Source organism: Myiozetetes cayanensis, unplaced genomic scaffold, assembly GCF_022539395.1.
Source record: "Myiozetetes cayanensis isolate MyiCay16 unplaced genomic scaffold, myiCay2020 scf13, whole genome shotgun sequence".
NCBI lineage: Eukaryota > Metazoa > Chordata > Aves > Passeriformes > Tyrannidae > Myiozetetes > Myiozetetes cayanensis.
Window position 1 is genome coordinate 18,807,582 of NW_026086937.1, and position 276,852 is coordinate 19,084,433.

A 276,852-nucleotide genomic window follows, 5' to 3' on the forward strand; every position below is an offset into this window, starting at 1 on the left:
TTCTGTTTAAACATGCACTAACACCATTCCTTCCCACTGGTGTCATAATCCTGCATGATTTTACTGCAGTAAAATTTCACCAAAGCACTAATTTTAAACTCTTGAAACTTTAAAAAATATTATCTTCAGTATAAGTTTACACTTACCGGAGACAAAAATTGAATGTGGAAAAATGAGCATTGAAAGCAGCAAAGATTTTCAAGTGCATTTGATGGGGAAAATGTTTGGAGATTCAGAGTCTGTGTCAGTGTGGAAACCCATAAACATTTTATCATTGTACAGTGAAATTTTCAGATCTTAAAACTTTAGAAAGATAGTGAAGTGATACTTTTTGAAGAGATGAATTTGAGTGTGTTTTTCCCATTGTTCTTTTCAAATCACACTTCATTAACTTTGCCTTACAACACTGGTACTAACTAACCAAGTATTAAATCAGAGACATGAGGAACATCCATGGAGGATTTAAAATGATGGGCTGGGGGGACACAGACCATGCCTGGTAGGGAGGTCCAAGCTGAGTACACGGCTCTTGAAAAAAATCAATCATGAATTGATACATTTACCCACAAAATAGTTCTGTTGCAAATTGTAGGGTAGGGACAAATCCACGAAGAGGTTGGAAAAACACAGAAAAAAGACCAACCCCTAACTGTGAGCAACAAGAGTGCTCTAGAGTGCCCTGGCTCCCTTTCACTTTTGTTTCTCTTCTCCTTCAAATGAGGTAGGGCTTCCCTAAACATCTAGAAGGAATATCTGCACAAACTCCCTCCAGCAGCAGCAGTCTTCCAGCCAAGTTAGTTTGCCGCCTTTTAATTAACTCTTTGCATGGCTCCCTCAGATGAAATTTAGAAATTTATGAACCACGATAAAAAAAGTAAGAGGCAGGGTGTTGGTTTTTTGGTTGTTTGGTTGTTTGGTTGTTTTTTTGTGTTTCTTTTTTGTTTGTTTGTGGGTTTTTGTTTGTTTGGGGTATGGTTTTTTTTGTTTTTTTTTTTTTTTTTTTTTTTTTTTGTAGAATTCTGTTTGTGAATGGGCTAAAAATCTGTAAGAGACTCCTGTTCTGGAGCTGATGCAGAGACCTACTTTGCATTAAGCAAGAGTGAACAGAGTCCCACAAGCCCTGCTCAGAAAGAGGCCGTGATGCTGTGAAGCAGAAGGAGCCCAAAATGTCACACTGACTTTTCTGAGAAGTCATAGGAGGGGATCATGAGCTCACTTTTGAGAAGATGTTAATCTTCTCCATCTGACATATGCATTGGAATCACACAGATCTGAACTGTTTTGGCACACAGACTGATTGCCTCCCAGAGCTAGACAAATAAACTGCCTGCTGTCACACTGAGCAGGGATTCAGGGATTATTTTGCTACACTATGACAGAAGAAAAAACTATTAATTTTCCTGTAAATGGCTGAATAGAATGCAGTTACGCCTTCTAAAGATGATCTCAATAGTCAGGAGAGATGAAGAGATCTTGATTTTCATTTTTCCCTGTAATTATGCTGACAACTCCCACCTGCATCCTGGCACTCCAGTTATAGACGTTGAGCAGGAGTCAAGATTTCATCCTGTCCTGCAGGAACATTGTGAAAGTGAACTATCTCTGCACTTGGATTTGAAATCCCAGTTTTCCAGGGCTGCACAGTCAGCAGACCATACTGATCCTACCTGTGCTGATTTAAAAGCATCAGTTTATGGAGTGGCTTATAATCCAGTCTGTGTGAGGTGAAGGTGTCAAAACCTCACTAAAATCTGTGGACACACTCTAAAGCATGGGCATGCCTTTGGAAAACTGCTATCTGGGTACAACAGGTTGGAAAAAAACTTGCAAGAAGAAGCCTTGGAGGTTTGAAAAAACAAGCAAACAAACCCCAAAGTGCCTTCAGATAAAGAAAGCTCAAAATGTAGCTGGCATCCATGTCCTGTGACATCAGGCATGTCATGACTGGGGAACAGAAGCGATGGGCTGAAGCTCATGGAACAGGTACAGGTTATTGGCTCACAGGTACAGGTCATCAGCTCCCAGGCACCTTTCTGTGAGGTACCAGCTCTACAGGAGAAGCTGCAGAGGATAGGACACGGATAAGGACAGCACACAGAGGACAAGGACCTGTTGGAGCGAATCTAGGAGATGCTCAAAGGGCTGGAGCACCTCTTCTATGGAGAAAGGCTGAGAGAAGTGGGGTTGTTCAGCTGGAGAAGAGAAGGCTCTGGGGGAGACCTGAATGTAGCCCTTTAGAACTTGAAGGGTTTTATAACAAATGTGGGGACAGACTTTTTAGCATGGCCTGTTGCCATAGTGAAAGGGGCAATGATTTTAAACTGAAGGAGGGTCGATTAAGGTTGGATATAAGAAAGAAGTTATTTAAAACTAGGAGAAGTTTTTTATAATTGGAGTGGTGAGGCCCTGGCACAGCTTGCCCAGAGAAGCTGTGGCTGCCCCATTCCTGGAAGTGTCCGAGGCCAGGTTGGACAGGGCTTGGAGCAACCGGGATAGTGAAGGGTGTCCCTGCCCATGGCACGGAGGGTTGGAACGAGACGATCTTTAAGGTCCCTTCCAACCCAAACCAATCTGTGACTCTATGATTCTATAACTCAGCTTGGAGCAGGGAGACTCTGGGCCTCTCTGTGCTCTTTACCAAGAGCCTCAACGTCTTAAAAACTTCGGTTTCCATCATTCCCTGGTGGTGAGCGCTCACAAATGCTCTGCAGCGTGACGGCTGAGTAATGACCCCACCACATCTTAGCAACGACCCCGCACTTCAGGGCGATGGTGGAACGCCCGCACCCGCCCGTGCCGGCGGGGCGGAGAGAAGGCGGGGATGGGAGGGAGGGTCCCGCCCGCCCCGCTCCGCCCCGTCCATCCCCCGGCGGGGCGGGATGAGAGTCGGGCACTGCCGGGGACTGCACTCTATCCCGGGACAGCGGCGTGAGCCCCGAGCCCCCAGCCCGGCCCGGCCCCGCTCCCCCATCCCGAGCGAGCCCCGCGATGCTGGCGCCGGGCGGGCCCAGCCCCGCGCTGACCTGCGGGGCCGTGATGGTGACCGCCGTGCTCCTGCAGTCCGTCTGCGTGGCCGTCACCTTCCTCTACTTCACCAGCGAGCTCAAACAGGTCGGTGCGGGGGAACTGCGGCGGGGGGGACCCCGCGCTCCCCCTTCTGTCCCCGCAGGACGGACCGACCGCCGGGGGGCCGCGGGCTCGTATGGGCGGTGGGCGATGCGAGCGGCATCCGCGGCCGGGGGCTGAGTCCCCCGTGGGCTGAGCCCCCCTGGGCCGGGGCTGAGTCCCCCAAGGGTTGAGCCTCCCCCTGGGGCTGGGTTTACCCCCCACCCCGCTCCCCGCAGATAAAGAGCTCCGCTCCCCTCGCCCGCTCCTTTGTCTGGACCCGCCGTGGGCGTGCGCGGGGAAGGGAGTTCAAAGCAACAACGGCTGCAAAGTTTTCTTGCCTTAAAAAAAAACCAAAAAAAATCCAAACAAAACCACCAACCAAACAACAAAGTTATGCATTTTTTTTTCAGCGAAGAGGCAAATGTGTTTTTCATTAGCGCGTAAATTCTCCTTCTCACCGCTTTGCGCTGCCCGCCGGCGCTGCAGGAGCGCCGGGAGCGCTGGGAGGGCTGGACGGTCGGACAGGCACAGGGGGAAAGGGCTGAGGAAAGCTGAGGTGCCTTTTAGACGTATCCTGTAGGACGATACATAGTTCTAAGGCAGTGACTAACGCTAAAGGAACTGCACCAGACAGCAAACAACACTGAATTCCCCAGAATAACTTGTAAAATAGCAATTGTATAGTCTAGATGCTTTGGTCTCCTTGCAGCCACCCTTCTGGCCTGCTAGCTGCTGCTTAACTCTTTCCGCTCTGTGCTGCTTAGCTCTTTCTTCTCCTGGCTGCTTAACTCTTCTTGCAAGAGATCATGTGCACTCTAAGAAAGTTACATTTAGTTGATAGTCCCAGGATAGTTAATAGTCCCCTTTGTATGTGTAGCCCTGCTTTCCATGGACCCACTAGTACTTGGGATTTCCATGCGTATCTTACCCAAAATTTACTGCCCTGCTGTAAGTTGTATCAGTATGTTGCTCTTCCTGGCACAAAGGTAAAACTAACTGCAGGTAAGTGTTCTGCACATACACAACTTCAGAAAGCATTGCAGAAATGTAAGTTACTGTGCACTCAATAATGCATAATTAATTACATGATTATTAGTAATGTATGGTGTATATGCATTTGTTCCACATCAGATTTAATAGGCAGAGTCTTCTGAGATGTCAGAGTTCTCTGTGAGGCAAAGGATGTGCAGTATTGTACAGTATGAGCCAGTGCTCATACTTTGGAAATGTATAAAACAGATCTCCCTGTTATGACTGTCCCATATTTGGTCAAATGGGGGAGTCACAGAAATGTGTTGACTTTATGAAATCAGGCTACATAATGCTGCTAATGAAGAAAAATATATAAAGGTATCCTCATACCTTCATGCATACACTTCAGAGTCCTTTACTCACAAGCTTGCCAATCTAAGTAATTAGTAACCACACTTATCTTTCCCTTCCTTTTATTCAAACATGTACACCTGAGACACAACCACCTCTTGTGGTACTTGCCTAAAATACAACTCACCGTTTCTGAACAATAACAAGCCTGCATTTGGTGTGAAGGGCTGAATCTGTCGACACTAAATTTCTGCTGGGCTAAAAGCTAAGGTTGCTGCGTCTGGAGGGGGGTACCTTAAGCACACATTCCTGCATGTGCCATTTGGTGCACAATAAACAAGGAAAGAGCTTATCTGGAAGCACAGACTGCTACCCCACATCCACATGATGCATGTGGAATAAATCTCAAAAGATAAGCTGAGATTGTGGTCTGCCCATTTTTCTTCCCTTTGTTGTTCACAATACCTGCATTGCTGCATCTTCTCCAAATTACTGGTGGCTGCACAGACTGCAGATATTTCTAGCTTTGCAAAAAGCATGCTGAATAACTAGGAGGGTTTTTCCTCTACAGCTGTAGTGACCTGAGTTAGGACTAGGAGTATACCCATTTGTTGAACAGTTTTGCTTTAGGAGGAAGTGCTGAGACAATAAAGTTCACTATGCTTCAGGATATAGGGCTGCAAGGACAATATCCTCAGGCTTCCTTCTATTTCGAAAACAGTCTACTAACCACTCCTAGCATAGGAGACTTTACAAGATTCCTGCAGGACTTGTATTGTCAAAGGCTTCAGTACTATAGAAAACCTCATTTGAGTGAGTCTTAACAACAGCAATAATAACGTGCTGCTGCAAGGTTGCATTCCATGAGGATTTCAGACTGCATGCAAAATACTGTTCCAGTGCCAGGATAGTAAAGTTGTTTTGGGGAAAAGTGAGCAGGTAAGGAGGAGGCAGAAGCACAGGATTGTTTGCTTCCAGATGGGAGGGCAAATCTGAGAGCTGGGCTGTAACAGATCCGCCAAGAGAATAAACAGTAACTTCACAACTGCTTACGTTTTGCTTTTTTTTAAAACTCAAACACTTTGTTACTGAAGCTTGTATAGTTAAATCTGTCAGAGACCTTAGTTTTAAGTGCAGTTTTACTCAGTGAGCACATAATATTAATGGTTTTGAGTTCTTGAAACGTGATTTAAGAATGTCATAATACTCCTTGGCAAAGACACAGAAACCTTCACAAACACTCATAGTCGTGGCCCCTTTTCCTTCTGTTGCCTACAAAATACAAGTACTGGCTGAAGCTCAGCGGAGTCTGCTGCTGCAAACTGAAAGTGGGACTTTAAGGAGGTGAATTCTGCTTCTCTTCCTCATCCTGGAGCAGGAAAATCTCTCCCTAAGTGCCTTGTTTTCTAACAGACAGGAAAAGCATGGAGTATGGAGGAGGAGGTGACTCAGATCTGTTTGTTTCTTTCAATACCCCTGTCTCAAGGACAACTGAAACTTGTAGAATAAGTGTGCCTGTTTAGCAAACCAAACCAAGCTTCTTTAACACAACAGAAGTGAAATTTAAATGCTACGACCAGACCAGAATTCCATCTGAATGCTCTGCATGTTTGTTGCTGTTTCTCCCGAAGTCCCTGAAGTGCTTTGCTGGCTCAACAAGCCTGACCAGTCTGTAGCTGATGCAGCAGGAGCCCAGTTCCAGGGAAACAGGGACCGGGTGCTGGAGCCAGCACAGGTTCTGTGCTCCCACGTTAACCAACAGCGCCAGCTGGAGTCCTGTGTGTCACATCCACAGGGAGCTTGGGAAGAGCTTTCCACTAGGATATCATCTCTCCCAGTCAGATTCCCTTGGAGCCAACCAGAGTTTTGCCAATCTGTTAAAAACCCATTTCTCTTTATCAGTAAGTAAGTGTGTTTTCTCTGCGACTAGGCAATATAGACATGGGTCCATGTCACAAGTGCCCAGCATTATAATTATATTTGGACTCAAATGTTATTTCAGTTTTCTGGACTTTGTTCTGCACTATTAGGACAAGTGCAGTTATGGAGGGGCCCCAGACTGGATATGGGAAGGATTCGGTGTGGATATATAACAGCAAAGGTCTGGATTATAAATGGCATTGGCTGAAAAGACAGCATAGAAAATACCTTTAAGGTCTAGTATTTGATTTCATCCTCATTAATTTGTGGGGGAAAAGTCCCTTGTGCAAAAAAAATGTTTTTGATACAGAACTAGAGCAACTAAAGAGTTCACAACATTAGATTTGGGTATTGAATTTTCACAAAACCTATTTAGTTGAGTACTGGATATAAGATTTATGCCCATGGAGATAATGTAAGTATATTCTTGCATATTAGATATGCCATCCTAGTTAAATACATCAGATCAGGATGAATTACCCGTGTTGTTTATATGGTCCTACTTGCACCATGCTAGGAAATGCTTTAAAGAAAGGGAAGCATGTTCCTTACCATAGTGAATATAGTGACATACCACAGCTGAACATCTGCAAACACATCATGGGTGAAAAATCCTGGCTTTCCCTTCTGCTGCAGCTCCAGGACACGTACTCCAACAGCGGCATCGCTTGTCTCACCGGGGAGGAAATCGGAAATTCCATCCAAAACTTGGATGAAATTGAAAGCGAAGACAGAGAAGCTGATCCCTGCTGGCAAGTAAAGTGGCACCTGGGAAAGTTAATTAAAAAGGTATTCAGGAACACTGTGCTTGATGATATTACAGCTGAAAGAATCCTAATAGCAGAATAAAGGAGCCTCTCAGATTGTTTTATTGCAAAGCAACAGTCAGACCACAGCTTCAGCTGCAAAGCACTTGCACTGAAGACCAAAAAAACCCCTAACAGTGGTTTCACTACATTCATTAAATAATAAAGCAAAGACAATCAGCTTTTACTAAGTAGATTTCAGTGATAGAGGGGCTTGTCTGAAATATGTTAGGGTAGAAGTGTTTGACTCGAGCTTGCTTTCAACCTGACTGTGCAGATCATGGTGCTAGCAGAGCTGTCACTGCCCTTTTGGAAATAAAGGGAGATTGGGATGAGAAAATGAGATTAAATGTAACACAGGAGGAGGTACAAAGGTGCCTGAGGAATGGTCTAGTCATGAGCTGTGTAATGTAGTGGGAAAGAGCAAGAGAGCACAACAGTGTCAGGCACAGCACCTTCCCAGCGCACATTCAGAGAGAAGAAAATCATTCTGGCTGTAAAAATCAGAGAGGCTAAAATCTTCTGGAATGGTTTTCAAAATCCCATCTTCAGCACATAAACAATTCACTTCTGGCTGAAACTTACCTGGCAAATCTTGCAGCCCAAAACAGATCCTGTATTTGTGTTCGGAGATCTTGGCTCCTTTGGTGGAAGTTCTGCCAGTGAAGTCCCTGAACTTCTTAATAGAGAAAACATTGTTTTATTTGGTGGACATTTACACATCTAATACACTGACTAGCTCCCTGATTGCTTAAAAAAAGGTAGCCTGGGTGCCAGAGATAATAAATTACAACAATTATAATTATGATAATAGTAATAATAATAGGATAGTTAGTAAGTGGCAATACGGGGCCCGTGTTAAGTCACCCAGGTAAATCATCTCAAACCATCACCACACCTGCTGCAGCTCCACTGCCATTTGTAACCAAACTGGTTTGCTTCAGCAGTCAGCAAACAGTTGTAAAGGAGGGGAATGCACAAAGTAAGATGTGCTGCCTCACAGCTTAGGTAGATGGGTAGAGCTATAAAAATAAATTTAATTTCTCAGAGCTAAGACCCTACAAAAGTGCACACTGCCAAGTGTTCTGCAAATGGAAGCTGGTGCTCACAGTATTTCTTATTTGAGAGAAGCATGAGGGTCAGATTTTCCAATAATGTTGTGCCTAAGCTCTCCTGAAAATATTTTCCCGTATATTTCATTACATAAAACATAGAAATGGAGAAATACTTTATTACAAGAAATTAATAGGCTTTGCTTAATTTGCTTGTTGATCAAATCAAGAATACACTTTATTAATGAGTTTATAAGAGGAGTGTCTTTATCCTGCACCTGTCACCTTCAGCTGATAAACTAATTTCTTTTTTCTGTGTGTGTGTTGGCAGATGATGTTGAAAAGCTACGAGGAAAACATATCTGCAATCAACGGTATAATAATTTTATTATCTGTGACTAAAAGAAGCTGCTAGTGGTACCTGATGTGTAGCAACTCAAATTATTTTTAAGTGCAGAAAACTGACTAAAATCTTGTACTGGCATCAAGCCACCAAAAATATGGTTAGTTATTACTAGAATTAGTAATTTAGAAGCCAATTTTCAGGAGTCAAAAATATGGTCAAGTGGTTGGAGCAAGATAACCAAGGTGGATACAAAGGACTCAGCCTCTAGGCCTCAGTCCCATGGAGTTGTGGGGACATTTAAATGGTCTTCCCAGTGTCCCAGCTCCTGGAACAAACAGCACAGAGCTGCTGGATGCAGAGATCAGTTAAGGAATAGCTCTGCTGAAGCTCATACAGCTCTAAAGATGCTGGGCAAAAGCATTTCAATCTACAAGTGGAAGTTCAGAGTGAAAGGTAGGAATAATTAACCATAAAATGCAGTACTATGGGTTATTTTCTCTCTTGATGATTTGAAGGTGGGAGAAGGACAAAAAGAAGAACAAAGAGGCACATAAAGACATTTCAAGGAGAGCAAGAGCAAAAGAAGAATTTGAGCCTTATTGGCCAACATATAGCATTCAGTCTATGATTTAGTTAGTTAAAAACATGACGTACCTAATTCCTTAAAATCAAGTCAGATGGGACAGATGTGCTTCTAATGTTCTTGCTTTTGATGTGGGTTTTTTTTTCCTTGTCTTCCCTTAGCTGAAAGAACTCTGGCACTGCCACACACCGACAGGCAGCAGCCACGTGGTCCCATCCACAGGGTCGCGGCGCATCTGACGGGCAGCAACAACAGGAGGAGTTCCCTGTCCACACGCTGTAAGGGAAAACCTTCAAAACACCTCAAAGAACACAGAAATTACTCTCCCATTACTAGCTTCATGCTCACATATAGTTTTTAATACTTGTATTGAGTTAAGAGTAGGAAAGAAATCATAAAAAAGTCATCTTGTCCTGGACGTTGTTTTTCTCTGCTAATTCTCAAGAAACAGGGAGAAAGCCCGTTTCCTCTGGGTGCCTCCCTATTTTTTCTTTTGGAGCCTTCATTAGGGGAAAAAAATTAAATGTCCTTCTTCCTAATATTAAGTTTTCCTCTTTCTTTCCACTTCCTTCTGTTAGTTGGAGTCCCAGCTGCTATGGTGACAGATCTATTAGAAATGTGACAGGAGAGCTTTGACATTCAGGCCATGTTAATGAAGGGCTTGATAGGGTTTCTGCAGCTTCAGAGGGTATCAGACACTAATGGCTATTTTAACTTTGTTACTAAGTAATAACATCATTTTTTCTCTTATTTGGCGGCACAAAAATTAAAAAAGTAAAGAAAAGGCAGTTCATATTAATTCTTACATAAATCTCAGAGCTTACTTATGGACTGTCAGTTTGTTGTGAGAATGGATGTAATGAATCACTACGAAGAGTGGGTTTCCTTACTTTGTTATTAGCTAGTTTTTAAGTTAACATTTCTCTTTTTTTTTTTTTTTTTTCCCCCCAAGTAGATCTCTTGCCCAGAAGGGGGATCGGACATAAAATAAACTGGGAATCATCAAGGAAGACTCACTCTTTCCTTTACAACGTGGAGCTGAGAAATGGCGAGTTAGTGATACCCCAGACGGGCTTTTATTACATCTACTCACAAATTTACTTTCGCTTCCGTGAAAATGAGAACGAGGATTCAGATGTGTTGGGACAAATCAGGAACCCCAAACAGCTTGTCCAGTACATTTACAGACAGACTAATTACCCTGAGCCCATTTTGCTCATGAAAAGTGCAAGAACAAGCTGCTGGTCTAAGAAGGCGGAATATGGACTTTATTCCACCTACCAAGGTGGTGTGTTTCAGCTGAAAAGAGAGGACAGGATTTTTGTCTCTGTCAGTAACAGCGACTTAGTTGACATGGACAAAGAAGCAAGTTTTTTTGGAGCCTTTATGATCGGCTAAAAGACAAAAATCATGCCTCCAAAGGATCCGATTTTCCTATTCAGGACCCCTGCCCCACCAGTCTGGGGATGTGAGAGGGTTTCACACCCCACAGATGATACCTTTGGCCACAACCCCAGGCAGGTAAGAGATCACCACCAGCAGAGATGCTCCACAGCAGCTCACCTGCAGCAGGTGGGATGGCGGATGTTCCAGGTCCGGTTACTCAAGGCTGAGACTGGATATCAGATTCTACTTGTGGTCTCCACTGTGGGACCCTGTCTTGAATATCTCAGCTCCTGTATGGAGCCTTCATAAATACTGCTTCCCAAGTGCCCGTGGAAAAAAAAAAAAAGCTTTTGTTTGAACACGAGTTTTACAGAAGTTTAAAGACCATCAGAAAATCAGGCTGCACATCTTCATCTCATCTTTCAAAACACTTGAGCACCTAATTCATTTTAAGCACATGAACAGCCTGACTAAAGGTATCCACATGCTTAAAATTAAGTATTTGCTTAAGTGTTTTTTTAGGATCGTGTCTTGAGTAAACACATTAGTCTTGTCTTATTTAGGATATTGTACGTAAAAACAGCTGCTGAAATGGCATAGAAGAGCTTTTGAAATCAATCTGTTTCTTGATCAATGTATTGTAACAGTGACTATTTACTTAATTACTGTGCTGCAGACATTTCACCAGGCTTCCAATAAGTTCAGTAATGTACTGGCTGTTGCACTTGTTGACAGCAAGTACTTGATCCAGAAAAAAAAGTGGTTTTTTGTAAATAGTGAATTTTATGAGAAATTTGCCACAAATTAAGCATGACGTGGTTCTTCCATGTTTATTTGTACTGGCCTTATTTAGTAGGATGTAATTCAGAATAACACACCCCAATGACTAACATTTTTAGGAAAACAGGCACAACTATCCATACTTAAATGCTGCTTTTTAAAGTAATGCTGTTATGATTTGGTTCTGGTGGTTTTTTTTGGGGGGGTGTTGAAATTTTTTCATAGTTTTGTTAAATAATTTTTTTAAATGACCACTATATTCTTTTAACTCTTCGAGAAGAACCGTTCTATATTACAGAGATTTGAAAGTTCAAGTTCTATGGGCTGGATTCACAGTGTGAAATTACTAATGTAATCAGCACATCTGCAGCATTGTCAGAGCATCTGGAGCAACAGCAATTTGCACCATGAGTACATATTTTGCCCAGATTCACAGAAAAAAGGGGGGAAGAGAAGGTAAAAAAAAAAAAAAAAAAAAAAAAAGGAGGAAAAGGAAGACAGTTCTGCAAATGCCACTTTACATCAACAGAGTGATGCCAGTGTAAAGTCTGGTTGTCTGTTTTGAATGCACCAAGGTTGCCGTGGGAACCCTCACATTCACCTGCACGTTCTGGTAATCAAATCCCCGAGCAGCCCCTGCACATGGGCCCCACGAGTAAAGATGCTCGTTCATCCTACTACTCAGTCAACAAGAGGAAATTAATAGACACGAGCCCCTGCGTTTATTTTGCCATTCAGAAAAGAAGCTGTGTTGGTTGACTTAAATACCTCTGTTGGAGTAGCAAAAGAGGGAATTTCAGGGATATCCTCCTTTAGACAGGTTAGGGCAACGAAGCACACCACTGTAAGCCTGAAATAAAGAGTTGTAACTTTTGCCTGCTGGTTTAACAGTGTCACACACACTGTTTTCAGTGGTAAGCAAATATGTGAAATTCTTCACCATTTACTGATACGCTTTGGTTTGCCTCCTTTTGAAATCATCTGTTGCGACAGAGAACAGAAAATATTTTTGCGGTTTTCTTTCTGATTTCAGTATTTAATTCAGGAATTTTCTGCCTGCCAGAAAAGGCTGGGAGAACAGAGCCATTCCCTGCATACCTGTATGTCTGCTGTCTTGGAGAAATGACTTTTGTAGGTTCTCCTTGCAAATGGACAGAGCCTTCCAATCTCAGCACCGGACTGGCCCATGTTGTCAGGTTTGAGGTGGTTTTTTTTGAAATTTACTATATTAATAATTTTAAATTTTTTTTTAAAGACATGCTTTTTTTTAGGAACTTATTTGAATAGAAATTTATTTGAACTGTGAAAAAGTATTTCAGATTTACTGGTGGCAGCTTACAGTCAGAAACCCTACCCATGGCAAAGAGCCGATCTGTGTAATGTGGAGTCGTGGCTGCTAGATGGGACTGGAAGGATTCCATGGGGGACTCCACAAACCTGCAGCTGATGCTAAGACATACTATTACAAACAGATTTTCTTGCTCCATGTACTGTCCTTAACTCAATTTTAACACCATGTCTGCTGTCACTGGGGAGATGCTCCCTGGCTTTACCTTCCTTTGTTACCTAAATGTACATCTTTGTGGTCTCTGCGTGCAGAGCATAGCACAACAGGAAATACAGATAGTCATTGGAATAATCCAAAAGCATGCTTGACAGATATTGTCTTGGTGGGTCGTTATCAAGGAATATAAGACAGGACACGTGTGAAGAAGATTGGAAAAACATAGTAAGTTCTTTTTGTATCGTATCCTGAATCATGCCTTTCATCTCATTTTATGTTGGAATAGCAAATGTAGCAAATTTTTTATTTGTGGCTGTGGGTTGCATTAACGTATGAATATTGTAAATTTTTCTATATGCTTTTTATATAAAATGTTTTTACTAAATAGTTATTTAGTCTTGCGGTGATTATTGGTGTTTGTTATCCTATGGCTTCCACAACAACCCTGTCGTAAATAATTTCCCTGACATTGATTGCTATCAGATACAATCCATTAAATGCCACAAATGGTTGCAATGCAAAGGACAAAACTGCAAACCATTGAGCAATACCATGTTGTGTAATCCCATCTAACTGGCTTCCAGACCTCAGTTAGTGAACAGCATCTGGAAGCAGTATAAAAATGACCTTGTGAGCAGACAATACAAAATCTGAGCACTTCCTTTTAGGTTCTTCTCATGTTTCTGGGCTTTAGCAATTATTTAAGCACTGGGAATTTTTCTTTAGTAGGGAAATACCTGATCTTTACCCATACCAAACTACAGTAGAAGATATTTGTTCAGCCTGGAGATGAGAAGGCTCAGGAAGACCTAAAAGCATCTTCCGGGGCCTGTGGTGGGCTACAAGAGAGCTGAAGGGGGACTTTGGACAACGGCTTGTAGTGACAGGACAATGGGAAATGGCTTCACTCTGACAGAGGGCATGGTTAGATTGGGAAGCAGTTCTTCCCTGTGAGGGTGGGGAGGGCCTGGCACAGGTTGCCCAGAGAAGCTGTGGCTGCCCCATCCCTGCAAGTGTCCAAGGCCAGGTTGGACGGGGCTTGGAGCAACCTGGGCTAGTGGAAGGTGTCCCTGCCCATGGCAGGGGAGTTGGACCCACTGCACCAATGGACCCTGTTCTCTCTCCAGTTGGTGAATGAGTCCAATGAAGAGGGACAGGAATGCCCAGGGTGTGGCCTGGTGACACAGTGAGCTGAAGCACGGCAAAAAGCTGAGACTAAAACAGCTGCCTCTGAGTTAGTGACCTCAGAGCACAGCTTTGCTGATAATAAACCAGCACTGTTTTGAAGTCTGCTTGCAGATATCTACTGCCATATAAACAACTGTAAAGTAATTTGAGCCCACTCTGGGTTTTACATTATTAAGCTGGATTACCGCTGTTTCATCACTGCTCCTCACGGATGATGGTTGCTAAACCATAACCTTTGAAAGCATACACCAGGTGCTACCTTCTGTTCTAAAACACATTTATAATAGCAGGCAAAACACCCTTTGTCCCGGATATAATAAAAATACTGCATTTGCTTTTCTCTGGAGTTGTTGAAGGTGCATCAATTTAAAATGAAGCTGTACCTTGGAGTCTGTTTTCCGGTTTCTTCTTTTCTCCACAATAAACACATAATCATTCTATATTCAAAGCTTTCAGACATTTCCATGACAACAAAAAATGATATAAACAAGAATTAGAACATTATTGGAAGAGGAGATAATGGACAGAATGGAACATACAAGAGAGACCTCAAAACTCCATAAATAGAAACCCCCTTCTACTTCATCTCCAGTATTCAATACAGCTTTGAAGCTATTGAAGACAAACACCTATATTTTAAGAGTTCCATGAAAGGTAAATGTCCAGTATAATGTGGGGTTTATAATTATTTTTTAAATATCTGTCTTGTTCATATGTTCAGCTAGTGGATAAAACTGAATATAAAGTACTTAAATTCTGCCTCTTTCTGTCCATTTGTCTCATTCCAATAAGACCAGTAACTTCACTCTTACCTTGCTGGCAACATAAAACTAATGTTCTTGCAGCTGAGGGCTAACAGACAACTTTTGGGAGCCTAAAGCCATCTTCTCTCACAGCTCTTACCTCTTCTATCACACCGTCTGTACCACTGTCCTTTAGCATATGCAAAGCAGAGGCAGTAATCCATTATCGTGTAAAGTCTGTGGGATAGTTCTGGCCTGCAATTGCCAAAGAAATCAAAAAGAATTAGAAAACTAAACTGCTTTTCTTCTCTCTCAGATGACATTTTTTCTGGTCCTGTCCCTGTGCAGGAAAAGCAGCCAGAGAAGCCCTTGACCCTTAAAAGAAGGAAATCGATGTTGGTGGATTCAAACACAACTGCCAGGTCTGATCCAAGTGGCTCATCACTCAGCACACCAGGAATTAAGTGTTAAATCATTGCATTACAAGCTCAAGTTGTCTGGAGTACACAAACCTGGTGCTACCTCACTTTTGAACTTGATTTTGCCACACACCCCACAGTTACAGTATCATTTTAGTAAGGAATAAATGATTTTCCTAAAAAAAAAACAAGAAAAAAACCAAAAAAAAAAAAAAAAGGAAGTGATCATTTTTGACAAGATACATCTCAACAAAACCTGGAAGCATTTCATGAGAATGGAGGATGCTCTCTATATAGAAAAGTCACATTTATAACTTCAGGCCATTTTCTCTGGTAAATATCAACATCCTACAGCTGAAACCACTGGTTGGGGAAAAGAAATTGTTAAAAAAAAAAAAAAAAGAAAAAAATTATTTATGTAATTACAAAGTATTTGGCATCCTAACTACAGAGGCAGTCATTATCTCCATAATATATTGCAATGTCATGTAAATTAGATTGGGGACACAATTCTAATATGAACTGTGTGTTGGTGGCATAAAGCCCATGATTTTTTGTCATATAACACAACTCTATAGGCAACCAGATAGACAAAGTGAGAAGTACATTAGGCTCTTCCTCCTTTTCAACTGAAATTAATCTGTAGCCATCCCTCATAAAATTCAGCAACTGTTGAATAACTTCCTACAAAACTGTCTCACAGTTCAAGAGCAGGAATGATGAATACTGATCCCAGTGAGAATGCAAAAATATATCATCCAAATTAGGCTGTGGACAAGGCACTAAGGCTAATGCTTGCACGATTACAGAAAGCAAATTACAAAGAACATGCACAGGCAGAGTAACTTGGTGTTGTGTCACAGCACGCTTGAGATCTGCCTACCCTTAAATAAAGCTCTGCAGCTAGGAATGCTAGAGACATGTACACATGTGTGAGTGCTCCTGGAAAAACAGCATAAACCCCTTCCTTGGCTGAACTGGATGAGGCTTGGAGCAACCTGGTCTAGTGGAAGGTGTCCCTGCCCGTGGCAGGGGGTTGGAATGAGATGAGCTTTAAGGTCCCTTCCAACCCAAACCATTCTGTGATTCTGTGGTCAATCTAGATACCAGCATGGGTTCAGAGCACTGGTTGCCACCTCAGAGATGCAGCCTCTATGGGTAGACAGAAGTGAAAACTGATTGTGCCACAGTGCACACTCCCTGACAATTTGTTGGGACAGGTTGGAAAAGCAGTGAGATGCACCCTATACAGATGTACAAGGGGTTGCTTTACTGCCCCTGATCCCACCTTGTACTGCTTCCATTTTACCTCCTTTTGGGTACAACATTGCCCTTTGAGTCTGCAGCTGGGGAAACACACGGTTCTGATGCCTGTGTCTGCAAAGGGCAGAGAGTAGGACAGCAGCCGCACGCTGAATCGAAATTTAATTGCAGGCAAATCATATGGGAGCGGGTGATTACTGCATCTTCACTGAACTGGAGCCTCGCCGGGCTCCTGCCAAGACCCAAGGGCAGAGCAAAGATACGGAGTGAGGAGGCAGCGATCGCACCCGTCGCCGCGGTGCCGGTGGGATGTGCGGTGAGGAGATGCGCGGTGAGGGGATGTGCGCGGGGACAGAGCCCTGAGAGCGGCGGAGAAGGGACGGTCCCGCCGCTCCGAGAGCACCGACAGGCGGGACCCGCACCTGCCCGGGCGGGGCAAGCAGCGGGGGGCGGACCGGGAGCGCCGGACCCGGCGGGGTGGGTGAGTCCTCCCGCGCCGGGGGCTCGGGAAGAAAGTTTAAATGCCGGTGCCGGCGCGGGTGGAGCGGCCGCCCGGGGGTCGCGGGGCCGCCCCACGTCTCGTGTGACGCGCGGCGAGAGCCCGCCCGCCCCGGGCCGGGGGGAGCGACAGTGCCCGGGAGAGGCGGAGCGGGGCCGCCCGTCCCTCCCCGCCTCCGGCCCCGCACCTGCCCGGGCGCGCAGCGGCGCGGGGACCGCGCGGGGCCGGGCCGCGCCGCGCCGGGCGGGGATGCGCATCCCTTGGCGGCAGGATGCCGGAGGGGAGCGCGGGCGGCCGCGGCGCGGAGAACCGGACGGGCGCCGAGGCCCCGCAGCACCTGTTCCCCGTGCCCGTGCTCACCGGCATCACCGTCGCCTGCGTCCTGCTCTTCGTCATCGGGATCATCGGCAACCTCATGACCATGCTGGTGGTGTCGCGGTTCCGGGACATGAGGACCACCACCAACTTCTACCTGTCCAGCATGGCCTTCTCCGACCTGCTCATCTTCCTCTGCATGCCCCTGGACCTCTTCCGCCTCTGGCAGTACCGGCCCTGGAACTTCGGGGACCTCCTCTGCAAGCTGTTCCAGTTCATCAGCGAGAGCTGCACCTACTCCACCATCCTCAACATCACAGCGCTCAGCGTGGAGCGGTACGTTGCCATCTGCTTCCCCCTCCGAGCTAAAGTCATCATCACCAAGGGGAAGGTCAAGCTGGTCATCCTCTTCCTCTGGGCCGTCTCCTTCATCAGCGCCGGACCCATCTTCATCCTGGTGGGGGTTGAGCACGAGAACGGCACGAACCCCCTGAGCACCAACGAGTGCCGAGCCACCGAGTACGCCATCCGCTCGGGGCTCCTCACCATCATGGTCTGGACCTCCAGCATCTTCTTCTTCCTGCCCGTGTTCTGCCTGACAGTGCTGTACAGCCTCATCGGGAGGAAGCTCTGGAGGAGGAAGAGAAAGAACATCGGTCTAAACACCGTCATCAGGGATAAGAACAACAAGCAAACTGTGAAAATGTTAGGTACGAGTCTCCTTGCTCTGTTTTTCCAAAGGATGCGTGTGCTTGTGTGTGTGTGTGTGTGTGAGAGAGAAAGACTGAGAGCTCTCTGGTAGTTTACTATAGTTGCTTCCAAAGGAAAGCATTTATTAAAAATGTTTCATGCAAAGGGATAAACCTCCAGGAATCTGTAGAGTAACTCTCCTCCTCCCTTAGATTTATTCCTGACTGATTTGAGCTGGGGACTCCCAAACAGTTAAACAAACGTTAATAACAATCCCTGACAAGGACAAATACTACAGTTATAATTAGGTTGTGCCCTGGAGATTTTTGAGAATTTTTGCTCTTTGGTTGTGGATACCGATGTTATTTACAGAAGAACAGTTTATTTGATTTTTAAACAGAACTAAACCCTTCTGAAACCATGAAGTTGAGCTGCAGACTAAGTAGGCAGGGCACGATGTGCACTTTGTGCAGATTTGTATGAAAAGAGTATCAAGGTTTTAGCAAATTGGAATTATTTCCTACCATGGCTGTATAAGCTTATGAAAATTAATCTGAATTTTTACATTAGCCAAACACCAGGATGTGCTGAACCCAGAGCCTTGTGTCTCCTTTGAGGTCTGTGGTGCTGTAAAATCTCACTGACTGTAAGAAAACAGGATTAAGACAACAGACAGTGTTATGCCTAACTTTGTAAATTGACATTACTGAATGCTTTAAACAACAGTTCTGATTGGCACGTGGAAACACAAATTTTAACATCCTAAGTCAGCGCATGTGGTGGGAGTTTGATGAACAAAACCAAAAAAAGTTGTTCTGCAGTTCAGTGTCTGAAAACTGCAGAATCCTGCTGCTGCTGCTGCGTACTTTTAAAGCCAAAAGTCCTCCGCAGTGCAAGTCATCCCATGGATTTCAGGGGGGATGCGATGCTCTGCAGGAAGAAGGTTTCATGGGCAGCAGCTCTGCTGTGCTCATTTCAGTGGGGTTGAAGTGGTGGGCTAATGAGCCAGACAAGAGGTGGCAGTGAGTCCTAGGGACTTTAATTATCATTAGGGAGCCTAACTGATTTTTTGTTCACGTCCTAATTTATTACTATGCAACTGCAGGGAGAATAATAAAACCCACAGCATTCTTTGTGCCCTTTCAGCTACGTTTTATGATCAATAGAATTACCTCAGTCTGCTAAATGTGACCTTGGAAGTAATTAATCATTTACACTCCTGAGATTCAGGATTATGAATCTCCACTTACCATAAGTAAATTACATATATTACTACCATGTTTACATTTCCATAAAGATCTTGAAATACTTACAACTGTTTATTCCTACCCTGAAGTATTGCCACAAGCATTGCAATATTTCAGTCACTTTTTTTTCCTTTTACAAGGTCTGAGAACAGCAAGCAGTGGCAAGACTATGACAGAGAGCCAATATTCCTTAAACGATAACAGTCTGACGCCTGATGGAAAGGTGGAAAGAAGTTAGTGAGGGCTCAGTAGCAGCAGATGCTCATTGCAGTCTAATCTCATTGGTGTTAATGTTCTGCTTAAAATTTAGAAGGCACTTTCTAAGCCTTTAGCAAGTCATGGAACATCAAGTAAATGGGATTAGCATCAACACTTCTCTTAAACTGTAGAGAAAGGTTATGCTTGTGGGTCTGCAATTAAACACCTAAATGTATAGCCCAGCTTGCAAAGGGGCTATCATATCCCATTCCTATTGAAATCCATGGGATTCTTTCTGCATGAATGAAGATCAAACTGTGAAAGCCTGACTAGGCATATGGCAAGCCTTCATGTGCTTAAAATTCTACTCATAATAGACTGTGCTTAAAACACTGTTCATAACGACCATCATGCTAACATTCATTGCATGGATTCATGAGAACACAAGGCCAGGTTGGACAGAGGCTTGGAGCAACCTGGTCCAGTGGAAGGTGTCCCTGCCCATGGCAAGGGGTTGGAATGAGATGATCTTTAAGGTCCCTTCCAGCCCAAACCATTCTGTGACTCTATGAACAGGTTAATTGTAAAAACTGCCCAAGAATGCCAAAAACCCTTGCCCGAGTTTTCTGGTTTTTCTCTCTTTAGTATATTAATAGATACACTCAAAGAAATATGAAAAATAATAAAGGTCAAAGGCACACAGGAAATGAACAGAAAAAGCTTCCCTTTCTCTTGGATCAAAATTCAAATGGGCCACTGTTCAGAGATACACACACATTCCTTATCACTCTACAGACATGATAGTTACATGTAAATGCAACCACAGTGGTAATGTAATATTACAGATACACTGTATAACTATAAATATGCAGTTATATACTATATATTTAGTTTTACTCTTCTCAGGACTAAGTCATGTTCTAAAAAATGGACAAACTGGAGGGGTGCACCACTCTCTTGTTCTTACCTTGGCACATGTGCTCTACAAGTCCACATTCTGGTGTTTTGTTTTATTTTGAGGCCTTTGCCATAAACAATTTTGCTTTGCCTTAAATAATTTTGCGTCCCAGTGATTACATTCTTCACTATAAGCCACAGTGTTGAGCCTATCACATATCATTTGCTTTTGTTGAACACTGTGGATGACAGATTGTTATGGTTTCTTTTTTGGTCACCATTTGGATTCTTTAATTCTCTGTTGATGCAAACATAAGTATTTACAGGTCAGAAGTTTGCTATATCAGATTAGTTGGGCGACGTTCAGGTAGCCTGTTTAGATATGATCAGTGTGTATTAAGTATCACTAATTTATAATCTCAGGGAATGTATTGAGAGACACACAACTAAAAGCTTAGGGGATGTATTTTCACACTTTAGGACTAATTTGCTAAGAGAATAGAACTTTAAAGGAGAATGTTAACCACCTGTTTGTTAATACTCACACTTAACACAATTTCTTCTGCTGTTTTTATTTTAGTTGTGGTGGTATTTGCTTTCATACTCTGCTGGTTGCCTTTTCACGTAGGACGATATTTATTTTCCAAATCCTTTGAAGCTGGATCCTGGGAGATAACAGTGATCAGCCAGTACTGCAACCTGGTGTCCTTTGTCCTCTTCTACCTTAGTGCAGCCATCAACCCCATCCTCTACAACATCATGTCCAAGAAGTACCGTGTAGCCGCCTGCCGCCTGTTCGGACTCAAACCCCTCCCGAGGAAAAGACTCTCCAGCACAAAGCAGGAAAGTTCTCGTGTGTGGACAGAGTCGAGTGTCATCACATGACACGTGGTCTCCAGAGCGGGTGCATCGCTCACTGCATTTCCCAGAAAGCCATAACCAGAAGGGAAAGAGGGCAAGAAACGGGAACCGGAACGTTAAAGCCGTACTTTTGTCATCGTCTGGATCCGCTGAAAGATGGAACGCAAAGATTCAAGGACACAACACACTAAACTCTGACTATAAAAGGAGACAAACGGTCACAGAATTTGGAAACACTCAAGTATTATTTGTCTGCTGCTTTTGCCCATATGAATTTTTAAAGCTGAGTTTAGCCCAGATCCAGGCTGTGCCCTCCTGACCAAATGTGGCCCACTTCACTCGAGAGCTTGTACGACTTCAGTAGCAGCCAATTTGAGCTGAATGTTTCCAGAGTTAGCTTTAGTTTTGCTAAGAATTTTGCTACCATATAACCAGATCCGAGAGAGAAAAAACAGAATTGCCTTTTTGGAGTAGTAAACATGAAATTTGATACACTTTTCATAATCTTGATTTTTAAATAAGCTCACATTTTTCTCAGAAGGAGGAAAATGATTTCTTAAAAAAAAAAAAAAAAAAAAGAAAAAAGAAAAAAGGAGAGGTAAAATGGGTAATTTTAAAACATGCTAAAAATAAATGACCTTCATGTCACATCCAAGTAGAAAGGAAACAAAAAAATGCCTTCACAGAAGTGGCTTACAACATGAATGTACTGAAATATTTTTTTTAAATATATGTCAGTGGGACAAGGACAGGGCTGACTTTGAGACTGCAGTGATGCTATAAAAATGTGGAATGCAATCTCCCACCAAAGTCTTTTTTTTAATATATACTAGCTAAATCATCTGTACATGTTTTGTTCCGTTTGACTGTGAATGACATGATGTGGTTGAACTTGGAAGCTTTTAGTTGTTTTGGTGTTTGTAACGAGTTTGTGGCTACCTGTCCCTAACTGTGCCCCTCCATACCCCAAAGTTTGGTGAGGACAGGTCTCCCTGTAAGCTTGTAAACTCCTCCCCCATTTCTGTTTGAAGTCTGTCAGCCTGTTCCCAGTCCCAAATCCCCCCACAAAGCCCAGTGTGCAGTTGTACTTGTTTACTGAAGTATTGAATTGAGAATATTTTACATTTTTTAACCAACGTGACCTGAGAAAATAATAGAAAAACCTGCATTAAAAGACACAGGCAGACACATTCTCATACTTGATTCATAAAAATCTGAAATTAGATTTAAGTATGCCATTTCAAGGCAAACCAGAAAACGTTCCATCCCCTGTGCTAATAAATATGCCTTATATTGTCTCGCCCACACGTGGATTTTGTAGTCCAGCTCATAGAGCTTCAGTGTGTGATAGCAGCTTTCTGTTCACTTGGCTCCAGTATTCATCACCAGCTCGTCCACAACCAATTCCCCATAGTGAGTTTTCTGTTAGCAGAAGCTTTCCTGCCTTCAAACCCTCGTTCACACCGGGCCACTTTCCACCTGTTACACCTTTAGCTGACGGCGCTGCTCAGGTAAAACTCACAAGAGAATTTGGCCTCCTCTGTATATACCACGTCTTTTCCTAGCACCTGGCGCTTTGCTGGGCTCAGGGGCTGGTTGCTGCTCCTTGGTGGCACCTGAGTCTGTGCCCTCCCCATCCCAGCGCTCGCAGGAGTGCAGGTTTGGGGTACACACACTGTACATCAAGGTACTGCAGAGCTACGGGATCATCTCCCACTTCCCCTCTAACCACATCCTCCTCACTGCCCATTTTGTTCTCTCGCTCGTTGACTGACAAGCAGATCTGATGGCAGATGTCACGCAACTCAGGGAAACAAGACACTGGGGAATCTCAAAAGGACTGTGAAGATGTGAGCTCACTAACGACCCGACTGTGTAAACGAACCCACCACACGTACCCGGCATCACATCAGCGTTTCGAGTCTCACCTGTGTCCATGGTATTAAATGTGAACAGAAAAAGAAATAAAGTGATGAGACCCTTTATAACCTTACTGGCTCAGTGTTGGTGGAGGATTTGGTGTGATTCCCACAGGCTGGAGGAGCTGGTCTCTGTTGGGTTGGCTCAGCACTGCCACGCGCTCTCCTCGCCCGTGGGAGCCCCGTGCAGAAACGTTTAATTTCTCCATATAAACTACAAACACACTAATAACTTCATTTAGCCTGAATATCTCATCAGGAGAGACTGTAAATTTTAGCTATATACTGAAACAATGTGAAATTCCCACACCTTTGTGTATAGAATGAAATTAAAACATTTAACCTGGGGTCACAGAAGACAGAAAGAAAGGGACTGTTTGCTTCTTGGGAGGGAGGATGGGACTTCTTCCTTCCTTCTCACCGAGGAAATAGACTTGCTTCTGCAAGTTATTGGACATTTTGGCCAAATCTAGCAAAATACATGCATTTTTATTAAAGAAGAGTAGCCACTTTCATATGATTCTTGCACAAGCAGGAAAATATTTCATATCTAGCAGGGAACACTTAAACATTTAACAAACCCTGTAGCTGTCACAGGCAAGACACCAGCCATTAGTTTTGCTTTCCTCAGCACTAAAACTTTTCTATATAGACATGCTAAAGCCAGTGGAGTCCCATGCACGTGCCGACTGCAGGTGGTGAATAGAGACCACTGCTTCAAACTGGTACCAGTGCATAATGAACTACTTTTATATGGAAAGCAAGGGGAAAAAAACCCCAAAACCTGGATAACCCTCACTTTTGCCCCATAAAATCCACTCTTGCCTGATGCCTCCAGAAAGATACACACGTCCCCACCGGCACTGACGGATGAATCTGGCATTGCTGGTCTTCAGGGTTATTCATAGAATCACAGAACAGTTTGGGTTAAAAGGAACCTTAAAGGCTTTTTAGTTCAAATCCCCTGCCACGGGCAGGTTGCCACCCACTAGATCAGGTTGCTCAGGGCCCCATCCAACCTGGCCTTGCCCGAGTTGCAAGAAATAACTTCACTGGAAAAATAAAAAGTGTGAGCAGGATTTCAAGAGCATTTTTTACTGAAGAACAGCGAAGTCATTCCAAGGTAGGTACCATCAATCTGTCTCAGGTAGTAACACGGGACAAGGTTCCTCCTGCCTTGTCTCCGGCAGGTTGTACAGGGGCAGAGGGGATGCTGCAGCCAGAGAGGGCAGTGGCAAACAACCTGTGCTGGCAAAGCAGTGCTGGCATTAGTCTCGTCTGTTCTCACCCACCACAGTTCTCAGCATGGACTGGCAAACACTTTCAAGCAGAGAAAAAGCTTTTCTCCTCTGCTTCCCAGAGTATTTCCACAGCAGCTCACGTTCCTGGCATCTTCTCCCCAAAGCCTTCCCTACATGAAAGAGCACAGGTGTGGCCCCCATCCTATTTAGGGTCTGGACATGGTTTCTGAGATCCATTTTTCATGCAGGGAAGACAAAAGCCCTTGCAGGCACTGGGCTGTTCATTAATGTGGCAGACAGGGTAGCTCTGCAGGAAGAGTTCTTTCAGAATCTTCAACCTTCCAATTCTGGAAACTCTTCTCTGTCAGAAGAAACGTTGCCAGTTTTGACTGAAAAAAACCAAAAAAACATATAAAGACTTTAAGAGTCAAAGTTTTGCTGTGTTCTTACTGACTTGTATGTCAGTAGCCCATAGAGGAAATAACTGGAGGTTCATTCATCAAACAGTTCCAGTGTTAAAAGCTTTTCCACCTCTACATTTTGTATCACAGCCTCACAAATAAACAAGAACAATTTGGCTGCATTTTATTTCTTGGCAGTGTGTTAAATTGGCGATGAAATAGGTCAAAAGGACTTCACCAGAAAGCTTCATTCATTTTAGAAAAGTACCTTTGATGGAGGCACACACAGACAGAAAATCATGTCCTATTGTATTCTTGCCAAAAATAAAACATACTGGGAAAATAGCACCTACATGTCAAATTGTGAGATGATAGATATTCAGCAGTTCTGTAAGTTTGTGTCAAGTGACATTTGCACAAGCCCTATTTAAAGCAGCAGTTGTTAGATACCTAAATACCCGGAGAACCCCCTCTCTGTTATGGATTCTGCTGGTTTTGGGGTGCTGCTGCTCTAAGCCCAGTCAGTGTTTCCAGATGGGCTTCTGTACAGTTTGTATCCTTTGCAAAAACCCTGTGGCCTTGAAGAAGGTAAACTGCATCTTGAGAAAAAAAAAAATCAGATTTGGAACAAAAGAAATCCATCTAACTCATCTCCCAGTGATGTCCATGTTCTTTCTCTCCCACACCCTGAACCACCCTCCTCCCACTGCAGCTGAAAGCCCAGTAAGTGATTTCATTCTCACAAATCCTAATAAACAACACCAGCCAAATTTTACTAATTTTTAAACATTATTTGGGAAATAAGAAACCTCTGGCTGACACTGCAGCCTGTGGAGACCTCAACCAGTGGGAGCTGAACACAGGAAACACAGGCTCTGCTTCCAGAGTCCTGCTTTGCATCCCTGCACTCCCTAACAAGCAGAGAGCATGTGCCAGTGGCCAAGACAACACCTACACCTGCAGTGGGATTTGTATCTGCTCATGAATCCTGACAACAGGCCCTGGGCATGTACACACACAGGAGCTTCCTCAAAAATCCTCCAGGTGATGCAGATGGATGTATATCCATAGATGCAGTTGCAGGAGTTGGTATGTCCTGGACACTTCACAGTTTTACACTATTTGCTGTCAGGCACGTGTAGCTGGAGTTACACACTGCCCAGCACAACTCCAGCAGTACCTGGAGAGCTGGAAGTTTGCAGGGCATTGATGTGAATTGTCTCTGCTCATTTAGGCAGGTCCATCATCCATCTAGGGCAGTGGTACACCCCTCTCCACCCATCCCAGCCACCTCCTCCCACCTGTGCTTTCCCACCTGATGTACCACAGCAGACTCCTTCCCAGCCCCACACACAGACCAGGAACTTCATAGGAGCAAAACAATTTCCTCACAGAGACATGCTTGCCAATGGCTTTTCACCGTGAAACAAGATTTCTGGTGCAAGACAGGTAAAACCTGCAGGGGTTTAGCTTTGTGCCCCATGTCTCCGGCCAAACTTTTGCCCAAAGCAGTTTGTTAAATGATGGGGTCCCACTGTGCCAGCTTTATTAGATCATAAAACCAGTTTCCAGAGCCTTGGCTGCTGCTGTTTATGAAAAAAACCAGAAAAGCAAATGTTAGATCAGGATTTGTCTCTCACCTCTGAATTGTGATTATATAAGTACAGCGGAAGAGGATGAAGAAAAGGACAAATTTAATGTCTTCTATTATTGCAGGTTTAGAGGTTTCTGCAGTCAAGCCTTAGTCCAGTTGTCATTCCATCAGCATTACCCAATATAACTGACACTCCTGGGCATTTAACAGGCTTTCTCAGTGCTGGTTTTGCTCAGCAAGAAGAGGGTGGTTCTGCAGCACAATTTTGGAGAGCAAACACCTCCAGAGCCGTGGTGCACACCAATGTGCAGTGTCACCTGGATCCCATCCCTGACACAGTACCAAGCTCTCACACTGCTGGCTGGGAGCAGGCTCGAGGAGCAAACACATGGTGAGCAGAGGACCATAAGCATTGTGTGGTATCCCAGAAAACCATGGGATGGGACATGAACAACCCCCAGCATCTTGAGTCTTCCCTGGGGATTTGGGCATTCATGGGCAAGTCTCTCTGTGTCCTTCACACATGGGGCTGACTCCAAACAGACATCAGTGGTGGACCAGTGCCTGGCTCCCGGTACTGCTCCTCACGAGGAGGGTACCAGCTCCTAAATCAGCACCTAAACCTCGTACTGCCCTGTGGCCAATCTCTGGCCTCTTGTTCTGTGCACAAATACACCCCACTACAGAGAGCTACAGGGTGCTCCTCTAGTTGTACTTCCTTGGAGATAAACCACTCTGTGTTTTGCCAAATGAAGGCATTTTATGGCTCCCCACACCTGCTGTGATTCTTTCACCGGGAGCAAAATGAAGCTTTGGTGACGTGCGTGAGCCCATAAGGCACAATTGCTCTCAGAAACAAAGCACCCCACTCTCACCTTCAGGGGCTGCTCTGAGGGTTCAGGAGATGCTCTCCCAGCAATTGCCCCCACTTGAATGCTGCTGCATCAAAAGAGAGGAGCCTCTTTGCTCCCTTTGCTTTTTCCTCATGCTCTGATTGATTTTCACATGATTGCGGTGCTGTCCATGGGAGAAAAGGCATGGCTATTTCCAAGCCTTTATCCACATTGTTCTTCCCTGCACAGCCTCCTTCCACTAATAACCTGGTGCTGCAAATCATCCCTCATTAGGGCAGGCAGGCAGGGACTCTTAACACCACGAGCCTGTTCTGCAATGAGGCTGCAGCACGACGAGCACTGGGGTGCAGGGATTTAAATAGCTTTAACACAGCAGCATGACAAAAAAGACAGCAAAAACTCACGCTACCAATTCTCACTAAAGTTAAGCCAATATTCATGATCACACTCGGGCAGGCACCTTGACCAGCAGATAACACCTGGGGTGACAATGCTTTTTCTAAAATTCGCTGTGCTGTGCTGGGCACACGAGTGTGGGGCCATGAAAGGTGCAACTGCCTGAGCCAGTTTTGATGGCTTTGAACCCACTGAACTACTTAGTTTGTGAAGAGAGAAGTGGGTACCCAGCCCAATGGTCTCCATGTGCCTTGGCAGCTCCAGGAGAGAAGCGCTGGTGTGGGGCTCATCCCTGAGATGAGCAGCTGCCCTGAGCACCTCTGGTCTAATGCTGGTAATAGAGAATCATGGAATGGTTTGGGTTGAAAGGTACTTTAAAGACCTTGGGCTGGGACACCTTCTGCTAGACCAGGTTTGTCCAAACCCTGTCCAACACACTCCTCGAGCTGCAGTGATGGCTGGGCAGGCACCAAGCTGCATCCTGGGGACACCAATGTGTAATGCAGGGCCTCTGAACAGAGGACACCACCACCAGCTCACAAGCATTTTATGGGAAGAAAGGGCACTTGAGCTACAAATTAATAAAGACAATATTTGCACTGGATTAGGGTGAATTTGTCAACTCTATTCACAAATTAATCCTCACAAGACTTCTGTATCCCTACTGTGTGCTCCATTTTATTTGTGGAGAGCAATAGCTTTCATATGACAGAAAGTGAGAGAGATGAGCTAATAAAATTACCAAGAAATGACATCCACTGAGCACACTGACCCAAGCAGTTATTTATTAACCATGTCAGGAGACTTAAAAATAGTTTTGATTGCAGGCAAGACCATCTATGTCACCAATTAGCACAATAAATGTAACTACTCAAACTAATAACAGCACATTCACCTAAATAACAGCAGATCCCAGGCTAATCCACTGTGTTTAAAAGCATCTTGTGAAACCTCTTTTTATTTCACCCAGCCAAGAATCTGGGCACTGTGAGAGCAACTGCCAAGAGCAGAAACAGATGTAATTGTTCAGAATTTATTAAATGCAGTACCAATGAAATAGCCCTTTCAGGGGATCTCAGCTGGCTTTTCTGCTCAGCCATAAAAACATTGAAACAGAATATCCACATCCCCCTCTCTACTTACTTGTCGTTCTCATTCTCAGAATAAGAGATGCAACATTTGCATCTTTACTCCAAGCCAGGTTAAGGACAGAGAATATCATTCTACACCACTACAATAAATCACAATACATCATGAATTCTGCACCAATTCGAGAAAAATTTTTAGAGCAAATATAATTCAGACTTCACATTTCCAGGCTATTTTCTTTGTAACTTGTCTTTAATACCTTTGGGTGCAGAAAGGTCTAACAGAACCATCCTGCTGAGGGGGGGAATCACCCCATCTTCCCAGTCCATAAATTCGTAGAATGGAATCACAGCTCAGTTTGGATTGGAAGGGACCATAATGATCATCTAGTTCCAAACCCCCTGCCACGGGCTAGGATTGCCCAAGTATTTAATTTTCAGGGGTATTTAAAATACCTCAGCCATGCTTCAAGACAGGAGGGATGGGCAGAAGAGCCTCGGTCCTCTGGCACAGAGGCTGGAGTTGCAACCCACCTACCTCCCTTCAGCAAGAGCTCTTTATTTATAGCAGGCTGGATTTGAGCATCTCCCAAAACTCAAGGACACAGGTGAGCCTGGCAGGGAACGCTCCAGGGGAGCTGAACAACACGGACTGATGCACCTCCAGATCCCGCTTGCTGGGGGGCTCCGTTCGTGCCGCACATGGCTTTGGCACACGAGTCTCTCACGGAGACCCCCCCGCTTTTGCACGGGGCTCAGCTCTCCTCCACCAAACCAAACGTGCCCTGAGCTCGCAACAGCGACTCAAGTCCAGAGCAAAACAAATTCCGCCCGCTCGTTTCCGAACAGGCTCTGCGCTTGCCGAGGGCAGAGAATCGCTGCTGCCATAGAAACGGCAGCCGCCGGCCCCGGGACCACGGGATGCTGCGGGCAGACCTGAGACTGCTCGAACAGTGCCAGGGTCAACATCCCACTGCTGAACCACCCCAAAGGCTGCTGGGAAGGCCACAAAAATACCCCCCAAAAAATACGAGCCTCTGCTCTCTCTGAGAACTTTTCGAAGCTGGTACTTTTCTTGACAGCAGGCAAGAGCTGCTGGCAAACACGGTACGGCCCAAGCTCGGTTACCACTTGCTCCGTGCCTCCTTGTAAAACAAAACCCATGGTAAAGTTGGTGCTACTTACCCAGCTCTGCCTGGTCTGGGTGTGGGAAAGGGACCCAGCACCTCTGCACAAACCTGTGGGTGGTAACATCACAAGGGAACATTCCGAGCTCAAACAGCAAATGCCTAAATCCTTCTTTGCCCTCCAGCATCTCTGCAGACACCCATGGCAATAAACCAGGGACCACCGAAAAGAAAGATCTCCTCAGATACAAAAAGGCTGATTACTATTCTGTAGACATATTTAAATGGTTTTGTTAAAGAGATTGTTTTGGCAAGCACTGTTCAAATAAAAAGGCTGAGCAACCAAGTGAAAAAAAAAGACTTGTATTTCCCTAGGAAAACCCCTCTCATGTTACGAACTGCAGTAATTAAAAAAGCAAACAAATAAAATCTTACACTTACGCAGTCATTTGAGGAAGAAAAACATTTAAAAAATAAGTATTAATGAGTTTGGTAAGAACCGTGCATACGTACCAGATTAATTTGTTTTGAGTAATTGCATTTGTTGTACATAATAAATTAAAAGCTCTGATATTTCAAGCGTTTAACGACTAAGAGATAAAAAAATCTAGGTATAGTTTTGTAAATCCCTAATTTTTCATGCAAAGACTTTAAAAGAAGTTATTAGAACACCTGACTTCAAGATTATTCCTATAAACTTATGCTTCACAAGTAACACAAAATCACTCCAATGACAAACCAGAAACATCCTGAGGTAAATTTGGGGCTCCCACCCCTGCTCCAGGCTGCACAACAGCACTGACCTTCCAGAATGGTCCATGCAGACCCAAATGGCTGTGTTCAATTAAAGTAACTCCTGGTAATATCAGAAAGAATTAAAACATTTATTGGGCATAAATATATTACATATACACTACAGATACAGTTAAGTCTTACATACATAGTGTAGTATTTGCAAAATCTATACATTAAAATTGATATGGCAGTTTTAATATAATGCATATGAAATAGTCTAAAATTTACAATACAAGAAAACTTATGATTATTTTTTTTTTTAAAGTTGAAAAGCTTGGAATGTATGTTCCCATAGTGAGGTAAAAACATTTTATTTTATTTTTTCAATTTAAAGAACTGTGCAAGGAAAAGGTTCATACACATTCAGTTAGGGCACTTCTCAATCGTGACACTGAATACTGAGCTACTGGAGCCAACAAACAGGATTAGAAAACACTTCATAAAGAAAAAGGCAGAACAATACAAAAACATCTCTCTCCTTCTTTAAGGGTTTTAAATATTCAGTGTTTCATTCTACCTTTGTTGGTGGTGGTGATTTCTGTGAGAGCAGAGAGCCCCGGGGTCGGATCCAACACCTGCTATTGCTGGATCAAGGGCGTGAGGATGTTTGGGAAGGGACAAGGCATCGGCAGTGGGGAGGGTCTGACATCTGTGATCCTTTACTTTGTCATTGTTCTGTGAATGACAATCATATCACAATCCCTATGGCAGAAAACATGCAGACTAAAAGAATGTCAAATCAACTCTTCCAGAGCCTGTCCCAGCTCCTCCAGTGCACGGCCTCCAATAACCTCAGGCTTGGACTGGGTCTTCTGGTTCGTGTGGTCAGAAGGGACCAAACAAATCAGCAGTGACAGAAATGCTTTGAGTGTAACTGATTGCTCTTCCCTACACTTCTGCCCACTGCTTTTAGTATCATTTGTATTTCAACCTTTCAAAATTGCTCATCTAAAACAAGGTGGTTTTTTTTTTTCCTTTCTTTATTAAAGCAGGGTTTGTGGTTTTTTTTAATTATTTTTTTAGAAAGGTGTCCAGCTCGGATTTCATAGCAGCACTGCTCAAACAATACTCCAAAAATAATTAAAAAAAAGGGAATCTATTCAAATTTCTGGGTTTCCAAACTAGCGGTCTTTTCATCGTTTTAAAAAATACACTCTTCTCCCCTCCACTGAAAACAGCTGTATATGCTTTGCTCACAAAATACAGATGCAAGGTCACAAAGTTTCATATCACAAATAAATTTAAATAAGATGTAAATAAATTTGACAAGCCATGACTTTGGCAAAAAAACCAAAAAAATATATATATTTAGCTCAATGCCATTAGTTTGCAAGGCTAAATTAAACTAATTATAGTCAATAACAAAATACAGAACATTTCTAATATTTGCTACATCTAGAGAGGCACACAGAATAATTCATTGATCTTAGCACTTTCTTTCCAGAGATGATTATGTTTTTTGGATACATGTAAACGTTTGAATCACTGATAATGGTTTTTTTTTGGCATTTAATGTACTAGATGCTCCCATCTTCAAAAACACAAGAAAATGTAAGAAGATTAATAATACTAGGAATGCTGCCAGGTAAAAAGTTGACCTAAAGTACAACAGTATAAAACAGACAAAATGTAACATGCTACAGGGTGGGTGGGGAGGGGGATTAGTACATAAGTACACTTTTTATTTTTTATTTTCTTACAATAAATAAAAAGATTGCACTGTAATTGGTATTTAAAGTACTGTATGCAGTATATAGTATAAATAAACCTAAAAACAAAAATAATGTTGTTTTTTCCCCATTACTTTGGTTAAGGGAATATAATGCTAGTACAGGACACTGAATCTTAGACGATGGAGACAGAGCACAAAAAAAGCTAGGACAAAAGCAAAACCAGGTAGCAAAAATATACAAAAACGAAAGGCAGGGAAATACACTGTGTCTGTTGCACCCTTTTGGAATCTATTTGCACCTCCAGCTCATTTATGTCCCTGAGGTACTCGCACAATGTTGACTTAATATAAATAACCCCATGACTCAAGAGTTAAAAATCTAGTGTCTCGATGGATTAAAATGTGTCTGGGAAGGGGCAGGCAGGAGGGGGGACACTGCCATCAGAGCAGGGACCATTCCTCTGCAGGACTCTATGAAATCTCAGTTTTTCCAGGTACCAAGTTATCTCAATTAGCCCCGTGGTAAGAACAGCATAGACACCCATTTAAGGTATTTAAAATGAACAGATGTGATTTCTGATACCTCCAAGAAAGTTCCATAAAATGGATACCCCTCCAAAAACCAACAATAATAATCATAAAAGATCAACTGACAGTAAAGTTTGCTTCCATTGAGTGTAAATCTCATCTGATTCAGTAGAGGCAGTAAGCTGTCACCAGCTTGAATCATATAAATCAGGCTGAACATAATAGAATAATATCTAGTATTAGATTAGGAGTAGTTATATACAGTGACAAACAGACAAGTTAAAGCAGCTTTTAAATAGCTGAACATGGGAATAACTAACTATTGCACAATGCCCTCTTAAAATTACTGCTAGGAATCAAAATGGTAAAAAAAAAATCTATAATGCTTCATAATTTATATTCAGTTTGGTTATTTGATTTCTTATACAGGCAGTTTATAGTGTTGTAATTGTAAAAATAACAGATAACTAAAAAAGTTTTTTGACTGCAGGATACCGTTCCAATTTAAATGCACTAAACAGTTAAAACAACAACTTAGGTTTTATCTTGAAAAACCGGGGCAAATGTAGTGAATAATTCTTAGGCAACATTGCTAATACTGTTCAAGGAAAAACTGGTACTTGACTAACACTGTATTCTAGTCTTACCACTACACACACTTGTGACTAATGTTTAGGAGGAAAAAGAAGAGACAAAAAAGTGACTCATGATTAAAATGTCCTAAATAGTAAGATAAAATAAGAGACTGTACGAACTTCAGTGAAAAAACCCAAAACAACGTTGAAAAGGCAAATTGGTGACAATTTTGAAATTGTGAAGGTAAAAAAAAAAAAAAAAATCTTGCTTTTGGTATCTGGTTTGCTTGTTTCTCCAGTTTGACCACTTCCTAGTTTTGAATTTCAAAAAGGTGCATCAAAACACTGATTTATCTTTCTTCAAGCTAGAACTGTAAAAACAAGAGAAGTATATAAAATGCATGGTAGAACAAAAGGATTTAAAAAAAAAAACAACAAAACACAAGGAATATCTGAATAAATGTGTGGATTATAATGCGTAGCATTAGTTAAATTTGTATCTCAAAACTTCCACTGGATTCTCTACTTCATAAAGAAGTATTGTAATATACAGGCGAATATGATCGACAAACTCGCGAAGCCGAGAACGATGAGGGCTGCAAACTGTTCATCAGTAGGAATCATGCTCTTCATCTTGGGGTCATCCGTGCTTCCCATTTCTCCCGCGAGCATGATATCGTTCCGCTGGAGCGCGAAGGCAACGGAGGGGCTGAAAGGTCCACTGAGCTCCTGTGAGGTATCCAAGCACCGGCGGCAGACGCAGACGCGAAACCGATAGTCTGTGTTGACTTGAAGGCCTGAGATGTGGAATGTGGTTTCTTCTCCCTTGTACACCTTCGAAAGAGAACAGGGAGCCCGGTCAAATACGCAGAGCGAGACGACCTCCTACCTCTGTAGCGTCAAACAACTTAAAAACACGAGATTTTGCAAGGATGCGAGCCAGGAAGTTCAGTCAAGTCTCTAAGGAAACACTCGGGGAGCTCTCACGGGGGAGGAATTCACTGGGTCAGTGTGGGCTTTGGAAAAACAGAGGCATGTGGAGGACTGTGAGATGTCAAACCACGGCAGATCTCAATACAGAGTGTTCCACAGTATCACTGAACACAGGGACAGACAACACTTCAGACAACACATCAGTCATAAGACACACTCATCTTTTGTGGGTGTGGTAATAAAACATATTTCTGTACTCCTAAAATGTGATTTTATGCCTAAAACATGTCTAAGACTTAATAACCATGTCTGGTCCCAAAAGAAAGAAAACCTGCAAAGAAGGTTATTGCAAGTCCTTCAACGTGTAATTGTAAAATTGCTTACAGATATTATTTTACTGTATTTCCCCTCACATTTCTCTCAATAAACAGCAATCTTGCCATAAAATTACACTTTCAGAATGGTGGAAATAATAAAATATTATTAAGGTATGGAAAAGCTCCTCTTGATTGCATTTTATTTGGCTCTTTACTAATCCAAACCCATCACATATTTAGGTTAATCAAACATAGGTACATCATGACTCAGAGCACAAGTCACAGTATGAGAAAGGAGAGAGAACTGAATATCTGAGACATTTTTGTGACTTAAATGGAAAAAAAAACCACTGGAAACATTCATAAACTCTGAAAACAAATTATTCATGTAACAGAGGGTTCTTGAAACTGGTATTTGATGAAATGAAAATGTGTCATAAAGCCCCTGTGTCTGCTGGGAAAAGACTAGTCTGACCTTCAGGTGCTTCTTCCTCTGCTCGTTTACCATTTCCCTTCTCCCCACTGCAGGCTGAGAGCATCTCTGCTCTCCCAGAGGCAAGAACTCATCTTAGAAGAGGGTAGCAAGTGGGAAATTAGACCTGAGCCCATGAAGGACTTCCTGTGCTTTACTCTGGAGTAAGAAAAGAGGAGGAAAGAGACCTGCTCAGTTAAACATCGCTTAAGGAGCCCAGCTTTCCTGCCCTCCTGGTCCCTGACACTCATCCCTCCGTTAAACAGCCAGTCACTGATTTCTTGAGAAGGTCTGGGACAAAATTAAGGTTTTTCTTTCATTTGTTCTCCCCATTCCTTTCAAACTTTCGCACTCCTTTTAAACATTTTTGCAGTTCCATTGATGGTGACTCTGGGTTTCCAGAGGAAGCAGAAGTCCTCTAACTGGCTCATGTTTCTTGTCCCCCCAGGCACAGATCAAGAAACAATGTTTAAATTAATGTTCCTCAAGTACCTCAAGTGCACTCAGTATCTTCAGGAGTTTCCCTCTAGGTCAAGTGATAGGAATACAACAAATTCATACCATAAATCCCTGTGAGTAGCCACACCCACGCACTGTTGCCTTTCTTCTTGTCTTTGTCTTTCCCATGCCAATGAGAAGTGAGTCAGTAAGTTAAAGTAAGTGCAGGGAAAACAAAACTGAAAGTGCTGTAGCAGCCCACAGAAATAACATGAGGGTTGGAATGTCTATTTGCAAAGAACACCTCAGCCCAAGAACATCTCTGCCACTGTTTTCCCACAGCAACTCCATTTCTAACACCCACCTGTTGAGGGCAATTGTCCTCCACCTACTCCATCACCAGTCCTGCACCTTTAAATCTTCCAAACAAACATGACATCAAATATAACTCTATAGAGCAGCATCGTATTTTATATGTAGCACATTATGCTCTGATGGCCAACAAGCCAAAGTGAAGTGCCTATCCAATTTATCACTTTCAGTTCCTAAAAACAGCGTTTCTGTTTAGGCACTTGAGAATATAATAAAAATGTGATGAGGTTTTTGCCAGGCTCCCTCAATGAAAATATCATCACAAGTAATAAACTGCTGCTGAAGCCTCTTATGGCATTTGATCCTACTGACCCAAGCTAAACAGATCAGAGAATTCCTGCAGGCAAGTGTTTCTCAGTTTCACTGATCTCATTAAATAATTCCAACCCTCCCTCCATCTTTTCCAAATAATAACAATGACAGCCATCATTGTCCTGTAAGCAACACACTGGAAAGTGTAAGATAATCATCCCACTGCAATGACCAGAATATTTAATAATTAATAAAAGCCTATTTTGTATGGTGATAAGAAGACAAATAATCATAGAATGGTTTGTGTTGAAAGGGACCTTAAAGCTTATCTTGTTCCAACCCCCTGCCATGGGCAGGGACACCTTCCACCAGACCAGGTTGCTCCAAGCCTTGTCCAACCTGGCCTTGAACACTTCCAGGGATGGGTTTCAATCTAAGCTGTGCTAGATAAAGGTGCATGAAACAGAAAAACAAATCCAGGCCACTGATTCCTGGAATCTGCTGAGGTTTACATCCTGATTCATAAACAAGGATGATTTGATTTCCTAAAAAGAACTGTATGCCATTGCTTCTTTAAAATTATCTGAATAGATAAAGCATACAAATACACAAAAAGTAACATGTCACGTGAGAAACAGGAAAAGGAGCAGTTTAGCAGTTCTTTAAATACACTTCTCAGGGAGCTAAAATGTTATCTGTTTAGTTCCTGCAAATCCAGTTCTTCAGACAATTCACAGCAGAGAAATATTTACAAATAATGTTCTCCCAGAGGAGGGCAGGGATGGTTATAGTCCCAGTCTGAGAAAAGGGGCTTCTGAGTACTTGGTATCACCTCTGCAAGGTGGAAAACCAGTAGCTTTTGGGCTGTGGAGGGCTGTAAACATTGGGGTACAGGGGAAATGGTCTAGAGGAAACTACAGCTTTACCCAAAAGCATGTCAGTGGCCAATGCTGCAGCAGAGGAAAGAATAGTTTCTTTTCATTCCCTTATTTCCACTAATAGCCTGAAAATCTACAATTATTTTTCATTTGTGTAGCCCTTCAAAGTAATTTGTAAAACGTTTCTAATATAATATGCCCCTTGAGATACATATGCAATATATATATGTCACTTGCAAGGGACAAATTTTATTTAAAAATAAATTTAGGACTTGCACTTCAAAGGTAATTAACATATCATTAGCACTAATGAACATTTCAATCACACTACATTTCAGTTAAATAGTAGCAGGTGATCACAGGCATGCCAGAGGTGAAGTGAAATGTATCAGCCAGAAAAATCACTCAGAGATATTTATATATTTTATCTCCTCTGCAGAAAACAGGAGCTCAGAGCGTGCTCACAGCCTCTGCAGCTCAGCCCATGGACAGTCAGTGATGTGCCCCAGTGCTGAGGCACCACCCACATTCATGATGAAAATGAAACATTTTGATGGGCAAAACAGATCTGTGAGAAGGTGAAACAGTGAACTCTCCCTCTTTGCCATGGCTGGGTATCAGGCAGACTCAACTACACAACTACAGTGGCAGCTTTGAGCATCCCAGCCAGCAGCTTCTGCCAGTGAGTTACTGGTGACAACTCACGCAAAAACCCCTCATCAGGTTCATGCCTCGTGAGAAATGAAGACCCTGAAAGTACATTTAATTTCTTTTACTGTTGGGGTTTTTTTCTCCCCCAAGGACATCCAGAATATTTTAAACACTGGACCTACATTTACTAAAGCTGTATGTGGAGGTTACACCAAGGCTACTTTGTCCATCAGGCAACAGCAAAATGAGTCCACTTGCCACTGACATTACAAAGCCAAGGCAGTACACAGAGGTTTTATTATCTACACCAGTACCAAAAATATTTCCTGACAAAAACAACTCAGGTTTCTGAACTTTTACCACCCCTACGAACTGTCCAGCATTTTTGTTTTTGATAATTCACTAATTCACAGTAACACTCAAAAACAGGCTGAAGAGGAACAAAGACACAGTTGCAAATAAAGTACTACCTTATACACATTTTTAAGGGTTTAATTTAAGGTTTAGCATATCCCATTCCCTAAGTTGGGCTTAATTGGAATCCTCACGACAATGAAAGAAAGCACAGGAAACAGATAGGGCACAGATGAAGTGCACTACAAATCACACAGTCAGAGGTGTGACAGATGAAACAAAAGGTCTAGCTGTGAATGAGCTGTTCTGAACTGCTGCTCGGGGGAAGTGTCCACTTGTGAGCTCTAATGAAGACAGGTAAGAAAAGAAGGATGAGCTGTAGTTCATTCCCTTTGTTTCCACAGTGCCAAGAAGGATACACAGCAGTTACACACTTGTGCATTGAAACCTTAGACAGGAATGAGGCAGATGAACAAACCACTTTCAAGCTGTGCACTTGACTGCAATCCTTGATAGAGGATCTTATAATGGGCTTAGAGAAGGAGGAATTAATCTACCTACTTCACCTCATCTTCAGATGGGATAGTTAACACCAGTAAGCTCAGAAGCAAGCCTGGGTGGAGAGAACTGTAACTTCTCAAAGGTTAGTTCAGTTAAAAATAGTGATTAACTATAGAGAGAGTGCAAATCACTCCAATAAGATAATGGTGTTCTATATACTCACTTAGGGGAACAAACAACCTATTATAGCCCTTAATTTTGACTCAGCCTTTACCAAAGTGCACCTGACACATTACCAAATAGAAAGAAGCAGCACAGCAATTTTTCAAAACCATTTCCATTATGACATCAATTTAGCAATATTAAACCCAGACCATTTCCCTACCTGCTTGTATTCCGATTCTCTTCCAACCAGTACCTGCAGAACATAACCAACAGGATCTCCCTTCATGGGTGGGACCATTTCCCAAGTAATTTCACAGGAGTTTCCTCCCAGCTGTGTCACTCGAGGGGCTGCAATAAAATGAAATGCATTAATGTTTAATATGGCATTGAAATCTTACTCATTTTACGAGCACTGTAATAATTTACCAGAACATTTTAAAAAGGGAACTTTGGGACATCACAGGGGTAAGTAGCACATAATCTGTACTGTCTTTATGGGGCCAAAAAAATCAAACTGCCATCACCACTGGATGGAAGAAATAAAATTTAAGTCACTCGAAAGGCTCATTTATTTCAGGACAGTCTTGCCTGATTAAGCAGTTCAGGATTCCTGTGGTACTAAGCAATAATAAACACCATCCACAGAAAACTGGGTGAAATTTAGAGCTGATTAGCAAGCTCGTAAGAAGTTGTTTATTATAGAACCCAGATCCCTTCTGCAGAAGGGCAGCGAGCTCTCAGATCATCCCTGATCTGTGTGAGCCAGCAGAAAGGGGGGAGTGGATGTGACAGAAAACTTCGAACTTTTAACACTCAGTTGCAGTGCTGTGGCACTGATCTTTTCAAAGCAGAAGCCAACACAGAAATTACACAGGCATTCATAAAAGCAGCAGTTTTGTGAAGTTCTGAGCGAACACCTGTGCCAGTGGAGACACCCTGCACATTCCTCCCATGCTACACGTCACTGAAAGAGAGGAATAACATCAAACATTTCGTTCAGGAAAAATAGAAGGAATGTGAGAAGGGAAGCTAAATCTCTTAATGCAGAAAATGATTAAGTCATGCCTGGGAAGCAAAATCACAAGCATAATTTAAAAAAACCTTAGAGTTGCATGTAACTCTGAGCCTGACACCCAGGTGGGTCAGATCTGCTATTTCTAGCCAGACTTAGACTAGTGCTTTCACTAGAACTCCAGGGAAAGTCCATTTGTCAGCTGTCACAAGGCTGTTGTCCTTGGGAGATGATCTCTCACCAGCTGAAAGCCAGAAAACACTGTACCATGCCCCAGGGCAAGCTCACAGGTGAGCTGAGCAGAGCACTGGCAGTGTGTTTATATGTACATCTAAGCATCTGCCACTGGAAGGCATCAAAAAACTGCAACAGCACTCAGGGTCCACCAACCTCTTGAGGAGGCAGAGGAAGCATGCACAATACCAAAAAAAAAAAAAGAACTGGGAGAAACAAGAGCCCTGAACACTGTAGCAGGTGGTTAACATGTGCACGTGCAAGGACACGAGCTTGTTAAAGGCAATCTAGAGCCCCAACCCTACAAAAACAGACAACAGGAGGGTCTATCAAAGAGGCAAATGCTGCTGCATACATTAGGTGAATTTTAGACTGATTTGTTACTACCCAAGAGGAACACATGAATCATATGAGGACCCAAATGTAATCAATATCCATTTACTTCCTTCTGCACATCTGCCAGTGTTGAGAGACTGATAATAGACGCCTTCATCTCAGCTGACAACAACATTCTCAATTATTTTTCCTCCTCCTTCCATCCCCCACCCCAATACACGCAGATTTTTGTCTGACACTTACAAAACACTGCCATTAACAACAATGCTATTCTAGGGTTGGCATCACTAAGTGAGTAATTAGGAGACTTTAGAGGAGAATAAACATTTGCTTCTGATAGATGAAAAACTGAACTAAGTTCATCTCATAAATTCCTCTGTATTGCTCCGAGTACATAAGGTAATCAACACCACCATCTTGGCTCATCAGATCTCTCTTCCCTGCAGCATCACCTCCCCTCAGCAGTGTTCACTAGCACAGTTTTTGTTGTGCCCTTTTCTCTGTTACAGCCAGTGTTTTGTCATGTACCCAAGGTCCCAGCCTACACACGACCTGCTATTTGCAGTATTTTAACTGCTTGATATTCAGCCCAGGGTGTGAGTCATATTTAACAGGAACTCAATAGGCAAGCAGGGAGTTTAAACCAAAAACCCAGGTGAGGTGAATTGAATAAAATGGATTATTATCCAACAAAAAGAAAGTGTGACTACAGTGCATGCCAGCATCATTGGGCTGGTTTTATCCACTTAGTGCTGCAGATGCACCTGCCCACACCAGCCCGGGTCATTCAGCAGGAGCTCAATTCCCTTGGCTGGTAGCACATCTTACACCTGTGCAATGGTGTGAATTGGGATAATTCACCTCTGGCTAAATATCTTTACCCTCAATCACACAGATATTTTTTGCTTGAGACCGTTGTTCTTCCTGGGGGTGACTCAGAGCAGCTACCCCAGGGAGCAGGGAAATACAACCCCGCAGTGCTCTCCCCTCTCTACATCTTTGGTTACCAAAGGTGTCAAAATCACCAAAGCCAGATTTTAAGTACAGAGCAGCAAACAAAACCTCTCTGACAAACTGACAGCTGCTGTTTCTCACAGTAAATGACATGACTTGACAGGGAAACTTAAGCACCCCAGGAAGAGGTGCATCTGATTTCAGCTCAGCTGATCCGATGGCCCATAGAGTGAACCTGCTGTCTTTGTAACAGGGCCTAATTAGGTCTAGAACTAAAGGCCTTAATTACATGAAGTTTTATAATGAAACATCTTTTACTGTGTTCTGTACTGTTTTTAGTTTTGCTCCTTCCTTCCTCCTCCTCAGAAGCAGCATAATTACTTAGGACAAAATTTACACAGAGTAAAAGACATTTCATTATAAAACTTCATTTAATTAGGCCTTTTATTCTTCTAGTGGAACACATGCTGAGTTCTAATTCTAATGCTCTATAGTTGAAATATCGTAATTACTTTTATACATTAAAGGAAAAATAAACCCTAAAGTTCTATGTTACACATCACCTACACAACTAAAAACATTAAACTTCATTAAAGCTTAAGTTGGTAGGTACACATATACAGTACAGCTGTTAGATCCTTTGTATAAGTGCTGCTGTAATCCAGAGCAATCCCCTGGCAAACATTGTTAGCAGCAGCATTTTAACAGTTTATGTATCAGAGCAGTGGTTGAGGTAACATTTATATTGTTTATGTGATTTTTTGGGTGATAATTTTGCTTTCCACCATAACTTCACAATTCATAGAAATCTACAAGCAGCACAAACTGATTCTTCACGTGTTATTACATTCTTATGGTAACCCTTACAAACTCACTGCATACTTACCAGTTACACAAATATTTACATGTTATTGAAATATACGTAAAAAAATCTGCTACATACCTTTGATTGCAGGTGGGACCGACTTCGTTGTGCAGAAGGTACAGATTTCTGAGAAAGGTCCCTCCCCAGCATCATTTACTGCCTGTATTCTGAACGAGTAACAGGTGGACTCTGTCAGCCTTTGTATCTTGTACGTATGACTTGGTCCCCTATAAATTGGGATAAACCTGAAACAATAAAAACGAGAACATGTATTTACACTGGAGTGGCACTGACACTCCTGGTTACTGCATTTGTCAGCTCAAAGTATCCATCTTGTGAAAAGTGGCACCACGTGCTCTGCAGAGCTGTTAAGGGCATCTATAAAAATGTCACCTTATTAACACACTAACAATGACGAGGAGGTTGGGGAAAGCAGAAGCTCATTGTCCTTTTTGCAACTACTATAACCTTGTAAAATGATTACATGAATTTACCAGGAAGAACATCTGCAAATGGACTTCCTACTACCTAGGAGCCAAAAAGGACTGAACCTGTGTTCTGCTACAATACACTGCGTGTGCTGCTGGTTTAAAACTACGATTAAAACATGATTAATATGTCGGTTCTCTTATGGCTTTGGACTTTATTTGCATATTAAGACACAAAGACCACATCTTATCTGTGCCATCTTAAGCCAGAGTAATCCTATTTAAAATTAGAACATGGAGATTGTGTAATATATTTGTAATATATTACACTTCTCAGTTCTGAAGAGCCCACAGACTGAAGACAGTCAAAGAGCAGAGACAGAAACAGGTTCAGACAGGACACACGGTGGTCTGTGAGTGAGAAGTCACAGGGTAAGCATAATTATAATGAGGGAGATATGGAGGATGGAAAAGGATGCCAGGCTGGGAGTGCTGGGCATGCCCACACTGACAGCTCTGCTCCAGAGCAGGCTGAGACCACACCACACTAAGGATGTGACTTCCAAAACACTTCCACTGACAAGACTAAACACGAGCGTGTGCAAACTTGTCCAGCAGTGTAACACAGAACAAAATCACTGTCACCTAATCTTATAAAAATTAATGTACATTAACTAAGGAGAATCTGACTTTATCTTTCATCGCTCTGCTCAGATGCTTTTCACTAACAGTTCTACGTTAGGCAGCAAAATCTAGCTAAGACCCTGACACCCAGGTGCTGAGCAGAATAGAGATGAAAATAAATAAAGAGGAAGCACCCAGGTTGTGCATCCATCCCACTCAGCCTCCAGTGGGAACAACGTCTGTGCTCGCAATAGCCCCGAACTTGGAGAACACAAAATTTGTTGCATAGGATCACTTTTTTTTTTTTTTTTAAATCATTTAGTACACATTCAAATACCTTAACCATTTCAGCAGATTTTAAATCACCAGGAAGCCAAGAGAGATTTCTGACCTCCCTATCTAGGTGCTAGCTTTATCCTTTGGCTTTGCATGAGGCACAGAGTATAACCAATTTGAGCATTTCAAAGAAACTGGGTCTGTCATTAGCTCTCAGGGACAGAAATCAATCTGTATTACATTATGATTGCAATCCACGTAAGTACAAACAGAGATCAAGAATCATCTGTAGTGAAACGACATGTTCTGGTAATTCAAATTACTGGAAATGTTCTCTGAGGACTAACGTGACTTACTAACCCCACTGAGTTTTAGAGACCCCCACACCTTGATTAGAAATCAAAGACCTATGCCCACAAGTTTTTTAAGAGGAGAGTTTAGAGCCAATTTTCCAAGAAGAAATAGGGTGGTTTTTTTTATCCTTACGTTTATACAGTTCTAAGAACTACCTGCCATCCCACATTTCTGAGGCTCATACAAGCAGCCACGGCACAGTTCCACAAGACTGACACAAACCTCTTCTCATGGAAGAAAATTTGCTCATCACTGTGTGACGAGCAAGGCACATGTACTTAGGACGGCATTAAAATGAGGATCCAAAACTGCTCTCCCTCACCACTTCTTGCAGCTCAATCAAGCAGCTGCCTCAGAAACCCCTGCAGTACTCACAGAAGTGCAGAGACCTGTCCCCAGCCCTGATCCAAGGGCAACAGACAGCAAAAAAGATGCAATGCATATTTTAGAATAAAGACCTCTTTGTAATCATCAGCAGAGTCAGATAAGCAAGGGAGCATAACTATTCCCTACCAGCAAACAAACAAGCACACCCTCACCCCAGGCTGGGCTTAAGGTACACTGCTAGACATTTATATGGTCAATACCAAGGACTTAGTCCTGAAATTACATTTTCACCTTTTGGATATGATTAAGGTTTCATAACACTGAGGAAGTGATCTGGAAAAACACTTGAGCTCCTCCTGTCATTTGGGAACGGGACCAATACTCCCAATTCAGTTAATACTGATACTCCCATCTAGTTCCCATCTCCCCTCACTTTCACTTCTCTATCTCAAAAAAACATCTGTAAGGAAAGCAAAAACTATGGAGAAGCTTGCATGACAAGACTGTAATGGAAGCACACTAAAACTTCTGAGATTCAACCATATTTGAGGAAAGAGAGCTTCCAATTCTGGAAGAAGAAAGGCTGATTACTGAGTCAAATTCAATTGCTATTGGGCTTTACTATGACACTAATGCTTTGTAATTTTGTTTGAAGATGCAGATCATGATGTAAGACACATAATGAAGATGAAACACTAACTTCAAAATACTAGTGATTTTTTGATGATAAGGTACTGTTTTCCTCATGTCTAAAGTAGGCACTTCATAATCCTCCAGGATTATTCCTGGTATTTTTAAAACAGTATAGTTAATTGATGTGGGTGGCTATACATTTGGAGCAAAATATCTTACAATCTTTTTTCACTCTCCTGGGCTTTCTGCTGAAGAACCACGATGAAGTTAAAGTTGAGTCAATCAGTGCTACTGTGCATTGCCACTGTGATGTCTGCATATATCAGAAGTTATCAAAAGTAAGATTCCCTTGTGTTATTGCAATTTCACTTTTTAAATCTAAGGATTTAGATGTAAATCTAAATCTAATTTAAAAAGCACATTTAAACATGAGCTCTGTATACCTTTGTCTTCTTGGCAAGTCTGACATGGTTCACTGGGCCTTATCCAGGCCTTGTTCCATACATTTTCTTAAAGACAAATCAGCTTTGAGCTTGTTTGCAAGGATTTAATCTCTTATGCATTTAGAAGTTGACTTAATCTGTGTATGGAAAATCTCCCACATTCTCTATCTCCCTCTCATTGGCTTGCCCAACTGAATTTAAAAGACAGAAGGCTACATACCTTAACTGGTACCTTGCCTTTGAAAACACACTGCCTCTGGGGGTTAATGGCATTCTCAGTACAGTTGTTTTGTTGTTTTGGTTTTTTTTGAGTTTGCACCATCCATAATGAAATCTAAATTATTCTAATTTATCACGCTGTGGTGTTGCCTCTCCTCTCCACTAAATTAACAGTGGATATCGAAAAGAAAGCAACTTTCTCCAGGGATGGAGATGCTCTCCAGAGGTTACTTCCCCCTCATCTCACTTGGCTGATCCCAATTTTCCCTTCCCAGACATTCTCACGTTGTCATGGATTATTCATTTACCTGCTCACAGCAGAGAGAACATGATGTCCTCCAACGATTGTTAGGGAGACACCACTCCTGTTAGTTTTTCATCAATACCTTTTTATTCTCAGTGAAGATCTTCTTGGAAATGTTTTACATGTCGCAGCTATTTTGTTTCCTCCACTTTAGTCACTTCCAGTTGAGCAGAAGAATATGAATGTACTCGCTCTACCTCTGCTCATTAGTTCCCAGCACATTTTAATCAGCAGGTTCCCTTTCAAACTCTTGGGGTTTGTTTATATTTTAGTAACCCGTTGGTCCCTACAAGAATTTAATTTGAATGAAATTCTACCCTACAGCACTAAGTAAGATGACAATCTTGAGCTGAGGTACAAAGGCTGAAATAGCCATCTGAACTGGTTCTGTTACTGCCTCCCAAAAAATGTAGCCATCTGCCACAATTTTGGCTGGAGAGGAATCATTAATACAGCATCAGTCTGACCTGGCAACCTGAGGCTTCAAAACAGCATAAAAGGGAAACTGCCTAATTAGAAACTAAAGTACAAGCATTTCACAAGCCAACACCTCTTTTAATATTTTTAATGCAACACTGTGTTATCTGCACATTTACAGACCCCACCTGCTTTCTTAAGACTATTCTTCTATAATTTGGTTAAAGAACTTTATCAAACACTCACAGAATTCTGTGATTTTCTCTCCCCACCAGCAGCTCCCTGTACTACAGGTGGCACCCAGGAAAGCGAAGTTTCAAACCAAATCTATCTAATTCATAGAGACAGGAGTAAAGTCAATGCACTTTTTTTTTTTTTTTTTCATTTTTGCTGCATTTTGAAACATTCAGCTCAAAGAGAAAAGCTTCACATCTGCAGCATCCCCACATCCATCACTGCTCCTTTGACCAGCACCAGGCTGACCTGATCATTTCAGCTTTAGGGCACCTTTTCGAGCCACTCTTCGGGATTTCCTTTGGCAGGCAGATGCTGAGGGAAGCCAAATACATGACAAGAGTTCCCCTCAAGAGTTTTGGGCTCCCACAGCTTCTCCCAGCCCTGGCTTCCAGTCCTAACGTGAAGTGTGGACCAAAGAGATGGGATGCACTTGCCCATTTGACCTGAAGATCTGCTTTCTAGAAGATATCTATATTATATTATATATAATCTGTGTAATACTGTATGTTCACCACTGTCAATATGATTTTTGTTTCTAGGAATAATAATAATAATAACAGGAGCCAGTGAAGGAGACAACATTTCCTTCCTTAAAAAAGCAAACCTAAGTGGAGAACGGAAAATGACAAGTGGTAAGTCAGATGGGAAGAGTTTGGTTTTCTTCACTGAATTACCTGGCACACCTGGAGGGTAGACAAAGGGTACTTCAGCCAAAAATCGATTTTTAGCTTGCTCCTACTAGATCATCTTTCATCTGGTGCCGAATTTGAGTTTGTAACCCATATTTACAACAGACAGTTACTTATCAGATGTCTGAAATAACTGAGAATGGAAGTATTTCAGCCTACAGAAGCTCCTCCATAGCAAGAAAAATTGCCTTTTTTTTTTGGAAGAAGCACCCAGGCATGTTCAGGAGGAATGGAAGACAGATCAGCAAAGTGCCTGACAGATGATTCCTGTGTGCAGACACATCTGGGGCCAAGGAATAGAAAGGAGGGACAATACTGAGAACAACTTAAATGGGAATTAACAGCATTTGAATGAAAGATGCAGGAAAAATGACAAAGGGCATGCAATGGCCTGTTCAAACTACACAGTCAGGAAGAAGTAGAAGACCAGGCAGCTACCAGCACCTTGCTTGCAATGGCAATGTGTTAATAGGCAACACAGATATAAATAAGAGTGGACTTAAAGCTAAAACCGAAAGAGAACAAACACAGTTCAGCAGTGGCAAACTAATGTTCTTACAGCCCTACATGTGTTTATCCTCCTCGTGCAGCACTACATCCACTTTCCCAGTATGGCAGCAACTAACGGTGTTTATGGACCTTAAAATGAAACTCCTTCAGCACATCGTGTTCACAGCTGCTGACGTGACAGCCTCAGTAATCTGTTTGGGCAAAGCTCGTGAAGGAAGCCAAGCTCAGTCTTGAGTTCACCAACAGCAGCAAAGTGAAGCTGGGACCTAAAATGTGCTCTTGAAAAACTGGCCAACGTGATCCTGTTGCACTAAGCTGAACTCCAATTACCACTTTAAGGATTAAACAGTTATTGCTCTAAGGAAAGTATTGTTTTTCTTATGAGGCTGTTGCAGATGTGCAGAAAGTAGCTTTCATTACAGTGACAATCTTGGGTCTAAATGCTGCTCTTATTTATGATCTACTGTCTGGAATACTCAGTTATCCACAAAGTCTGAAGCTACCTGCAGATGTACACAGATCAAAATGCAAGAGAAAATTTTATTTCTCACCAAAACCAGGGATTCCTTGAAAATACTTAAGGAATAGCATCCAATTCCATGCCTTTTTACATTCCTAACATCTCAAACGTTTAATGTGGTTTTATCACACAACACACATACGGTTAACTCGTGTCTCCTAAAATTGTTTACTCCTGTTTGTAGGAACAAAATCAAAACGCATTAACAAATTAACCACTTGACACTTGGAACAGTTCTCCCTCTTCTTTTTCATTTGCACAGCCCTTATTGCAAAGCCCCAAGTACAGGATCAGGATGCCCTTAATATAATTGCAATTACTGTTAATAGCAATGCTCACCTGGAAAACTTCTCTGAATGTTAACTTTCCATCTACCCACGCTTGCCTAGTAAACTGGAGCATGCCATTTGTCTTGGTGCTCATTCCTAATTTCCTTTTATCACTAATGTTTTATCCAATAAGAAAATGATTTTTTCCTGCAGGTTTTTGCAAGGATATGTTAACTTATCTAATTTTATATTTTAATAGAATTTCACAAGCCAGTAGGACTGAAACATATCAGTAATTGCTGCTAAAATGAGTGTAAATTGTCTTGATCAAACCATGAGTGTAAACAATTTTTTAATTAGACTGCTTGAAACTTGCAATAACCAGGGAATTCAACATGCATGGGGGCAAAAAGTTTCCAGTACCACTGGGAGAAGACTATGGAAGTGTGGGAGAGTTATCAATGACATATATGCTTAGGTTGCTTCTTAGCCAACCTTACCCACGACTCTCCCTTAAAATGTAATTATGTACATATTTATTCAGATTTCTGTACACACACAAAAATCACAGAACTTACCTCAGCTGCAACATAGAGTTGTCTAAAAGAAACACAAGTAACTGATAAATGGTCCACTAAAAATGCACTTGCTAATTCTCTTTCAGACTAGATAATGCAAGCATTTTAAGACACTAAGAGGTATAATTAGTTGGAGGAACAACTACAGACTAATCACCACCACAGAACAAAAAACCAGAAAACATTAATTAGGTTCCTTTTTTCTTCAGATAGGAAAAATCCACAGTATTCTGGAAAACAGAGCAATTTGATTTACATGATTATCTTGACATTACCACAATTAGGAAATGAAGTCACAACTGATACTTTATTAAAAAAAAAAGGAATTTCATAGTCCTTCTTACATAAAGGTCACTTACTCTTAAATAACGTTCCCATGTACTGAGCTTTCTAGAAACAGATTTTTCTTCATCTCCACTCAGTGCTATACATAATTGAAAGGACAAGGGATGCTAATTTGATCTTACTAAATGTCACCCACTGAAGAGCTAAGGAGAGCTAAAGCAGGTACATTTCTGATGTGCAAAGCTTCTCAAGCCCTTACATTAATCAGTGGAAGGAGATTTCCAAGTATTTTGCTTCACAGGTCTTGCAATCAATGAAACATTTGGTCTCCAACAACCTGGCCTGTTATACCTCATTACAACACGGAAAAGTTAAAAACCATTCTTAATGACCAGGACACGCTGAGGAGCACTGGCTGACCATCATTACATAAAGCCAGAGCTGAATATTTGCTAAAAGGCCATTAAAGCTATCGGGCCAGAATGGAACTTACTGATGATTTCCTTTTTTTTTTTTTTTTTTAAAAAGAATTTGCTCATCTTTCTCCTTGCGAAAATGTTTTAATGCCATTTTAAAGGCAACTTCTACTGTAAAACAAAGAAGGGTCAACTGTAATATATTGAGCTGAGGGACTTTAACATAAAGCTGTCATCAGTATTTTCAGATGCCTCATGGAATACAGTAAAAACGTCCTCTGAAAAACTGAGGATATGACAGAGGTCAATTTTGAGTTATCCATGTTTACACCACAGCCTCTTCCCCTGAGTCAAGTACCATTTCTTCTCCCCAAAAGACTCTAAAACACCCTTCTTTATCATTTATTCTGTGTCATTTTTCACCAGTGTGGTTTCCTAGAGGGGTCAATGCCCCAGGCCTGTCAGTGTTCCAGAGGCACTGGGACAATGCCCTCAAAAACACACTAACTTGGCCAGCCCTGAACTGTCCAGGCAGTCAGACTGGATGACTGTAGGTCCATTCCAGCTAAAATATTCTGCTCTATTTAACTATTCCCTTAGATGTCCACAGATTACTGGCATTAGCCTGTGCAATTGAAGAGGCCAGTGATGCTCAAAGAAGCATATTCCAGTATTTTCCATAACCACGCACACGAGTGAGCAACTGCTCAGTCACAACAGGGTTTATTTAATGGGAATGATCTCAGAGAGGACTCCTACCTCTGTAACTAACTGCTGCTTCTACCAATTCATGTGTGGGCTGTCATTCTCTGCTCATTAGGAATGATAGCTCTCCCAAATGTACAAAACTGTGCTCTGCATCCTTTCAGGAGCATCTCACACAACGGAGAGCAAAAAGGGACTGTCAGATAGGGAACAAATAAATAGATCTCACTGCCAGGAACTGCCAGCTCCCACCATTCTCAAACACAACAGTGACCCCATCCCACCCCTCTGCTGTGCCCACACCAGGATGCACTTCACCAGCCACAGGGCTCTGGCTCGTTTCAGGAATTATCTGAGCTGATTGCTGTAAACCCAACACCAGAGGAGGCCATTTCATGCAAGGACTCCATTCAAGCAGGAGCACAACGTAGATGAGAAGTTTCTCTGCATCTCTGGGAGCTCACGTGGACTACAAGCCAAATTAAAAGCTAAAAAGACCTAGCAGAGTATCAAGTCCAAATTCCTCCTAATTAACAGCTCTTAAGAGACCAATTGCAGTGGGAAAAGCTGGTGCAAAAGCAAAGGATCATGCTAAAGCCCTGTGCAAGAGCAAAGGGGAAAAAAGCTGCCAGGTAACATAATGTATGTTATTCTTACAAGGAAAGTTGATATTTTCTCCAATACAGAAACAGGTTTAAAACAATTTATAGTTCTTCACCATCCTACCTGCAGTGCTACATGAAAGCAAAGCAAAGCAGCTTGCTGGATGTGTCCAGCTGACTGGATCCCACGCTGCTGCAGGTGATGGGCTCCTGCCAAGCATCAGTGCACTCTGAGGAAGCTGAATTTACCAGTCAGACTTTCAAATGGGCATTTATATTCATTGGACACCTCTCAGTATTAATACAGGGGAGCCTGTACTCTCTCTGCTTCAGTACAGCTGAGGTACTGGGAGATATTAGGGTATTATTCATAGTGGTTTTATTACTTAAAATTAGAGTTTTTGGGCCAGATCTTCAGCTGGCATAAACTCAGCAGAGCTCTATTTAAATTAAAGGAATTGTGTTAATTTACATCAAATTATGATCTGTACTGAAGGTCTCTAAGGATTATCTACTTGATAAGTCAGTTATTTTACCTAATTGAAGTAGTTGAGAGTGTTTCTTAGTAAATTATGAGCCATCTATGATATTTATTCATTGAAGAGCTCAGACTCTTAGGTAATACTTGCATATTATCTTTCTTTCCTTCCCTGTTTTAACTGAATATATCTCATCCCAACCTTGGAGCTACATTATCATATCTTCCAATACAAATTTCACATGGGAAAACAGTTTTTGTTTAGCACTGTTAACTTAAACACAGGGGTTTGTGTCTCTTGCACACCTTATTTCAAAATTATTGTTTATCTACCAAGCCAGCGCCAAGCTCATATTTCCTGATGCTCCAAAAACGTTTTACAGCCATAAAATCCTGACCATCACGTTGCCCAAAAGAACTTACCTTTTATTTCTGTCTTCTATCTGCAAGATATAGACCATGTCATCAGCAACGTGAAGCTTGGAGCTGCTGTCTCCCCACTTCAGCTTCAGGCTCTGAGGCCCTGCTGCAGCACACTCTAACCGTGGAGGTAAGGGTGGTAAAGGCCTGGTTTTTGCTTTAATAAAGTGGCTAAAAGGTCCAGCTCCAATTTCATTGACAGCCTGGATCCTGATCCTAAAACAAACAGAAAGGTAAACGTTAAATAAGGCGCTTTCACGAGGTTCTTGACATAAAAATGTCTTAGAGAAACAAGGGAGCCTTGGCAAACTGGAAGGATCTGCAAACACAACAAATATCATCCTGTTTAAGTTGCGAGAGATGCAGTGAAGATGGCAAGAAATGCAGTAAGGCATTGGGTCAGCGACCTCAGGACCTGGTGACAGTCCCTTCAGCCACACGAACAAGGGACAGCAGCACAGGAACAAGTGCAGCCTGGGAAACACAAAGTGTGTAACCAGGAATAAATAAAAAGCAGGAGCGTGTTCTGGTTGTCTAACTAAGATCATGGGCTAATTTAGGTGAAATCATTCAGTGAAAGCAGTGGTGTCACTGCCATGAAACCCATTTCCATGTTGGCAAACATCCCTGAAGACCAAAGAGCAGCGTTATTTCAGTGTGTGCAGGGTCTCACAAAGGATGCTATTTAAGTACAGGAAGCTCTACCAGGAAGAGCTAATGGAGAAGCTTAAATCCATAAACCTCCTACAGTCCTACACAAACTGTAGAAATATTTACTGTCAGTGAACTATCTATTAGATCAAATAAAAGTTGGACTCAAGTTGCTCTCACAAGATACACAAAAGCCCTCAAGCCATTTGAGTCACATTAAGGACATCTAGAAGAAAAACAGACCACCTGCCTGGTCACAGAGGCTTTAATTTGGAAATATGCTTAAGCCTGAGCCAGTCTTCCAAATTCTTTCTTCAGCTCATGACTCCTGCCCTCTGCTTTGTCACTTTCTTTTGTCTGTCTGCACCTTAGTTTAATAAGTTGTACACTGAGAATCTGCTTACAGGGATGAGTGAGGAGTAGCAGTTTTTGGATACAATCATATCAACAGCACCATAAAAAAATGGGAAATATGTATTTCAAAAGAGCTTGGAGGACTGTGTAAACAGAAATATTGGTACAGACAAGCCTGAAAGGTTTCAAAATGAAGTGAAAATAAGTGAAAACAGGATAGACCAAATTAATTAAATTTTTTTTTTTAAGATAGTTCAGCCTAGTTTAGATAGCTGGACAGATGCCATTTACATTGGAAATCCTGTGCACAGCAGCCTTGTATTTTTCTCATGGGAAAAGACTCTCTACAAGAAGTGTTGCTTCTCAGAACTACTCAGCCACCAAGAAGGCAGAAGTCCCTGGGGAAGGTGGAAGGGGGAGAAGGAAGAGCAGAACCTGGCATACCCCCACGACTGCCTGCTTCAGGGAAAGCAGGTGACAAATAGAACTGTCTTTGCTTGGCAGAGCTACTTATTTTGACTGAAGGACATAAAGTGATGTAAGTTCACATAAACAACATTTGAAAAATTACTTTGCTTTGAACAGCAAGTTTTCAGCTCTACCATTAGAATATGTAGAGTAAAAAGGGATAGGGAAAAACCCTTCCAATATTCCTCATTAAATAAACCCCCAAGCTATATTTGCTGCAATTTCAAGGAAAAAATGGTTACATTATTAATAAACATTAAGAATGTGTTGTGCTTACACAGCCCTGTAAATGTGCAGTTAAACCTTTGCTTATTGACCCAGACATTAACAGGGGTAATGTATTGCTTGGTGTGGAGCTGCATTTTCCTTCTAACCTTCCTTTTGGCTTCAGGAAATGCACCCTGACCACCTCACAGCACTATACAATGGTGATTTAATCCCCTTCCTCCCAAAGGGTGGATGGCACAAAGGAAGATCTAATGGGAGCCTCCTCTTCAAGTGCTGCATACATAAAAAGCATTTGGCATAAAAAGAACAAAAGGCTTTTCTACTATCTGAAGAAGTGTAATTAATACAGGCATTGATCTTATTTCATATTATTACATCAATATTTAATGGTCTTTATAGTAGCAAAAATAATGTGAAAACTGCCTGAATTTTCACTGTTTTCTGGTAAGTCATCCCTTAGCATATGAACAGAAACAGTAACAGCTACATTACAAAATGCTTCTACTTATTTTGTAGATTGATTACAGCAATGTGCTCTGGAGTACAAAGCCTTTTTTTTTTTTTTTTTTTTGGCTTTGTTTTATTTGGTATTATTTAAAATCCCAGTAACAACAAAGCCTCTCCTGTCCTCAGGTAACTTTAGCTCATTTCCAAATGGCAGCCACCACACTTGAAAACAACCAGTGACTGAACTGAATCTCAAATATCACATTTCTCAGGCAGAAGCTGATAGATTTGTTTAATAGATATGTGCACGAGCATACACCTGCATTTACTTGTCTTCCTTTTGCCAGGTATTTGCACGAGGTAAAAATGTGTCTTTTCTCTCTTTTGTTGCTATTTTCCTCTGCTGCACAGTGTTCTTGCCCCCCACTTCTGACACAGAAGTATGCCCACACACCCTCTCCTTCCCACTCTGGAGCACAGTAAGTGCTGATGGAAACTCTTAAGACTTAAAATAAAGGACAGGCATCTTCCAAATGAATGATGATACTGGGAAAGGAAGAATAGATTTGACTCTAACACAGCTGATGTGGCTACTCTTTACCACTGATTGCACCACCATAAAGCTCTGTAAATTGCCACTATCATTCCCAGGGCCTCAGCTTCGACAGAGACACAGAAAACAACTAACTTTGGTTTCCTGTGCACATGACAGTGCAACTCAAACCCAGCTGTCATCTCCCTCTGAACCACAGTAGCATCTCCTCAATGGATAACTTGAAAAGTCCACAGGGAAGGGGAGAAGGAAGGGAAAAAGAATGGGCGGAAAGGAGGACCCTGTGGAGAAGGAGGGAGAGCAGATGGTGGTGGGAGAACACCTTGTACTGCACCATCTCTGCTCCAGCTCAGCTGCCTTCTCATGTCCCTGCCCCAGCAACACTGAGCTCTTCCAGCTGGGTGGCACAGCCAGGGTAGACAAGAGAAATTCCACAATTAAATGGAAACCAATTACTGTTTACAGAAGTGATACCGGGAAAAATCAACTCTTTATTTTCATGTAAAAGTATTGTATAGACATGTAGAAATACTTGCAATACAACCATTTCCTGAATTCCTTTCAACTTTTTCACTAGTGGTTTCTAAGTGAAAATACCCCAAACACCCTCTTGGAAAGATGGTTTAACAATCTGACAATCACAATATGTAAACAAGTTTTTTTAAAATTTAAAGACTATATTTAGGAATAGTGCCTAATTCTTTCTGTAGATCATACAAAATAATATTTGTATTCATTCTTACATTTTCCCACTGCAACTTTTAAACATTGAGGAAAAAACCCCATAAATCAGACCAGGCAAATTTAGAAACCATGAAATGATCTTAAACAGACCATTCTCTCTTATAAGATTCTTGACCCAGGAAAACACACTAAACAGGATGCTATTTTCAGATTGGTCACAAAATCCTTTGTATAGTATTCCAACAAACTGAAAAATCAACTTCTGAATTAATTTTAGAGTCTGACATGAGAAGACTTTGATTTCCTAGTTCCCATAAGTGGAATGGCAACAGTTGCAAGACACTTGCCTGTGGAAACCTGTGGGAGTTAAAATGCCACCGACTTCCAAAGGGAGGGGAAGCAGCTCCCCCATCAGCTGCAGCCTGGATATGATGGACTGCAACCACACACAGCCCCACAGATCCCCACCCAGACTGTGCTCTCCTGGGGCTGCAGCAAGACTCAGTTTTACACTCTGAAACACATGTTTTACAACCCACTTAAATATTGCTAATTTGAGCATCCACGTACGTTCTTCTCTCTCCATCTTGGATGATACTTTCCTTGATATTGTTTAAAGATTAAAAATATTTAGAATTTTTATTCCTAAACCAAATTAAAATTAAGAGTTGCTATTAAAATTTAATAGTGCTACTATATATTCCTGTACACTGTGTAACTTCAGAAGAACACAAGCATTGTTAAAAATTGGAAGTTGTTTCACAGTGAAGTATCTCAACAGCAGAGCACAATTATCTATGGAATGCGTTGAGTGCAGCTTGGGAACAGAGTGTAACAGAAAATGGATATTTCTATGACTGTTGAATACTTATTTATTGTGGAATATTTATTAACTCACTCCTAGTTACATCAGTTCAGAGAAAACCAATCCAAGTACATTACCCTACAATCTGAGTTTCCAGACCTTCACTGGCTATGTCAGAGTAAAGCAGAAAGACTGCAGAACTCAGACATATTTCTGCAGCTGCTCACCAGCCAGGATGTTTTACACAGCGCTTTGGGGAGGCATCTGCTTTTTTGCAGCAGGAGAGCTGGGCTGTGCCTGATGCTGGACAACTCCTCTTGGATCAGCCCTAGGAGGGCCATCAGCAGCGTGACAGAGGCACGTCCCAGCTCCATCCTTCTCATGGCATTCTGGCTGGGTTTGATACTAAGACACAAAAACCATTCAACTCATCAGCTTTGAGCCCACCTCTGCCAGGAGCCTGCAGCCTGCTTGGTGTGCTTTGGGCTGCTCCTCTATGGCTGTTCCCACCCAGAAGCTGGAGGCAGCAAAGCAATGCCAGACCTAAGCTAACAAGTCCAACGGGGTGGACACACAGAGAAAGGCTGTTAGAATCACCCTGCTATCCAAAACAACGTTCCTTTTCCAATTTTGGACTTGGTGGATTCACAATAAGCAAGATTTGCTTTCAATTTCGTGTTCCCACAACCAAAAAACATTGACAGTGGAATTCCAATGCAACTAAAATACATAAACCCTTTGCTGATTTACTTCAAATTCTGATGAAACTTTGGCAAGAGGGCTCAGAGTCTGAAACCCAGTAGTACTTGGCTTGTTTAGTCTAGGAAAAACACATTCACTGCTTTTAAACCCAGCAGGGAATAAACACTTGAGAGGGAGAAGAGCTAATTGCGTTAAACAAAGTTGACACAAAAAGAGAAACCATCAGCAAAGAAATTTAGAGGATGAGATCAGTGATGTTCTGAAACATTCTTTTGATTGAAACCAAGGAGGGCAGAAAACCCACCACCTTTTATCACACAGCCTGATAAACCTGTTCCTTAAGGATACATTTATCAGGGCACAGATGTTCACTGATTGAAGACAGGTGTTAAGTTATGTTTGAAGAAGAAATATCAGTGAGTTAAGGATCAATAGCAAAACCACTCTATTTTTGATTAGCAGAGAAATACTTCAACTATAGGCGAAGTGCATTTTTGCAATCCAACTGCAGTGACTTGTCTTCCCTGACAGGCATGAGATGCAAAATATGGGTTTTTTTTCTCATTTTACTCAAGAAAAGAGCTTTCCTATATTATTACTTCTGATCAGTCACCCCCTGGTTTGTGCTCTTCATGAGGTTTTTTTTCCATAGGAACTTATTCTTACAGCAATATTTAGAACAGTTGCAGTTAATGCTTGTGGCTTCAGCTGTTTCATTTGGATCAGAGACAGGCAGACTCCCTGACTAAAATGATGTGATTTAATACTGTGCTTTCTACAAAGTAATGAAATAAGAATGCAAAAAAAAAAAAAAATCCAATCTCTATTTTCAGGCTTTGAAGACAATGACATTTCCCTAAAGGAAGCTGCAGACAACCAAGAACCAGCTATAAAAGAGACTGAAGAAGTAAGACTTTAGTGAAGAATTTAAACGGTCCATTCTGGTTGTCTTGACTGAGTTGCTCAAAGTTCCCATTTCAGCTGTTTTGATTCTAGGTTAAACAAACACATAAGGAGAAACCAAGGAGTATGAGACTGCCCAAGGATGATGCTGTTCCATAGGTGGGTGGTCAATCCACAGGCAAACTCTTCAACTTTATATGAATGATCTGTGAGAAAGCTATGTGCTCTCCTCACTTTAAATGACTTTTAGTGTGTATTTGTGTACCTGCTGGAAGGAGCTCTCTTTTTGGGTACAGGATAAAATTTGAATTATGAACTTTTCATTTAAATGCTACAAGACCTGTAGGATCTTGAATATAAAAGAAATATAAGGAAAATGGTACAACAGGTCTAGGCCATGTCTAATTTTATAACTGTGTGATCAGATTTTCAGTCTTTATTAGAATAGTACTTAAAATAGAAATTTTGTCACATCTTCTGCTATGTTGCTGTTTATTGCCTGCATGGAGCCATTTTTCTTTCTTAACGAGCAATTAGGGAGAAAACATATACGCCTAAACAATAAAATAATAAAATTTTGTCAATGTCATTTAGCAATTTAGACTCTGAAGCAATATAAAGAAATTGTTTTTAAATTTGGATTATTTTTTAATTAATCTCCATATACTAGAGATAAAAAATAGCTGCAGTTATACAAATAAAAGTTCATTGTGTGTAAACTGCTAACCCTGCACAGGGATCAATACAGTTAATAATTTAAACCCCTGGAATAGTACTGCCAAGCAGCTGAAAAAAGCGTGAGATGTCACACTGTGATTCAAGTTATTTCTCATTTTAGAAAAAATATTTATTTATTATTTATAAATTTATTATTACCAGTGTAACCTTACCTTAGCAGAGCAACCTCAAAAGAAGGAGAAGTCAGAGGTAACGCAAGGAGAAGAGAAAGAGGGGGAAAAAGCATGAATTACCACAATTCATTCCATAATGGAATTACTGGAGATTTCGGTGCTCCCTAGGTCAGTTGTTTGGGTTGTTGGGCTTGTTGTGTGGTTTGTTTTGTTTTTTTTTTTTTTTTAACCTCACTCTTCATGCCATAAACCTTTCCAGTGTAAAACCAAGCTGTGTGGTCTCACCACACCACGGTCGCCGCACTCACCGGTACGAGGTCTCGGGAAGCAAATCGCCGATGACGTAACTGGTCACGTTTCCCACCGGAATGCTGACGTCCCCCAGGTCGATGTTGTAGGACGTGATCTCAGCTCCGTTGCTGCACGGCTCTTCCCAGGTCAGTACAAGGCACACGGAGGGGGAGAGCTGACAGGCGCCCACGTGCTCATCCTCCAGCACGGAGAGGACGGAGACGGCGTCGGGCACGGACGCAGGGATTCTGCAGGTCACCAGGTCGCTGTAGGGCCCAGCTCCAGCCTGGTTAATTGCCTGTGTGTTAAGACAGAAGATATTTACAGGATATTTCTTCTCTTTGACATGTGTATCAAGTTCATAATAATGAACTGTGCAGCCTGGAAGAGCTGCATGAATTCTTCAGAGGATATGCAGTGTTGGCTTCTTCCCTAAAGCATGACTCACACCCCTGCCCATACTAGGGAATTAATATCTTCCTTTCTCACTCAGGAGTGTCTCTCAGAAAAATTGGAGTATATTTCTCTTTTCCCTAATAGACATTTAATTAAACTTAACAGCAACCTTTTTATCAGGAAACTTTGGTTAGTAAGGGAAAATGCCATAGTCATGCTGTCAGTGACATCAGGTTGCTCAGCAAAGTGGGTACCCAAAATTGTTGCCACCTTGTACAAAATCCCCAGCATACTGCAGGGTGCGATGTCAGATGCTTTATGCAAGCAGAGTATCTCTAGAGATAAGAGGTATTTGGCCTGTTGAGAACTACCCAGAAAATGGACAGCTAATTTCACACTAAGAAGTTTCTGATACAAGAATACAGCAACTCAGTGTGGCGTTAAGCCTGTGACTCAAATTTCCCCAGAATCACGGAATCATTAAAGTGGGAAAAGTCACAACTCACTAGCAAATCACCACTGAAGCACACAGCTCAGTATCTTCCACCAGAGAGGGGAGCAACCAATTATCAAGCTTCTCATCTTAACTAATAGATCCAGAATCCCAGTGGAAACCCAAGTTTCAGGACGTGGCCCATTTCTGCTCATTAATTTCAGAGGCTGTTGTCTTTGCAAGCTCAACACTGCACACTTGTACAGGCCTGGGGTTTCATCAGCTGATGCTCAGCCAGTGGCAAATGCTATACACAATGCACTGAACTGCCTAAGAAATGACTCCTCAGGATTATCACCATCACAGGACCATCCAAATTCTTACCGAGGGTATTTTAGTCAAACCTTTATGTGCTATCGCTAGAAAACTTGATTAAAACCAGTTTATAAAGATTTGGATTAATGGCCACTTCATGATGTGGAGATCATACTCCCTTGGAAAATTCCACACTAGAACAAAGTAATCCTCTCTCTCCTCACCTCTGCTCCCTCAGTTACCTTCAGCATAGCAAGTAATCACAGAGACAACTGCATTGGAAAAGACCTCTGAGATCATCAAGTCCAACCCTTGATCTAACACCACCGTGGTTACCAGACCATGGCATTAAGCACCACATCCAGTCTCATCTTAAAAACCTCCAGGGACAGTGAATCCACCATGTCCCTGGGCCGCCTATAATCCTGCTCTCCCTCCAGCCCAACGTCATTTTCCCCTGGAAGGGACCATGTGACATGACACATTTAGTCTAATTTGCTACTCTGAGCAGGGTCAAACTGAATGCAGACCAAGTTGCCCAGGTTTCTGTCCAGCTGGGTCTTGAAAAATTCCAAGGATGGAGATTGCACAGCCCTTCTGGACCACTGTCCAGAAGGCACAGACCTTCAGAAACAGCTTGGACACTGCCCAGCACCCTCCACCATCCACATTTTCTTTACATTTGGAAAACTTAGCCCAGAGCCTCCCATCAAGATTACAAGTGATTCAAAAACCAAGTCTTACAGTGTTGCCAGTGGGACTGTGATGGCAATGAAAGGACCCATCAAACAACTGCTTGATTTCTTATCTATGCTTAACTGCAGTGAATAACTTATTTCTGCTATGCGTAACACAAACACAAAGCCTTGTTCTGTTTTTCCAGGAGGCATTTTGTTCAATTGAAGACAGAGATAATAAAGTTAGATTTGTCAGCCTTTAAAAAGCCCTTCAAAACAAATCCTGCTCTGGGGAAATCTTCTGTTTAGTGAAGCGCTCCTGGAGCTGTTAAAAGTGAGCCTTGTTTTGTGCTCTGCCAATGATATGATTTGTCTTGCCTCTAAACCAGTGTTTGGCAATCTGTATCTTGCTCCAAGCAATTTATTGTCAGTGGTGCTTTATAACTGCTTTATTGGACAATCTCATCAACATAACTGATGGGAATTTCATGTTCTGTGCTGCCTAGATGCTTTCTCCTGCCACCCCCAAATGACACAATATTTCCCTTTGCAGAAGCCTCAATTGTTTTCAGGAATATTCATTACAGGAAAAAAGTTGTGCAACAGTAAAGACAATTGTCTGCCCTGCAGTGAGATGTGCCTGATTCCTCAGTTCTCTCTTTTATTGAGTTACTGTAGATTGAGATAGCAATACTGTGTGTTTATTAGGAGGCCGAGTAAATGCGGTTTGGGGCATCTTTATTTTAAAAAAAGTTAAAAGAAAGATTTTTCTGTTAAAGCTGCTCTTATAAGCAGCTGGTAAGCAAAGCAGCTCTTATTCTCTCCTCTTTTTTAAAAACAGACTAAAATTTCTGAAACTATTTAACCTTCCTTCTTTGTCTGTTATGTTTTGTGGGGTGTTCTCTGTGTAATTGTTTAAAGATTCCAGTGTATCTTAAAACAAGTTTTTCTCCATATAATACACAGATCAGATCCAGAGGATGGAGCTCTCCAGAAAGTAATGCCAGAGTTACTGATGGACTTCAATAAAATGTCTTAGTGCTGTTGTGCATTTCATCTAACTTCTACCTATGGATTAAATTACATTGGCTGTGTTAAAACTGAGTAGATTTGTGCAACATTTTTGTGGCGGGCAGTTTAAAATGAACGCCCACCCGAAATCAAAGATGCCATACAGGCTGCCTGTTTCCATGTTTAATATAAAAATTTCCTTGGGCTCCTTGCAGCAGTGGTCTCACAGTCTCCTCCCTGCCCCGTGGATGGTGAATGCTCTCCCTCTTACAGAAACAAGAGGCACTTTCTGGCTCACATTTCCCCGTCACTCACACACACGCTCCTTCACTTCGCCTTCCCCCACAGTGCTAATTCTCCCCCAAATAAATTCAATGTTATGTTTAAAAAAAAAAAAAAATTAAGAAGGAAAACTCTTGGACACATGTTGCCCCTTGATCAAAGAAATTACCCTGGGTGGTCCACATGTTGCCAGCTGGGCGGGTATGTGAACTTTGGGTTGGATTAGTGGTGGTATTTTGCCTTCACATACAAATAAATCCTGTGGAAGAGTATCTTGAGCAAAAATATTTTTACTTCGCTTTCCACTTACTTTACCATCCATTTATTTTTCAGTAGACATAAAGGAAAAAGAATGCTGTATTTTTACTTTCACGTAGATTCATAAAATATATTTGAACTGCTACTTTTTACTGGAAGTCATAGGAGAGAAAAAGATCAAAGACAAAGAAATCATAGAGACTCTATACAAGATACAATCCTACAAATCTAAGTGACAAAATGGCAATGATGAGAACTCACTTTCTGGCAGGTATCACCTCATACACACAGGAATCTACTCAGCTGCTTTGCTTTACTTGATAAATGAAACAAATGTTGGAGTTCATTATTTAAGCCAGGGTAATCTTCAATATCCACTTGAGAGGCAGATGGTATTTACCTCTCATTACCACGAAAAAACTGATTTTTTATTTTAATTTTCTGAAACATTAGAATTTTGTTTTGGTGTCAGAGGGTAAGATGGATGTTAAAAGCGTTACTCACTGAAAGTAACAAAATGCAAGAGCAATTTTCAAGTAATGCATCAGTCTGATTACTTAAAATAAATGTGCATTCCTTCTGACTTACAGAGCACATAACTTCAGAGTGGATAACGATAAAAATAAGAACACAGTGGAAGGAAACTCTGTTTGCACCTCAGATTGCAATGCATGCACCACCTCATCCCTGCCATACCTGTAGCCTGCAGCAATAATGTGCTGCTGCCGACAAGTCACTTATTTCAAAGCAGGTATCTGTGCCGCTGTATGCAAGTTGTAGAGACTCCTCATCTTCTCCCCACTCTAATCTGTATTCAGAGATGTCAGCACCAGAACATTCAGGACTCTGCAACACAAATATTTATGTTGTTCAGTTCAGAAACGAGCACTTCAGATGTCTGTGTTTCACTGGGGAAGGAATAAAGCACATGGAAAAAAACCCCAACAACCACCCTTATTTTTAAATTAATACACCATTACCTCGGCAAATGGAAACGTACTGAATTAATGTTCCCTAATAGGTTACTGAAACAGGACAATTCTGCACAAAAATTACCTGATTGAAATTCAGAGAAATGAGAGCACGTATGCAGCTACTTTGCTTTTCATCAGGACACTCAGGAATAAATTGTCTCTCCACTGGCTTGGCAGAAGCTCAACCATGGAGAACACAAAAAAAGTATCAATCTAGTGCAGTCTAGTGGAGTAATCAAAACATAGCTCTGGAAGAGCTGGCCTTTGAGCCAGAAGCAGCCACTGAGAAAAGAACACCCTCAACAAGCAAGGAGCTGGCCTGAGGTTTCCAGTGACAGTCACCCATCAGTCCCAGGATGGGACTCTGGAGTGTGGATCCTGGCACATTAACATCTACAGTATGATTCCTATGGGATCACAGAATGATTGCATGGTTTGGGTTGAAAAGGACCTTAAAGAACATCTTGTTCCAACACCTGGCTGCAGGCAGGGACACCTTCCACCTAGACCAGATTGCTCAGGGCCCAGCACGACCTGGCTTTGAACACTTCCAGGGATGTGGCATCCACAGTTTCTCTGGACAACCTGTGCCAGGGCCTCACCACTCTCACAGTAAGGAATTTCTCCCTAATATTTAATCTAAATCTGTCCTCTTACATATATCCCCAGTAATCCTCTTATCTAGGGGAACACAAAATAAGTTCCTGAACGTGCTGGAGATGAATTAGAACAGGCATAACAGCACAGCTCCCAAAGCAAAATATTTTGTGTTTTTAACAAATCTAGCTCTATTGTGTGGCCTGAAGCAGCTCAGGGGACCACTGCTGTATGTGCAGAGGTGTGGGCCAGGATACAACAAAGACTTTGTGATTATGGCATGCAAGGTATAACTTCCAGTAAAAGGATCCAGAGCATCCCTGCACACCATAACGACCACCCTGCACACACACATGGACTTCTCTGGCTCTGCCTTGGAGTTTCCAGCTATTTTAGTAAAAGCATTCAGAACTGCTAAGCCAGATTTTTAAAATAGCATATAAAAAAGGCACCACAGTAGGCACCACAGTGTGCTCTCCAGCCAAAATCCTCCACAGAGGTTCACTGTTTTTCCCTCATATTCATATCAGTCAAAAAATGACACTCTTTAAGAAAACATAACCACTGCAAACCACATTACTCCTACCACAGCTTCATTTTTAGCTAGAATAAACACGTATCTCCTGCAAATAAACACAGAGCCTACCAGAAACCCTGCTGCATCCCCTCACAGCTGGGGAGAGCAAATCCATGGCCAATAGAAGGCAACTAAACTTAAAAGTTCAGTGTGATTTCTAGCTTGGAGTCACAAAATTTTGCAAAAAGTATGAGTACCCCCAAACTGCACCAAATATACCTGTTTCTCCTAACATTAAACATAGACTATATTTGTAACTAGGTATGCTGTTAACACTATACATGTATTCGAGCATCTTATGAATGTTGGTAACTTTTTTCTCAACAAGGGCATCATTTGGGGGAGGAACCCAATAGAAACAGGGATGGAACGACCTTTAAGTTTTCAGTGAAAGTCTGTGGCAGAACTAAAGCCCTGCTGCTCCACATCACAATGTTATTTATGGCAACACACTTTCAATTCTGCCCTAATTACACAATTTTTTCTTAATAACCCAAATCAACCCCTGTGCAATTCAGCTAACGCTTATTTTAAGAGTCTAATGCCTAAGATGCTGAAGAATGGTGGAGGAATGCATACAAACTAAAATAAAAGTAAATATTTGGGGTAGAGACAAACAATTTTTGAGGGGAAAAAACCCTACTTGGTAAGCATTAATGCAGAGTTAATTTCAAATCAGAGGCTCCACTTTCAGCCAAAATCAAATATTTGTCTTCACAATTCCACCTCAGGACATGCTGATGTGCTAAAAAGCCTGCAGAGAGCACTTCTACCCCACTAGTGCTCTATCATCTGATGCCAGAGCAGGATGTCTCATCTCTGAATCCTGGTCTGGATGACTCATGACCAGCTTTACGGAGTTCTTCAAATTAAAGCAGAGAAGATGCTTTTTTATACAGTAGAAGTTTCTGTGTGTGGTTTTCTCGCACAAAAAGACAGTTCCAGACCAGCAGACGGCTCTCAAGCCAACTTTTGAGTTTTGTGGTGACCCTATTGGTTTGGATAAGCAAGATGGAATGAAACAAACCAGTGCCCCTGACTTACCTCCCAGCTCACAAGTACACGTGTGTCGGACAGGAAGGACAGGGAAGGTGCTCTGCACTGGCCTGGGGGTCCTGCTGCTGTGGTGACCTCTGTGGCTTCTGAGTACGGCCCGTACTAGAGGGGAACAAGGTGTCTGTGCATTAATATACAAGCACACACCCATCTCATATCCCTCAAAGGCTTTCCAAGAATGGCACATGACCTTTTTCAATGCACTAAACTTTCTCAAAAACAGACCGGAATCCCAACACCCGGCACCAAACACCAGAGCTCAGGATGAGACCATGTAAATGACTGCAAGTTAAAGAGTGAGGTAAGCTCAGGAACAAGCAGGCAGCATGTACATCCTCCTGTGTGGCAGTGAGTGCCCATGAAAGCAAAAAACACCTCCAATTTACCCAGAAAGTGAGAATGTGCCTTCTGCCTTACCTCAGCACAATGTGTTCACATGCCAGCGCTAAAGCCCAGCACAGTCAGCTTCTCATGGATATAAGAAGGAGCACAGCAACAGTAAAGCACACACTGGAGTCCAAATCCAGCTCCTTTTACATAAAATGTCTGCCACAAGTTAATTGTGAAGGGACAGGACGTGCTGGAGCCCCAGTCTGGTACAACGTGCAGGGACACGCTGCGGACGTGGCGCGGACGGCTCCGCTCCACGGGCAGCTCAGCCAACTGCTCAGACAACTCCTGAGCCCTTGGTAGGAGGATAATTTAAATGCATATTAGCAAAAGAAAAGCCAATTTTCAAGAGTCTGGAAAACAGGCTTCAGGCAGCAGTGCGAGGAGAGGAGATAACAGCAAAACAGCCTTTCTGAGGCCTCCCGAGTGGAAGAGTGAAGTTCGCTCAGAACATCCCTGAACTAATTAGAAATCGTTCTCCAGAACAAAGGAACTTCACCGGAAGTAATTAGAGGAAAAACCCTAATATTTACTTATTTTGTAGTGCAATATTACTGAGTGTGAAAAAAATGAGCCACTACAAAGGCCAAAGAACACAGAAACTGTGAACCCCAGAAAACCTCTCAATGGACACATCAGGATTGGTGCTATCAAGAAAAGCCAACACTGATGGCTTTGTTGGACTTACGAAGAACAGACATGTCAAAAAAATCTCATTTGTTGACTTCTGCCAGTTTTTTTACGAAACAGGAGGAAGAATCTGGTGGCAAACCCTCTCCCCTATTATGCATCTGCTAGAAAAACCCAACAAAACAGAACCAGCCCCCTCCTCATTTAACAAGAGGTGGGAATAGAAATGCTTCACAATTTTTTCAACTGTTCTGCCAAAAAAAGACAAGACAGTGGCCTTCTTTCCAGCAAGCAAATCTAATATTTCCAAGTGTATTTAATTTATTTTTCACAAAAAGAAAACAGTGAGTATTTTAAAGACAAAACGTTTTAACAATCTTGCAGTCTTAAGTTTTAGCAGTAAGCGAGTAATTTTAAACCTTTGCGTTATGTTTGTCATCGAGATTTCCTGGGAAGAAAGACATCAGTGAATGTAGCTTTGCTGAGACTGTCTTTATATAACACCCTTGGAATGATGCACTCACAGAGGCAAAACAGAACTAAGCCAAACCTCACTAAAAAAAAAAAAAAAAAAAAAAAAAAAGCTTTCAACAGATCTCCATGAGCATTGGACAGAATCTCTGATGTGTTTGGGAAGGTACTTCTTCCAAGGAAATCATACAACAAAAAAACTCCATGAAATTTATAATGCATATATCTTTTTTTCCAATTTAAATAAAGAAATTCCTGAGGAATGTGAGTTTCCCTCAAAACATATCAACACCAGGGAAACTGCAGTACTTATTTTTACACAGTTGAAAACAAAAAATAGGAAATGCAGTGGAAAGGGAATAAACAGATTCCCCCTTATAAGCAGATATTACTTTTGGCAGGGATTTTGCAAATTTTGGTGCAGCTGATTTTCACCAGTCAGGTCATAGTAGTACCTGATATTTCCTTTTAAAAGGAGATTGAAACTGCAGCTCTTCCTCCAAAGTTCCCTTAAAGCATTTCTCACATTATTTTCTTTTGCCCATCTCCCCTTCACCTTTCTGATCACCAGCACCAACACAATCACTCTCCAGAATCTCCCATCCCAGGCTCAGTACCATCTCCAGGGATAAAAAGCCAGTGCACGTACCCCACCATCGTTCAGAGCCCTCACTCTGAACCCATACGTTGCCCCAGGAAGGAGGTTGCTGACGGTGCACTCCAGGTCAGGCCCATGATACACTTCAGAAACAACTTCTTCAGGGGCTGTCATTTCCACACTGTACTCTGAGACAGGACATCCACTTTCTGACGGAGGGACATCTAAAAGAAATCATTTAGTTAGTTAATAACATCAGGACATGTGCCAGGAAAATTAATTTTTTTGTGGCGTGCACCTTTTTCTCCCACAAAACCAATGTATTTGATAATACTTGCATGCTATGTTACAAGCCAGTACCACAGAATTAACCTGCCTGGGGCTCTGCAAATGTGCATTTTTTACATTGCAGTGTCACGCTCATGGTTCAAGACCTTTGCAAAATTACAGGTGTCCAATGGACTGTGCGTGTTATAAAGTGGATCAGGGTTTAAATACCACCCAAAATCCTCAATGTGTTCTAACTCAGATTTTTGAGAGAAGTCATATATTAGAAGTAGCAAAACATTTCTGCTAAGTCAATGTTGCAAGGGAATAAAATAAGATTTTGAATCACATGGTGCTTTTGCATAAACAGAGGAATAAAAAGATATTTTAATATAGCTGATACTTTGTAGTCTTGACAGAGATGGGACCTCACTAACAAAACTGGAGCACAGTGTAAGGCAAGGACAACCAGAGGACAGGTAACTCCAGAAACCCAACAGAGAGCCACCACAGTTGATGAGAAGTTGCACTTCTCACTTGCTCTGACTTCACTGGACTTTGCTTTGTAACTTCCCAGCCACCAGGACAAGCCGCAACTTTGCCCAAGCAACAGAAATAAAGACTAAGGCGAGGTCAGCAACTGACCACCAAGATCAAAGCTGTCCAACAGTGAGATGCTCCACTGTCTTACCCCATTGTAGCTGCACTTCTTTGTGCTTCGGCTTCCCCAGGACTCTGGGTGCCCGGCACTGCCCTGGTGCCACGCTCAGCGTACGGACTGGTAAACTTTCAGAGCACTGCAAGAGAGCAGAGCTGCAGTTAGCACCTACAAGGTGAGGCATGGTTAGAAAGTGGCACAAGAAATTGTTTCCTACATCCACCACTTAGGAGAGATTTATATAAACAATAAAGGAGAGGAGACGCTATCAAGCGTGTTACTCACAAATCCAATTAACAGAGTTCCTTCATTACCATTCTCAAAACTGCAGCACACATGGGGTTCTCTATTTTAAATTTCTTTGTTTTTAAATTAATGTCAAGGCCTAAAGTACTCAATCTTAAATGAGAAAAAAAAATTAGAGCAGGAGGAATAAGAGTATAGGTACTAAAATGAATTTCAATCAAAGAAGGGAATTACAGGAATCAGTGGCTGGAAAAGGCAAACTAAAAATTTAAAATAATTCATCCATTTGAAAAATAATTGTTACAACAAACTACCCCTTTCTACATCTCCAGTCACCAGCTTTGGTCAGTACAGGGTCATGCACATAAGAGCCTGTGGCCTTCTCAAGCAAGTGGCCAAGTTCCCCTTCTTTTTAAAGCAGAAGTACTTTACCAAAACCAGCAGATAAATCTCAGGAAAATATAAACCCAATAGTCCTTACTGTTAGATAATACTCACCTGACTGTGTCCACCAGTGCTGATACAGCATGCCCGGAGTTTATACAAAGTGCCTGGTTTCAAGTGAGTACAGGTATATTCTGTAGCTGAGCCACTATATGCCACTTCCCACTGATTTGCTAAAAATAAGACATATCCAAGTTTAGAGAAGTGTAATGCAACAAGTTTAGGAGTGTCTAGGAGGAAGGAAAATTCTTAATGTGGTTTTCCACAAATGATATGTTTCAGGAAAGCCATTAGTGTTACTATCACTGTGAATATTATTCCCACTTCAAAAGATACAACACACATAGACACATAGAGAAATACTCACAAATTTAAATATTATATAATGTACAAAATATAAATATATATATTTATACAAAAATACAAATATATATATTTCTAGGTTCAGCCATACAACCTAAAATTCTACCAGTATTAATTAAGAGAAAAGGAACTAACTGAAAAAGAACACACTACAAAACCTCCCCAAATCCAAACCAAAGTCCCCAGGAACCCTTCAAGTTTTAAGGTTGCAAGTATGTAACTCAGATTCAATCACATGTGCAACATTAGGGCATTAATGGTAATAACAATAACAGTCCAAAGGGTCAGGAGTTCTTTACAGTAGCCATAGTGGACTGAAACAGAGACAACTTGTTTCAAGTTTACCTTCTGGACTTCCTTGAGAAATCTCTAGTAGATACTTTAGGATTTCTGAACCACCATTATCCTGTGGAGGATCTGCAAAAAGGAGGCAAGTGGTTAGTAAATCAAGATTAGGAGTGTAAGATACCAAAAAGATTACAAAACCTGTTCCTCATTCCGCTCCTTCTCCTCCACAAACTCCTCTGCATTAACCACACCAAGTAAAGTGCAGCAGAAGTGGGTAAGAGATGTTAGTTTTCAGCATCAGAGTAAGGTGGCTGGATAATGATGATCCAAACAAAACACATGGAAAAAGCACTGAAAGAGAAGCCACCTGGGGGCCTGCCCCATTATTAGAGGAAGCAGCTGGAATGATTCTGCAATGGGACATGAAATGGAAAATGAAAAGCCTGAAGATGTGCTTGAGTGTGAGTTAGTCAATGAAAACAAACATCATTTTTGATTCTGAAAGCACAAGAGCCCCTAGATACTTTTTACAATATTAAAAAAATCAGGCTGTCAAGCTCTCCAAACACGTTCAACTTTGGACTGAGAAGCAGCATGAAAGATCTAGCACATATTTACACAATTTTATTTGAATTTATGATGACCCCAAAAAGCTTCACTACGACAAAGTGAAGTGGCTTACCCCATTTCACACTAAAGCCATGAGATGTTATTGGCCCCTTAATAACAGGTCTGGTTGGAGGTCCTGGCCTGTCCGGGCTTGTTGTGCAGACCAACACTTCGCTGGGAGAGCTCTTCCCTTCCACATTAGAAGCAAACAGCTGAAACAAAACCACAGTGAGTTCACCCTTGTTTATTTTACCTGCTTTTCTGACAGTTCTGCATGAGAGTTTTTTTTTTTAGAAATTGCACAAATGTCATTAAACTGGAAAATAAGGTCACATCCCGAAGCGTGTGGGATTCTAATAAGAGATATTAGATTGTCATGTTGTTTCTTTACAAACATGGGTTTTCCCCTCCCTCCACCAGCAATAGATCATGGTATGTTTAAGATAAAAGCAGTGCTAGTTTTCCCTTTTAAAAAAATTCACTTTTTTAAAAAACTGTGGCAGCTTGCAGTTATTTACTCCTAAAAAAAAAAAAATCAAAACGATGACAAACACTTTGTCATTTTTGGGTCTGAGATATTTCAAACTGCTACTTAAAATAAAATAATTCAAAGTATCAATAATCACAAAACTAAAAGATCAAAGCTGTGCCTGGAGCCAGTGTCGCCAGGCTACAAATTTGCTCTGATATCAACACAGTTTTTTGAAATCCGTGTTTAATTTGGAATCAGGGCTGTAGAGAAGCACAAAGTGTCTTCTTCCCTCAGCCAGCCAAGGTGGTTTTTACAACATGAAACTGAAAGGCATCATCTGTGAGTGACATCAAAACAACTTCCCAGTTCTCTGGGTAGTTGTTTATGCAACTTCACAAGGTCTTCTGTCCCACAGAACAGTGGACAGTCTTGGGGATCTGTGTTTAGGAGCATGCACAGAGCAGGAGATACCAACACTTGCTGAAAAACAGCTCCAGACCAGCCATGTGGACGCATGAGGCAAAAAAGCTTCCATTTCTGGTTGCCAGGGGAAGGCAGGCCCTGGGCTGGGCAGGAGAGCTGTGCTTGCTGGGTGCCTCACAGCATTTGCTCCATTCTGCAGAACTAAGAGGGGATTTGTGACCACAGAACATTTTGGGAGCAAGGCAGCCAACTAAAATCACCTCATGCCCTGAGACACACTCTCACAACATCCCACCTGACAGTAAGTGGTACTGAGAATTATGTTCCAAAAGTGCTGAGTAACAGCATATCCTATGATAAAAGTAAAAATACCACTAACAGTTTAATCTGTTAGGTCACAGTATAAAGTAAACTTCTATTCAATTACTCAGTTTTGGAGGGAGTATTAAAGGATTTCTACAGTGCCTGGAAAAAACCCAACACAGAACACACTAGGCAAAGACAAGAGGAAAGAGATTTTTACCCTGAATTTATACTGTGTGCTTCTTCTGAGATTCTTCACAGTACAGGCTTGCTCCTCTCCAGTGTACTTTGGGTGAAACACGCTATCCTAAAAAAAAACAAAACCCAAAACCAAACAAATTCCCATAATTGAGGAGTCTGAGCAAGTGCTCCCTCTATTACAGTCTGTAGCTAGAACACATTACAGCAAAGGACCTTCAGAGTTGAGTGCTTTTTTATTATTGTTATTATTATTATTATTACCTTTAAGCTGCAAGACCACAATAATTTTCCTCTAGAGGTATTGTGCAGCTGCCCTAAATAATATAATTTTGCTGCAAAATAAGCATAAAACCACTTGTGGCAGTTTAACCTGTTACAGAACTGGAAGTGACAGATGACAGAACACACACCCACCACAGAGCAGTGAGGACGCAGCAGACTGAACTGGTTAAGGACAAGCTGCCCTACACTCACAGACTCCTGTGCAGCTTTGTAAGTAATCATGGCTGACAGCACAGATTTTTAGCTAAGGATTCATAATTAATTCTGCTGCAGAGCAGAACAAATCACACAGCTCCATCCTGCCAAATACCCAGGACTCCTGGAAGGCCCTCCAAAGCAGCATTCCATGTTCTTCTCAGGGATCTTCAATTAACAAATGAAAACCCAGCCTAAGTCGTGCACTTTATAGTAACACAGCACTTACATTATCTTCTTCCTGAATTTCCAGGGTGTAGGAAATCACTTCCTCTGGTGTACATCCTTCTACTTTATTCCACTGCAATGAGATCCACGTAACACCAGCTCGAACAAGCCTTGGTGCAGAAGGGGTCTGAGGAATATTGCCTGCAGTGTAGCAAACCACCTCCTGGCTGTACCCACTGCTCAGAGACACACGAGGAGAGAGAGAAATATTAAAACATGCAAACCAACAAAACAAAACTAAAAACCCCTAAACCTCAATGTGTTTAGAGGAATATTTCATATTTTCAAAAAATCTGGACAACGTTCAAATGGCCTAGGTGGAAAAGATGAACGCCCAGTTAGGAAATGCCAGAAATAAGAATAGAAAAAAATGCAGGATTATGCATCCTCACAGTCATTTTACAGATCTCATGACAATTATACTGGAAGAAATATTTGTTTGCCCAAAAATATTAACTTTCTATTAACTGTGAAGTAGAGGAAAATCTCATTAGCATTGCAGAACTAAAATATAGGAAATAAAGTCCCAAGTATTCAATTTTGGGGTGCTGAACTTCAGATGCTCAGAACACAACTTCCATTTAAGCTACACCTTTGAAAGCTGAGTTCTTCAGCAAATCTAGTCCCACCGTTTCAGACATCCCCCCTCCAAAGAAAGCAGGGAAAATTTATCCATTCCTGCCCATACATGCTCAGCATCACGTAGGAGCTGCCTGGTGCAGGCACAGACACCTTCCAACCCTCCAGGCTGGCTCTACTGCTTCCTGACTTTTCCTGCCCAAGCTTCTTTGCATTTTAAGCTGAGCATAAAGTTGTTCTTTTGCACAGCTCAGGCTGCAACCAGAGAGAACACCCATGGCCAAGGGGATGCAGGTTCTCCTTTTGTCAAATCCCAGCACCCTTAAAACATAACAGGCAGGAGATGAGCGAGTGTGGGACAGTTCTATTAAGTTTCCATGCAGAATATATTATGTACAATGGAAATCTGAGAACGGACTTTTAAATGGACAGATTTTGGTGAAATTTTGGGAGGAGAACAAAGAACTCTCAAGTGAAGGTAATGTTCTTGTAATGTTCAAATCTGTGCTCCCAAAGTACAAACCTACTTTGTGCCTTAAAGTTTTACCACAAATTCAATACACAGAAAAGGACGTCTCCTTTTTCAGTCTTCTTTCTCAAAAATAGAATTTTTGTTGAAATACTCTTATAGTTAAATAATCCACATATAACTAACACCTGAACAAGACAAAAATCATCTTAGATGGTAAAGTCCACAAGCATTACAACCAACCAAAACCATCTTATGACACGAAGTGTTAGATGACATAATCATGTCATAATTTTGAGTGCTGTCTATAAAATAAGCCATATGCTGCTGGTGCTTATCTCACAGATTAGCACAGAGCAGCTGACCATAAATATAGTTCTTAGTTCACTCCCTGCTTGATAGCCTGAGGATAAAAAAAAAAAAGGGGAGAACGAAAAAAAGGGCAGGGGGCAGAGATGGGGAGGGGAATGTTGAAACACACCCTAAGGTATTTCAAAAATCTGGAATCTGGCAAAGAAAAGAGATGCCAGAACTGGGAACTTTGCACAAACCCAAATCCCTTCCAGTTACACTCAGCAGCTCAAGCCCCCACCCTCTTTCCATATCAAGTATTATTTCAACTGGGAGGGAAGTAATCTTGCAAGCAGCTGGGAAAAGGGACTGTGCATATATGAATGGTCTCAGTGCATGTCAGAGAAAACACAGGACCATGAATAAAGCAGCTTTTTAAAGCTATGTGTTACTGAGAGGTTTGTGCTTTAGAAGAGAGAACAATACAGGAATCTCCCTCCACCAAACACATTGTTATGTACCACCAGTGTTTCTTTTTGTGTCCTTCTTGTAATAATGATTAGATCCTGTTTAGCTAAGAAGGACAATAAAGGAGTACACAAGAGCACTGGATGTTTGGACTCTTCACAGCTAAACTCTTCCTGGCCTGCTTTCCTTCCCTGAGCACAGGAGAGTACACCCAGCCCCTGCAACACGCCGTCTCCTTGGGCACACTGGTCCTCAGTTGCAGAACATTTTATCCCAGTGCTCCCCTGCAGCTCCCAGAGGACTGAACTAAGTCTGATTTCTTACCATCTTCATCTGAGTGCATCTGCTAATGTGCAAGGAAAAGCAGAAGCTAAATCCCATCTTTCAGTGTCCCTGGGTGTGCCTCTCCTCTCTGGGTTCTGGCTCTCTCCCCCTTATTTCCCCCCCCATCAGCCAGCCCTGCCAGTCCTGAGGAAGAAGGAAAGGGACTGTACTGCTGAAAAGAGACAGAAGGGCTTTGCTTTAAACCAGAAAAATAAATATATCAAGATTCCTTTCAAAATCTGTAACTCAACTTCCTCTTGCTTGTTTTTCTTGGTTCACAGAGGTCCCTAGTGGGAATTTTACATAACAGATGTATTCTTTTTGTATTAGGAATAGACCACAAAACACCATTTAACACCTCAAAAGGAGCCTATCTTCTTATGCTGACCTCATCATGCTGAGGGTACAGGGCAATTCCCTGGGAGCTGAAGGATACCACCAGGGAAGGGGCAGCTTACCTTAAAGGTTTAATAATAGAGCCAATGTCAGATATTTAACTCAAAACCACGAAGAGAAGAAAAAACAAACAAAAATCTCCCCCCAGAAATTTCTCTTTATACTGTCACTGATAGTTAAACTTTCCAACTATCACTTTTTTCCTCAAGAAAATGTGTACCTTTGGGGTACCTTACCTAGTACCGATGTCGTTCTGGGCTGCTAATCGGAAGGTGTAACCCAAAGCGGGACAGAGCTTAGTCAGCTTGCAATGCTTCTGGCTCCCGAAGTAACATTCTCTGAAACCACTGTTCCTCTTTCCCTAGAAAGAGAGAAAATCTGTAATCGGATCGCTATGAAACAAAACCACGCGGTGCTTATTTTAAAAAGCTGTTAAACTGATATTTGGAATTGGATGTTTCCATACAGGCACTGTGCAAAGGAGGCTGTGTAAGCACTGACAGCGCTGCTATGCTCCCAAAATCCCACAGATCAGCACAGTCAGCCTGCTGTCAGATCCTTCCTCTTCTCAGAGTTTTACATTTGTGAGATGTACCTACAGCTCCTGGCATTCTGCTTGAAACGCAGTTTATCCCACTCATTAACAAAAAAAACAGGCAAATTAAGGGTGAAATCATCCTTCAGTCCACCCAAGTCACAGAGGCACAGGAAAGGTGTGGCCAACATTTCCTGCAAGCTCTACCCTCCGTACCTCCATCCCTCCCTGGTCCTTCAGGAATTCTCTATCCCACAAGAGGGCTCTCGCTCCCCACAGTCGAGCCATGGCCAGGCCCAGTGGGACAACCCGGGTACAACCAGCCCCATGCTCTGCTCTCCAGGGCAAAACAGATTTATTAATCACAGAGGAATATTTAACACGCCAGTTCTGCACCGATCCCACTGCTTGGAATATCTGGTTTCACACTATGCCACATGTGGGAAATGATCAATTTGAAATCTTTCTGGAGAAAGGGCATGGACTGCTCAACTCTTCATAAATAATATCTAACGGAGCTGAAGCAGTTTAAAGGTGTTTTAATTTCAATACCTGAATGTAAAATTAATGGACAATTACATTATTAAGCACACCAGAGTAGAAAGTCTGGCAAAGGATACCCATGGGATCAGATGGGTGCAGGAGAAGGAATAATCTCTGCAACTTCTTCTGACTGAAAAGCTCTGCTATGCCATTTACTATCTTTGGCACCTGTCTCTACAATCTTTAGTTATGATTTTATGATCTATATGGGCATCCCTCACTGCAGCCAACAGCTTCACCTGCTGCTGCCTCCTTGGGCACACTCTGCCTTTCCACACCCCATTTCTCCTCCACGCTCAATACATCATTTCGCCACTAAAGATCTCAAAAATGCCTGAGTGGGACATGCATTTTTCACTTGTTCAATCTCCAGCTCCTACCAATTTCTACTTATTTGCCCTCGGACTGCAACACAGAAGGAAAAACTCCCTAAAATGTTTGTAGGGTATCTCCAGAATGTGTTTATCAAGCTGGAAACAATCATGCAGATCTCCAGAATGGAATAACAATGTGGGGGCACTGAAAGGACATTTATCACACTGGCAAACAGCTCTAACTTTTATTTATACACAGTGAGCCTACACTTGTTCTGGAACTTGGTTTTATACACATTCTCCTTCAACTTCACCCACCTGCTCCAGCTGTAACATTACTGTACGGATCAAGTAAATTAAGAGATGGAATTAGAAGAGAATCATGAATCCCAAAGCAAAAATATTTTGTAAATGAGAAAACCTTTTCAGATCTAAAATCCCTAGTTATAGAGTTCTATGATAAAAATTACTTTAGGACAAAAAAAACATAGGTGACCATACATCCCAGCTCAGCAATAATGTATGTAAACTCCAGACTACACAAAACCTCATTAGAAATCCTGTGTTTCAGTAAAATATCCATTCACCAGTGCAAGGCTAGCAAGAATATATATTTTTCCTCCCTATGCAAACTCTCTTTTATAGGTTGAGTTGCATTAATTTTCCTTCAACTCTTTGATGACTTTACTACTTATAAACAAATGAAAACATTTATTTTTTATTTCTGCTTAAGAATGTAGGTTTTTTTAGTACTTGACTCATGCTTTCTTCCAAGAGAACAAAGTGACCAAATGCTAAGCATGTGGTCGATAGAGCAATGCTGGTTAAAAAGAAAAATCACGGACAATCTCACCTGTAGCACAATGCCAAGGAAACTATCACTTATCAAACTGGTGAGTTAAAACTTTGCCAAGATTGCCAAACATCTAAGTTATCCTCAACTTTATAACAGTACGAACTCTGATACTGTATATATTTCTCTTCTAGAACTGGTATTGTACATTCCCCAGACTCACTCAGAGACCAACTGGTATTCAAATTACTCAGACTGGCTGGTATTTTGGATTCTATTGGCACTAATTGGAGAGGCTGGCCGATATTTCTAATTATCCTGGCATTAATAGCCTGGAAATAGCCTCTCCGCTCCTTCTCTCCCAAGATTTATGAAAGCACTAATGCTGGCATAATTATAGACAGGAACAACTGGCAGGCTGGTACTGGCTGCCACCCAAGAGTCTTACAGCTTTCCCAGAATCCTTCTCCTATTCTTTGTACACTCGGCATCCAAGTTTTTAATCCTTTAAATAATGTTTCGTAAGTTGCTTAAAATACACTGTATCATTTCCGCAAGTATTTCTAATCCCCAGATTTCAGAGGGACAGCGCTGTCCGACTTCTCCTCCAGGCCTGCTTTCTCCAGCCCGCCTTCCCTATTCTTCTCCAGGACAACCCATACTGTGATGATCATCAGCGCCTGTCTGAGGAGGCAAGAACAATCCAGCTCCACAAATCCCTCACAATTTGCACAATACTCTAACAGAGCGTTTAAACACAAGTTTTAAGAGTTTTCCCTGCTATTTCAGCTGTGTTTCAAGCCACACGCTCAACACGGGGTGCCAAAGTGTCTCTTGGTGAGCAAATTTATCGAACGAGGGTTTTGAGCATTTAAATGGGTTTTGTTGACTGCATCCCCTGCAGCACAGGCAGTAAATAAACACAAAGGGAGGAAGTGGCCACTGCAGGTACAGTGATGCAGGAATGGAGCGCAGTCCTTCACCACAGAAGTCTGAAGCAGGGCTGCCAGCACCAGATCTGCAACCAGGAGGCAGGAGGGACATCTGTGGCCACGCCAGCGTTAGCTGCTATGTTTGGGTCATATTGGCAATAAAAAGGAACAGACTGATATTCAATCTGACACAGAGCTGCGGAGCAAACTGTCAACAATTAGTGTAACACACCCCAAGATCTCTGCAAGGCATTTATTGTGCAAGTTATACGAGTAACTGAATTTCCTCTACATACAAACATTTAGAAGATAGCAAAGGACCTATGAATCATCCCTAAAATATACACAACCCTCAATTTCATCCAGGGCTCTCCTCTTGCATGTGGAGTGGCACAGCCACAGAACAGACTCAGAGGGCAAGTAAGTGAACAATCACTAACATGGAGATCTGTGTATCCAAATTCCAGTGCAGCATCACTGAGATACTTGCATCAGGTTATCAGCGGGTAAAAAACAAGCACATCACTGCTACCTTGAGAAATTTAAAGTTTTGTGGCAGAACAAAATTATCTCATTTTAGCTATATATAAACTTCATTATTAACTATCCATCACCAAATCATTAAATAGTGTGGTGTTGTATCAGTCTCTCTCTTGAGTAGATTAAAATGAGCTGCTTACTGAATGAGAATTAAAGCTGCTTTGAGTTGTACATAGAACAGGGACATACACTGTGTTAGAGGGATGTCCTTGTCTCTGGCTCAGGAACATTCCTCCCCTTTCCCATAGAGAATGAATAGGATACTCTCGCTGTCCATATGCACAAGAGAAACATTTACTTACTACCACTTAATCACAGAACCAGCATTTCACATCTAATTAGTAACAAAGGCCTGATTCTTACAGCAGTGCCAGTAGCATTTTTCAATGCAGCTACAGTTTACTGATTTTGATGAACACTGGCATCAGGAGAAAGCATCACCTCCTTTACAGTCACATTTTCTGTTTGGTATACAATTAATGCTATTTTTTTCTGATTAGCCTTTTGCTTACCCTGAATAAACAATCCTGGCACCAAGTCATCAATTGATTAGTTCAGGTTTGTAAGTTCAAAGTTCACAGCAGAGTCAGAAGGTGAACTTTTCCTTAATTATTAATTTGAATTGATTTTACTGACAGATGATTATTGCCAGTCCCAGCACCTGAGGTGCAGGGCTTGTCGATATCCCACTGGATTTCAAAATAACTGAGATGAGGGGCTGATCCTAACTCTTTTGAAGCCAGTGGAATCTTTGCTAGTGTACATCCAGTGTAACTGAGTGACAATGTGCTGATCTTTTACTCTGCTGTTAAAGAATGAAGAGTATCCTTCATAGTTTTTCAGGCATTTTAAGAATCACAGAATATGCTGAGACGGAAAGGACCCATAAGGATTGTCAAGTCCAACCCTTAGCCCTGCACAGGACCATTCCCAAGTCACACCATGTGCCTGAGAGTATCAGTTTATTAGCAAGGTATTACACATGTAAATCAAAGACTTACATCAGTAATGGGGAAGTACTTTTGTTTTCTAACTAACATGCAACACCAGTCACATTACAAACCATTTAATCCAAATTGGGAGGGGAAAAAATGGAACAACAGGAATAGCTTTGTCTATCAAGGATATTCCAGATTCTACAGGTCAGGAAAAAACCCAAAACCCAGAACTAAACTGAGGCAGCAGCTGCGTAGGACTGGCACAGTCACATATTAAGCAGTATAACCTTCTAGAATTTCCCACCTCACCTAACCCCAGGGCTGTAAAACACGGTGCTCCTGCTGTCACTTCACAGCAACAATTCACTTTCTGCATATACAAGTGATGCCACCTACGCTCCTGGCTGCATTTCACATGCTACAAACTGTGCCTCTGCCCTGTAAGAACAGGAGGAACAAGGGTGACATATTGCTGAGCATCTGACATGCTCCAAAATCCGGAGATCCCAGAGACAGACAACCCATGACGCAGCACGAGGGAGCACAGAGGGGCTGCTGGAGCCCTCTCTTGGTGGGTAGCACAGCTCAAGCTGGGGGAGCACACTGGTGTGACCGGGATACAGCTGGAGGTGCCTGTCTGAACACCTCCACCACTCCCCACACCTCCTGTGCCCGATGCCAGCTTTGTTTCCACAGTCTGAGGCTGCAGCCTTTGCACAACAGCTTTCCAGGATCTGCCTGTGGTGAAGGCTTTCCACACAGCTCATTCACACGCCATCCTTCCGCTAGGAAGGGACCAACTTCCCAGGCAGGCTGCTATTTTAGGGTGCTTTTCCAACTTGACCATTGGATAGATTTCCTGTGCTCTGCTCTTGCAAAGCCCTCCCTGCTTTGCAGCCACGATTTAATTTCCTTCTGATCGCTGATTTTCCCATGTTTATATTTTATCCTGTGCCCTGTAGCTAATGAATGCTGCTCTAGCTGAGATCTGGCAGCATGTTTGCTGTTGCCTGGCAAGCGTTCTCCTCTGCTCTGATGTATTTATTTCTTGATTTCACCGGGACACAGTGTGGCATTGTGGAAAAGTCAGTGCTTTTGCTTACGTGGAGTTTACACAACCAAGTGTGAGGGTACAGAGCACTGTGAGTGAATTCTCTTTTGTACTTGGGAGGTGTAATTCCAGCAGATAAGTGCACTTCATGTCAGAGGAACAACTTGCCATAGCACCTGAAAAAGTGAGTGGAACATCCTGCCATTGCATGAGATGAATTTCCTTCAGATCCAGGCACAGCCAGCCGGCATCTTCAGACTTTTTCTTTAATAAGCCTAAATAGCAGGTTTTAATTTAGTGACTCAAAATTGCATTTCTGTCTCATATCAGAGGGAAAAAAATTTTGGAGAAGCTACACCTGTGGTATTAACTGTCTCAGAACCTGATAAATACACTTCAGCCAGGAGTCCTGTCAAATCATTGGAGATGTACCAAATTAATTTGTGCAGGGCCATTATTCTTTCATCTGTACTGGATAGTTCTCCATTGTGATCTCGGATTTCAGGGTTGTTACTGAGAAAACAAGGTAATTAAAATAGACAGACTAAGGGAATCGGGATGCCTTAATTTTTCCCCGTTGGTACCTGAGCTACCCAAACTGCTTTTGCCCTGTGAAAAAGAGATATAATAACCAATCTTTCTGAAGACAAAACTCTAGGTATATACTCAGTATTAAAGGGTATAAAGGACAAAAGAATTTCAGAATTGCCACATATATATATGTACAAAATTATGCCTAGGCTCCACGCAGACAAAATGAACATCCCAAGTATTTGCACTGTACTAATGGTCTGCTGGTGGTCTTTCTTCTGACAAGACCTTCTGCTGTTTCCCTTCCCTTTTGCAGGCTGAAATCATCCACATTTCCACTGCTTCACTGCTTCATGCTGTTATGTTCCCATGGCTCCAAATGACTGGAAGCCTTGGAAGAGATCACAAATGCACAGTCAAGGTGTCACAGAAGGCGTAACGGGATCATCCTGGCCAATCCTTTTGGAGAAATCTCTGTTTAATCCCTTTTCCCAGACCTCACACTCCACTTTTTTTCCTTCTTCACTGACGACCTTTCCCCCTCCATTATGCAGAGAGGGACAGCAAGTCATTCTGAAGTTATTGTTTTCAGTTCAGAGGGTTTCTCATCATGCAGACCCCACTTGCTGTGACAGTGCATACAATAAATGTTTGCACAGTGAGTGGTTCCAAACACCCAACATGTGCCAAAATGATCTGGGAATGTGTTATTAGTGCAATAATGGAAAACTATTCATAACAGAATACTCCCTTTAGAATATTTTTAGACTACAAAAGACCTCAAGAGATGTTTCTCAGACTGCACAACCGGACACCCTTTCATACGCTTCATTTCCTGACTCATGACTCTTTTTTTCTTTACGTGTTGTCCAAGCCCTTTCTGTCACCCATTATGTATTTTTTCCTTCCAAGATGATGCTCCCTGACTCATGCTTTCTGCAGAAATATGGGTTGCACAATAGGAAGGAGGCAGAAAGGAATTAGGGCACGGAGGGAGGACTCACAAGAATCCACCTCTAAAAAATCATCCAGCACCATGTTGTCAGGGCACTCTCCCCAACAGACCATTGCTCACTAACCCTGTAAAATAGGAGAGGACTTAATTCCTTTTGTGTTTGAAAGGGGACTAATTGTCACTATGTAAAGGACACTTATTTTGACCCTGAGTACATTCTCTCTAGAAAGGGCTGCAAGATCATGGATCATCTCCTCTGAGGCAGGAAGTGTTTATTCTGCACTCTGTCAGTAACCAGAAGAAAGAGATCATGAACAGAACTCTAAGATGTATCACAAGTAATTAAATAATAAGCAGTGCTAATCAACAAATAAAATCCACCAAATGAGTGATAAAAGTTAGATTTCAACAGTACAGAACATCTCTGCATAAAATACACTGAATGAAAAGTTTTCCCCAGCTGCCCCTTTCACCTTTCCAACTCTTTACCTAATGCCATCAGGATTTCATTTTCCTCCTTCTATTTTCTCCTGTATTTAATTATTTGTCTTTACTCAGCAAATCCTTGTAAAATCTGAGTACCATTTATTTGTGTATTTATTTCAACTACTTACAACTTACCTCATCCCACTCCAGAAGGTAGCTGGTGATTTTTGAACCATTATCAATGGGTGCCTACGAACAAAAAATAAACAAAAGGTGACTTGGGGAATAAGACAAAACTACTTCACCAACCCCCAGGCAAATGACTACAGTTTTGAGTGCTTTGCACGTGGCTTGGCAACCTCTTAACAAATACTGGGAAGAAGCTGGATGTAATGAAACACATACATTTTAAAAGTCAAATCAGTGCACAGGAAGGGATTTGTCAGAGTACAGCAAGTTCAAGTCCCTTACTTAAAAATGACTGTCTCAACTTTCAGTAATTTTCAGTATTTATGCTCACTGTCAGTAAACTCTATTTTTCCCTGCTTTCTTGCCCGATCCCAGCATTACCTACCTTCCACTGTAAGGTTAAGGAGCTTTTGGTCCTGTGTGAGGGTTTGGGTGGGAAGGGACACTCTGGTGCTGAGCTGTGAGTGGTGAAGCTTACTGGCTCTGAGCAGGATCCCTTTACTGAGTTGTACATTGCATATACCCTGGAAAGAGCATTCAAATGGGTTATAAATTTGCTGACAGTTACACTGGCACTGCCTCAGCACCGTATTTGACTACCAAAGCATCCATGACACCATCCACTAATGACAGATTTCTCACAGACCAATGTCTATCCTTATTTTACTTCACTTCATACAAGCATGCAAAAAAAAAAATCCAAACCACCAAAACACCAAACCACACAGCAGAAGAACACTACAGTAATTTGTGCAAATACTCCCAGAGACCACTGAGTTGTCTTCATCATCTTTTCTTTCCACCACTATTTCCTCGTTAATTGCCAGACTTCCACACACTGTGCTAAAATTCCCTTTGCAATACAACAGAAAGTATGAGCTCACAAGAAAAAGGTATCAACTTTAATGCCTGCTTTACACTTGATTCACACATACCATGTTGAGTGGTGTTAACTCCTGGTCTCCTTCCATGAGTACAAGCTCATCCTACATAGCTCAGCTGTCAACTCTTAGTGGACCTCCGTGGACGAGAACTAACACAGCTCAGCAATATTACTCTGATAAACTAAAAACCTTCAAAGCAAATTTGATTTCAGGCAAAGCTTCTATATATCATCACAGAGGGGGATATAAAATACAAAACCACATGGGAAAGCAAATAGGATATAGTTGAGCACCTCCTCAAGAGGTGCTTTTCCCTGAAAAATTAATGATGTTATTTTTTCCCTTCACATTTTCCGTGCAGCGAAAGAAAGTGCAAACTGGAAGTCTTCTACTCAAAAAAGAAGTTCAAACCATGACCAGACGATGACCTCTGAGTTGGTTGTAGCTATTGTGTACTTGAATGCAGAGCTAAAGAAAGGGCAATTTCTACATTTGTTTTCAGTAGATAAGAGTAATTTATGTACAATGGCCACCTACATAGAATCAAACCTTTTGGGGGAGGCTGACAAGAACTGCTGTAGCACTGCTTTACCCATCACCTGTTAGCAGTCAGGAGTGAAAACAAATGCAATTAATTAATTGACTCTGCATCTGGCAAGTGGTTTGTACGTGTGCTGGAAATGAGCACAGCCAAGCATCCAACACAAACCATAAGGGAATAAAAACCATGAGAAAATGAACTTAGGGGGCATCCTCTGCATGTCACTGAAACACAGCACAGTCAGCCCCAAAGGCACCAAAACAATACACCTGAAAAAAAGCAGGCAGTGGGTTCAGAGTGAACCAGGTTGTCCCAGGTGCCCAGCAGGGCATCAGCAAGAACAAGCACCTTGTCTGGTGGAGACAAAGCCCCGAGAGATGCTGCCAAGGTTAAGGAGACCCAAAGCAATCCACCCAGTAACTGCTGGCCCATAAATTTCCTTACCGAACAGATTTATTTCTTCACAGATGTTAATACATAATGCAGTTACAGTGAAGAAAAAAAGACTGTCATGGAAAGCAAACAGGCAGCTTGTTCAGTGTCAGCTCGCCCCACTGCAAACATGGGCTGCTGCTTTGGAAGGCTGGCTTTTATATTTAGCAGTCACTTGTTTTTTGAACAGAAGTTACTGCTGAGTGTTCACAAACAAATTATAATTTGGCAAACCCTCAAGAAGGTGGAAGGAGGTGTCAGCAAGGGAGGAAGAAGTCAGCCAGGACATGAGACAAATACAATGCCCCTAAAAATGACCAAGACCTCAACCCAACTGCACATGGTGACCACTCCGGTGTTTGAAGTTGGCTTCAAAAGAGATGCTCAGTGCTTACAGTAGGAAGCTCAACAATGTTTTACAACCTTCTCCTCCTTGCTACCATTCCTGTTGTGGCCAGAACTCTTGCCCAGCCAAAGAGCTGCATCTTTTCCTTATTTATGACAAATTACTTCTGGTCTTCCGCTTCTATTTGAGAAGTTTATTTTAGGGCTCTACTAGAAACTATCCTGAAAAATGAAAAGAAGCCTTGGTATCAGAATGAGATGGACACATTTTGGTGTTGGATCTTTTTTAGAGCTCAGAAGCAAGGTGTTTGTTCTTGAAAGTTTTGCAGACAGGAACAACCTTGATATGAAACAGCATGCCCTGCTTAGCCCTTGTTTGGAAAAACAGAAGGGAACAATAGATAGGAATGAAAGGATTTTTTTTAAAAGGATATTGAGGGTGACTGAACAGGATGTGAATTTGAAGCCTTGGTTCATAAACAAAGTCTTTAAAAAAAGGCGACATGAACAGGTAATGCAGACGGTGTTAAAAACATCAGGGAGCAGAACTGGAATGTGTTAACAAATGTATAAAACACATTTTCAGAATCAAAGAGAAATATGCCCTGAAAATATCAACACAGACCAGTGTGAATCAAGTTTTTTCTTGGAATAAATGTTGAAATTACTACAGTCAGATGGATCTGTAATCAGTAGATTTATTTCCCAAAGCACAGACTACTTATGAAAAAAGCTGGAGTACTTTCAGTGTTACAGTAGCTGAAGAAACACCAGTTGCTTGAGTCAAGTTTTTAAGCAGCTTCAGGTATCCCACTTTCAAACACAGAAATACAGATATGTACACTTCTTTTTCCCTCTTACTACAGCAATGACAACAACATGACAGAAAAGATACTGTTCGAGAAGCATGCTCGTAATTTAAAGTCTAAGATAAAACCTATTGCAAAATAGATTGCAAAACTTTCACATTTATGCTCATATAATTGAAGAATTTATATTTAAGTGACATTCATATTCACACTAACTCACCTGACATGATAATCTGTTGCTGGCCTAAGGTCCTTCAGGTTATATTCTAATTCTTCTCCACTGCAGGAAAGAAGCCCAAACTCAACAAATTAGTAAATTATGAAACGTAGTATCACACTTAGAGCTCGTGATTTTCTAGTGATATTATAATTTGAAAGAAAAAAGACAATCCCACCAAAGAAAAACAGTAGCAAACAATATACCAACAATTTGTTAACACACTTCTTGTTTCTTGAAAACTTTATAGAGCTCCATATACACAGAAGCAACGAATTTATCATTCCCATTTATACAGTAAACCAGATGTATGGGTTTATTTCAATGCTTGGATTTTGTTGATATTTGCATAAAGAACATTGTGGTTTTCTACCCTCCTAGAGCTGAAAAGAATGGAATCCAAACATTATTTCTGTGCTTTCTGCACATTCCCTATTTCAAAATAATTTTTAAAAAGTGAGCCACTGAACTTGAGAGGAAGAAGCATAGTTTCTAGCACAAATGTTCCACTTATTTGCTTTCTGCTCCAGAATGATGCTCCCTGTGAGGATCATGGCAAAGAGAGCTGGATCCAGCTCTCCTTTAATACCAAGAGAAGTAAAAGCACAGAGTTTCAGACATTTTAGGAAAACACTCAGCAAATAATCTATTAATTTCAAATGTGGCCAACATAGTTAGGGCTATTCTTTTTCCTTCTGGCTTGTTTGCTGGTAAATGAACACTGGGCTCAGTCATGTGTTGCCAATTCTGTGAAGATTAAGGTACGGGTCAGTGCTTAATAAGTAATAGCCATCTCATGTAAGGGCTTGGCTTATTCATGATTTTATTAAAATATGGGAAACAAGAAAGCTCTCAATTTAGCATAAAGAAATATTTCATAGCTAGCTGGACAAATAAAGGGAGATGTCTCAAAATCAAGAAAGCAAAATTCACTAGAAAGCACACGACTGCACAAGTCAAAAATACACCAAAAAAAAAAAAAAAAAGTCTTTTTTGTCTTCATAGAATCCAATGCTCTGCAAATCCTTTTTCCCCCCCTCTGAAACGAGTGCACCTCCTTGCAAAGACAATGTATTCAACATATTGCTGAGTTTCTTTTGCCTACAGTAATAACAGTTACTGCTGCTCCTGATGGAACGTACCACATCAAGCTGCACTCTGGCCAGCAGCAGGAGACACATCACCACCAGCAGCTTTAAAACAGATGCACAACGTTTCCTAACCAGGAGAAAATGTGCAGCCCTCTCACCAGCAAGCACAAGAAGTACTAGAAAGTGTCCTTCCCATTTTAGAAGCTCAGCAGTACATATTTAACTATGGAGATGCTCACATTGGCTCACAAAGAGCCAGTGTAAATGCCAGAAAAAAAATTAAAAAAAAATAAAAAATCAGGCAGCCTTTCTCTGGTTAATACTTTCTTTTAGCATTACCCAAAACTTGCCTTCAGCATACCAAGAGGAATACCCTTAAGAAAGGAGATGCCTTGGTCTCAAGAGGTAATTCCATAAATACTCTATCACCTGGACTTCATTTAATGAGATTTGGGAGGGATTAGGTATTTCACAATAGCCAAGGTCACATCTCCAAATTTTCCTTCCTAGATGTCATTAGCAGGGAAAAAGAAAAGCATAACACCATATGTACTTGATCACAGAATGAGCTCAGAGGATCACTGCAAGGAGACACAGAGAAATCCCTCTGAATTTTTACTGAGGGCTTCTGGGAGCCAAGTATTCGGGTTTTTCTGGGGAGCCTCTATAACCCACTGATGGCTGTACTCCCTCCTCTGCTCATCTAAGACACTACAAGGCAGCAAAGCCCTCCAATTTTGCTCGTTAGCTGAAATAACAAGCTTTACTGTGCTAAATTCAGCCAAGTCCACACAAGATCGGCCCATCAGGAAGGCAGGTGTGGTGTGCACGAAAGGTTCTGACATTTAGCATGGGAGAGAAATTAACCTTTTCACTGGCAGTGGGAGAGGCAGCAGGGGCTGCAGGATCTGCCACGTGCCAGGGAGGTGGGATGGCGTGGCAATTGGGGACCTTGTGGCACGCACTCAGCTCCCCGCAAGCTCCTCCAGCGAGGGGAACAACCAGAGGGTGCTCAAATGTGCCTTCCTTCTGTGACTGATGGGCATCCCAGAATACACCCTGAGAAGCTCAGAGAATCCACTCCCAACGAAAACACGAGGGTAAAAATGGCGCTGTTACCTGTAAATTATCTTGTATTTTCCATCCCTCCCTTTATCCGATAAGGCAACCTCGTAGGTACAGGTGTAAGGCAAACCGTTGTTGTGTCTATCTGCGTTTAGAAGGCCAGTGGGAGGTGACCAGGAGAGTGAAACTGTTCTTGCTTGAATATTTGTAACCTACAGAAGAAACATCAGAGACTCTGAAATCTGAGGAAAAAAACCCCACTATCCCATAAGTTTTTGTTCCCTGCTTGCATCTTCACAATGAATTTCTTGTAAAATGGAAATTTCAGAGCTAGAGTTGAAAAGTAAAGGGTCAGAAATGGTCAACACCACAAACAAAATAAACGGATTTATGGTATAAAGTAATTTCTAACAGATGAGCAATATGAAGAGATTTCCCCCTGCAGTGAACTGGCTCATCACTGTCTGAGCATCCAACAAAGGATGCCTCACACCCCTCTGAAGGTACCTGCTGTAATGGCCATCACCAGAAGGGAAGTGGAACTAAGTGGAACAAAGACTTTATCCTATAGATTGTTTTATAAACAATAATTTCTCTAAAGTCTTTTTAGGGAGCTTCTCTGAATGGCTTTTTCAATCATCCTGTTCCTTACCATTTGAAACTGTAATAATTCAACTGCAAATAAGTTTAAAAACCCCCAATTTAATCTGCAAATTTACACTGACTCAAAAGCCTAAGGGAAAATCATAACAGAAGTCCAACTTGTCAATTAAAAATTACACTGCAAATCAATCACTTTGTGCTGAGATAAAGACTGTCTGTGTGATCTGCGGTGGCCTCTGGGTGCGACACCTCCACGGTAGATGGGGTCAGGATTCTCTATCAATAAAAATAGGAAAAATACTTGAAAACCCAACACCAAAACAACGTTATCACCCCACCAGTGCAGCTGTATTCTTCTGGAGATCCAGGTCCACCTAACTCCAGACTGACCAAGCTTAGAGAACTGGCATCGCTTTGCTCACCAGGACAGCCACTGGCACATCGGCTGCACGTACCCAACAGCAGCTTCCCAGAGAACAGCCTTCTGGTATCAGGCTAAGAAAGAAGCAAAAAAATCCCCCCCTGCCACTGTCTCAAAAGAGAAAGAAATAAGAAGCAATAGTTGCACTGGCTATCTGGGAAAGGCAGCACGTTTTCACACATGCCTGCTGAAAAAACACAGGGAAGCCTCAAAACCCCCAGAGTCTCAAGTGCTCCGCCACAAACTCTCCACTTTTCATCATGGAAATTATGTTCTTCCTTCTTAATTGTAGTGAATATATGAAGAATATTCTTTTAGTTACCCTCCATGATGAGGAATCAGAGACTAAAGTGGGTTTATATTCTTTATTTCTCCTATGCACCAAATTTCACCGGTTCTATCATTTTAACAGATTTTTCCAACACACAGAGCAAGATGTTGTTATTTTGGAAGGTGTAAGGTGGATGCAGGTGCTCGGTTACACATTTCCTAAGTTTTGTTGAGACAAGTGAAACCCCTTACCCATAAATTATTTGGTAATGAAGTTTCAGCAATCAGCTTTAAGGGACTCCCTGTTCACAAATCTGGCTCCTGGATATCTTTACAAGATGGAGAATATTTAACTTCTCACATGAAAACACATTGCTTCCAGCTGATGAGCACTGCAACTGTTGTGTCTGATACCCATAATACCAAGCAGATTTCTTTCTGAGCAAGTCATAAATCCATTTTTAACAGACTGACAAGTAGGTGACACCATGAAACATCTCATCTTAAACACCGTGATCTCAAAAGTTAAAGATTTTAATTTATAGCAGCACAGTCAAGTCTTGCCAACAAAGAAAACCTTTGTTCAACCTAATGTGAAAAATAAGTTTTAAGGCAAGAAAGTGTAAGTAGCATCAAGCTTTCTTGGTAAAATACAGGGACAAGCAAATTCTTGTATGAATTTTCATGGCATTTCTTGTTTTCATAGCATTTTCTTGCCATATTTTCCTGATGCTATGAAATCAGTGTTTACTTCAAGAACTTGGACCACAGGACACCAATACTGGATTAGATAGCTTAGAAGACACTTGAATGGTTCAAGAGAGACAGATAAGTAAAATTTTTGAGATATATATACACGCACATGAATGAAAATGTGGCAAGGATATTTAGAGCTAAAGTCCATATTTTAAATTATATTTTGATCAGAAAACTGAATAGTAACATCCAAAGAGATTTTTTTTTTTTTTTTAACAGACATTACTGCTATGCCAGCTCAGCCCATCAACATGCAGTTTCTTTTATTATGGAAATACGCTTGCATAATTGTTTTTCATAAATTCAGGCAGACTTGGAGCTGGAGGCATGATATCCTGCCAATGTTCTATTGAAATGTTTTTCTCTATGACTACTCCCAAGGACACACGTATGTATTCCACGTACAGCAAAACTCTGGCCCTTCGTGAACTTCAGCAATCTGTAAAAAGTTAGGTCTTGAGTTTCCTAAAGTAAGAGAAAGTATCTTATGGACTAACTGCTAGAAACTGCTGGACTATTATTCTGAAGTCTGCGTGCAGACATTTCCATGCAGAAGATGAAAGTCCAAACGCAGTTGCTAAGCTGCTCCAGCTACACCATTAATTTCTTACTGATAGAGAGAGTGGCTGCTGGCTGCCTCAGTGGTGGTGGGTACACAGCAACTGCCGGTGAGGCTTAAAAATAAACACCAGAAATCGTTAAATACAATTCTTAGCTGCACTGAGTACACACAGCAAGTGTAGGAAAGCAAGTGAGAGGTCACTGTCTGCGTGATAAAAGTCAGAAAAGGCAAATCTATACCCTCCCTGGGTACAGAAAGCACAAGAGGGCTGTGCACGTCAGCACGAGTGCTGGGAAGGGATTTGTTTGTGTGGCTGGAGATAAACTCGTGTGCTGCTCCCCGACCAACGGGCTGATACCCTATCACATCTACCTGCCAAAGGCATATCTCTTCAGTATCTCATTTCACAGCCAAAGCCACCACTTAGTTTACCAAGGAACTCCTACCTGGAGCAGGAAGCACTAGCTTTGCCGGGAAAAGAGGGTAGAGTTAAATAAATGGGGTTATGATATGCTGAGAATAACAAGCAGGCACTCGCAAAGCAGCTTGGTAGCTTTATCTCCAACTTTTCTCGCTTACACAAACACCTTTCAAAAGATATGGAGCAGCTGAACAGAACTGGACCAGCCCTTTCCATGCCTAAGGAACAGCCCAGCTACCATCACAGTGCTGGGCTTAATGTCACTTCTGAACTTGCAGACATAAATACTTCACTGTCAATAAAAACCAGTTTATTATTCATTAATGGTGCCCTAATTCCATCCAACCAAAATACAAGCAGCCAGAGGCACCTCTTCCTAGGCTGGGCAGGTAAACCTTTGTGCTCCTTCTAGTTACTGCAGCCTGTCTCATCTGTCCCCAGAATTGCTGTGCTGGCTTTGACGAGGGCTGGCTTAGCCTTTTAGCCGAGACCTAACAAAAGATTCTCCCACAAGGAGTTTTGTGTGTCTGGTGAAAAGCACAGTTAATTAGTTTCTGAAAACTTCTCAGTTTACACAGTAAATGCCTCCTTTCTGCGCTATCAAAACTCGGTGGTGTAAATAATTATTCCATAAAAGCCCCTGGGAAAGAATCCAGCTCCTGCACCACTTCAATAAGGTTACAAGACTGATGAATATCGGCCCTTCCCGTCTTTCAGGTAATGAAAAATGTTTCTGTACAACTTTCATTATCTTTCAAATTCCGGGTTAGCATTCACAGGCATCGTGTGGTTCGGGGGCTCATTGTATGTGTGTGAGAACTACACTGCAAGCAACATTCATTTACTCCCTCGAGGGCAGGGTTTGAAAGACTTGGGGGTCAAACGAATTCATGGTTATTACTGGGGCGAGATTCCGCTTATAAACTATGGCTCTAATCCCACAATTTTAGGCAAAAATCCCAACGATTAAATATGAGTTTCTCTGCAGAGCAAGCCAGCGGGAGCAGGATGCCTTTGGAAAGTCAGACTGATGTTTGAGCTCGGGCTGGACAGACCCGTGGTGATTCCCCATGGGGTGCGATGTTCCCCCTGAGGCCCTCGGCAGCCACACATCAGATGCAGCAGTGCTGCCCCCCACCACCACCACCCAGAATCAAATTTCCCTTCCCTCACTGAAGTTATTTGTTTTTAAGAATGATTACTTTGCCTGTGATAACGTGAACTGAAAGTATATTTCGGTTTAAATAAAACTGCGGGAGAATAAAAGCCAAAGGTGTTTTAAAATTTTTGCTGTTAAAGGGACAAAGCTATAATTAAATTTATGGTTTAGGCTGCACGTCTCTCAAACAGGTAGCAGTACCTATTATCAAAAACAGATTTTATAAGTAGTAATTTAAAATTGTGTATGAGAGGTACCTGTACAAGTCAGACACCTCCTACTGATACCATGGCTGCGGAGTCTCCTGCAGGAGTTGCTTACAAGCCTAATCCCTTTGGATGGCTTCATCCCTCTGGATGGCTTCCACACCACTGATGATGGAGGGGGTTGCTCACTTGGACACATCAAAGCCAGGTGCTGCAGGCACAGCATCACTCCACTTGCCACTGACTCGCCGCTCTGTGCTCCTTTGTTTTGCATCATTTCTTTCTTCACTATTGTTTTTCTATACATTGTTTCATTTTTCATTCATATATGCATAAGGCTTGCCAAGAAATATGGGCCGTGATGTGATATATTCCTATCAGGTATAATACCAACTACACACACACACATAATCATTCATAGCAATTAATGGTTTGTGAGGGTCCTGTGAGTTTAATTACTCACAAATGTCAAAGGTACAGGGAGAATAATAGATAATCCCCAGCATCACCTCACTAAATGTCATTATTATTGAACCACCATTTGTCATGCTTTAGATTTTCTTTAAAAAAAAAAAAAAAACAAACCTACTTTTGTTATGATTAAAGGAAAATTATTTCTGTCTACTTTTAGTTTTTTGTTCCTTTCTGCTTTAGAGGCTCTGGTTACCATAAATCTAACTGTACAGATCCCAGAATCCTGCAAATTGCTCAAATATCTTCTCTTCCTACCTCTAAAGATGAAAGTATGAAATAAGCCATTTTTCTTGTCAGCTTTCTGGATCTTTGTAAAAGCACCTGGCTGTGGCTATTGAACAGATGAGTAACATTTGGGTGGTCCTTGGTACAAAAATATTGACTCCCTCTGTACAAAAAGCTAAACTAATTTTGTGCTAAGTGCACTTTCTCCCCTTCTGATCACCCTGAAACTCTTTTCTCAATCTTCAGCTTACTATTGTCACTTGTTTCTAAATGAAATTAAGTGACTTTCCTTCTTGTGAACAGAACTCAGGCTGGTATTTATCATCTCTGCAGGTCTGGTTTAGATTCTGGCTGGCTTTGAACCTGCTCCTGTCGATGCCATGACACCAGGATCCAACACCTACTGATTGAGCAATTTAAGACCAAACACCTTTTGTATCTATTCAGAACAAAAAGCATCCAAGAGTCCAAAAATAAAATTCATCCTGTGCTCCTGCTTGCCTCTCCCTGAGCTCTGCCACTTCTGCAGCCAAGGCTCCCACTGCAGAATTTCTCTGTATCAGCCTCCAGCAGCTACTGTCAAACCCAGCCTTTGGATAAGCTTTTCAATCCCTATTTTTTATTTATTTGCTTATTTTTTCACTATCTTTCCAGCTGGACAGAGAAAGGCCCAAACCCTGTGAGAGTAAAGGAGTCTGTTTTATGACTCCTTCTTCCAGTTTGGACCATTCCTTTAGATCCACAGTACTCTTCTGGTTTTCATTTGACACACCAAACTAGAAAAACATGACATTCAAAGGGGTTACAACCAGATTTATTAATACCCTCACCTGACTGTGGTCACACTCAGCATTAGGGTTATTTACATGGTGATTCAATTCCATCCTAATTCACAGGCTTTTATGGCTCAGACAAACACAGACTATAGTAATTCACCATTGAATAATAGAATTAGCTTAATTTAATCATGATTAAAGACATATATTGTTCATGACAAATAAAATTAAACCCAGGGGACAGGGGGAAAGAGCTATGCAACTCATCCCAGTGCACAGGGTTACCCACCACAGTATCAGTACTGGAAGTTGTCCTCTGGAAAGAGGCAACTGGTACAATTCCTGCAGTAGGCAGAGCCCCCAAATAGCCCAAAAGAACCTTTAGATTTATATCACAGCAAAATGAGTCATATATATGTGTGTGTGTATATATATATATATATATATATAGTGGAAACAATCTATTAAGGAAAAAATTCAGAGGTGCTCCCCTGTGAAATCATTAGTATGTTGTGACACAATCTACATATCAAATTTGCTATTATACTTGTGTGTGGCAGTTTGAGATCACATACCTGTGGTTTCTCCATTCCAGAAAGAATGTCTTGAACTCTTTTCGTTTCTGAATCAAATTCTGTAACATAGAGAATGTGGGAATTACCAAAATAGGAAGTAAAATAAATCACCAGAATTAAAATGCCAAGTTATGTCAATAATTCTTCTGGAATTTGTAAACAGGGGAATGAGAAAGACAGACATTACCTGCATGTGAGCATCAGTTGTTTTGCTCTTGTGAATTCAAGGTATGCAGTTACATGGATTAATATTACAAAACATTGTAAGAGAAAATGGAGGCAAAGAAAATTCCAGTAATTACAGATCTTCAGAAAGGTGGGACTACTTGTAGAAGCGTCCTCCATGAACAGTGTCATTAACTGGGATTTGCTTTCACAGGGCAAAACCATCCTGTCTCCAAAGCTCAGCTGCGGAACAAGCCCAGAAGTTTCTACAGCTCAATTACCACTGAACCTAATCCTGGTTTGATAACCAAGACTACCTTCAATCCAACAGCTGCAGACCTGGGCTATCCACCTGCTCTCCAGGGCACTGGGCTCTGGAGAGGACAAGCACCCTTGCCCTGTGTGTAGAAAGAAAGCCCAGATGAGCCAGAGAGGGTGCCCACCCTAAGCCCCACCACCCGCCCTGTCACCTGTCCTTAAATCATGTAATGCCCAAAGCTCTTTAACAGCCACCTTCCAACTATGGAGACAAATTCCAATGCCCTACCAGCAGTTATCCATTCTCCCTGCCCCAGCCTTGTGCCTGCTACAGCAGCTCTTGCAGGGGCTACACTATCACCAACAGGCTGTGAAATGCTCCCCCCTAAATCAGAGGGATTGATCGTGCAGAAGGTGCTGCAGAGGCATCATCTGAGCAGCAGAATCAGCCTTTCCCCCCCACTCTCTCCCCCAGAACAATCTCGAGGTAAAGCATCAGTTTAGAGTAATGAGGTGACACAAAGCAGCTTTATTCCTTTTGGACGGCAGCACAGAGAGGCCTCACTTTCCACTACAGTATTCTCTAATGGAAAACTAGGAACATATTTTTCCTGTGGGTTTTTTTTTTTTTTACTTTTTCTTTTTTAAAATGTGAATGTAAAAAGTTTGCTCAAAGCAGGAGAATACATCTCACCTAAAGCAAAATGAGCCAGACGTACTTGGCACAAGAAGCAAAAAATATCAATAAACAGGTAAGATCAGATCAAGAGCTTTCACTAATGATTCCCCCAAAACCTGACCTACTTCTCGTAGCCCAAGAATGTGTCTTTATTTTTGTCTGTGACCTGCTTTAAAATGTAGATCTTCTTTTCGAAAATTCCATTAAGTGCTCGACTGCCAAAAAATGGAATTGGCTGAATGCTGATGGCCGAATTCCAGTGTAAATGCCCATCTCTCTCTACAGGAATGCACCTTGGTGTGGAGTGGGAATGACAGATCTCCTGCTGCATACATTCCTGGATTCCTTTTAGTCTCAGCCACTTGGAAGAGAAAGGAGTAGTAATATTTCAGGAGGAGTGGAAGATAGCAAGATTGTTTTTTTCCATAGTAGATAACTCTAGAGTGTATTATAAAGAGTATAAACTGGCAGGATTGAGCCAACATAAGATAATACTGACTTCAAAACTACACAGATGGACTAAAATTACTAAGGGTGAGATACTGATCCAAGTGAAAATGTCGAAGTTTGGGGTGTTTCAGAATTCAGGGTTCTTTCAGCATCGGTAAAGAAGCAGAGCAGTGCTATAAAAGCCTGGATGCAGATTTGGAAAGAGCGGAGATCCTGCAGGCTTATCTTGAAGGGATGGTAATCAGAAGCAGCCTCTGCAGCTACAGAATGTAGCAAAAATGCTGCTACTATTTTATTGAAAGTTTATGGTTATTATGTCACCCCTAATTACAACCCCCAGAAGCTGAGCGTGAATCACTCTCAACCTTAAATCCCAAACATGTGGAGTGAATTTTCTTTCCTCTCTCTGCTTTCTAGCAAGGATGCTATCTCTGTCACACTGAGCAGGAGAGGAAAACAAACCCTGAAGCCCAAAGAAATCTCCCTTCCCTCTCCTGTGAAAAGCAATAGCTTTGTACAGTAACCAAGTCCTCCAACACTTGCAGGGCTGAGAGTTCAAACTGCTCCAGGTACAGGAACTAACTCCAAGACCTAAGAGAGTTGGGTATGCCCAGCAAATAAATAATAATTAAAGTACTTCAATCAGACTTCTCAAAGAAGAGTCCTACTCAGGTGCTTTTTGTATTAGCGTCCCAAACACGCAGCTTGTTCCCAAGAAAACGGCTCTGGGTACCAGATACATTGAAGCCTTGGGTTACTGTGGACATTTATGTGGTCAGTATGGACACTTAATGTCACTAATAGTTTATAAAGGTAAGCTGGAGGTAGAAAAAGAGAAATCTTCAAAGACTTTGGAGAGAGAGGGACTCACACAGACCTAAAGTGACAGCAAGAGCAAAACCTCCCGACTGGTCACACCTCTGAGATTGGGCAGGTGACAGGGATCCCTCACACACACCCCAACCACTTCATATACAGAGCTGATGCATCCATGTCACTGATTTGCCAAGGCCATGAATCATTTCACAAGAAAAAAATGCAAAGAAAGAAAAGTCCTCAGTGAGAAGGGCCTGTTCATCACAAGCTTTGAAATCACTGCACTGTATGGAAAGGAGAGCGTGTGCCCTGGAGCCCTGCACTGAATTCAAACCAAAAACCAGCAGTGAACAGCAGGTAATGTAAAATTAAAGGCAAAACCCAATAAATATTGTCATGGGTTCAAATATGCACAAGAGATGTCTGTAGTAGCAGCAGAGAACAGCTCAGGCTGGAAGGGGACCTCGGGAGAGGTCATCAAGTATTACAGTATTTAAAATACTTAGTTTCCCTTATTTCAAGAGCTATAAAAAAATCCCAGGCTTCTATGGATGGCTGATCTCCTTTCAGTAATAAACAAAATTACTCACAGGCTCCTGAGCTACACTAAGCTAAGGAGAATGAGACCTGTCCTGAATCCCTCCCTCAGTAGGGAAGTTGCTCTGACCTGCCAATCTCTCTCAGAACACATTATCGAGCTCAACATCTTTCTTCTGAGCCAACAAAGAGCAGAAATTTTTCTGAAAGAGAAGATGACAGAGAAGAAAAAAAAACCCATCTTATATGCCCTATGCTGATAACACAGAGTTGCTGGAAGACCTTTTCTCCTGGCTCTCTGTTACTGTCACTCAGCAGCCACTGAGGACTATACCACTAGATTAGCTCCATTCAGGGATGAGGAGAAGGAGCCTCTCCCAGACATCACAGGTGCAGTGGTGGAAAGGTTGGGAAGAACAACAGCAAGGGAAGGGGAAGCCTTGACGTAAAACGAGAGATTGAGATTCAAAAAAATTACCTACAACTGCTTGGGAAAGACGGTGGGTGGCTGAGCACGACTCACCTACCTAGCACTAACTGTCCCTGAACAACAGGCTCTTCAATCTTTGTCCCTTCCTCTCCCTCAGCTGTCTGAGCTCTGAGTATCCGAGCACAAAGACATAAAAGCTCTGTATGCCAACCCCCCCAAACGCTGGGGCCTGCAGAGACAGGCAGCAGACACGTGCTGCTTTCCTCCATTGCCATCGGGAACAGAAGCTCAGTCACGCCAAGGAAGAGCCCGACTAACACTTCAGGTCATTGTCCCATGATAACTTTTCCTCCCAGCATCTGTTCCCCACATCTGTCATGGCAAAACTCTTCCTCCTAGGAGGAAGCTGGGGGTGGGGAATGAATTCCTTGTGAATGCTCAGTGGGGTCCTCTGAGGGACAGTACAAAAATCTGAGTTACCCTGTAGATCTCAGTGTCTGTGAGATATTTTAGCAGTCCCAAGCTACAGTATTAGGTTCTAATTCCCGGCTGTGGGTCATTTGGATCCAAAGTTTCAGACTAGCCTTTCACAGCAGAGAAGCCAGCTGAAAGACTTGGACCATGCCTAAGGTTGTATTTTGGTCATCTCTTCTTTTTTCAGAGTTTTGAATCATAAACAAAACTCTACTGATACAATCAGGAGTAAATGTCCCTAAAAATTAAACACTTTCCCAGCAGCTGTTTGATGCTAACAGGGTTTCAATGTTAAGTCTTGCTGAACTAAAGCTTTTTATTCTATGCTTCTGTTAGCCTGTGTCTATGTTCCTTTCTGCACGTACAGTACAAATATAATTTTTAGACCTTTCCAACCGTACTTTGAACACCAAGCACAGACTTAAAAAACAGGAAAAAAAATATGTCATTTCAAGGTAAGTTTGAAGTTTCCATCAACAGTTTACATGTTTGCATGAACAGCAGCTGTGTGTGTAAATGGTCTGAAATAGCTAAAAGCACTAAACTAATTAGGATTTTCCCATTGCAAATACAAATTTTAGGTTTGTTCTGCATTCTTTCCTTCGAAGAGAGGAAAAGGTCCAGCTCAAGACTTAGCTTCTGGCCACAGAAATTATTTACTGTTTCAACAGCCTTTCCATTCCAAGGGAATGACATCAGCACTAGCACTTTGCAAACTCTGAGTCTAATTCTCAAGCAGAGCTCACAGATATGCCAGTCATAACACGACATGCTTTCTCAGAATTTGTTCCAGATTTATTGGGGCTGTGACCGGCTTTAATGCTGGGAAAGATCTTTTATCAGTCACGTACAGCACAACCTACAGCCCCCAAGAAAATGAACTCTTCAAACACAGCCCAGCTCCTTCGTGAACTGCCTGCCAGTGTCAAAGCTTAAGACACCGAGAACACATACAGACCTTTTCATTTCAGGGAACTGCAGAAATATAAACTAATAAACTCCTAGTACAAGAACACACCCAAAACTGCAGATGTCACACTGCAGCTGAGTCACAGAAAGCAGGACCAGAGGGGATGTGACACAGCCACCCAGTCCATCCTCCTACACTGAAATATGATCAATCTACATCAAACCATTCCTCCGAGATGGCTGCCTAGCCCATTTTTAAAAAATAATTGAAAATTAAATAAATAACCTTCTGGTCCATGATTGTGAATCTCCAAACTTGTCAAGCTAGGCAAACTACCACAGCATCTAACTCTCCTCATCACTGGGAAGATTATCTCCTCAGCTTTCCCTGCTGCACCTTAAATTTACTCCTCCTTTCCTGCACACCCACCACAGGCAGGTCCACTCTTTTTGTTGTCACTTTTCATACACTTGAAGGCATTTCTGCCTTTAAAAGAAGCAAGCTCATTTCTTTCAAACCTGTATTTACCAGATCCCAACCACTCCTGTCCTCTGGCATGTTTTCTAAATTGGTCTCTGTCCTTCTGCAGACACAGTAGCAGCCCTGACCACCGTGTGCCAGCCAAGGCCCTGGCAGCACCAACTAAGGAGCAACATATCAGTTAAAGAGCTTGCTTAGGGGTTTCCTCTTCTCTTTGTCTATGGAGTAACTTGACTCTTGGGGTTTGTGCTTTACTACATCTCCCAGAACTACTGTGCAGAAGTACCCCACAGCTACAAAAAAAGGGCGTGTTTGAGGAGGACTGGCTCAAATGCAGCGCTTTACTCTTGCCTTCATCAAACTTCTTCTTTCAAGGCCATTTGAGCTCTCCTCCTATTTTGTCCTCCTTCCCTCCCCCTTAACCTATCAAGCACTCTCAGCCCTATCAGAACCTGATGCGGACTATAATTCAATAAGCACCAATCCTTATTCCATCCTTCAAGTCCTTAATGAAAATATTGAATAAAATTAGACCTAGGACCAATTCCTGCCTAATCCAGTTTGATGCAGCTTTCCAGTTTGTCAGGAAGGCAGCCCAGGGCAGGGCAGGGTCACGGATAAACTGCCAGGCTATGTGCTGGCTGACAGATGTGATGCTGGGAGGAGCAAGCCCAGTGTCACACAGAACACACAGTCCTTTACACAGCTCTTCCCAGCACCACTTCCACACTGGGAAAAAACGGGGAGCCCTTTAGAATGAAAAAACTTGTGAGAGAAATATTTATATTCAAAACAGTCAATCGCACCATGCTGAAATATAATACACCAAGGAGGATTATTAATTAAGCCTACAAATGCCTGGACTGGATTTCTAAATGTCAAATATTTCAAATTTCTGTTAATTACATAACAGCTAATAAAAACAACAATGATAAAACACGACTGCAGCTCCCGTGACCAGGGTAAGGAGATTGATGTTATCCAACTTTAGATACAATTGCTGAAACAAGTTCTAATTCTTTAAAAATTGCTGTGCGTGAGCATATCACACAGGTTTTCCATTTCTAAGAGCCTTCTCACTGTTGCCATCTTAATTCTCCTGCTAAAATGCCTTAACTGATGTCCATGAGCTTATAACTCACTATTTGTCCTTAAAGACCAAACCATATACAGACAGCAAAAAAATTCAAGCCACTCCCTAAATAACTGAAGGCAAACAGAAAATCTGTTCACAGAAAACCCCTGTATAAACTCCAGAAAGTTATATTTTCAGATCTAAAATAATAATAAAAAAAATCTCTAGCTATCCTGATTCACTGGGACAGTAAGGCAAAGGATAACTGGTGCTTGTCTCAACACCACTGTGATTTAGGCATGAATTTAATCCCATGTTTCAGAGATGTCCTGGCCACAGTCCATATCTATCAACCTGCTAGTTTCACCTTGACTGCTTCAGTATCCTATTTTCCATGGGACAGGATACTCCAAAATACCTGGAGAGCAAATTCACAACTCATCCTTCTCTAACCAGACCCCTGCTATTGCAGGGATAAGGATCACATGTAGAAGCATTCAGACGGAAGTAATGAAGTCACCTGGGCTAAAAACTGTTTTTAAAAATGAATGTCGGTGTTTCCAATCCTCCCTGCTCCCTGGTATTGTTTGGATATATGTTTTTCGTTGGGACGGTGGAAGGAAAATAAGATCAGTCGTAACCTACAAGGGAAACAAAATGCTGGATGCAAGGGACAAACGGAGGGTAAGTGACACGTTGGGTTTGTTTTTCTCTGCTTCTTTGCTGCTACTGCTGGAAGACAGCAATAACAACTCCTACTTGACTGGCTGAAGATCTGAGCGAATTCCCACTGTGAACACGCAGTTGGTCCATTAGAAGGCAGAAAAAGGCTTTCTTAGTAAAATACAGCAATCCCCCCCCCCCCATCTCCATCATTTTACATCTTAAGCAAGCGCTCTGTACATCTCCCAAGGAAGATAACAGGGGCAGTGCACTGTGCATGGCTGCAGCTGGCTGGGTTTGAAGGAACACCAAATTAAACAATGACACAACCCACAGAGACAGAGGAAGCCCAAGCTGAATCTGCTGGAACAACAAACCACTTACACAGAGGACCTCCTCTTGGAGCACTCCCTTTTCATGCTTTTGACTTGTTTTAGCTTATTTTCTGTGTCAAAATATTTTTCCTTTTTATTTTCGGCAGCTTCCCTTTTGCTATCACGTTACAGCAGCTCGCACACTACGTGAGGTTGGGAAGACAGTAAAAGCTTAGCAGATAAACAAGGCAGTGGCCATCCCTCTATCTTTTGGTCAAGCACACAATGGCACAGCTGATTCATACAAAAGTACCCAACTGAGAAGAAATGTTTAAAATTCTGTTGATTTTTATGAGTGTAATTTCCACGCTACAGGCTGCAATTTCAAAGTGCTCTTCTAGGCTATGTTGGCCTAGAAAGGTCCTGTATGAGCAGGCAGGCAGCATCCACATATACACATCAGGTAGAGATACCCTCCGTGGTAACACCTCCTCATTCCAACAACCCCTCCTGCATGTGACAGCTATGAATACGGTTGAGTCTTTGTGGCTTAAAATCTTGAGCCCCTCCAGCTTGCCCCTCTCCTTCCTGCAACAGAGCAGGTTCACTGTTGGGCCCAGGAGGGACTCCCAGCAGGTTCCATGCTGGATGGGCACCTGAAAGACCAGCCCAGCTCAATGCCACCGGTCAGATCACACACACAGACTTTGAAAATAAGTTTTTCTTCTCTAGTCTTGTATCTTCTATATGAGGATTAGATATCACTACCCCACAGTCCACTGCAGTTCACCAAGTGTGAAACTATGAGACCAGATTTCTTTAATTTCTAAGAAGATGGGGTTCTTTTATTCAACAAGGAGACTGAAAGGTCCCCCTAAAATTTTCCAGGAGCTCCTGACTCCCACTTTCCAGGTAGAAGGCTGGTGTTTCAACCCCACTACCGACCTCGCCATCAAATGCTGATCTTCTCCTAGACACAATCCAGTTCTTCACACCCCTCACAATTTTGTACAATAGTTGGGATGAAAGGCTTGTCTTACCCTTAATTCCTTCCATTTATTTGTGTGCTGCTTCATGCTTTGTCCCCCTTAGTTCTCCCTGTTCCCCACGATCATCTCCCTGTCTGGCCTTCGTTAGCGCTCAAGGGTTGCCCTCCCAGGCTGATGGACCCAGGGGTCATTCAAAAGGACAAGTAACTTCTGCAAATTCACCACCTTGCTGTTACCATCAGCCCAGGCTGCCCCAGCTGATAAGATCATAAAAACTCCACAAGTTTCCCCAGCCCAAGGCAGGAGGAGGGTTAGGGTTAGATACCAACATTTCTTAAAACGTGAAACAGCGGCTCAAAATGCCATCTGACACCAGCTGTGAAATGACATCATCTGGCATTTACAGAGGGGAGGAGATTTCCTCTCAGAAAGAAAGGGTTCCCTTCAGTTGTGGCATCTGACTCTCAGCAACCAGGCAAGCAAGAACCTGAGCATCACGAACATGGACAGTGAAAGGAGACTCACAACTCATCCTTACACTGACAAAAAGCACAGGTTTGACAGCACCAAAAATTAGTTCTCTCTTCCCATTTAGTCACTGACAGCTCCACTGTGTCCCACCACAGGCATGGTTTTGTCTCTGTCACTCTTCAGTATCCCTGCTGGGACAAGCCACAGCCAATTCCTGCTGGAGTAGAGGTGATCCCAGCACCCTCAAAGAACTGAGGTGGAAAGCACAATCCCTAATAAACACAGGCTGACAAGTCTCCAGTGTCACCAGTCTGGGCTTTTAAATCCTGTGACTACTACTACTCCGTGCCAGTGAGGAAATATTTTTCTCTGAAATATTACCTCCAACGTAGGTGGACAATGGCACCAGAATTAAACTTACAAAAAAAAAACTTACTTCTTCTCGACCTTCAAAAATGTGACCATAGGCAATTCCGGCCATCAAACCCTTTGCTCATCTGGTTGTTACACACAATAAAAGCATTTTCCTGATCAAACACAAAACCAGCAAAATAACCTGCATAACTGCATATTTGCACAGAAAAACAACCAGACAGCACAGCCAAAACAGACTCCACAGGAGCTCCAAACTTGGTGGGGATTAAACAGAGCACCTCAGCCAAAATTAACAAGCTCCTTGGCAGTGGATTTCGTAAAGCCACCAAGTCTGCTGCAACAATACACAGGCAGCACAGCACTTCCCCAAGGCAGAGGCACAGCACCACCCATGACACTCTAAGAAACTTTAAAGAAAATACCCACAAGCCAAATTTTGCCCTCAGTCACAACTCCTCAGTCCCGACTTGAATCAAAGAAGAAATGGGTCCTTTATATTTCATGATGGGTAATGAAAAGTGCTTTTGGATGCTGGATTTAAGCAATAACCACTATTTCACTCTCAAGACCCACAGGGAAGCAAACTATTCATCCTTTATGAGAGAGTAATCAGGGAAAGCTTTCCCTACAATAGGATAACACTAGAAAATGTGTCATCTTTTCACTGTTCTTGATTTTGTCTTAGCATTTACATTAACGCAGAAATTTTATTTCTATGCACTACTTACGCTGTTTGCATGGCTTCAAAAGAGGTTAGATTCAACAGAAAAGGCCTGGGTTTTTTTTAAAAAATAACAATTCCAAATCATAATGCTTGAAATACAAAGATTTTTCAGGGAGCCTGCACTGGGAGTTTTCACTGTTAACCTAGTGAAAGGCTGCAGAGACACACTATTTTTTGAATGAACCCCAGCTCAGCTTCTCTGTTACCATTGTAAATTACTGATCTATTTTTTCTGATGAAAATTATGATAAAATGAGATTGCAACGAGTGATGGAGGAGATCACAGTAATCCAGGAAACCAAAGAGAGTGTTTTTTTCTTTCCACTCAGCCCAGGCACCACAGCTCAGAGATGGGGAAGGCAAAAGAGCTTCCACCCCCCTCTTTAAATCAACCCAAACACCTGCAGATTGACAGCAGAAGAGAAATTAGTTCTTTCCTCGTGACAGATGACAATCAACTGACTTGAGCAATCCCAGCCTAAAATGTTTTGCAGTCAAGTCTGAATGATGAACTGGAACTATGTGAGCCAGAATGATATTAAACAGCACATTTAAAAAGGACCGGGGGCTAAATTTCTAGAATGCAAAAGTAAAAAAGGCTGATGTAATGTTAACTGTGCCCTCCCATGCCTGAGATGTGAAGAGTGCACTCAAGAATGTTTAAAAAACCTGATCTATAATGTCTGTACCAGCTTTCTACTAGTGAGCTCGAAGTATTGCCTGGGCAAATAGCAGTCCTGTATATCTCTGATATTTGCACAGCCAGTTTCACCACTAAGAACCTTTTGAAATATTTAAAATATTTCACAGAAATATCCACCTGATTACCACTCACTGGGAAGGATTCAACAAAGCTACAGGAATTTCAGCTCATTCTGGATTTCATTGCTGAGATGAAATTCAGGCACAAGTCATATGAATCACAGTAAATCAAAGCAGCTGCTTCTAAGCACAGCTCCTTAGAGGGAAAAAAAAACCCAAGAAAAAAACCCAAACAACAAAAACCTAAACTAAGGACAAAATCTTTTTATATAATAAAACCTTGGAGAAAACTGAAATGGCTGTTTCAACTTAGAACAGTGTTTATGCCTTCTGTTAAGTGCAACACTCAGAGCATCACCTTGCATTAAGATTTTTCCTCCCCTCAAAAAACAAATATACTGAAGGTCCCAAAAACCTAGGAAATCAAATTCCACCCTTCCTCAGAAAAGGAAAACTAATTGATGGGGTTTGAAGCACAGCCTAAGAACGTTGAGTAAACAAATCCCATTAACTTCTGTGGGACATGAAATTTCATTTCACCACCTTTGCAAATACGGCTGAACATAGAGATCAACATTGTTGATTTGACTACTCAAATAAGGGTTGTTCATTAAATTATTAGACTTTAACGCATTTTATTTTTTATACTCTGGAGGGAGGAAATGTTCTACCTCTTCCCTATAAATACTCTCTCCCTTTTGGCTCAGTGTCCCAGATATTGCCAAATAAGGGAAACACCATTCCCTTCCTTTGTCGGTGGTCCACCTTATCTCCTCTTAACTGGTGAGAATACACTGTTTATCTTGCTCTGAAGCTTTCAGACCTTGGTGAACTCCTCTCCCCAGCACAGGGACTTAACCACTGAGCATTTAAGCAGGATGAAAATGTACTTAGTATGACTTTTTTCTGTTGGTTGGGTATCTATAAATTACGTAAGTTCCTATGAAGAAAGTTCAGGTTTCAGTCTTCTGGATTTGACTGTCAGTTGCAGCAGAAGCTGCAAATTCTTGAGATAATACAAAGATCCTCTGGGGGAAGAGGTTGTGCCTTACGTCATTCAGCACTGACTTCCTGATAAATGATGGAGCAGATAGCTTATCCAGCTCCCCCTGCCAAGGAGATCCTGCTGGCAAATGAGGCAAGGGAGGGATGAAAGCAGATGAGAAGAAAAATATGAGAGTCTACAGGGCTTGATCAGCATTTGGAAAAACAGCCTTGGGGTAAAACTCCAGCCACTGTCAGAAGGGTTTTAAAGTCACCAACAAGATCGAATGTAAGCCCCGGAGCAAGATTTCCCCCTGACCTTTTACTAGATATGTGCTACAGGTTCCTGGGTGGATTTCAAACGGTGTTTCTTGCAGGCTACCACACTTAACAAAGATTGGGGAGCTTCAACTAAGGTTTATTTTGTCAGAGTTGCTGTGATGAGACTGAAAAATGTAACCAGAACTCTGGTGACCCATCCTGCCCCACTCATGCCCTCAGAGCTGTGGATGCCCAGGAGACCAGCTCTCAGAGCACCTTTTAACCATGATGGCTCACGTGTATCCCCTGATACTCTGATGTTCTGTTCGCATTTTCAGGTACAAAAAGTCTGGATGAAACAAAAAGTCTGGAAAGGTTTGAGGCATTTACATTTGTCTTCAAAAGGAGCTGACAGTGAAGATGGGAGAATATTGTGCAATTAATTTTAAAGACAACACTCCCACTTAGTTGAATCTCTTATCTACAACTTCTGGTGCCTAAGTTATGAAGCTGGTTCTTTAGTCTTTCAAGATAAGTGCCTAAAAATAGAGTATCTCCTCTCTCCCTGCCCCAGCCCCTCCAGGTTGCAGAACTTGGTGCTAATGAAGCACAAAACAGGCTCTGCCAGAACAATGCCATGCGGTGTGAAAGAAGGTAGGACTGCCATGGCATTCAGGCTTCCCATAAACTTGTGGTTTTTTCCAGTAGTATGGATACAGCAAGAGAATACCTTCATTCTCATGACATTTCACAGGCAGACAAGATTCCACAGGCTTATAAATTCCTGGAAATTCTTCTGCACACAGGCAACTTCTGGGAAAGAGTTGGTCAAGATGCACTAGCAGGACCTACCCACAGACAGCTCAAAGCAAAACCCCGCTGGGTTTGGAACTGTGGAAAGCAATGGCTGAGGCAGGGAGTGCACTAGCCCTGGGCATGGACTTGCTTTTCAGTACCACTGATCTATTTGTGAAATTTAGCTTTTACCTTTCTCCATCAAAGCCCCCATGATGTAAGCTAAGCTTCAAGACAGCAGAGGAAACAGGGATTTGTTTCTCCCCCTCAGCACCGTGTATTTCAGTAATGCCGGATAAACATTTTAGCAATTCTTCTTGCTGAAGAAAAGTCACAAATTAAGCCTGATCTGGATAAATTCTTGCAGGCACTCAGACTGACATGAACTTGGGAACGTACTCTGCCTGAACCCTGCAATATGTTTCTAATACAGTCAGTCTATACAGACCTTGCTTAAGTGGTTGCTTTACGTGACTATCAGGCAAAATATTATTTTGTGAGAATCTGTGTGGCCCAGCTCATGGAGTTCACTAGTACACAAAGGTGTGCCCTCAGCACGTTAACATCAGAAGTATCTGACACTCATAACCATTTTGTTTACTGCCTGAATAAACAATGCCACAGCCTATTATTTTTGAGAAAATACCAGAGATAAAGACTGTTTAAGAAGCAGGCATATTTCCAAATAGAAACAAACAAAACCACCAAGGCTCAGTCATTATGTGGGAGATAAGGTCAAGGCACGAGAATATCACACTGGAAATTCCAGGTGTCACAAATGAACAGTGGTTCCTCAAGTTTAGACTATGCCCTAATTAATGCATCCTATTTCCTCTCACATATTAAAAATTACAGAATGCATGCACAAAACACACAACGTTTATTTCTAATTAGACATAAGTCTAAAGAATTCAGCCAAGTAGTATTAGTTGCTAAAACCACTAAAAAATGCAGTAGGAACAGTAACACTATTTAGATTTCATGTGTGATCCTGATCTATGCTCACAAGATTCAACACGTCTCTGTTTCCACTAAATATTATGTTTCACATTGCATTACTTGGTATAATACTAAAATTCACTTAGCCTGACAGATGTATTCTACTCTTCAGAGCGGTTTGCTCCACGTTACTAATAAAATCACTGTGTCAGTTTTGGCAGGTTGTTTTTCAGAAGACAATCTTGTAGGAACTCATTTTGTAGAACCGAATAAATTTAGGGACGCCAGGGAAACTGCACTTACATTGGGGTGTTTTGTACAGCAGCAGAAAAAACATTTATCAGTTTTGTCTGCAGAACATTTCTACAATGGTTTAACAGAAGTCTTTATTAGCATATACCAAATCATCAGTTCCTGTCTAAAAGAACAAAGTTACATGTATTGCCAGTGTTTCTCAGCCTCTCAGCTTACATGACTCTAAAGTGATGAAACTACTTTAAGCTTTTAAATCTATAGGATATACAAACACAGATACATGTATGACTCAATGAGCTTTCAAAATGGATTCAGGACCAAAATAGAAAAGAATTGACAGGATCTAGAATGAGTAAGTAGAGGAACTTTGCCTGGTTCCTGTCTGCAGTGAATCACAGCTCCTTCAATTTCCCTTTAATTCACAGCTCCAGATTAAAAAACCCAACTTGATAGAGGTAAATAAAAATAGGAAAAAAAATCATGTTTTTCCAAAATATATTTAGATTTTATACAGAAGAGACAGAGAGAACAGGACAGGGTTTGTCAGGAATGCCTCAGCTCTGTTTTTTCATACATCACCACTCTGCATCACGTACTTGCAGCTTGCAGAGTGCAGAGGGATAGCTGCTGGTACCAGCTCTTGCTAGGCCAGGCTAGTCATACCACCAATTCACTTCTTCACCTCAGAACTTCTGCTTTGACAAGTTAAGTACTTATTTTAAAATGTTTTCAAATTAAAACCACCATAGTCAAAAGTTCTCTTGCCAAGCCCATTTTCCATGTATTTCCAACACATTCTCCTCAAAGAAATGAGCACAAAGAGCTACAACCACAGCACAAAGAGCTACAACCACATCTCCTGAGAAATGTCCACTAGCAATGCAGGCAGGAATTTGAAGCCATGGTTTTCACCTTTGTAAATAGCTGGAGGCTGCTTCAGTGCACCAAATGAGATTTACAAAACCTCCACAAGATGAAGACAACATCTCTGAGCTTTTAAACTGGTTGCACACATATGACATTGGTACTACAGAAGTTTATGATCTGTTAATAGTTTCTAACAATTCCTTGAACTATTCATTGCTTCTCATCTTTTTCCCTCCCTTCTCCATATGTAAAGCACATCAATGCCACATGTAAGAAATCAGCTGCTGGGAGCAGTAAAGCGGACACCAACTCAGTGTTCCTCACTCTGGGCAGCTGAAAAGCAAATCTGACCTTCAAAACTGAGTTAGACAAGTTCACAAACAACAGTTTAACAAGTGGGCACCCGAAGGGCCAGGCAAGACTAAACCCTCTGTGGTGCCTGGCAGGTTGGGATGCTGATGTCGGAGCAGGGACCACTGTGCGGGATGCAGTTGGGGTTGCAGGCCCCCCCCTCAGCATCATCATCAACACAACTGCTGGAAACAGACCACTGGACTCAATGGGCCCCTGCTCTGACCCTGTAGAGTCAAACCTTCTGAAATCACCACAAAAAAATTCCCCATGAACGTTCACATAAAGGCGCACGCGACCGCCCCGGAGCCGCCTCCCTGCCCAGGCTGGGTCTGTTTATTCTGGCACCCAGCTCCCAGCACCCACCCAGCTCCTGCACAGGATGCACATAACAATCCATTGCCTGCTTTCCACTTTTACCCATTTGAAGTGTTTTAGTTTGGGCTATCCTAGGCTCTTCAAACTTCAATGAGGATTAAAAAGATTTTATCTCATCTGAAGGGGAAAAAAAAAAAAGTTTCATTAGGAAATAGGCAAAAGCATTGTAAGAATGCTCCAAACTGCTTATGTTCCCACAGCACTTGCAGCCACACACAGGACTTCTCAAACTACCAGATCACTACATGACCAAGAAGTGAACCACTAAGTGCATGAGAAGGAAGTGACTCAGACTGAAATTCATAAAGGACAGCAAGAATGGGACAGGATTTCCGCTTACAGCTCTTTTTACATGGCAAAGCTCCTTCATGAAAAAAACCCCAACCCACAAAAAACCCAACCCTGCTCCCTCCTCTCCCATTCAGCTTTTAAAACAGCTCTGCAGAAAAGCTAGAGTATGGATTTTAAATCAGGATCCCTACATCATACCTCTAAGCCTTCTGTCTGTACAAGACACCATCCATCGTCTTACCACAAACACTCAGAATAGTTACTGTATTTTCAGACAATTATAAGCCATCAGCTTACTTTTTTTTTTTGCCTTAAAATGGCATATTTCCAACAAAACTAGAAATCTTCATTTACAAGTGCACCGCCCAACATAACGACACAATGCTGTCAATGGAAAATATCAGAACTGCACTTATATGCCCAACCTGAAACTGTTAATGTCCTAGTAAAATGAGGTTCTGATGCTATGTTGTAGATCCAACCCAGGATAAGGGTGCATTATAGAAGAAACAATGTGTTTTCAATGTACCATCGTGTTGTCCAGAGCACAGAGTGACAGAAAGGAGCACATGCTGGGTCCACAATTGAAAAGGTGACTGAACAAAAATACTCCAGAGTAATTTACTTAAATTCAGTCCTATTGATGATTTATCACTCCACTTCTTCCAACAGTGCTGAATCAGCATTTGGGGGAACCCCTGGTTCTCAATATTGGCAAGAGGCAATAAGCTATTGATATATGGTAGAATTTTTCTTGAGCACTTACTCAAATGTCATGGTCATAATACATGCAATGAGTGTAGATTTGGATGGAAAAGCACACTGTTAACTTAACTATCTCATGTCCTGTGATTTACGTCATCCCTTTCCAGGGAAAAGGGCTGAGTTGTCCTTGCATTGTACACTGCACATTTTCTTCAATATTATTCATAGGATCATTGAGTGGTTTGGTTTGGAAGGGACCTTAAAGACCACGTAATTCCAGCACCCCTGTCCTGGGCAGGGGCACCTTCCACTAGACCAGGTTGCTCCCTGGCCTTGAACACTTCCAGGGATGGGGCAGCTACAGTTTCTCTGGGCAACTTGTGACAGTGCCTGACCACCCTCATAGGGAAGAATTTCTTCCTCATATCTAATCTAAATCTGCCATCTCTGAGCTTAAAGCCATTCCCCTTGCCCTTATCACTCCAGGCCCTTTACAAAAGTCCCTCTCCAGCTGTCCTGGAGCTCCTTCAGGCACTAGAAGAGGCAGATCGAAGAAGAGAACCCCCCATCTTCCACTTCCCTGTCACAAACGCCACCGTGCAGATCATATTGCTCTGCTGATTAAAGCCGACACTCGAACTGCCTCTCAGAGCTTCAGCTCAGGGGCGGCTGGGACTGCTGGGAGAGACACCTCCTGCCACCAGCGAGCTCCTACCCACGCTTCCAGCACCAAGGCAGCTTCCAGCACTTCTCTTCCGACAGCCTGGTCCAGTTTATGCTGAACAAGTGTCTGCTCCAGCTGTGTCCAGGGCTCCCAAAGCCTCCTCCCTTCCCAGAAGCTGGCTCACTGGATTGCTCTGACATCCAAACACCTCAAAGAGGCATGCCAGTTCTACTGGATAAACACCCCCTCTCCCTCCAACTATGAAATGATGCACTGTAAAGCCCATCACAATCCCCAGTAAATAATTCATGTAAACAAACCTCTCAGCTCCAGTTCTCCTCCTCCTTACAGTAAAACTCTTTACATTCCTACTGGCCTCTTGAGAGTTTTTTGGCTAAGTGGTTTTCTAAATAAAGACTCTTATTCCCCACAAATTTTATATATATATATACATATGCATTTATATATAAAAGTAGATTTTCCAGGCTACTCTGCAATTTTGGAAGCAGCCACACAGCACCATCAAATTTTTAACTATTAGCAGGCTTGAACTGATACACATCCGCAAAACCTTTAAGTTTAAATCCTTTTCCTACTTGTTGCTTCTGACACATTCATTTTCTTGACTATTCTAAACACACTGTCGTCTTAGACAGCATAAATCAAAACTAGTAACTGTGCCCAGATTGCTGTTAACTCTCATCCCAATTACCTGCATGGCCATGTTAATCAGGTATTCATCAATAAACCCCCAAATAATTCAAGAAGAAACAGAGAAGGTAAATATAAAGCAGAAGATATGATTAGAAGCTTATAAATATCAAGTGAGAATTATTTTAGTGAATTGCTTGGTAAGAACCTTTAAGAAACTTCTGTAACCTTTCTGCAGAAATTTGCATATAGGTATACATGTATGACTCTGATAATACACTCAGATGTCAAGGAGCTCACTTTTTTTTTTTCCCTTTAATATGAAAAAAAGGTCTCCTACTCCTGCCTTGGCCATGGATTTTGCTGCAGAGCAGTCTGATGTGACTCCTGGGCTGCCATCTCCGGATGGAGATGCAGAACCCAGTTTTAAAAGGCAGGAGGGTGGGACAACAGATGCTTATTTGCACAGCCTCCTGTTAGGGACCTGTTCACAGTCTGGGGGAGGACTCCACCACTTGGTGTTCCCAGCTTTAAGGCACTCTGGCTGACAGACTGGACGTGCTGTAGCCGTGACTTCACTGATCTTCCTGGCATTTCAAAAGTGCTCACGCTCTTCAGCTGCAGCACAACACACTAGTCCAAGACAACAAATTAGACAAACATAGGGGCTGCAGGAAACCCTTAAAAAAGATTTTTTTTTTTAATTAAATCTAGATTATTTTGGAAATGATAATCCAGGCTGACTCGGTACCCACTGAAGGTATATTGTGAGGGTTAGCTGTTAAGACTATACTTTATTCCAGGTCTTTCACACACGTGCCTCCAAACCCCTCATATATTCCACCTCAGATAAATAGCTAAACATAAATAAGAATACTAAAGGTCACATAAGCCGATTGACAAGAAATAACTAGAAAGTCTAATGCAGTGATTCATTTTCTTGGATTACAGCATTCCCAAATACAGCTCCTTGCTAATTCCAAAGACCCTGATGCACGTCTGCAAATCCTCATTCCTTACCGTGTCAGCAGCACTTTTTTTTCCCCTTTGGCTATTGATTTAGTTAGTTTTCATGAATATTTATTTCAGTTATGTCTCACAAGTAAAAGTATATATGGCCAAATAAATATACACTATAGATAGATAATGGAAAACCTATGTCATATGCATAAATTCACACAAGAGATTTCAGAGTGTGCTACATTATAAATATCCTGGACATGCTGGGTATAAGCTTAGTTACTACATCAAAGTTTGCTAAGGCAGCTGTAGCTGTAACAATCAGCAATGAGACAGGCAGAGAAGAGAAAGGCTGAAATGCAGAACAAGTTACTAAGCTAATTTAGGTAGAAGTGGCTGTGTGCAAAATGGCTGGTGATAAATGAGATTTGATTACAATAAAACTTTAGATTATTCATTTAAAGTTTTACATTTTTAAATGGTAAGCCTATGAAAACGTTGAAGAAAATTATTTGAAAAGTATCCAGTATTTGATATGAATATGAAGTATTTAACCACTAATTCCAATAGCTAAGATTAAGTAATTTCTTCTCAGTTTCCTTCTGTTCAAATTAATCATACTTCCACTGAACTTTCACATTAAAAAACTCTGTTTTTTCAGCCATCACCTCTAAACTTTCTAATAACTTTACTAGGTTTACCCAGGAGATGCAAAGTAATGGCACCCAGTAGTTGGGTTTTGGTTACAGCTCAATCGTCCATAAAGACTTTTGCAAAGTGCCGAAAAGATGTCTCTGTGAAAAGCAAAACAAAAACTCAAGACCTCGCCCACAGAATGCATTTCTACTTCCAACAGACAGAAAGAGAACGATGCTGCATCTCCCAAGGGAGTATTCACGAAAGATGGGGAGGCAACCAGATCACCTCACAAAACAAAGCCAGTACAGCAAGCTCAGAGTCTCCGTGTGAGTTCACACTGAATTAACTCCGCCTTCGCACGTGGGCGGCAGCGGCTTTCGGCACGGCCGCCAGATCCATACAGAGGGCGCCCATAAGCCTTGGAAAAGCACAGTAGAGAGGAATTAAAAACAAATAAAACCTGTCCTTACCGTGTGGGTCTTGCTCACTTGACTTGGGGCTGCTCCTTGCCCTGCGCTCGGGTTTCTTGACGGCCGGCGCTGCCCCGCCGCTGCTCGCGCCGTTGTGGCTCTTGGCGTAGCCGTTGTACACCGTGGTGCAGCTGCCTATGTGGCTTTTGTAGATGGAGGAAGGAGGGCTGTTCAGGCGGTTCTGGCGATCAATCTGCCTGTCTTTGAGTTTTTTGTGCTGTGGTTTGCTGTACTGGTCCTCCCTGGTGATGTAGCTGGACATCCCGTATAGTGGTATGATTTCTGAAACGGGAGGGTTCACACCCGCGTTAACTCGGAACAACAAAAAATCACCAGAATTTTTTTTTTTTTTTTCCTCTCAGAAAACCCCTCCAAACAAAATCACTCCAGATGTGCCTGGAGATTTTACAACAAACCAATTTGTTTTTTCTTAAAAAGAGCTTTTCAGTGGGACTGACCATTTTTTTTTTTGTACTGACTGTGCTCCTTAGACAATAGAATTTCACAGCTCTTTGGGTGAGTGCGTAAAATACAGCAATTAGGGTGATAGTTTTTCCCCTCCTTTTCAGTCTTTGTGTTTCAGGGACACGGATTTCAAGCAGAAATCCATGGAGACTGATCTTGAGGAAAAAGCCTTCATAAGTTCAGAGCAATTTAGCATTTTCTTCCCCAGGACCTGACTGGACAGAACAAGCTGAGATGTGCTGGTTTCAAGCTGCCATGCCTGATTACATGCAATTTAATTTCCCAGGATAAATTGACTTTACAATTGTGTCAGCTGTGCTGCCTAAGGAGAGAAGTGCAACATGAAGTGGAAGCTTTGGGAAGTAAAACTATCTAAAAAAAGTTTGAGAATTATCATAAATATCATATGTACTCTTCATTAAATACAATCTTCACCTCCCTCCTCCAAGGATGACTCTCTCTAAGCTAATGCAGGTCAGCCTGCAGGAATCACAGTAATTTCTGCCTTTCTCTATCATTCAGTCTTCCTTTTTGAGTTCCACTTGTTTAGTGTGAACCTTGAGCATACTCATGCCCAAAACAGTTTTTTCTTTGTTAGCAAAGTAACAATTGATACTTAATATATTAATCTTTTTTCCTACCTCCATTCAGAAGTTATGGTACACAATTCTGAAGCAAACGAGCATCCTATCCAGCTGTTCAAGGGCTGTTTGTAAATTTAGATTGCTATGTATACTGTATTATAATTTTTTCAAGCTTTTTCAACTAGTCAGATTTTCTTTCTTTGGTATGTCAGTGCATCTTGGCCTTCATCTTTCCTTATTTTACATTATCACAGCAACTAGCTGCCTACATGCTACAGCTACTAGTTACCAGCATGCTACAAATAAATGCTATTTTTTAAGTACAAGCCATTGCACAACTAAAGGGAAACAGTGGATTAACACTCATCAGTACAGCATTCACCAATTATTTCAGTGTACAGGTACAAGCACCCAAGGATTTTGTTTTAAATTTTACTCTTAAGTTGAATCAGTTTCTTGGCATCTCCAGGTTACAGAAATAGTCAACATCTAGTTACCCAGCAGCTCTATGTTTGCTGCAAGACTTCGTCAACCAATATGACAAACTGCCCTGATCCCTTTTGAAATCCTTGCCTCATGAATCTGGATGGCTACATTATCTCACTGGGTTACTGAGCTTCCCACTTCCTCGCTCCCAGTAAAATGAAGTTAAATGTCAGCTGTAAGGGTCCATTCCTCACAAGAAAATGAGGTCTGTTGGGCAACACAAAATTCAAGAGGTAGCATCTGTAGATGCCTCCCCCTCTCTCTTTTTGAATCTTCCTTCTCACTCCAGCAGAACCCCACTTCTGGTGACATGACTTAAACACACTCTTTAGAAAGGGTTTTAAGCCCAGGTAGTTCAACAGTAATGTAAATCCATGAATCCTGAACCCACTTGCATGTCAAACATCTCAAGTAGCTTTGCAGATTACTTTTTTGTTTAATGCCCTCTTTCAGATTACACAAAGACTTATCTCCAGGGTGTCAGAAACAGAGCAGTGCATAGTTCAGACAGAAATATGCCTCTTTCACTCCTTTCCTTGCAATTGCTTCCTCACGGCCTGATTAGGGTTGCCATGCTACCCTTTGGTTTTGGACAATGCCTTGCAGTGACTTACTGCACAGTCTCCACTAGAATAACAAACAGAAAATGCCTGTTATTTCTTGGAAAACCACAGAAATCACATTAGGGCCAACAGGAAGCGGTATCCGGGTTTTCCCACTGGAAACGGTCCATGTTAGGATCCAGCACTCTGCATCCATCGTCATTCCCAACCCAGGACTGACACATTTTGTCTCTAGGTTTTCTGTACAATGCTGCATCGTGACACAGCAAGAACAGCGTGACTCATGTCCCTAGTTTGGAGCACTGGATGAGACATCTTTTCCTGCTGTATTTACAGATTAAGTTAACACTGGTTTTGTTTCTGCAGCTTAGAGTTGCAACACAGGATTGCCTGCTGTTGTCACCCTCTGGAATGGCTACAGCCCCCTGCTCTGGATATTAAAGGAGGCTCCATCCATGTGGACAAAGCCACACTACAACTTATCCACCTCATTCCTACTCTTGGTTTCCCTAGCCCTTCAAACCTGCTGAACACAGGCGTGAAACACCAGTACCTTCCTTCCAGCTCACCTTGCTCTCCGTATATTGTCGGGGGAAGATGATGCTGCGGGAAAAACTGCGGTGGCATGTCCCCAGGTCCGGTGACAGGAGGATAGAAGGCTGTATGCGAGTTGTGGATGAAATGAGGGTGATGTGTCAGGTAGGGAGGTAAGTGATGGGTTGGCGAGATGGCCGAGGGGTAGCTGGGGGGGTAACACTCCGGAGACTGCGGGGTGACCACCACCCTCCGAACGCCCGTGTTGTCCTCTATCACCTGGAAGGGAAGGCAGGGAAAGGAGCACGTTATGCAGCATCTGAGCCAGGCACATTTTTAAAACAGCACTGTTTACAGTTTGTTCTCCCGTTGCAAAACAGTTGGCCCTTCGGTTTACTTTCGTGAATAAACACATTTCTAAAATTAATATCAGTAGAAATAACCCCAGTGGTGATGTGGCTTCTCCTGGAGACTCAGATAGCCACACTAATCACTGGGAGCTGTGCTGCTGCTAGTGATAACTATGTGGGTAAGAGACAAAATAAATAACCTGCACTTAGGGAGGAAAACAATTGAAAAAGGAACACAAAGCACCAAAATAAGTGTACTGGTTGGAACCAACTTTACATTCTGCCCATGAAGTTTCTACCATGGATTTTGACAGCACTCCGAGTACGGAGTTAGTAACACTTGGAAAGTAGCTGGCACTGGTACTGCAAGGAAGCTGCATGTGTGCACAGAGACATGTACTCTCTGGGAACCTGCTGTGTTGACACGTGTTTGCAGAAGAATTGCTCTGCTCATAACAGGTACCTGTTCAAGACAAATCAGAGGGTAGAAGGACTGTTTCTGCTACAGAGTTGGTCTATACATCCACACAAATCCACTCTGGGATATGCATAACTTGGCCCCTAATGCTCTAGTCAAAGCATGTAAAAACAGATGTAGGAAGGTGGGAATGTGCTTAGGCTGAAAAATGTTTTTCAGGTTATAATTTTTCCAGAGTTATATTTCTGGAGTGCAGTCAATCAGCCAAATTTCAGCCCAGACTTAGGAGCCAAGCTTTTCTTGAAACTCATTCAAAAAAACTTCTGCCACTTCTGAAATTTAAAAATACAACCACGTAAGAACAATTACCATCCCTTTGACTCTGTAACGTTGACATGCACGAGGTAGAAAAGCGTGAAGGAGGCATCATTTAGCTTCACACAAGAAACAGGTTGTTAAAAACCTAATTTTCTCTAAACTGACTGATGACACACAGATGGAATAATATCTGTGATGAATGTGCTGTATGAGATAAGAGAATGTGCATCAAGAGCACCTGCTGTAAGATGCTGCCGCTCTCAGCTGATTACCACCACCACCACGAGCTGGAGTTATCCAGCCCCCTGCAGCACCAGCAGAAGAGACTCTGCTGCAGATCCCAACGCTCCAGAGACTCTCGTCACATCACAGCATTTTACCCTAAAGCACAAAGAAAAATCTGTACCCTGAAGCAGAGGAACAGAACGGGCACATGGCTGTTTCTGCCGCAGAGGGCCAGCCCTGTCTCAGGGGCAGAGCCCACAGCCGTGAGAGGAGCTGCTCCAGCAAACACCAGCTCATGCCTCAAGCATCAGCCGAGCACAGCATCACAGAGTAAAATTCAACTGGTATTAGCTGACCTAATTCTTTCCTCAGGGTAAGTGTACCCTTAGGTTATATGAATTTATGCCTGTTAGCTATGGGATGTGATCACGGACAATTTCTGTCTTGGCTGGCCTCCTACAGAAGACAATTTTCTATAGAAAGCTAATTCATTCACTTATGTTTGATCTTTCACATTAAAAATTTCAAAATAGTACTGGTTTAGCTCAACATACTTGATTCTACCCTCTAAATTTACAAATTTCACTAGCAATTTGTCAGCTGCTAGCTTTAAATTTCAAAGACTTTATAGAGTCCTCAAAAGACACCGGAACCTCAGAGATTTAAACTATCACATCCTTTCAACTGCTCCATTTGCAGGCCTCCCACCTCTGCTACTGGTTCTACTCCACCTCCACAGCATCTCTTATCCTGGTGCCAGATTTCAAACCTGCACTCTGAAACTCAGAGAAAAGGGGAATCCTTTTCCATTGAGCACGTATTTGAAAAACAGAACTACTTACCTAGGACTGTGCACAGAAATGCTGGACTTAAACTCTCTTAGACTCAGATCATGATGTAATTTAATTGAGACAGCAAGCTCCTACATCCTGATGTGAAAAGTTTTCATCATGGCTTTAACTAGTCCAAACCTCAAAGACAATTCCTGTCTTCCAGGCTTACAAGTTCTTATCTGTGCATCTAGACCAGCCACATGTGTATTTTGTGCTCTAGTGAAAGATGAGTATGTTAAAGAACACATTTAGACAGAAAACTTGTACCCTGAGTAGCACATAATGCAAACCATATTTAAAATTATAAGGATTCAGCTTCCTGAAGTATCATCTATAAAGCAGGGAGCAAAGCTCACAGTCCTGTCAAAGACCTTTCTGATGAAATTATCCCGCTAAATGGAAACTGTAAAATATCAGCAGTACTGAGAGAAAAGCCAGAGATGAGGGGATAGAACAGAGTTGTAAGGGACCTACAATGACCATCTAATCCTACTCAAAAGATGAGCCAGCCTTCCAAATTACTTTCATCGAAAAGCCAAGCCTAATATCTTCTGTTTGCTTCCTCCCAGGTCATGAATACTGACAGCACTCTTGTTATTCCATGTGCCTATGTTACAAATGAACACAGAACCTTGCAAAAGCCACTTTATTTCCCTATACTACAGGGCATTTTCTCCGTAAGCTAAGAATTATAGAAATATGTGTAAATTTCTGAAGCTGCACATACAATCTATGCTATACTGCCCTTAAATCATAAAACTGGTATTATGATTATTATCTGATTTATTAGGCATTATACATATTAGGTAGCTAAAAGGACTGTAGATAGCCCTTTATTTGTAAAACCTGCAGTGGACAGATTGTACTAGTGCCATTCTGGAAGACAACACGCTCTCAGTTCATCAAAGATAGAGAAAATCAGTTTTGATCCAGTAATGAAAATAACATAACTCAGCAGAGAGGTTAAACTTTGCTATTTAAAGAAGAAATCTGCAATTCCTTGTATCTGCTTAAGACTGTTTGTCACAAAGATCATAAATTCATCAGTAAACACACTGCTAAACTGTCTCTACTTCAGTGCCAAGAAGCAATGAAATCCTAATCCCTGCTGAGGTCTCTAGATGCAACTGGAATATTAAAATTGTTATTACTAATTTTAGCAGTTTGTATTTACAGAAAACAAATATCTCTGGTCATTTGGCACCAAGATATAAACTTTCACTATTTTGCATTCTTTTCAAGCAGTTACTTGGTAAATTGTCTTTTGCTGGTATTTTTTGTGCTTGCTGGTGTAACTGGTGTGCCACCTCAATAACAATGCTATTATAGCATAGTTCTGTGTGGGTTTTTTTCCCATATTTTAGGGAGCTTAATTGCTACGTGAGGTAGATGATGATCTTTCAGGGCTGTCTGGGTTAACATTACTCATACACAATAAAATTGCCTCCCCCATTGGTTGCCACATTTTGAGAATGCCATTTTAAATGTTATTTGTTTTCCAGTTATTTGTTTTCCAGTGAAGATATCATTGTAGTAACTAGAGATAATTCACATATTCAAAGTACATCACACTACTCCATGTTGTTTCATCTTTCTCTACTGAAATTTAATCTTACACTCCCAGGGAAAAGGCATGTTAATTGTGCACAAGTAAACTGTGCCTATATTTTGTGAGATCCAGTTAAAGAAATACAACCACTCTCATCCTGTAACACACGTTTACTGAATGAGTTTCATATGGTAATATGCAAGTAATTTCCACTTGCTTTCAAAAAGACCCAAACAACTCTTATTTCACTTAAATTCAGTCTGCTAGATTCAGCAAGGACATCTGGAGCATGACCACTGGGTGGACCACAACCAATACTTCGGGAATTTCATAAACTAATTTGAAACTTCATTCATAAATCAATCTGTACCAGAAAACAGTACAGAATGAGCTCATCCACGAGGAACTTGGATGTCAACATTTTATTTATTCACTTAATTTCACAAGGTTGCCAATCCAAGTTCACGCCAGTCCTGGCAAGTTTGCATCACTATCTTTAGCATCCATCAGTATTAAATCAAACACCATATTAAATGTATACCTTCAACCTGGAAAATACACAGATGAAGATCTAGAATGCTGGCAAGCATGTAGGGGTATTTTAAAATCTAAAGTGATACGAGTTCTTCAGGACCAGTGCTCATCAGCTTAAAAAGATAACAACCTTATGGCTTGCTCCATATGAGAACTGCACAATCTTCCTTGTGTCTAAAGCTTTAATGAGGGCCCTCCTGTTAAAGGATGTCTTGATTGATTGCAGAAAAGGTCTGTGAGCAGTAAGCTACACAAAAACAAAGTTTGTGACTAAAAGCTGCCTCTGGCCAAACATGCTTTTGCAGGAGAACATCTCCCTCAGGGCAGAAGATGTACCCAAGGCCAAAATCCTGATTTTCGAGGATGTGAGAGATTTTCCACCATTTTAGATGTCATTGAAAGACATTCCTCTATCTAGAAGTTATGCTGTAGTTCTGTCAAATGCCATGTTCTTGATGCAGGGATATTGAACTGCAGGACAGGGGCTCAAGTTGCACAGTTCAGACTACACAACCCCAAGAATGCCTCCTGAACAAAGGCGGTTTTTCAACACTATGTGCACCTCATGCTCCAATTACTAAATTACTCCTTTAGTCTTGAAATATTTGTGGCAGAGACTACATATTAAAATATCTGTAAATAAAATCAGAAGTGGAGGTTCAAGCCAGATTTTCCTATCCAACTACATGCAAGCAATTCCTCAAACTCCAGTGGAATTGCTCCAGATTTATTTTAGAGAGAGCAGTCCTTAGCCAACAGCATTAAACAAATGAGTTCGTGATTGTGCTTTTCGATATTTCCATTTTTCTAGTTCTCCTCATTAGAACACTCCAAATCCTCCCTTTCTCCTCCTAATACTGTGAAATGCAGAAACAACAACCCACGAGGGTGGCACCACCTCAGCACCCAAATCATGACCTTTAATCTTCAAATTATGCTGACACCAGGGAGCTTGAGTGCCCTGGGAGCCAGAGAAGGCACGAGGCCACAGCCCATGATGGCAAGAAGCCTCCAGCAGAGAGTGGGCTCCCAGCACGTGCAACAGGGAAACAGTTCGGAATTGGAATGGGCATTGACAGCCTGTGTCTGGTTCCTGACAAGTCACAGGAGTTGCTCCTTCAACATTCAGCAGTTGAAGCCAAATTTTTGACATGGTAGCATTTACCACAGATTCCTCTACCATGTCACCTTCCACAACCACCTTTCACAGTAGCATTATTGTCCACCACGAGCACAGCAAGGAACTTATCTTGTCTATATTTAACTAACCCTTAGTCCACAAAGAATTGCAGGGACATGAACTCTGGTCTGATAGTTCATATCTGCCAGAGGGGCACAGAGGTTTGTCTACTGAAAAGGAAATGCAAAATAGTGGCTGCACTGCACCGGCCTTTGAAAGTAAAACCTTAACATGAAAGATTTGAACTGGACTGGTGGTGTGTATCTGCCTTCTATTTTTTTCCTGGATTTTTTCCCACCCTGGCTAAGCCTCATCATTGGGAACATCTCCTCAACATCAACAAACCCAGCTTTTAGACACAACTATTAATATGGCCCTTGAAGTCTAGAAACAGAGCATAACTATGTTTGTGCTTGCAGGGCACACATCCTCTTGTCAACTTTTCGCTGATCAATGTCCCAGTACTGGAGAGGTAACAAAGAACCATGTTAATCCAGGGTTGCAATCCATTTGATAACTCATTTAATACTTAGGGCTAGCAATCCCAGCTCCAACAGGTTTGGCATAACAAATTGGTAAAAGATGCCATGCCTTTTTTTAATAGGCATTGTTACTTCTTCACAGGGGTATTGTGTTCTGTCTGACTCTTAGATGTACGCTTTGGGGACAAATCAAACCAAAAATCAAATATATTTCAATTGGTATCTCAGAGTGCATTAATTTGCTTTATGGCTTTTCCCTTGCCATTTTGAATTTGTGTTCTCTCTGTTTATCGTAAAACAGCATTTTTAACTATGAGGTAAGAGACAAAAGCAAAAGCAAATAAGGCAGAGACATCTACTACAATTAAGTACTAATTTCATTACTACAGACTTTCAACTACTATTTCATATGGAGGCCTGAAAGGCAAGAGCCTTGCTCACTACACAGCAAAACACATTCTGCTGCTGAAAAGCACCAAATACAGAGTTTTCCCCTAAATCTTTACAACATATTTCCAACTTGGAAAAATTGCTTCATAAGAGGGTTTTTGGTTGTTTTTTTTCTGGCTAAGAAACTACTTAAAGGCTTCTTCAGTGGAATTATTATGGTGCCCCACAAAAAGCATTACAGAGCAACTGGGCTCAGACAGAGACACAGCCTGGAAGATTTTCATCCCTCTGGTTTGGAAGGCATTCCAATTATCCCCAACCATTTATCTCAGCACAGAGGCAGAGAGGTATAAACATTTTAATATTAAAAAGGTGTTAAAAGTTATTTCAAAGGAATAATAAATCTTTAGGAAAACCTCTGCAGGATATGGGCCAGTTTATTAAATTCGGTGAGCCCACGAGGAGTATTAAATAGCAAATGCTGTCAAAATGTACCCCAACCACTACCCTTGGGATGACTGAGGAGCAGGACCACCCTGTGGTGCTGCCTTCCCTCCTAGGCTGGCAAACAACTTCCCCCATACTTGAAGCATGTTTTCACTCTGTTCAGAAGTTAAAATACCACAGAGTGATTGCAGTATTTTGTGGGATTTAAGTATGACGCCATCCACAATTTTTCAGAATTACACAAGCTCACATGTTTCCTGGGGAGGGGAAGGGATTCCAGGACATCATTTATTTTCTGCTCGACAAGATGCCAAAATATATGTATCAGAAGTCCCTATGCTATTCATCAAGGATATTTGAAATAATTTGTACACTTTTAATGAAGCTTTCAGTCCACGTTTCAATGAAAACGGTGAAATTACGGGATTTATTGTATTGTTCACAGCTGTTCTGCCTTATATCAATCTTTTTTTCTTGTTCCTTTTTTCTTCCTTACCCCAGAAAGAGTCTAAGCTTTGCAGAAGATGGAAGGAACAGAAACAATCTGGTAATCTGAAGTGGTTATTTACACAGAAGAGCAGTAGCTGTCCAAGAGTTCCAAAACCCAACAGCTCTGTAAAAAGCTTTTTCCATTTTTCTATAAATAGATAATTAAATCACATTTATTCTTGAAAACACACCAAAATCCCCCGTTTTTGGTATGCTGCAAGATTTCTACTAGGAAAATACTGATGATCAACAGCATATTTTATAGCTGCAGTGGCTCCTTCTCTCACTTCCACCAGTCTTTTACCCCTTCTCACCATCACAGGAGAACTTAAGGTGTCATCCAACAACGTGGAGTTCTCTCCCCCTCTCGCAAAGGGAGGAAAGTTGCACATATGGGCTCAATCTGTGTACAGAGCTTTTGTTAGTGCTAAAAACCCCAAATCTATTACTCATACCAGTGTGTGAAGGTGCACGTACATGGTCACTTGTACTGTCAGCAAAGAGGAGTCAAGATGTGCGCTACCATTTTCATTAACATTTTAAATTAAACTTCTGCCACGTAGATTTCTCTGTGTGGATCACTGCTATTGCTTTCCTATGCATAAGGAACATACCTGTGAGATATAACCAGGAGGCACATGAATAGGGGGGATGGATCCATTGGGTGACATCATGGGAACCTCTGCTGGTCCTGGTAGAAAGAGAGTAATAATATATCAGTTTTTTTCAGTAAAAAATAGCATAATTGCTCAAAGAGACTAAAAATAGCTTTATTTTTGAAGCCTGCAATAACAAAATGAGCGGCTCCACTAATTTCTGGTATATGGAAAATGCCTTGTGCCATCATTCTGAGAATACGATCGTTGCTCAATGACTTTACCATATATTCTGCTGAAATAATATTTTCATCATAAAACAGCTAAAACATAGACCTTATATTACCCACTGATCAACTTATACAGCATTAAGCAGTAACACAATATGTCCTTTAGCAGCCCACAATTCCTATATTGAAATCTGGTTAAGTTATTCTTGTCGAAGGCACAGGAGCAGGGAACAAAGCAGAAACTGTGCAGCCTGGAATTAGGCAGCTCCCAAGGAAAGCGTCCAATTGTAGCAAAAAAAAAAAAAGTCACATATGTGAAAAACTATCTATCTATTTAAGAATGCACAAAGACCAAATTCATTATCTCAGCTATTCAGACTAACCTTGGAATGTGGTTATACAAGCAAGAAGCTTATGGTTTCCACTCTGAAATCCAGCCCTGAACATGCACGTTCCATTTTGAGGCACTGAGTACAAGTACAACAAAGCAAGTGCCATAACCACTGGGCTTCTGCAAACGGAGCCTCACAGCTAAAAGAAAGTGTCTAGATAAAATGGAAATAGTTCCCTTGATTCACCCATTAACATCGGGAACATCACACAGAGCAGTCAGTAAAATGAAACCCCCAAACATCAGACAGATGTTTGCAATTAGAGTTTACTACTTTGAAAGGAAAAATTAATTTCATCCCTTCCTTATTACATATTAAAATCTGACATTAACCTGTTAATTAGCCCACTTGACCCCATGTTCAAACTCTTGAGAAGAGCTCAGCAAGACTCTGCTCCTTGTCACTGCAAATTGAATTTTAGCTCTGACTAACAACACAAAAGGTAACTTCATCACCTTCTCTGATGGAGAAGCCATCTCACATCTCCAAACCATATCACGTTCTAGGGAAGGAAGCTAAACACTAAAACATATGAAGGACTTCAGGCACAGATGGTACATAATGGCCTGTAGGAGTGACTGCTCCTAAAATTTAGACAAATCTAATGAAACCCCCAACAAAAGTGAGTCACAGTCTGTTGCCTGATATTAGCAAAACCAGTCCACATTAAATTATCACAGTCATTCCCTCTCCATCTGCATTTTTATACTCCTCAGGCTCCTCACGGTACAATCAGCAGAACATCCCACCTCTCAAAATCCAAGTTACACACAGGAATCCATCCGAGTTATTTTTACCTCCTCTGATCCTGTTTTGTTTTCCCTATCCAGTTATTTATAGTCTAATCAGCACCTACAGATTTTACTACTCACATCTAGATTTGAAATATGGTAATTCATCATCAAGTGTATAAAGCACATGGAAACTTCAGAGTTCAAATATTTTGGGTGTGTGGTTCTGATGCACTTCATTCTTCCCTACACTTAACTAAGTGGGGAACTTTACCTACACTACAGGCCCAGCAAGGGGAAAGAAGTTATTACTTATTATTCAGCTCATATGGGTTCCCCCTCTACCCCTTTCAACACGATTTGTCTCCCCAGACAGCCAACAATTTTAGTGTCAATGGAAAAACTTCAGCCTGAGCAGTAAGCAATTATTGGGAAGTAGCTGCCATCTAAATGGCTCTATTTAAATCCATCAAAAATATGAAGTGACAACTGGTTCAGAAGGAATTTTACAGAAATATAATTTGAATATATGTGTTTTTCTTATAGAAAAAAAAAAACAAACCAGCCTGCAAATTTCTTTGGAGGAATATAGTTTTTTATTTCTCTCAGAATCTACTTTGGTCTATACACACTGCCAAGTTTCACTCCACAGTAGGTTGGACAGTATATATATATAACTATATATCTACATGTAATAGCCAATACTGGTGAACACACAGTGATGCTTTTTTGGGGATTTAATCCACACTGGATTATCAAATGCTGTTCAGTTCTTCAGGAAAGAACGTGCCTGAGAGTAGGTAAAATGACTAGTTAACAGTGACGTGACTCATTCCTTGTCAGTGATTTCTCAGACTTGAATAACTGCAAGAAAAAAAGTCACTATAGAATAAAAAATCCTGAGTTCACCATTTAAGTAGACAATAATTTAAATGTTACATGTAAACACTGGTCAATAGAATGAAACTCTAATGTATAACGTGCTTCACCCTCCTCTCCAAAACACTGTCTACTTACAGTTTTATTGACCTTGGCCAATCTTTCAGGAAAATAGCTACTCTGACTTGGAAATAAACTTAAAAATTGAACAGTTTTGGAGTTTCTACATACAGAGCAAATGAAATTATACAACAATAAGAAGCACGTTGCTCAGAGTGCCTCATATCTGTCCTTCCAAACCCTGTGCCAGCTGCTCATATGGACTAGTGATCTACTTGCAGGAAGAAATCAAACTCCCTCACCGATACTGTTGACTGCAACACTTCCACTCCAATAAAAAGAAATAATATTGTGTTTTATCATCAAAACGTGCACCATGCAAGATGAGTCTTAACCTTGTGCATGACCCACAAACTGTTAAAGTCATTTGGGTAACAGGTCTTAGAAGACTGACAGCCTGGTGATTTGCAGCTAGATTCTGTTTCCAGTGCTTTGATTTCAGGGTGAGCCAAATGACTTTAGCATACATTATTGCATTCCTCTCATCAAGGGTATCAAAACAACTCCAAGCAGTAGCAAGTAAAATACAGACCCCAACCTCCACAGCACGATGAGTCCCAGCAATTATTAAAGACTCTTCTTGTATTCAAACAATTCCCTAATTAATACTGAAACAAAGCAATACCTTCTGTTTGGATTTTTGAGGTTTTGTTTTTTGGGTTTGTTTTTTTTTTGTTTGTTTGTTTGGGGGGGTGGGGGTGTTTTTAGTATTTTTGGTTATTTCAAATCATTTTGAACTGTTAAAAAGCAGAAATTTAAAGAAGGATGTTCCTCAGCTGCTTGTAGTCACAAGCGTATAAGTCACAAGGATATAAATAATGTGCACTCTTGGGAATCAGAACTTTTCAAGTTTTAATTGAAGCTCGTGGTTCAATATAAAATTTACTTTTAATGAGAAAAAGTCCATCCATTCTAACACAGATGCTACACACTGAAACGAGCTTGCTCTAATACTCTTCAAACCTGTTAGCAAACAGAGGCTGTCTCCTGAGTGCCTAATGAAACTGAGCCAGCAGGGCTTGGCCACCTCTGCTGACAAAGCCAGAGACCAAATTCCACCCCGAGCTCCCTCACTGTGAATCCAGCACATCTCCATCAGCTCCTGGAGGGCTGCCCCAGAATGCTGGGGCTGGCTCCATCTGAAGCACAGGTGCAAGGAAACGATTCCCCTTCCTCTGAAATAAGGGGAAAAGCAGAGGAGCCACCACGTTGAAGGCACCGCAGTCCACGTGGGCAGGCAGGTGAGAGACCCCACCGGCGCCCAGATGGCAGAGACCAAAGTTTAACTATTTCTAGCACGTCAATAATTAACAGACAACAAAAGAAGCCACTCAGTGTTTTACTGTGGCAGAGACAATTAACAGCTTGACACCCCAGTCAGAGCCTGTCCTCCTCTTCCAACCCACATGCTCCATCTTTTGTGCCGCTTGGTCACTCCTCTGATGGCATGGAAGCTGATTATTTGAACCATTTTAGATAACCAAAAAGACGTTGCAAATCTACTGCCTTTTAAAAAAAAAACACCTGCATGCTGAGTCTAATGAAAATGACAACAATCCTTCTACTCCTTCTCGTGCCGTGGTTTAATGAGTGAAGCTGCACATCAAAGTGGGATTCCCTTCCACCTCTGCCTCCCCTCTTTCCCTGCAAGAGGATCTTTCTGTCACACATGGATTGACAGTTCTTCTGGCCACTTTTATTCCTTCAGGAATAATGTCACAATGTACTTGAGGAACTTCTGGTCCCAGGTTTTTAAGGTTAATTATAGCCTTGGTTGCAATAGATGACACTTTCAAAGTTCTTGTATAAAACCAGTTTGGGAATAAGTATGCTTTTTTCTTGTTCCCAAGTGATCTTTTATGCATGCATTAAAGATCACTTAAATCAGGGTTTTTTCCTTAAATTTTAGAAGCCAAAATCTGCTATTTCAGTTCCTCCAGCTATAGCAACACATCTTTCCTATTTCCTTCTTTCCACATAACACTACAGGGCAAAGAAGTCATTTTACTACCCTCTTTTCCTTAGTGCTTATAGAGCATTGGTTTTTTTCTCTCCATTACTAAATTATGTCCCCCATAGAATGTTTTTCTCATCCAGCTCCAGCACATGGGCATATTTTACTCCATGTTTCTAGTGACTGCTTTACATAGCTTATTACTAAAAGTAAATCTGACCAGGTTTTGTTATAAAGTTCCCATTCTGAGAGCAGTTACCGAAAACTCCCACAAGTTCAGGAATTTCTCAGCTCTGTTTCCAGCAAACACGTACCAACTTACCATTTCACACCACAATACCTGCACTAGCAGAGAAACAATATGAAATTTAGTGATTTTGCACTTTGAAATTTAAGAATGTTGTATGTTTTAATAAGAAGAAACTACTGAACTAGCTAAGTGGAAAATTAAATCCAGGGAAGAAAGTGCATTATATTTTATAAGGCTTAACAGTTATAAGTAACCCATGAAAAAAATATTCTGCCTCCCCCTGATTCACAGCAAAACTGGTATCACATCTTTCACATGAGGCACTTCTCAGGAAGTGAATCTATGGAGCAAGAGGTGTGACAGAACGAAGAGATAATTAAAGGGCAAATTGGCCTGCTTTGCTAAAACAAATGACCCAGGGCTTGCTGACCTTGGCTGGGACCCAAGGGGTTGCATTTTCACATGGATGAGCAGCTGTTCCGGAACAATTTCCTCAATGAAACAAGCACAAACAGGCTCCCTGTCAGGAACACGTGTCCTCTCCCTCCACTTGGTTATTCTCAAAGCAGCTTATGGACCAAACAAGGTGATGACAAGGAAAACAAAAAAAAAATCCTGGATGCTCCCATTCATCTTTCCTTTGCAGCAGAGCTGTGGTGAGTATTTTTCCCAGCCTTTCAGCCACAGCCTAAAAGCGCTCGTTAGCACATGCGAACACAAGTGTGTCAGACCACTTGGTAAAAGCCTTTAAAGTAGGACGTGATGAGCTTTCACATGCAAATACCACCACAATTTTTAGGTGCACTCTCTCCTAGACAAGAGCTAATTCATTCACTAACTTAACTCTGCTCACGTAATGCACAAGGCAGAGGAGGAGTCAACTCCCAGGTGTCTACTTAAGTTCCTAGGACACAGGGTCTTAAACCTGTTGCTGATCAAGATCCAAGTATTTTGTCCTTCAGTGAGAGTAAATCTGTATATTAAAGCAGCTCCACATAAGAGAGAGAAGAAGAAACAGCTTTATCAACACTTAGTGCTTGAGGGGATAAAATGACAGCTTTAAAAATACCTTTGGAGAAGTCTGGAATGACAAAAAAAATCCCACTCATGCTGCATTCAACCTGCCAATGGCAGGGCACTGAAAAGAGTTAAAATAATGTTATCAATAACCCTGTGCTTTGACGAATGGTAAGGAAAGTGTCCAGCACTTGGTCATCACCATGGCACCAGCTCATGCCTGAAAAAGGCAGCACACAGTTTTATACTGGTTATCCATACAGATCTGACTACATTTTTAAGACAACCTCATCTACACACAGAGGTGTGAATCAAAGGATGCCTGCCACACGTCCATTCACACTACCTCAACTGGTTATTTTCTATTCTCAACACAGTTTAGCTGTATGAAGTAATTCTTTCACCATTTAAGAGTACAGAAAACATTAACTAACCCCTCAAGTTTAACAGAAACTGCTCCGTGGATTTCAAATGATCCTGGATCCTTCAACCGATGACTGCTTCAATGCAAATGAAATGTCCAAAAGCAAGAAAATACTCAGCCTGAAGACCCCTGCACCTGCATGGCTTAGCCACTGAACGCAGTCAATTCTGTACATGCAAACACAGTGTTTGACAGTGGAGACTGAAGCACTTTTGATGTAGTTAAAATGTGTTTCTGAAACTCCTTCTATGACCCCTTTTCATTTTTTTCCCAATCTTTTCTAAACCCTGGGACTAGATTAGGAGAGGCTACAAATGTAACAGTCCTTTACCCAGTCCCCCGGGTTATCAAGTTAATCTGCCGTAAATGTAATTAAAAACAAAATGCAAAATCAATCCAAGTTATAAAAAGCACACTGGTGTCTTTGTAGCCTCATTGCTCGATCGTTACTAACATCAAACTGCAAATCCCATACACTTTATGACACATTCAACCCCTGGACCTTCAGCCACAGACCCGACAGTACCAGCCGGGCTCCAGTCTGGGTTTGACTGATGCTTTCAGCATGTGCAGACAAACTCACTGAACCAAACATCAAATCAAGCCACTCAGAAATCTGTGCCAGACGCATCAAGCAGACAGCTCCCGGAGCACTTTCTGGCTTATTTACATGACGGCACCTTTGCTGTTTACACGAGAGACTCTTGAAAGCCGTTTATTTTACCGGTGTTTGCTACTTGACCTGCTACGCACAGCGGGGAGGCTCGAGCACATCCAATCTGGAGTTAAACAACAGCACTCCTCGCTTTAATGTAAGAACCACAAGATTCCTACTCAGCAGCGTTTGCTCTGTGTGTGTGTGTGTCTCCCAGATGTCGTATTCTGGTTTGGGGCATATTCTAGAAATAATACAGCAACCCATGAAAACAGGAAATTAACTAAAAACTATCCGTTGCCCCAAACATGCCCTGTCCGAAGCTTCCACAATGCTACAGCAGTCACTCAGCAGCCGAATTCCAAGAGGAAGTTATGTTAAATGCTCACTTTTATCCACTTTTATCAACTATGAATTAATAGGTTTTCAAACATCAAACGCCTAATGTTTCAAACATGAAATGATTTGCATTTGGAGATACTCATCCTGAAAGTGTAAAGAGCTGTCCCACTCCTCAGCTGCCACCCTGCACCCTGGTTTTGGGGTTCATCACACCTCACTAATTTAACAAGCAGAGAAGAGTCCAGACAAGGTCAATAGGCTGTTTAGTAGCCTGGCACATCTTCCCCTTGTGCTTCCACAGCTTCTCCTCCTGCCATGGGGCTGGAAGGGGAGCAGAAAGCACCTGGGGACAAGGACCCAGTCCTACAGCGTAGGTCTATCCTACACCAGTGATGAAGAACCAGCAACTGTACTCTGCAGTGATGATGTTTAAATTTACAAGTTACAAGAAACTCTGACAATATAAAGCTCACTGAAGTCTTTCACAAAGGTTAGGCAAGTAAATTTGTTCAGCCACAGAGAGTGGAGATGGATTCTTCAGCTCTCTTACTGTTCTTCAACATTCCCAGGTGGGTTTGGTTTCTTTTTCAAACTAGCCCATATATCATTCTAGAGTTTCAATTTACGTGCAACATTTTGAAGTGGAACATTTTTTGTTGTTGTTGTCCTGCACAGAAATGGAGTATTTTCCTGCCCTAATCTGAACGAACAAGTAGGATTCTTTTGCTAAAATAAACCTTTTCTGATGGTTGGCTCACCAGTTGCTACTGCAAAAACACTTGCAAAGGGTATGTTGCAATACTTCAAGCATTGAAAATAAGCATATTCCCATGGCAATTCACCAGATGGGCTACAGATTGTAAATCATAAATGTCTAGACTGAAACACAAGAGACAAACATCTGTCTAAAATCAGTTGACTTGAATGGCAAATACTGTTAAATAAATTAGGACTGCTTTGGAAACAAAGAGAACAACCAACTACGTTGAAAACATCTGAAATTAATCCATTAGCACACAAGCCACAACACAATAACCTGAAACTGGAGAGACATTCATTTCGGGAGGAATAGCCCAAGATGACAGCCTGACATCTGAGGCAGGAGCACAAAAGCGTTTCTGTGACCCAGCACCACATTACCCCATGAGGACTCACGAATCCATCCCCAGAACATCTGGCTGGAGCAGGGTTCTTTTTCTCCTCGCTTCACAAGTGAAACTGTGGGACAAAGAAATGAAATGCCTGATGCAGGGTCACACAGGAAGTTTGTGGGAACGTAACTGGACACAAACCCAGAATAGGATTTAGGTCATAAAGCGATACTTAAGCCTGAATATAACTTCTGTCTGTCAAAAATTTGTAGGGTATTACACAGAAAAACACTCTGTTTTGGAAAAAACAAGTCTTCGTCATACCTACTACCTTTTTTTTTGCCTTTGCATAACCTTTTGTTTCAAGATAGAAATATGGCAGAACAGAGAGAACAGCACTACCAAGAAGGGTGAGAGAGATGTTGCACAGAAAACTGCAGCCTGTCTCTTGCACGAGGCTCCAAGAGAGAAAAGGAGACCACAAAGTTGAATTCAGAAACATGGAAGACCCATCAAATAACTACAGCTGACCCACAGAAATGATGGGAGCCCTCTGTCAGCATCAGGCTTCACTTTAGAATCAAAAATAATCTCATTTATGAAGTTTTTATACTGCTAAAGCTTTTAACAGCGAAAGGACCCTCCAGCTGAGCTTCCCACCAGATCTATAGAACCAGTGCACTAACTTTTAACCAGAATACAATTTTAGGGGAAACAGATGTCATGAAATGAGAACTATTTTATTTCTGCACTAGTTATTAACAGCACCGCCATTTGCACACCATAATGACACTATTTGTCTGAATTCAATAAAGTTATTTATTTGTAGAAAGACAAACAACAAGCCATGAGAACATCACAAGGATGGAAGTTCAACTGTAAACATTATTTTCCCTTTGCCATTTTGAGGCAGCTCTTCAACACGATCTAGTGATGTCAATGTTTTTTGGGGAATGTGTGTGCATCCGTCAGCTTCTGGGCACGTTTATAAAAGGGCATCCACTCGCAGAAAGTTTTGTTCTCCCACAGGTTTATACAAACACTAAACACTCAGCTTTGAGCATAACCTGCATCAAAGGCAGCAATAATTATACAACACCACTTTTGTGCAACAGTAGAGGAAAATGCTCCAATTATTCATAACATAATTATTGCATTCCCATGGCAACACCGGAGCAACTGTACAATCAGCAACAGACCCAAACCTGGTCAACAATGAAGTTACACAGTGTGTTCTCTTCTGCCTGCCCCAAACGAGGCAGCAACTGGGTGATGGCTATTCTTTACCTGTCCACCCACAGTGAGATCAATCATCCAGCCCTCAAAAACTAAACCCAGCCCCCCAACCCTCCCCCCCACCCAGCACTGCCACAGGGCTGACGAGTTTTGTTTGTGACATGTTTGGATCCTGGACTTCAGTGAATCATCTGAAATTCTCTGTTTGAATGTGCTCATCAACAACATAGCAATTAATATCCACCTGTCACAAGGCAAGCACTCTTTATTTGTGAGGGTGGGGAGGGAAGGACAACCACGAACACTTGGTACTCAGCTACGTGCTGGGCTATTTTGTGAGGCTGTGGTGAACTGCCATCTCCTTGGAGTAAAAGCATATTTCATAAATACATAATATATACATATTTTTCATATATACATATATATTCAGTAAATATTAAAAGAAAATTTCACTATATTTAATATTTTCTGTCACTCTGTTGGGAGGCTTATTACAGTACTGCACTTACACCAGAATAACTTGGACAAAAATGCAAGCTAAAAATGTTAAGTGTGACATTCAGTGCAGTGCTCAGAGATGCTGCTGGTGAGTCCAGGGTTTTCCCAACTGAGCTTTACTCACATCCCGAAACAGCTCATTAGGAATCAAAAAAGAAAAAGTTGCATCTTAAGGAGAGAAGCCTCAACCACAACATTGTTCTCCTGGATCAGCAAGTGCAGCAGACAAGTATTTCCCTGACACAGGGAACTGCTGGAACTCCAGCTCTACCTGAGCCTCTCCTGACTGGTGAAACTTCTTCATCATCTCCAGTGACTGCAGCTCCATGAAATCCCCAGCCTGTGTCTTCCATCGCATTGGAAACGTGTCCAACTTGTATTTCTTTCCTTTAACATTTTGGCTTGTTCACTCTCTGCCCACAACAGCGGAGAGAGAGAGGAGCCTTCTATGACTTTTATTTCTAACAACCTTTTCTGGAAGCCCCCAGCTGTCCCCTTTCTCTTTCCCCCATGTCCCTTGAGCCTGCCTTCCCATAGCCCAAACAAAACCCGTGTTTCAAGCTTTTCTCATGGCTCACATTCCCAGAGCCCCAGTTCTCTTGGCTGCTGTTCTCTGCCATGCCAAACCTAAAGGAAGGTGTTCAAATCCCACTGCAGATCCATCTGAATCCCCAGCGAGGCACAAGAAGCTGCTTACAGTGACTCTGGTTCCCCCTCACCTCTTCTACTCCAGCAGACTCCTCCTCGCAGCTCTCAGCTCTCTGGCTGTCCCAGAGAAGGCACTAACTTGCTTTTCCACATCCTGCTCTCATTTATAAACACTAAAGGTGAGGAGGAAGGCTGTGACTCACCAGGTTCTGCTTGAAGGGCCCTGTCACCTTCCCCTTGTTTTCACCTCATTTCTCATAGTCCTAAGCTGAGCCACTGCAAGGAGCACGTTAGTTGAGCTGTGTTTAAAACATGCCTCGGGGCTACTGACAGCATTGCATCCTTCGAAAAATAAACCATAAATTCTTATTTCCCCATGCCCCCAGGTAAAAAAAAAAATAAAAATCACACAGCATGATGTAGCAGGAAGAGCAAGACTCTTCCCTTTCTATATAAATTAACTGCCAATGAGAAACAAATATTGTGTAATCAACCAAAAATCTTCTAATTATTAAAATAACACTCCTAAACCAAAAAAGAACGGATCTAGGACAGTTTCTCCATGGCACATTTGCAATACTCTGAATTTTCAGATGCAATAAAGGGAGTTTCTTGTTGGCTGTAGCAACCGCGAAACTAATTTACTACCCAAAACATTCATCGTGCAGATTAAAGGCCCCCTGTCCTCCGGGGAGCGAGCATTTCAACCACCCATCACTCCTCAGAGGTTATTAAAAAAGTTTTCAAACATATGAGCAAAAAGTTTCCCTTTCAGGGTTCCCAGGTCTTCAGCGTCCCCGTCCCAGCCGAGGAAGAAAAGCTCTGCCCTGCCGGAGGCTCCCTCCGCTCAGGAGGCTCCAAGGGTGCAGTTGCATTGGAATAATCCCATTGCTGGGGCCCTTCCCAGGCTAAGGAGGTTCCCAGAGGGATTACCCCGGCACAACAGAGCCCGCCATGACAACTCCACCCGCGGGGTCTGGAATTTGCAGAAAGGAGTGGGGTGCGGGGAGAAGGGATTTAGCCACTCGCAACTATTCAAGGAATGCTCTTGATTTCCTCCTAACAACCTCAGGTTGAAAAACTGTCTTCTGAATTATTTGAATCTCTGCTCCAGCCCTATTGTTGGGATCCAACACCTCAGTTAGTAAAGTAAGTGAAGAGCGTAAAGAGGTGGGAGGGGGAGTGGAAGCTAAGAAAATACAGGTAGTGTGGTATTTTAAAAAAATATATACAATATTTGAAAGGTAAAATTCTGAAACGTATCTTTGGTCCCTGTGGCTGCAAGGGTGCACGTGACAGCAAGTGCAAGGACTGTGTGTGCCCAGACAGAAATGGGGAGCACAGTAGCCTTGACCTAATCTTAGAATCAGTCACAGAGTGGTTTGGGTTGGAAGGGAATATTAAAGGTCATCTAGTTTCACCCCCCCTGCCATGGGCATGGACACCTTCCATTACACCAGGCTGCTCCAAGTCCCACCCAGCCTGACCTTGAACACTTCCAGAAATGGGATAATCTGACCGATTAAAACACAAATCTCATCCACCTTGTTTCATTTAAATTATTTTTGAGCAATAAAAAAAAAAATAAAGGAAATCCCTCTTTCTAGCATTTATGTACCTAAACACTATTCAACTTTGATGTAAGAAGAAATCATAAATTCTGTTCTAAATCTCTCTGAAGTTTGAATGGTATTGTTATGCCCTCAAAACTACATGCAGGTACAACTGTGCAACTTATGCATCCACAACCAAAGTGCTTCACTATCAAAAGAAGGAAGAGATGCACAGGTAGTCTTCTTTTGCTTTGTCCTCCCTTCCACTCAAGCAGTGAATGGCACTTCTTGATTTCTAAACCATTTCAGTGATCAGGCAGCACTTCCATCCACAGCAGTGGTGATGAAGGGACAGGAATACCTGGAGTCAGTGCTGCTGTCCATCCAAAGATGTTTGTCTAAGGGAGCAAAACAACTCACTGGGTCAGGCAAGTTTGTGTATCAGCCCTCCCAGCACACAATTAAAAAAAAACAACGAAAACAATTTGTCCTGGTGACTCAGAGTCTCCATGGCTTGAAGAAAGCCCTGTTTCTGTAACACTGCATCATGCTGGCTTCAGATCTATTCTCATGGGGCTCAGGCTTGTGACTCAACTGTTTTCCCCTGTACTTATTTGCTCATGCATTTACCCATCAAGAAGTAAGCAAAATCTGCACACATCATAAGGTCTGGCTGAGAAGCAAATAATCTAGAGAAATTAGTATCACTGGAGAATAATAAAAAACCCCACTATTTTTCTTGGAAGTCCAGAAATTAAAACTCAACAACCTTTCTGGTTAAAGACTGCACTATTTACCAGAAGTCTTCCTGATGTTAAGATTGCAATGATGTTCAGCAGCTGATTTGGAAATACCATAAAAAAGTATTCAGGAGAAACACACCTCATGCGCTGGCTGCTTTATTTGCTGGGAGTGTTTAACAGGTTCACCTCATTATGTTAAACTCAGAGCAGTTTAACTCAAATTCTACCTCACTTCTGAGTCCGCTGCTTTTATTTCAGACCCACAAACAGAGTTCTGTCCAAGGGAGATGATGCATTCAGAAAGAAATACTTCATGCCAGGGACATGTATTTCTCCATTAAGCTTCTAGTCTTTATTTGCAGCATTTCTAAAAACCTAATACGGTGATTTTTTTTTTTTTTTTCCAAAAGCAGAGTTCAAGTTTTGACTGTGAGCTCCTCACCTCCTTTTCTTTCCACTCCTTTCTGTTGCATACTCTCTCACACTCCTGGACTCCGACTTTTATGCTCAGGTTATTCCAGACATGGAAGGCAAGTTAACCTTTGATTTGTAGGCAACAACACCGCCAGAGAATCTGAACACGAGCCATTAAATATTTTATGCTGAACCCCAGACACGAGCTAGCAGAATAGCCTGGCACAACAGAATCACAGTCACCTCATTTATTTGTCATGAGAAAGCTTAGCATCAAAAAATTACCTCTTGCACATAACAGCACTGAAGAACCTCTAAACCCCATCACACATTATTCTGTGAGCTATAATACCCCCTTTAGAGGAGAGCACAGCAAAGAAGAGAAACTATCAGATACTGCCACATCAACAGCGAGAGAAAGAATGAGGAAAAGAAATAAGTTGTAGGGATGTTCAGCTCTCTGAGCACTAAATCACTCTCCCTCAATAACTAAGATTCAGTAAGTCGTAACAACCCAGATCCACAGCAAAAGAAAACAACAAAGAATCCTCTGAAAAAGGTGGTTTGTCACCCTGCATTTTGCCCTGCATCTGAGTTACATTAAATCAATATAGTTTGCGTTAGGGAAATTATCTTTTCTAAAAACTTCGATGTGTCAGTGTAGTAGAAATACTGTTCCACACCATATGTTTTAGGGATTTAACTCCTTTCTTTTCCTCATTTCTATATGTCTGTGCACATCATTTCTATATGTCTGTGCACAGATATACACATACTCATCACGCATGAAATAATTCTGAAAATTACAATCAAAATTATAGTAGAAAATTTTCTGTCATGCATGTAATAATCTTAAAACAACTAGAACCTGAAATTTTACCCCATAAATCTGTGGTCATAAAGCATTTTCACCTGTCCCCTGTGATAATACTCTAGCCACACCTAAGTGAAATCCTGCAGGATGCAAAATGCCCTACAGTGATCTATTTGGAAAAACATTTACAGTGACTGGATGCACAGCAAAAATTTTCACTTTTCCAACGTTCATCCAAAACAAAGGATATCACTATGCCAAATCAGTAAGCAGCTACTTTCAAGCCAAGCTTTTCCTATAGAAAACACAAGTTTGCCCGAATCAAAATACTTCATGGGAAAAACCTAATGACACTCTGATGAGAACTAGGCAGGCTTTCAAGAGACACCCAGTAGCTGCCATGGCATCTCTCCCACTAGCTACCAGGAATTCAAAAGACCTGACAAGCCAAACACCCTTTCAAGATCCTCTTGCACCTACTACAGTGAACGTGTGGCCAGCTGAGAGGAACCAGTGCCCTCCTGGGGGTCAGTCTGGGCTGTGCTGCCCCTGGATACGAGTCCTCCCATAAAAACATATTATGTTTTTATATGCCAAACAGAGAAACCCACAACTTTGCACAATATGTGGTATCACCATCTTTATAGCTGGTATTACAGCCAGGTAAGGCATCCTGGAGCCTTGCCCATCTAATTCTGTATTAGCTGGTGGTTCAAGATCTATGGGGATAACTCGTGAACTTTCACGCTTAGGTTTCAAGCTCAGTCCCTTTTTCCTACAAAGGTCACATCCTAATCAGATTCTGGTAGGATGTGGCCACAACTAAACACTTCCTCACCAGGTAACTCTGCTTTAAAATTTGGCTTCTGATTATCGAGACATAGATGATAAAAGATAAGGGATCATCTGGTAAAAATTCCTGCTGTGATTTAACTTTTCCTGCTTTAAGATAAAAGTTTAACACCACTTTTGGATATTTTATACCCCAATATACCACACTGAATCCATTAACCAGAGCCATTCACAGGTATTGCAGAAAACTGTGCACCTCATCCAGATATTTTATCAGCATCTCACAGAAAACTTCACAATCCTCAGAGAGTAAATAAAACTTCCACATACAATTTATAATGTACTGTGAAGAGCGTATAAACACTCAAACGTGGTTAATTTTTTTTTCTTTACGTTTTCTCACTATAAATGATTGACCACAGCTTATGTCAATGCTGCCTGGAGAATGAGCTGTCACTATAGAAACAGTGACAGCACTGAAGTCCTTCCTCCCTTCTCCTGCACACAAAAGTCCCGGAACAAACACATTCTTGTTATTTCTTAGATCATGTGTGCACACTGTCAAGTCCTGAGTAGAACTCAGGATTTTTTCACTTGGTGCCATTTATTTATTTATTTTTTAAATGTGGTGGGGTTTTATTTGGTTTTTTGTTTTTTTTTTTATTTCCAGTTTTCACATCAGCTTTTCCTTCCATGTAAGAAGCTCCCTAACTTTGGAATTGCAAAATTGCTGGTGAAGCATTCTGAGAACAAAAATAGATGAGTGCTGCACTTAAAGGAATTATAATCCATGTTTATTTAAGTTAAGATATAAATATAGTTCGGGAATGGGAGAACGTTGCTTGGGGGAGGGAAGGGAGCAAGGGTGAAATTTTGCTTGTGCTGCAAAGAGCCTCAAGTTACTATACTATGTATTAAAATTTTCAGATCAATTCATCAAAACTATATCAAGTTATCTAACAACTGAGTATCACATGCATTAGAGTTAAGCTTGTATAAAATCCTTTGACTTCAGAAAAGCTTGCACAGGTAATGGACCAGTTAAGGCAAATGCTGCTGTGGAATCAGGCCTTGCTTTTCTAATACAAAACTATGTTTACAAACTACAGTTGAAAGCTTAGAAGATGAAAAGAAGTATTTTACAAGCACTAAATTAGTCTCTTAGAAAAGAGTTGCAATCAATTTGTTAGCGACAACAAATAATTTTTTCAAAATTAACTGAATGGTATGTTAAAAATGTGCGTTTTCAACCTTTTTTTTCCCAAGAAATAGTAGATACAGCAACGTTCTGCTGTGAATAAAAGTTTCAATCTAAAAATACAGCAACAAATGGTAAAACTCCCGTCTCTTCTTCCTAACTTCCTTCCCTTTCTGAACCCCTGCATGAAGGCAATGCTCTCATACGGTCACGAAAGGTTTTTTTGACATCGCAGAAGGCTGAAAGGAATATTTCTCTCTCTTTCTCTCTCTCTCTCGCATTCAGAAAGGCTGAGCACAAGAGGAGCTATTCAAGCCGTGATGGAGTGCCTCACAGAGGCTGCAATATGTTCCCAGTTGGCAAGCAGGGATCTGTTTGGACAGTGAGCCCAGCCATCCCCTCCGCAAACACCAGCATTCCTGCGACGCGGCGCAAGGAGCACTGCGGGCCCTTGTCGAGGGCTCTCGCAGCCCATCAGGTTTGGGCTCCAGAACAAACACCTCTTTGTGCCCTGCTTACAATTCAATAGGCTTTACAAGAAAAAAAGCTGTCTCCCTCCACTCAGCATTAGGTCGGGATCCAAAAAAATATTCAAAAGCCGAAAAACAGGGAGGAAATACCACGGAATTATATTTAAGTGTATCTTTAGTAGCTTAAACTTTTGGACATTATTACAAATCTGCCTTTGGGTACTTATCTGGTTCCTAATGCTGTGGCTTTTTGAGTGTTTCGAAAGCAACAAATAAAAATCACCAAGCGACAAACAGAGTGGAAAGCGCTGGTGTGGCTGCAAGTTAGCAGTGGGTATTAGAACTCAAACATCACCCTCAGCCAAAAAACAGCCAGCTGCAGCTTTTATCCAGCATCACCAGCTGGTGGGAGCCAGCAGCCTTCCCCAGACCTGCAAATGTACAGAGAGCTTCTGCCTCTCTGGATCACACCTGCCTTGCAGTGGGCAAGGGAGGTGTCCACACACCTCCTGTCACTTGTTCTGGCAGAGGCGAGGGCAGAACTGCCACTTCATGTCTGTACCCCCTTCCCCCTGCCCCACCTCGCTGCATCCCTGCAGGACTGAGCCAGGGCTCCATCCCCATCTGTGGTCACAACATCAGCTCCTGCCGCAGGAAGCTGAGAAGTCTCTCTAACACAAAGAGACTCTGGCATAGGGCACCAGGCCTCCAAGCAATCAATGGCAGTAATTAGCTTTCTCTGCCCACTCAACTATTGCTGGTTTGCACTTGCAGAATTCATTAACGCAACCCTAACCTAATCAAATGTCCTGCTTCAAATATACTCATGTGGTGGCAGATTCAGCAGGAGAAGAAAACTCAAAACTACAAAAATCTGCGAGAACAGCCCTGTTTGAACACACTAGGTTGGGCTCCGAAGTCAAATGGGCACAGGCCTTGCCCCTCTGCAGCCCCACCTCCCGTTCTCAATCTGATGCTCATCCCCAGTGCATTTAGTAGCTGAGCTGGAGGTGGGTATTTGGATTGTCTGCTGTTGGGATTTGAGGAGGGGAGAAGCACAGACTAGAACTAGGAGCAGTTTTCTACCCTGATACACCCCAGTTCAAGAACAACCTTCTCAAGTGCTCCTTGACACACTCGTCCAGTGAAGAGGCGTAAATTCTTTCCCTGGAGCTTCGAAGGGCATCGTGCAAAGTAAGGAGGAGCAGGAGGAAAAGGGCACGTGGGAACCCTGAAACTCATGGGATTTTTTTTTTAATTTGCCTCACAGTTTGCAAGGCTGCTCATGGCAGCACCACGTCTCTCAGGTGCTGCCCTCCAGCCCTCAGCACAGCTTCATAAATGTTACAAGAGCTTCTACCTATGGAAAATGTCTGTATTTACACTGCAATAATACACCACTCACCGTAAGCCTAAACATGAAGCCCAACCAAAGGGTTTTCCCTAAATGAAGGGAACGGGGCTCTCTTTAAACATACAGTGCAAAGAAATTGTACCATGGAAACTCTGGGACATTATTCAAATCATCCACATGAATAAAACATCCCACTTTTGCCAAGTTTTGTTCAAGCTGACTTCAGCTTTCTGCTTAAACAAACCTCAGGCAATACTGACATCATTTGTAGCAGAGGCAGTATTTTATTTAAGCTTGAAATCTGAGGGTGTTGGGTAGATTACCAAATAAAGAGTTGATTTTTCATCTTAAGAATCTCAAATGACCTGACTTCAAAGGCTGGATTTAGACTTACTAAACCAATGGAAAACAAACATCTTTAATCTCCACACTGACATTAAACTCAAACAGAAAATAACTCTGGGAAAAGCCCTTTATCATCACACTATTACACAGAAATAGGGGAAAGGTGAGGGGGGGGGATAAAAAAAATCCAGATTATTCTACATGAATAGCCTGCCTCACTGGCGAGGTTACCTAGTTCCTCTCTTCCTGCTATCTTTTTCCAGCCCATTTTACTGCCCTGTTCTACAAATGTTAAATTAGGTTAGGCACTGAGCCTAGATTAACACACCTGAACACTAAGAATTTACTCTAGGGCAAATCCAGACATTTAGATACATATGCAAACTGCTAAATTATCTGTCCTCTGCATTTAAGTGCTACTGCACTTTAACTAAGAAAGAAGTTGCACATGAAAGAACAGAGGTCTGGCAGCACCAAGTGATTACTTTTTGGCCGTGGAGACACCAAGTTATTAGCCCTAAAGCCTTATTTCAGTATAGGATTCAACACTGCCTGCTCCTCATCCTTGAGGACTAGAAACCAAGTGCCTAGCTAAAAAGGACATAATAAAATCAGTTATCTTCTTCCCCACCTCAAAACCAACAGTTTTCAAAAACTGCTCAGAAGCCCAAAATATATAATACTCCCCAAAAAGAAGAGAGAGGGTGGAGAAGGAAATCAAGCCCTTTACCACAGGAATACTGAGGAATAGGGTCACCAAATGATGCGCAGTCCAGGCATAAATAGGTGACAATCCGTCACAGAGATGAAACAGGCACTGGGTTTAAAGGCAGGAGCTGTTTAACAATGAACAATAGGAAAACAACATTCAAAGAAGACACCACAAATTGTTTGAAATTACTAGATGAAATCTATTTGGGGAAATTCCAACACAGAACCCAACACAGCACACGCATCCTTTATTCAGGCACGAGAAGGTACGTGATCTAATGAAAGCCGTTGCAAGCCTCACGACTCAGACTTATAACATCTTATCCACAAGTAATAACATGCCATCGCATTTCTTTTTTTTAAACAACATCATTGCCCTTCTTTTGGAAAGGAGTATCGAGTTTCCTGCTGAATAAATTGAGGGAGCCTCATTATTTTAGCACGCTAAGTGAGCCTGTCAATCACTTACATAAATACATACAATTAGTTTGATCCAGCAAGATCCTGAACACATGTAAATTCTCAGGCTTTAGAAACCCGAGCGACTCACTAGGGTGCACACAGTATCTTGCAAGTACAGAGTTAAAGACACAAAATGACAGGAAAAGAGCTTTAAATGGAAAAATCCAAGTACTCCCTTTGCACAGAGGCAATGAAGCATCCATCCCAGGTTTTTTGGATTAATTTTACCACTCCAGTGTTGTCAAGTGGCACAAGGGGCTGAACTCCACCCCTAGGTCCACGTCTTTGAGATACAAACCATAAATCAGGACTGTTTGGTTAAAAGAACATTGTGCTCTCTTAAAAAGCATGTGATGTTTGGGGAAGCTTTGGAAACTTTCCTCCAATTCACCTTCCAATTTTAACTGCAGAAAGCACCAGTCTCCCTGGGGCAGAACAACACAGAGAACCCATTACCTACCAAATGCAACTGGCACTGGGCAGATGCCCCAGCAGCACACAACAGGAGCTTCTGTGAGGTCATTACACCTTAACTTAATTGGCAGGTTGGCCAACAATTCTGGAGAGTCATATGAATTTGACTTGCCAAATTAAAAGTCTGAGAACACAAAATGCACAACACCGGCAGGTGGAAGCCACTTGAAAATATTCTTGAATGGAATTGTTGCATATTTATGGACTGAAGTAGATTAGCTGTAACCAGAATGGAACACCACCCACACTCCAACCCCCACTCCAAACCATCAAGCTGGGAATTTGTGATGTATACCTTCAGAAAGGTCTTCAAGGAAAGACAGTCCCGGGTTTAATTACAAACCCTGCTTTTGTCCAGATGTAGAAAATAGCTTTTGTAACTACAGGAAAATCCATTACTACTGAGGATGCAGAGTAGACAGAGCCAGACCCTTTTCCAAGGTGCACAGCACTACACTGGGAGGCAACAGTCAAACTGAAGCACATGAAACTGCAATCACACATAATAAGGATTTTTTTATGCTAGAAGAGGTTGCCCAAAGAGGTTGTGGACTCTCCATCCTTGGGAGGGGTTTGAGACTGGTGGAGAAGTCTCTGAGAAACCTGCTCTGTTTGACTTTCTTTATACAGCTGGATGGACTGGATGGCCTTTGGAGATCCATCTAACCTAAATAATTTTATTATTTAACTCTGCAGGAAAAAGCATTTGCTTTAATGCTGCACGTAAGCCTTGGAAGTGCTATCTATAAAGGTTTCTTAAAAATACAAGAATTAAAAAAAACCAAAGACATCCAAACAGCATGAAATGTACCATAATAATGAAGAAAGTTTACATAATACAAGGTTTCTACTCATGTCTGTTAAGTGAGTTATGGTCTGTTAATTACTCCACTTCATGGCAGCCTGTTTGTTATGAACCCACCAGGCATGAAAAGAATGTGAAGAATATCAGGTAGAAAACACCTGGAAATTTCTTCTGCCACAATTTGTTTCAACACTTACTAATACTGTGTGAATTATTTATACAAAAAGATAGGAATGCAGCAGAGCACCAAGCAAAGTCTTTAAAGAATCTTTGAGACATTTCATTTTCAGAAGTTTAACCTGGTACCTATCAGTTTTCCTCTGATGTAGGGTAAACAGCAAGGGCAAAGCAGCTTTTCTCTTGAAAGTGTTGTTTTTAAATACTCCTGCCATTAGCAGGAGCTCCTGAACCTGGCAGGTCACCGTTGATATGATCAAACAGCACACAGTTATTTAATGAAGTCCACTGGATAAAAATGTACCCTGCCTGCATTCATCTTTGAACAGTGAAATTGTTTTTGCTTTATTAAATTTTAAGACTGCCGCTAAGAAAGCCTATTAAGAAAGATCTTTTTAAGCTCTCAAAAGTATAGCTGGATACTTTGTACCACTGCTACTCATGATCAGCATTAAAATCATTATAATCAGATAATTTCAGGGCTTTAGGGAACCATGCTCTACCATCTGGGGACTGGCCATGCTGGAGTAAATCAGGCACAACTCCATTGATGTTGAAGGAATTAGTATTAGTTTTGATAATTTTATAATCCTACAGGTCATGTTTTGCCGTGTACCAATTTTAATAACAAATAGGGTCCAAATGATAAAAAAAGCTCTCAGCAAAAACCAGCTGACAGCCAGGAACAGTTTGCTGGTGGTAGAATACCAGAAGTGGGACCCACTGAGCCTGAAAGGTTCCATCCAGGAGCTCTGTCCCTGCTGTGGTTGTGTCCACCCTCTTCTGCCTGAGCATCACTGGAAACACTCACAGCCCAGGCAACAAGTGGAGAAACCAGCCTGCAGGACTGAGGAGGAGTGGGCTTTGCTAAGAATTATTTCTGCAACCCCTAAAAGAATGGAATTTTCCCCCATCAGTTTCACACAAATATTTCTCATTTCCCAGGAATACGTTGTTGGTTATGGAGGTCCTCAAAAACAGCATCGACCAAAACAGTCTGTGCTTCAACATAAGTGTTATGTACTACAATATAAATGAGATTTCATAAGATGGAGCAGAGACCGGGCTAAGAAGATCCAGAGGGTTTAAGAGTTTGGCGTTTTTAAGTATGTGTAAAACCAACCACCTTGAAATGAATCCCAGTAACATTTGCTCAATTATTCCCATATACAAAGATGCATTTCTCTATACCAAGTTTTCTAGTGCTTAGGACTGTTTCCAACGCAAGCAATGCGAGCTCATCCTGGTGGAATAACTCCTTAATTACCCTCAACCTAAATTTCTCAACACTTACTTCCACAAGAATTTTGTGAGGGCTCCAAGTCTAGGAGAAGAGGTGCTCTAGGCGATTCAAGGATTAAAAAAAAAAAAGAAAAAGAAACAAAAAAAGAAACTCAGACCTAGAAAGTGTGCTGACTGGATTGAGGCATCTTTTACTCCAAAGAAAATGTTATCACGTTGGTGGTACAAGGTTCTGCCTGCACACCCAAGTCACACCAGCAGATGAGGCATATGCTGCATTTGAGCGTTAGGAACGTTAACTAGGTCAGTGGTTACTAAATAAACGAGGCATTCAGACTTCCAGTCACTCCAAGAAACCAACCTCCTTCTCAAGTGTCAGGAGACAAGCGCAGCTCAGAAACAAATTCGGAAACCAGTCTTTGATCAGCAGTTTCTGCAAGTTCAAGATTGTCTTGGTTTCCATCTCTGGCTAGCACAAGATGATAATTTTGTGTTAAGCAGCAGTTCCATCAGAGTGCTGTTTTAAAAGGTGACACCATTTCTTTTAATGGTGCTCCATAAAAGTGTAAGAACTTACCAACAGTTGTCTGCACTGGGTGAGCACCATCCAGTGCTACCTGTGTGCATCCCTATTCCAGCTGGGAGAACCACGTAAATGATCGTTTACTTTGCTCAGTAAGAATATTCAGTGAATGTGAAAAACACTCGAGTTCTTACAAAATACTTGTGTGGGTTCCTTGGTTTCTCCTGAGACACGGGAGCGAGTGATTTGCAACCATCCAGGCACATTTCCAGAGCAACCCCAGCAAAGCGGGATACAAGCAGATAGGCAAATCACAGGGGCCGAGGAAGTTGTTGGACATCAGAGTCATCTCCGTGATAAAGCACAACAGAAGGGTCAAAAATCTGGCAGGTGCTGTTTTACAGCAGGGCTGTGGGTTGTCTCTGCCCTGCCATAGGCCCCTGGGAAGGGCTGCTTGGGAGGGGGGGGGAAAAACAAGCTAACAACAAAATCACCACAGGAGTTACCAGAGAAGGCAGTGAGAACTGATGACGCTTTTTTAAAATGTAAAAACACCCCAAACAACAAAACCAGCTGAGTTTTCAGTCCTCTTCTCCTCAGCAGGGCTTTGTCAGAGAATATGTAAAGAATACACAAATGTATTTTCATATAGGAAAATTATTTAAAGCTGAATTATTCCCCTAGTTCTACTTCTAATAAACCTCCTTTACTTCATAAAAATGGGATTAAGTACGCAAAGACTTTTTGAAGACAAGACCATTTACTTTTGCATGTATACACACCGAAGAGAAAATTATCTACACATTTTTTTAAAAGAACAAAAGGCTTTCCCCTGGTAAATAAATAATTTAAAAATTAATCTTGCTTATTAATTGTTGCCTTTTGAATGAGCAAAGCTTTTAGTTGCGTCAAAGCTATTAACAGTGGCAGTTGTACATTAAGCAAATTAAATATTCAGCAGCCTCACTCCAGTGCCCTTCTGTAATTGCAGATTGGTTACCAACCACCTCGTCTCTCTGGTAAATAAAAGGGTATTTCTGCATTTATTTTAAAGCTGATCTCAGGTTTCAGTGGAGATTTTATGCAAATGGTTATAATAATTATTTAAGTATCCAGGGAATTTTTACTGTTACAGAAAATCAAGGCAAGAGTGTGCAGTTCCTAGGAACTGTCCCCACTCCATGTTTAGAATTGTGGAAAGGTCTGATCTATTAATAAAAGCTTGAATGTTCATTAATTCTTTTACTTCCTATTTAGTGGGGGGAAAGACTCCATGTGTCTTGTTTTCCAGTATGACCAGTGACACATCTGGAAACAGAAATCAGCAGCCACTTCCATGTCATTGACTTTCTTTCTATCTCTGACTAGCCACTGGCTGCACCAATTTCACCTATTTTCTTGAATAAAGTTGGTTCAGGTACTACAGAACTGCTCCAGGACAGAAGGAAGATGCCATCACCACCTTTTTCTCCAAGTTATTTGTCTATACCCTTGGGAAGTGAAACACTTGAGGTCCACTCTGTGCCAGGAGGGACCTACAGCTCCATCAGCTCAGACCCACCTTGCACACAAGATCCCGCAAGATTAATGCCCAAATATCACATCAGGTAAAATACTTCCAGTCTCTACATTGTATTTAAAAGGTATGTGAGACACTGAGCAAATTATAACAGAGAAATCGAGGGAAGGGGCTGCTCTGGGCACAAGTGAAGCTCCCATACAGCTACACCATGCTGAAAGCCTCATGGAGAACCAGAGACTGTTGATTTTCTTCAATCCAAGGTGGAGGTTTTAATTTTTGCCTTTTCCTGCTCAGTTCAGCTGCCCAAAGATGATTCTGTGGACCTACAGACAGCCAGCACAGCCCACTGTGCACTGCTGAAGCAGTCAGGGGGTGTGATGTCTAAACGGAGAGTGATGGAAGTTGCCAAGCTGATCCCACTTTGCATTTGGGATGAACTGTCTTCAAGTGAGGTTTACTGATCTACTGTGAGGAAAAAAAAAATCCCTAAAAGCAAGCTGTTCTAAGGCACTTGGATGCATTGCATTTTTACACATTATTACTTACAGGGAGAGGTGTTTAATGGAAGAGAAAAATCTGAAGTCTCAGAAAAATCTCAGTTCACTATGTGTTCAAGCTCCCTTTTGTGTTAATTAGTGTGACAATATTTTCATGGTGTTCTAAATACACACTGTGCATATATACACACTCAGTATTTATCATAACAACACATATTCCACACTATATCTAAAAATTAAAAGCACTGTCCCAAAATCAAACCCGTGATGAGATAAAAAGCTAAACAGACAGTGTTACATGCAGGATTACAAAAGACCACATGGAAAAGCATTAAGAGTTTGAGATTTTAGAAAGTCTTTCTGGGTCACTCACTGTTACAGCAGGAGCTAAAATTATACTTTAACCTGGCTTGTCTTGCAGTATCTAATAATCAGCTCGAATTTCAGGTAACGTGAACCCTCCCGCTAAGATACCGCTGCAAGATGTCATTCAAGATAACTGCACCTGTTTCAGCGGGTGTGTTAAGACACATTTTTATGTTTGACTTCATGAGCTCACAAAGGATGAGCCACCAGACCGATTTCAAGCCATCTGCACCATCTCCTACACCAGCATGGCACAGACAGGCATGTGGGTCTGCTGGCACCCAGGCGGGACGTGCACGGGCTATTTCTGGAGTCCCCTTAAATAGACATAAAAAGTTACCAAGAATTTCATAAGCAACCTCCCCAGCGACCACATAGACAAAGAACTGATATCCTGAATTTTTACTACTCACCCAGAGAGACCAGGAAGTGAGAATACAGTTCTACACAGTGCTGTCACAAAACTCAAAGAACAGCCTGAGGCTGGAAGCAGATTTGAAGATTGGAAATAAACAGGATTGGCACACAAAGGAATTGGGGAAGAAGCCTTAAAACTTATAGCACTATTTTGAATTTTTATTATAGAAGGATGAATATTACTTATGATTATTCCCCAAAGAGCTTGCACCACAAATCAACTTCTCATTTACCTGATTGCTGAAGACATAAGTGCTTAATAAAAGCAATTAATAATTGTAAATCTTTTACTTCCACAAATAAAGGATAGAAAAAGTTGTTCTTTCCCCTTCACCAGGAAGGTGAATCCTTGCAGGCATCAAAACCACTTGGCACAAGTCTAAGCAAACAAGTGGTGCCTTTTAGATACAGTGATTAGAGTCTACGACATTGAAATCACAATTAGCATAATATATAGTTTCCTAATATATACACATCCAAAACACAAGAAATCTTGAACCAAGAAGATGGCAAACTGAGGAGCTTTACCAGCAAGTCCATTTTCTACTCCTTTGGTCTAATGGTTCAGGTCAGTCTCTTACAAAATATTTGTTGGTACACAGTTATAAGATTCCTCATTTCTTTAAGGATATAACAAGCTGCTGGAGGAAAAGCAAAATCTAAGATGTAAATAAAACCACAAATGTCACCTGAATGCCTGGTATTCTGACACTGGACTTAACAGATGCATCTTTCCTTCACTGCAAACCATGATATTTGGTTTTTAATAACTGCATGAATCTATAAGCACACATTTGAAGCTTCTACTTTGTATTTTGAGCCAGTCAGAGATACAGATCACGATCCATTACCAGTTTACAGACTCAAGGTGTGAAGGAGTTGTAGAAACCAACCCCATTTTGAAAGAAGGAAGTATTACTTTATTTTAAAGTATCCCTTTATTTAAGGAATCCCATGTCTTTAATACAAGAAAACATCAGACAAGTAATAAAAGGAGTTAGTTGCTGCAGTCTAACTTCCTTTTTTTTTTTAATATAATTTTGTCATTAACAATCTCATTACCAGCTTATGCTCCAAGTCAAGCAACTGTTACTGTTTCTTATACTTTAAAAGGAAATGCACATAACATTTGGCAGAATAATAAAGCAAAATCTGAATTTTCTGGTTCACGTATGTATATATTAAACACAAAAACTTTTTTAGAGTTGGTTCTAAAAACATTATTCTGGAACAGTTACCATGTCAAAGTTAAATAATCTTATTAGAAGGCTGAAACAAAACACAGACAGTAGACAAAACCTAACAAATTTTTTAAAAGCATATGCAAGAAATGGTTCTGCTTTTAAAGAAAAGTCTTCAGCTCCTGAGGACTCTTGTGGGTAATAATTCAACAGGATGACAACCATAGCTATGCATTTATTTGCATCAGCTGGACATCAGAAGAACACCAGAGCATCACAGATGTTGCTTTCCAGATGCACACACTCTCACATTAAAACTTTTCATACATTCAAAATGTTGACAACACTGAAGGAGGGAAGCTCTGACAGAAATGTGTTAATCCCAGCACCTCAGTGGACACAGGACGTTGCCTGCATGGATTTACCACGATGGCTGGTCCAGCTGACTCAGATTCATTCCAGAAAACAGGTTCCTAAACCAAAACATGGAAGACCACCTGCAGACATTCCTTACTTTCTCCAGCTAACTTTAAAATGAATGGGTTGTTTGATATTGTCTTGTTTTGAAACAACATACTTTTGTCTCCCCAGTCGTGTTTATGAAGCCTAAGGTTGGTTAACAAGTTTGAAGGACGCATTTTTGCCACATTACTGAAGGAATGCAGTGAGCTATCCTGGCAACTTGAACACTAAAAAATAATTTACTATATAAAATCTGCAAGAGCAGGAATAACCAGAAAAATATTTTCACATATTTTTTGCTTCCAACTACCAAGTCGGGTTTTTTTATTAACAAATATTTGCGTTATTAAAGCTTTATTAACATCTGCTGAAAAAGCTCAAGGTGAGGGAAAAATGACCATGCTGAAAGACGGTTTCTTTCACCGTCCCTTCTGACAAGGCTTTCTGCATTCCTGTGCCAAGGGCATGTCTGGCTAAGGATAGCCATCTCAGCTGCTGTGATGAAAGCAGGCGTCGCATTTGATCTGCCGAGAGCCCTCCTGGGTATTGTCCTATTGATCTCTCCCGAGCCACTGGAGCGGTGGTGTTCCCCAGCATCCCACCAACACTGTCCCACGTGCTGTTTGGAAGCTGCAATGCCACTCCAGAGCTCCTCTGCTCAAACTTTGTAACCAGAATATGTGTGTTTCAGCAAGAGCTGGGCTACCAAAAAGTCCATGTTGGAAAGCACTTCAGTTTTCCTTTGTTTTGCATGCCACCAAAGACCCCAAAAGTTATCAGCATGTGGAAGAAGCATGTTTTACACCTTAACTGTGTTGCATTTAATTGATGGAGTATGGCAGGAACATCCTTACCACTCTAGAAAATGCAGTGCCTGTTTCCAAAGCAGCTGCTGCACCTCCCTTCCCCAACACTTGCTCTGGCAGTGCTCCCCAGCAAGGGCAAGGACTGAGCACCTCCACCAGCTTCACACAAACCCAGTCTCTCCAAAAGCCTTAATCCAGTTCCATCCCACCGAATTTTCAGTTGCTGGGGGTGCCCATGAACACCCTTGCCCATGCCTCTGGTTGTCCAATACACCCCTTGGGATGCCCTCCCCATTAGAGAGAGAACCAAGGTGCTGGGTGTCCTCTTTGGCCACCTCTAGTGACTGCCTGCAGCTACGTGAAATGCTGTAAGTCTTTGAACAATCATCAGACTAACAAGTGTACCAGAAGTAAAACTGTCTCACAGTTATTTCGTTTTCAGTTTCCGTGCGATTTTTCAGACTCTTTGGATTTCTCACCTTCTGTGCTCTTCATTTCTTTCCAGTGAAATGTTTGCTGACAACAACTGGCAGGCTAATACAAAAACAGGGGGTTGAAGTTATTTGCTTCTAAGACATGGAGACCAAATATCTGAGAAACCTCTCCAAAACCCAAAAATCTGAGAAATTGAGCAAGTCTCAGCATGTTAGTCAGATGAAAAAAAAAAAAAATTACTGCAAGGACATGGGAAATGGAATTGTCATCTCTGTGCTTTGATGTACAGGGAAAAGTATCCCTCTGTCTTCTAAAAAAGTAACTGTGATCACATTCTGCTATTCAATACCTTGCATTTCAACAAGGGCTGTTTGATATTTTTAACAAATAACAGAAATAAATCAAAGCTCTATTTCTGAAGTGTCTGAAGCCATGTGCCTTCCCCAGCTCTCCACACGGTCCCCGCTGCTCTCCCTCCTCCCTTCCTCTTACTCCAGAGGCTGATGACCTCTCCAAGGCAATGCTTTCTGATTCTATTTAGTATATGTAGCTGGCCCCTACGATAGATAAGTTTCATTATAAACAAGTTATTGTAATCACAGGTGCTTCTACTGAGAACTTGAACATGAACAAATGGACTTACGTAGGCGGAGAATTAAGGGAAATGGACTCTCACTGTCCAGAACCTCATGCTATTTGGCTGCAACATGTATTTTCCTATATGCAAGCTAATCAACAGCTACACTGTTCTCAGGGAGAACCTGGGATGGGTACAGGGAACTACAAATCCCTTACTGCCTGTTTAACAGCTGACAGTAAGAAGAAAGAAGGAAGTTAAGAAGCGCTCGGCATGCGTTGGGAAGCTACGATACATTTGCATCCACAATACGTTTTTATTAAGTAATAAGGAATAACAAAGCAGAAAGATTTCCTTCCAAGTCGTTAAAATTTTCCAGCCGATGGATCCCAAGATTAGTCACAACACAACTATTTCATCACACGGATAAAACAAATGCATCCCCTCTGGCAGGCGATACGGCCACGCCGCACCTCGGAGCATGACGTGACGCACAGATGCTGGCAATCTGGGGAGGGGGTGGCAGCCTGCTCCACACATCTGTTATTGTGGGAAAAAGCCATGTTGGTGTTTTGTCAAATTGCTCTATTAGTAATGAATACAGCTGTTTCACATCGGATAATCTGTGTTGCAACACTTCACTAAGTGAGTCCGTGCAGAACTATGCCCTGCTGTTCATGCTCGGCTGTAATTCTGATTATCGAGGGAGATGCCACTGTGCTTTTAAAAAAAAAAAAAAAAAAAAAGGAAAATGTTGAGCACAGCTGTTTGTGCTTCAAGGAATGTCAAAAGAAATCACTTCTCCCTGCCATGTATGGATTTTTCACTGGAAATCACAATGTACTCTGGTATTACGGCAACTGCCCACTGGTAACAGATGTGCCACGTGAACTGGCTGAGAGCAAGGGTAGTGCTGACCAAGGTTTAGCATAAAGACATGCAGGGCTCAGAAGTTATCACAATCTCAGAGTTCAACTTGAGGCTCAGGTAAAGGAAAATATGATCATCCTCCTCCCCTTGACAAATCCCTGAATGGAAATAAAGTGAACGATTATCTGTGTTAACACTCTTAACTGAAAACTGAAGTGGAACATCCCAGTGCTCGAGGTTATAGTTTTTGCTTACTACCCTTTTGTCACAGCCAAAACTGATGTTGCACCAAACATGTTTCCCTCTTAGGAAGTCATTTCAAACACAAAATACTAAGCCCTAAGTCTACTGAGATAGGAACTGTTAGAACAATGTCTTAAACCAGGCTACAGGTGCAGCCCTGCTCCCCTTCGAAACACCCGACCCTGCAATGCGAACATGGAATTTGTGTCGGTTTTCCCCACAGAGCTCAGCTTTCAGACTTTGTGAAGCTACAGACAAACCTGAGGACAGAGCTCCTTTGTGTGCAAGGCCAGGTGGGGAGCTGGGTCCCGCTGTTGGCAGACACCTCGAAGGAGCCTCTCTTTGTCTGCAGGTAACAAAACCCTCCGCTTCCAGCAGATACAGTACAATGATTAACACGATAGGAAAGCATGTGCACCAGTAAAATGAGGCTGATGGTACTATTTTATAGTGAAAAAAAAAATCAATTTCAAGACGACACACAAGGTCAACAAAAAGTTTTCCAGTTTTCAGGCAGTAGCAAAAACTTAATAAAGGGAAAGGGAAAACAGCCAAGCAGAAAGGAAAACTAATTCACAGCTACATAAACCTTGTATTTGGATGTGTATTTTTGAGCCTCTCTTGGTCAAGGACAAATAGAAACCTCTAATTGACAAACTTCCACTTTTACAAATGCAAATGACGCTCCTGGGTAAAAATCCCTACCTGCACAGATAATACATGTGTTTACACTTAAGCACCAATTTAGTTGTTTCTCTGCCTCATGTACAGACCAAAAAAAAAAGACAGATTTATGGTCTTCAGACCCATACAGACCTTTAGATGTGGTCAGCCTGTGAAGTCAGGTATCACTCAGTGTGGGCATGGAGGGGGTGCAGGTTTTGGGGGTGAAAAGTTATCTTGTACCTCAGTAAAGCACCACATCAGGAAGATGACAGCAAGTACCATTTCACTTTGGTGAAAACTGGCTGTTCCAGAACAGCTTCAGAGGCTGTCCAAAAACATCCATGTCTCAAGGAAAAGAGGGAAAGTAGCACATGGTCAGTTGTGTTTGCCTGCAATTCCATCGACCACATGGGTGCAGATGATCACATTCAAAACCAAAAACAAACCCAAGAAAATCCCAACCCCTTCAGTATTATGGCACTTCAGGAATCCTACAAATTCTAATTATTTGAGTTGACCAGACGAATTTCTGCTTGTTGCACTTCAGCCACAGCATGGTGAAGAGGCTCAGAAATGAAAAACATGCCACCTGAAATGAGGAAGCTCTCCTGAACTACTGGGGCCGCCCTCAGTTACAGCTGCCAAAGTGGCAAAGGTGACTTTTAGCAGGGGGGAAAATAATGCAGGTACAGAAGTCATGAGTGTTTCCTGTAGAGTGTGTGTGCTGATGCAACAAAACCCAAAACATGCAGATCACGTTCCAAGCAAGTCAGGAAGATCTAGAATGAAGCAAATTGGCATTCCTTGTCTAGATTTGAAATAAGATGTGCCAAGCTCTCCTGAGTCCAAAAGAAGCTGAGATTCTCCTGGTAATTGGACAGAAGAATGAGACACTGGACAGACAGACCACTGTTTCTATACTGAAGCATTTATATCACTCTGAAATCAGGGAGAAATTTCCTCTGCACACAGCATCCTTCAGTGAGAGAGCTCCTGAGCTGGTGGCCAGGGAGAAGCAGGGACTGAACAGATGACCCCTTTGTGCACCCCTTACCATTTACTGATCTCCAACAAGTGTCTGCAATTCGCCTTGAAAATAAATTGTCTCCCAGATAACTCAAGGAGAATGCACAGTGCTGCCTGTAGATCTCCACAGGCTCAAAGTGATGGCTGACTGGCACCTCCTTGGCTCAGGTGTCCCTTGGGCATCTGAAGTTTCCACTTCTTTCTGGGCAGCTCAGCAGATGCTCAGTGTAGCTCATATTAGAAAGATGCCTGAGGAGACCCAAGTACAATGGATGCCTTCTTTATGGGCAGGGTTTCATAAGCCCCAAAGCAAGAGCATATGCAGAAGAAATAGTAAAAAAAGTTGGATAGACAAGAGGGTCCCAGACTGCTCTTCTGGGCTACCCATGTGCTGATGCCCCATTGCTGCCCAAAGCCTGTGGCACACACACCCAAAAATCGTAGAGCATACGTAAACTGAACAAAATAATTCAACAAGTGACAGTTTTTGGATTCAAACCCCTGTAATATCTAGCTCATGTTCCTAACCCACATTAGTTCACCATTATCCTACCAGGGTGCATAATTAGCAACTGGATAAATAGCTTTGTGAGCTACTGCTAAAGTGGTACTCTCATTCTCATTTCTTCCTCCTCCTTACCTCTCTTCCTCTTTTTTTTTTTTCCTCCCAAACTGTGGGAGCTGAGACTAAATGGCAGAAGATCAGATTTTCCTTCCTGACCAGGCTAACAGGTCAGGCCAATGCCAGCACCAGGCAAAGGAAACAGTGGGGGATGACGCAAAGGGTGGAGAGAACATCATGAGGTCATGTCTTTCGGCAGCAGCTCTCCACCAGGTCAGGTCATTTGTATCAAACCGCAACTTTTCCAAAGTCCAAAACAACTGCCATTTTTATCAGTAAAAACTGTCTTCCACTCAGAGAAAAAAGCACAAGGAAGAGAACCACTTTAGGACAGTCCAAGACAAAGCAGCCACTAAACTGAGCTGAAAGCCCTACGAGTACCAACACATCCACAGCAAGAATGAAGAAGCATCATCCAGCTTTTGAGATACCATTAAAAGAAAGGTTTGAATGCAGGGACAGAAAAGGTTTAGAGTTTCTTCTGTGCAATGGAACAGCATTGATGGATGGCAGCAAACCAAACAAACTGAAGACGAGAATAAAATACTATTTTCACTTTATCTCTGTCCAGAAAAACGCAATTAAAATTTTAAGCATGATCACCTACAGCCTCTTATCTTTGGGGCAAGATACTTTGGTCAATGCTCTCTTAGACTTCCAGCATCTAGTTTCCCCCATTTACTCAAAAATACTCCTTAAAAAAAGCAGCAATTCAAAGCAACTACTTCACAAGCATGCTCTGATGCTCCTTCTGAAGGGGGTAAAATTTGCACCACCAGCTGTTCAGAAGCTTGAGGGGCCTCCGGCCTCCTGAAGCCAGACAGGAGCTCTCGCCCCACACGACTGTTCTCGACAGGTTTCCCAGACTCAGCTCACGGGGGAGAGGCATTAGCTGTCTCCAGAGGGGGTCAGAATGTCAGCTCCACACACAGCAACCACAGCCATGTACAAAAGAGTCCCTTTTTACTGAGGAGGGTGGAAAACACGGGGAGACCCACCTCTGTTACAAACTGTTGAAAACATGAGCAGCGCTGATGACAGCCATGTGGAAGCCTGCACAGCTTAAAAAGAGCCCCACATTCCTTATCAGCAACGCTGCATGCTGTCAGCTTTTAAGGGCTATCTGGCTTGAAAGGCAATTTTTCAGTCTCTAACTGCACTCGTACTTAGAACAGAATCACTGCTGCTTTAATGACTCTCATTACATTTTTAATTACAAAAAATGCCATTTAAAATTGTCCAGACATTCGCACAAACTGCTTTTAGCAATGCACTAAACCCAAGCAGATAAGACTAACCTGCCTGGCACATCCATCTTAAAGTAAAAATAAAGCAAGGAAAATAATGCTCCAAACTGGATATTCAAAGTGATTCTTGCACTACGCCTCCTAAAACGATGAAACAGAAAAGCTACAAGCAGAGGATAGACAGTAGTATTGAAGGAATATTGGAACTACACAGCTTGGGGTCAGAAAATAGCTATAGATCTATTTCTGGCATAGCAGTTGGCTCAAATAACTGCCTAATTCACTTAACCCATCTTGTGCATAAGCTCTTTTGGCCTCATACGGAATGGAAATAACTATGTGAATGAGCAGCAGTTGGTAAATACCATATATCAGTTTGCAGACCTCTATTTCTTTTGTATATACGATGTACTTCAAAGCAGGGCACCCAAATTTGATGCTCAGGTATCTGGGATGGCCTTAAAATTGAAATCCATTTAATTCGCTGTGCTTGTCAGCAACACAATTTAAGTCTTAGATTGACCCCGAGGAAAACATAAGCTTCTGCTATTTGAATATATAAAAGGTTGCAGTTCAAATAAAGAGAGGCATCAATAAATAGAAAAGCCTTTGAACACACCCCACCTTTCTGTCAGGTTAAGACCCACTTGCAGAGAAGCTGTTGGAGTGAAGAGGAGAAGAAAAACTCAGGTTATGACAGCAGGACTGGGAGTTCAGAGGGGTGGATTTAAAAAAAAAACAAAGAAAACACAAAACACATGGCTTACACTAAAACACACTCAGGATGCTTCCATTTGTTCTGTAGGAAAAGTAATTTTCCATGATTGGAACTACTGGAACACTACTAGCAGTTACAGCCATAGTTACTGTATCTACCACTTCCACCTGCCTCACCACAAGAAGTTCGTTCCATTTCGTACCTTACTGTGTTCTGAGATCTCATTTAACTTCCCCAAGAAGATTTTAAACAGAGTTTGACTGAAAGTTCTGCCACTGCTCACATGCTCCTCCAAAGCAGCCCACTGCACCAGGGCCCAGCAGAGTACAGAGTTTCTCTGCACAACCTTAAGGACGTAAACAAAAAGAAACCCTGATTTGCACAGCACCACCACCACACACAAACTTCCACAGCCCCGTTCCAGGGATGACTCTGGTGTTTATTGTTACAAATGGCTTCAAACTAAGGTGAGGTTGGCTGTTTAGGGTGGTGTTTACAAACAGTAGCATGAAGCAGGGGCCACATCTGGAAACCACAGTTAGCCCTGCGCGATGAAGGAAGCAACAGGACAGTTACAACAGGTTTGATTAAACATGATCTTAACTAGCACATGAATTAATTCAGCAGCTAAAACTGTTTCAATGGAACATACTAAATCCCCCTATGTGAAGGAAAGGGAGAAGCCCTTAATTGCACCATGCCCAAAAGCATTTTGTAAGCCAAGACTCCTTGGCTGGGAAATTACGAGGAAAACATTCAATTCCTGTACTAAATAATGTCACTGCTGAACAGGGGCACCAGCTCACCGAGGAGCAGGCTGCACACTGTTCAGGCCTTTTGTAAGGAGCAAATTCCAATAATACTCAAAGTGAACTCCTGCACTCTGGCCAAGCAGAGAGAACCTAGAAACATAGGTAATAAAAAACCAGAAGATACTGAATATCCCTTGCAAGTATTCTGGGGGTGAGTGAAAGACTTGTACATAGTTGAAGGAATATATTATTTTCTGCAGGCTCCAGGCAGTTCCAACAGGCATGTGATACATGTGACATGCACTGAAACACAGAAAATGTCTTTAAAAAAACAAATATACAGAATGAAAACAAATAGAAGAAAACCTATCAAAAAAAGTGCAGTTTCTTATTCAGCCTAGAGAAACCTCTGGGTAGACCTCACATCTGCATCTCAAGTCTCCAACTAGTTGGCACTCATGGCCCATTACCTGGGGACAGTCCTTGGTCATCCTTCTAGAGAGAGGTCAGAGCTCATCTCCAGAGCTATCACAGTCCTTTGGAACTGAAACATTTCAAACAGTACAGAAAAACGTATATACTGCCACTTCTGTCCACAAAGGATGGGTACTCAGATGACCCGAAACATTAACATGCAGATTCATTTTCCCACTGACAAACTCGTTATCTCTCTTACCCAATCACTTCTGACACATTAGCTTATCAGAGCAGCTCCTAAGAACACAGAATATCCCAAAAGAGAACTTCAGGAGAAGCTTAATTAAATAACTGATTATTCTTCATGTGTAAAAAATAAATACATGCACGTACACTTCCATGTGACAAGCTCCCCAGAGAAAAATTTGTAAAATAAGCATAAAGTGTTTATTTAACTCAGAGAAGCAATTAAACCATTAAGAAGAACTCAAAGTAGGCATTATGCTGATTATCCCGTAATTGCATGCATTCACAGCAGTGACAGACAAACTGCAACAATAACAACTATGTTACTTTTTTTTTCCTGACCTGGGTACATTCTATAAGAAATCCATCAGTAATATATATTCAACAAAAAGCTAATTTCAGAGTGATGGTCCACAACAGCTCGAGTTATTCCCTACCAGCATGGAGATATCTATAATTACTACTCCTAAGACCAACTTCAACTTGCTTAAATTTACTTAAATACACACACGAAGCTATTTCTTTATCTGCTTTTCATGACATACTGTATAATGTTAATGAGAGGCTAACTGCAATTCTCATCTACTCTACTCCTCTGCCCCAGTTGCAGCCTCTTGCAGATGTGGCAGTGTCTGACAATGCCTCCTGCACTGTCCCCTCTTCCACAGGGGTCAGGACCCCCAAACCCCCACGGGATGGAGGCAGAGGTTGGAGTGTGCTGTCAGGGCGGGACTGGCAGCCAACAGCAGGCAAACCACAGCCCAGGGAGCACTTTGGTGAAATTCCAGCTCGAGGAACCCCAGTGAGGAGTCCAAACCTTCCGCTTCCCTTTCCTTGCAGACGGGGATCCAGCTGCAGTTACCACCTACAGCAGTCTGCAAAAGGACACTGTGGCCACGGCCCAGCCACTGCAATCCAGGAGTTTGAACACTTATTCCACTCGACAGCAGCTGCATCTCCTGCATCCCCAACAGGGGTAAACCAAGTCATTTTATAACTCCCTTGGCAGCGGCAGCAGAAGGAGCCGCCGACAGGAACCTGCTCCGCTCCAGCCGCCCTGGCAGGGGAAAGAGGCTGCCAAGGCCTCTAGTCGCCAAGCAAATTACAATATGATAGTCTTAATTACACTAATTGCGTTTCCTGGTATTGAGGCAGGATTAATATAGCATTTCTTATGCTAGATTTCATAAACACAATTGGTTTTAGCTTAACTCTTCATAATTGTATTTCACAGTTCTTGCAAACAATTAGCCAGCAATTATGTTCATTCCGTTTTGCAGATGACTGATAAACACTCCAAATATCAGAATTCTCCCTCAAGGGAGGCAAAGTACTTCTAACTTGTTAAGTAACCTTAATGATGCCTCAGTGAAAATCCTTCGGGCAAATCACACAGTGGCACTTGCTTGCCATTTCCATGCTGGTACCAAAGACTAGAAAAACTTCCACCCAGAGGAGAGTCATGCTTGGAACAGCTTTGGAGAGCTGAGTAACTGTCTGAAGGTGAACAAATCACCATGTTTATATTTATATTTGTAGGTATTTCTGTATATCTATTTTTATATAAATATATACATATACACACAGAGACACACATCTCTCATACACAAATGCTTGGCATAGAAATTAAACATGTTTGAGCTAATGTTAAGTCTCAAGGCAACAGGTGCTGGGATCTGGACTGGAAGGACCTAATTAACGTCTCACTCCCACCCTACCCGCCCGTAGTCCCACCATCAAACCAAAAGGCTCTGGCTCACACAATTGAGAATGGCAGGCATTGTGTTTCAGTCCCCTCTCCAGGCACAGCTCCAACATTCAGAACAATCCAGCTAGAAATGTTCAAAAATGTTATGATGAGATAATATCGTCTGCTGAGACAAAAATAGCCTTTTATCACGTTACGCCGAGGTCATCTGGAGAGACCAAGCCAAGATGGCATTTGAAGAGCCTGACCCTCGGCAGCAGCAGGCGTGATAACCAAAAGTCTACGAGTTTCTAGGAATTTTAGGCTGGATTTTTACAAATAACACAGTGTAGGCTCACTTAACGTGCTTAAAAGGTGAAGACTGGATAAACAGTACACAGATCGTTACAGGCCACAGGGTCACTTACAAAACTTTGCTTGAGAGGTGTACAGATAAAAAACATACACACATATTTTGAGCTAAAAAAATTGCAAACTTTTGCTTGGCCAGCACTGGTAATACCAAAGCCTTCCCATAACATAACAATGAGAACATCTGGCTGACAAAGCCTTACACTGGATTTTCTGCACAGGTTCCTCAGCTTCCTTCTTCTATACCTGCAGGGTCACAAGCCCTTCAGTTGCCAGGAGAAGCAAAAATATACCTTGCTGATGAATAATTTGCAATCCTTCCCAGGCACACTGGGTTATCATGGTTCTGTGCTACTAAATATTTTACAAAACCTCTTATGGAGGGTATTGTCAGAGAATCAACACTAACCCAGAGGGGGAGGCACTGCTTCTGCCAACCCATCTACACTTAAGTGTTCCCCCATCCTGCTCCCAATAGAAACAAGAGGAATAAACTTACAAAAAAAAAAAAACAAACACCCAGCAGCAAGAAAAAAAAAACAACCACAAAACACACCACCGAAACTATTATTAATAATATAATCAAAAAGTCAAGAAGCCATAAGCAGTAATCAAACACAGTTTATAAACAAAGCATGTGCAGAACCCTGCAGTTTTACATTATAACACATGGGGCACATTAATAAAAAGCTAAATTGCACAAATTATGACAGAACTTGGTCTTTTGTTTAACATTAAAAAAAACAACAAAACTCCCACTCATCTCCAGGAGTAGCTTGATTTTTAAGTAGTATTTGATTTTCGCTAACCCACAAAGAAATGAAAAATCAAAATTAGGTCTTGCGTTTAAAGAAGTAAATCAGAGTAGGTTTATTTGTTTCTATGATATTTGAACTAAATAATCTGGAATATTAAATCAGATTCTAGATTTACTGTTCAAACAACTATTACTGATACAACTGGATGGCAGCCTATGACTTTGAGGTTGTCCAAAGTTATGTGATTTCACACTGGATAATGTGGTTGAATGGGGGTTTGTCCCTTTCCTTCTTGTTTTGAAGCCAGTGATGCTTACAGCACAAAAATGACTCAGCAATTTGTTCCTGCTAATAACATCTATTCTTAAAACCTATATTAACAAACATGAATCCATTACACAGAAAATGACCTGCTGATGTCACAGGCACAGAACCCACCCTATCCCAGTGACCACAAGAAAATGCTGGTGCAGAAGGAACAAACAACAGTGTTAAGGATGTGATCACACAAACTGTAACTAAATATAGCAGGGGTTAGACTGTCAGACAGTGAAAGCTACCCAGCCCAAGAAATCTGACAACAGCAGAATCAACAGCTGATTCGATACAGCTTTCAACAACCACTATGTGTTGGGGTTTTTATGGTGGGAATAAATACAATTTAAAATTTAGCAAAACCAACAATCTCATTTACATTCTTCACCACTTCAATTCAATTCGTTATTATTACTTATCCAAGTTGAGATTTGTTTCAAAAATAGAAATAAGAAACATAATGGTAAAAGCCATGCAATGATTCTAGGTGACAATGTGCTTCATCCCCATTCCCAATCCACACCTCCTACATCAACATTAACCTCACTGAGGTTAAAGAATAAAAAGTACAGGAAACGAAACATTTGCCTATGAGGAGGAGTAATGGAATTTAATAGAATAGAATGTAATAGAATTTAATAAAGATGATGGAATAATTTCATGACTCTTCTGCTCAACAAACAGAATTGCTTCAGATTAAGAAAGATGACTACAATTGTTTTACTAACTCAGCACTACAGCTGCACTAATACACTGTGAAAAGACTAAAAGAACTGACTAATGGGTTTGCAAGGTCTGCAGCCTGAGCAGAGTGGGAAAAGAATGTGGATCTTGGACTTCAAAATCCTGACACCATTAATTGGAATGCACTGGGTCTGCACTTGGTGGATTATTTGTCTTTGAGCAGGGCTGACACTGACAACTCCAGCATTCCTGCAGATATCCATGCGCTCACATAGCACCCCTGTGCTTTGGGGAGAGATCCAGAGATACTGGGAGACTTTTCAAAATTCATAGTATGGTGCATGAGACAGCCTTTCCAAGTGCCCTTCAAATTAGTTTGAATGTACCACATGTACTGATTCTGTGAGACGTATACATATATATATATATACACACTCACAAAAGTAAAATAAGGACAGACGCAAACCCCAAATACAAGTCCTGCATATTTACAAACCCAAAAAAAGTCTGAAATTATAGCCCAGACCATATGTTCTAACACTAGTCTTTCAAGTCTGCTGTCCTAATTCTAGAGATAAATGCATTTCCCAGCAGCAGATTCTTAGACAATCCAAAAAAATAAACAAAAAAATTTTCTTTTTAGCAAAGGACAAATTTCAGGAACTACTTCTCTGCTCATTTAGGTGCTGTTCTGCTGGGAAGCAGGATGCTTCATTTTTATATACGTGCAAACTGGAATGGTTGAAGTCTTAATTTACTTCTCACCCTGCTGGTGACTCAGCCCCTGCCCATCTTCTGTGCCAAAGCTCCTCTGTCCAGAGGCCACATCAGCAGGACATGGCACTGGCTGCCAGGTCCCATCCCAGGGCAGTGGCTTCCCCAGGGACCAGGTTGCAGGGACAGGAGAGACTGTGGCCATCCCTCCAGCAGAGGTGGACACAGACCATTAGCAAGGGTCTCACAAAATTCACAGTGTTTCAAAAACATTTCCAGTTCCAGCAGGATCGCTCTCCTCTCCTCACAGTGTGTACAGTAAAACATTCAAACTTTGGGATTTGGAAAGATTAAGTCAAATTAAAATTTAGTTACATGCCAAGTTTCCTTTTTCTTTTGTCTTGTGTCAGGGGAGCTGTAATAAATAACAGCTACCAATTGTAAGGGAGCAGATATTCCACAGAGCAAAGCTACTACTGCAGGTGCATCTGGTTCGAGATTTAATAGCACACATGCAAAATAAATTTCCACGATTATTCTTAGCATTATCAGCTTTAAAATGGAGAAGCTAAGATTATTCTCACAGTAAACAAAGCATCCCATTGTTTACTCTTGGCTTCTTACATGGTTTCCTACACTTGATTGTAGTGTGCTAAAAACAAAGTCCATGAGATGAGTGGAGAATGGAGGTATGATCTCACTGACCATAGCATGGGAAAAATCTACTCTGGAAAAAGCCCTTTGCTCTCTCTTCTTAGATTTCGACACAAATTCCACCAAGGTATAAAAACCTGGAAGTTATTTATTGCATATGGAAGGACAAATGCTGCACCATCAGGACCACAGTTTTCAAAGTGACCAAACACTGAAAGGCCGAAGGGCCCATCTCTGCTATACAGGTAGTCACCAAAAACACCAGAAGTAACACAAAGGATTAAAGGTTCCACTGCAAATTCTAGTACTTTCTGGTTAACAATTGGCAACAACGTGAAAATAAAAGAATAGTATCTATCAAGAAAGCTTTGAAAGACTACAGAGTGCACCATGGATATCATCCCAACAGGAAGGGCACAACTGAGCCCAGCTCTGGGGATGTGCCCATGCTACAGAGCTGAGCTTGTGGACACATCAAAGCTGCCAAAGTCAGAAGATGGTGACAGTGCCTCTAAAGGATTACACTGACTGTTGTTATGAAAAGCAAATAATTTGGCCAATACAATAAAGGCTGGTTAGACAGGAATTACAGTGACGTGGGATTCTTCCAGATTAGAGAGTTCTCGACCACAGCTTTGTTCTGCAGGATGCTTGTGCAGATAATTTCTCATTTGTCCATTAATAGAAAGAACTTTAATAAATCAAAAACTTATTTAAACGTGTTGATACACCAAGGAGACCAATGGGTATTGCAGGCCTGGCTTTTCCATCAAACATTAAATCTAGACACCAAGTACTGTAAGTCAAGTAAGACGACATAAATGAGGAGTAAGAGTTATGTTTTAAAACATAATAGGATGAAAAGGGCCCTTACTGTAAAACAGAAAGAAACTGAGCCAAAACTCAATAAACAAAGTGTAAACAGAAGCTATTTAATACCAAGAGCTGCGTTTTAGAACACCGCCACACAGACCGTTTTGCTCCAAACCCTAATGACCAAAACAGTCTGAATGAAACGACATTTCCTACAGAAAGTTTTCCATGCCGTGCAACCAGCCTGCCCACCAGCACGTAGGTGGAAAGGGCCAAAACACTTGGGAGAAGCAAGCAGAAACAAAAATCAGAGCTCACCCTGCATCTCACCCTCCCTTCCCTGACAAAGCCAAAGCAAGTCCTTCCTGTCCTGCTCCCATGCACCTTGGTATGTCCCCCAGAGCCCTTTCCATGTCCCAGGAGCACTCCTGACCACATGCATTTCCCAACTACCACCAGACAGAACACACGAGTGAAAAAGGACTCTATTCCTTCCTGCTTTGCAGAATTTAGTGTTCTGATCAATGCAGTGCTTTGAAGCATTATTTTGAAAACAGTCATAAAATTATTTAACCAAGGGACAAATTCTGATAATTGAGAAGATGCTCTGGACAAAAGCAGGTACTGAACTAGCCTGACCCCAAGCCCATGGCTCTCACCTGTGTACAGGTACTGCCTGCCCTGAAGGGCCCAAAGAACCTTCCAGGTGCAGATTTCACCCATCACCCTTTATTAAAGTGTATTTCCAGTCTTCTGTAAACTTCTCCAAAGCAACACAACTTCAGGTGCCACTGTTACTTCATCTCAGACTGAAACCATGCCAGGTCAACTGATGAGGAACCCAACACCTGCCTCTGCACCTGCAGAGCAGTGGAACAGGCACTCTGAGCACCAGGTAAACCTGCAGCATTGCAAACACAGTTACCTGAGCCTGTATTTTTTTGTTCCACTTCTTTCGGCTTCTTTCGCACCCAACCTCTGACCTGAGGGACCAGCAGATCAAGACAGGCAATTCTCCCCCTCTATTCTGCTCTTAAGAAACCTCACCTGGAGTACTGCATCCAGCTCTGGGGCCCCCAGCATAAGAAGAATGTGGAAGAAGGACAGAGTCCACAGGAGGGTCATGAGGATGATCAGAAGACTGGAGCACCTAGGCTATGGAGACAGGCTGAGATTTGGGGCTATTTGGCCCGACAAGAGAAGGCTCTGGGGATACCTTAAAGCCCCTTCCAGTGCCTGAAAGGATTCCAAGAGCCATGGAAAGGGACTTTGGCATTTAGCAACAGGATAATGGTTATTGCAGGGGTAATGGTTTCAAACAGAGAATAAAGGTTTACACTGGATCTTAGGAAGAAATTCTTCCCCGTGAGGCTGGTGAGGCCCCAGCACAGGTTGCCCAGAGAAGCTGTGGCTGCCCCATCCCCAAAAGTGTCCAAGGCCAGGTTGGAGGGGGCTTGGAGCAACCTGGTCTAGTGGAATATGTCCCTGCCTACAGCAGGGGGTGGGAATGAGATATTTAAAGTCCCTTCCAAGTCAAACCATTCAGTGAATCTGTGACCAACCTTTTCCTTTGTGTGTGCCCGTCACCACTCTCATCTTGGCGCCCTTGTAACACACCACAGGTATCACTCATTGCTTCTACCGTGTCCCATCTATTTTCAACTCTTTCCTTCCCTGCAAGAAACTGACTCACTTCCTCATTTCGAATCTCATACCATAAAAGGGGAAAAAAAACCAAAACACATTTTGTTTGCTTTGCTTAGACTACACCAACAGCCTTATTTCACTGACATGCACACTCTTCCTTCACAAATATACAGCTGTTCAATCTTTAATATTATCCATTCCTTTGCATTACCACACCAAACCACACCCACACACCATATTAAGGGAATAATAATTCCAGGAAATCTTTCATTTGAGAAACCACTGCTAGATTTTTAGCATACTTCTGGCCTTTCTCTCAAGTTACTCAGTTTTAGAGCCACAAAAAAAGCAGCCCTGAAATTTAGGGCTTGCATTCTTTCTTTTCTAAGATAAGAACAAGCAAGGGCTTCAAGTTCAGCCTCAATGGCAAAACACTTGAAAACATCACTTGAAACAAATACCAGTATTAGTAAACTGCCTATGTTTCTATCCCATTTTCATTTCAGAATGTAACCACCCAAAGGCAGTTTAGGTCCTTGTTTACAACCCAGATATTTATGCTTCAGTATAGCTACAAGCCCTCCTTGCCATTGCACATCTGTACCTTGTCCTTGAATAAATCACAAAAGCTAGTTTAATGCACAGCCTTGTTTACCCTGTGCAAGGGTGAATTCCCCCTGTTCAAGGCCAGAACTAAAGCACAATTTCTTCCATTAGCATATACGTTTTCTTTTCACACAAATTTTGTGCTTCACTATCCCAAACCTTGTGGTATCATACTGAACAAAAGGCTAGAGGTGAGTTTCAAGGGAGTATTTCCAGCATAATGGGTTAGGCAGAATATACCAGGAATTCCAATTTTTACTCTGTCAGCTGCTTTTCTGCTACCTGTTCTTCTACCCTTGTTACAGGCTTTTTGCAGCTTTACATATATACAGAAAATTACAGAGCAGAAAACTCAGTTTGGTTGGTTTGTGGCAGAAAATGAGACCCAGCTTGAGGACCATTTAGATAGATGGCAACAAAAAGGACATTTAGCAATAATTGAGCAATTCTGTGTGATCAATGGACAGAAGCTTCACGCAGTCTGCATACTCTGTACGTGTGTATTTCCAACATGTGGGTGACAAGCAAGGTCAAGTGGCACCAGAATAATAATCATTCTCTCCATATTATTCATAGCACAGTGTGTATGACAGCTTGGCATTATTGCCTTTCAGGATGAAAAAGCTCTGAACAGATTCTTAAGTAAAGCTTCACTGCCCCAAACTATGCACAGACTGTCCATTTTTAAAGTGTGAATGACAATTCTCAGGCAGCAGCAGAAGTTCCTACCAAAGATCTGAAGATAATGGCTAAAAACACCACTCTTCAATCAGTCAGCAGAGAAAGGAGAATTTCCTGAACATGTCATATTCACACGGGATTAATTCTGAAATTTAGAAAGCAGAATACTTTTTTTCTTTAAATACAAGGAGCTGTTTCAGTTCCATTCTGCAGCTGATCAGATCCATGTTCTCACCCTCCCCCATATTTCATTCAGTGTGGTTTTACCCCAAAGCACTAGCTAGCAGCAATCTTTCATGTAAAGGAAATAGAAGGTCCACAGTTAATAGCTGAGCAAAGAAATGGGTGAGGATATGCCTTGCCCTTGTCCTTTTCTTGCAGAGCTAGCAACAGTCAGGACCCGAGTTTGTGAAAAATTAAGTGAAAAAACGTGAAAAGGAAATGAAGTATTTAAAGTATTGACGCATTTATGAAGTATTTATTATCTGTCAAAACTTTATATATAAAGAGCAGCTCTTAAAATACTGATGATACAGCACATACAGCCGTTTCATCTCTCAAAGATACTGAACTAAGATCCTAAATCAGCCTCCCCTGAACCACCCACAGAGGCAGAGCTCTGCAGTCAGAGCCCGGTGCTCAGTCTGGGTGGTTGGCAGCACTGGGCTTCCCTCCCCTGCTCCCCAGGGATCCTGGGAGTCTCAGAGGAAGTACACTAATACTTTGCCATTAACACACACAGCTTAAAAGGAACAAAGACTGGTCGTGTAATCGCACACAAATAGAGGATGTGCTTTATGTTTCTGCCTCACAACACAGCCCAGGTGGCCAGCCCCAATATTCAGCAAGCACTCAGGTGTTTAACAGCCCAGCAGCACCTGCCTCCTGCCCTCACAGGCAGTGCCAGGTCCCGGGCTTCTACTTGATTCAGCTTCCAGCAACTATTAAAAAATTAATCTCAATTAATCCCCAACATTCCCCTTCTTTATTCCTTTATCTGGCTGTTTTTACAAAGGCTACAAAAGTCACATACCACAGCATCTCTTCATGACATGGGACGGAGAAGGCAAACCCTGAGGAAGTCAGCTGACAACACAAGTCCTGGTGAGAGCACCTGGAACTGCTCAGACACTTCCCTAAATAACCTGACCTGGGGACTGTGCAGTCAAGGGCTTGATTTTTTTAAAAGAGCAGATTTATTGTAGGTTTTTTTTTTTTTTTACTTATTTCCTCTTTGGAGCTGCCCTCTCAAGGAAACCACAGACCCCCTCCATGCCCACTGACCACCTGAACTTCTCCGAGCCACTGTCGTTTCCAAGAGCTGCTTAATCCAGCCCCACACAGTGATCTATGGGGCTCATAAATCAGCATCTTAAACAAGTCACCTCCAGCTACAAGCAAACAGAAAACAGGAATGGAGAGAGCACTTTCTGTAACACATTGCACCTTCAATTACCAGTACACACTTATTCCAGTTTTATAGTATTTAGGGGGCAGTTTCTCAGTCAGGGGTATTTTTATTTTTGAAGTTTCCACTGATTATGTTACTGGTGCAATCCTGAGGAACTGGAAGAAGTTTTCGTATTAAGGACTGCTTCACCAAAAGAGAGACATTCAGACATGCATCTTTTCTTTCTGGTTTAAAACAGTGATTACTCAATTAGTGGCTAATTACACTTCAGGGTGTTTAAAACAGAGGATATTCCACGGAAGTTTTCCTAAAGCAAGTACCTTTCTTTCAACTTTGAGAAGACACTAAGCCTTCTTTTTTTCCTCTTGTTTTTGCCTCAGTCCTCTAAAGCATAGCATCACCACCCACCCCCATATACACCACAGCTGTGGAGCCAAACAGGGTCCTGGACACCAAGGAGCAGCTCAGAGGACTTCTAGAACAGGCTAAACGGGCACAAGCTGAAGGTTTCATGCTTTTCAAGAAGTCATATGTAAAATAATGCTAAAAGAATTACTTTACATAAGCAAAATTAGCTGTCCCTGCAGAACAGTCACATGCCAAAGGGAAGAGCAGCTTTCGTATATCCTGAAGAATTTAGTGTAACCATGCCACAACATCTCAAGTTTTTATTAACAGTGTTCACTCCCTGAACTCAGGAGAATCACCCAATTTATAATAAAGCAGCCCTTCATACTGTGAACATTTACAAGCACATCTGATGTCATAACACAACACGTGGCAGTAAGGAAAAAGCGAGTATCACCCATTCCACAGGGAGCCACCACCTCACAGGCACTGCCCAAAAAGAGAGACTTTCATGATGCCTTTAACACAGTGCTAAAATTATTCTGTATCTTGCTAATCATAGTGCACTGGGGGAGCAATGGAAAATGCATCATTGTCCGAGTGCTGCCCTACATATAGGGAATACATTAACCTTTAAACACACAAGATACTGTCATGGGGGGGAAAAAAAAAAAAGACATTACATTTTGTGGAGCAAGGAGGGTGTGTAATTTCCAAAAACACTGCACACAAAACAAGCTTTTTATAATGAGCACAGGAAAAATAGAACTGTCACAAATCCCAATCTTAGTCTGTTTGCTGGCTGATTACAGCTTCTTCTGCAATAGATCACTATTACCACTATTTCAGTTCCAAATTGCACTGTGAAAACAGCTTTACCAAAATAAAAAAAAAAAAAAACACAACATACAACAGGAATACAGTCAGGTGCTCTTCTGTGTTTGGAGCATGTTCTTATTTCAGTAATAAACATATCTTACAATAAAGCAGGATTTGAAGCTTTAGCAGGTAAGGAATATCAGGAATTTTCAGACTGAACTTAAAGGGTGTGTACAAATCAACATGTGTACTTTGGTGGTCAATACTGCAGCTCTAGCAAAAAAAAAAAAGGAGACAATTTTATGTTACCAATTCTAAATCAATTTTATGAAAGACTGCTGATGAGTACCAAACAAGCCCCACTGGCACAAACACATTAAATTACTGGGAATACAGAACCAGGAGGTTTCAAGTTGCATTCATTTAAACACACTGTCTGAACACCACTTTGAGCAAAAGCAAAATTATAAATAAATGGTGTCATAATTATATTTGTAATGGAAATCTTTAATGTACTAACCCAGAATAAAGCATTCATTTCAAATAAAAGGAGTAGCCAACTTTATTCCTCTGTTAATTGCCACATGGACCAATTTCTTACCACACAGCATGTTGGCTATAAATCTCAACAAGCAGCTTTAAATTGCTGTTAGTATTGCTCATCAAGACCAAATAATCCTGGATGGTGTTCAGGGAAGCTTCTGTAACGTCTATCTCAAACAACTATTAATTCCTCATTTCCATGGGGATGGAACTTCAAGCAACAACCACCCACTCCTCCACGTTCTTAGTGGGAGGGGGCACAGAAAAGATACAAAGGAACTGCAAGATGAGACTGACAAATAACCAAAGACAGAGAAATCTCCTAGACTTCCAAGAAAGTCATGACTCATTCTGAGATATTAAAGTCCTAGAATACATCGAGCAGCCACGTCTGCAAAAGTGCTTCGGTGTATTTTCAGACCTGCATATCCCATTTCTGGGGAGACGACAGAACAGGTGTTCCATAATGCAAGCAATGCTCATCCACGTGTTCGTGTATCCTCTTACCTTGGATGCACTGGAGGGTTCCATCCTCAGCCCTTATTGTAAAGGTTTCACCTGGATTAACTTGAACGAAAAAGACCTGCGGAAAGAAGAAAAAAAAAACCACCACATTTGTTTCACTGTGATCTCAAAAATTAATTGTCCCCAACACGAGCGTATTATCCTTTCTCTGGAAGAGGCATGGACTGAACAGACTGGTACACTACAGCTCTGGGTACCAGCAGGGTCCAAGAGCAGGAGGAGATTTGAAGTCCACCTACCCACCCACATTTTGAGAGCTGAAATAAAGATGTAACTTCCTTGTGCACAGGTGGGAATTATGGCTTTGGGATCCACACCAAACTCTTGAGAGTGTGTTTAACTTGGCCCAACGCTGACAGCTAAGGACATAAATCTTCAGATCACTGGCACATGAGAGCAGAGAGCACAGGTAACAAACTCCAGGCAGCACCAACCCATGCTGGCATTTCAAGTTCATGGGAACAGAAGTTTTTTGCCATGTCAGGGAAGTTTATCTGTTACATTTTTTAGGATTTATCCTTCAGTCCTACACATAGCAGATTTCAGTTAAGCCAAATCCATAGGCACACACACAGTTCAACAGCTGCATGGGGAACCAATAAACTATTTATGTGTTAACAAATATAATATTTTTTTAAATAATAAAAAAATCATCCCCATCTCCCATCGCTGAACTCTGCAGGTAATGGGATTGCTACAAACACCAGGAACCACCACGATGTGTCCCAGTTCTGGGTATGTTATACACATCTTTATTCATTTTCCAGTGTCTGAAATGATGGGTTTAAAACTTCTTATTCAGCTTGCTTTCTTGAATGGACAGTTTCACTGAGAACTAGTGACCATTTATCTCATCTTGCTGTTTGTGAAACTTTCACTAAAATACTTTAAACACACTTCTGCTAACTGTGCATTGTCAGAAGTTAAATCAAGATATAAATTAAGTTTTCAGTTTATACCAAGATTAACCTAATTTTTTTTTTTTGTGTTGGTGAAACCTTCCTCTCCAAATTTAGGTCTGGTCTTTATATTCTGGGATATCTGCATGCAGAATTTATTAATTCTATCTGGAAAGACAGAATTTTGAATTCACACTGTGTTTCTGAATTCCTTAAGCCAGATAATTATTACTTAAATGACCTCTTCAATTACAGTAATCCTACAGAAACCCATTATTCCAGCAACAATTTTAAAGCACAAGCTGGAAATCAGAGAAATGACATATGAAAGCCATTATGTTGTCTGCAACTATCACTTCTCAGGGAGCACTGATCAGGGTGGATCTGATCCAGCATACAGAGCATAATAAATGGTTCAGAAAAGATAAGAGGCACAAAGCCATTCCATCCCTAATCTCCAAACAATCAACATTTAAGTGACAGCATTTAAGTGCTCTTTTAGTATGAATAGGCATGAATTATCCACAACAGGACATGGGCATCAGGTCAAAAGAAGCACAGAGCAAAGCAATGTCATCCAGTTTAAAAAAACCTCAAAACAACCAACAAGCCAGAAACCAGAACACAAAGAAGCAAAGAATAATGAAAATATTCCATCAGCTTATTTGCATTATATGTCTAAACCAACAGCTGTAAAGCTGGTTATTTACTAACACATTTGATTAACATAAATCAGAAGACCCTGCACACTTTCACACCTTTAGAAGAGCTTGGTCCAACTCCTCAAAATACAGACCCTAACCAGACTGAGGCCTCTGCATGAAAAGCTCCATCTTTTTCCTAAAGCAGAGAGCTGAGTTTAACAGCAGATACAAGACTGACAGTGAGAAAGGGACTCCTCCAACTGCATAACCCTACCCCAGAGTTATCAGAAGGGATTGATTTACAAATTCCTGTCCAAATTCCATCACCAGCCCAAGTGTCCACATTACCATGCCTGCAACTGTCCTTTAAAAATAACTCCTTGTATTTCCACATTAAAAAAAGATGACATACCCAATAACAGCTGTTGCTTATGATAGTCAAAATGAAGTAGCATTATCCTCGCCTAATCACACACTTTTTAACACAAACAATTTGTTCCAGCAACAAATGAGTTTCCTGTAGGGCAGCAGCCACATAGCTCCATCCCCCACATCACGAGCCCATGGGCAGAGCCTGGGACTTATATATAGTAGCTTCTATTAAAATGTTATAGATATGGAAATAACTCCTTATTGACAGATGCTCAAATTAGCCACCTTTGGAGCAGAAGAAAACATTTACAGGCTGTTGCTGGGGGAAAGCAGCCATATCAAGAGCAAACAGGAATAGCCAACGTGTGACTGATGTGGGTCAACACCGGAGCAAGGGCTGGACACAGAGAAGGACAGTGAGCACAGGAGCACGTGTAACTGAAATGGACTCACACCCAGGAACAGTGGTCAGGTTCCTCAGGCAAGACTTGCCCTACACTGCAGGCAGACCCTTCCATCAGGCTGCAACCCAGCCCCAGCCTCTCCTTTCCCAAAGCTGGGGTACTGGGGTTTTCCCCATAATCCATGCCATCACCTCTGCACTCACCCCATGCTGCACGTAACCCCAAGAGACTGCAGGGCACCAGCCATACACAGCTGAAGCCAAACCATTAAACCAGCACAGGCTGAGCATTATACATGGGCAATCTTCCAGCCACCTCCCCCAATTTGTCCCGGTTTCCTGGGACGAATAATGTCCAGACGCACTGCAACTTCTTTTGTTTATACACACTAAGTATATAAAACTAATTCTGAGATTTATTTTTCCCCACGCCCTCATAAACAGCAAAACCATATTCTGCAGCCTGAAATGCAGCTTCTCTCTTCCCTTTCACACAAGGGATCTTCACGAGAACGCCTTGCCTCTAAAGCTTTTAATTAAAAATCTGAGGAAAGCAATATAAAAGTGTAAAGATAACGTCTTCATTTTAATGAAAACAAACCCAGATGAACTTTAATTGCCCTGCGGCTCTTCCAATATTCATCATCCCGAGTATGCACATTTATGAGATGGCAACAGAGGAGAGAGAGCCTGAAGAGTCACTTGGAGCCCACAGTGCTGGTCGGCAGCACCTCGAGGGTGGGGTCTGACATCCGAGGTCACTCCAGCCCAGCTTCAGTCTTTGGCCTCCTCCCATCCAAAAACTGGAGCCTGTGACAGCTGCGAGCAGGGCGTCAGCAGCACAGCCCCAAAGGCTTTTTCTTTTCCCTAAAAAGTACTTGGATGTTTAATTTAACAGTTTAATCCACCTGGTGCTGAAGCCCAGCCTTACCTGCTGCATCCTCAGAGAAAGCTTGTTATCTCCATAATGCACTTCCTGCTTTTATTTTGCGTCTAAGAAAGTCATTACATTTTATCGAAAGTCATGTTTGTTGAGTGATGAATGTTACCAAGTTGCATAGTTACCATAAATATTTATAATCCCACACAGTACATCCAGACTAAGTTTTCATGACAAGCCAAGCACGTGTCACTCGTGTCCCTCTCGATCCCACTGTCTGTCTCTCATGCCTACTGGGAGCTGGGAAAGAGACTAACAAACCTGCCCACAAAGCTGACACAGGCTTAAAGCTCAGGTTCAGGAATATATAAACAGAAAGAGAGCAGGTTAAAATTAGATATTAGGAAGAAATTCTTCAGTCTGAGGGTAGTGAGACACTGGAACAGGTTGCCCAAAGGAGTTGTGGATGCCTCATCCCTGGGAGTGTTCAAGGCCAGGCTGGACAGAGCTTGGAGCAATCTGGTCTACTGGAAGGTGTCCCTGCCCATGGCCAGAGAGTTGGAATGAGATGAGCTTTAAGGCCCCTTCCAACCCAACTATTATATACTTTTCTGTATCCTACTGGTTTAGGCACACAGAAGGAAACTCACTCTCAAGTCAGGCCATCACCTCCCCAGCTGCTCTGTGGGCCCTCACCTGTGAGCACAGGTGAGCCAGCAAGTAGGACAACATTCACCTGCCTCCATGTGATGCAATACAGTCCCCATTTAAAATATTTCCCCTTCAGGAGAAGGACCATAACCATAGCATTTTCCTTGCTGTGGTCAAACAGCCCTTGCACTGCTGTGGCTTATTAAAACCCTGCCTTAAGCACTTTCCATGTGGTGGATTTTCCCTTCCCTGTTTAGATGTATCATGCTTCATACAACTGGGGAGCATGGCATCACAAGCACCGCCTGGGATCCAGCCACAGGTTCCTCAAAAACACTTTAAAAATGATTAGAGTTTACTGTATTTACCATTTCTGCAGTGCAAAAAATGAAACAGTCGCTTGGATCTGTTCTGTATTCTACTTCAAAAAAAACTGTGCCCCAGATCCCAGTGAATTTCCAGGTCCTCCATGCCATAGGAGGGTCCAAAGAATTCTGGGAGCAATACTCTTCTCAGTAACACAGATCTCCTCAGCCACACAGGACCAGGTAGAATAAATACTTTCAGCCTCTCTTCAGTAAGAAAAAAAAAAGTCAGGGAACACACTACATCTTAAACAATAAGACAGTGACTTTTGAAAACTTATACAGTCTTTTATTAAAAACTAGTAACAGTGTTCTGGGCTCAACCTTTTTTTTTGATAGGACAAAAAACAGAGGCATGAAAAGAGGCACGAAGGAATTCAGTCAGTTTACCCTGAGTGCTCTTGATAGCAAAGCCCACAAGTGACAGATTCTGAACCTCCTAACACGTTAAACACATGCCAAGCAAGCGGTATAAATAAAAGAAATATATAGTTAAAGGAACCCTGAAGAAGTAACTCTACATTCTGGCAGGAAGTTCATTCACTCAGCTCAGATGCTGGGGTACAGTTCAAACACTTGCACAGGTGCACAGAGTGGTGCTACAGGGAAGTACCAAATCTCGTTCCTCATTCAGACCAACTTGTCCCCCTCATTTAAAGCATGTGACCCAAAAAGACAAGAACAAGCACACCCAGCACTATTTACAGTGTCTGAGTTCCAGCTAAATGGTGAAACCACAGGGTTGGTAAACACACCTTTACAAAAGATCAGGCAAGCAGAAAACCTGCTACACCTTTGCAGGCGCAGTGAGTAAACCCAGCTGAAATAAAACTTCTCATACTAAATTGTCCAACATTCTGTATAGATGTGCTATAGCAAAGGTAGCTGCCCTTCCACTTTAACTACAACCTTTTTTAGAGCTTGCAGTGGAGTACCTACAGGAAAGCAATGAAATTCTTGGACCAAAAGGTTAATTATCGCTCCTTGAATCCCCAAAGGAGTTACAAGTGGATTAAAAGCAGAAACAGAGTAAGCAGCAGCTCTGAAAGGGACATGAAAGCATTAAATACAGTCAGCAGTAGTGGAAACAAAGTGTGGGAAACTGTAAAAAAAAAAAAAAAGTCAGAGGTAAAAATGCCATTTTGGGTAGTCTAGGGAGGAGGGATTACTGTCAAGCAGGCAGAGACATTCCTCGCCCTGCCCTGTACAGCTCTGCAGCACTTACCCTCAGGAAGATAAAGCAAGTGAACATTCCCATGCAACTGCCTTACACTGCAGGACTGTTCACTGGCAGAACTGCCTTTTGCATCCCTCTCCAGCTGGCTGCTGGCAAAGCCAAGGTGTTTCACCAGCTCCAGTCTTTCTTCTACATATTTAAGAATGGGTCTTTTGAGAAAGGGCTTTTCTCTGGAGCTCAGCATTTCCAGGCACGGCTCACAGCACAGCTCTATCGTGCTGGCACGGCTGAGGCTCCACAAATCCAGTAACACATAAGGGTGAGCAACAGCAAGTGCACCCAGAGGATCCCATCAGACCCTCCATTCTGTCAGCTCCAAGGCATGAGGCACTGATCTCCCTGCTGGCCACACTGCAGCCTGGAAAAACTCCACACGCCTCATCTCCCATCAGCTCAGCTGTGGTGCTTTCTCACCACCAGCTTCTAACAGAGACTGTAATTACACCCTGTAAAAGCACATGTCCTCCTAAAACTAGCACCTCTTTATGGAGTAATACAAACCATCTCTCTAAGGAAGTCATTCCTATGTGAGTCTATCCTGAAGGCTGTTCCCACCTTGCAAGTAACTAAGATAAATCTCTTTCAAACACTTAACAGTCACTTCTACTCCATAATAAATCATGTTAAGAACATTTAACATAGTTCCATTTGCTAGATCAAAGCATTTATTCCAATTTAATTCCATTTTAGAACTGTACTTTTAAAAAGCAAAAAGACATCAACTAAAGCTTCAAGAATAGGATGAAAATGATAAAGCACAGAAGGTAGTTAAGCTTTGAAACAGAGGAGGGCACATCCAGACTAGAGGCCAAAAAAGTCTCACTGGAAAACTGGTATTCCAGCTACAAGCACTTAAAGAGATGAGGTGATGAGGTCTAAAAGCATCATCCAGCAAACATTTAAGCAGAAGAGGTACCTGGCCCAGAACTGTTCTGCTGAGTCACGTTCGCACAGCACAGCAAAAGCAGGCAGCAATGTGCTTCCAGTGCACCAGCAGTTCTTTTTGCTGCAGAACATTAGCTGAGAAACTACTTTAAAGGCAACAGAGGCATCTGCCAAACCAGGCTGCTGAATCATCAAGGATGGGGAAACTGAAAGACTGGGCTTAGAGCCCCATCTCAGAGGAGGGCTCAGAACACTTCACTTATTCTTTCTGTAATACAGGAGGACCTACAGGACAGTCTGACCTGATAAATGGTTTCCAGCAAGGAGGAAAGGGTATATTTAAAGCACAATTATCTTATCCAGTATCAATAAGACTGTCCCTTCACTTAAGCATATTAATATTAGACTTGGTAAATACAACCATTAAAACCTTTCTTTTCTATTTTTTCAAGTCAAAGCACACTGTGCTGAAATTACTTTTAAAAAAAAATCATCACAGTAATGAAAACCTAATCATAATAAGAATCCAGAGAAGCAAACAGCCTTCGAAGCTTACAAGGAAAGTGTAAATTATTCTTCCTCTTGAGGCTGCTCTAGCTCAAAATGCAGCTTGGAAGGAGAATGAGAAGAGAATGACATTTTATATTGATCTGATGAGGACAGCTTGCTTCTACCTTTACCAAAATGCTTTGCTGAAATGTCTCACATCAGGAGGGAACCAAATTGAGCAACACAGAAAAACTGCTAGGAGAGATGTTCTACAAAGAGAAACCTTAACTCCAACGACATGTTTGCAAACCTACCACCTATCAGCTTGAGCCTCCAGGCTGTAACCCAGCATGAGGGCATCATTATGGTCCTATGATCATTCTACCAACTTCTGATGGAGCTTCTTAGAGAATATCTCCCAGGAAAAAAAATTAAAGCAACTGTAAACTTGCCTTCCTTCAAAAACCCACTCAAAATTCAGGTCTGCTTCTTATAATGAAGCACAGGGCAGTACACAGACCTGCTGGGATCAGCATATTCAGGTAAGCCAAGAATAGCAGACATTACTGTTATTCGCCATTTCTTTCCTGCTTCCCTTTTTTCCAATCTCAGCATTTTTAGGATCTTAAAATCTCATCACAGATACTGTGAGATGTCTGGACAAGTGTTAGCACAAGTAAAATCATAAGGCTAACTTTCCACAAAGCCCGCAAATATGCGCCACTTACAGCCATTATTTCAATCCCATTATTTTTCCTTCAACGAACACACATGCAAATAAACACATTCAATTTAATGGTCCACTTCAAGCATTGTTTTTAAATGTCTTTTCAGTGCAATGGTCGAGTTCTACATCCCAGGAAATATGGTGCCCTCCCCTAAGCGCTAAGGAAAGCCATCTTCCCAGTTTTACAAAATCCCTCGTTGGCCCACAAATGGCTCATGTAAAGCAGGGGGTTTCTGCCAAGCTCACTGACCTGCTGTGATGCATCTCCATTCACGATGTGAGGCATCATGGCTACCTCCCCGTTCAGCAACGGCGGCAGCTCCAGCGGGATTTGGTCGGTCATCATCATTGTGACGTACATTCATGGAGAATTTTCCTCAACGGACTTCCTGCAAGACAAAAAAAAAAAACAACAAAAAAATAGCAGTTAAAGACCCTGAAAGAAACCCACTTGTGCTTTAGGAGGTCCTTTTGCCATCAAGCAACTTAAGCAGGACCCCCGGTTTTGCGTCAGGATGGCACACGGGAACTCACGGCTCCGAACAGAGGTTTGAAACGGTAGGTCAAAAGCACAGAGGGTCAAACTTCCACGCAAGACTGCCGAAAACCAACTGGTCAGATTTCCACTCTTTCCCACAATCATCATCCTCAGCCCCTCACCACTGAAACAGGCAATGTCTGTGACACTCAGAGAGCTTTGCTGTTCTCCTAAAAGCCAGCATCCTGCTTGCTACCACAGCTCTCAGAAAACTACATCGCTCACATGGTTAAGATGTTAGAGCAGTTTCACTCAACAGCCACACTTCAAAGCCAAACACCTTCGTTTTCTTTCTAGGGCCCTGTAAAGAGCATGAACTGCCACTACAGCACAAAGAGCAGACGCCTGACTTGCATTTAATCATGATCCAAAAGGCTTAAGGTTTCTGCAGGAGCAGGAGGGACAGCACCATTCCCATGCTCTGAGCACCCCGTGCTAGACAGAGAACAACAGAAAACGACGATCTCACTCAAGGATTTGTGAAAAATCACACACCGCTTCCAGCACACCCTCCCCCTTCACAGCTAACTGATGTGATACGTGAGCATCACCAAAACCACAAGAAGCTGCTTTGTAAAAACAAGTCTTAATTCAGCATTAAGGGTACCATCATGCTGCTTTACGGGGCAATAATCCAGCTCTAGTGAATAAAATGGATGATCTCATCACATAGTTTATCCAGACTTGTGCACAAGGACTCGTAAGCAAAGCAACCTCACGTGTCCAGCGCTGAGCAGGCAGCCTCCTTAGTACCCCTCATGCCAGAGAATCCCAAAGTCCTCCTCATATACATCCCAAATTCAAGTTAGAAAAAAGAATATGCTGGGACTTAAGTGGCAGGTGACAGCCAGGTATTCAGCTGGCACAAGACCACCAGAGTACAGAGAGGGGATCTTTTGCCACAGAGTAATGGGGAAATCGCAGCTTACAAGGAAAGTGTTGTGGGAGCCATAAACCAGGAGTTTAAATCATTTGCTCCAGAGGGGATGAAGGACTGAGGCCAACCCCGCCAGGGTTGGAGCATGTGGTTCCACAGACACAGCATCCTGCAAACCTTACATCCCTGTACCTGTTCGGCACCCAGGTGCTGCCGGGCTTTAAAGTTTATATATTTTTAATGTTTTTAGTTTAATGACTAAATTGACAGTTGAGTTGAAATAAACTGTCTTCATTTGCATCACCCACTTCCAAAGCTCACTGCAACCCCATCACCTGCACAGCCATTTAATGATCAGGAACATCAGCCTGACCAGGAGATGCTCCTTCAGCTCCTGAAGAGGACCACTTGTGTGATTTAAAAGTGACAGCAGTGCCCACATGGACTGAATCCTATCTGTCCTTTCATTTTTATCACACAGGCCCCTGCACATTTAAGTAGAATCAGAAGACTAAAAGTGCATTTGTTTCTCAGATGATGTGCAAACCTGGCCCTGTCACCTCCAGCCACACAGCTTAAGACCAGCATTTTAATTTAGTACCAAATTTAGCACAACTTCCACAGCTCTTTCTGGTGGTTTTATTTGTATGAAAATACCACTTTTCTAATCATCACTTCACTGAGATATAAACAAAGGTAATGTATTATTATCTATCCTTAAACTAAATTCCTCCTTTTACAGGACAGGAGTTCAATAAGCTTGAGACACAGTTGTTAAAGAACACAATGTTCATAGGAGCTATTTTAAACCCATATGAAGCAGGCCCCTCTTCCTCCAAATAAGTGACATGTTCATCTGAAATGAAAGCCCAAATCTGAAAGCCCCAGCTTTAACAGAGTTTAAGCATCACACTGATGCTATTTTCTTGAGGAGAAGAAAAAAAAAAAAAAGAAAGCCAGACTGTAGCTTGAAGCTACATATTTTCCTAGTAATATTTCCATTCCAGGCACAACAACCAATATGTTGACGTTTATTTGCGACATGTCATTATTTAAAGTTTTACAGCTGCATTCCTTTTGCTTTATTAATTGTTTGTCACTACAGCCGTGTCTACACTTGCCTCACTTGAAAGGGAAAAAAAAAATAAGGAAAAATAAATATAAGGGCTTCCTGTATTTGTCAGGTCTGGTATGACCCTACCTGAGACGATGCCAGCAGCAGTACTGGCTACAAGGCACAGCTGGCCACTGGCAGGGATTTTTGCAGTATTTTACTACAGGCAGAGTTAGGTGAGACAGAGTTAAGACATCTACCATGAGACTGGCAGACTTCACTCCAAAGCCAAACCCTTTGGAAACAGGGCTCACACCACACACTTTTTGAGCTTATTTGCTCATTTATCCTACTTAAAACAGATTTATTAGCCTTGCTTTCACACCCCTCCTAAAACCTAGCGTTCTTCTACCTCAGCGGATGCAAAGTTGATTAACACAAAGAAGGTGAGGTCTGAACACCAGCAGTTTCTTTTTCCTGCAAATTCAGAACATCGACGGAAGAAAACACCAGACGAGGACTCAAAGAGCCAGGTCACATTCCAGGATATGAGAACTCTTCCTTAGCTAAAATATGAACTGCCAAATACTAACCCACAGATTTTTGTTTCAGGTACTAACTCAAATTTGGGGTTTTGTCTAGAAAGCTGACTATATTTAAACTTTAAAAAGATATTTCCTGTACGTCTACATTCCCCAGGTTTGGCTGGGACGCACCACAGCAATGCCAGCGTGGAGCAAGAGGCTGCATCTCCCTCTCTAGTTACCTCCAGAATATGGAAATCACAGTTTCCCATATTGCTGTAGAGCTAGAAAGAAATAGTCATCCAAGTTTGATGTCTCTGTCCCCAAATCAAACTTGCAAATCATTTGATGTTTGCAAGTCACCGTTGCAAACCCGATTTTGAATTCAGTACTGCAGCCTTCTGATCCCTGAGATGACTCTGTTTCCTTGAATTAATTCAATATGTGAATTAGTAATACATAAATTAGTTGCACATGGAACCGGAGAGAAAACTAAAACACACAGAAGAACAAAGTGTAACGATCTAAAACCCCATGTCCATGTATGGTCAATTAACATGACCTAACAGGTTATGTCAGAGTTCTCCTGACATTCCAAAAGCAGTGTGAACCACATCAAGATAACCAATTCTACTTTTCCTAGAAGGTTTTACCCATGCTATTAGTGAGGCTAGAAGCCAAGAACATTTTTCTTTTTGTGATTTTCTTCCTACCTTCTGTCTTTTACAACACCAAAGAACCTCTTCCAGCTATGGCACTCTAATTCAGAGAACCTGGCAGAAGAAAGAGGAGTCCTGAATATTCAGTCCTGTGACCACACTCTGCAAAGGCTCAGTTTTTATTTCCCTGCAGCAGACCATTAAGAGGTACTGAACAAAGTGTTCTGCTTTTTTATCACAATCATCTGGAATTACAAAAGTTGTACTCTAACAAGGACAGACAGCTTTCCAATGCTGAGTAGAGCCATATACTCTGGTTTATTTAAGATGCAACAAAAATCCAGTGCTTAACACACATTTCATTCACTCAGTGCTTGCTTATATATATTCTGCCTATTTAGAAAAGAACACACTACATAGAGAGTAAGAAGAACTCCCATTCAATCCTAGTGTTATTAAAGATTTGAAATGCACACAGTATAAACTAAAAAAGGATGAATTTTCTCTTTCCAGCCTAAAAAGAAAAACCCTTACCACCTCAGCATGATGAAGTTCACGGACAGTGCACACACAGGGTTACACAGCCCTTTCTACCACTAAAAACATATATATTTAAAAGTATGTATTGTATGAGCCCCTTTTATACCATTCTGTATGTACTGGGTGATCTCTTGCACAGTGGTTGATGCACTGACCAGAGAAGTAATCCAACCCAGCAGGAACTTCCTTGGTACTTTACAACCATGGGAAAAGCTAGTTCAGGTGGGACAAGGAAAAACAACTGCACTTCACTGACCCTCAAACACTCGCGTTGTTATAAATGGGACAAAAAAATAGGAGTTCCTTAAAGTGATTTTCCTGTGGTTAAAAAACATATATGGAATCATGGTTCCCACCTGGCACCACTGAGCAGTCAAACATGACTTTAAAAACACGGGCCCCAAAAACGCAAGGCTCAAATATTTCTAGAAGAAAACTCACTTTGGAAAAGAAATACAGTGAAATACAACGAGAATTGGTATTCACAGGAGTCATTACCTGCAGCACATGTTAGTCTGCCAAAAAGAAAAATAATTTGAAACCATCTGTTATTTTTCAGGAGTTTGTATGTGCTATGGAAGAACTGTTATCAAAGTCTGGTATGTCAAATCATGTCACTGCTCTGGTTCTTATATCGTTGAAGAAATGGGTGCTTTTTCAGGGGTATTTTGAACAATCTTTTGAGTAAGATAGGAAAAAAACTAAGGAAAAAATTGGTATATGTACAGATGGTATATAAATATAAACATATTTGTACACACACATACTCAAACACTAAGAATTTGATATGGGTCTGTGACCCACTGGGAAGGCTCCAAACGAGGAGTGCTCCCTCTGCACGTTCCTGTTTATGTTGGTGTTTGTGTGCAAGAGCTAAGAGAGCTCACACACTGCCCTGCTTGCCTGTTGTATTTTGTACAGCACACGCTGAAGTTTACGATTTTAATTAAAAAATACATAACAATTACATTTTCACTGAAAAGCAGAGCAGTAAATAGAGTTGCTTTCAGGAGACTCCTGCCATGGCTTGCCACTCCAATTCAAAGAGGAGTGGTAATAATTGTTCATGTAGAAAAGCCTCTTGAGACATGAGCAGTACCTGGAGGTATGTGCACAGATGGTTGGTCAAGGCACAAACAGTCTGGAATTTGTCTTGTCTGCTGTGCCTTCATTAGTTTAGTTAAATCACATCCGTCTGAAGAGCGACTGAAACCTGAACCCATTCTTTCCCTGTTTAATTGCAAACACGGTAGATTAGCTTGGAAGCATCCAAACAGACGGGCTTCTTCACAACAATTTTGAAGAAATACATGCAATTCTAAAAATCTGTTATGACAAAAGAAAACAGATTAGAGGGAATGCATACCCACAGAGCCACTGGCATTTTATGCGAGGTAGTGAAATGCCTGCTGCTTGCTCTCTGTGCCATTTCAGACACAAGGACATCAATAGCTGGATCCTATCTCCAGCAAGCTGAAAAGCATAAACATCCTCTCAAAACTTAACCACTGTAATTAATCAGTGGGTTTATTCCCCTCTAGTTTATTTTAAATAACGACACACTTCAATGTCCATGGTACGTTCCATCTCTGAAAACGGAATTACCAGCAGTATTCACAATACCATACAGGATCAAGGAAACTTAGCCTTGCTTTTCCCCCAAACTGGTGTGAGATTCCCAAGGCAGCAATCCAGAGGGTAATGATATGAGGATTTTCAGTAGTTTGCGTTTATTTAGACCTAAAATTTGACCTCAAGTTTTCCGGGCTTGAAATCATCATCATAAACAACAGCAATTTTGTAATTGCAACAGCAACAACAGCAAATTTGTAATAAAATAACCAGCTGCATGCCCCTCATAGGAAATCTTTGTCATTTAGGAACAGAAAAACTGCTAAGAATTGGTTCCTAGCCTAACCTTTAGGAAGAAACGGAATAACCAAGTAACTTCAAGCACGTACCAGAAAGGAGCATCAGGAACGGGGAGATCAGGTCAAACAGCATCATACAAGAGGATCTTATTTCACAAGGCAAGTACAACTAATCAACAGATAATAGCTCTGATGAAATACTGGAATAAAGCAAGCTGGCCCACAAAGGAGTCTTTTACCAAAGGAAAACTTTGCCCCACTAGTGGCTTTTTCCCCCGCTTTTCCAGGGGGAAATCTCGTGAAAACTCGTGTAAGAAAAGCCAACGCACCCTCCTCCCACCCCACTCACGGCTGGGGTGTGCACGTGCCTGAAGGCAGTCAGACTTGTGTGAAAACCTAGTGGAACTAGATTTAAGGGAATAAAATACACCAGGGGTGAAACAGATCTCCAAAATTCTTATTAGGCTTATATTAGCTACGGTTGAGCAGAAAGCCACAGGCAGACGAGTTAATCCAATGGTTCCACAGCACTCTCACTTCTGCAAATAGTATTAGAGCAGGAAATTCGTCTGGTGCTCAAAATCAATTCTAAAACATGCAAACACACCATGGCTACAGCCTGCACTGCTGCCAGGAGAGCAAGCTGCACTGAGAGACAACTTGGATACAACTCACTCTCACCATTTGGGTTTCCTGTGCTTTTTGTTCATTCTGAAAATTAGGTTCATAATTTTTCCTATTTATATTCCTTTCCTTCTTCTTTGTTCTCACACCTTTCTTTCCTCACCTTCCTCCGTATTAATCATAACGGATGAAGAAGACTCACGAGGGATGTAGTTGCAAAAATAGAGAAGTTTTCAGGCACACAGTTCTCACACATTTTCATAGCACTTCTTCCAAGCAGCCACAGGCTGAGATAAACTCATCTTAAACAATAGTGGCCAATTATTTTTTCCATTATTTTTAGTGTTGTCCATTCTGGCACAACTTGCTTTAAATACCAACTACTTCAAACTTCTTTTTTTTTTTTTTTACAGAAGTTACTTTACGCACTTCCAGAAATACAAGCAGCAATTAAACATTTCAAACTAATTTGTTCTTCCTTGTCCACCCTCAGAGACATATGAGTTAGAGAGTTCTGGATGCTGATGAATTGCCAGCTGTACAACACATCACCAACTGCACTCAAAACCTCTGCGCTTTTCTAGAAGACCACAATCCACATCAAACAGGGTGAATGTGAAGCAGGAAGAGATTTAAATTGCATATTAAAAAGAAATTCCTCCCAGTGAGGGTGGGGAGGCCCTGGCACAGGTTGTCCAGAGAAGCTGTGGCTGCCCCATCCCTGGAAGTGTCCAAGGCCACGTTGGATGGGGCTTGGAGCAACCTGGGATAGTGGAAGGTGTCCCTGCCCATGGCAAGGGGGTAGGAATGAGATGAGGACACGAGTGGAGGATGACAATGCCCCAACAGTCCCCATCCCACAGCACAAACTGGTCCCCTAAAGGCAAAGAGCCATTCTGTGTAAGAGACAACACTGCACACTTTGTATGATCACCCTTTTCAGGGTTCTCTATGCTCTGTATTAGCTCTGGCAAAAGCAATTTGCAAATGAAATTCACAACACCAGACTAAACACAATTGGAATAAACTGCTATTTGCTTGAAACAATTTGTGTGAGGAGAACAACTCCTTTTCCATCCAGACCTGTTATCAGTTTGGGCCCTGGTCCTGTAAACATTTGCACCAGGGTACCTCTTTACGCTCTCTTAATAGTTTTATTAAGTACTGAACTCCCCCAGATCAGGGTTGCAACCCCATGCACGTGCCCAAGGACATGGGCAAAACCCCTGCCCAAAGAGAAGTTCTTGCACAAAGGTGCAAGTCAGATAAGGCACAGGAATGCTTCATCTGTTTGCTTTCTCACTCCATTTAATAGCCAGAGTATTAATCATGGTTCCAGGCTGATAAGCACAGCATTTGTCGATAAATACCCTCCCCTTCAACTCTGCTCTCTCAAATAATCATCCCTCTGCAATAATATCACAAAGACCTTGGTTATCTGCTCTGGAGTTCCTGTGCAGTGAGGAACCTCCTGGAATCAATGGGGTGTGGATTATTTTTTTTTTTTACCACTAATTAAAACACACACACACACACAAAAAAAAGGCTATCTCTGCTATCGATCTGCAGCGCTTGAAAAAGCACACAAACCAAGCTCCATCTCCAACCAGGTCTCAGCACACCTTTGTGCAGCACAAGCTCCCGCTGTCGCCGTTCACCGCTAACCTGACTCCGGGCTGACGCTGCTGCGCCGACAAAGTGGCTCATTGTGTTATTGTGGGAAAGCGCTCTGGAGAGATCTCCCATTCAGCCCCGGGATTCGAGAACAGGCATTCACACGGAGCGGCCGCTGCCAGGGAGCACCTCTGGATGGCTGCCGGAGAAGGTTCTCATGGAGGAGGAAAGTTGAGCCCGCTGTTATCATCGTGCTCGCAGGATCCGAGTGCTTGGGTTGTGTTATTAACAAGGAAACCAACCCAAAGCCCACCACCCAAACTCCACCAACTCCAGAACTTTTCAGCATCAGGAGAAAGAGTTAGAAGTTTCGTCACACTGCCCATCACTTTCACAGAACGTCAAAAACTCCTCCAAATTTTTACTTTTCTGAACTACTTCACAAAAACGAACACTGTGTTACCTATGAAGGCTTCTCTTAATTTGAGATAGACAGGAATTTATACTTTTAAAAAAAAAAAAAAAGGCCCATAACCCACCAACAAAAAAGAAACCACACACACAAAAATCAAATCATTGTTCCATACAACTATTGAGTAATTTCCATATCCAGGACCTTACTAGAAAGAAGCCTCTCCTACTCCAGGTATCCGATTTTTATCTCCAATGATAATAAAGCATCAAGGATTCAAAAACACTGAATCTTTAAACACAGAGTACTAAAGGGGAGTCGTTTTCTTTAAGGTGGGAAGACAAAGGGTCTCTATCTAGACAGAAAATACTGTGCTGAACATGCCACCTGCTGCAGCTATAAAGCTCAAGTTATCTATTAAATGGTTTAAAAGGGAAAACCTTTGAGGTTTGTTACCTGTCTGAAGTGGGGCACAGCTTGTAACACAGACTGAAGGAGAAATGAAGTTCTGTTGATACAGCAGGGGCAGTCCAGTGAGGTCACCAGCACTCAGGTGGTCTGCATGCAATTTAATTCTGAATCCTCACCCTTCTCAGCTAATTCCCACTCTCTGCCAAATCATTCAGGCAATGGAAAGATGAAAATTATTCTCAATAAAAATAAATTGGTATTGTGCTTCCATAATAACACACACAGTGAAGTACTGGACAGCTTGTATTAGGAACTGGGAAACCAACAGCACTGAAAACTACACCAAGCCCAGCAGTGCTGGTTGAAAGGCAGTCTCATGGCACGGTGCCAGGGGGATGGATGCTTTTCACGCCCTGTGTGCAGTCAAAAGGCAGCAGCCCCAATCCTACTAGTTACAGGAGTTACTCATTGCTAAGTTACAAGTCTTTCTTAATTAAAATTTTCTAATATTTCACTTATTGACTCTGATACTAGAGCTTTCAGGTAAGAGCAGTACTGAAAGATTATTAACACACCTTATACTAGTTACTCTTCACATAAGGAAAAGCTTATGAAGATCAATGAAAATGTTCCTAAATCCTCGAACAAGCAGTGCATACCTTCCAGTTCCAGCCCATTGCTAGAAACCCAGGCTCCTCTGGGAATAATCCCTGAAAGAGTGAATCCAAAGGCAACCTATTGTTTCTGGTTCTTTGAGTGTTTTTTAATGAAAAAAACCATCATCCAAAATATCCTATTAGTGTTTTCTCCTGTTTTGAAACTAGGACAGCTTGTTGTTACTATAAGCTTAGGCTGAAAGGCAGGAAAATCAGAGAAAAAAATGAGAAGGAATTGCAAGAAAATCATATTTTGCTCTATGTCTGCAGACAGATACCCGGAGTTTGTTTCCTAAAAACCTGGGAGGACACAGACATGACCATCCAAGCCTACACAGATTCCCTTTAGGACAAAACAGTTAGTATTAACCTGCAGGCTCCCATTAAAAATTAATCTTGGGGGAAGGCAGCTCAGGTGGTCTCTGGGACTCAGACACCCATGACTGCAGAGTGATGGGGGCAACACCCTGCGTGTTGGAGACCAGCCCATGTGCCCTGGTTGGCCCATACAACTCTGCAGAAGGTAAAATTTTAAAGATAAAGAATAATCAAAGGGTTTCAAATAAAGCTGTGGAGAGACAAGAGGCACATATATGTAAGGCAATAATAAGAACCAGAAGTTGAAGTAGATAAAGGAAAAGTAAATTCCTGCACAAGCTGCAGTTATTTTTTAATGCAAACACTATTTAATCAAAAAGAGGGCAGTCATGCTTCTTTATGTTTCCCTATTGATACAAGAACACACAGCTCCAATGAAGCCAATTAAACCCCTGAAACTCAAGTTAACTTTCCACATCCTTTAAATGACACAATTCCAGTCAAGCAAAAAAACTTAAACAGACAAGTAGCAGAAAGCAAACCAACCTTCAAGCTTCACATCACATGTACCTGAAGTTACATTTTCCCTTGTTACACTTGGAAAAATTCATTTCCATAGCTGCATACCAAACACCAGAGGTGCAGGAGCCTAGAGTCTATTCAAATACACTTAAGAAACCCAATTAAAGGAAGAATCATAGAATCATTCAGGTTGCAAAAGACCTTCAAGACCACAGAATCCAACTGTTACCCCAGTGCTGCCAACTTCAGCACTAAACCATGTCCCCAGGTGCCACATCTAAACATCTTTTAAATCCCTCCAGGGATGGTAACTCTACCACTTCCCTGGACAGCCTTCTTCAAGTTGTACTCTATAGAGGTGAACCATGAGAAGGTTGGTCTTACCAAACATCAGTGGGGTTTTTGATCAAAAGAATAAAAGTTCCTGACTTAAGACGAATGCACTTTCCCTTCTGCTCTGTGAGATAGCAGAGTTTGTCCCTCTCTCTCCCTGGCTCTGCAACAGCATCCCCAGCCCCATGGATACAACACACTATTCCAGAAGAACAGCAGGGAGCCATAAACTTTCCTGGCTCATCTGTTGCTGGACGCTTGTTGCTGTCAAGCCCCACACTGAGAGCCCTTCCAGCCCAAATCACTAACCAGAGTTATTGAGTTGGTGTTTCCCTGGGGCTGTTTCACACCACACCTGCCAAAACGTGGCCATGACAAGCAAGGGACAAACAGGGACACATCTTGCGTGGCAAAGGCACATGGAAGCCAGAGTGGAACTCAGCACCACAGACTCCGTCCAAAACACCTTCTTCCTTTCTCTGCTCCACTGATTTTCAGAAGATAAGCAAACTTATTTCCCATGTTGGCATAAACAGCCTGTTTACTACTTATGAACATGGGGCAGATCCATTGTATAAACCTCAGAGCAGACTGGGAGCAATGAAATCGTCCGTAACAAAGCAAAGCTTATCTTTGGGTCCTAAGCAAAACCTCTTTTACAGTAATAAATCTGTAGCAACAATCATTCACAGGATTTCTGCCTTCTGGAAAGAAATTAAAAAAAAACCAACCAACCAACCAACAAACCCATGGTCTCCCATGAATATTTTTTATAATTATAATATAAAATTATACTTATAATTTTTATAACTTATATCTTTATATATAAATTATATATAATTTTTATATAATTCATATATTTATAATTTGTATATTTATAATTATAATTATTTTAATTTATAATTCTAGACAGAATTCAAAAATTAAAGTATTTTGGAAAGGCAGAGAAAAAACTAGCTTTGCACCCTAAAACCCACAAACCTGAATTTCAAGAAATGGACTTTGACTTGGTAGGCATATTAGAGTGGGAGAACATTACCTTAACAGCAAGCAGTTTCAGGGGGTTGGGGAGAAGGTACAAATACACAGTTCGTCCACCAAATTCCAATAAACAGGTGAGAACAAAATATGCAAGTCCTTCAAACATTAGAAAATTCACCTCATAACTCAACTGGAGGAAAGCCAAGTGAGAAAAAGACTCAACCCACAAGAAAGGCTAATTCTCTAGGGGTGTTTCCTACAGGATCTTTCATAAATATAAAGCACTTCACCACATGTCCTGACAGTCCAGCTTTTCCTGGACATGCATCTCACTTTGCTTATTGCAGGAGAAATTCACAGAAATCCTCTGGAGCAAAGAATGATAGACTAAGTTTAAGTCAAATATACAAATATAATATATGTGCCTGGAAACAAATTTCAAAAATTCAATGTGGGTTGACAGCAGCTTCCCTTTGACAGCGGAGGCAGAAACATCGGAATATCAGCAAAGCCCGGAGTCTGCCTGCAGGGTTCCGATGGCTTTAGCACAGGACTCACCCAAGGAAAAGGCTTTCCCAGTCAAATTTAGTTGTGCTCAGTTTTACCTGAATGATATAACTGACACACGACCCGGCAAGATTTTACTCCCAGGGGAGCTCCCCCAAGGCACACTCGAGTCTGTGTGAATAAGCTGGAACATCCAGGTGCTATCACCAAAAGTATGGCACAACCTCCATCCTTTAATATTTACATTCTGACCCACTTCAGTCACATTTTGGCAGCACAGAGTCCACAGAAATACCCACCTTAACAGTATAGTACACAGTTAATCAGTGACAAAGACCCATCCATTAACACCAGTGGTTCTTTCCAGCAAAAGGTCCCAGAGATTCAAGCAGGTTGCATTTGTTACCCAATTTCTAAGGGTAAGATGCATATTTTCCACCACTTGACATGCTAATATATGGTTAAAAATTAAGTAAAACTAAGTGATATTATTCTCTACCTACAAAACAACATATTCCTCTTGGTGCAGGGGAGGAAGATGACACGTCCATGCAACAATTAATAAATGCTCTCAATAGTAATGGACCCGTGTAGTAAAAAGCACTCCCACTCTCTCATGTGAACATATTCCTCCTCCCACTTCTCTCTCTAGTCCCTAATCATAACTCCAGGTTGGTACAGAAAGACAGCCTGGGTGTTCAGAGTAGGTTTAACCTGCTGATGAGAATATGAGCAATGGGGTGTGCTGCAGAAACCTCCCAGTACCAAACAGCTGTTCAGTAGCTCATCTTCCTCCTGATGCTCACTGAGGAAATTCCCTCATCCTTTATGAATTTTGACTAATTTTTTCCAATGCCCCAGATGAAACCTCAACCATAAGATTTTTCTCTCATCTTTTTACTGTGTTCCTGGACATTGCTGCATCAAGCTCTGCTACAAACAATCTAAATCACAGATCGCCCCTCACCGTCCCATCGGTGACAGAGATACCTCACACTTCATAAAGCCACTACTTAGAGCACAGCATACATAAATCAGTGCTACAGCTCCACACTAAGTCATCATCACTGTCCACTACAGTTTTAAATACTCAGAAATTAGTTCTATGAAATTCAGCACCATAACAAGTCACTTCACCCTCAGTATCTTCTCTCTTCAAGGAAGTGCAGAACTAGATTTATTATTATTTCCATCAGAAGCTCAACCTGCAAAAACTTTTGTCTTCAAATTTGAAGCTGAAGAGATTCTGATTTTCCTTCTCATCCATATACATCAGTGGTACAGAAATCTCAGGTGAGTACTTGGTCAGAAGCAACAGTTTAGATATTCATTCTCACCTAAACTGAGCAGATTATAACATGTTTATTACTACAAACATAATGATGTCAAGGTACATTAGTATTTACGGCTTTTTATTGATGAAATTAAGCAAAGTCACTTAGTCAATGGTAATTTACTTCTCGTCACAAACCACCAGTGGGCTGAGCCTCCTACTTGTTATATAGGGGCAGTACTAGGGCTAATAATAAACAAAGTGGTCCCATAATCACCAACTGCATTCTCCTTACTGCATGAATGCTCAGGCATCACTGGGTTGTAAAAGGATTAAGAATTCCTGAAGATTAACAGAAACTGACCAAAAAAAAGGCAGAAATGTGGTGGTATCTAACACCACAGCTACACAGCTGGTAAACCAACAGGGTTTTTAGACCATCTAACAGACTGGAAACTCACTCTCAGAAGTCACTATTCCCTCTCTAGGAAGGATCACTATGGGAAAACGCATGATTTAGTGCAGTTAAACATTATGCACCAGCTGTCAGATCTGTAAGTGATACTGTAACAGGGATCTACATTTGTCATCAAGTTACTTAGCCACTGGCAGTAATGCAGAACCAGAGTCAGTGAGCTCCCCATCCCAAATATAAATAGCTATGGCAGACAACAGGATAAAAGCTTTATTTTAGACTTTTATGTTAAATAAAACACAGTCAAACACAAAGTAGAGGTCACAAAGAGATTTTTTTTAAACATTTTCAAGAAAACTAATCAGTAGCAAGAAGATAAGAACACACAGAACAGGTGTATAGAGCTGGATCAAAACAAGTCATTTCCAGGTATGCCAGTGGCCCCAAAACCAAAATGAGGGGTGTTCTGTTTAGTACAGTAGTGTCAGGCCACTGCTCATCAGTACAATAAATCTGGCAACTATTTTTGAAGCTTGCCTTGGAAGCTTCCTCTCCTGTAGGCTACATTCAGGGTCCTGCTCTTCCCATATCCAATCACAGAGGTTTGACATCACCATGCAAGTCACGAGATGTATATGTATACACACATATATACAACACCCATCCACATAATGGGTACAAATACCTTCATTTATCTTAAGATCCTTGGAATGCTTAAGCCATGCTCAGAAATAAGCAAGTTCAAAAGAATTACTAAAGCAGTCGAGAGAAAAAAAAAAAAAATCTCAAGTTCCCCCTCTCTTTTTCCTGGATTTAACCTGCCACAAAGTCCTGCGGGCTGACAGCGTGTCCTTGAGCCCTGAATCCCAGCATGCCAAAGCCTTACACACACTCGCTCCAGAGAGCGGCGTTCCAGGGAGCGCAGCTCCTGCCACTGGCACATACCAAAGATTCCAGATCGTTTTTGCACCACGGCTAAAACGTTCTCATCAACTTGGATTTCTGTTGTAACGTGTTACCCCAGCCCCAGAAAGTGCAGTCTCAGCGTGGTGAGTTCAGTGTTCTTTCAGGAAGCCTTCTCATGGGTGCTGGCGATAGCAGAGAAAATGGGTTGAATTTAACACACACCATAATGCCCGTGTTTCAAAAAACAAATTCCAGCTATAAACCCTAAGAATGCCACACCTACCAAATTCTTTTCTTTTTATTAGCACAGAGAAGACAGGAACAGAGGTGCTTCATTAATGCCTCAGCTCTTCACTACACTGCACTCCCTCTGCAAGTTTTACTGAATTGCTAAATAGACATTGCTGACTTTGAGATACGTCTACAGGCAAACAAATCCTTTATGAAAATACTTGTTGCTAGAAACACACACAAGAGTTTATGGTAAACAATATGTTCTCATTGTATTTAATAGCTGTAGGTCTTTGTTAGCAACAGCTACCCCAGAACATGCAGCCACATTCACGAGATCAAGTGAATTCTATCTGGAGTTTACAGAAGGAAGCATATACAAACAGTCTCACAAAGGTATTTTCCTAGCAGGAAGCTACAAGTACTTCTCCGTCGCTCCGGCGGCGGCCAACTCCGCCATCAATGGGGGAGCAGGCAGCAGCAGTGCTAAGCACACTTTACTTTCACTGTGGGATTAACCAGATCACAAATCACCAATTAAATCCTGCTTTATGATTTAGGTTTTAATTCATTACAAATGCAACAGCAAAACGCAAAGCAGAGCCTGGTGGAAGTCAGTCAGGAGAGCTTTGCGCTGGTTGTCCCTGTCCTGAGGCTCAGCCCTCTTTGGAATTAAATGCCTTTTTAATCGCAGTGATCAAAAGTGTCATATTTTTATAAGAAACTAATGATTAATTACTGTATATCGTTGACAGCAATAAACACAAATCACTAAATATTCAGTGTGCAACTAGGCACACTGGTGCCATTACCACTACATAACAAGTGTGTATTTTCCTGTTCTCCAAAGCCTATTTCTTCACTTGAGATGGGAAAACTAGAAACTTCTCATCTTCTACAATGAAGAACTTTCCCTCCCCTGCTTCCATTTTGTGGATTTTCTGCCAGTAATATTGTTGAAAAATAAATTCTTCTGGACAGGAAATATCCTGCACAAAGGATATCCAGCTTTATGATCCTTAAAATGTTGTGCATTCCTCCCGATCTGTCATCGCACAGGCCAGCTGCCGGCATGCCAGAGGGTGGGCAATGCCTTTCGGGTGGCCAGGAAGGGCCCCCCCTGCATATCCCCCTGAGGTGGTGGTAGCCTCACACCTTTGGATAAATCAGCTCCTTCAGATTTCCTTGAGGTTCCCCTTTTCTCCACCCTCAGCCCCAGCCGTCGCACTGTGGTCCAACGAGACACGACGCAACGTGGCTTTCCAAGCACCCCTGGCTATCAGGAGCACATCCTCCCCAGCCTCTCCTGATAAGGTGCTTTAAGGTATGCCCACAAACCCCATCTTAATGGCCTAATCTGATGTAGGTGGCTTGCCCTTTCCAACGATCCCTTCGTTTAATTTCCTCAACAACTGCACTCCACAAAAGCAAACATCCTGTCCCGCTTCCAGAGCCAGATCCCAGCTGTGGCAGGCGGCTGCCAGCAGCACGGGCAGCAGGGGTGCAGGGATAAGAAAGTCGGGTCCAGCCCGTGTTGGGGAGCTCCACCAGCTGTCCTGTTACTGAGCAGGTTCACTCCATGGAATGGGCCAGAAGTTACAGCGATGGACACATGGTTGCAAAATAAATTTTTGTAAAATAAGGAAGGGGTGGTGGTTCTGAAGCCTTGTACCCATCCCACCCCTAAGTTGTGGTCCCCTCGCAACCCACTAGGAGTGAACAAACACGTTGTTCATTAGACTTCTGGGTGGTAACAGCAACTGTACGGAAATCTTAAACTTTAATGAAGTCACCTAAATTACACAGTGTAGATACCGGGGGTAGTCACATCATCACCTACTACGCAACTCTTCCCTGCTTGACCAGCCTCAAGCCCCATGAAACAATATCCAAGAGGATGATTCACATCTAACATTTTCACAGTAGTCAGTAGCTTACATTTCTTAACCAAAAGCAGACAAATCTTAACAATCCCTCCTATTAAAATCAGGATTCAATCCCTCTAAGGCACAGTGACACTTCAGTAGCTTGCTGTCTCTTCCTATGAGCAGGACAGTCAACATCCAAAGCTAAATGCAGAGGAGCAGTTGAGGTAAAGCCAAGGCTGCCACCCCTGGAACAAGGGCGGCTGTTCCACAAAAAAGAAGAAAGCATTTCAAGAAAGAGAAGCACTAATTCTGACAGCACAAAACTGCAGCCATGACACTTGGATCCTTTTTAAAACACATTTCTTTGAAGGTTTTTAAGTGCCACTTATTCTTTTAATAGACATCCAAATCTAGCCCCAGTAATAAAGAACGCTATTTAAATATCTCTTTTCTTGATAAGAATACCAAATCACTGTGGTTTCACTGGAGACAAGCAGGGGATAATACTCCATTCGCAGAAGATCTCAAAACAACACCAGTTGCCATTTTTAGTACCCCATAAATGATGCTGCTTCTTGGAGTGTTCCAATACAGCCTTAGCCAAAGGATATTCTCATTCCAGTCAGTTCCACTTGCTATATCTGACAAGCTCACGGCTACAGGATACCCAGTCCAAGGTAAGGTCCCTGTGCACTGGCCCTTGTATCCTGACAGCACAGACACATCACCATACTCACTCTCCCAACCCTGGCTGACTTTGTGCAGTGCTGAACTCCCCACCCAATATCCACCACAATACCCAGTGTCACTGCTGTTGTGGCAGAGCACCCCTAAAGATATTTACTCAGCTATGGCCACAGACCCAGTTTTCATAAGAGCAAGCACTCCCTTTGAAAAACAACTCCACAGAAAGAAGTTATGTATCTTGTCTGAACACCACATGCTTGGACACACTCAGGCTTCAGTCAGCACTGCAGCAACAAAAGTACAATTGTAGTGTTTTTCTCATTTCTGTTGGCTTCCCCTTGTTAGCTGGCACAGGTTAGAGCCTACTCAGTGCCTCACATCAATAACTAATGTTCAAAGTAAAATGCAGGAAAAAAAAAAAAAGGACGTCTTGATCTGCTCACAAGCACAGAGCAAGCACTTTATTATAAAGTCATGTTTATTCCAGGACTCTCAGTGCCGGGGGGAAATTTGCTTCTGGAAATATTGCACTCAAATATTTTATAGTCACAGCAATACCCACAATCAAAATTTAATCCAACTAACAACACAGAGCATCACAACTGCCCACCCACCTCACGACAGTTCCAGGCGAGGCTTACTTGTTTCCAGGCGCAACTCACACCGCTGGATACACGATGCCTTTGGGTCTCCACTCCTTCGAGATCCCCCTGCTGTCCCACCACCAACCCTCCCAACTCACTGAGCTAGTGGGTCTGAACATTCAAAAGCTGAAATCAAGGCATTTCCAAGGGCGAGTACCTACGGCAGACACTGCCAACAAGCTCTGACTAGACTGCAGGAGCGAGGAAGAGAATTTGGAGAGCGCAGCGTCTGCTCTGACACATCTGCCCACGGGGCACAGAGAGAATAGAGCCAGCAATGTAAGCAGAGAAATCTTTGTCCTTAGGTGACACTGAAGCAATCGACACATGCCAAGACCGTTGCGCAATTAGTATGTTCTTAATTTTGTACCCTCAGAGAAGCAAGTAAGTGTACTTAATCAACTGAAAATAAAGTAACACAAAATAAAGCAACCCAACTAACTAATTAGTTAAAAGACGCCAAATGGAAGCAAAACCAAGTGTCTAATTATATATCATCAGTTCAAGTGTACAACACACTACACACCTATAAAAAAAACATGCCACTTACTAATTTGATCTAAACAATCCATCTAAACACCGCTGTTGAGCAACACTGATGAGAAAAAAAGTTAAGAAACTAACACAATGGCTGAAATCTTTCCAGCGAGTTTCAGGGAGGTATTGTCAGTCCTCTGAAGTTAATTGACAAACTCTAACCAAATTCACAAGATTCAAAGCTTCCTCGGAGAAAATTTCATGCAGCAAAGTTTATTTAAAGACATGACATCAAAAAATTGAAGCATTTTGAGTTTTCCTCCAACATTCCTACATAGAACTGTATATTTCCCTGTACCCTCAGTATTTATTCTCAAAGCAACATATTCTACAAAATCATGAAGCCCCCTGAGAAAATGCTGTAGATAGGTATTAATTCATCAGGGGGTAATTTCTTCCATCCCCATTATGCATTTCTTTGTCCTTCAAGCATTGTCCAACGTTGACATTATCAGTCATGAATGTACAATCTAAATATAAACCACTGAAACTGATCAGATCTTTGACATCACCATTTTAACAGCTTAAAAACTTTGCAGTTTTATGGACAAATATCTTAAAGACAATGAAGTTCTGCTGATATGCATCAGAGGAAAGGCCACCTACATGCTTGTCAAATCCCCATTTTTACTCTAACCTGAACAACTGCTCCAGGAAACAAGAGTCTGTAGGAAGGTGAGGGAAAGGCAAAAGGTAATGGAGCATTTCAGACAATATGAAGTCCCCTTAGACATTTTTCCAAATTCCATTTCATAGAAACTAACTGCCAAATATAATGAATATTTCTGATAAGCTGGTTTTGTTTGTTTTTTTAATTATAAGTCACCATCACTAATTCAGTAATAACACGTCACATTCCAAATCCTTCTAGGTGTCCTGGAAATAGCACCAGCACATTTCGCAGAATGCTGCATTTGCAAATACAATGGAAATTATGTTTTTCCTTATAAAAATCAAAGTAATTGTTATGAGAAATAAGGCATTTTCAGTACAGTATACTGAGCCCAGTAAAATTCAGTCCTTGAGTAGGAACGTAAAAATTTAATTGAATCAGATGGTCTCTTTTTCATTAGAAGCAAAACAGATCCAATATCAGAGTATTTGCCAAGGTATTATCAATAGTCTCATGAAAACAAAGGTAAAAAGACTGAGCCTTTTTGAGTTGTTTAAATACAATTATTGACAATTCAAGGAGACTTTAGGGAAGACTTTAAAAACCATTTTTAGAAATATTCAAGAAACCTTAAGCTGCCCTCAACATGCAAGTTCCCATCAAGCCACATTAGCAGTCCTCTAAAAAACAGAATTAACCAAAAAGATGCTTGGAATTCTTTCTGCATTACACAGACCTTCCCATTCCTCAGCAGTCTGGCATCCCAGCTCTCTCTCATGCCTACACTGAAATCCTTCACCCAACTCTCAGCAGACAGAGCCTACAGTCGAAACCAATCTTCAATGATGCAAGTGAAGAACAACAGGAAGGTCAAATGTACCCTGGTGCAGGTGACCCTACCTACCTCAGCTGAACTCAATTAAACCCACTGCTTTGAGGGCAGAGGTCTATACATACACACACATATAGCGAAATGTGACCCAAGGCCTTCATTCTTGGGTGGAAAAACCAAACAGATTTCATTAACTGTTGCTCTGTATCTCAGCATGCCTCTTTCTGGGTGAACCCTAGTAGCTGGGATTGCCAACCAGGATATAAAAGGAGATGTTAATAATCTCATAGTTCTTTACACCACCTGGAATCCAACACACGCCTCTATCTATCCCACTAAGGTATCTATTACTTCTCTGTTACTCATTCATACCTTGGTATTTCAGCATTAGAGTTGGGCCTGCATTTCAAAGCTCACCATCCCTTCCCCCATAAGGATAGGAGTCAAAGATCTGTGGACAAGCACTTCAAGTCAAACACACCCTTTGCTATTTCAGGCTCTAACATAAGCAGATTACAGCTCAGCTGTGTTCCGTCTGAACTTTTGTTTCTCTCTTGCCAACGCTGCACTAATTATCCCTGACAAAAGACAGACTTTAATTAACTAGCCATGACCAACTTTTATCTATAAACTCTTTCTTCCCATCCGAGTTCTGCCCCTAAGTAGCTATTAAACACCAAATTTTAGCTGTGAGTAATTAGGAGATATTCTTACCACACAGAGCTCATGCAGGATTCAAACAACGCAGCAGACGCTCAGGTCATGGGGGCTGCCAGGGATGCCCTGTCCACGGGAGAAGCCAAGAAGGACCCCTGCCCACAGGACAACCTTTCTACAGACCCAGAGTCCCTGTGCTCTTGCAGCACACACTGTTCCAGGAAGGCTGAGTAGCTGCAACTCAGTGCAATGTGCTTCCCAGTGAGTAAAGACAGACAAGACCTCCGCCTCAAGCTGTTCAGAGGAGAAAGGGCAGATCTTTCCTGACGCCCTTTTATACAGGAGATGTGCAAGCCTGGCTCTTCAAATATGAGAAGCAAGAGCAGAGACAGCTTCAAACAAGGAAGAAAGAGCTCTTGGAACAGGTAACTAAAACGAACACTGAAGGAGAACCTGTAATTTAAATGAAAACCAGGTCGTTGAGCTGGTTCTTTTAACACATCACCTGCTAAGGTGTACTACAGAACCCAAAGAAAGCTGTCCCTCAAGTCCACAGCAGAGCACCAAGGAGATCAGGAGGTTGCTCCTGTAACAGTTTTGCACTTACCTTCTCAACTCTTCTCCTTTCGTGTGGGAGGTGGTGGTCAGGGATGAGACTGGCGAACAGGGAGAACAATCACTGATGCTCTGATTTCAAACAGCACAAGTACTAAAAGACTAAAGCCAAAGCACAATACACCTTTTGTCCATTTAATAAGGATGGTTCCCCCTTGCAGTGCACCTCAGCAGGAATGGGACAGCACTCGCCCAGCAGCAAGGAGAGTCAGATATCTAAGGCTGGCTTCCAGACCAGCCCAGGGGGTTTAACTCACTGAGCCCAAACAAGAGAAACGACAGGAATAAAGGGAGCAGGAGGCAGGACTGACCTTTCCGTAGCAGCACAAACTTAGGGGCTGTGCCATCAGGCCACAAACTCACACTGATGTATGTCTGTAGTACTTTATCTGTGCACATGGAGTTGGATCGCAGCACCTCCTTTTTTAATATCATGATGTTTAACTACTTAACCGAGGTGATCCGCCAAGTTCTGTATGGCAAACACTTGTGAAACCATTTCCTTCCCCAACTGCCTACAACCCACTTAGAGAATTATTTGATTTACACCACAAAGGGAATTCAAACATAGCTCAAGAGCAAATAAAACTTCCTGCACCATACACACACAACCTATATAAGATGTGTGAAAGAACATCAGTGTTTTATTATCCTTGTGACTTTTGTGCACTCAACACCCAACAGCTGGAAGTTTCTTCACAGAGCCAGTCAGAATCATCCCACAAGAACTTCTGAATCACCACAGCAATCAAATATTATTTGAGGGAGATTAACTGGAGTCAGAACATTCAGTTTAGGTTTGAAACAACAAATGCTAATTTTCCAAAACTGATAAGAATTGAGAGGAAAAACTGACTTGAAAGAAACTTTATGTACATTACAATTGTAAGCTCACTTAATTGTATTTTTAAAGAAAACCATAATTGAGAAATTAATCATTCCCTTCTTTGAGAAAGGTTTTTAGCTAAGGTTTCCCTCTAACCTGATACCATACTAAAGAGACAAAAATGTAATGCAGCATAAAAAGGGCGTAAAAAAGTGAAACTAAGAACAGATTAGGAAGAAAATTAACTAGAAGTACAGAAATTTGGTAAGTGAAACCAAGGCTGAAGACAAATCAGACCAAAATAAAAATAACCATGACTTGCAAGCAAATGAAGTGAGCTACTTTTTAAAATAAATTAAGAAGGACTGAACTCTAATAGTGCTATAACCCCACTGGAAAACAGAAGTGAAAACAAGGCTAATGATGCAGCAGAAAACCATTTAATAAATTCTTCCACTCATATTCAGAGGAGGCAAAAAATGCACCTGTATCAAACAGACAGATGAATTATACCCATGGCCAAGTCAGCTTCAAAATCTTGCAAGTAAGTTTTGATTCGAGCCTTTAAGGAAATGCCTGACCTACTGCCAACAACAGGACACAGTAATGCAGAAGGATGGAGGGGAGGCCGTGCTGATCCAGCACCAGCAGGTGAGAGGGAAGCAGGATGCTCAGTGCAATTACATCCCATTAGTAAGGCACAGCTTTCAGACAAAACAAGGCAAAGTCAATGAAGAATTCCAGTAACAAGGAATTGTTCTACATAAAACAGGTCCTGTCAAACAAATCCAAGAGCACTCTCCATTGAGATTACACCTTTGGTTGGCACGACTGCCGCGTTAGCACACGTGTATTCTTCAGCTGACGTCTGACTTGGTACCACGCAGCACTGATAAAAGAGCTCACACTCAGTCAAAATGAAATATCTCCACTGTATGAAGAGCTGGCCCATGAACTGATGGTGGTTTAATCTGGGAGCTGATAACACCGTGTGTGAATCAGCCAGTGGGCACAGACATGTCCTTCTGCCTGACACATGGCACGCCAGCAGGATTTAGTAGCCCTTTGAAAGACTTTTTTATGTGGTCCCAGGGCCAGCAAGGCTTGAACATTAAAGAACAGTAAGAACCAGTGAGCAGAAGCAGAAGCCAGGCAAATCAGAGTTGGGCACAACATTAGAAATGAAAATCCAAAGATTAGCTACTGGAGAAGATGGGATCAGCCAGGGGAGTGAGCAGTATTTCCTCCTCTTATGGAAATATGACTTCATGTGCTCACCAGAAATATAAATTACAAGTAAGCCAGGATAACTTTACCCTTTCTAAAAAAGAACTATAACCTTACTAAATTAAGCATATGCTGTACTGCCTACTGACAATTTTATTAGCTTGCAAAGACCTAGTTGGCATTTGTAAAGAAACCGTTTTCGTCCCCCTTACCCAGAGCAAGTCAGCCTTTGACAAAGTCTTCCTACAGATACAATACAATACCCTAAGCAGAAGGAAAGTGGTTATTGCCCTCTTGCCAAGCTGCCAGGAATCCTCCTCTGGGAGAGGCTTACAGAGGTACCTGGACTGCACACACAGGCGCTGCTGCGAGTCTTGTCAAGTGCTGTGCTGGGAAACCCCCAGACACCTGCAGAGCACTAATAAGACTTCTAGTCCAGCCTCAACTGAAGCAAGCCCCAAACAAGTATCTCCAGTCTGTGTCTTGTTTTCTCAGCTGCAAAACGGGGATAATGAAATACATTGCCTCTGTTAGGTGCTTTGGTCTCCACTAAGGGCAGGGCAACCATCCTGGTTATTCACCATCATACTGGTTATTCACCAATGTTTATTTAATGATTTCCTACTAAAACTGACAGCCTGTCCCAGCCAGTAATGGCAATTATCAGTTCACAGGATCTGTCTGACTGTCCACACTTTACAGTGCAAGTTTTTTCATACTGACCTTTCCAAATTAAGAAGTGCTTAGCAGGTTGAGAGCGAGACTGAAACTAAACCACCACCACTGATCGCTTCTGCTGTGCTCCTGGTCCTGTCAACCTGCCACAGGTCCCCTGCACAGCCCAGGGATGCTCCCTCTGTCCCATTCCCAGACAGGTTCTTCCACTCAGCTCCTTACCCCCCACCAGCACTTTTACCCCTTGAAGCTGAGTTAGTTCTTGTTGCCCACATTAACTTTTCCCTTGCTACAGCAGGCTGAAATCTCATCAGAACAATAAGATCAACTCCAACATACTTTGCACCAACTCAACCACAACTGAGCAAGTGGCCACAATGCAAGATGCCATTCCCAGTCGTTTCATTAATTTCCCAGCCACTGACTTTTTAAATTAAAAAAAAACAAAAACCAAAAAAAACCAAAAAAACCCAACACCAAAACCCACTTTTAAGTGCACTGGCTTATTGTGATTTTTAATTAGCGACAGGATTTCAGATAGTGCACACCCATGGCCCCAAAAGGGGGGTGAGGGGAGTACGTGTATGTGCTTGTGAAACTATTGTTCCTCCCTCAATACAGCTCATCCTCCAGCCCCATCCAAGTTCCCAGCTGCCCAGTCACACAACTTTAAAAGTCAACAGCTGGGTGTTTTATAACCCTGGAGAACTCCCAAGCCAATCCTTACATCGCTGGCAAGGAGCCCTGGCCAAAGCCTGAGGACCCTGCAGGGACTGTTCCCGCCCCACCACGCTGTTCACCTTCCTCCTTCAGCCTCCTGCTCACAAAGGCAAAGTCCACGCTCACAAGCCCTGCACAGTGTTTTGTAAGCAGTAAGTGATAGAGGCAGGAGGACTGAATTGCATTGGGCAGTGGCTGGGATCCAGGATCTGCAACCATCTGGAAGTTTGCTTGGCTTTTGTTTCCATCTCCATGATGGATGGAAACAAGCTCCCAGTTCTTCTGCATTAACATAAAGACAATTAAAACAACTTTCCCCCCCAAGTAGCTCAGAAATGAAAGCAAATCACACAAGCTTAAATGAGACAGTGTTGATAATATATTTAAGTAAAACCTGACTCTTTGGAACAAAACAACAACAAAAAAAAACCCAACCAACCAACACAAAACAAAACCACCCCAAAACAAAAGCTCAGTTCAATCACAGAAAACAGCTTTGTCAACAAGTTCCTGTGACTCCTATTGCAGAGGAAAAAAGCTCAGATGAAAGCCTGCAGAAGGACTCACTGCATCCTTCTTTCTCCAAAGAAATATTAACTTCTGTCTGACACAAAAGCATTTCTGTTGAGAGAGGGAACACCACAGGTCAGTATTAAAGCAATTTCAGTGTAGCTACCAAGCAATTAGCTGGATAATACCTTCTCTACATGCTGATTTTTCCTTTTCCAGAGTCCTGGTGCAAGCAGAACTACTCATTTGTCGTTTCTACAGCCACTTCTGAAGTTGCAGGTGACCCAATTTAGAGTTTCCTTTTCTCATCACTGAAAGTACTTCAACTTTACCACTGCACATTTGTACACTAATTTATTTCACTTTTTTCAAAGCTTTTACCTTGTATTTCAGCCTAACTTCCACCTTCTATCAGCAATATAAATCCAGATATTTTGGTTTTTATATATTTAAACTCCTATTTGTATAACTCTGATCTTGATACTTTTTTTTCTTAAGCCAAAGTATAAACAAAATTTATATTGCATTCTGATTTTACTTTGAAGTCTGTGATTATCCTGAAGTTAACATGCTCCTTCCTAGAGATTATCTTTAGCAGAGTTTTGGATACAAACCTCTGGCCTTTACTCTGATAAGTGATCCACCACTTTCCCAAAGTGGTTTTGGAAAGCACCTTTATTGTTTGACCTGATGTTCAAAGCTCTTCGAAAGCTGGCCATCTGTTTTCCTGAAACTATGTTATAGTCAAGACCTTCTATTAAATACAAGTACCAGTAAAAGGACATAGAAATGAACTTCCACCATGACTGCAGCCTTACTGAAGTTTCTCTACCAGTACTGTCCAGCTCCGCACACACGTAACTTCAGATGCAAGCAGACTTGGGAAATAAAGTATTTTTATTATGTCAATTCATTAAAAATTAAGGATCAGGTTTATCTATATTGTTGCTGCTGCTGCAATGAATGCCTACAGTACTTTCATCACACGATATTCCAGCTCCTTTTCTGTCCTCCCACTTCCTTGAAATCGCTCTGCCACGTGTACACTCCTTACTCATATATGGGAATGCTACAGCCACATCCTCTTTGATATCCTCGCATAAAGCCCTGCACATTGAAATTATTGATGTCTTTCTGCTTGCCGTAAGATGGCTCCTGTTTGGATAGCTGGGCTGGTTTTGGACTGACCTTATTGATCAAATTCTCAAAAAGTTCTTATTTACTGACATCTTGCATCCACGCGTTCATCCAAGCCAACACCAGCTTTTGGCTTAAACAGCCCTGTACGCCTTCACACTGTTTACCTCTCTGATGGATTCAGAGATAGTGAAGTTCATTGGAACGTTCTTCCTGTTAAATATTTCTCCACCTCATCTTACGAGAAAGGTTTTCTACACTTCCAGTCATGCCTGTAACCCCCGCCCGTAACTCCACCACTTCAAATTTACCCATCTTTCACTAACGTGGGTGAACAGAATGCACACGTTTTCCAGAAGAAGTCCCAGAGGGACTTGCAGAATAGTATTAATCTCCCTTCCCATCTCTATGAAAGGCAAAATAAAAGTCCCTCCCTTTGGAGGGAGGGGTGATGGAGCCTTTTTTCATGGCTGTATCACCACTAACAGACCACGCTCACGCTACGGCCGAGCAGAGCAAGTAGCTGCACAGTAAAATCTCCATAACTGCTTTAAGAAACCTCAGCGCTAATATTGATCACCGAGGTCACCAAGAGATGATGTTGGCAGAAAAACAAAGAAAACCTCTGTCTAATATACTAGAAGCGATAAAAATGCTATTTTTCCGTTTCTTCCTCCCAACTGTGCATTTTACACACAAGGAGAGAAGAGTTGTTGCTTCCCCCTCCCATCTGCCAAATCCCTCTGCATTTTTCAAAAATGCACAAGTTGAATATTGCAAAGTATTTTCTGCAAAAAGTAGGGATGTGCAAAAATCCTAAATCGCTGATACTTCATACAGTACGTAGCTAATATAAAATACTCGCTGAAGAACCAGTCAAACCTACTTCAAAGTTTTTAAGGAAAGTCAGCTTGTTAAATTTCCTTCATTTGAATCACCTAACTTTTGCATACAGCTCCCTCAAATTGCCTTGCACTCGCCAGGCAGTAGGATCAGTGGCAAGAACAGTCCTGGCAGGGGGCACAGGCAGCACCTCACTGCACCCCTGCCCGAGCAGTGACAAGGCTCCTGCCCAGCCACCCTGGGCCCTTCAGGGAAACACCACACCATACTTACACCTCACTGCTCCATGGAGCCAGGACACTTTAAATAAAAATGTATATGTATGTAATTCACGGGAAATAACTCTCCTGGGGACAGAACAGGAGGCAAGTTGACAGATCCGATCTGCCATCCCCATGTACTTTCTAACGTGAGTTGCAAAACCTCTTCTCGCCATGTGAGGTTAGTCCAGGCACTGGGCCAAGGCTTTGCATTTCCCTCCCAAAGTGAAAGGGCAGATCTCCCACTGCCACGTCGCTAACCCAGAGCCAGAAAGCAGCACCTCATCCCTGCCCAGCACTGCCCAAAGCTCTGCAGCTGCAGGGAAACCACGTCACTGCTGGTAACGAGACGATATCAAATCTGCTCAAAGGTGGTACTATCGCTGTTCAAGTAGACTCAATCATGTAAGAGAGCATTTTATTATATTTGCTTGTATTTCATTGAGAGGACGTCACAATATTAAACTATGGCAGGGCCACAAATAATACAGTCGATCCACTTGCAAACTATTTCCTACATTATTATTTTCCATGTCCTCACATATCCATATTTTCTACCTCCCAATTCTTACATGTCAGAAGATACTATAACCACTTATTCACTCCCTTTTGTTCCCTTGCACTAATGAAACAATTGAGAATGTACTGAAATCAATATGTTATAGTCTAGAAAAATCTAAGGAAGGAAGATAGGAATAGAGAACTAAGGAATTACTAAGACAAGCAGGGACAAGACTGGAATAATCTAGAAGGTCTGAAAAACTGAAAAACTTCTCACAGCAACTTTTTAGAGCATAATATCATCCTGTTGGACTGCATGATCAACAAATGCCAAAAGGAAGTGAAACCGTTGGTGTCTAACTTCGGAGTTTTATATCCACAAATACTGCCTTTGCAGTAACATAGCAGCTCTCACACATCCACTGAAGCAACCTATTCAGACGCACAAAAATTCAAATGTAGCCGCCTTGTACGTTACACAGATTGTGGTTACAGAAGTATCTGAACTAGTTGACTCTAATGTTTTATCCAGAAGCCAGAAGTGGCTGCTGTGGAAGAGATCAGAGACCCTTTTGGTGGCACTTGGTAGGATTGCCTAATTTCCACCACATCACCATTTCCTGCCCACTGAACAAGGCAGCTGGAACAGCTGGACAAGCACGTCCAGTTCTGTTAATCAAGAGGGCAAAGGGTAAAGATAAAACACCACACACACGAGAGCTTGTAGAGAGAAGACACTTAAATTAGGTAACAAGCCCATTCCCCTCCATTTCAGATAACCTCACAGTCGTGGGTGTACAGTGCCCTGAATGCTGCCTGCAGTGCTCACTGACCTGAGGGACAGGCTTCAAATCAACAAAAAGTTTGCACTGTATGTCTAACAAAGTCACAGAGGATGTTTATCTTTCATGCAATCCCTGAAAGCACCAGCGAACGTAACAAGCAGTAATAAAGATCTGTTAGAGCAGCATATGGAGTTGCAAAAATAAATATGTGCAGGGCAGAAACAAACAAGTTACTTCTGCCACCAGCTGACATACACAAAACAAGGATTAAGGCTTGGATTGTAGACTCATGAAGCGGTTTGGGTTCAAAGGTACCTTAAAGACCATCTAGTTCCAATCCCCTGCCATGGGCAGGGACACCTTCCACTAGACCAGGTTACTCCAAACCCCATCCAGCCTGGCCTTGAATACTCCCAAGTAATGGGTCATCCACAGCTTCTCTGGGCAACCTGTGCCAGGGCCGTACCACCCTCATAGTGAAGAATTTCTTTCTAATACCTAAGTTAAAACTGCCCTCTTTCAGTCAATTTTCTCCAGTTTTACATCAAAATCTACAAAACTTTTGCTTTATTAAAAAAAAAAAAAATCCCAGAATTCCTCTTTAGCCATACTATTTCTTATGTATTGGTTATGGTCAGCTATGAATAACGTAACCCACACGTTCAGCAGCAAGTCCTGTACCAGTGCGGTTCTAGACCTTCATGAAGCAAAACTGGAACCTATGATCTAGTAGTAAAACACTCAGTGAGCCAAATGCTGCTTCCTTGTTATGGCACTTTAACTTCCCAGGATGGCAGGAAGAGTTTAGAGCCACAGAGTACTGTGCAAGAGTAATCCAACAAGACATAACCTGTGTCTCTGGTGAAATCCATAGGATATTTCTTACTTCTGAACTTAAGACACTATTACCTCAACAACATCTAAGTTAACCACAATGTGATATACAAAGTCATTTTGGTTTGATCCTTTGAGGTTTCTCTTTTGTTTCTGTTTGTTGCTTTGAGGTCCTGCTGAACCAAAATGTAATTTAGTTTTATAACAAATAAACCAAAAGAAGAAGGTACAAATAGACAGTTACATAATGAGGCACTATGGGTATGAACTACCTCCTTGAGTGTAAACAAAACACAGAAGTATCAGAAAATCAGGTTTCACTTCTGCTTATGCTGAGAGTGACTTTCACCAGTGTTACCTAAGACCAGGAAAGCATTTACAGTAACCTAAAATCACTAACTTCTGATTAGGGAACAGTGAGAAAATGACTGTGTCAAGCTAACTTATGAACATATCAACTTATATAATGAATTGCTATATAAAATTAACTTTCTATCCTCAAAACAGCCAACATACATTTCCTGCCAGTACAAAACAGGGTTGCACTCTTCAAAGCAGAGCTGACAGCCTGCAGGGTCACAGTGCACAAAGCAAGTAGGGCTCATTCTTTTGGCTACCAAGTCATTTTGCACTGATCCAGAATCTTAAGTGTTGGTTGACTCCAGAATTTATACAGGAGATAATTTGTGACACTGGTGACGTTTTCCTTTCCTCCTTCATACCACATAAAGGTCACTCATTTACTAGGAGACAACATATACGCATGTTCATACATCAATACAAACATCGTGAAGCACCCTTCTCTCATGGACAGACAACTTAGACTCAACCCTATGAATTACAATAAATTTAGATTTATTTTTCCATCCCTTTCCCATAAAAAACACTAACCTACCCACAGCTCAGCCTGCTTTCTGGGTAACTCTTCAAGCCTAAACTCTCCACAGAATATTTGTAGCTTAACTCCTTCCAACGCTGCTACATGACAGTCAGAACACAAGGCACCTCACTGCATTTCCAATCTCCCATTTCCTTCCCTATAATTTCTCATCCACAAACGCCCTTATCAACCATGTCAGAAAACTTCTGACCCTTTCCTCAGAACCAGCTTGTGAAGATGACCATGGACTTTCTTCTCCCTCCATGGCTGGCTGGCAAATATCAACAATGCCTCAACATATGATCCAAAACGCAGTGCCCCACGGTCCTGTCAGATCAGACCCCTTAAACTCTTCTGAAGTACTTGGCGACCACATCCCACAGGACTCCTGGGTCGCTTGGATCCAAGATACAGCCACCTTGGCTGCAGTGCTGGCCACACCCCCACTACACATGTGGATGGACATGTTCCTCCCATCCAACAGCCTGGTGTCCACATGCCTGCACTTTTAGTCATGCCAAGGCCACATGTCACACCCACTGCATGAACAAGAGCATGAAGTCAGAAGGAAGAGGACGGAAGGGAATGCAGTGTCCCACAAACACAGATCTGCTGCCCCTCCCTTGCCCACATCTGAAGCATTCAAGAACAGCCAGCAAAGGGCAAACACTGCGCCAAATTAAGTATTGTGTCTCTGGTTGCTCAGTTCCCCACACACAGGGCTTGTCAGATGGTGCTGGCTGCTCAGGAGAGGTTCTGCTTCTACAACACCAAATGCTGCCCCCTGAGACTCCAGTCTGGAGTGTGAGAGCACGAGCAACCTCACTGCATGGCTGATGATCACCTTCAACAGTTGTCCAACCAACAGAACATAAATCAGAGATACAACTAAAAGGAAAATCCTATCACTCTATCAGAAATCACGGGTGGCCAATGAATAAGCATGCTGAAGAAAGGATGGGCAAGTGGGACACTGAGAAAAACAGAAGACCTACAAATAAAAAAAAACCTCATTAGAGCAGAAGCCAATTCTGTAAAAACCAGAGTAAGAAAAAGTTGTTTTCTTTCACTTGCTTTTCTTTGAGCTGCCACAGCTTCTAACACTTTCCAGCACAAGAAAATAAAGACTTGTTGCTCTCCCCTCCCCAAGGCAGGCTTGGAAAACAAATTTCCTAGTTAACCTGCCAAAGCAGAAGATGTGACAGCAGCCGAGTGTCCCTCTGCCCTGCTCAGGGGATGACTCAGTGGAAATCAGCCCTCAAGAAACGTGTTGTCATCCTTCAGTCAGTGCAACCAAATAGGAACAAATTCCTCACCTTAAAAGCCAAGGCTTCCAAGGTAACCACAGTTCAATACAACATTGTATAATAGAGAAACAGCACCAAAACATTTTGATGAAAAAAAAAACCAGTTTATTTTCAACCCCTTTTTTCAATTTTTAATACAATTAATAAAAATGTATCTACTTCAACGAGATTATAAAAGTCACTTCCTGAGAGCTTTAAAGTAGCACAAAAGAACAGGCTACTCACGTGTGCTGAAGTGAAGTAAGAACTGGGGAAAACAAGACCAACATTTCAATTGTTCAAGCCAACCAAACACACAACTCAAAGCCAAACACCAACCATGATCTGTCTGCTACGAGAACAGAGGAATGGCCACGTGCATGTGTGCAACTGGGTCTCAAACTTGCATCCAGTTCAAATACTTCTAAAAGCATCAGGTACATGGTATATCCCCATTTGCCTTATCTTGTCACAAAAGGAGGAATTTTCTCCACCTTCCACTTCAGTCTAAGCCATTATTCCTGATACTTTAACATCAAATGAAAGACAGGATATTGAGTCCCCCAGTAAAGCAACACCCTTTACACAGTCAGTCAAGCCCAAGCTGTGCCTTTGCTTTTCAAACTCACTGTTTCTATCAGTACTTACAGACAAAAAAGCACTATTTGGGCATTATATACAACAAATAATCCACAAGCTCTGCAGTTCCAACTGGGTCCCTTGTATTCTGTTAGTTTATTTTAATGAAGTGATGCTTCTGATTGCCATACATTTGCTGGTAACAAGACACTGACATCAATTTTTTTCTCTTCTGTGAGCTGACATTACTTAATTCCCCAAAAATCCTGGTTGACCTGAAGGAAACCTACTCAAGGCTCTCATTATCCACAACTGCTATCATCTTTTCTTCTCTGCTGCATTATTCCACATCAATAAATACATAAGGAGCAGAGCAATGCATTATACTGAGTAACATACCCAGATCAGTTCAAGTGTCTGCAAGCATAAGGTCACTTATCTTACATGAAGTGCCATTGAATAGGCACAAACTTCCATAATAAAAGGTAATTTACAAAGTGGAATAAATTCTAGCAACTAACTACTCTTACACTAAAGAAAAATCGTAAGGTGATCCTGAAACAAATCAGAACAACTCTGCTCCTACGCTGTTTCTGCTATCAAGGTCCAAAACAATCACACCATCTTCACTGTAATATTGGGTTTGACTAAAGACTTGTGCAGAAATACTTGGGGCAAAGGATAACGCTGGGATATGGGTTATAAATATTAGCATTTTCTTAGTGGCTGAGTGGGGAACAGAGAGCAACCATGTAAAATTGACACAGCTGCACAGAGGCCCAGAGAACCTACAAACTAAGCAGAACACATTGATTTTGCTAGTTTAGATTAAAAGCGTGGGGGAAATCTGTCCACAACATCCCAAGGATCTCTGAGGGTGGCGAGGGTCACCTAAAATTGTTGCTTATTTAAGTTTTTATTAACCTCTCGAGAGCAATTTCTTTTTCTCTCTTCAAAGTATTCCATATGAAACACTCCTGAAAACATGAAGTATATATTTAAATACATATATACACACATACACATGGTCTATTATTAGAGTCCTTTGCAAGGACCTAATAATAGAAATGTCCATAATAACGTATAAGGCAATGATAAGAGCCTGGGATGTAAAGCATGCTTTAAGGTATGTGCATTGCTGCCACAGAACTGCTATACACTAAGTCAACACAGAGAAATCAGGCAAGCCTATCACCTTCATCTTCAGGGAATTCAAGTGTTTGCTTTCAGTTATTCTAAATCTAACAAACAAAAACCAAACCACAGCAGCGGAAACTCTGCTCCTGAACCCATCTTGTCATTCTACTGAGTAGTTTCTAGAACTAGGAGCAGATGCCAAAACAAGCAAATGCCACGTATCAGTATTAGCTGTCGTTTTTTTCTCTTAAAAAAAAAAATTATAAAATACGTGCTTAATTACCCAGGATTGTTTGTTGCTTCATATTATACATAGCTGCATGGTTTACTAAGCAGAGTATCCACATGGTAACTTTCAGTATATCACAATTATAAACTGTCACCACTAGAAAAACAAATAAAGAATGTTTCTTATACAGTTGGTGTTGCAGTTGGCTTTTTGTCTGTTATCTGCTAACAAACACCACAATTTACTTGTAAACAAAGGATTCTTCAGATCAAACGCAGAAAGTATGTCACTGGAGAAGCCCTGTTTTTTAACCTCTAAGCTCAGGGAAAGCCATCCTTTCCCAATTACAAGCACCGCAAAGATCTCTGCTCAAAGCTGCACTACCTGGGACCTCCAGGGAATATTCGTGCTCAGGAACAGATTCTAACACAGGCGACGTGTTCCTCGTGTACTTGCTCAACTGCGCCGTCATTTTTCATCCAGAGCAGAGCACAGATTTAACATCAGCAGCAGCATTTCTGAAAGGCAACTCATCTCTCCCAACGCTCTTAGAAATTCCACAATAAATCACGTTTAATTAGTTTGTGCCCTTTTTTTTTTCCTGGCTGTCTGGAATCCAACAGAGAGGGGGCTTCCAACTTTAATTTTGCAAAGAGATGCTTAGAATAAACTGATAGAAAATACAAACCACCATAGCCCCACTGGAAGCTGTTTGGAGTTATCTGCTCGCTGACACACCAGCATTCCTGCCTGTAGATGGCCTGTTACCGTTGTGTATCCAGCGGCTCCTATTTCCACTGCCTTGTTTGAAGAACTTCCCTCTTCCCACATACCTTCCATCTCCAGGGACGGATCACACAGGGACACTAAGCCTTGCCCGTAAACAACGCGAGTTTTGATACTCCTGTTTCCAAAGGATCCTCCACCGCTCCACGCCGCTGTTCAGTGGCACGGAGACGATCACCGAGGCACAAACCCTCTGGGCAACGCTTGAGAAACTCTTTGCCTCGCTGGTGTTTTGCACAGCTGAGATTTACACAGGGCTCTGCTGGCTGCCTCTGCTATTTATTTTATTTGCTGTACACTAAAGGCTACTGCAAACAAATGGGACTTCGATAACTTGCGGCATGTAGCACAAACCCATCCCAGCGTGCTGGGACAGCTGTTTCCAGACTCAACAACCCGTTAACCACATCCTTGGTGGAGAGATAGGATGCTCTCCCAGGGTGTCCCGAACTGCCACTCGTGCTGCTCACAGAGGTCACTCCATCTTCCCTCATGTCTTTCCTTCTGAGGGGAGTGGTAGACTACACTGAGAAAAGCACTGAGGAGAATAATTTGTTTTATTCAGCTGTGTTTGGGCTCTGGGCCTTTTATGTAATTATACGTATTTAGTAAGAATTAAGATCCTCACACTACAAATATTTATTCATACTGTAAACTTTGGTTCTGCACTAGCACTCACCAGACTGACAACTTACATTTTTGAGGGAAAAAGACAATTATACTCATTAGAAAGTTCATGAATACAACCACACACGTGCAGAAGTTTGCTGCATCATCTGTATATATTTTCTTGCACAGATTTATGAACTGCCTAAGTTTGACTGCCCTGAACTGCTTCTCTCTCTCAAAGGACTTAAAAAAAAAAATCTACAAAGTGAAGAGAAAAAAACAAATTCTCTGCTCAGAAAAAGTTATAATAGAGAAATCTTTTTCAGTTCACTAAGAACTACACATAGGAAAAAAAACAAAAGGTATTAGGATAAATGCACTTCAGATTGGAAGTTACAGACTTCTCGTAAAGATAAAATGCTTGCAGTATGGAGTTACAGCTCAGAGCTTCTTGGCTATAGCAGAATATCAGCTTATTTTGGTTGCTAACTTCCTTCATTTCTTATCCTTTGGTCAATTATAGGCTAAGAGTATGAAAAACCCTCTCACTGCTGTCACAGCAGTGACCTTAAACCCAAACCAGATGAGCCCTGATGGTTCAGAAATAAAATTAAAAAATAAAATCAAAATTAAAAAATTGAAAAATATATTAACTTCTACACAGACTTATCCCTGAGCTACATTATAAGCATAAGAGCAGCTAAAAGACACCGAACTGGGAAGAACAATACACGGCACTTCTGGGGCAGCAGACGTTTCTGCCACAGCAGGGTCCCGATACAACCACAAATCACAACTGCTTTAAAACTAACGAGAGGGAACCACAAAGTGCTGAAGATTAAGAGAAAAGCACTAACAGACCGCTTCTGTGCGAGACCCGAAATGACCCCGGGAACACCGCCAAGAATCATTTTCTTACTGGTAGCACCGGCAGCATATTCTCTTACAGCTGAGAAAGACACACAGGTGGTAGGTGGGCGAGATCAGCAGTGGACGGGGCGAGAGGAGCAAGATGCCTCCACCCAGGAGGCAGCCCACTGCCCATTCCTGAGGTTTATGGAAGCGATGCCCTTATCTGGATTTCCAGCCAAGCACACATTGTGTCATCCACGTCCAGACCAGCCGCTCCCCATCGGAATGGAGCTGAGCCCCAGACCAGGGCAGGCATCGAGGCACTGCCAGGCCTGGCAGTCTCAACCTTTTTTAAGCAAGCTCTGCTGCCAACAAAGTTGAAAGATAGGGTTCTACACTTGAAAAATCCGTGGAAGTCTGAAATCCCATTACCTAGCACATTGTTAAACTCGAGTTAGACTGGTTTGGCACCTTTCAGGAACGTACTAGCTGAGCCCCGCGTTCCACAGGGTAAGTGGTTAGGGGATACAGCAGATGTGGTCAGGACACAGGGAAACGGGACACGTGAATCCTCACAAATCTAGCACGGAGTTCAAACAGCAAAGAGAAAAAACCCCAAGTAAACAAAAACCAGCCGACAAGAAACTCCAATCTCTCCCTCCCTTAGTCCCCCATCCGTGATGGGGTAACTACCACTTTAAGGAGTTAGACCAGTACTTTTAGATACTCAAAGGACACAAAGAAATGCAAATGAAATACAAAATTACTAATATGGAGAGAGGTAGGCTTGCCCCGCGCCTTCTATTCGACAAATATAGACGGGATAAATGGTTTGTTACATTTAACTCCAAGCCGCGCAACCTTCGCCAAAACCTTATTTAAATAGAACATTTCTGAGAACCGGGAAAGGGGGGAGGGATGCAGCTGTGGTCTTAACCTAAGAGAGGTTAAGCTTTTAAAAGAGTTGTTCTTTTTTTCGCTCCGTCTGCTGGTCGCATGCCATTTTAAAAAGGTGTCTGGCAGGCAAAATAAAAAGTTTCCAGGGCTTTCCTTCCCAAAGCCGCCTCTGCCAGGAGCCGGGCGGGGAAGGACGGGGCCGGGAAAAAGACGGTCGCGCCTTTCTCCGGCTTTTTCCTCCAACGTACCCGCTGGATCCAGGCGTTCCGGAGGCGGAGGAGCCCCCCTCGGTTCCTCCACCTGCCCGCACCCCGGTCCGGGCAGCGGGGCCGCCGAGCGGGGCGCGGCTGCGGCGGGCACACACCGCACACACCCGCGGTGCCGCCGGGCCCCGCCAGCACCGGCCGCTCCCGCACCGACCCTGCGGGCGGGCAGGCAGGGAGGGCGGCGGCGATGACAGCGGCGGGGCCGGCAGCCCCCCGGGACAGCCGGGCGGTGCTGGAGCGCCCGTCCCGCCGCCAGCTCCGAGCGGGGCGCGCCGGGGCCGCTCCCGCCCGCCCGCGGGGCGCTCCCCGAGGCGGGGGGAGCCGGAGGGGGCGCGCACGGAAACTTTCCACCGAGCGCGGCCGCGGTCCCGCCGCCGAACAAAAGAGCCGGGACCGGCAGCGGCGCCGCGGGGCGGGGGACGCCGCTCCCGGGCGCTCCGAGCCAAGCGGAGCCGCGGGGCTCCCCCCAAACTCCCCCCGCCCAGGACCCGCTTCTCCCGCAGCGCCGCCGCGTCCTTACCTGCGGGAGGGCGGTGCGGGGCGCCGGGCGGCGAGTCCCGGTTAGCTGGAGCGAGTGCCGGGAGGGCTCGGCGGGGATTCCGCCATGTCAGTGATGTCGGCACCACATGGGGCCCCGGCCGGCCCACGCTACCGCGCACTCTGGAGTAGCGGCTCCCGCCGAAAAGGCGGCCGAGGCGGGCGTGGGGCGCCGGCCCGCCCGCTCCGCCCCCGGCCCGCCCTGCCCCGGGACGGCCCCGCCGCCGCCTCCGCCCGCCGGGGGCGGGCGAGACCAGAGGGGAGGGCGCGGCCGCTCCGCTCGCCCCCGCGATTCGTCGTGCCCCGTCAGCCCCGAGTCCCTCCTGGTTTGCTCGTCGTGACTTAGAATCGCGGAATAATGGAATCACCGAGTCACAGGAAAGGTCGGAAGAGACCTCCGAGGTCTTCCAGTCCAGCCGCCAACCCCGCAGTACCGTCATAACCCCTAAACCACCTCACCCAGACGCCTCTTGAGCACCTCCAGGAATGGTGACTTCACCACCCCCGCCCAGGCAACCTATTCCAAGCTTGACCACCCTAACAGTGAAATTTTTGTTTTTTCTAAAAGCTAATCTGAATCTCCCCAGTCTCAGCTTTGGGCCATTTCTTCTGGTTCTCTCCTGTAGGCATGGCAGAAGAGATCGGCCGTCACCTCACTACAGCCTCCGTTCAGATAGTTGTGGAGAGCAATGAGATCCCCACTGAGCCTCCTCTTCTCGAGACTGAACAAACCCAGCTGTCTCAGCCATTCCTCCTAAGACATGTTTTCTAAACCTTTCCCTTAATACTGAATATCACCCCTGGGCCATACATCACCCACCTAGCCTCCTCCTGCCCACCCAGTGGCCCTGACCACCCTGGCAAGCAAGAAAAAATCATCCTGGTGGCTGTGATGGACATTGTACCAGTCATCACCAAAATGCTGAGGGGGAAGCCCCTCATCCAAGCGGTTTCAGGCTGAGGTCAGCATGTCAGAAGACCAGGGCTTCTCCCTGTGCCCCCTCTTCGGCATCTGCTGTAGGTTGCCCATACTCCCACCAATGTAGTCATTCCTATGTTCCCATCAGTTAGGAGTGAGGAGAATATTTTCCGAGGCTAAAGAAATGCTCTGACTTATTAAACTGTGCAGCTCTAAAGAAGAAGAATTTATCCCCTGCCTCTGGAAGATAGCTCTGAAGAGCCATGGTGGTCATTCACCTCTCAACACTGCATCCAAGGCATGTGGGAATCATGACTGGAGCTTTAATCTGGTTACAGGAAAAGCTTAAAATAGGACTCAGCCTCACCCCCACCACAGATCACAGCCACGCTATGAAGGGCCTTTTGATTTGGCCTTTGGGTAGCCAGCCTCCCTCTGCAGGAGTTCATTGCTCACACGTCCTGTGCTCTGCCTTCTCTCCATTGCTATCTTCGTCAGTGTTATTTTTCCTGACGGCTTTTGTCATTGATTGATCCACTTTATCCACCAGAGCAAGGTTTCCTTTCAGAAACTGGAAAACCCTTGGGACTCTGAGGCAGCCCAGGTGTATTTTCATCAGCTTCCATTACAATATCAATAGGAACATTTTTTCCCATAGGACTCCTTGATGTTCTACTTCTCATTGAAACACTTTTTGGCATAAAAGCTCTGTAAAACCAAAGCATCATGGCCAATAGGCTGGGTTTGGGGTTTTTTTTTTCTACATGACCAAAACAGAGAAAAATGAAAATAAAGTTATCTGAAATAGATAATTCCTACGAAAATAACAAATAGGCATTTTCTCATGGGAAAGATTTTTCAAAGTGAAATGGTTGGCCAGCACTAAGTATTGTTTGTCGTTAATTGCAAAAACTTTTGTAATGCATAAAATCTAAAAGTAGAAAAATGTTTTGTTTTATTAGTGACCCAAAACACGCAGACTTTTTGATGGTCCTGGATAGAGTTACAGAGCAGATGAGATTAATTTATTCACTAGGGTGGTAAAGCCTTTACTTGGTCTCATAGACTGTTTTAAGAAAAAAAAAATATAGAGAAAAGGGACAGTGTGTAGAAAGGAAAAAGAATCACTGACTCAAGCTGGAAAATTACAAAAAAAAAAAAAAGATAAAATTTAAATTGAGGAATAAACAAGCTCAAAAGCAGAGAAAGCAAAATGAAGAGAAATAAAGAAGAGGAAGGAAGTGGAACCACAGGACTGATTTGTATCTTTTCTATCCAATGGGCCAAAGGCTATGTCCTCATTTGGAGAGCCAAAACAGGGGCCCCAGGCGTGAGGACATTTCCAGGCTCACCTGGAATTGCAGAAGTGGGCAGACTCACAAAAACTAGAACAAGGCCATCCTGGGCCTGGAGCAAATGCTGCCTTCTCCTTAGAGCTCTTTCTTTTCATCCCTGCTGCCCTGGTGAACTGGGAGAGCAGATGGTGAACAGCAACCATAGACAGATTCAGTGGAGGTTGGGCATGGCCAGGAACCCATGGAGAACACAAGGGAGAGTGAAGCAAGGATTGCTTTTCATCAGGGAGTTCCTACATAAATAACAGATAAAACTATTTCTTTAATGGTTTACTCCCTGAGCCAGCTCATCTAGGAAGAGCATTAATCAGGCCAGGAGGAAATGTCTTTTGCCTCTGAAAAAGGAAAAGGATTAGGTTTAGTGGTGACACAGCAGCGACAGACAAATCACGCTGGAGAAAATGACTGACCTAAACTATAATCCAAAAAAATACAGACCAAAGCCATGAACTAACTTTTCTGTTTTGATGAGTCTGGGTTTTTTTCCAATAACACACATATTTATCTTTTATCACAGTGAGATCTCTCTGTTTATTCAGGAAGCAAGTGGCGTCAGAAACGCAATAGCACGTCTCTTCCGTCTCCCTTCCCACATGTGCCTGTTGCAGAGGAGCAGGATGAAGGGACAGTGCTGTATCCTTCTTTGGCCTTTCTCTTGGATCCAGGTCCCCAGGAGAGTCATTCCCAAATGCAGCAGGACCAGACAGAACCCCCTCACTTCTTTCAAGTAGGAATTGTTTAGCCATCACATAGTAACAATTTTGGCACTGTTGACTGGGGCTGGATCCAAACTAATTCTAAATCCTGTATTCTGCCATCATCTCCATCAGCCATTCCCTCCTATTTGGTGACAAATGCCAGAGAGGGGCCCATGGACCCTCTCTCTGTACAATCAAGATGTGGCCTTGGGGGTCAGACATCATTGCAAAGGCTCTGAAGGCAGTCTTTATTCTCTCAGAATACTTTCCTTCACATTTCTGATGGGATTTGAGTTAAACTGTTACTATTCCCACAAGCTGCATCTTCTGTATCCTGGACAGCAGGCAGGCAGAGATCTTGGCATTGGTGCTGTTTGACAGCAAACAGAGCATGCTTTGATTGATTTATTTGCTGAATACTGTGTTGGTTTTTACCTGGGGTATAGTGCCCTCAGCCAGTTTTAATACTACATAGCATCAGCGTATAGGGTGGATGGTTTCACTCAAACACTGGCTGGACTGTAGATGCAGGGGTTTTCTCCCCATGTGCATTATTACACCTCTGAGCAGCTGTGAGGTGGGCTGGCTCAGGGCTCCATGTCTTAACAGGCTCCATTCACCCCTAGCAAGAGCTCCAGGTTCACATTCTTACTTTCAGGGCCAGCAGCAACTTGGATGGAGAAAGGCAGAAGTACTCAGCAAAATTGCCTTAGGTGACCCCTCAGCAGGCTGAGAGCATGCCCTGAAACATCCCTTGCTTGGACCTCACCCTGCCAGCCAAGAGGTGGGATGGGCAGGATGCTCAAAGCAAACAAGGGGAAGACCTCCTTACAAAAATATCCAGAACAAAATGATGCAGCACCTCTCCTCCTCCCCCTTGTGATGACACAACTTATTCCTTCACAGAATAAAGGCAAGACCATAACATTTGGTTTTTATTATTAATAAACCTTTTGGGGAGGGCCCTTGTTTGTACGCCTCACAAACCAATAAAGTTAGTGCAATTTAAACAACTGACTACTCAAAAATCACACAATACTATATGGCCATGGTATTCTTCTTTCACTATTTTATGTGAAAAAAATGAAGCTAAAGGCAAATTAGATTGTACAGATTAAAACATATTGAACTCCTCCAATCCTTATAATGTTTTATTTTCAAGATAGTGCCCATGGAGACTGGCGCAAGCAAGAAAATCTGGGTAAGTGTATGTAGTTCATAACGGTCACTTTTACTGCAGAGAATCCAAAATTCTGCAGGACACTCTTTTTAAATAAGTAGGGCATGTAAACATTAGCATGAACCAGGATTTCTATCTGTACCTCTCTATTTAGAGGAAATGAATGCCAGTTATTCACTCAGCATATATTCACAGTTTTGCATTCATGAACTGACTGAGTTTGGTAGAGAGTTTGTATTCATGGTATTAATTAGCAGATTTTTCCCTTTTTAGGACAATACAGGTCAGTATTTTTCATGCTCGATAACGTGAAGAAATTAAAGCCCCAAAAGATTATTCTTGGGATAACATCAAAGGAATAATCTCTGTATGATTCTGAAATAAAAATTGTCTGCCTCTTGTGTTAGTGCAGTGCATGGTATTTTTGCACATCAGTGTGATAAAACTAGTTACCTATTGGACATTGTTTTATTACATTTAATAGGCAAGTCTTTAATTTGGCCTTTGAATCTCTCAGAGATTCTACTAAGCACTAAATAGAGATTCTACTAGGCAACAAATATGTTCAGTCAATCTCTACTAGAAGTGACAAAAGACCAGAGAGAGAACTTCACCACCAGCTAGAAGAGGCCCTCTAAATGACAGTACCATTATTCTAAAGACGTGATTTCTGACACACCAGAAGTTGTTGTTTGTCACGGATATTATTCTATTAGCTGTTTCTTAATCTTTACAAAGGCATCATGGAAAGAAAATGTTCTTGCTGCCCTCTCTTCCATGAGAAGCACCATTGTCTTCACAGTTTGTCTGTTTGCAAGCTGAGGACTTACACAGGGCATTTTTTGCATTTTTTCGTCTACGTTGGTTTTATAAGTTTAAATAAGTTCCCATCTGCCAGGAGCTTCCAAAGAGCGTTGGCACTTCACCAATTCAAGAAGCTCGCTGTGAAGATTATGCACCAGTTGTGCTTATTCAAAACAATAACTTCTGACCAGTGTACCAGAAGAAAATACTCTCATTTATTGTCTCATAATCATGCATCTCTGCAGTGTTAGTTCCAGTTTTGCCAGTGAGGAGGATGTTCCTTTTGGTATTTTACAAATATTTCAGCTGAATCTCCTAAACACTGTGCAGCTCTTTGGCTCGTTAGGTTTGCTTGGGGTTTGTTTTGTTGAAAGCTCTTGTTTCAGTTCAGGCTCTAAAGAAAACAAAGCAGTATTGCTCACATTGTTAAAGCCAAAAGTAGGGCCATGGAAAAAAAAATGTTCTTCTTGGAAGAGTTTGGAGATTGGTATTCATGAAACAGCTGGAGATGAAACGTACAGCACTAATCCTGTCCAGTTGCTCCTGGTCATGTTGCACATTCAGGAAATTCATAATTAGGTGGTTATATCCCCAGTGTTTCCCCTGCAGCACTCTTTACAACCAGCAGTTTATCTTCTTGTCGTTTAAAAAAAAAAACAACCAACAACAAAACCCGCAACTACAAAGAAAGAAGAGGGGGAGAAAATACAAGCGGGAATGACTTAAAGTATGCTTAATAGTTTCTTCTCCCTGTAAAAGAAGAATAAATCAGATGTTGTCATTTCTGCACATGCCAGCAAACTTCTGCTGATCCACTGCCCTTTTCTATCACAGTAGTTTTCCTCTGTGCTGTATCTCCTTCCTCTTCACAGTATTTATTTTTCCAGTTAATTTTTTCTTTTCCCTTGCCAGTCATGCACCCGCTTTCCTGTAAAGGGCAGCCACACCTGACAATTTAGAAATAAATGCTTTAGTAAGTAAACATTTATTTTTCTTGCGAATGGAAGCACTAGACGTGGGGGTTTTATTCCTAGCTCCCTCCAAGGTTTCTAGTGAATTCCTAAGTAGTTTCTGCTCTTTATTTTGATTTCTCTAGCGGTATCGTGAAAGCCTTGCCCCACAAGCTGAGAATCTTCATACTGCATGTTACAAATAGTGTTTTGTCAAAAATTCATCTTTATTTTAAATCAGTCAGGGTACAGCTTGAAGGATTTTCTTTCTTTTCATAGCCTTTAAATCCAACGGCCTTATCTACTGCTAATTACACACATATGCCACGTGGAGATTTTTGTGCAGAGGGCAATCCATGAGAAATGTTGCCAGCTTTGGAATGAAACTGTTACCAGTGACTCAGCAGGTTAGCCCTGCAATAGCAAAGCATTCAATATATCATGCTCTTTAAACAATCATGATTACTGATTTTTCCCCAAAGTAACTTAAAAGAAGACTGCTTAGATAACACTGCTAGTTAAAGTTCAGGGCTTTCCATGCCTGTGATTAGGAAGCTACGCCGGTGGCTCAGAAGTCTGGGTTTTAAGAGATAAAAAAACCCACAGCAACTTCATAATGCCTACAGTGAATGCACAAATAACTTTAAAACAGCAAGAGTCATAAACCCCTATGGTGCTGGAATGGCAGTTCCAGCCCCTGGATCACGAGATGACCATAAATCCCACCGAGAGCCGAGGGAAGAGCCAGCCCTCATCCCAGCATTCCTCCCAATGCTTCTTGTCCGGGAGAGCCTTGGCCACGTCGTGTGCACTTGTGGCTTTCTCGTCCTCTCAGCATTTTGCTAAGTGTGTTTTTAGTCACAAATGCATCAGAAATACACCTAAACAATGCCCTTTTTTTTCTGTCTAGCCATCAGTGAGCATCTCCGACTCCCTGAACCAGAAGGCTCACTGCTTTGGAATGAAGATGCCCACTCATGCCCACGTACAAGTCCTCTCCAAAAATATAATCGAAAAGCATGATGATTTTCAAATAAGTGAGAGAAATCTCTCAAAAGCTCTATATGTCTGCAATAAAACAAAATCCTTTATGCTGAGTGGGAGGCCCTTATGAAAAAAAATATCACCAAGCATTGAACGATTTAAGAGTTTCATGTCAGATTCCTCTCCATCAATGACTTTTCCAAGAGCTTCCCCAAAACTGCATGGAAATACATCAAGGGTTACTTCAAACTGAGGTCACGTTTTAAAAATTATTTACCAAGTTGCTAACTTTTCCAGACTTCAAATGTGATGCCTAAGATTATTTATCAACGTGGAATAGATACATTATTGAGTCTGGAGTACAAATGTCTTGGTATGGCCTTGGAAAAACCTATTCAGCTAACCCTGCCTCAGGCTAGAATGATTTAAAAAATAATGTGTATTTTACAATTCTATTACTTTTTTATCTACAATAAATAGCCAGGCTTAACCTCTCCATCATGCTCTGTCACACACACTATCACACCCAAATTCTCTTCACTTTTAACATTTTTTTAAACTAAGATCTAGCAGCATGCCCTAAAAATCAACAAAACTGCGATTATTTTTGACTAAGGGAGGAGCAACTGTGACAAACAAGGCAACGTGATGTCTCAGCTCCTGCCTTGTGCGCACCCCAGCAGATCACAGCTGTGATACGCAGCGATGTGAAATGGTGTCCTGAATCATTCAGTGGCTGATAGCTCAAAGATGGACTTAAATCTCTCTTGAAAGCTGACCACAGAGCTGACACAGGGCTGGAGGAATGACTGTAATACGTTAAAATAAGAAGGCAGGTGGATTCTTTGCAGGTTGCTGCTGCTGCTGCTTCGCTTTTAGATTCTTGAAGATTCATGCGATTTAAACAAATCTTGAAGGGACAGGAAAGCAAATAGAATTATTTTCACTACCCACACAATTATTATGTCATGCTTAATAGATGGGTATTTAAAAATATGCTTTGTGGTCTCTGTAAGAAAGTTGTTACAGAGGAAAGGTGTCATAAAAATGCTAGTTATGATATAAATCTTATGCCATGTACAATAAAGATAAATATAATAGACATTTTAGAAGGATCAGCGAAGTTCTTGCACCACAACCCTTCCCAGTCCAAGTTGTACAGCCATGGTTACATGAGCAGAAATGCTGGATCTGTGTAGTTGCTGATTTCCTCTCAGCACATTTATCCCGGAGCAGGCATGTCTGTTGAACTCGCCTGAGTGCACGACGCAGTTCATGTCAACACGACACCCTTATGGCAGCCCCATACCTGCTCTGGGATTCAACGTGTACCTGGGATGGAAGGGATGGACAGCACCTGACCTGGCGTAAAGCCTGGCTGTTCAGAGTTAAGCCATCAGAATTTTTAAAATAAACTGGAACTGGCAGAGAGTTTAGACCACGTAAATACTTGGTCTCACATGGCAGCGCTTTTTAATCCTGCCCTGTCCAAAAAATAAATGTATTCTGTTGTCACACCACTCCCTGAGTCCTTTGGTGTTTTGCTTCTTTTGTAACTATAAAATAGAGATCCCTGCATTTTTATAATGGGATTCATATAAATTCCTTGTGGAAGTGCACACCTCCTTGGAAGCAATACTGAACTGATATCAATCATTTCTTCTGTATGGTAGTAAAATCCTCAGAGATTAAACTGAAAATACATCAATCCTTCAGAGTGCTGGGGGCATGTATTTATATTTAGCTTAATCCTGATATTAACATATTTAAAATTAACTTGGCAGTTCGTTATGAGAGAGCTATAAAAGTACTCTGAAACATTCAGAATAATCAAGTAAGCACATGCAGTATGAGGGTCCAAGATGGAGATATTTGGAAAAAGCACAGTTCTGTCTGGCACGAAGAATATTCAGTGATGAACAGAATGCTAATTTCAACAAATACTCAAGAGATGCCCTTATCTTACTTTGCATTTCTTGTATAATGCTATATGTGGAAAGAGAGAAAGAAAGCTACGATTCTATTCTTGCTGGGGAAAGATTAGAGCTTCAGAGAATTTTTTTTTTTTCAATTTTAGTAACTCATCTCTTTTTACAAGCTTGAACTCAATCCTGAAAACTGCTCACTTCCATTCATCAATTGACTTTGTGACTCCATTTTAGTAATAAAAAAATGACACCTGAGTGCTTCAAGCATAATTCACTGAATTTAAAAAGAGAAAACTCTTGCAATCTGTAAATTATGCAACCAACACTTAAACTTAGTTGTGTTAATCAGGGGATGGAGGAAACACATTTAAAGTGAGCTGATGCAAAAGCTACATTTTAAATAGCTGAAAGATATTGCTTAAAAAGGGGAAAACAAGTACTTCTTAGGTTTTTTATGTTATAGATCAGTCCATTAAGCAGGGTTTGTTTTTTTTTTTTTTTTGCTTGGGACACAGGTTAAGGGAATGAAACCTAAGAAAGTGAGAGCAGAAGAAATTTTGGACAGGTAAACTTTTATCTAAGCTTGTTAACACCTGATTGCTTTCAAATACTAACAGACAGTATTAGTGGGTTTCTTTAAAGTGTTTGTGTTGCTATCACCTCCTGCTAAAAATAAGAGACCATATGATACCCAGAACACACAGCATGTGGGAAAGCCTTGATGGGCCAGGGAAGAGCAGACAAATGGGGTTTGAAATCTGGGATGAAACAAAGTGATCTTTTGGTATCTCCTGATTAATTACCTTGGCAGAAACAAGCTGCTTAATAAGGTTTCTTTGGGTGTAAGATGCAAACCTGAATTCATGCTGCTTAATTCAAAGACAGAGGTAAAAACCGGCTAAACCTGTGGTATCTCTGCATTATTTAGAGCAGAGATTGGGTTAGGCTGAGCTTTTTTCCCCAAACTGTGGCTCCAGCTCCAGGGTCATGACGCAAAGTCTTTGGCAGCAATTCAGACTTGAGCTATTGCTGCCCCTTGCTGCTGGTCCCTCTGTGCTCTGCCCTCTGGGCTCTGCTGGTCCTCCTGGTTTTTGCACAATGATGTCAATCAGGTCAGGATACTGATCTGGCTGTAAATCAGCATTCCTGGAAATGTTTCGGTTTATTTTTGCTCTTCAAACCAGGTATCTCCGTGGGTGGTTTCCAGTGGCACCAAAGGCAGGGGTGGTGGGCTGCAGTGTGGAGGTGGGCATGGATGTAAGAGGAGGACAGATATATACTAAGCCAGCATTGCTGCCACGCACATGCAGCAACATGAACCGCATCTCGTCCAGGCACGTCACATACTGAATTCCACCAAAGGGAGACAACTGCCCTTCAGTTCATGTGAAGGGGACCTGTGGTTTAGCACAGGAAAAGCTGTATTATTTGCTCTCTCTCGCCAAATATTTCTGAGCAGCTACAGTGTTCACCCCATTGGCAGGCGTGAAACTCTACCTGGTCACTAATCCCTTACCTGCTCCCCCGGATAATTAACTCTGAGCATAAACGCTGCCTGCAGCGTTTTCTGTTGGGAGGTAGCCCAGCTGCTGCAGAATGAAGATCCAAACTTGCTGCAATACTGGGGTTATATTGCCAATCTCCACACACCCTGAGTCATGTGTCTGCTGCCTCAGTTCCTTCTTTTTGCTTCCCTGACGAGCACATGCGTGCACTCACGCGCACATGTGCACAAACCGCGCGCTGTGGGGTTCAGGAAGGCTTCTGCGTTCGGATTTCTGCAGCCCAAATTCCAGCTAAAGGAGTTTCCTAAGGCTTAAATGCTTCTGGATGCAGAGATGTAGCTAAAATGAAACACTAAAGTAAGGATTTCAGTGGAGTCTAAGCAAGAATAATCTGGTCGTGGGGGTCTGGCTTGCTGTATGTAGACTGTAAGTATAAATAGTTGCTTCCTTTGCACAGCAAAGACTCCACATTTTTGTCTACTTCATGGCATCATGGAATGTTTTGGATTGGGAGGGATCTTAAAGATCATCTAGTTCCAATCCCACTGCCATGGGCAGGGACACTTTCCACTATCCCATGTTGCTCCAAGCCCCATCCAACCTGGCCTTGAACACTTGCAGGGATGGGGCAGCCACAGCTTCTCTGGGCAACCTGTGCCAGGGCCTCACCACCTTCACAGCCAAGAATTTCTTCCCAATAACTAATTTGAACATGCCCTCTTTCAGTCTGAAGCCATTCCCCCTTGTCCTATCACTCCATGCCCTTGTCAAAGGTCCCTCTCCAGCTCTAGATAAAGGTTGGGTTTAATTATGAATCTCTCTTCTGATAGCATCAATGGTGCAGCTATGTTATGTTAATTGTCTCATTATATATTCATGAAACTGGTAAGCTGATGAGATCACCAGCTGGTGAGAGAATGGTGCCACAGCCAGCTGCTCTGGGTATAGTGAAGGAGAGAAGGGTCCCAATTCCACTGCTGTGAACCAGCCAGTTTTCACCTCCTGCTCTGGAAGTTTAGTACTTCTGTCTGTTGGTGTTGGGCTCATGCTATCATGATCCTTATAACAAGGTCTTTTTAGGGTATGTAAAAAAATATTTGCTTTCCACTGCTGTTTTCAGGAACATTCATTTGCATTTGCTTGCTTTTTCTGCACACTGACACGCAAATATACAGAACACCTGAACAGATCTCCATTCAGAATTGCTCCTGTTAGTGTCTAAGAAGCAGCCGAGCATCCTTCACTTTGTGTACAGTTCTCTTTCTTCTGCAAATAAGGCTGGAGTTAATTCCTCCTCAGGATAAACCCTCTGCAGGTGAAAGCCTTTCAGAACTCAAAACATCTGGAAAAATTAATACAGCAGCTTCCCTGAACATCCCAAAACCTTCAAAAAGAGTAAAGATGAAGAAAACCCACTGAGAACGGCCAACAACTTTGAAAGGAAGCCTGTGTGGAACAGTGGAAGTGTTTGGAATGGAGACTTCCCCAGGGTGAAGAGTGTTGCTTAACTGCAGGACAGTTTGAAATGACCTGTCTGTGCTTAAACTCCAGATTCAGTTCACCCAGGCATGCTTGGAGCCAACATCAGTCAGAGCCAGCATACTGACTTCTCAGGAACCATTATTCTTTTCTTTTCCCTTTAATTTTTGGAACTATTTCAGAATCAGTTGTGTACTCAGAGCTTAAATTATAAATGACTACCAGTGATAAGGGACATGCCTTAATTCCCCAGTACACACGCCTGTTGGAGCTATTTCCCTCTGGGGATTGCCCTAATGTAAGTTCTCCTTAACGTCCAGTACCAAGTCACTTGTTTCTGTGTCTCAGCAGTTTTAGGAGGGTAAATTCTGACTACATTATTTTTCTGTACTTTGTAAGAAAGCATGATAAGAAAGAGAGAGATTTTTATTTTCCTCAGATGGTATATCAAGTGCTAGTTACAGGTTAGATCGTATTTTATTTCTTCTTTGGGACCTCTACTCGTTCTTTGACTCCCTCACTGCATACCTAAACTCCTTTCTGGTGCACAAGGGTTTTCTGATATAATAGTTAAGCCATCAGGAGGATGAAGTATGACAGGACAGTGTTTTGGAAGGACCTTTCAAGGCATCCCTTGGGGCTGTCAGGACACACCGTGCAAGCTCAGCTCTCCATCTCTGCTGGGGTTTACAGAAGACAAAGTAAGCCTGTGTATCCAGGACAGTGGCAATGGGATGAAGAGGATTTGATCACTTTGTAGAGTTCTCAAATGATGGATGTGTTTATCAACTGGACAAGAAACTACTTGGATGAGCAGGGGTCAGTAAGCTTATCTATAAAGGTAAAGAGATGGAGCAAAACTGAGTCTCTCCTTTGGTTTTGTATTCTGGAACCAGAGGTAGAAACCTTGCTGGAAACAGGAGCTTCTTCTCCCTGTTCCAGAGGGTGGTTTGACAGAGGAGCTTTTCTACAGAGCAGAGACAGATTTTCTGACTCTTGAGGGTTTCCCACAATTCAAGATCCAAAAAGAAAAGAAAACGAAAAAAAAACCAACACCTGGGTTTTTAACACTTCCTTCCAAACTCTGTTAGCTATGTTAATTTTGCTGTTCTTGGGTTTACTGTGGTGTTTTCTTACAAGTTCCATGGATCCTAGAGGCCCCTTCACCTGTAATGTTACTGAGACTCTTTCCTCTCAGGATTGTGTGTATCCAGAACGGACATCTTTGATCACATTCTACCTACTACAAGGAGCAAGACACCCGAATCACTTGCTGCTGTTTAGACTCCCACTGCCTTGTTTGGGTGTCCCAATTCAAGGAAAATGTGCAAAAGCAAAGACAGCATTAGCTTAGTTCCTCTTGACCTTCCCTTATCTGTAGACAGAGACATGGGTCCATAAACTCAGTGTTTAGTTAAAACAGAACTGCTGGTACTGTTAAGTTGTTAATGAGGAAAATGAAGCAGAGATCAAAAGATTCGCTTTTTTGTGGATTTAATTTTCTTCTTCATCTTTGCACTTTGGTCGTAAACACTGCCATTCCCCCTCTGCCCTCCTGTTCCATACACTGAAGATTAAGTTGGGAAATATTTTTAGAAAAGACATGAGTATACAGAAGGGAGTATTAGACTGTGACCTTACAGCTGCTTTTGAAGTTTTTGAAAGCTACATGGCAAATGTTCCGAGTATTTCCAAATTCTCAGGAAAAAAAAAAAGGAGATTCATAGATTGCTCTTCATTAATTTAAGTGTGCTAACTAATTGGCAACATGTATGTTTATTCCCTTTCTTTCATGCATGCACACACAGAGCAAAGCCAACACATATATTCCAAGATGCTTGAAACAAATAATGGACCCACAGTATTGCCTCCATCGCTACTGGCATGGAACGAAAAGTAAACAGCAAAACAGGAAAAGGAAGGCTAAAACTAGATTAAACAGATTGCTGCATTCAATAGTGTGCAGTCAGCTGGGAACTTAATGAAAAAAAAAAACTTGAAAGGAAAAGTTAAAACAAATAACATACAGGCCTCTCTTGTATTTGTGAAAATCCCTCACCAGCTGTGTGGTAAAATGCCCTTAAACTAGCATGCAGTATAAATCTTGGATGTACAGAATTAACCTTTCATTCACTAAGGTAAGCAAAATATCAGGTTATTCCTCATCACTGGAATTCAAATTAGGCCCAGATTGTTCAACAGGAGCTGGAAGACGACAGGGATAGAGAAAAGGAGCTTCTTTGTCTCAGTTACAAGAGGGAAAAAAAAGGTAATTTCTCAGCATAAAGACATGTTACCAATGGAAATTCATGCTGCATATATGTAATACAAGATGGTTTCAATTATCTGTAAGAGGAGGTGTGCAAAAATCAAGGTGATTTAAAAACCTGACCTATCACCAAAGCCAGCAAGATCCCTCACTGTTTCTATCATTTGAAGCCAAAATCTCCTGCTGAATACTCTAGTCTTTTTTAGTCCTGGTTTGGATTTGAACTTGAACCCCTGGCCCTAGAATAAATCAAACCCACATCTTAATATACTTTTTCCAGACCGTTTCTGATGATAACACAGGCTCTATCAAAATAACCTGGCTTTGCTTCTGCAGTGATTTCCAAGAGCTACAACCAGGAATTCTGCTGCTTTCCTGACTGACTGCACAGATACACCTTTCCAGGTTAGCAGATTGAGCCAAAAAAGAAACCCTAGCCTCCTTTACCACTGTTTTAGGTTTTTACATTTGGAAACACAAAACTACCTTAGAATAAAGACTCTGTTGGGACAACTCATCATGTCAGTTAGGGAATACTTTTCCCTCCTGTCTGATCTTCAAGAGAGGTTAATCAACCTGTCTGCGGTACTTCTGAGTTCTGCCATAGCCTCAGAAATGGAAAGAATTTTTTTGGAGTGAAACGTATTGCTGCCCACTGGACAGCACAGAAAGAGACTTTTCAACTAAGTTAAGCAGAAATGCATCTGTCGATGCCATGAGAGCACTGGTCAAGATGCCCTGACCTGTAACTAATTCTAGAGATCATTTTCACCTCCAAGTCTAAAAGCAAGATGTTCTTCTATTATGCTACCAAGGGTATTACGTTTGGGCAAGTGCTGTCTTTCTGATGGATTGTTTAACACAGGGCACTTCTTCCTTAATCACAAAGCCCTCTGCTCCAGGCCAGGAAAGATCTTTCCATTTGATTAGCCCAGCCTGGACTACTGAATCCCACAGGCTTGCCTGCAAGTAGTTATGACTGAACTTATTCAAAAGACAGATGTCTCTCATGAACTCAAACTCAGGGCAGCTAAAGCTCCATTTCCAATGATATTTCTCACAGGACATTACTTTTTGTTTATCCTTAACCAATGTCCTTCAGCAGCTTTTGGCTAACTTTCTAAAATAAGCTGTATTTCAATTTCCAAGTGATGGAGATACAGATAAAACTGTGGTCTCCAGTGCTTCTAAATTAAAGGTGTTATAACCAAACACAAACAGAATCTGAAAGGCAGTGACAATCATTTTCTGTACTGCTAGCATCCGTAGTCATTAAAAAAAGAGGGGGGTGCTTATAAAAGTCACTGCTTCTCTTAACAAGCCAGTCTTGCTGTTCTTATGTAGCAAAACATTTCTTCTACAGAAGGACCTGTTGATATATCCATCTGTGTGATGGGTTCACTGCTGAAAGCCAATTACACCATAACCGTGGATAGAAGGTGCTGGTAAAGCAGGGAGCATGGAGGTCTGGGCTGAGCAGGACCTGCTGCTACACCAAGAGAACCCAGACTCTATGGACAACTTATACTGACCTATATTAGTCAAATTCCATTGGATTGGACCACTGTTGGGAACGCTGGCAAGCTCAGGTCAGTGGTACGGTGGTTGGTGCTGTAAATGTCAGATCTATATCTGACCTGTAACAAACAGTTCTAGGACAGCCAGTATCTGAACCTTCATCTGTATAAGTCTTTGTTAAGAAAAGTAGAATATAGATTAAAAAAAGAAATTACAAATGTATGTGTTGTTTTCCCACCTGTATGAGCCATAGACACCAAAAATCATTACACTGAACTGGAAACACCCTTATGAGATACGAAGTCATGATAACACAACAGAGGGCTTCTATTTATAGAAGTAGGGCAGTGACTCTCTGGTTGCTTTCATTTAATTTTATTTTTCTGAAGATTCCAGGTAGTGGTACCATAGAAACGGCATTAAGATACTTAAACCCCAAGATGTAATGCTCATTGCTGTCTCTCTAATATTAGATTTTAGCCTTCATGCTCCACTGGTAATGCAGGGAACAGTGCCTATTTTAGCATCTGCATCAGAGATGCTGCATGCAGCCTTGCCCCTTTCCCCCATCTGCTCCCTCCAGTGCTTGATGGGTTTTTAGTTCCTCATCCACGAATTCCCCCCATATTTCCTGTCTCAGAAATGCCTAAAGGTTTGAAAGTTTCAAAGGAGATTATTTCTCCTTGCGCTCACTGCTGAGCCTTCAGCTGCAATCCCTGTGCCCCGTGGAATGCAGGTGGCAGACAGCAGTCTGCAATTACTTCAAGGACTGCAAATAGAGGGGAAAAAAGTACTCAAAGAAATGAAACCCTGGTCCAAATGAAATCAGAAGGAATTCAGCTGTTTACATGAACGGAGCCAGGATTACCCTTCTAGCCAAGATGATAAGACCCTGAAGTTTATCTATACATTTACTCTTGTTTTCTGCCAGCAATAAACACAGTAAAGGGTAAGATAAAAGCTGTATCAAAGAAGCTGACTGTGCTACAAGGGATGTTTCTCCAGGCTTCAGGCCGCTGGATTGTCTTGCACAAAGCAGTACGTGTGAAAGCTGTTGTGCAAACACTACACACCACTGTTTATTTTGTCATATCACAGCTAATCAGAACCCTTTCAGAATGCTGAGCGGATCTGATGGAGAGCACCTCGTCGCTGTTACAGGACACCAAAACTCATCTGCTCTTCGGAATGAAAATTGGTTTTGGGCACAAATTGTTCTGAATACCTTGACATACTGCAAGATCTGACTTATTTACTCTGCTGTAAGTAACACTACCATAGCTTTGATATACTGTTCCTCCACACTTTGGCAAGGGAAAAGGGCTCCGTCACACAGCTTTGCCCAAGTGCTTGTATAAACATCATTAACACTGTGCTGTTCCACCAGAGGGATCTGAAGGAAAAACTGGTGATTTAAAGACATTACTGGTCACAGCTGTCTGACCTGCTTAGCACAAACACTTACACTGTCATAGCTGATCAGGTGTATCCCAAAGGTATAAAATTCCCTCTTAAGAGATAATGGGTTGACGAAGCCTCCATTTGTTTGAGGTTATTTTACCCAGCTCTAGTTGGCTGTCTCCTAGAAGTCATCAAGAAATGACCATGTGACCTCAGACAACCATTGATTATTTACTGATCCAAGAGAATAATCACCAGGAGAAAGAAGACAGGGCTGAGGAAACAACAAGGTCATGTGTTACCTTGCTGTTGAGGGCTGCTGCCTTCCCAGCAGAGCTGGCAGCTCACCTGCCTGCACTGCCACAGCCTCATAAAGGTCTTTTCCAGCATAAAATATTCTATAAGATCATTGATTCCACCTCTAAACCTAACACAGTCAAGTTCAAGAGGCTAAAAGGGCATCAGCTTTCCTGGTTCTGATGGATCTGGCATGTTGCAGGGTTCTTCCTTTCCCATCATGTGGCCTGACACAAGGGGAAGAGACAGATTTACGCAGGTCTCCTCCCCCCTCATCCTCCTGGAGACCTCTCCATGACACAGTGCACCAGTCACAGCCCATGTGTCAGCAGGAGCGGGCCCTGTTTCCCTTCTCCTCCTTGTGGTGAATGATCTCCAGCTCATACCAGGCAGCAGTAGCTAAATGGAAAAATTTACCTCTGTTTATGCACCACCAGCAACGTAAGGTTTAATCATATACCCCCAGTCATTTGTGCCCCGAGGTTGGCACCTGAATCTGCAGTGCAAGTTCAAGACTGTCGTGATCAGCATCCGTTCCCTGTGGTAAGTTCAGGAGCAGGAGTCCAGCTGTGGAAGCAGGGTCATTTTTCAGCTCTTGCACTGTTCTTTGAGTCAGTCACTGCCCTCGCTTTTACAGCTACAAAGCCAGGCATCTGCGTGTAAATCAGCCCGCTCCTGTCTCACAGCCTGCTAGACAAACTCCCAGCAGAGGTGTGAACTTCCCCAATTAATCTTAATGAAGTGTTAACTTCAAAGCTGAGTTGCAGCCATTTCTAGGTTAACAGAACCTTACAGAAAAAAACCTCCCAGCTTGACTCGTTAAAAACAGTTCCAAGGGGACAGGATTGGTCAAATTTGGGGGTTATTCTGGGAGCTGGAAAAAAATCCCACTTCACTGGCAGTCTTTGCTCATGCACCACTTCCATTGCAGCTGCAACGTTAGGAGTCCAAAGGGTCAGGCAGCCAGACTGGAAAAACTGTATAGTGAATGCATGCTAAAAATATCACTGGAATGGAGCAGATGGAGCAAGATAGGGAGGCCTGGATGATAAAGGCTGTAAGGAACTGTGTAGGCTCTTTGAGCCAAGTGATGACCTTGTCCATCCTGTCTTTTACCTTATTCAGGTCAGTGAAGTGCAATGCCACATTTAAGTCCTGAGCCCAGATTTGATCCATGTATTTCCATAATTCTCAGTTACCCAAGGATGCAGATCCTTTATCCCCAAAACAGTAAAGTGGGTGCTTCAAATTGGTCTTAGATACCTGCAGTATTGCCATTAGCTTTGCTAGCACTTTGAGCAATTATGGTATTAGTTCAGCTGAAAGTGTGAATCCACAAAGGTCTCTTGGAATAAGTCCCTCATTTGAAGAGCCTTGTAGCCTTATTTTCCTAATATAATGCCATGGAAGTGGAGCATTTCCTTTGAAACAATTCCATGGATCTATTTGGTATGGCCCCCAAAAGCCAAAGTTGCTGTGTGCTAAGCAATTCAGATTACACAGTCGATACAAGAACTTAAATATAAAAGAGGAAGATCCTGGTGCTTCATTCCAAGCTCCCTTGAATACCTCTGACTCAACTGATTACTAATTGCCAGAACACACCCATATCTGCCAGCACAAACTTTTAAAATATACAACAAAACAAAACAAAAAAAAAAAACCAAACCAAAGAAAAAATTAATTATTCCTATTTTGAGAAGTTCAAGAGTGAATGGCTATGTTGCCATGGATGGTGGTTTGTTCATAGTATTGTTTTTTCCTCATTATTAGCTACTCTTAAGTACCACGAAACAGGAGTTCACCTCCAGCACTGTACCATGGCTCTCACCTCCATGTACTGCCAGTGGCAGTGGTGGGGCACACTACTTACAAAATTCTAGTTTTACTAAGAGATGGATGTGGAATAGATGGTGCAGAAGCAATAGTTCTTCCAGACCCTCAAGATTTTCTGCCAGATACCTCAAACCCATCTAGGCTCACCAGGGTCAGGAAGCAGTTATTGCAAAGTTATTCTGTGCTAGCAGCTACTTTGTTGTGTTCTTCTCCTTTCTCTGAAGTGTCTCAATAGAGAAGACAGACTAATAGTCTGAGCTTGGCAACAGCAGACACAGTCAACAGTGAAGAGAGGTGAGAGGTCCCACTTGTTTCAGGAGCTGTGGGTCATCAGTGACAGGAATAGGAAGCAGTTATTTTAACTTACACAGTCATAAGGCAACTGGGAAAAAGAGGTCTTTCATCAGCCTCGGGCTGTGAGATCTGTTGAGTTGCTGTGACACAGCTCAGTCATGAACCCAAATTTACAGCTGCCAATAAGTTCTTTCCTAATTCAGGGAGCCTTTATCCTTCCATTGGAATGGGAATATCAGCATATATTTACTATGGCACACAGGCTGCACAGGCTGACAGAGCTCTGCACTGCTTCTCCCTGTTCCATGAGAGCAGGAAAAGAGCAATGGTGTTTGTCCCCACCAGGAACACACTGCTGATGCTGACCTATATCCCATCATCTCCTTCCCAAGGTGTGTGTTCCCATGGAACAGTTTGGGCAGCACAGATTGCACTGTCTTCCTTAATCCTTTAGAACTAAGTATACAGCAGTTCCCAATACAATGGTTTTTTTCCAACCACTTCAGTACTTGCTTTGAAAGTCTGGTCTGTGCTGCGTTTGCCAAAAGCTGTTCTTGATATATATTTATATATATATGGGAACACAGTGGAACAGCTGTACTTGAGCTTGATTTGTCAGGTACAGTCTATGCCCTTTTTAGATTTAATTGCACGTCCAGTGTGTTCCTCACTTAGAAGACCCTGTGGAGCCCAGAAACCAATCACTAACAAAAATAATGACTCCACATTTTACCCATCAATTATTGATGTTTAAAAACTTTGTGTTATTCCTTCTCTAGATTGTTTTCTCTCACATTGTGACACAGCAGGAGGGAACACACATCCTACAACAGAGCAGCCCTACTGACTGGGAAGGAGTTGGTGCTTCCCCAAACGCTGCTCCCAGGGCTGCCAAGGCAGCTGTAAATAAGTGATGCTGTTGCACTTTTCTCAGTCTGGTTTGCATAACAGAGCTTGCAGGAGCTTAAACCCACACCAATGAATGTGTGCTTGTGGATACCAAATCACTACAGCCACGGAGGCACAAGTTCTTAGGCATCCCTCATGTCCCAATTAATTTCAGCACTAATAAGCAGAAGAGTGTGTGCACATATGCTCGTGCCTACATCCATTTCTGATGTAAACATGGAATAATTATGTAAACTGTGACTCTTTGGCTCCAAAAGAAATGACTAGGGACTACAGTAGAGGTTTATAGAAGGCAAATAAGAACCGATTGTTCAAATTATATTCACTTTAAGGAGCAATGGGTGTCACACAAAGCTGGCAGATACCAGGTTTAAACCAAATAAATGCTCTTCACATCAGATATTATGCCACTGAACTCCTTGCTACAGGACCTGTGAATGCTAAAGGTTTACATGGGTTCAAGGGAAGACTTGAGAAATCCAGATGAGGGAAATTCATTGACAATTATTAAATATAAATGCACCAACTCTAGTTCACTGATATATTTCATGTTACTTTAAAAAGGCAAGAAAATATTGCTTGATTTTAATAGATAGACTCACGCAAAGGATTCTGCTTGGATTGCCTGTTACCATCACAGAATATGTGTTACATGCATGGTTTTCAGCCTTCTATAATGTGGCCTAGATTTTAACAGACTATGGAATGCCAACCTTAATGCGAATCATGGGCAATCATGTGTATCCCTTCCCCTTGCATCTCTGATCACACAACGTCGTCTGGCAGGGACAACAGCAACATTTACGGAAAAATAATGGCACTTATATCACTAACATATTAAGCTGCTGAAAAATAAGAACACCAGCATCAAACTACCCATTCTCTCTCTGTGGACCATTAATGATATATTTACTAAGGTTTCTGAGCCATGGGAACACACGGTCCTGTACTTAATAACGTGAGTCATTCAAATGGGAATGTTCTACTGTGAGATTTTATGGCTCTAATTAAGAGCATTAACAAAAATCTATACTTGCTTCATGCTTTTTTGTAACTCCTTTGTTTTGAATATTACCTTCATGATATTTCCATTTAGAAGAATCATAAAGGGTAAACGTTGCAAGTTCTTCTTGCAGAAAAAGGGCAGAATTCATTGGCCTAAATTCATAAGACAATATCCCACACAGAGATCAAATTAAGAAAACATGTATTTTTCTTTTTTTCCTACTGATGCAGCAGTGAACTCAGCAGAACCAGATGACAATAATGACACTGCTGTCTGTAAGAAAATGGATTTGGCTCATCAAATCCAGCACTTCATCTCTGTTATGAAAAGTCTCTCAGAATGGGGAAGGAAAAAATGGAAGCAATGGACTGCAAGTGACACACTGCAGAGGCAGCAATGACAGCAGGTCTAAAATATGCTACAGAAGACATTTCTGTCTTAGCAACTCTTCCATGGAAATGGCAAGGCCAACAGCTGGCTAGAAATGGAAGACTTATTCAGACATAAAAAGAAACGACCTGAACTTCTACCCACAATTTGATCTGCAGCCAGAGCAAAAATGTAATTTTTATTCAGAACAGTCAGTGCTGTCACTGCAGTGTTTGCTGCTCTCTGGACTCTTGGTTCCAGGCTGATGGGCTCTTCCCATACAAAAATCACTGTACCTCCAAGGACCATAAACCCCGTGTCACTACAGTTACAAATGAGCATGGCCATGGAACAGCTCTCATTCAACAGCTTGTTAGCTTGCACTTGATCATTGCAGCTTCCCCCACAGCCTGCCTTGGCTCCTGGAACAATGCAGTAAAATGCAGCTTATATTTTTATCCAAGGCAGTTTTTAGTCCTCATAACATCACCACTGGCTCACTCTGGCAGGCTTGAACATGGAATCATAGAATCACAGAACAGCTTGGGTTGGAAGGGACCTTAAGTATCACCTAGAACATCTCAACTTACTGTCCTAATTCTGGACCAAACTCTCTGCATGTGAAAAAAAAAGGAATTATTATTATTACTACTACTATTACTATTATTATTGTGTTTTTTTCTTCATGACACACACGACATGCAGACAGCTTTGCATGAGACAGCATAACTGAAGAAGAATAAGGTGGGTTAGTGGCTGTGCATGTGCATTTAGTCATGGTAAGACTATGAAGATAATTCCCATACACACCATGTCATACCTTATATCCAAGCTTACTCTCTCTGATCATCAGTAGTTCATATTCTTTAGTTCAGTCAATACCTTTTCTGGCAATAGTTTTATGCTCTCTGGTAATGTACCACTTCTAATTCTGTTCCATTTTTCCTCCACCACGTCCAGCCACCAGCCCAGTGTTTTCTCTAGGACTTAACTGTTTCATAGACATTCAAAATATTGCAGCCATCCTGTGCTCAAACAACATAAACCTAAAGCATCTCTATTCTGGCTTTCCCAAACTGCCCTTCTTCTGGCTTTCCTAATACACTTTGTATGTAATTGCATGAATATCTCAGCTAGAGAGTTCATCAAGGAGGTGACTTCTGATTTCTGTGTGATTTAATTTGTGTGTTGGAGTGAGCCTTAGGGGCTCCTCAGATTTGTGGCTGAGAAAAGGGGATTCATGGGGATTAATGGGGTTGAACGGGAAGAGATCTGGGGCAAAGTGGAAGAGCATTGGAAACTGGGTTTTATCAGTTTTGCAATTTACAAATATTAAAAAATAAAATTTCATTGTTTGTACCAATTTTGCCCATGTTAGATTTTTTAATAAATTAGACATATAATACATGGCATATATGATTTATCGTTTAAACATACACACATCAAGTTCTGAAAGAGACCTCTTATTTTCCTGCTGGGAAATGATTCTTTCTTCCAGTTTGAAGTGTTTTTATAGGTTAGCTGCTGTGGAAGACAGGCTCCAGGATTGCTCTTCAGCTCAGCAGCACTACTCACAAAGAACATCCAAACTTTTCTGCATTTCCCTGAACACCAGACAATGTAAAAAAAATCTTTGCTTTTGCCCATTGTTAAGTGATCTCAGCCTCCCACAGCACCACCCTTGTTTCAGCAGAACCCTGGTCAAGTCAGAAATAGAAGATATCCTTTACAAGAACATTTTTTCAAGGAAAGTGAAAATTGTGTCTTGAAGGGTCACTTAAAGGGATTAAATAAACTGTGAGACTTGTCACCTGCAGATACAGCCCAGATGCTGCTGCTTCTGTATTCTCACTGTTTGACAAAATTATCTTGAGAGATAACCCGGGATTTCAAGAGATGATGGGCTTGGATCAAGTACCCCAATCCAGGGAGAGACCATTAGAAACTCCTCAGCCCCAGCCCTGAGATGTGAGCAGCAGGACTGTCTGGAGAGGGAATAACTGGAATTTATATCAGGGTGTCGATGATGTAATTTGGTACAGCTGGGACATCACATGAAAGCCAAAGCAAAATAAGAAACAACACATCCACAAACACAGACACACACAGATTAGCGGGAAGTTTCACCTCAGGAAATCATTGTGGCTCCCTATTCCTGTCAGTAGCGTGTCTGCAAATGTCACCCAGCAGCAATGCATCACCCCATGAGCAGCCCCAGAACACAGAGGCAACCAAAAGGGTGATGAGGAAGAGGTTGCCAAATACTTTTGGAACAAGTCAGGGATTGGACCCGTCGGGAGAAAAATTACGCAACAAAATAAACAGCTTTTGCCAAGAAAACCAAGAATCAGGGAGGAAGTTGCCTGTGCCAGTCCTGGCCACGGAGGAGAAAGCTGTTTCTCTGGGAAGGACAGTGAAATTGTATTCAATATTTGCTTCTTCTCTTTGTCAACTTCCTTCTCTACTTAATGTCCCAGACAATGAAGCTGGTCCCAGGCACCAAATCTGGTCCCAGCTGGTCCTCAGATCAAAGCTCTCCCATGATGGTTGTGTGGCTCACACAGGCTGCACCTTTGACACCACCAAACTGAATCTTAACAAATATACAATGCATGGAGTACTTATTAGTCTGGAAAAGCCTCACCCTACAGCAGAGCTTCTTTGCCCTCACCTTACAGCAGAGCTCTCTGGTCTGCTATTGGAAGAAAAACCTTTTATATTTGTTATAGAACAACAATTAGAAAAGGAAAAACCACAGGTTCAGGAAAACTTAATTCCATCCTCTGTTCCCTGTGAGCACTCCTTCACTGCTCACTGCAACAGGAGGATTGGCAGACCCCAGCAAAGGAAGCACCTTACGATACTCAAAACAAAATCCACCATGGTGGCATGGCTCTCCCATGAAAAATGAGAGCCTCCATAGACCCAGCACTGGGAAAAATCTCCAGAATTTCATCTGCTGGTGCCCTGCTGTTGGTGTCCTGGTGTGCAGCCCTCAGTCTGGACATCCAGTGTAGCTCCTGTGGAGGCTCAGCCTCAGCTGGCACTGCCGGCGGGTTTGCCCGTCACGACGGTAATCGCCAGTCTGCGAGGAAATGAAGTCACAACTGCGACTGGAATAACTTTAGCAAAGCCTTCCACAGGGCAGCAGGGACTGAAAACCACTGCTGACAAGGGGTGAATGAGAAAGAGCGGAAAACTGCGTATCTCATTACCAGTTGCCACAATGTACGGATTAGAAGGATTAATCTGGTCGCTGGTGCCATATGCTGCTCCAGGTGGGCTGAGGAAGGACTTGGCTCCATCGAGTGCTCAGAGAGCTTTAACAGGTTAATACTGGCAAGTTTATTCAGTGCACTGAGCTCAGTTCCTGTTGGCTGATGTTAATGTTGGCACAGTTAGGCTGATGAAAACACTATGCAGATGTCCTCTGGTGATCCAGTCCCTCCCCAGCACTCGCAGCTATCAGATAATAAACTCTTTTTCCATGGTGGCTCCGGTGGGTGATTCACTGCAGATTACTTACACTGGTTCTCCACTTCCTTTTGGAAGGTGTCTGGACTCCTTACCTGACTCAGTTCTTTCTTCTTGGCTGTTCTCATTATTGGCCAGTCACAATTTCTCTGGGATTTCTTACTGCTTGCAGAGAGCAGGGCTGAACTGTGAGCAAGGGGAAGGCTCCAGGGCAGAAGTGGTGATCACTTCTCATCCCACTGATTTATTTTCAACTGCTACAAATTCTTCAGCTGGCTGGAATTTTTTCTTCCTTTTTTCTACTACTTTTTTTCTTCTTTTTTTTTCTTCCTTTTTTTCTTCTTTTTTCTTCTTTTTTCTTCCTTTTCTTCTTCCTTAGGAGCTTTTCCTCCTAACTAAATGTCTTCTGTATAGCCAATTCAATGTTAATATTTACTATATTGTTATGTATTAATGCATTATAATAAAACATATTAATTACATCTATATTCATTATAGTGTTATATCTGTTATAATTAATTATTATTAATACAACTGTCATTTTTATAACTATTAACACTGAAACACAATGGAAAATTTAAGCTCCTACCTTATTGAAACCTCCATTTAGAATATTCAGAGCAAATACCAGTTTTCCTATGGGAGTTTAATTAATTCTTGTCCATCACTTTTGCTTCTTACACGTTAGTTTTGCTCTCTTACTCCTATTTTGTTTTAATGATGCTCACATTTTCTATGATTATTGCTGAGGAATTTTCATAGAAAAATGAAAGTTGAAGATGTTGAAAAAACAGTGGCTCCTTACAGGTGTCTCTTGTTCAATATTGGGGTGGAGGTATGGAAAAAGCAATCAATTGAGCAATTACTGTCTGTAAGAGCTTGAAAGCACGAGGAAAGAAGTCAAACTTTTGTCCTCTGAAAAGTGGTGGCATCACATGATGGGACTACTCTTCTAGTTCTCCTGACAGCAACCTCCAGCATCGACATGAAGCCCAGAACAGATTTTGGTTGCTCTGCTTGTCCCCCTGTGTGCTCATTTCCAGCTCAGGAATAGCTTCTGAGATTCTGAACCATTTTAACATTGTTCTGCAAATTCCTGTATCTATGGGGTGGAAAGTAGACTGTAAAAGGACATGTTGGAAGCAGTTTTATGCCTGGAAGGAGGAATATGGCTTTCTCAGCACTCAGGCAGCTCCGCAGCCTGGGTGTGTTCTCTGCTCAGTGCCCAAGTTCCAGGCTTTTCTCTGTGTTTTAGTTTTCATGGGAAGGAAATCTTTATATCTGGGCCAGATTAAGGTCACTCTATGGTGTAATCAGATTCTAGGACAAGATAATCAAGGTCCAGGACAGTGGGGCATCCAGTCATATGTCTCCCCAGCTCAGATGAATTGTCACCTGGTAGCAGTTTTTGCCTGGGGGGGACAAAGCCCTTGATGTGATCTGCAGAATCCAGACTGCTCCTGTGGTGCTGACTTTTCTCTGATTTTCAGCTGCTAGAGCATATTAAACAAGCCTTTTCCCAGTGTTACTCTGCTTTAGTTGCCATAGGGATGGCTTGTGACTGCGACTGGCAGGGATCTCAAGGCCATCTCTCTGGTGATGTGATGTCTGCTGTCAGGGAGTGAAAGCCCTGACTCATTTGCATTTCACAGCTTACAGAGATGTTTATTGCCAGCGTCGGAGCAGAAGAAAAGAATGATTTGTTTTACTTAATTTATTTTTTTCTATCAGGCCAGTTACAATTCTATTTTATATTCCCTTTCGACAGAAGTCAACATGAATCAAGCCTAGAAACTCATCATCTGAGGCAAGGAATGTGGTGGTGACCTTCTCTCCAATCTAAAGATGCCATGCAGATTTCCAGGAAACATAAAGCCTCGGGACTGATCTGTGCATGGAGGGAATCAGAACTGATCTGTGCATGGTGGGTGGCAGTGGTCAACTGTGTGCTTCAAAAGGCATCCTCAGAATGAGAGCAGCATTAGCCATTCATCTGCAAGAGAAAATGAGGAAAGCAGCCTTCCTTCCACTGCCTTGTGTCAGTTTGCAGAAGAATACAGTGACAGCATTGTTCCTTACTTGAAAATATTTTGAGTGTGAGGTGTGATAAATATGAACCTCTATGGAAAGAAATAAAGCAAATATATTTTAAGAATCATCCAAGATAAGTGTGATTTGTGTTTCAGCAAACAGTTCTGGGAAATTTGTCCTTATTTGCTAAACAATATTATCAAAATAGAAATAGAAATGAAAATAGAAATAGAAATGAAATATCCCACTTTTGTGTAACACTTTTCACTGTAACAACTGACCAGTGCTGCACCTGGCACTACAAGAACCATGGACTTTCCCAGGGACCTCTTTCAGTAGAATGGGAAACAGGGGGGACTGTTTCAGCAGTCTTGAGTAAGGGAATGAATTTCCCCTTGATGCCTTCTCACCAAAAGTTAGCAGTTAAGGGGAATTTTCCTCTGCAGAGACACTGCACACAGGAAGGGCAGGGACCAGATTATGAGGCTAAAAAACCAGGGATCAGCTGTTTCAGCATGCAGCAACCCTTCTTCACAGAATGAGGGAAAGGACAGTGGACACGTGCCTGTGTGTCCCGTGGCATCCCTCTGACACTGATTTTGTAGGGATCATGACTGTCAATTTAGAAAGTAATGAATCTTAATAATGCCTAGTCCAGGGGAGGCTGAATGAGTTTTGTAGCTGAGTGGTTTTAGCTGAGCTCTTCCTGCAGGAAGAGAGGTGTAAATTGACCTATGCTTTCATTAGAAGTTTGTCTTCCACATGAGTCTCTGAGATGATGGATAGGACAAAGTGTAGCTGGAAGAATGGACATTATTAGTGACCTCTAAAAGCATCTTTAAAACAGCTTTCAGATTAATTCTCCAAATTAGCTTGACAGAGAGTAGGGCTGCCTTCCATTCCTTGTCCATCTGAGCGGATTTAAGACAGACCATGCCTAAACTACAGTATCAGCAGTGCTTTCTAATTGTGCATTACATCCAAGCATGCAGCTTTCTACTCTCTTCCCAGGTGTTTGGGTCTCCATGGAAAGCAAATGCAGGCAAGTACTCTCCATGCAGGTTTCCACCTGAACAAGACCCCATGAGAAATGTGTAAAGAGTATTTCACACATGGTCTACACATCACCAGAATCAGCACCACCCCATTCCTCTCATGCAAACAGTTGTCATCATCCTTCTGTCACTCCCTGCTGGTCCTAATCATTGTATTTGCCTTCATTCACTGCTTTCTTAGTCCACTGCTATCTCTGCTTCTTCCTTTTCCCCATCTCGTTTCACCTCCTGCTCCACCCTGCTCCTTCCCTTGCTTCCCTCAGTCTTTACCATGCTACTCCTCCCATGGGTGAAAAATCCTAATGGATGCATGCAGAATGAACTGGCAGAGGGTGACTGGATGTACAGACAACTTCAGATCCTCACAGTTCTCCTGTCAGCAAGCAGCAGGGAAACAGGGGATGCATCACACAGCAGAGTAGAAAAATGATGCTGTACCAAGGAATCCACCCCAAGGATGCCAAGGCTGAAGTGAAGAGCTTCAACACACCCACGCTATCAAAAGCGAGTCCCACCAACCGATTTAGAGAGGCAAAAAGCTTTCAGGCTTGACAAATAAAAATGTAAAGCGACATCTGTGAGAAATGACACGGCTGAGTACAGCGTTGGAAACTTCCCGAGGCTGGTCCTGCTCCTGGTGCTCTGTGTGGGTGCTACGTCCTTGAGAACTGCGAGGCCCTTGTGAGGCAGGAGGCACAGGGTAGAATAAACATTTGTCTGCTGCGTGACTCACATAGAAACAAAACTGTCCTCGCAATTAAAGCCCAGGAAAGCATCCCAAATCCCTTTGACTTAAGTATCTCAGGATACCCCGGTGTGTGCTCGGTAACTGATCCATGGCTGCTGAACGCAGGCTCTGGGCTGTTCTCTCCATCCAGCCTGCTCAGTTGCTTGAATAGGAAACTTGGTAAAGGCATCACAACTTTCCATTGAGAGACTTCACATCTCGCTGAGAGGCCCATTTACATTTTTAACCCTACTGACTGTTGACGTATTTGCTGTAATAGCGTTCGCAGGCAGACCTGGGAAGCTCTGGGGGCTGAGAGGGCTCCTGATTTCATGTGGATTGCTGGCGCTTTGAGCAGACATTTACCAGCAGCTGGGAGCTCGGAGATACAGCTTCTATTCTTTCCTTTCACATTTGCCTACGGAGCTGTAAATGTCAAAGCCTTTCAAGTGCCCCTCAAACAAAACGAGTTAGTAAATCAGCAAATGTGGCACCGCACACACTCATGTGGTGCATGTTAAGCTACTGTACTTCATTCACTTCTTTATCCGATGGCTCCGTGAGAAACAGAGCTCGCCGAGGCGCCGAGATGCCTTCGTCATTTTGTTTGTTTTTTTCACATGGCTACTGTTCTTGTCTTGTTTTTTTCCAAAAGCTGCGTCAGATGTGCTTAGCATTCAACTCAACTCGATACATGGGATGAAAAGGCCATTTTCTCTTCACTGATGAAATATAATTGAATCCGCTTATAATGAACTCGCATACCAAATAATGAAACTCCACTCGTGTGACCGGGGCTCTTTTCCGAACCCCACAATTCCCAGTCCCCTAAGGGAGTGTTTTATGTGAGTTTCCACCAGTTTCACTGAGATCACAGTTTGGCACATCAGCGTTTTGCTTTGTTCTTTATTGTCTCTATACCAGAGAGAAGCAAGCTTGTAAAAAGAAAAGATAAAGAGTAAGAGCGGTTTAATTAGCAATCAGTGCTGTTTGAAAACCATCCCTTTAGCACACAGTTTTCCCCAGTCCTCTGTTTTAGCATTCCGTTTCACTGGGTGTCTTCTTCACCTTCAACCTGTTTTAAGCTGTCTCCTGCAAATTCTGCAGGAAGCTGCCAGTTTTGGCACAGCCCTGCAATCTGTTCCCTTGAAAGACGTAAGGGCCTTGTTAAGGAGCGGAGCAGCACAAGGCAAACACTTGTATTGTGTCTTTGGGGCTCCCACAGAGATAAAACTCTCCCTTTGGTTCAAATATGGGAAGATGTCCCCAACCTCCTTTACGTGCAGTCATTGTGGATAAGGAGGGTACTTAGCCGAAAAGTCTCTGCCTGACCTCATGAGCATATCTGGAGAATGTCAGAGCTGCTGGCTGAAGATAAGGAAGAAGACTCGGCCCCAGACAGGGAAGATGTGGAAGGAAGGGTGGGCTACACTGTCTATACATGCTGGATTTTAGGAAAAATAAATTTATTGTGCACATATTCAAATCTGACTGCGTAAAACCAGGCATTTCTGCTCCCCTGAGCTCTGCCCCAGGGGAGCTGGTATGTGAGAAAATCAAACCAACTGAAGGATGCTCAGGTTTTAGGAGGAGTGATGTGTTTTTCCTAAGGTGACATTAACCTGAGAAATTTAGGAACTAGTAAAAAAAAATCCCAGAAGTTTGATGACACTTCTGCTGCCTGCTGCCAGCCCAGGGGGCTGATAATCCCAGGTAATCTGGGAGGGGGTTGCTCATCATTAGAGTCCTGTGGTCTAGCAGAGCCATGGGACTTTCTCATGGAATCATTTTGGCAGAGATCCTGATATGTGACTGTTGTCTGCCTTTGGTCTTGCACGGGTATAAATTTGTTTGGCATCATGCATTGGGTTTAAAGTTAACATCATCATCAAGTATATTTGTCAGGGCCTCATGTGAACATAATTGGCCTGAACAGCCTCACCTGGGACCTCACCCCCACCCTGACCATGGGCCCTGGGCCCTATTTAGGCTCAGCCCAGGGCCCAGAACCTTTTCCTCTATGTGAGCTGTGCTGCTGCCTGTGCTTTTTGGGATGATGCTGTAAGTACCTCTGGGAAAGGGCATCAATTTTTTGAGCTCTTCTTGAACCAAAAGTGACACATAATGAATTCTGGCTTATATGGTCCTTCATTCCTGCTCTGAGAGGGTCATTCTGGCACAGGCACAATATCAGAATGCATTTCTGTAGCTGTCACGCTGCTTTCACTGAAAAGCAACATTTCTCACCACCTAACTGGGATTTTTCTATTACAAAAATTACTGTTAGCAAATACCTCTCTTGTAGACATGGACTTTAATTTCTGGAGTGAACAAATAAGTCTAGTTCATGGGAAAAATCATCATCTTACCAACTGAAGTAGACATCTAGATGAGTGAATCCTCATTAAACCTGTGCTGTGGATCTGGTTGGTGACAAAACACATGTCACAGTAAAGAAGTGGCTGTACCTCTGTTAAAGCACATGTAGGCTGAGGAGAGGCTATTGTTAGTGTATCTCAGAAAGTCTGAGAATGAAATGGAGACAGAGGCAAAGAAAGGCAGGAAAGGTGTCTGTGAACTCCCCACTCTTCCTGGCTATAGTCTGGGAAAGTGGATGGGTTGCTGGATGCTGTTTTTCCAACACCTAGGGCTACAGGGGTGGCAGCACTAGGCAAGACCTACAAGACACACTTGACTTGTTTTTCTTTGGCTCCTCGGCTTTTCTGGAGCATCACTTTACTGGTGCTGTCTCTAGCTGACCCCTCATCATGTTGGGTTTCAGACCAGGTTGAGGGAGGTCATGTCCCTTATTACTCTTGTGTTTCTTTGGAGGCTGCTGGGAGGCTGAACCAGCTGAGCTAATACCCAGTGGAACTCGCTTGGCTAAGTGAATTATTACCAATATCCATGGAAGAAACCTTTTGGAGGTCCTGCTGAGATGATACTAGTGCAAATGGTGCACAAAATAAAGATGGAAGATAGCAGCAATGCTTAGCACTAAGCTGTTACCTGGGAGCAATAGTCCAGTGAGGTCTGTGCCCAGGAGCTCCCTGGTTTCAGTGTTTTACTGCAGTTAAGTAGAGCTCCAGTGGAAATCCTGACAGCATCTAGTCTGGCTTCCAGTAAGGCTGGGCTTTCTCAAAACAGTTCTGAGAGGGATATCAGCTGCTGATGCAATCAGCAAAGAATTAGAGTGTGAGGGTGAATAAATATTGCTCATCGGTTAAGATGAATGAGTTGGTGTCCTGCAGCCCGGCTCCTGAAGCCACTGGAGCTGCAGACAGGCTTCCCTGCTAATGTGCAGACCCTGACACCTCAACAGGAGCTGGGAGCTGGAGTGGCAACTCTCACTTGAGTTTCAAAGAAAATTGCACAGCACTTCAAACCGAGTGCTGCGAGCGGGGACAGAGGCTGTTGGTGATTGCCGTGATGAAGCTAATCCAGTCCTAAGGAGGATAAAGGGTTGCTTAGCAATACTTTAGCTGTGACTAACAATGCTACACCAGGCTTTTACTGTTGACTAAGTCTTTAGTAGTGGCTCAGTGGGTTTTTTAGTGGAATGTCTCTACTATGTTCGTAATGGTCTCCCCTCTTGAGAAACTGTCAAACTCATCACATATAATGAACAGGCAGCAGTCAGCAAGCGTTTGATTGCCGATCATGTGTTGATTTTTGGCCTGACCTCATTAAGATTCCTTATCTCTTCCTTCTCTTTCCCTAGGAGTTCCTAAATTAGCTACAGAGATTAGATTATTTAAGTGCTTTTCATATAAATGCCTCCTAGTCTGTTTGTTTTTCCTACGACACCCCTTGTCCATGTGGAACCTCATTTCTGGCCTTAAAGGAGAGAGGTAGTGGGGAAGAGATGGTCTGAACCAGGCCAGAGTCACATCCTGTAGAAAAGTTTATTATGGTGTTCTGTAAAGGTTTTAAGCAGGGCAAGAGGTATTTTGTTCCACTTTATATTCCTTCGTAGCATAACTATTAAGAAAAGTTGCCTTCTTGACAGCAAGAGGCTGCTGTGTACTGTGCAGTATATTAATATAATTAAAAGATATATTGAAGGCCAAGTGTTCTGTTCATGGTTTTAGGGACTCAGCTGAACAATACAAGCACACACCAAAAAACCCTCATCTTTCCTTTCTCTGCTGAGGTATCTGAGTCACAGCTGTCACTGCAGAAAATGTATAGTAGTATTTTGAGGAAAGGAAAACACACTAAAGCTGAGGACAACATCTGGATTCTTTAAGCATTCCCCTTGGCCATATCTACACTTCAGAGTTGATGCTATCAGGGGAACTAGTAACAACACAGTAATCCCCAGCCAAACACAGCTCACATTTTTAGCTGTGTCCAGAGACTACTGTGGAAGCAAGTGCTGCTGTGGGACCTGACTGCTCCATGCAAGGAGCCCACCAGCCAGACCCCTCAGCTCCCTGCAGGAGAGCCAGAACACTTCTGCTCCAGCTGGGAGCAGGGATCCCACTTAATCAGTGGTGTTTGCAACGAAGAGCTTGTGGCAGCGTGGTGGGTTTCCAGATATTTGCATCCAGCGTTCATACAACAGCCAAATATGAGTTTTCACCGTGGAAACTCTACAGAGAGCAGCCCTGTGGCAGCGCCACCGGGGGCTGTGGCAAACCCACCAGGTGGGAGACAACAGCCCTGTAGAGGATGTAAAATTCTGAAGAACTTGTGTCTCTGCAGTTTTGCATGCAGTCCACTGTTACACCATCGATTTCTATGAGATGGGATGTATCTCTGGTGAACCCTTTCCAAGATTCTGGAGGATGCTGTGTCCCTCACTCCCTCAGCTCTAATCTATGCAAACTGGGAATGGAGAGAAATTGAATACATTACTAGAACCTCCCGGTGCTCTCTCTGTGCTGAGATTCTCTTTTCAGCTGCCACAGGAATTTATGTACCTGGCATTGTTCAGCTGGGATCATGAATTTCTTTCAGCACCACTAATTCCACTTCTTAAATTTGGGAAAAGTATGGAACTGAATGTCTAGGAACTGAACTGGGAGCCTGCAGCACAGTCACCTTGGTTTGAGGTGGGGGGCACAGCCTGGTGTGGCTTTGTGGACCCACAGGGAGGGCAACCCAAGTGAGTCCTTCCCCTCTGATGTGGTGAGCTGTGCTGCTGGTTCAGACACTGAAATGATGCTCCTGGTGTACCCAGTGCTGTGCCAGCTGCCCTGTCACCCATTTGTCATCGCTCTGAATCACCCGGGAAAGGTTTGGTGGTTAAACACTGTGGAGCACGAAGTCACCTCTGCTCTTTGATGTTTCTAGAGGGGAGATGAAGAAAGAACTTTCTCTCCTGAACTTTTCCTACAGTCATAGTGTAGCTGTAACCTCAACAGCACTGGCTTGGAAAGGGAGAATGGGAATGGACTTTGAAGTTAAAATTCATGTTTTAGCTGTTCCCAGCTCTATTATGAATATTATCCCAAAATCCAAATCCAAAAAACTTCAACTTTATCAGAAATAGCTTGAAATCTGAATGTTGACTGCTAAAACCATGACTAAACCACAAAAGTGACTTGGATAAATGTCATCTCTGATCCTTTATCGATAGTGTCAGTTAAAGCCTTGAGCACAGCAGAGAATTAGTGGTGACATTTCTAGTGAGCTGTTAGTATCTGAGTCTCCCCAAGAGTCCTTCAGGCTTTTTAAAGTTGGAGAGACCTCTTCCAGTTTAGATTTAAACAGGAGAATCACTTTACCACTACCCTCATACACTGAGCTCACATCATTAAGTAAGAGTGGTTTCAACACAGACATTTCACTTGTGTTTTATTGCTGGTATTTTTATAAGGTATTTGTCTGTCTATCTGTGGGAATCCTTCAGCACAGAGCTATTTCTGCATGTCTGCTTTTAGATACTCATGAAATCAGTGTTTTGGTGCTTCCTTGGTATGTGTAGACTAATAAAATCCAGTATATTCATCTTTTCTACTCACTTTTTCCAAGCCTGTCTTTCTCAATGGCCTTCAGTGAGTACAAATGTCTGACACTGGAGGTTTATATGAGGTTTTTCTAATGCTCTGCTTTAGCTAACTCTGATCAGTCCATAATATTTATTACCTGAATGTAAGGCTTAGCAGCTGGGAGAGGAAGGGAAAGCCGCACAATAACAACAATATGTGTGAGACTTAGCACATTCCCAGAAAATGTAAACTTCCACCTGGGAAGAAGGATGATGGTTCCTAATAAAATAAAACTTCAGTTAGGTTTTCTGGTATGAGCCTCCTGTGATGATTTGGGAAGCCTCACTTGGCAGAGCTCAGTAACAAGTGTGTGCGCAGCCATGTCTGGTTCAAACTTCTTCAGGGTTCTGGGGCTTGTTTTTCTCTGCTGTCTGTGCCCTCCATAGAAATGTAAAGAGAAGAGAAACATCTGCACCTAGCACAGGACAACAAAAAGCATCATTAAACTTTGGGGATTTGTCTGGGTTGGGTAACCAAAGTGTTGGAGGCTGCCTGAGGTTTAGGTAAGGGTGCCACGCATTGTCTGACACTCCTCATTGACCCTCACTGGCAAAAGGGCTGAGAGGCTGATTTTTAAATTAAAAAGGTATTTTATACTCCCAAGTATTTTTAGGAAAGGCAGGAAATTTGTGTGTGGGGAGACCTTTTCAAGAGAAGAAGGTAGGTGAGTGAGGAAGAGGCAGGAATTCTCTCATAACTTTTTAGAGGGATCTCCTGCCCACACAGAGGAACACGCTTCAGAACAGAAGGCTAGACACGCAGGGAGGGATTTTAATCCCACAAAGGTAGGAAAATGTGCCTGAGGTATGTATTATTTGTCTAGGTTTTTATATGTCATGTCCTAGCCACGCTGTGTTTGTTTTGGAGCCGGTCCACTGGCTGTGCACATGTCACTCACCGCTGCCGGGTGGCTCCGAGCGTGGGCAGGGCAGGAGCCCTCCAAAAACACAGGGCTCGATACTCTGGATGGTTTAGCGAGCTGAATCATCTTGCCAAGGGGTCAGACAGGCAAGGTGCGAGGAAATTGGTAGGAATATTTGGCTATGACAGACACTACCTATTAGTTTGGGTGACACTGAGCTGTTAATGTGACTCAGGCACCTCATGACACCCTTAGACACCAGTGCTGGGGTGAGAACAGAGGGGAAAGGCTCAGACATCAAATTGCAGTTTCTGATTCAGACCAAGAGACAGTGTTTGGTCTCAAAACCAGCAGGTTTGTCGGGAAGGTGCTGTGTGGCACCTGTTTATCCTGTCACATAAGTCCTGCCCACCTCTGTGCGTAGTTTGGCTGTATTTGATATTTTCTTAGTCCATCATACAACTGTTTGGGATTTTTACCAGTCAGTGAGGTAATCTAAGTTAAAACGGTATTACCTTCTTCCACCCTTGTTTTGAGGATCTTTTTCCTGAGGATTTTCTCAGACTGAAGTGTTTCCAGACAGCTGTGGACCGGGGCAGAAATCATCAAAGTGGCTTTGCATTGGAGAAACCAGTCTGTGTATTTATGTTCCAGTTATAAAAGGTAGCTAAGACACATCAGCTGAAGTTAACTGTGAGTTCAACCAGGGCAGACATTCCAGCCTGAGGAATTTCCCTGGAGCTTCACAAGATCAATTCCCCTACGTCCCCAGTCAGCTGGGAGGTGGATCCCCTTCAGGGGTCAGCACATCCAAATTGTGGGTAAAAACAGGATTGCTGAGGGTTTGTTCAGCCTGGTGAGTCACTGGGCTGTGTGTAGGAGATTAGATACATTGGTTGAGTTCCACAGGGCAAAACCCAACCCAGACAGGGGAGACCGACATCAAGGCAGTAGCTGATGTTGTTATTGTGGAAAAACTTGTGTGTCTCCTTTTTCGAAACAATCCTGTAAGAATCTATTTAAGCCCTCTGAGCTGGACCTTGAGGTAGTCATCCCACACAGGGGTGAATTTGACTTCCAGTTTGTGTTCCTGCTTGCCACCAGGCATCTTGTGATAAGAGCAGTGCCACAGTTCGAGGTGGGAACTTCTCACCTTGCACCATTCTTGTGCTGGGCGTAGTCATTACTGAGGCTGAGGGGAGGTTTCCAATAGGGACAGAGGTACCAATGTCCCCAAATACTCGATAAACATAATTCAAGTGCTGCTGACGCCCTGTCCCTTCAATACACTGAGGGTATGATCCTTGTTTCTCAGTTTCTTGGCTTTAGCCTCTAACCTGCTGCAAACCTCAGCATCCTCAGTCCCTCCCCTGGCAATTAGGAGTTAAAAGAAGAAGCAAGATCTTCCTTGCCCTCCCCAAGAGCAGCTGTAAGCACCCACTACAGGGTGATGCTGAGCTCTGTTCTTCAGTCAGTGCCACCCTAAATCCTCAGTCCAGACCTTAAACCTGTGGAAAGAGCCAGGATTTCAAACTTCTCTGTTCTGTGCCTGCTTTCTCCCTCTTTTATTCTTGCTTCTTCCTGTTGCCAAGCTCAACATCTGGGGCTTTGGGCCTTCTATGAAATAAATGACTTCTGCTGTGTTGGGAGACTCCAGTAACTTGGCAAGTACTGGTGTGGATGGGAATTCACCCTGAGAGGTGGATAGCTTTCAGCCGGGCTCTCTGGTATTCAGCTAGACTGGCATCTTGGTTTTCTGCTGAGTCTGAGCTTCCACAAGTGGGCCAAGCAATAGCTCAGCTGAAGGCAAAGTAGAAGATTTCAGTGGGATTGAGCTAAATCTCTTAAATGGTAACTTGCAGGAAAAAGAAATTGTTAAACCAGCTTTGCAAATGGACTGTTTGTGGAGTAGGTGTGTGTTTTTCTCCTCAAAGGTTATTCACACAATAGAGAAGTTTCTGTAACTAAGTTTTCAGATGTGCATAATGATGCCAGTGTTTTGAAACTATTTTCCTTCTGAGAGTGTACATGTACCTTGTTTCAAAGGGACTTTATAAGAATTGGCTTCATCGGATTCTTATTCATCAGCTGTTGCCTTCAAAGGAAGGCCTTCTTGTAAGAAAATATGGCCATTAACTAATGCCTTTACTTTTCTTTGATCTTTGCCAGTAAAATTTCTTTCTTGAATTCCTTCTGTAGTCTTCCATATACAGTTTGTGGCATGCACACTTGTTTGTTCTTGGATTAGTTTCCAATTAATTATCAGAGCAAGTTATAAAAATTTCCATCCAATATGATAGAAAGGCAATTTTTGTAGAGCTGTAAAATCAGCCAGACACTGTATCCTTTCATGTGGTTTGACTTTAACCTAAACTGCCCTGAAGGTAAGAGATGAGGAGATGAGCTGCTCCCTAGTTCTGATGGGCATTTGCAGTCGGATGTTAGCACAAAGCAGGAAGCCCTTTGTCAATAATAAATCAGGTGTCCCGAGGAGGAAAATGTTGACAGAGGCCTCAGTGGTGTTTTTTTCTCTGTTATTAGTGCCTGCACAGTAGGATTAATGTCTGATGTGCTGCCTTCTGAGGTGAGTCAAATGTGAAAGCTTGAAGCTGGATGGAAGCATCAGGGTGTGCTCGGTGCCGCGGCTGGACGGGCAGCGTGGGGTGGTGGTGGAACACCCCACATCCCCCTGGCACAACCAGACCTGCTTTTAGCCTGGCCTGGGGAATGTGAACTTGTATAACCTCCCCATACACAAAGAAACACAATTACACCTCACATGCTTGAAAATACGTCCCTTAACTGCTGGTTTGTTGAGCCCGCATTTCCAAGCCTTCAGTAAAACATCCAAGCACTGCATGTTTGGTGACCACAGCTTCCTTAGTGCTTTTCCTGGGTAAGGATTATTTGGCTTTGCTTATTTACATCATGTGTTATCAGAATTATACCCCTCCATCTGCATGAGGAACAAGTAGTCTCAGGTCAGTGTTCTGCACTGGACATGCATCATGGCAATTGGATCCAGCCCTTCCCTTCCCAAACCTTCATACTTATCCCCCTTCCTGCTCTACCATTTACAGACACACAGTAGCTGGGATATTTCAGAGGTCTGATCCACCTCTCATGCTCTGACCAGAACAAGAGTTGCCAGCACTTTGTTTTCACTTGCAGTGGAGCTCCACAGGTGAAGGAAGTAGTGAGGTGTCCACGAAAACAGTCTAAAGCAAACACCCACCAGAGTGGAAAGCTGGGATGCTGCTGCTGATTTCCTTCTGACATGATAAACAGAATTGTATTGTCTACAATGACACATTTAGAGCTGAAGTAATTTTTTTTAAAAAAGCAAAATTACCTGTGTCTCAGTGCTGTAGCACTATTGAGATCCTGATTCATCCTTCTGAGGAGAGCTGGAAAAGAGTGGCAGACTAGTAATGTCACCTGGAGCTGCTGTAGCAGAGTCTTGCATGGCATCTTCATTAGAGCCCCAGTGGTATTAATTACTCAGAAAACTCATTTGTGGGCAATGACAGTTTAATAAGGAAGAGTGCTGAACTGAAATAGAAGTTATAACACTTGCAGAGAAAACAGTTTCTGTATGCTTGCTGCCCACAGGAGCAGAACTGCTGACTCGAAACCCAAGAGACTGCAGAGGTTATGGGGCAGGAGTGTGCTGATTACCTGCCATAAAGCCCTGGGCTCAGCTGTGCACACCATCACCTGCTGTAATTTTGCCTGACTAATGATTATAGGTTTAGGCTTTAACTCTGCCGTCTGCTCCGTGTGCAGATGGACACCTGCACCAACTGTGGCCAGAGAGGAGGACCCACGCTCAGGGGTGATTCTTGTTTTCTGAAAAGCCTCACAAATTCTGCCTTTCTATTTTGGTAGAAATGCCTTTCAACATCTCCAAGATTTATCCCGGGAATGCGATAGTTCAAGACTGTGGTTAACCAAGACCACTGAAAGCAGCGTTGCTGTTTCCAAAATCTAAGCAACATTAATGTTTCTATAAATACCATATAGCATTTCCACACAGTTTAGAAACTGCAGTTGAATTATGGAAAGTGAAATTGTAACACGGGCTTACGTAGGTCATCAGCTATCAGGGCTTCCAGACTTCCCCCGTCTGGACGAGATAGTATCTTGGCCTGAACCTTAGTTATTGTCCCTCTGGGCAAAAAGACCTTAGGAGGTGAGGTTGGCTGAAGCTGCAAGGAACTTTCCATTTCTTGTTAGGAGCCAGTGGATGGAAAATGTAAGCAGTGGGATAAAGGATTGAAGGATGATGCTGACCCTGAGCCACAGGTTGAAGAGTGGAGGGATAGAGTTTGGGAAAGGACAGATGGTTGTGTGGGAGACAGAATGAGAATGAGTCAGTCTGGAGTGACCAACAATCAGGAATGATGTTTGGAGCAATGCTGTGGGCTGCAGGAGTCAGGGACACACACAAGTCAATGATCTCATGCCTGGAAGGTCAGTGCTCAAATCTGTAGAAGCATCAAATGAGGGTCAGTGAGCTGGGACTCTAAATGTCCCAGCACGCTGAAAGTGCAAGCCTGACACACAGAGATAAAGGTTTTATTCCTAAGAGTAATGCAACAACCCAAATCTTTCTACTTTGCTGCTGTGAATTAGGGTGTTTCTGGTGTATAAATGCAAGCCTGTGTCTGAGCAGGCAATGGAAAGACTATAGCTTTGTTTTTCAGGTGAGGTACTGGCACCTCTGGATTAAAACCGTGGTTTTACAGCACAGTTGTATTCCAGATTCCATCTGACTTATAATGAATCCTGATTATCATCACACTAGTTACAGCACTTGTGTCAGGCTGAGCTCAACAGCATCATCTGCATGTCTGCTGCTAGGTATGTGCTGAAGTGTTTTATGGAGTCAGGACCTTTATATCTTTATTTTTAGGTCAGACATCTCATTTTAGCTAAGTGTCTTACCACTGCCTTCCACCTCTACTCTTGCATATATGTACAATGTAAGTTTGATATTCAGTAAAATGGATACCACCTATAGTCAAATTTTACTGGCAGCGAAATCAAGGCAATAGCAAAATAAACTTCTCTGGGTTTGAGTGATTAGAGCTCTTTATATCAGGCTGAGATAAAGACCCTGTGTGCAGCCTCTTACTTCCAAGGGATGGGAGAGGATTAATCCATCCATTTTTGCATCAAATTTAACTGGAAAAACCTGTAGGATCCAGAGAGGCTTTGCTGTGGAAGACATGCAGGAGGCAGATACCAGAGCCTGTCCCTAGAGTCTGTATCAGCCATGACCACTTTGATTTGAAAGTTTTCTCCTTGTCAAGGGCAGATTCTTCAAATTTATGCTCTGTTCAGAGATTCCTGCAGCCAGTGCTGCCCTGTGCAGGTGTTAATGCTGACATTGGTCTGGGAGGTTTCCTTCGTTGCTCAGCAATGCCGTATCTTTCTGACGCAACCATTAAATTAACAGCTTCCTCTAAGTGAGCTGGAGGTTAACAGGATGTCAGGACATAAAACAAATTTTCTTAATGTCAGTGCAGAGCCTTTGTTGTCCCTGTTAGTCACAGTGCCAAGACAGAAAGGTGTTTCTGCTCACAGGGGATCCCATCCCCAAACCGGTGTAACTGGTCAACACCCTTCCACTGATTCCCGTGGCTTTGGGGTCAGCCCTCGAGCATGGAACAGTTTGACCCCCCTGATTAACGCAGAAATCATATTTGGAAAAGATCTGTGTAGAGCTGACTCAGTGTTGGGTGGTTTTTCCTTGTGTTTATAGTTATTGAGCTGTTTAATACTGGTAATTATTAAATAGGGTCACCTGGAAAGACATAAGCACTCCAGCTCTTGCCAACAAACCACTTAAGCACCTGCTTAGAGATAAGCACACATATTAAGGCAAATGGAGTTGCTCCTAGGCTTGGTGTTGAGCAGATGTTTACAGTTTATGGATTAGGAGAAACTCCTTGCTTGAAATCATCATTTTTACCCCTAATGAGCAGAAATTAGATTCTAGTATGAGAAATAATTTTCATTATTCATAAAAAAAACCAAAAAACAAACAAAAACCTCTCCCCTTACTGAACTGTCTGGAATAAGGTTAAACTTCCCCATGCAAACCCTTAGAGCAATGCCATTTGTCAGGAAGCAGCAAGGTGCATGTACAGCAGTTACTGGAGGTGCACTGCAAAAATCTTTGTTGGAGCTTACAATATCCAGGTTTGGAATTGCAGACCTGCTCTGGATGTTACAAAACAATTTTTTGCAGAGACAGCATCTCACACTTAAACATGCCTGACCTTCTCCTGCCAGGAGTACCGTGGGATTGTGCAAAAGCTGAGATGAAAAGAGCTCCTGGGTTGGTGTACGTCCTGAAAGAGGAAGATAAATGGTAAGAAACACTCTGAATTCCACTTCTCTCTTGAAGCACTACTGCTGTGCTGGATTGCATCAGCATCCAAAGAGAGGAAACATTTTTCCAGAGAAGTCCAGCACAAACTGAGAGTTCCCATTAGGGCCACTGGGAAACTTTTATAACCCTGGCCCTTTGCTTGGTGATTGGGTGGACTGTCCCAAGCTGGGGCGTGGGCAGTGTGTGTTGGTGTGACCCCCACAAGCAAAACTGGTGCAAAGAGCAGGAAAATAAATGATTATCAGATCTTGGATGTGAATTCTCTTTAGTATTAAAAATGGATAAGCTGTCTTTTTGGGAGGAAGGTAGAGGAGGGAAGAGAAGGCAGGGAAGCCCTGGCCCTGCAGTGGTTTGAGCAGCACTCCTGTTACAGGGATCTGCAGCATCAGGCTTTAAACCAACTCATTAAAATCCTGATTCGTGCTGTGCCCACGGTGATGGAGGAAAGGGCCTACCCTGCTCCCACATGCACACGAGGATTTTCAGGGCTAGAGCTGAAACATTTGGCAAGTGAGTGCATGAAGCTGAAGGTTACCTGTAGGCAGCTGTTGCTCAGCCTGTGGGTGTTTCTATGGCTATTTAATTGCACGTTGCTCAGTACTAAATGAGTGAGACTTACGTGAATAACCACAGCAATGCAAGTGCTGCTGCCTCTGAGATAAAGGACCTTATTTGAGAAACAAATTCTTAACTAATAATACCATGGGCCCTGTGCACTTCTAAAAGTCTGTACTTATCACTGATAGGAAAGAAATGGTCTGGTTCTTAAAAATAAACCCAAAAGCATTTGAAGGACATTTCCCCACCACCACCATTTTTCTATTATTTTCCCAGGTTGCAAAAATAACATCTAATAATGAAATGAAAACAAGCTGAATAGTTACATTCAGTGGAGGAGGGAAGAGGTAGTCGCAGACAGCTGGAGCATGTCTGGGCCAGTGTCTCAGTTCTTTTCTTTCTGCTAGTTCAGTGCCACTCCAAGAATGCAGACAATGCTGGCCACGACTGTTTCATATTTGATTTCCACACTTAAATCTGTGCTTGTTAAACGAAACCCCATTGTCAGGCTGGCACACATCCACGCTGCCTCCTTGGGTCCTGCTTCAGAGCCTGCCGTCTGGGGCTTGAGGGTGCTGCTTGCATCCCTTCAGTGAGGATCAGGTATGCAAAGAGCGTTTTGCTGCTTTTTGTGCTGCTTGTGGCATTGCAACAAAAGCTTTTGGACTCTTCTTGCAGCCACATCCGTGCATAACCCTCATAAATCTTGGTTTGAGGGCAGACAGAGTGCTGCAGGGAAAGGTTGGGGGTTTGGAACTGCCTCAGTGGAGGATCAGTGGGGCACTTGGCTGGAGTCAGTCTCTGGGCAAGGTGTTGGCTGTGCCACCCGGGGGAGAAAACACTTGGGCAGGCAGGGTCTGGTTCTGTAGAGGACTGGTACCCTGCCCTGCTCAGGGAGAGGGTGCAGCTGGGGATGCTTGGGGTCTTGGTGAGGTCCCAGGGACGCTCTGCTGGGACAGGGCCATCGGGTCAGCGCTTGCAGAGCTTTGGTGAACATGGGCAAGAGAAATGCTGTGTGTTGGGAGCAAAGCAGGGACTGTGAGTAACGAAGGATCACTTGATTATCTCCTGTAAAATACCAAGGAGGGCGTGAAAATTGTGAATCTTATTAATAAGATTAGGGGATTATGAAATGCAAGAGCTGTCCAGTCCTTTGGACTGAAGACCCTTCTGGCCTTTCTCTCTCAATAAGATGGTTCCATGGTCCAATACCTGCCTGTCCACACCTTGTGCAGTGTAACTTATCAGTCAGTAAATGCCAGTGCTGCCACTGCAGGCAGAGCTCTGCCCAAGGCAGTTGGCAGCCCACTGTGGCACGAGAGGAGGGAGAGGGGATAGGATATGGCTGTGGGGAGTGATGCTGGAGCAGGAGGAAGCACTGGCTGTGTTTTGATTCTTCAGGTGTCCCAGAGGAGCCCACTACTGGGCTGTTGTCATGGAAACACTGTTTTTTTTTCGGGGATTCAAGACTGGCTCCAAACAAAGGTTAAAGGGAAGAAAAACCCCAAGGGACAGCATGCACAGAAGGTGAGATTTCCCTCAGTGCAGTAAAATTTGTGAATGTCTGAACCAACAGCGAGTCCTACAAGATGTGGGAGCTGGAGGAATGTTGGAGCTGGAAACTGATGCTATGCCTCACACAGGAGCTGCTTGGGGCATGGTGCTGGGCTCTGGCTCTGCTCTGGGTCACCCAGAAGCCTGTTTTTCCTCCTGCCCTCACCTCTCATCCTGCTGCACTGTCGAGGTGCTCCTGCCTAGGGCTCTATCTGGAGCAGAGATAAGACATGCTGAATGGTGGTTATTTTTCACACTCCTCTTGCTGTTGAGGTCTATGTTGGGATCAGATCCATGTCCATCTCGTACCTAGGCGTGTGTAGGTTTTGACAGCTCTGTGTGTTAATGGCAGAGCAGTGTCCAAGCCATAAGGAAGAGCAGAAAGGCAAATCTTCAGGTTCTGCTTTCCGTAACATCAAAAGCAGACTGTATAATTTCCGTAAAATTGTGCCCAGCCTTTGAATTCAGATGCCCAGGCTACACATGGAAAAGGCGTGTCCCTTTAGGCAAAACAGCACTGGGATGTAATGGATATGAAGGGCCAAATTTCTGGCTCATAAAGTGATCTAATGTAACGAACCCCATGGCAGAGCAGTCAGGCTCCATCCATCCTTGCCCAGCCGTGCCACCCTCCTGGCAATCCACCTTCCCAGCTGTGACTGATGCTCATGTGTCAGTGTCCAAACTGCAGCAGCTTCACAAAACCCAAATCTGCACAGAATACAGCCAGACTCAGGCATGAGTCCAGTATTTTAAGGGTGAGGGGGTATCACTCATCCCTCAGTGGGTCTCTGCAGAGGTTTGGGAAGTCAGCACAGGGGAAGGGGAACAGAACTGTAACCCAGGTAGCTGCTCCCAGTGATCCCAGCCAGCCAGCAGTAGCAGGATGGGCCAAGGAGCAAAGATGCAACGGCAGCAGAAAATTGCACTGAGGCGCCTGCGATGCTCAGGATGTTGAAGGCAAAACTGGCCTCCCCCTGAAATGGAGACAAAAGCATTTTATCACTTTTATGACTTGCTGAGTGATTATTTGTTTTTTTTTAAAAAGAAACCTTTAAAACTAAAAGGCTTAATATTTTTTGTATTTCTTCATTTCCAACTTGAATAAGCCTCCTTTTTTTATATATATATTTAATCTTCTTTATTCTGTGTCCAAAAAAGGATGTGATGGTAAGGGAAATTAGTAGCTTAAATGTCATGAACTTATTAAAGAGAAATGCAGATTATTTTTTTTTTTTAACAGGGAAGACAAAGTCATTGAAACCATATTTTAATAAGAATAATAGAAGAATAAATTGGAACAGGTATACTTATACAATTTGTCATATAATGTTTAAGTACAATGGGTGGCCTTTAAAATTTAAACTGCATAGCTGAATGCTTAAAAAAATTCCTCATTATAACACAGAAAATGTGATAGGAAGTGGCAAAATGACTGTGCTGGTGGGACATACAATGTGCACCCTCGGGGAGGCCTGCACAGCACATTTGACCCACAATATTAACAAGAAAAGTGCTTTTCTCTTTGAATGCATTGTCCAGCTTAACTCCGCTGCTCCCTTGCAGCCACCTGCATGTGACACTATACAGACCCCTGGACTTGTCATCCTGCCTGGTGGCACAACCTACCCCTGCCCTCAGCAGGATTTTGGCCTGGTTGAGCCCAGCTCCGAGGTAGGTGGGTGAAAAGCTTTGCTGGATGCTCAGCTGCCCTGGCTCTTGTACCTCCTCCTTGTCCTGGCACATCCCTGCCCCAGAGGGCTTTGCTACGGAGCCAGCTCTATCCTTTGTGCCAGCTGAGAGGCTTTTCCATGCTGGGGGAAACCTTAGAAGAGCTTTTAGGTGTAATTTAAATTTCCTTTGATCCAAAATCTCTGCAGGTAAAGAACTAATGCTATTAGAGCAGGCAATAACCGGCTGCTGTGCTGGAGCCTCTCAGGGAGCAGAACGGGCTCTTCTCTACCAGGCTGGAATAATTGTTCCATGTTCCTCCCCTGTCCAGTACACAGAGGGGGGCTTCAAATGGAATTGGATTGTGCAGAGTAAAGTCAGGACCATGGTCCTGCTGGTATGCACTCAAGGCCAGCTGGGAGTGCCCTGGAGGAAAGGCTAAAATTCACCTTTTGTGGAGTCAGGCACGATATCACATCCTTACCGTGCTCACAGAAGATGTTTAGTGTTGGTTGCCAAAAGGCCACTGAAAAGCGTTCTGTGCATCTCCTGCATTTGCTATTCCACACTCCTGAGTGTCCTGACACTGAGGTACCTCAGGGCACTTGTGGTACAGGACGTGGCCATCCCCAACAAGACCCCACCACGCTGGCACTGACCACCACAGCTCACCAGCTTTCACTGGGATCCCCATGCTGACACATGGGGAGCAGGGAAAAGATTCAGGATGCCACAAATGGGAGTGCCTGAAGAAAGCTCCAGGCAGTGCAGAAGTTTAAGGTTGTTTTAATGTCTGCTTCATTCTGCTTTTATCACTCTGGACAAGGAGTGAGTTTGAGGTTGGTTATTCTTCCCAAGTGTTGCCAAAGGCACAGCAGACCTTGTGTTATTCAGTCAGGTCCCAATCAGGACAGGGTGTGTTTCATCCCTGTCCTTATTTAGGAACCAGTTTTGCCTGGGGAGCATTATCTGTGACACACACAGGCACATGTTCATTCACTTGAAAACGCCAGCACTAATTCTGCCTTGCAGGGTGGAATCTTTTTTTCCCAGCGTAAGCATCTTGGACCCACATGTATTTGTGCTCCTGGCTTCAGGCTGGTGAATGGGAAGAAGAGCTGAACTTGTGCTAAAGGCAAAATCTGTGTCTGGGAACACAAAATAGCACAATCTGAGCTGTGATTTCTGGTGCAATGTAGGACACTGTATCAACACAGCTCCAGAACCTTGAGCAACAGTGTCCTGTGGTTTGATTTCCATTCTGGCATGCTAAAGTGCAGTCAGACTCAGGTTTTTTGTGGCACTTTCCATTTTTTATTTAGGGAATTTGAAAAATACTTGTCCTGAGGCTGAGCCTCAAGTTATGATCTTGGCATATCCATACCATTAAATTCCCGTGGATAAAAGCAGAAACATCTGGATTCATGAGTGGATGTTGGCTAAATCCACCAGGAAAAAAAAGAAAAAAAGCCTTTAGGGGATCCTAGAGGGTTCTAGCCAGGATAAATAATACAACAAAACAAGAGTGCTAGTAAGAGTAATTGTAATACTGAAGCCAAATTATAAGATGACGGCCAAGCCCTTTTCACAATCTGCTTTTCCAGCGAAGAGCCCTTCAATTTACACTTAACACACATGTGGCTGATAGAACAAAGGAAAAGTTGAAGGAGGATGAAAGCAGTGCAGAGATTATTCAGCCTTGCTGGTTTAGCTCCAGGCACATCGTTTAAATGAGTAGATGATCAGTTTCCAGTTTGTTTTAAATTTTCTGGCAAGAAATTTTATGCTCTATCCCAAAGTTGGATATGCTTAAAACTCTTTGTGTTTTTTTATTTTAAGGATCTGCCATTTTGTTTTTATTTCTTAAGGCAGGACTCTGGAAGTGCTCTGCAGGAGACACCTGAGTGCTGAGACTGGAGGAGCAGCCTGGTTATGTCCCTGAGGGGGCCTTGTAACTGTTCCCAGCTCCCTGGGGACCCTGGGATTGGGGAACTGTTAATCCTGTTTCCCCCCCATCTCTGGGAGGCTGAGCCCTGCCTTGCTAAGCCATGTGCTATACCTGAGCTCCACAGCACCCAAAGCCAAGGGAAGTGACCAAAACTGTTGTCCCACATACACTTGCAGCCTCTTTGGCTGCACTCTGTTGTACCAGCACTGCTCACCTGGTTTAAAGCTGGTGGAAGGAGAAAGGTTTGTGCTGCTTACCTCTTGCACCTCCTTTGGGTGTTTTCAGGGTTAAACGCTGCTGAACAGCACATCCTCTGCCACCCAGCCCTCCCTCCTGGGTCTCCTCCCGCACCTTGCACCAGGTCCCCAGCTCAGCCATGAGCATCAGGTCATGCAGCTTGTCCTCCCCTCCTGTGACAGGGTGAATGACAGCAAGTTGTGTGAATGTTGTGAATGAAAGTAAGTTGAACGTTGCTGAAAATGCCCTCAGCACACCAACCCTTCCCAAGCACTGCAGTCAGCATTTCTCATGACCTGTGCCTTGCCCATGCAGATCTGCCTTACCTGCACTGACCTTGCACATCGCCATTCCCGATTCCTGGAAAGCCTTGGATGTTTGCCTGCTCTGTAATCTTCAGCCAGCGCATCGTGGGGTGAGTTGCTTCATTGCGGAATAAAACCCCCCCGTGGGTCAGTCCTTGTCCCATCCTCCTCCTTCATTGCCCCTCTTCTTCCCTGTTGTCCGTACCACAGCTGACCTGGGGGAGCTGATCTGTTGGCACTGCTCCAGCAGGTCCTTCTCCATGGGCAGGCTTTAGGTTTCCTCCATGGAAACGCTTCCTGTGATGTGCTGTCAGTGCTTAACGCTCCCCGAAGCCTGACACTGGGCTCTGAGTGGTGAAACGCAGGTTTGGGGCAAGACAATACTTGAAGTATGACTGGAAATACCAGTGATGCACAAACAATGACGTTTAGGCTGCCATACGTTCCATAGAAGGAATAATCCTGTTTACACTGCAAGGAGTGGGAGTTTAATTCGCCTTAAAATAGCCTCGACGCGTCTAGGAAATCCATAAAAAGGACACCCTGGCATTTCTTAGGACATTATTTTCGGCAGATATGTTTATTTAATTTGCTGCCAACATCTGTCACTTCCTCCGCTGTTTCCCAGCACCCACAGTCTGGGTCTGAACCGAAAGCTGACAGGACCCAACACAAAATATTGAGCGCTGCTTCCCGTTAGCATCGCGGCCATCAAAGTGAAGCAGGGAAATGCATCTGCTCGTAGATGATGTTACAAAATATTTGTTTTAGATTAGCTGCTCTCCCACCCGCTGTCCACGCTGGCAGTTGTGTTCCTGCACCCAACTGGAAGGCAGCAGGAAGGTCTGCTGGAACTGCAGGTTCAGGAACAAAGCAGTTTGAGAAGCTGAGGAATGAGGGAGGAAGCAGGGCTAAATTTAGAACCCCCAGATAAGAAAAATACCTGTATCTTCAGTGCTTGGCTGTGGTTTTATTTTGTGAGGCACAAAACACACCTTGGTGTTGCACGGCTGTTTGCAGATTGCACTGACTCAAAGAGGGCTCGTGGAAAAAACGCTTTGATGTCTTCAGTAAACAAATAGCAGTGTTAAAAGATCCTCAGTTCTTGTTAGCGTGCTGCAAACAGCTATGTTTGAAGAAAAAATAAACATCCCAAGGTTGATGGAAGGGTAGGGAAGCCATAAAGTACTGCAGTCAACTCCTTGCTATAGGGACAACAGCAATGACAGTGCTGTGAAAAACTGTTTCTTTCTCCTTGTGGATTAAAAGGAAAAAACCAACTGTGTCAGGGTTTACCAGCTATGTGGTGGGAATACACGGGTATAAAACCCCATGGCTAAGCCCTTGCATCTCAATCACAAGAAAAATACCATGCCCACTGGAAAAACAAGGGGAGGATTTCCCTGGAGATGTCTTTGTCCAGCTATTAGGATGAGGGGGAGAAGATGCACCCTTCCTCCAACCCCTGCTTTGACTCTGCTTCCTCAGTGTTTCACCTGCTGTCACCAGAGCCACCAGCACCTCCAAAGCCTTGCAGCTCTGGGACCTCATCCCAAAAAATCCTCACCAGCTTTTATGCAGGGCAAACAGTCAGCTTCTACGAGGAGGCACCAGGCATGTATTGTGGTCTCAGTGAGGAGGATGAGGATTTCACACCATGTGCCTACCTGAGCTTTTACTCTGTAAAGCTCATTGTACCTGCCTCATTGTGTGACTTAAAACATCCCTTTGGAAATGCAAAAAACTTAGGAAACGAACCAAAGAAAAGTGCTAAAAGATTATCACAATTGCACCAACACAACCCTGGGAACCCTAATTTATATTTGTACACTTAATTTGCACTCGTTTAACAATCCAAATTAGGCTCAGAAAGAGAAAGTTTGAGGCTTCTCTGTGAAAGGAAATTAAAAATCAGAAGGCCATGATAATAATCAATACACCAATGTTTACTGCAAATGTAAATATTATTAAGAACCTCCAGGGAGCCTCTCACTTTAGTTTTATGTTATTCTGAGCATTTATCAGTTTAAAGATAGTTCACATGAACTAGGAAATAAATAATTCAGATACAGTGACTTTTTCATGTCTCTGTAGGATCACTAACGTCTTTCCTTTGATAACACTCTTGGTTTGCCTAACAAAGCTCCATTCCAAATGGGAACTGTGAGACAAAAACTCCATCCAAAGGACCAGGGCTTATAGGAAAAAAAACAGGAGGGGAAGGCAAAAATTCCAGGAAAAAAAAATAAATTTTATAATCCCAAAGGTAATAAGAAGTATCCCTCTGGCAACTCCATACAAGCTCTTCCCTTCATTGTGAGCCTCTCCCTGCTGGATTTGCAAGGAGGGTTTGTCACTAAAGCTGAGGCAGAAATGGCTCATAATAAACAGCAGCTCCTTAGAGACTGTAGCCATGGCATGGAGAGCTGTTTACCTGGCACCACAAGCACTATTCTGTTAATCTTCAGATGTTCCTACAGAAACAGAAGGTATTACACTGTGGTAAATAAGACTTCTTCGCCCCCAGGAATATGACTTTTTTTTCCCAAACTCACTGCCCTTCCCTTTCAGCTACAGAAAGCCCATCCTGTGATTTCTGAATTGCTCCTTCCCAAGAGGACAGGGCTCTTCCCAACCCAGAGAGAGCCAGGACTTGCTGACAGCAAGCTTGGGTGGCTGTTTCCAACCCTGACCTGCTCATCACAGCCAGTGGGAATCCAGCCTCTGCAGGACACGGACACGTCCTCCCACGCAGGACCTTCTCCCCAGCGACAGTCACTGTTGGTGTAACAGGTGTGTGACAAGGGATTTAGAGGGGATAGACTCTAGCTGGTAGTTTGAAATCAAGTGAATCATGCACTTCACGCTGTTGGTGTCTTTGCTCGCCCCAAATGTGAAAGGTAAGGGCTCTGAGAGCTTTGGGAGATGCCTGGGAGATGGGAAGTTGCCAAAGCAATTGTGTACTTTATCATCTGCAATCCCAGATTGCACTGCTGATTGATAATCATCAAACTGATTTCAGACCCATCCTCCCCCAGCTGGGTGCTGCCACCAGCCAGGCTGGCACTGGGTGCCACCCCAGGGCACATCCTGATCCTCCTAAAGACTCAGAGGGGACAGTTGTTCTTCAGGGCAAGTCAGCTTGAAGGGTGGTGGCTCCTCGGGCTGCCGTGGTGACGACATCACCTCTACACGGCAGCGAAAGCAGAGTGGCAAATTTAACAAGTAGTAATTTTACCATTAAACTCACACCCCTGAAGACCCTCTAATACCCAGTTCACCCTGTCGGGTGGGATCCAGCACTGAGCTGATTTATGGCGTAGCACAGCGGGCTGCATGGAGGGTGTTTATTCAAAAAACACCAGCTCTCTTTACCAAACACTATTTTATTTCTAGTTTAATTAAAACACAGTTAGCAAGCCTTGCAATTTTCTTAAACAAGCCCGATCTTCAATGGAATTAATATTAATCTCCGTTCAGCGTGCAAGTCAGTAAAGTGACACGTGGAAAATTACACATTCTTCACTCAGGAATGCAGCTTGGAGCATGACTTCATGCTCCTGTACGAGAGGATCAGCGTGCCAGATGCGCCTGGTGCCTGACCCCTTTACAGCTCTGAGAGATCACACGTCACTTTAAAATGTCATTTCATGCATGCAGGAGGAAGAAAAGGGAGCCTGGTCGCTTCATGTTACTGAGCCTCCATTTAATTTGGTTAGGGTGGTGTGAATGTCTCAATAACATGAGGCAGAGCTGTGATCTCTGGTCTGACTGTGTGTTTCCAATAGACACCCTGATGCCTTTCTCGTGGCCAGAGTGGTTAACAATCTCTATTTTCTTGCTATTAATTAGAAGCTGTATTTCATTCTGATGTTGAACGAGCCTCGCAGCGCAGCTGACAAGCTTGCAGTCCTCACTTCCAGTCAGGCATTGAATTTTACTGAATTGTTTTGCCTGGAGAGAAAAGCAGCAAATGTGAGTATAGAATTAATACCTTTTAAATTTGTGATTGTGTTTCTAAGCCACAAAAATCAGGTGGTAGTCAGACTTTCCCACTCTTGGCCCTTTTTTTTTTCCTGTGATAGACTTGAATGTCCTTTCTTTTTCCTTGCCTTGCTGCTCGCTCCCAAAATCCTGCTGAAAAGAATCCAGAGAGTGATCCAGGTCTCTGTAATAAGCACGTTCCCATAGCAAATTATATAAAAGCATTTTGTACACTTGTATTTTTCCTCTCCCCCAGTGCATTCCACGCACCTACACAGTCATGCTAATTAGATCATGTAATAAACTTAAATGTGGCAAAAAATCTGTTCACGGGGTGTTGCAAGACAGCTGGACTTGGAAAGCAGCCAGTCATTAATTTTGTTTTGTTTGAGAAAACCCAAAGGACATTATTTTACTGAAGATGAAGCAAACCCCAAGTAATAGGAGCTGTAATCTAAGGAGACAAATTATTTTATCTAAATAGTCTGCAGTGAGCCCTGATACAAGGATTTACTTATATGAGAAAAAAAAAACCAACAACAAACTATGAGAGTTTAACAAAGCCATTAAAAATAATTAAACCTAAACTAAAAGAACTTAACTAATGTCAAGTTAAATTTGATTAGTTTACTTAAATTTAAGTAATCGAAACTAAATGAATGTTAACCCATAATGTTAATTCATACCTATAGAGGACCAAAGTATCAAGAATTAACTTTGAGCCTCAGGTGACTTTTAAATTAAAGGAAGTGTCCACATGGGATATGGTGAGAGATTAAATATGCACCTGATCAATTTTTCTATAGATGGTCTATATTACTGTGCATAATACAGTAATCCCTGCATTTTTGTGGAAATGCAGGAGCCTGAAAACAGGGCCTACTCTGACATACCACTTAGTGTGGCAACCTTACACTTGCACACTGACTTCTAGTGAAAAGAGTAACTTTGAGCCAGTCTGGCAGCAGTGTTTAACCGGTCCTGGGGTTCATGATACAGCTGGTAACGGGATCAGCTCTTGGGAAAATATCACTTCCTTAATTTCAGTTCAGATGCTGTAAGTTTTGGCCACTGAATTGCAATTAAATCTGTGGATCTATTGACCTGATGCTTAAACAGAACCCCGGTAATTCTCCAAAGCATCCAGGCAGGCTGGGAGCGTGCCCAGAGGACTGCGCTCCTGCAATGCTAACACAAGCAGTGACACAGAGCACGAAGGACTGACACGTTATGGAACACGGGGGAGAAGGAGCTGAGGCTGTGGTTGTGGTGTGATGGTCCAGGAAATGCCTGATTCCACCAAAAATGCCGTTAATGAAGCATGTGATAACTTCCAGCTATATTCTTGATCAACACTAGATGTTGCTGTGCTGCTGCTCATATAAGCTATACATTAGTGAGGCTTTTAAATGGTATTTACTGCAATTTCCTCTTTCCTGTTTCTGTTAGACACTATATCCTGACACTATATGGCTGGGGGAGCTGCTACTTTAATTTACTTTTCCTTTGAAGCTTCAGTTTTTATTTGTGTAATAGCAAGTTTATAACCCTCTCAAATGTACATGTAAAACTTTACAAGCAAAAGAGACTCTTACAAGTAATGACATGAAGCAACTCCTATATGAATGCCAAATATTTACTTAAACTCTGCTTCTGGATTTTTTGCAATCCAAGGGGAATGACATTGTTAACCGGACGATTCCGGGAACAGACTGACAGCTGCAAGGCCACGGAGGGAAGTTTGTTTATCAGGGGACAAAAAAAAAAAAAAAATTAAAAAAAAAAATGTTTAGTCCTGCTGGGTTTCAGGCTTTTTACTCCCACGTGTTTGAGTGGGAGAAAGGACAAATCTTGGGACGTTGATTTCCCCATGGCAACAGAAAACGGAAATTACTTTAACCCCATCTAGTGACAGATGACTCATTGCTCAGCCTGCTGCTATTTTCCAAGCACTAAAACAATACAGCTGCAAAGAAAAGGCCAGTCTGTATTATCTCATAGGCTGAGCACCGGGCTCGTGGGAGAGGGCAGTTCTCTGGCTGCCTTTGCATCAAAAAAAAGACAGAGCTGGAGCCTTCTGGTTATTCTTTTATTGTGTGAGGCAAACGTGCCCATGTGTTCTCCATCCCTGCGCTGCTGGAATGCAAACCTGGGGCATCCCTGGGATGGAGGTGATGCAGCATGGGGTGAGCTGCTGGTGGGTGTCCTACTGCTTGGTCCTGCTTGCTCTGATTATCATGGAATCATGGAATGGTTTGGGTTGGAAGGGATCTTAAAGATCTTAAAAAAGGGACACCTTCCACTAGCCCAGGTTGCTCCAAGCCCTGTCCAATGTGGCCTTGGAGACTTCCAGGGATGGAGCAGCCACAGCTTCTCTGGGCAGCCTGTGCCAGGGCCTCCCCACCCTCACAGTAAAGAACCTTTTCCTAACATCTAATCTATACCTCTTTCAGTTTAAACCTGTTCCCCCTTGTCCTATCTTGCATCCAGGGATCCAAAGGGACATTGCCATACTTTCAGTTTAAACATTCCCCCCTACCTTGAATTCCATGGAATGAACTGTGTGTGCAATACAGGAACTACTCATTCCCAAATGCAGCTGGATCAGGACAGCAGGTATGAGTAGGGTTTCCATGCCCTTACATGTGAAGGAGATACCTGATGGCAGAAATACATTGCTGTATTGCTGGGAAAGTCATAACAAATTCCCAGAGGGAAAGCTGAAATAGAAGTATTCATCTGTGAAAGCCTACTATGCTGGGTGAAAGGTTGGAACTAGATTATCTTTGAGGTCCCTCCCAACCCAAAACATTCTAGTATTCTATGAAAGGGTAATTAGGGAGAGTGATTTCTGAACAAAGATGATGGAACCATTATTTCTTGGAGGCCTTAAAACCAGATGTGGTGTTGCTGTGAAAGACAAGCCTCAGTCCAAGCTGTAGGATGAAGAAGTAAGTGATGCACTGTGGAGGTCAGCCCTAACAGCCCTATCTGTCTTCTTGCCCCTTAGACCCCCTGCAGCAGAGCTGCCCAGAGCCACCAGCTCACCTGAGGAGCATCTCTGTTGGAGGACAACTCTTGCTCAGCCCCTTCTGGACATGGCAGTGAAGAGCTGGTTTGGAGAGGAGATAATACAAGCTCGAGGTTTAGAGGGTGATTCATCATCGGCCTCTTTCCACCAGCAGATCAGTGCAGGAGGCACCCTCTCCTCAAATGCTGGTTTTCTTGAATCCTAGTAAGGATTTAGTAAGGTTCAGACATAGGGCCTCAGGTGCACGTTACACATAAAATATTACACCACTGAATGGGAAAGGAATTAATGCTACCCTCAAGATGATATACTGAATAACTGGTCAGTTAATATCACTTTATTCACCACAAATTGGGGTCAGACATCACAGTCTTGGGAAATTCAGGATCCCAGGAAAACTACATGGCGGGACTGTGCCACGGGATACGTGAATCATTTTCTTTCTGAGAAAAACAGGTTGAACTGCTGGTAAAATATCTGAGTCTTTACTCAGTCCTGTCATTTGTATGCTGGTATGATTAACTTTCTAGCAGCAGAAAATCAGGTCCATAAGGTTCTATTTGGACAGTATAATTAACAAAAGGAATAGCTCCGTTACCAGGTTGTTCTGGGAACCAGACTCTGGGGCTGCATTAGCAACACAAAGATTATATTCCTGCAGGGATCAACACAAACCAACATGATCTGATGGCCAAACCCAGACCTTGAACAGGGAGCTCCATCAGCACTCTAATATCTGTGCCTCAGCGTGGTTTGTTATCTGGGAACACCCTGAGCTTGGCTACAACCATCCCAAAGTCATCATTTCACCAGCAGCTGGAGCGGGGTGCTCAGGTCAGCTCTGATTTCTGGAGAAAGAAAAGGGATGGTTCAATCTGTGGGTGCTGCTGGGCTATGAGGTGTTATCTTACTCTGATACTTTCCCTACACTTCTGTTCAGTGCTCCCCTACAGCACAAAATGTTCCCCTTCCCAAAACTGCAAGAGCCCTGTGAAACTGCCAGCTGTGGGGAAGGAGAACCAGAGATCACCACAGCTAATTCAAGAAACAGAATATATGACTGTTACCATCTAAACTTATGCCAGCCTAGTAGATCCAGAGAAATCAGATTAAATTCCAGCTTTTGAGAATCCATCATTCAGCATTCTGGAAGAGCTTTGGAAGCCCATGACTTAATGGCACTGAACAAAAAGACTGTTCCTTTCAGAGAAGAAGCTATTGCCAAAATGTCAATGTAGAAAATGGGAATAACAGTTTTAATTTGGATTTTTTCTGCTTTAGTGTTCTCTCCACTTCTTTAACTAGAAAACTGCTTTATTACCTGGGAAAAAATACTTTTGTATTTTGCTGCTTGAGGGGGAAAAGAGCTAATTAAATTTGTAAAAGTGGAAAATAATGTTAAGAGGTCTTTGTAGGGCTGTGGTTCTGACTGCTGGTGTCAGCTTTACTGCCAATATGTGCAGATGGTAATGAATGAGCTACCATCGACCATCCTTTATTGTCCTAGGGCCCCACTCTGCTCATAAATGTCTTCACTGGTTATTATTTCCCATTATTTAGTGTTCATTTGGTGAGTGCAGTGATCCCATGGATGCTGTTCCCCAAACCAGCAGAGCAGGATAAGAACTGGCAGATTCTCTTCCAAGCCCTCTAAGCCAGCACTGAGAGGCTGCAGAGGATGTGCTGCTCCAGCCACAGGTGAGGCAACGTCAGCAATGAAACCAAGACTTGCACAGCTGAGTTGCTTGTACATAAATATGATTTTCCAGCAAGGGCCTGGGCTGCTGGGACCTTTGTAACAGAGAGCCAAGGCCAGGCCTGGCCCCAGGGGTGAGGGTGTGCAGGGCTGGTGGCTGTGCAGGTGGGTTTGAGCAGGGTGATGGAAGGTGATGATTCTCCCAGTGGGCTCCAGGACTTTCAGGTAATGCAATCAGACTTTCCACAGAACATGCTGTACTGAATTTTGCATAGCCAGAGGATAGCATTTCTTCTCCCAAACAAGGACGTAATAGTCTTTTCCAGAAGAAGAATATAAATGACTTTCCCAATAACAGTATTTGATGCTGTGGGCAAATGTAGCATCTGCTCTCTGATTTACCAGCCTGATGCCTGTGCTGGGTTCAGTTCTTCACAGTCGTCCTTAGAAACACTTCCTCTGCCTCTTTCAGTGTAAAAACACTGCGGTGACTTATGGAAACCACAAACAACCACTGCACACTTTCTGTCAGTAATTCTTCGTTCGTACCAACGGGTTCTTTCAGACATATCTGTAGTTTCTATTTACTGCTCTGCAGCCTGTCTTGCCCTGACACCTCATCCCCAGGCAAAGGCAGCAGGCAGAGAAGCTCTTCTCCTCTGCCAGGCTGATGGAGATTGGGGTCCAAACCCTCCATCTCCATTTCTTCAACTCTGGCAGAGTATTTTCATGCCTGTTAAGCCACGAGGGCTTAGCTGTGCCTGGCTCTCTGGCCAGCCAACAAGCAGCCTTCAAACCTCCTAGAGAACCCCAAGGATAGTTTCCCTTGGACTGCAGGCTCCAAGAATTACCACCCTTTTCCAATTCTCATCAAGGCAGAAAGAGTTTCTTCCTTGGTGTCTGATTCTCCTAAACACGTTCAAGTTTTCCTACCGGAGCTTGCCGGTTTCCAAACAGAGTTGCCTATAAAAGTTTCCCTCAATTTCAACACATTTTCCCTCGCACTGAAGCTGTGGAAACAGTCGCAGGCTGCCAGCTTTCCTGGCTCACCTTTTGAGGAAGGCTGCAAAGTCGTGTTTCCTGGGA

At 42.4% G+C, this 276,852-nt stretch overlaps 4 protein-coding genes and 1 long non-coding RNA gene across 8 annotated transcripts; 3 read left to right on the forward strand and 2 right to left on the reverse strand.

Annotated features, from left to right (window-relative positions):
• The first annotated feature begins 2,916 nt into the window (after positions 1-2,916).
• TNFSF10 (TNF superfamily member 10) lies at positions 2,917-13,175 on the forward strand. 2 transcript variants are annotated; one of them, XM_050308099.1, is made up of 5 exons: positions 2,917-3,111; positions 6,988-7,140; positions 8,541-8,583; positions 9,300-9,416; positions 10,091-13,175. In XM_050308099.1, exons 1-5 carry the CDS (start codon positions 2,989-2,991, stop codon positions 10,534-10,536), a joined length of 882 nt encoding a protein of 293 aa, XP_050164056.1. In that variant the 5' UTR covers positions 2,917-2,988; the 3' UTR covers positions 10,537-13,175. The 2 variants fall into 2 exon arrangements, with proteins under 2 accessions (XP_050164056.1, XP_050164058.1); XM_050308101.1 differs by having other exon boundaries at positions 10,094-13,175.
• A 3,987-nt stretch (positions 13,176-17,162) lies between these two features.
• Positions 17,163-21,568, forward strand: GHSR (growth hormone secretagogue receptor). 2 transcript variants are annotated; one of them, XM_050308097.1, is made up of 2 exons: positions 17,163-17,945; positions 20,848-21,568. In XM_050308097.1, exons 1-2 carry the CDS (start codon positions 17,192-17,194, stop codon positions 21,150-21,152), a joined length of 1,059 nt encoding a protein of 352 aa, XP_050164054.1. In that variant the 5' UTR covers positions 17,163-17,191; the 3' UTR covers positions 21,153-21,568. The 2 variants fall into 2 exon arrangements, with proteins under 2 accessions (XP_050164054.1, XP_050164055.1); XM_050308098.1 differs by having other exon boundaries at positions 20,996-21,140.
• Positions 21,569-30,611: 9,043 nt separating this feature from the next.
• FNDC3B (fibronectin type III domain containing 3B) lies at positions 30,612-218,673 on the reverse strand. Of its 2 annotated transcripts, none has more exons than XM_050308081.1 (26): positions 218,520-218,673; positions 180,692-180,830; positions 172,872-172,947; positions 124,717-124,793; positions 116,923-117,166; positions 114,256-114,537; positions 94,474-94,532; positions 88,080-88,237; positions 85,873-85,932; positions 83,027-83,165; positions 82,648-82,701; positions 75,131-75,255; positions 72,369-72,543; positions 71,682-71,768; positions 70,337-70,475; positions 69,712-69,783; positions 69,058-69,176; positions 68,347-68,452; positions 67,440-67,612; positions 65,288-65,401; positions 62,792-62,941; positions 58,741-59,021; positions 51,790-52,002; positions 42,131-42,297; positions 38,872-38,999; positions 30,612-34,152 (listed from the first exon to the last, which is right to left on the reverse strand). In XM_050308081.1, the coding sequence occupies exons 2-26, from the start codon at positions 180,800-180,802 to the stop codon at positions 33,841-33,843; spliced, it is 3,621 nt and encodes a 1,206-aa protein (XP_050164038.1). In that variant the 5' UTR covers positions 180,803-180,830; positions 218,520-218,673; the 3' UTR covers positions 30,612-33,840. The 2 variants fall into 2 exon arrangements, with proteins under 2 accessions (XP_050164038.1, XP_050164039.1); XM_050308082.1 differs by lacking the exon at positions 218,520-218,673 and adding an exon at positions 215,423-215,621.
• A 39,076-nt stretch (positions 218,674-257,749) lies between these two features.
• Positions 257,750-269,259, reverse strand: TMEM212 (transmembrane protein 212; the record flags this gene model as incomplete). Its single annotated transcript, XM_050308440.1, is given in 5 exon segments — positions 257,750-260,741; positions 261,667-263,730; positions 263,732-263,871; positions 267,844-267,941; positions 269,160-269,259. Coding segments are annotated over 4 exon segments (405 nt in total), but the record flags the coding sequence as incomplete, so codon positions are not given.
• A 416-nt stretch (positions 269,260-269,675) lies between these two features.
• LOC126636174 (uncharacterized) lies at positions 269,676-275,420 on the forward strand. Its single transcript, XR_007627926.1, has 3 exons — positions 269,676-269,848; positions 270,908-271,030; positions 274,050-275,420. It is a non-coding gene; the product is annotated as an uncharacterized LOC126636174 (long non-coding RNA).
• The last annotated feature ends 1,432 nt before the right edge of the window (positions 275,421-276,852 follow it).

What these genes read in the sequence shown, in the direction of transcription:
- TNFSF10 (XM_050308099.1), top strand. Translation starts at nt 2,989, where the DNA reads ATGCTGGCGCCGGGCGGGCCCAGCCCCGCGCTGACCTGCGGGGCCGTG. An exon ending in TCACCAGCGAGCTCAAACAG is followed by an intron (nt 3,112 to 6,987) that starts GTCGGTGCGGGG and finishes CTTCTGCTGCAG; the next exon opens with CTCCAGGACACGTACTCCAA. An exon ending in GAGTTCCCTGTCCACACGCT is followed by an intron (nt 9,417 to 10,090) that starts GTAAGGGAAAAC and finishes TTTCCCCCCAAG; the next exon opens with TAGATCTCTTGCCCAGAAGG.
- GHSR (XM_050308097.1), top strand. Translation starts at nt 17,192, where the DNA reads ATGCCGGAGGGGAGCGCGGGCGGCCGCGGCGCGGAGAACCGGACGGGC. An exon ending in GCAAACTGTGAAAATGTTAG is followed by an intron (nt 17,946 to 20,847) that starts GTACGAGTCTCC and finishes TTTTTATTTTAG; the next exon opens with TTGTGGTGGTATTTGCTTTC.
- FNDC3B (XM_050308081.1), bottom strand. Translation starts at nt 180,802, where the DNA reads ATGTACGTCACAATGATGATGACCGACCAAATCCCGCTGGAGCTGCCG. An exon ending in ATGGAGATGCATCACAGCAG is followed by an intron (nt 172,948 to 180,691) that starts GTCAGTGAGCTT and finishes TTCTTTCCGCAG; the next exon opens with GTCTTTTTCGTTCAAGTTAA. An exon ending in CCTTAACCTTACAGTGGAAG is followed by an intron (nt 82,702 to 83,026) that starts GTAGGTAATGCT and finishes TTTTGTTCGTAG; the next exon opens with GCACCCATTGATAATGGTTC.